The sequence below is a fragment of the Meleagris gallopavo genome, chromosome 1 (assembly GCF_905368555.1).
Source record: "Meleagris gallopavo chromosome 1, MGAL_WU_HG_1.1, whole genome shotgun sequence".
Classification (NCBI taxonomy): domain Eukaryota; kingdom Metazoa; phylum Chordata; class Aves; order Galliformes; family Phasianidae; genus Meleagris; species Meleagris gallopavo.
Window position 1 is genome coordinate 142469541 of NC_139404.1, and position 288358 is coordinate 142757898.

The following is a 288358-nucleotide window of genomic DNA, read 5'->3' on the forward strand; positions in this document are numbered from 1 at the left end:
CAAACCTTTCAGGTTTTTCTTGTTTCTCCATTTTGTTCTTGGCTGGTACAACCATGGACTTTGGCCCCTGGTTTTGTTTTTGAAATGAGTTTTTTGTTGTGAGAGCTTTTCTTCAGAGACCTTTATTGAGATGTCCACAGTGCCACCGCGTGTCTCTCCCCGCTAGCTTGTCTGTCTGTCTCAATCATCTTCTGACAGATTTCAGCTCAATTTTACAAGGATTGTGGTCTTAACAGTCCTTAATTAAAATTTAGTGAAAATAAGTAAGCCTGAGTATGTAAATATGACTTGTCCCTTAATGAACAGCTGCTAGTTGAGAAATGATGGAGCTGCTCAGCCTTGTGGAAAAAGTGCTCCTTGGGAGCCCAAGCTGTGTGTGACAGTGAAGCTCCTGCTTTTCTCCAATGCCTTTATTACTTGAACCATGTGATCAGTCATTCGTGGAAGGCAATGGCAGAGAACAAACAGAGTAAATCACTTCAGTGGTCAGTATGTGTTTGTTCCACTGCTGACCCCAGAGTGTTGGGTCAGGAATCAGAGCCAGGAGCATCTCCAAGCCCCACTGATTTCATGGAGAATGCTATGTCATCACTCGGAGCAAAAAGTAAGTGGTTGGGTAGTACAGCTTTCCAGTACCCTGTGAGCTTAGTCCCACCTGTAGACTTCAACCAATTGGAAGAGCTGACTGTCCAGATAACTGCTTTTATTCTTTTACGGTTATTTCAGTTTTGGATTAACCTTACAAATAAAAAACTGGAAAATTGATGACAAATGTATGTACTCCCATCTAAATAAATTTAAAAAAAAAAAAGGTTTGACTAATTACATTTAAAAAAAACAGCGTAGAAAAGCTGTTATCTGACTTCCTTCTTAAGAAGCTCCTCTGGAAGATAGCATTGATGAAGACAGTATCTCACAAGCCTCCGTAATCTAAACCAAAATTCACTTCATCTCAAATTAGTGCATGGTCCTCCACAGAATTTGCATTAAAAATAATAATAAAAAAATAGTAAAAAAGATGTTATCATCACCAACAGTTGTAAAGGACAGATGTAGGGACAAAGCAGTCACTGGCATCTGAAATTTTAGTGGTGTGAAGCAGAGTCTTCTGCAGTACTTATATATTCTCTATTTTTTCTCTAGCTCATTTCAGACAAATGTCTTTTTAAGTCTCAATTTTAAAGTATATTCAGTAGCCAGCAGTTATCCTATTTATTTTTTCTCCCTTAAAAGGAGGAGGCATAGCAAAGCCAGATTGGATGGGGCCCTGGGCAGCCTGAGCTGTGGGTGGCAGCCCTGCCCATAGCAGAGGATTGGGATTGGGTGGATTTTAAGGTTCCTTCCAGCCCAAGCCATTCTATGATATAATTCTATGGCTTATTTTAGCAGATCTGAGCTACAGGAAGGGCAGACTGCCTAGGAATTTCATCAGTATTCTCAGAGCTAGTAAGTTGAAGCTTTAAGGAAAATATTTAAAGAAAAGAGCAACTGCAGCCAGTTACCAGATACATACAAGAGCTTCAAAAAGACCAAGGGACAAGTAGTCTGTACTCAGCGCTGGTGAGGCCACACCTCAAGTACTGCGTTCAGTTTTGGGTCCCACACTAGAAGAAGAACATCAAGGCCCTGGAGTGTGTTCAGAGAAGGGCAATGAAGCTGTGAGGGGACTGGAGCACAAGCCTTATGAGGAGTGGCTGAGAGAATTGAGGTTGTTCAGTCTGGAGAAGAGGAGGCTCAGGGGTGACCTCTACAATGAGCTGAAAGGAGACGGTGATGGCAAGGTGGGGGTCGGCCTCTTCTCTTGCCTAACTATTAATAGGACAAGAGGGAATGACCTCAAGTTGCACCGTGGGAGGTTCAGGTTGAACATTAGGGTATTATCGGATACTCCTTCTCAGAAACTGGTGAGGCACTGGCACAGCCTGCCCAGGGAGGTAATGGAGTCACTGTCCCTGGAGGTGTGCAGTAAATGTGTGGATGTGGCACTGAGGGACATGGTTAGTGGGCATGGTGGTGATGAGCTGATGGCTGGACTGGATGATCTTAGCGGTCTTTTCCAACCTTAAGGATTCTACAAGCCTACGAAATAGCTGGAATGCTCATTTCCCTGTGTCAGAGTGGCACAGAGTTGGCCACAAGAATGCAGCCTGTTCCTTGAAATTATACACATACACATATCCATCCTGCTCCTCACCTGGAGCTCTGATTTTGCTAAGGTATTCATTGGGGAGAGGAAACAGAAAGAAGGCTCTACTGTCTTGGAACAGCAAGATGTGTGATAGTATTGTGAGGTATTTTATTCCCTTTTGTTGTGAGCAAAGCTGTAAGCCATTTTATACATCACATACAGGTAAGCATTTAACACAGTGAATAGTCAGAAGAAGAAAAGTTGGGGGCAGGACTGTCCCAGCTTCATCTCCCATGCTGACATTCAGGTCCCTCTGCCTAGCACTGGGTTTCCCCAAAGGCCCTGAGTGGTGACAGATGTGTTTCCTGCATGCTGTTCTGCTAATGGACATTTGATACTGATTTCAAGGTGAAGTGTTTCTTAAAGCATCTCATCAGAGCAGGTTTTGTGCTGACACCCTTCTGAATAGGCCAACAGCTCATCCAAGAAGGGTGCTAGGTGATGTTAGGGCCAGATATACAAATCGGGCATTTCTGATGCTGAAACTCCAGCAGCAAAACAAGCCCAGGGCTCAGCAGCTGCCCCACACGCAGTGCTTTAGTCCACGTGTTACCAGAACACCCCACAAATTAATTACACAAAGCTGTGGTTCTTGGAGCGTACAGGTTGGATTTTTTTTTTTCAAGTTTGTAAAACAAACAGCAGAACGTCACCACAGCCTTTAATTTCTTCTTGTACATACCATTCACAGTACATTAACAGCCCAAACAATATTGCACTGGATTATTTTAATTTTGTTTCATCTTGCAAGTAGCATTCACTTTCCCAAGCCAAGATGATCAGTTTGGTCAACTTGCACTGAGAAAAAGGTTCGACGGGAATCCTGTAACTTGTTTATACCACGTGGATCTGTAACCTCAATGGGAAATGAGAGTGAGCTGTAAACTGTTTCTTTGTTAAAGATAGAAAATTAGTAATTCCTTGTTGAGTACATTTAGAAAGACTGGAGGAAAAAAAAAATCTGAAAGTTACTTTGCTCCTGCTAGACTGCTCACTGAATGAAGAATTAGAGTCTGTACTGTGAAAGTCCATCTACATTTAAAACTCCAGCAGTCTACAGGTTAACATGGTAAAAAAAAAATAATATATTTTTTACGTAAAGAGAAGAAATAGTGTTTGCCTCACAAGAAAAAGTTTTCAGATCGTGGAGTCGGTTTGTTTAGGTGCAATCTCTGAGGCAACAAAATGTCTTGGCATTTGGCACTCTAATAAGGACAATATTTTAATACTGGCACAAGCTAGAAACAGCACAGAATGACAAAATACAAGACATGAACGAACCGCAGCCACGGGGATGGTGTAAGCTATTTTCAACATATGGAAAACTGAAACAGTTTTGCTGAGGAATTGCGGATGTTTCTGCAGAACCTTACTGGTTGGTTTTTCTCTTTCCTTTTACCAAATTTCAGTTTTACTAAGCTCCAGGGGGAAAAGTTTCCAATGTCCTGTAGAAAATTGGCAGCTGCCGTGGCATTCAGTAGGTGTGGGGCTCCCGGTGGCTCAGGGCGCGTGTGCGCAGGGCCGAGCTGGTGGCACTTCGGATCACCTCCATCCATCTGTGAGAGGGGAGAGAAAAGCAGAAGGGTGGCAAGGTCTTAAGGAAGGATTTCTTGAAAGATTTTCTCCTCCTGATCAATGTCTGGGCTATAGATATTGGTTGTAGAAAAGTGTTATTTTCCATGCCTAGTGGGGGAGCATCACGCTTACTGCTGTATTTCCTATCCAAGTTAAGAGGCTAAAGTAAGATTTAAGGCTAAAGTTAAGATCCAAAAGTACACATGAAAGGAGGTTGAGAGAGGATGAATGGAGGAGAGGGGACCCAAAGTTCATCAACTTAACAGTGGTTTTACTTGTATTTTTTTCTTCTGGATGGTCCAAGTGACGGGCAGCTGAAAATAACCACTCTGTTCTAAAGCAAAACCATGTCACGTAGCTGCAGTTTCTGCTTCTTCCAGAACTGAGAAAGAACTTCTGTGTTTTCTTTCAATTTTATTCACTTACTTAATTACCTCTTTTCCCACCATATATAGTTTCAGACTGATTGACATGGCTACAACTGAACCACAGCTTTCTTGACTATGAGACTACAAATCTTTGTCACATTAGTGTTTCACACAAAAGGGCTGAATTAATTCCCAGTATGAGTAAGCTAAACCAGAACTGAGGAGTCCATTTCCCAGCTCTCTATCTATCTGGAATTCCGTGGGATGTGTAAGAACTGCATGCTGCAGCAGCAGAATGGAGTATGAGTAGCAGCATCTGTGAAAAAGCTGTGTTTTGTTTCAAATGTGGTGTTGCAGGGAGTTGTACAGGAGGGAGAGAAGTGACTCTGCTACTAAGAGATCTGTTTACATGCTACCTTGAGCCTGGCATACAGTGTGCCCTGTGCAGGCAGCCTCGGTACTTCAGAAGGGAGATTTTTTGCACACAACCCAGCTTTGCAGTCATTACTATCACAGTTGCTATAGCTTCTGGTGCTACCAGGCTTAAAATTTCTGTAAGCACTTTGAAGGGCACTGCCTTTCATTCTGTTGAGCTACAAGCCTGTGTTACTGAATCAACTCAGTAGACACTGTATCAGCTGACTTTGGGAACAAATCCAGGAATTTAAAAAATGCCCTCTTCCAGAAGAGCGACTGACTTACCTTTCAAATGTGTATTCGCTTTCAGCTCTGAAGTAGTACACGTGGGATTTGAAATGCAGCTTGAAGACATAATCTTTGTGAATGTTTTCAGATTCGGAAGGAATGGTGAGAGAATATCCCAACAGAGGGAGGCTGGCTAAGGGATGATTGTCCTGAAAAGCAATAGTGAAAAGTGCTGTGAGATAACTGCTCTCAAGCAAAGGCAGCATGTAAGCGAAATGGAGAACAGACATGCAGTCATTTAAAGGCTCTCCATTAGAAATGCCACGAAACAACCACTGTGGTTGCAGTGGAGAGGGGCAGCCAGAACTGCTCTGTGCCCCAATGGTGCACCATCCACCACTGATGATGGTTGCTCTCCCTGCTCCCTCATTGGAAACAGAAAGCCCTACTCAGCTGTGTTACCTGGTGCGATTTATAGAAGAACATGCAGAAGTTGGTGAACACCACCCAAAGCTTCTGCCACCCGTTGCTGTTCTTGAATTTCCTCAGGAGGTTTCCAGACAGCTGATTCTGAAACAGATCAGAAGTAGTCAAATAAAGCAGTGAAATGCACACTGCAGAGATGTATGAGCAGATGCAAAGCAGCCAAGCCCCACAGAAAGGATGTTTGCATTTCTGCTTAACTTACTGAATGCCATCACTTTGGCAGTAAGCACAGAACCAGAAATACCCATCACTCCTTAAGTGAGGGCTGGCCGCGGTTTAATCACCGTAAGAACAATGATCTGCCTTTAGAATATGTGGCCTTATCACAAGTGAAGGTGTTCTGACTGAATGAATGGGTTTTTCTACAACTAAGCAGTACTTTGTAATATATGTTTGTAGCTGGGTACTTCCAGAAACTTCCAACTACTATGGTTGTATTTTTTCAATTGTGGCGGCCATCAATAATGTACTGGCAACCATCAGTCAGTCTCGTTATCCTCATCTGTGTTCTTTTCAAATGATACTTAAATAGAACAATGGAAACAGAAAGGCTGACATGAATTTGGGATGTAAAGGAAAATCATGACGTACTTCAGCACCGCAGACAGAGGTCAAGCTCTCAGTACACAGCAAGTTTACACTGGAACTTGTCAAACACACCGACTATTCACCTTATTCTGAGCTGGATTTGGGGTATTTTACAGCAAGGAGGAGGAATACCAAGTATTTAACTATCATCAGGATCAAAACAACTGTTCGCATAACAGCGCAGAAACTAATAATTTAATCTGTAATGCTTAATGCTCTGAGTCTGGTGGTCCCAATTCACCTACTACAAACTAAGTATTCACCAGCCTGGGGTGTGCATTAAGGCCTTTGCATTGGCTAATGCTATGCTCTGCTGACACTGTGACCTAAGTTACAGGCACACTCCTTCATTTGCTGTTACCTCGTCACTCTGGAGGATATCATAAAAGGACAGGCTTTGCATTCGGTACCAGCAGATACATGAAATGGAAACAGGTCGCTGGTCACTGATCAGTCCAGCAGGTAGGGAAGTACAGTCACTGACAGAGAGAGGATCTTCTACCACGGGAGAGACAGAGAGGAGGGAGAGACACAAAGAAAATGAACGGTAATGCTGAAGTGAAAGGCACCGAATGATGTGAGCATGAGCGTGAGCTGCAGACACCGAGCAGCGGTGGAGCTGGAGATGCTTTCACAGAACAATGAATGGCTCCAGTGTGCTCCATGGTCCTCACTGCTGTGCCTGCACTTGCCTGAGTCACGGGAAAGAACAAAAATGAAGAGCAATGAGCTCTGACTCTGGGTAGGGAGGTTTGCCTAAGTAAACATTTCAACAGTTTGAACTAATCATCAGTTTAAAATTATTCAATATCCATTTATATTAAGACCTATGCTTTAGGGAAAAATGTGAGACTTGGTTCCATGCTGAGCTCTTCCACCTTTGCAAAACTTAAGGGTAGAAAGAGCAGAAAATGCATCTGCACGGGAGCACCGTGAGGCTCTGCAGTTAGTGTTTTCTTATAAGGAATCATTTTTTGGATAAAGTTTCAGCAACTCTTCTGCTAAAATCAGGGGCAGTTTCACAAACCGAATGTTATCTGTCCTTAGCTCTGAGTCAGGGTGTCCCCTCCTGAGCAGTAAGGAGTTGGTACCTCTTGCCTGCCTGGGAGGAGAAGTCAATAGAGTTTTAAGGTCCCTTGCACCATCTCCCCATTGAGCACACACTTCCATGTGATACTTTCACCTTTTCCATTGAGTGCACACTTCCACATGATGAGAACCATGACAAAGCAGTCAGAGTTTCCTGAGGCGTCCCTCTGGTGCAGGGGGTACACCCACACACCTCACCCTGAAACCAACAGGGCCCTAAGAGTCTTTCCCTTCACTATGGGGGAAGTCCAAGTCTGGCTCTCGTTCACTGAGCACTGGGTTAAGGAACGTGTATCAGATGGAAACAGCTGTGATCAGGGAAACAAGAAAGGTATTTATTTTGAGGTGAAAAATGCAAAAAAAGGAAAAGCAGATGAGACTGAGCAATGAGAGAAGGTTCCAGAAAGGATGGCTGGGTAAAGAAACAGAAGTTAGTACTACACATAACCAGACCTGGCTGCAGCACATAGAGACAATATCCTTTCAGCTCGAGCAATGACTTAATGCCTCTATAAATGACAGCATTAAGGCCATTTGATCCGCTTTAAGTTTTAAAGACCATCAGCACTGTTTGAACAGTTCTTCTATAAAATTACTGCTCTAACTGATTTTAAAAAGATGCACTAAGGCAGTGAAGCTGTGTGTCTGGACTGATGAACTCGTGCTGCCGTTTGAGGTACGGGAGCAGTTTAGCGGTGTGCCTGAAACGTCCCCGAGAGGAAACCAAGGAACACTGCACTTCTTTAAGGAGGAGCAAAAAGGAAATTGTCATTGGAGAGCGTGTCTGGAGCTGCAGCGCAGATGGTTCTGAGGCCGATACCTCCACAGCAATACTAAAGTCGATCATTGAAACGCTGGTATTTCTGTGCCAGCAGACGTGCACCGTAGTGTTGCCACGGTGTGGTGACTGACGCTCGAGTGAGGTGCGGGATGCACTGAGGTCGTCCTCAGATTCCTGGTCTACAGTAGTTTCATCAGGAGACTCTATGAAATGCAGGGAAAAAGCATCTTTCTTCTTCTATGCAACAACATATGTAATTGGAAAAATTAAACAAATCAAATCTGGTCACAATGTGGTGAACCAGTTTTAACGTACACCTTTAGAAACAGTTTTGCACAGATGCTAACTAGGTTATTTGTATATGTTTCTGCCAAAGCCCACCGTTGGTGCTTTCAATGCCAAAGACCAACCGTTGGTGCTTTCAATGTCTTACAAGAATAGGCACTGCCCAAGTCTTGTAAAACACTTCCTGACATCATTATGCTCAAGTCACTTTTCTATTCAGTGAAACTTTCTGCTAACATCAGTAAGAACATTACAATGGCAGACACATAAATATACACATCTCTCAACTTCAAATGTATTAACCTGACTTGTGGACAGCATATTTCACCACTCTGCTTAGAAGCAGTCACCAACTGTACCAACTGAAATTAACCAAACCTCCTCTCCAGCATTTACTTACTGTTGTCAGGAGGGCTGCTGGCCAGCAGCTCGGGGGCAGGGTCGCTGCTTTTCTCTGCCAGGTCTATTGCCATCTGAATGTCCTCAATCCATTTGTCCATTTCAGCACGGGTACTGATAATGAAAACTCAGGTTTTAATTACTCTCACCCAGGCTGAAAGCAAGCTCTAAGAAACAGTGCTAAGTTGAGCTTCCTTTTAATTCAAATAAACAAATAAAGACCTGAGAAGCTAATTGCTTTTCAAATAATCTAGCTTTGGTTCTGCCTTGCACAACTGCCACTCTATTTTGTCTACTTTGCTTTTTTTATTTTTTGTTTTGGCTTTCTGTGGCTTCACAGAAGAATATGCCTCGGAAATTGTTTCAGAAGCAAATCCCAACAAAACAACATCTACTGGCTCACCTACCTGTCCCAGTCTGAAAGCCACAGAGGAAGACATTTTACAGTTCAACAATAACTATGTAGGCTGTCTCCATCAAATTACCTTGCCGCAACGATTATGGACTGCTGTTGACCTCGTAGTGTTAGACAATGAGGAACACCCCATTCCTCTTCACTGTCTTCAATCTGAGAAAGAAAAATCAAAACACAATCAGACTGTAGCAACTAATTACTACTTAAGCTGGAACAGTGAACTGAGCAAACTCTTACCATTGGGGGGCAGCAAGAGGTGTTAAGAGAAAATCAGTTACTTGTGATACTGGTTATCTAACAGTATGAAATAGATACAAGAACATGAGAAGTTCTAGGGAAAATAAAGGGGGAAATTGAAGTTTTGAAACTAGAAAAAAATATTTTCTAAATCATACTGCAAGAAGGGGTAGTGCTAACTAGGTGCTACAGAGCTTGAATTGCCAATTTTCAAGGAGAACTGCAAAAGGGCTCTGAATGACATACTGCTGCCTGCAGTCTCCCACTACCTCAGCGTTAAGATACATAGACAGAAACGTTAGGAAACAATTTTTCCACAGAAATGAAATCATTGCTAATGATTATTTGCCTCCAACAGTGTGCCTATGAGCAATTGGTAATTAATTACTTGTAAGAATCATGGTTCAATTTGTGGTTTAAAAAAAACAAAGATCCAACCTCACAAGAATAATTCTGCATTACGAGGAAGCTGTCCCCCCCAAACGTCCTTTTTCATTTTTGCCATGCAACAACCTTTGCATAGAAGGTTTCAAGACCACATGCTGAACCCAGCAGAGACCCACCAAGCACTGTGCTTTGCCTCTGCTGAAACTGTAGAACACACCCACAACTTCTCTGAACCTGAGAACAACTCCTTGCTACTGCTCTCACTCCACAAGCAACTGAGCAAGCAATTAAGATGGGACCTTAAATGATCAAGTAAGCATGAATACAAGCTCTTTTTTTTAATACTTACTGTCATGCCATACAGTGGCAGATGCCCATGAACTTTGAACTGATTTGATGCTGTCAGGCCTCTACTCGTGTACAATAAAACATCATTAAACTAAAAAGCAAGAAAAAAACCTTAGAACTATGTAAACATACATGTAGAAAAAAAATAATCAAAATAGTAAATACCAGAAAACTAACCAGTACTGGCAGTCCTAATGCATGAATCCAAAATCATAGAATGGCCGGCGTTGGAAGGGGTCTCAAAGATCTTCAGGTTCCAACTCCACTGCCACAGGTAGGGCCACCAACCTCTAGATCTGGTACTAGACCAAGGCTGCCCAGGGCCCCATCCAACCTTGTCTTGAACACCTCCAGGGACGGGGCATCCACAACCTCTCTGGGCAGCCTGTGCCAGCACCTCACCACTCTCTCTGTGAAGAACTTCCCCCTGACATCTAATCTAAACCATCCCTTCTTGAGCTTAAAAACATTCTCCCTTGTCCTATCACTATCTATTTGAATAAAATGTTGACTCTCCTCCTGTTTATAATCCCCTTTTAAATACTGGAAAGCTGCAATGAGGTCTCCTCACAGCCGTCTCTTCTCCAAGAGCCTGTCTTCACAGGAGAGGTGCTCCAGCCCTCTGATCACCTTTGTGGCCCTCCTCTGGACCTGCTCCAAGAGCTCCACATCTTTCCAGTACTGGGGGCCCCCAGCCTGGACACAGTACTCCAAATGGGGCTTCATGAGGGCAGAATAGAGAGGGACAATCACCTCCCTGTCCCTGCTGGCCACCCCTCTTCTGATGGAGCCCAGGATACTATTGGCCTTCCAAGCTGCAGGAGCACACTGCTGGCTCATGTTCAGTTTTTCATCCACCAGAACCCCCAAGTCCTTCTCCGCAGGGCTACCCTCAAGGAGCTCTTCTCCCATTCTGTGTATGTATCTGGAGTTACTCCAACCCAAGTGCAGAACCTTCACTTTGCTATGTTGAACCTCATGACGTTCACATGGGCCCATCTTTCAAGTTTGTTGAGGTCCCTCTGGATGGCTTCGCTTCCTTCTAATGTATCAACCGTACCACTCAGCTTGGTGTCACTGGCAAATTTGCTGAGGGTATACTCGAGCCCATCAACAATGTCATTGATAATATGTTGAAGAGTAAATACTGGCTTCCACACTATCCTAGTATTACCTGTTACTATCCCTGCCTTCCTTCTCAGCTAATCTCAGGCATATTCCGATAATTTTCTATTTCACATCTTCTAATATTTCTTTTTTTTTTTAATCTCTGGGTCAAAACTAACAAAGCAGTAAAACCAAATAAAACATTTCATACTCTGTGGCACTGTGAAGTAGAGGAAGATCAGCCTGTTTCATCACTGATTTTTTTCTGATTTGTGTGGGAAGAAAGCATGCCCGAAGACAGGTGTGTCTAACCTTACTCTTCAGTTGGCTACCTCACACTCCACATACTCAGAAAGAAGCTGTGAGGTCTGCCTCAAAGTAGATGACTTTAGGCAATTGTCAAATGTTGGGCTGCATTATGTTGTGTGCTGTTGTCATACAAATCGTCAATCATCACTGGCCATGGTTAAAAGAGGTTCTTCTCAAACATGACAGACGCATCAAGAAAATAATTCTTTGGAGTGGAAAGCATAACTCTCACTACAGTGTTGTACAGCCCAACAGCAATAATTCATGAAGTAATACAGACTGGCCACTAGAGGGGGATTTAATTTTGCCAATAATTACACACGTACTTGGACTCACATAACATTGATTTGGGATTTAATCTCCAAAAAAGATTCTGGTGATAAAGGCAGATGAAAGACTTCTTTGACAGTGTGAGTAACTGCCAAAAATTAAGACTGACTTAAGAGTCTAGTCTTGATCTATTAACATTTTATACAATATCAAGGAATCATTTGGTAAGAACAGTGGTATGCAAGAAAATAAGCAGCGCATTCACTAGGCTCTCATTCTAGTGCCTTTAAAGCTAGAGCAAAATTCCACCAAGATAAAACTGCTGGTTTTATGTCGGGCTGATTTGAGAGAGTAAATACTGAATGTTCCATAAAATCTAGCATGCTCACAAGTTTTTCTAGACACAGTCTTCCCCTTTTACCCACAAGAAGCCAAGGTAGAGTTTTCCTCTCCTGCTGCACTTACGCTTTCATATTCTGCCCCATACCCCTGGACTGTAAAATCCATTAACTCTGCTGGGCATCCCAATCCCCCCACATCAATGACTGAGCCACAGCAGTGCTGGGTTCCTGGGAACAAGTCAGTTTTCAGAAGAGAAGAGAGGAGACACCATCCTGAAAACGAGGTGAAGAAAAACGTCTCTGAAAGAGTGGTGAAGGACTGGAATGGGCCACCCAGGGAAGTGGTGGAGTAACTGTGCCTGGCGGTGTCCAAGACATGTGTAGATGTAAGTACTAAGAAACATGGTTTAGTGGGCAATATTGGTGGTAGATGGAGAGTTGGAGTAGATGATCTTAGAGGTCTTTTCCAGCCTTAATGATTGTATTCTATTCTATGATCCTTCCTAGTGCAGGAATTTCTCAATCTATCTCCAGGTAAATGGGCTGGAACTGGACAGTTTGTGGAGAAACGTGGCTCTGTAATGTGTCCTGAAAGCATTATGGGGATTATTTTTTTACATCACCAGGAGTTACCCTTCATCCTCTTTTTTGGATATGATCACTAACCCTGGTGCCACTTTCTTTTTTTTTAATGACTCTGCTTTTATTTAAGACCATGCTGCTAGGAAGTATTATTTGAACATGGTATTCACAGTGGTATATGAAAATAACAGTGTTACCTTTGTAAGAAGCAGTCACAGAGAGAATATTGGTTTTGGACAGATACATGTTCTTAACAACCACTGAGGTCATGTATTATGTTGGTAAACGACCATTTAAAAATACTGTAAATCACATTCAAGTTTAACAGTTTGCTTAATAGTTGCCTATAGTTACATTTCAATATATAAATTAAAAAATGCCTTCTTGCTTACCAGGAAAAACATGCGTTGCTGTAAACCTTTTCCAGACAACTTACTAAGACTACCCAGTCTAATGAACTCCTGTAGGAAGGAAATACAAAACAAATAGGCATTATTTTTTTTCCCAAAAATGATTATGATTTGTTAATATGCAAAATTAAACATGACTACTTGATGAATAAATCAATGTCAGCAGCACAAAAAGAGAAATGGATCTGGCAGCATGTGTTATCCTAGTGCAGTCTATGTGAGGTTATACAGTGCATTCAGATCAAATTGTTAAATAACGTTTAGGGATGGAAGTACAAGAAAAATAGCCTGATCTGAATTTTCAAAGGTCTGAGATTACCTAGATTTGTTGTGAACTATAATGTAACCCACCTTCCAATGTATCTGAAACCCATCAAAACAACATTTTTCAGTCACTCCCTCCAGCCAAGAGATTTATATTTATTTATTACAGTCTTCTGAGGGCTGTTTTACTCCTATTGTGCATGTAAAAGGCAGATAAAGCACAAGAATCGCCTGCAGCTTAGCAACAAACTGGCTGTTGAAGATTAATCTATTCAGAGAGATGCTCCTTAGCCTTAAGGTTGCTTTGATGTGTCCAGTCTATCTTAAGTGAAAGTTACTTTAAGTAGAGGTGCCTAGAGAATGTTGTCCCTTCTATCATGGTAAGCTCATGGTGCCAGAGAGACCACTAGAAGCCTTTGCTGACCACCAAAGCATACTAGACACAATCACTATTTATGTTGTAATACCTAATGGTCACCAACGGGCTCAGCTTCACCATAGCCAAGCACTGCATGAACTCACAGAAGAGCTATGGGTCACTGCCATCTGCAAGCAGAACCGACTGTGGGATGCTTTACCACCCAGCACAGGAACCAGGATGGCAGCAACAGGCTGGAGCACTGTAAGGACAATGGCTCCCTGAAGCCATGTTGAGGACAGCTGATCACTGGTCTGGCAAGCATTTCTCCTCAGAGACATGGCATGAGGCCTCCTCTGGGCAGCCCAGCCAACGGCAGCAGTGGCCCAGCAGCACTGCATCCAGCCTGGCCTGCACCTGGCCCAGTAGCACAAAGCCTGGAGAGCAGCAACCTATGGACATCTGACAGAGCCTGCTAGCCGAAATACCTGTGTGCAGCTCTCTTAAATATGTAAATTCTTACATGAACACGAGCACAGGTGTGTCAGGAGCAGCCTCTTTTATAACCCCACAGTAGCACAAGGCAAGGAAATGGCACTGTGAACAGACCTCGGGCCGCGGGGTGCCTTAAAGCACTGCTGTATTTGCAATTCAACACAAAATTCACTTGTTTTTTCCATCTATTTCACAAAATGCATGAGAGGCAAGAATAGACTAGCAATGCATTTTCAGTTGCCGCAAGTCGTGTTTCTGTGTATTACACACAGAAGTCAGGGGAGTGGGGAGAAAAACACTTTGACAACAGACAACTCTCAAGCTTGAATGCACAGATATATGTGCACAGAAAAGCAGAAAAGGATAAAAATTCTGCAGAGGGCCACTTATACTGAAATAAGCCTCTGTTTTTAAAAAAGTAAGGCAGGAAAAATGGAAGCGACGTCCGTATTTTTATAACACAATTAAAAGTGTTTACTTAAGGCAACACTGTCTCAAAAATCATTGCCTAATATTACATGTAGACTAAAGAGACTGTTTGTCCTCAGGGTCATGAGTTTCAGAGCCAGGCATCGTGACCAGGCTGAAGGTCCTCCAGCACAAATGTCTTGCCTCTCTTTAATCTGCTATGCTTTAGCACTGATGACTGGGGAAAAAAAAAAAAAAAAAGAGAGAGAGAGAGAGAGAAAAGGGCAGAAAGAAATGAGGAAATGCTCAAGCTCTGAATGCTGTGATAAATATTACATTTTTACTGCCTCCTGTAATAGACATTTGGAATTGCCTACAGCCATCCAAATCTATATATAAGATAACCTAATAAAATCTGTAAAAAGATAATAGCTTCTTCCTGCTCTGAAGGCTGCTGTTTTCTACGGTATTATTAGGTTTACATACAACAGTTTTTGGTGAGAGAAAAATGTTCATATGAGGAAAGGCAGTTTGACAGATGCACCTAAGAACCAGATTTCTAAAATACATCTAATGCTTTGAAATGGTACTACACCTCAATCACCATTCTGCTACTTACCCTTCCTGGGATCACCAGATTGTCAATGCCTATCAAGTCTTTCTTGAGTTCATGCAGCTTCTGGAAGTTCTCCATCTTTATCATATTGCCATGGAGCTGAGCCACCATTTCGGTAATCTCAGCCAAAGCAGCTAAATAAACAAAACCATAAAATGCTTTTTATAAATTTACAAAAAATATTCAAAAAGAAAGACTTCTCTCTGCAGAAAGCAACTCGTGAGCACCACTCACAGCGTAAACCTATTCAGGCAGACTTAGAAACTCTGAGCATCACCTTGTTGAGTGCGGAGAGTTGTATAGTAAAGATACAGACCATTTCTCCATCTGAAAGTTTGCTCTACTTTCTACAGAAATTAGGGATACTCAAGTCAATTTACAGCATCAATGAAGAGGTTCTACTATCTAACTAACTTAGGGAATTAGTCACAAAATCACTTCATCACCTTATCTTTTCTGGGGGATCAGCTCACAGACTGGCTCCCAGTGCCATCGTTTACATGAGCACAACCTGGATCCATCCAAAAGGATAGGCTGTTTTTAAATAAATATTAAAAAAAATAAAAGGAAGAAAAAGTCTCTGTATCATTGACAAGGCATCTGGGGCTGCTGTCCCTACCCATGCTGGTTTCTCCCTTTTCTGTTCTGGGAGAAGTCACAGAATCACGAGTTTATTTCCAAGATCAGAAATGAGCCAATTACGACAACACTTATAAAACAAGTGTGGGTCACAACCACCGACCGAAGTTTTCAAACCCCATTTTAAGCAGATGTTTTCCAGACTTTAGTAATTTGATGATTGTTCTATGGTTACTTTCCAGACTTCCATACATAATATATATATACACGAGGATTGGCATGAACGTGCCCTGTAATAGTTAACCCTGGAAACATGGAATAATCCAGTATTATTTCAGTAAATGATGACCTCTATAGTCTTTGGAAGTAAAGACCTTTACTTCTTGAGCTCTTTCAGGCAGTAGCTACCTTTTGGCAAGCATTTTTACCACACAGACTTCTGTGGCAGTTCTTATTACCACAGGTCAAGTTACCTCCTTATTTTGTGCACTGCTTACATGGCTCTCATTGCACAGCAGCCAAGGGAATACATCCAGCCAGCTCAGTTAACACCGTGTGGCTGGATGCAGCCACACTGAGCACAGCCCCCTGCCCACATCCTGTACTGAGTGACAACCATGCAGGTAACAGTTATCTTCAAATGGAGACAGTATACAGTGGGATGGGATACCAGCATATAGAAAGAGGAAAGCAGATAATAGTAAAAAAAAAAAAAAAAAAAAAAAAAAAAAAAAAAAGCAGTGACCTCAGGCTGCCGGAGGAAAATTTATTCTCATTTAGAAAAAACACGACCATCAAAAAAAAAACCACCCCAATACGTTGGCAGCTTTGAGTTCCTGAAACAAATCATGGAAGTGGTAATAGAACAAAGTGTCTATCTGGAAAAATAATATTCTCCTTAACACTGTGTTAAGACATAACAACAAGCAGCCACGTGGAGTGAGATCAAGGATTCATCCGGGCCAATACTCTCTGTTACCAGTGGATATCTAGGGAAAGCTGAGAATAAAATTAGCACATCTGGCATGTCCTCCATGTTCTCTCCCAACTATTTTCAGCTCAAGGGACTTCCTGAACTGCATGTCATTTCTGCGTACTTAATAACCCCCGGCAGATTTCTCTTCAAGTGTTTGTCCACAGTATGCCATAATGTGTATACAAGTGCAACTCTAATCCTACTGTTTCTGGTCTTCTGAGTGATTGATTTTGCAACTCAATCCTGTTTTAATTAGGCTGTAAGAAAAAAAAAATTGTTTGTACATGCACTTCTAACATTTTCCAGCTCTGGGAATTGATGTCTTATGCCTTGCTTACCTCTTGAATCCCTGAAATCTGTGTGGTTTGGTGGGTAGTGTTTGCAAAGCCTCTCCATTATCTGCTTGTAGTGCATAAGTCTGTGTAAAGGTCTGAGCAGGAAGGTATTGAGAGGCAAGTAGCAGACTTTCTGTAGTTCGAAGTCCCTGCAAAAGGTCTCCAGCTTGCGAGAGTTCTTGATTCCATTCTCCAATTCAGTTAAAATCTCATCGTGCTTCCACAGGTGAATTGTCAGTTGCTTAATAGGCACAAAGAAAGAAAAAGCATATGGTAGAGCTATTAGCAAACACTGAGATGTGACTCATAACCATTCACTCCAAACCTATACCAGAAAAAAATCTAGCTATCATAGCCATTGGGATTTTGCAAGCAAAATCACTGTGCAACACAGTGGCTCTGATATGTACCTGAAGAGAAGAAATGTCACAACTAGTGTGAAGTACATCCCTCATCCCCGCTGCATTCCCCATAAGACAAAGTACATGAGTGAACAAAGCTAGCTGCCTCACATCAGTGAGAAATCCAAAGGCAAAGAGAAGACACGAGCACAGCTCATACAAGCAGGAGCAACAGGGAGAGAGACAGCATGGATACATAGCAGGAAACAAAATTGGATTTCATAGAGGATGTAGATATTTAGGTGCAGCATCTCTTTGGTGCCTTTGGAAAACTGAGATGCAGGCAACTAGATCTCTAGCTTCTGTTCCCCTATTATTAATGAGAAGTTGCATCTCCTGGGATTCTGAACAAAATATACAGGAGTTGGCAGCAGAAACAGCTAAGTTAGAATGCTCCATCCTTGCCTTACATCCTCTACTGCTTAGTGCAGTTCATAACATGATCTCACTGGCAGTGATAGTTATGCATCAGTGAGTGACCAAAGTTTGCAAGGAATACGCAATTCTACTTAGATTACAGTACTACAGACACTGCTGGGTCCCAACTACAACAATTTAGCAGTTTTTTTGGTTTTTTTTTTCTAACCAACTAACACAAGGATTTTGCTTGTGTTTTGCAAAAGGTAAATAGATTCTTCAGGCAGCACAGAGCTTCTCTGAGCAGCTAGATTAGGTTTTCCAACACTTGGTAGAATATCATCCAGCAACAAAACAAAATTAAACGGGTATACTGAATGGACTTCAGAAAACTGTTTGGTTTAATCTAAAGCTCCTGATTCTTGACACATTTCCAATCAACTCCCTCTCCCTTTGATATGTGATATCTTTCCCAGAAATATCGTATCTCTGCAGGCAAGCTGCTTCCCCCATACACTGTGTATTCACCCTACAAAGACACTGCAGATCCTCAGGACAACTTCAGAGACTGCCCATTAGTTATTTGTTCCTGATTTTCCTCCTATGCTAATTAAACAAGGATTGTCAGTTTTCAGCTCATGACAAAGATGCAGAGTTTTAACTAACTGTATCGCTTTCTAGGCAGTTCCCAAGGTCAAAGTGGGTTTTACCCCTTTACTCCATGCATCTGTGCTTATCAGCAATAGTTCTCAAAGCAAATGGAACAAAATCCTCTAATGGGAAATAGAACAGTGAAGGTGAAAGCAAGCCAGTGGGTCTTTATTACATTGGATAGCATCCTTAGACCAGTTGCAGAAGACAGACAACCAAGGACAACATTTAATACTACAAGGTACTGAAAGCAGGACAATTTGTCAAAAGCTTCCTGAGGTTTGTATAAAGGTGTGCCCCTCTTGAGAGGAGGGGCGAGGTGTAGGAAAGCCCCGTGTTTCTTCTGAGGCATCTGAATTTTGCCTTGATGGGAAAAAGCTGTTCCTATTTTATTGGTGACAAAGCCGTCTGTGTGTCGGGGGCTGTAAATCAGGATTTTTGTGTTCCCTTTTTTTCCACTCATTCTGTAATGACTTCCATGTCACTTAACCTCTCTGCACATCCATCTGTCCTTCTTAACATCAAGCTACATTTACATACACTGCTCACACGTACTTTGGCTTTCAGCTTTAAAGAACTGAGAATTAATTATTCTCATTCATTCAAAAATCTTTCATCTCGCTTGGTGCTGTGGTGCACAAGTAGAAGTTCTCAAAATCAAACCAGCACCCAGGTTAAGGTCACTGCTCCTGCAATACTTCAATACTTTATTTGCATACACAAATGGAACAGTTGGCTTCTGAAGATCCTCTTCAGACATACAAATTCTGATGTGTTACTTGCAAGAATAAAGAACTGGGAACTATGTGCTCCTCAACCTCTGTGTTTATTGTTCCAGTAATTAAAGGGAGCTTATAAACAGAAGGGAAATCAATCTTTTACATGGGCAGATAGTGATAATACAAGGGGGAATGGTTTTAAACTAAAAGAGTGGAGACTTAGGTTAGATGTCAGGGGGAAATTTTTCACTCAGAGGGCAGTGAGGCACTGGCACAACCTGCCCAGAGAACACGAGTGCCCCATCCCTGGAGATGCTCAAGGCCTGTTTGGATGGGACCCTGATCTAGTGCTTGATTTTGTGGCTGGCAACCCTGCCTTTGTCAAGGGCTTGAAACTAGAGGATCTTTGAGGTCCCTCCAGCCCAAGCCATACTGTGATTCTGATTGTTCCTAAATTTGGGGAGGGAGTTGAGGAAAAGGGCTGAGAAGTTTAGTCAGCTTGCAATTCTGCAATCCCAATGCTCCCCAAACACATGATACTCCATCAAAGGAAACTTGTATAGCATAAGCTTTGATTACAACTGGCAGAACCCAGCACAGCAGGCAACATCACATGAAAATGCAATGCAGGCTCATTCTAATCCATGTGAAAGCTTATAGTTATGAGATCATTCCTACCTTCATACTCTGAATGTTCTTTAGCATAACATCCCCGATTCTTTGGTGACCTCCTTTAATGTGAGCGTTAGAGCGGCCTTCCCTGTCAGCAACAGAAAGAGCACACAGGTTAGTCAAGCAATATAACCACTTGCATAATCACTTACAGGCACAGAAAGGAACCCAGCAGCTCATTTCTTTCTGGCCCTAGCCCTGTGCTCAGCAGCACATGAGATGTTTTCCAAACAGGACTTCTGGGGCCAGCAGGCCTGGCAGCAGCATGGCCATCTCTTCACAGGATCGGACTTCTAAAGAGAATGGCCAAGGTTTTTAAATATATTAAAATAATATTAAATATTTTTTTAAAATGCCTCAAGAAAAAAGGAAGGCGTCATGACACATGGGCTTACAGCAGAAGGACACCACTGTTAAGAACACCAAAAACAAGAAGATCCCACTCTGAAAATCCTCCTGCTTTGTGTAAGGGACAACGGGACAAAATAATCTACCCAGCACCTGGGTTTGACTCATGCTGGCAGGGAATTAATTTTCAGTATGTCACTTTCGGTATTAGAAATGCAAACCACTCCCTCCCAGCCAGCTGTGCCTGGGTGGGTGCTGCCTCTGGGAGAAGCTCAGCACCTGAAAAAGACATTTCTGCTCCAAACCCATGTGTGAGACAGGCAGGGATGCCACACACTGAATGGATCCAAACACATCTTTGAGAGAACACAGGAGGAAAAAGCATGAGTATAAGAACCAAACTGTTCCAATTAAGTTAGATTTTCCAAAGGAAACCAGTGGGGGGGAGGGGGTGGAGTAAGGGGAGAACCACTGCATCCTTCCCTTTCCAACTGCTAATACTGCTTCCAAGTTTCCTGCAGGGTGGCTTTTTTTCATGCTGTCCTTAATGTTTTAAATCCAGTGCAGTTCCCACATCTGCACACTGGGAGATCGATTTGCAGGCAGGGCAATGCAATTCAGCCAAAGCAATGCACTACCATGGGAGAGAGCAGGAATACAAACAACTTCTCAGTGAATCCAGGAATAACAGGACCTCTTTTTTGTGTTATCGCTGGTGGATATATTGTCTTTCCCCAGTTTCTGGTTCTATGTGTGCAATGAAGGAACAAAAGGAAAACCAGATGGTAAAACTCTGCATTCCTCAGTACCAACATTAGCCAGAGAGGTCCCACACTCACCGAATCGTAGAAGATACTGCTGTTGTTAGGAACATACTGTTCAGTGGTAAGACTTAAAAAAAACCCATACAATGTGTATATTTTAAATCTCTACGTTATTCCATGAGCATGTTCTGACACATATTTTGTTTTGTAAAGATCCATGATGGATAACCTCTCTGTGAGCCCTTCTAACCAGGAAATGCAGAGGGCACAGCTTGAGGATTCTGTGTGGTAACATTCCCCACTTCGTCCTCTCATAGACAAAGGGACTCAGCTGATAAACAAGGGGTTGCTCCATGCTCATCTTAACAATATCCAGTTTCATCGTCTGTCTTTAATTATGTCCTATTGTGTTAAGTCCCTCAGGCACTCACACGCGTATGAAAACAAGAAAAACACAGTTCTCTACAGGATATTTTATGTTTTTCTGAAACCAAAGGTTATGCTGGGGTAGGAAGTTGGGTTGTGTTAGTGGTGACTGTAAGTAGCATTTCCAGTTTTGCTGAAACACTATGTTAAAATAAACACTGCCACAGTCAAAACACACTTAAATTATCTACAATGCAAAGAACAACAGAGGTATGTATGGGTGTTACAAGATTACTGTTTCTGAATTCTTTGAGGACAAAAGTCTGGTCTATAGAAAATTGCTGTTCTGATCTCAAGGCTGCCAATTAGTTGGTTAGAACACTCCTTGCCAATTCCACATGCACCAGCCAACTGCTCAAAGGCTGACCCCAATCCTACCAAAGTCACAGCGAGTGTGTCCTCCGACTTTGTGAACTCAGCTTATATTTAGTGCAGTTGTTCCTTGAGCAGTCCTTATTTCCTAAAAGCTGGCCCTCTGGCCTCTCTTCAGCTCGGCCAGCACTGATTGCTTGCACAGCATCTCATCACATCAACCACACGCATGGTGTCAGGAACATTCCCTTCTGTTAGCTTTCGCCCGATGCTTCTTTTTTTCTAACAGTATGGCTTTCATCTTGCTCGGCATCTTGGCAGAGAGACAAAGAAGGAGGCAACAGCCTTTCTCCAGCCTCTGGCTAATCATACCAGAGAAGTAACCTGTGCTGTAGACAGACGAGTACTTCTCGAAGAAGTAAAACTCTAAGAAAATCCAGAAACTTGATGGCTGGGTCAGCAGGGCTGAGTTTTCCAATTAATTTTCTAGCTTCTCAGTGCACATCACTGAAAAATGAATTAAAGGAAATCCCAGGCCAGCCCATACTACCCTCAGTCCTCCAGGATGGCCAACAGAAGAACAAAAGTCTGGTGATGGTGGGAAGGCAAAGAAGAAAGCAAAGGAATCTCATCTCATTACAGATTTCTTTCCAGGTCAACATAACAATTTAAATTGCAGCCCTTTAACTGCAGAAAAAAATTTAATGTAGCAAATTATATTTGCAGTGCATGACCTCCTGCTACAGGCTTAGGAACAGCATATCCTCCTGGATAGTAGAGCTCATCTTTAAGCACTTAGGTGCTTCAGGCCTTCCAAGAGTACTACTAACTAAAGTTCTGTCATTAAGCCATATCTTTAACATTCACCATTAAAGCTGGTTTTTATACTAGCTCAATTGTTGGCACTTGAGCATGTAAGAAGGCAGATAAGGATTGCAGCTTTATTTATATAAACTGTTTATCAGGCTGTTTTTCCAGACCACACATACTACCTCCCCAACAAAAACAGGTTAATAAATCAGCATTTAGCTCATCTGTCTGACACCTCTCTGAGTGCTTTTCATTACAGGTTTTCAAACTGACTCCCAAGAATTCTGATTGAGCCCTTTCCTTTCATATGCTAAGATCTAAGAGCTTTCTTGCAAATTACCAGCCACATATTTCTCAACCACATCTGGTAGAACCCAGCAGCAGCTTTCCTCAGAAGTGCCTTTGAACAGAAACTCAAATTACTGGCTTCCCTGTGAGAAGATGAATCTGCCTACATTTCTTGAAAGCACGTTAGGCTTTTTCTTTCCAGCACATGGATAAGGCCCCAAACACCAATTCACAATTCCTGCTTCATAGGGCAGATGTGGCTATTCTGGCTTGCCCTGGCATTGCTTTCTGCAGAGCCTAGCAGTCAACCAAGAAGGAAATTCATGGTTTTCCATTTGCCACACTCTGTCAGAGTTAACAGAAATCAGTTTGGAAACCTTCAATGCAAACACTTGAATGGGTGTGGGAAGACGAGCTCAACTTTTTGGCAGGAGAATACTGCGTGTGGCCCAAATGACTGGCCCCTTAAACAGCTTACATAAATGAAGGAGTGGAGTCCAAGTGACTGCTCAGAGTCAGCTGGCCAGATGCTAACGGAGCATGTCATGCTGTACTGTCTACACTTCTTCCTCCTCAACATAAAACCTCCAGGCCCGAGACAATAAGAGCCAGCTTTAAGACATTGAGCTACTCCTCTCGTAAAGAGAAGCAAAAAGGGCTGGGGACTCCTTTGATGGAAAATATCGACCAGACCATGGTATTGCTGATCTGGTGATGCCACACAGTAAAAGCACTGGGAATCTGCTCAGCATCATGGCCAGAATGAAACTCTGGCTGCAAAAAATGCAGCAAATTCCAATCTTCTGCAGTTGGCTATTGGTGTCAGCATCAGTTCACACCTTGTTAAAAATGTCCTCACTGGGATCTTCTGCTTTTAGTATGAAAAACGGGTGAGTTGTATAAAGAAACAAATCAGTCCTGCCAGAATCCATAACTGGATCAAAAGGATACCAGCCTGAAGATATTCAATAGCAGATTCAAGCAGCTCAGAAGCTACCCAGCAAGCCAGAAATGCTTTTAAGAATATGCATAACTTGAGCTTCTTTGAGCCAAATACTAAAAAATCTATTGATGTTTAAATAAATTGAAAGCACAGAGTTATCTAACAACTGTTATGAGCAATCTTCCCTTGGCCTTAGTCCCTTCACAGCCTTTTTACAGAGCATCAGTTTCAATGTGACTCAAGGTATGAGCAGGGACAGCTTTCTGCAGGAGCTTCCAACACACAGCACTGAGGCTTGGAGGACACCTTTGACAAGCAAAACAATGCCCAATCTGCACTGCCTACACACAGCATCCTAGGAACTCTGATAGCACACCTGAGGAGTAGGGGCTTATGGGAGCTTGATAAAGTCTCTTACACTTTTATCAAAAGATCCTTTATTTCTGACGAATGCAGAGCGTGCTTGTGTCTCACCTTCCCTCCCCACTCTCTGGTAAAAGAGCTGATGCAGATAAACCAGATATAAATGAGCTGGCTTGTATCCTGCAGTGGTGTCATGGAGCTCAGTGGCAGACAGACTCACAAGGATCTGCATACCTGCTTTAGAGGCTGGTCAGTGCTCTATGTTGAAACCACTGGCTTAAAATACCCAAGACAAAAGGTACTGGGATGATCACAACAGCATGGGCATCGAGCTAAGTGACCTTGACCACACTGCTGGAGAAATTCCTTACCGTGTTGCCTATTTTACACACTGAGAGCTAATTTTTGTCACTCACCATTTAATTAAACAGTAATCTCTACAGGATAAGAGTTTATTGCTTGCGACTTATTTCAGTATCCGTGGCAAATAAAAACACCAGCACCTCCAAAACAACACCTGCCAGCTAGTCTGCCTCCCCCCACAATTTCACATATTCAAATCTTCCAGAACTTTAAAAAGCAAACATTTACACTGGGTAAACCCAAGCTGTCAGCTGCCAGCTGGGTCCAGATCGGGAGCAGTAACGTGACTGCTTTTCTGTCAAACGAATCAGAGCAGCTGACAGAGAATTCACAGTGGCCTTACATTGATCACGAAAGGATGTGCAATAGCTGATCTGCCAAAGTCAGATTGAGGTGCCCAGCTGGAGCAAAGTTACCTCATCAGAATATTTTTGAATTGCAAACCAAGTTCACAGCAGATCAGCACTTTGTATCATAGAAAAGCTATAGTTTTAATATGGCACTAGGAGTCTTAAAGTGAAGTTTGCTGTTCTATGAAACCACAGCCACAGCCAAGGATAAGTTAGAAAACAAAAGGCTAACTCAGCTCTAAAATAAGTTAACTGAAGAGGGGGGAAAAATAAAACCACAGAAAATCAAAAAGCCTAAATATTCATTAGGAGTTTCCTCTTCCAGCTGAATTTCCCAGATACTGCATTTTCACTTCAGTAGCCATGTCTGGGGACCTCCAGTGGGGCTACAGAGTTTTGTCCCTAATATGCACAAACTAGAAAACATAAGGTCTTATTTGCAGTTTTTGAACCTCTGGTGGAGTTCAAAAGAGATTTGTTTTCTACTTTCTCTATTCTCTAAACGCAATCACCTTGGGTTAGGCAGTTATTGCAACATAGTTCAATTTTGAAAAGCATCGCATCTGAGCAGGAGGTTGGCATACACCTGTAGTAACACTAGCAACCAGAGAATTCAGGGGGAATCTATTTCAAAATGTGCCCTAGGAATTAGCACACATAAAGCTCACTATATATATATATCAGACCGGTCTGGTAGAAAGCAGAATTTGGCACTTTATGAACTACAGATCTTCCTTTTCTCACCACACGTCCTTCAACTCCATTTCAAGCGCTGTTAATCCTACAATGTGGGTGGAGAAACAATCACAACTTTGCTGCGTTTGAAAAGCCCTCTTGGTAAACCTGCCATAAGTATTCCTTACTGAAAAGCAATTAATACCAGCAAGTATCCTGACTCAATTAAAACAGGAGCAGCTGCCCAATGAAGAAAAGGATGTGCAGGCAGGGTTGCTGTGCAGTAGGCTTATGTCAAGCATCAACCACAAAGTGATAGCTGAGGATTTCAGCTCTAAGAGGCAATTTCACATTCCTCTCCCCAAAAGCACACAGTAATTATGGAACTGCAAGGTGGGTTTGGGGAGTATTAGTCTGCAGTGTACTGTGCTCTCATTCAGTGACCTTGCCCATTACAACACAAGAGCTAAACTTGGACACTCTAAGATTATGTCTTGCTTTTGCTTTGATTCATTAGTTACACGGACATTAAACTGATTGGCACTCATCTGCTCTGCCTGCAAGGTACACATTCAATGCTTTCACAGCGTTTTCCATAGTCACTTTTTCTAATTGAGTAGAAAAAGTTGGCTCCTGAGACCTAAGATAACCCACCAGAGATGGTCTACACAGAAAATGACAATCCAGTACAGACAGTTCTAATCACAGCAAAGAGAGGGCTTCTGTGTGCCGCGTCTGCTCTGACATTGCTGATTAAATGCATTGACTTAGAGCACTGCCAGGGAAGAATTACTGAATTCACAGCTATTCCACACACATGCCATGTTTTGTTGCTGCTATTCTAAGGATGGATACATTTTAAGCCCAGTGTAATCTTCTGATAGTCCATTCTTCTCTGTCTGTTGTAGGGTGCACTCTGAGAGTGCCAAAGCATGAGGTGCTGTGCAATAGGCTGCTGCTCTCTGAAATTTCTCTCAGCTTAGCCCTAATAAACAGAAACAGGATTTGGTCCTTCACCTCCCCCTCTTTATTACTCATAAGCCTTGCTTGCAGAAGGGCAGCCATATAGGAACACTGACATTTGCAAAGCTTCATCCAATGTTACAATGTCATTTACATATGTCTGTACCTGACTGAGACATCTGAACAAAGAGTTTATCAAGTAAACATGAACAAAGCATGACTCAATATATGCAGCCTGCATCTACAGCTTCACAAATGAATCAACAATTGAATCACAGAGAACGAGCAAAAAAAAAGGTAGTGCAAAAGTGGTAGGCCACATGAAATAACACTGCTAAATAACAAAAAAATCATCTTACCACAAAGCAAGTCTCTGCTCAATTTCCTTGAGAAAGCCAGTGTGAAATTTGTGCAAAGGTTCAAAGTTGGAGAATATGAGATTTTTCAGAGTCTCGGGCATGCAATCCTCTTTACTCACTGCACTCTGAAACCACTACAAACAGAAAAGAAGTACAATTACCAAGGGGGTGGCATGCAGCAGGTATGACCATCACTGTCTGCACAAAACACCTATAGAGCTAACCCAGTAGGGGAGCTTTCCAGCTGGCATTAGGGACCTAATTCCAGCTACCCCGACACTCCCACCTGCTAAACTGGTGCTCTTATCAGTGGTCAGGCCCTGCATGGGTGAAAAAGAAACTCCCTTCCTATTTGCCATCACTGATCAAATCTCAAAAATTCTTTTCAAGCCCAAATTGGATTTGCAAATACTGTAGGTTACAAGAGGATTTTCTCAAGAGATTACTTGGAAGTGTTCCAGTAAAACCACAAAATAAGCTCTGCATTTTACTTTGCTGAGTTCTGTCTGAAATCCCATTGACAGGAGTTAGGATAGTAAACACTTAAGCTCACGGTGCTGTTCACAGAGAGAACAGAGAACTGTTTTGCAAAGTGAACCAGTAGTACAGCATGTTGCACTTTCAAGACAAGATGCTGGGAGTATGAAGCAGGAGGGTCAGGCCCAACACTGTTAAAACTGCAACAGGCTCCTACTCAGTTTTTATTTTACTCTGGGAGACACATGGGTGATGTAAAACCAGAGGACTATGGGGCTTGCAGGACTGAAGAATTACAGGCCTACCGAGCCTCATGCCTCACACACGAAACTTGCTCTGTCTTTTCTAATGGTTGCTTGTTCTCTCCCAGTGGCCTGGCCAGAGACCTGCATGGCACAGCTGACGGGTCTCATTATGAGCTAAGATCCTTTCTATGGCTCTATTCAAATTTGCCTGCTACAAGGACAAAGGGCTGGGTGGTAGATTGACCTAAGCAGAAACTGGCAGGGAGCTATGAAGAGGTAAAACTTGCTGCTTCTGCAGCTGCTGAATGAATGAAAGATGAAAGCAGCACATCTGTTGTTAAGACTGCAGCAATGATCACTGTCCCACACAGCCTGGCATCTCTGCAAAGCCAGGATCAGTGGGCAGAGAAGCCACAGCTATCCTGCTGGCTCTAACAACCATGCTGCTCCAGCTTACATCAGCTGTGTCTAATGTGGTGTCAGATCAACTTCATCTGCCATGTGGTATCCTGAGCTAGAAGAGAAACTGGGGAGGTGTCTCTTCCTGGTTCCCCGTTGGTAGCAACAAACTCTTCCCTGCAGCACGTCCTCTTCACTGCAACATTTGATGCACGAAGTGGCAATGCACCCTTAATGTACGACCTCACAGAGGTTCACACACTGGGCAATTAATCATCTGGGAAGTCTGAAACTGACAGAACTGCAGAAATACCTTCAGAAGGTTTGGATCCAGCTCCCTCTCATAGATAACTATTGTTATTGTCTTGCATATGTTACTCTTGAAAATTAAATAGGACTGTTGTGCATGCAAAGAAGGCACTTGTCTGAGTAATTTTAATAATCACACACTGATAAGATGCTACAAAATAGTAAGTTATTTAACAGTGAATTCTACTTACTGAAAAGTCAGAAACATTCCAATAGGTGCTCTACCATACTTGATGTTAAATGGAAGGCATTTAAGCCAGAAGGAAATATTATTACGACCCCCTAGAGAGCAATTTCACTTTTAATAGAAATCATTGTAATTACTAAAAATGCCTGTGGGTTTTCAACCACAAAGCATGAGAGCAAGAAAGAATAACTGAACTGTGTTCCAAGCTCCTCAACCTGAAAGAGTTTCATAGTGTACGTTACTAACCACAGGGCAAACCTTCACTTTCTGCTTTTTGTGTTACTTCCTCCCTAGAGTAGCACTCCTGTGCACTGCAGAGAATACCTACAGTGCAGCACATAAAAGTAGTGTGGAACAGTTACAATGTTTAATGGAGCGGGTGAAACACTACTGCTGACTGCAGCTTCACATGTTCTATCAGTAATGCTAAAGTAAACATACCGATGTGATGACTTCAAGGTCCTTCAGGTACGTTCGTTCTGTGGTTGCTACTTCTTTAGCAATGAAGTAAGCCTTCTCAGTTGGGAATCTCTGCAAATTGCAAACACATTAGGTTTTCATCTGCTTTTATGGAGCTGCTTTCTGTAGAAAAAAACTGCAGACAACAATCACCAAGAGAGTTACAAACTAGTGACCCTTGCTTGTGGTTGCTGTGACTCATGCTTGACTTTTCATAAGCCCTGAAGCCCTGGAAATAATTCTGCCATGACAACAAAGAGAGCAAACACCTTCTATGGATTCTTCAAAGATTTCTTTCTCCCACGAGGTTTTCAAAGCTGATATTCTTTTTGGCTTATTGCACACCTGTGGAGCAGGACATATTCTGGAGTTCACAAAAAAATCCTTTGCAGGTTAGACAACTACTTGAACCACATCTGACAAATGCTGCAAAAAATTAATGCCTGATTATTACAGGTTTCACTGTCAGAGTAAGAATCTATAGCGAAATACTCAATAAAAAAATCAAATCCAGATGATTTTCTCAGTGCAGCTGGACAACTTAGCAGTGGGAGAGAGGAAGGATTTTACGGTATTCTATAAATTTCAAATTTCAGAAGAAAAAAAAACAACCCAAATCTAATTTTTCTGTGTGTTATCCAAAAGGCGAAAGTGGTTTTGACCTCTCAGTTCTTGCTCTGTACTGCTCATGAAGCTAAAAGGAAGATCCATAAATCTTTTGCTCTGTGCTTCCTCCCTGAAGATCAGCAGTGTAGAACATGCACCTGAAAGGGATGTGAGGCAAGACCATGCGGGCATTTCCCAGTCAGAATATAATGCCATGGGAACCATCATCAGCTGGCATAAACTAGAACAGTCTGCTGCTGTACCTTGGGCTGGCAGGGAGAATTGTGAGTCTATTAATAGATTCTTAGCTTTTCTTCTCAGATTTCTCTCTCATGTCTTCCATACACATTCTGCCATTTTCACCAAAGCCAGCTGAGTTCCTACCTTTTTCCTCCTAAGATGCTCCCAGCTCAGGAAAAAAAGCAGGCAACAGAAGCACAAGCATAGCCTGCCTCTTCCTGAAGCATAGGAAGGATGAGCTGGCAGACACTGAGAATATCCTGGCTCAGACAGAATCACTTCTGTCACTGAAGACAGTTTTGGATGCGATGCTCCCTTATGGTTTTGCTGCAGTGATGGGGCTAAGCCAAACACTTCCAGCTGAGCACTGCAGGCTGGAGTTCAAAGAGAGTATTTTCCACTCCTAAATGGTCCCAGTATTGCTCCCTGAAGGGATATACTGGGTTGCATGCTTCCACACAGGCTCCACACTGCCCCTTTTCTGTCTGCTACCTGGAAATTCTCCCTCCAATACCACACTGGATATAACTGTTTTGTCACAGCGAACTACTAAACTCCTCTCCCTAAAAACAAGCCAGATTTGTAAGGGATCCTATCAAAAAAACCTCAGAATTAACAGTCACCTGAAGGATTGGCCCAGATTAATCCCACCTTAGGGGCATGAAGCCTTTCTTCTTTCTGCTGCTTAAAGAGGAGCTAAATCCCTAACTCCCACACCTCTGTTCAGGAGGATGAATCCAGGCTCTGAACTCTCAGCTGCAGCTCCTCTGTGGTTCTGGTAAGACCCACTCTAAACTGGACGCTCAGCCTCAAAAGCACAAGTTCTTGGATATATCATGACTGAGGGCAGCAGACACCAAGTGGCCCAACTCAAATTATTTATGTGGATGTATGATGAGGAAGCTGCAAGGGGTGTAGATATTAGTAGCTTTGACAACAGCAGACAGAGAAGAGGGCCAAAGACCAATGCCTTTGCCTTACCTTTTTTTTGACCTCTTCCTCTTCCTCAGTCCTGATGCACGATGGGTCATTCAGCAAAGGGCTTATCAAGGGAGATGACTGCTTGGCATCAGGGCTCAAGTTTGGAGATAATGACATGTTTGCCACTGATGGTCCTCCTTGGGAATTGATGGAAAGCTCTGACAGATGAGGGCTGCCAGTCAGAGAACCTGCTAAAAGAATGGTACAACAGAAACCAGTTAGGACACGCTCATTCTGTAAAGTACAAAAAATGTACAACCTTAAGTTGCAGCATGTGGAATTACACTACAATACACAGCCAGCAGGGTCCTCAAACTTGTCCAAATGGACCTGAAGTCAGAGGAGCTGAATCCACTTGCATTAACCAAGGGACTAGAATGTTCTCTTATCTGATGAAACTGGCTGAAATTAGAGTCTGTGTAAGAAAGGGATTAGGGCATACATGACTGAGCTGCAAGGTTTACAGCTACACATCAAATTAATAGCAAATTTTTCACCACTGTCACCTATTCTATTAGAGAAAATAAATAAAACAATAAGGAAATCACCCTAGGAGTGCCATTCTTTCTAGCAAACTAAAAAGACTCAAAACCAGTACTCCACAGGGAGCTACAGGATACAAGTTTATCTAGTGGAATTCTAGAGAAAAAGAAACAAAGACTTTCTACAGTAGTATTTCTGCTAAGTAACACCACGTATATCTAACACGAAGGGAGAAAACTACTAGTTCCCCAATGGCTACACACAAGTATGTATATTATACCTTGTAGGTCTTTCCATGCTCCTCTGATTGTTTGGGATGGAAATGCTAGCATTATATTTACATAAGAAAAGCAATATTTTTAATGCACACAGCATGACAACTTTTGATTAGCACAGGTATAAAATCTCACTTAATTTTGGATTTAAAATAGTAAAGAATTAGACAATTAATTACACTTTCATGGATTTATATACGCTACATTAAGTATTAGTGAAATGAGCACTCTGTCTTTTGGGAAGCAGTTACACTGCCCACTGCACAAAGGAGTTTGCCAAAAATGCCCACTGTTCTCCCAGTCATCCTCTCCTCCAAACCTCTGAAAATCTAAACCTGTTTTAGAAGATGGATCTTTCATGTGGAGGAACACTTACAATCTGTACAGTTTTGGCTTCATACCTTAAAATCCAACAACAACAAAAAAACTCTGTGACAAGCTCTTGATTACCACAGCTAACAGACTGTCTAGGATTAAAGGTAAAATATACATTGCCATTTATACTTAAGGGCAAATACATTATACTGTCATGGGATGGGTTTTTACCCTCTCTAAGATTATGATAGATGAATGTTTCTGCTTGTACAACACAGGTGAGACACTCCAGTAAACAGAGGCACCAATAAATATAATTAGGCCAGTAGTAAAACCTATTTATTTTCTGAAAGAACTTAAATTTATTGCTAGAACATGAATGTTTTCCAGTTCCAAAGCAGTTCATGTTTATATATCATTCCTTTGAAAAGAGAAGGAAAAACACAATACAGTCATCAGTTTACTTAATCATGACAGTTATGTAGCCTATTATAAATCAAAGTCAAAGCAGTTATTTGTCTGATATGAAATAAAGTTCTGTATTATTACAGCTAGCAAGAAAGATTTTATCAACAGTTTCACACTAAATCAGTGTTCAGTGAAATCTGAGAAAATGCCACAGCTTGTTACACAAATGTCAATTTTATTGACTCTAGCACACAACTGTATACAGTGTTTTCAAAAGAAATGGAATTCATCAATGAGAAATAGTGAAACAGATTAATAGCAAGGTTGTAAGGTTAAGAGTGCTACACTCTACATTACAAAAGACATAAGAAAAGTGATATCACCTCAAACATGGAAACAAAGAAATTCTGGCACTATGCCTGTCATATGACAGCATAATAAATGATTTGCACCTCTGTGAGAAGTTCACAGGCATTATACTCTAGAAGTTAAATAGCACCTATCTGTGATAGATAGATACAGATAAATCAACATATCTATCTACCTATTTGTAACTCTACATCTAACTTCAGGTGTACTGCAATTTTTATCAGTACATGTAGAGTATTTGAAACTATAAAATATCAGACGTACAATGAATTAAAAGGACTTCCTAATCCACACTTGGAAGACACGACTTCAGAAAAGTATTATAAAAATATTAAGAAAAACTGCACCTGGTAGTTCACAGTATCGTGTGTACCCTCACTGATTACAGACTTGCACACCAATATATCACTGCCACTCAAAGAGTTATTTTGCAGCAAGGTGAAATGCTACATTCTCTTCTTTTTTGGTATGAAAGAGGATGCAAGCCAAGTTCAAACAGCAGCACCTACAAGCAAGAAGCTAGACCCCATTAGCCAATATGCCAAACCACTGAAAACTAAAGCTAGGTGTAAGGTGACTACGTTGACAAAGGGCCTCAAAATGTCGTTACTTTAGCACTTCTGGGGCATAATTACAACCAGCGTGGCCATAAAGATGAACACGATGTTCTGGTAAAAAGTGGGAAAACAACTTGCTCTACTGTGAGAATGTCAATAAATCACGAAGAAATGAAAACTGAAGGTCTTCTCCCCACCATCACCAATCAGGACATGTGTCATGCTGATGGGTCAAGGCAACGCTGCATAGTGATTTTCTCTTCTCTATGGAGATGAGGAACAAATAATCTATGTTAACCAGATGGTCTTTTCCTCCTTGTTTCATCTGACCTCCTGCCACAGAAGACTATATCCATACATGCTCTACTCAGCAACTACATTCTGCACAATACAAACAGAAGCAGAAGGAAGACCAATCTTATTTACAAGGTACTGAAATTCCTCCTATCTTACCCACAAGAATTCCTTGATTGACAGCAAATTATTGCCATGTCAGTTGTCAGATAAGAAATGGGACCGCTCAGCACCTTAGAGGCCTGAAAGGTCTGCAGCTGGTAACATGGAATCCTCTTCGCTCTTACTTCAAGTCATTTTAACTTAGATTGAGCCTTCAACTTGCGGGCCATCTGTTAAATATAATGGAGCTAGCTCTATATACACACAAACCAAAAGACAGATACAAAAGGATGTTTATTCTCCAGATGGCTTGAGAACATACTAAAAGGATATCCTTGGTTAAAAGTTACAAGTACTTAAATACTTTTCCTGGGTTTAAGAACTTTGTTTTAAGACTCAGGAGGAGAGGTGCAGGCTGGCTGGCTGCAATTCATCCTACCAGCAGTATTTGCTTCGCCCTAAGCTCCCATCATGCATAGATATTAAGCCGAAGGTACTGGTGTTCAGTTTGGCACCCAAGGAGACTTGGGCTAGCTGAGCTATGCTGCTTTAAAATATATCCAGTACCAAGGGAAAAAAATGTTCATTATCACTGCTTTTCAGCTGATGAAGGAAGTCCCTCCCACAAGTCAATTCAAATAGTAGGTGTGCTAAACTGTGTGCTGCCTCTATGCTGGCAATACAGACAACATAAAATGACTGAAAATCTCAAGTTAGAGGCTTTAACCTAACAAGGGAAGGTTCATCTCTTTCTGAGGAAGGTGAAGCCCAATATATCCTTCCTCCTTTATTCCTCTTTTCCTAAAAGTGATGAGTAACCAATTTATACCATTTAGAATTCTGCATCTACTTCAAATGAAATAATTCCCACCTCTACAAACTGTGCTTCAGCAGCAATGAAAAGTACAGGAATGTGAAGATGTTTTTGTTTGTGTTCCTCTGTGCAGTACCACAAAGTGAAAAGTATTCACTTACGGAAGTACCAGCCATAACTGAAAATGACTGAAATTCTGTTGAAAAGTTTTCTGTACAGTTACAACCCCCATTCAAATTCAATTGTAAGGGTTATACACTTCTCAAGGTTTATCGGGTCATTAGAAATTTAAACATGTTAAGAGTTAGAATAGTGCCTTTCTCAATATCTGGCATGTTGCTGGATACCTGTTAGACTTATTCCATAGCTACTTAAATTGGGAAATGCGACATCCAGATTCTAACTACTCAGCTTTAAGGGCGGATGAGTTTCTTCTACACTTCAGTTTGGTAAATGAAACCTAAGCTGGTGCCCCTCTGCCCTTGCATTACTGAATGTATTACTTACAAAAGCTCCTCAATAAGAAAGCATCTGACAAATCTGCTGCTACTTTAGCCACAGTTGAGGCTAGCTTAACTTTCCATTGTCACATTGCTTATGGTTGCTTATCTCTAGCTTCTAACTTAAAGTCTGGTCAGAGAAAGACATGTAATTCAAAATGACATGGGAGCAGAGAACGCCAGAAGAATGGGCAAGAGTTTTCCCATGTTTTTTGTTTTGCTGATGACTGGAGTACCTTAGATTGGAGAAGAGTTTAAGAAGAGCGTCCACCTGTTCTCTCCCCAGCTCCCTGGGGGACCAGTACTTCAGTCTGTCCTTTTCTTCTCCGTTAAACAAAATAAGCAGGAGTGCTGGATACAGTTTGTTAGAATTAAAGATCTTGAAAAGTAGTTACACATCAATCAGAAATTCACGTACAAACATCCCTGAATGCAGTACTACAAAAACTGAGCAGGAATGGAAAGAAAAAGACATCTCAGGAAGAGACGCAATGTCACACAAAACCAATAACCCTGCCTGGCATGAAGGGAACATGGCAGGGTGAAGGGTTTGCTGACTTCACACCTTCAAAACTCTGCCACGTGCCCTGGCAGGAGTGGTAATGAGAGGTTTGGGAGAACTATGTGCCTCCTCAATAAACCAATTTCCTCAGACACAGGACAAAGCATCAGCCAGCAAATGGACAGAACAATTAAATCAGTGATAGTTTTACAGCAAAATACCAGTCAGAATGAGTAAAAGCCTTCAATACAGGTAAAACTTTAAAAAAAAAAAAAAGAACAAGAAAAAAGAAAAAAAAGAAAATTAATTCCATGCATACACAGTTAAATGGCTTGACATGCTTATATTCTCATTAAGCTCGGTGTTGTTTTAGTAGCCAGTAACCTCCCCGGTTGGTAAAGGTCCATGCTTTACTGGTGTACTGCAGTATTAGACAGTGGTGAGTGTGAAATCAGACAGTAGCTGCTGGAGGCCTACATCAGGGTATGCTCAGATCTTAAGAATAAGGAGTGAATGCTGCAGCCTGGGAAGAACACAGGGTCAGTGGGCACCAGTCCTTTGTCTGGCCTTGATTCTCCCAGACAGAAATAAGAGTAAAGAATAGAAGGGTCCCCTACTGTATGGAGGGTTATGGTTACTTTGCTTTTCTTTGTCTTTAAATTAACACTGCTACAATTGAGCTGGTGCTAGAATCAAACTGAAAATATTCTGATACATTCAGCCCCCATGTAAGCTTAAGCCACAGATACTGTCCATTTCAACAAGGCATCTCCCCATGACTGCAGTGATCCTGCTTACAAGCTATGGCAGGTGAAGTTAACCATCACTAGGTGCAGCCTTCATCAAGAAATGAAAGGCAGTACAATCGTGCTCAATGGAGCTGTAACGCCCTGGAAAACAGACGTTCTTCCCCCCTCCCTCCGCTCTTTTGCATCTCAACATGAAACTCACAGCCTGGGGGTGGAGGGGTTGTTTTCTCCAGTTCTGAGATGAGGAGTGCTCTATGAGACAAGATCACTGTAATAAGAGGAATTAGGTACTCCCAATACAAATAGGTATTTCAGCAGTAAAAGGACATTGAGACAGTGCTCCAAACAATGCAAGGAACAGAAGATACACCATGCTTTGAGGATAAAGACAGAACATTGAAAAGGCTTTTTCTCCCAGAGAGGTACATGCTGACAAAACAGTGCATACAATGAAACAAAAAATGTTTCTCTTTAAACAGTATTAAACAAATGACAAAAATGAGAATGAAGTCCCCAGCATTTTCAATTTTAAAAATTAATTTTGACAATTGAGACTCACTTATCAAAAAAAGCTATGCATGTGCACACAGAAATCAGGGAAGGGCCAAATAGGTGAAACATAGCCAAGCTTACGAACTTTTGTTAGTGGATTCAGGTGAGTTTCTTAGCAGGAAAGGGGAATAATAAGGAATTTAGCTAATCAAAGGTTTGAAGTGCCTCACAGAAAAGCAACAGGCATGAGCACTAACACTCTCTGAACTAAACACAAACCTACCTCTGATCTTGCTGTAAAAATCAAAGGCAAACTGTTTTCTTCTCAAGACAAGATTTGCAGCATCTTGAAGAAAGCATCTAATCTAATTTTAACAAGCTGAAAAGCTCTCGAATTAGAAAACATTCATTTTCCTCCAGTTTTCTTTGTTCAGCCACTGACAGCTATATCATTACTGGACTTACGAGTTAATTTCTATAAGTAAAGCTTTTAGATTTTTATGGTTCTCAGGGGCCAAAACTTTACCAAAAAATTATAAAGTAAATTACACCTTAAAACAAATAATTCTAGAGCAAACTAAGTATTTACTTTCACGTCATGCAAATTTAAGATCTTTACTTCCTTTACTGTTATAATATCATTATTTACACTCACGCTTGTGAAAAACACGCCTATGAATATACAGCTCAGCCAGGCACACAAGCTTCCCGAATTTCACTGCATTTAAAACAAAGTGCTCACTGCTTTTTATAACAAACGACAGAAAACAAGCATCTTGCTTACTCTATGTGCTCTATACGTGTGTGTACTCTATGTATACATATGTGTGTCTATAACCACAGAAGCAGAACAGAATACAAAATACTTTAAAGAACTGCAACATACCATCCAATCTAGGCTTTTTATTCACACTGAGCCTTTGATTTTTAAGCAAAGTTCTTTTAAGTATTTTTAAATATCAGTGGCAGCTCAACAGCCCAGCTGTAGGGAATGACACAGAAGACAGTTTTGTTCAGAATCTACACGCAGCACATGAGCTGCTTCCCTTATAAGTAATAACATACGTGTCCTTGTCTAGGCATAATTCAGCAAGTAGAGAAATTACTGAAATGGAGTAAGAAAGATTCTGCTCATTTTTATTTCTTGGAACTTGTATTCCTTTCCCTTCCAGAACCTGACAGCACCAGCAGAAATCTTCCCTGATGTAGCTGACTGAAACCAGCCAGGTGCCATCCCCATTTACGAGAAGGTACACATCAACCTAACCTTTGGGACCCCCTGATGGGAACGTTCTGCATCAGGCACTTACAATCAGAAGAGCTCAAACCAAACCATCATCATCAAGTAGGAGACAGCCACAATCTGCTGGGTTTCTGACAAAAGGAGTGTTCTCCTAACCACTTGTCTTTGACAGCAGCTAACAAAGAAAGGTGTACATATACCGTTCCAAGAAATTCAGTTTTCTTTCACACACATTGGGCCTTTCTTATTTGGTATGGAGAACAGGACTATATATCGAGAGCAAAGAAATATGCTAAAATATACAGAAGCACCTTAAGAAACTACATCACTCAGAGAGATACACGTTATTGAAAGACTGAAAAGAACTTTGGCTTCCTTCACTTTACACATGCCTGAACACAGATCCTCCTTTCCTCACACTCACTGCCCTTTCCAGCTGGATCTCTGGCAGTCCAATCGTTACCCCGCAAAGGTAAGTAACACCCAACTGCAACGACTTCACATGCACGTGGAAGTTGAGAAAAACTTGCATCATTAGTTTAGTCATTAGAAGTTAAATTGGTGTAATTAAAATATCATTCTAAAGTCACCTCTGACAGCAGCCTAGTGCCTCATTATGACAAATGAAGCCAGTTAAACAAACATGGTGTGTGACACGATTTATGGGCCAGACATCTTCCTTGTGCTGAAGAATTGCTCCAAAAATAGCCACACTTCAAGCTAATTGCATATAAATCATATTGAGGAGATCTGAATCGCTCGTTTTCAATATTCAAAATCAGTTTCATCAGTTGAACTAACTGACACAATTCCTGCTGAGTGCCCTGAGAAATCACTGAGACTTTAAAGTCACGAATACTAAAGAGCATGCTATGCCAAACGGGACTGTAAATAAATAAGGCTAGATCTTAAGTGTAAGTAAAATATTTCCTATTCTTCTCCTTCCCTTTGTCTTCTTACGCCTGAAATCCTCAAGAAGTTGACTATGGAGACTCTTCAAGTGTGTACATTTACTGTGGGACAGAAGAAGGCCATCTGAAACATCTCTGCTTTTAAATGAAATAGAGAAGCTGTAAATGGGTTTTAGATCTGTCTATCTCATTTTCCATTTGACTTTTTCCAGCCTCCACCAAGTAACTGCATGTCCAGATAAGTGGGCCAGACCGGAACTTCTGGCATGAAAGGTACTGCTTCAGAGTGAATACCACTGCTTCTACTAATAAAAGCTGTTACACAAACATCTGTGCAAATGGAACCCAGCAACACCAATATTCAGGGAGGAAAAAATGGATTCTGAAGCAGTCTGGGCTAATGAGATGAGCCCCATTTAGGGAACTAATTCACAAAACATTGTTTTTCACCCTTCACTGGGTTCTGATGATTATGTTCAGCATTGCTGCTGCTGCTTGAGAAAATTCTACCTAATCCTGCCTTCCCCTTAGTCTTAAACTGGTAGATTGATTTGATTTTTCAAATTACTAACACGCAACACTTTCACTGTGATAACTCATCTACTCTAACTGATCTCAACTCCATATAACTCATGAAATATATATTCAGATATAACGAAAACAATTTTCAGTTACATAGTATTTTTCATATGTGGAAAATTCTCTTAGAGTATTTATTTGCTATAATTGATATTTAGCATGCACTACAATGGCTAATGGGGTGTACATGTTAGGCTATGAGTGATGTGAGACAATGGTAGCAGCAGGCATTAATCATCTTCAGAGAATACAGCTTTCTCTCCATGCACAAGGAATATTCTTGCTGGGGGATGTAGACTTAAACCCAAAACAGTGCAGTCTGGTCTACTCAGATAACAATTATTCAAAGCTCTACCCTGCGTAGATCCTGTCTGCTATATCAATTTGCCACTAGTAAATTTTCCTAAATCTAGAAATTTATTTCCAAATTTTAAATCCCAGATCACTGAGGTAAACCAGATTCCAGGAAAGGCTGACAGAAGAAACTCCAGAAGAACCCAAGAGGGCATAGTACATTTGAACTGCTGGTGGGAAGGAGAAAACTTAAAGTTGTCTGATATGACTTTTCTGATTCACTGTAGCAAATTACTAAATGTGGTCAAGTACTTAGAATAGCAAAGAAAGAATAGGGTTGCATAGATCAAATTTCTATCTACATCTGCACATTATTTTGTGAGAAACATTGCTTTTGCAACTATGTTCATCCATATTCATCCAAATTTGTGGACAGAGTTGGCTCAGCAGTCTGGACAGCCCAACCACAGGCCTCCTTCATGTTCTTTGGAAGAACAGGAGAAGGATGGTACAGCACAACTCATTCAACAAGAAGTAGTTGCTAGATCTTGCTGTGATTCATTTGTAGCAACTGTCTGAGGGTATCTGGACACTCTAAGAGTACTGAGTACAAGAGTACAAAGTTAACTGTTGCGAACAAAAAATACAGAAATGTGAATCAACAGTACCAGTCAGCTGCATTCCAAAATCTACTGTAACTGGTGAGAGAATTACATCTTTCGCTTGGCCAACAAATACCTTTCAAACAGTTGAGACACAGGTGTGCTTAGACTACTGCCATTGATTAGGGTATGCAGATTAATCAATCCCTGCAAGGATTAACTTGAACTGACAGGCTCCTCCTCTAATCTGTATTTTGTGAACTAGCACAAGAATTCCCCCATGTCATCTGCAGTCTTGCCCCACAGGTTTCTCTTCTCGCCTCTAAGGTCTCTATATTTGTTCCACAGAAACAAGCTCCCAGATGCATTCTGAAGGACCTGATCCTATGCGGAAACAGTAGTTTAAAATCGCTCTCTTGCTTACCATTCTTGGCAAGCACCCAGAGGTCAACCACATCTCTGGTGGAAGTATTTGGCCCACAGACTGTTTTCAATTAAATGCTTGTCTACTGATATTAAACTGAGCTTCAGCAATATAAGAATGCTGCAAAATGCTTAATCCTAAACTAAATGATTTCCTATGTTATTCACAAACTTTATTCCTTCAAACTGGAAAAATTCCACACGTCAAAATGACAACCATAAACATCTAAAACTGAAAAAATGATGAGAGAAAAAAGTTGTTAAAAAATCCTTATATTTAATCTTTTGAGGATAGTACTCAAAAGGAAAAAATAAAAATCTGTTGAGATACTTTATCAGCAACTAAGCTAACTCCAGCTAGTAGCAGGTCTGCTCTTGTATTATCCATTATCTCTGTAGGCATGTTAGAGAAGAAAAACAGGCCAGAAAACAGTATTTGAAAGGATGTAAAATAGTAAACATCACTTAGAAAATTTGATATTCACTTAAATCCAAACATTATGAAATCTATTCACTTTTCAGTGAAGTGTCAGAAACAAGACTGCAAATCCTTTCATGGAAACCCATTACTTGAGCTTTACTTTTACTGGCTAACAAAGCAATTAATGGATAGACTGCTATTACTTTACATATATAGTATAATACAACTCCTGGTTCTTCTGCTGTACAGGCACACAAAAAAAAACAAACAACAGGAGACTCATGCACGTACTCCCCATGCTCACACCATCTGTTAACATAAGCTTCAACTATCTACATCTCTTCTTAAATATTGCAAAGTTCAAGGCAATTATTTAGCACTATTCTAAATCCACAACACAAATCACCTTCTTTCAGAATAATATACAAGCAAGCTTTCCCCTAATAGGCAATCTCCATGTTTCTAGAGTCATGCCTTTAACTATAGGAAGAAAGAACCGTGGCCAAAACATCACAGTCTGAAGAGATGCTTTAAAATCATTCCAGTTTAAAAAATGAATTATCTAATCTTTAAAAACAAGCACTTTAAAGTAAATGAGCAGATTAAAACTTATATTTACACAGACATATTTTACTGCAAAGATGTAAAGCACATCTAAGCAAACTAATGTATCCTTTTAAATATCACTCACTCAGATTAAACTCTTAAAATGTGCATAGACCAAGGCATTAGAAAAATTAAAAAGACTTCATATTTTATTACATTTGTAAAAATGATCTCAAAAATTGTATGTTGTCTAGATTTACAAAGTCCTGTAGCTTGCTCATCAGTGGGTGGATCCACCATCCATGTACGCATGTACTGCATGAAGCAGATCACAGCAAGTGACCTGCAGTACAGTAAGTGCTGTTCATGACTTAACATCCTCAACTTTAATTCCCTTTCCCCTCATACCCCAAAAAGAAAATGTAAAAAAAATCTGTGAAAGTTAAAAGTAAGGCTAGTGTTAAAGAGCACATCTTGTTTCCCAGCTCTAATAACTGCTTGATACTTTCCATATTGGAGACCTTTCCTCTGATTTTCTTTATTATCTTGGAGAAACTAGAAACACATTTTATTAGGATACAGCCTAATTCTCAATACTTACAGCTTTTGAAAAGAAGTTTACAAGTAATTAGTCTGCCTTTCTGCATGTGTGTCAGAATCTTGCTACTCTATACACACTACTGAAAACAGCCTGAACCACAGTTAGTCCAATCATTCTCTGTGTCAAGGAATGAAAAATTTATGAGGTGGCAAAATTAAAAAGAATAGCCTACGACAGCCTAATTGGGTCCTGTTCAGAGTGTACAGATAAAGATTTTTCATGATCAAAGAGAAAAAAAAGAAATAATAAAAAACCCCCAACAGCCACCATCTTTGAACCTCCCACCAAAAATCACCCACAACAGAACTTTGATGTCTCTGAATAATACCACTGAAAGAATAAGGGGAAAAATACAAACCAACTCTCTTGCAATTAATCTTTCTACCACACTGATAATGAATAGAAAGGATTGCCTTGCAAATAATACTCATACCGCTTGTAATTAGAGCCAATTCAATCTACATTTTTTTCATTCACTTGAGTTTTATCTTTCATCTTGCTCTCCATCCTGCTTAAGGAGGAGTGTGGAGTTTCAAAATCTCCATCAACAAATCAGCCTGTTGAATTCACTAAATGAGAAGCCAATAGTGTCATTGTTTCTCAGCTCATCAGTAAATGGGTTATGAAGATGAGCAGACAAACACATTCTTACTATGAAAAGATTTGCCAGCATTTTTCAAAATTTCAGCAAGCCTTGGTCTTGAGTATCAAGCTGCCTGTATTTGGCTGTAAGTTTTTTTTTTTTTTCCCCTAACTCTATTGAGGCACTCTTAAGTAGCTCTCCTTAAACAAGAGAGAAAAAGAATTGTATTAGATATCCAAAAGAGTACAAGGTACCTATGTGACAACATTTCTGTTTGTTTTGCAAAAATAACTAGTCAAGTGTCAAAGAAGCTACAACGTATACCTAAAACATGACTTCGTACAAAGAACAGATGAGAGTATAGAGTTTTACAAAGGTACCTAAATCAGTAATCATTTTCCTCCCCTCTTGCCTTTCAGAGCAGATAAATTACTGTTAAGATGAACTGAAACTTAGCCCTATTATTGTATTTTCAGCACCTCTTTCATCTGGCTGGTCAGTACAAGGACAACATGTAAAATAGCCCAAGCTCTGAGTTTAATACCAGCCACTCCTCATAAGCCCCAGAAGATGCCATCACTCTTATGAGCAATTGCTGTATCCACTGGTCTCAAACGCCCTGCTTCCTAGCAGCTGAAGACCTGCACACCATCTTCATCACTGAGGCCCACAGACACATCCTCTTCTACCTCCTCATCAAGCTGAAGGCTTCCAAAGGAGTACTTATTTCTTGGCATAGGAGAGGAACTCAGCACAACAGGATTTCCAAACACCAGGGGGTGAGTGAAGGGGTTAATGATTTCCGAGTCAGAATCACTAGATTCTGTCCCACTGCTGGTGGAGCCTTCCATCACCTGGATTGCAGCCATATGATCCATCATGCCACTGGCATGCAGTGATTGTATGACGGGGCTCTGCTTTGATTGCCCCCCAGCTGGCATACCATTGGCCATCATTTTGCCTTCTGGAGAAGACATCTTAGCCATCCCACCCCCTTTGCAATGTCTCTCAGATCTATACTCCTGCCCTGGGGTTGAGGATATCTGGCTCAAGATAAAAGGGTCTGTAGCCGATTTATTGCAGAGATTTAGGATTTTTTGTGCGTGAGGCCTCTGAGAACCTGGAGAATATCTGCCATAGCCATGGCAGCTGCTGGCATAGCTGTCTTCCTCTCCAGTCCTAGTCCTGCTGTCATGCCCGTTTTCTGAGATATAACCCTGAGAGCCAGTTCTACTCAGGCTCATGTTGGGGCTTGATCCTTTGCTACTGGGAGGCAAAGGAGTGGCCAGTGGACTACGACTCCCTGGCCCTCTAAACATTTCATCAACCAGTGAGCTGTGCCTTGGCATCCTGGGGCTTCCACCAGTGTAGAAGGAGAGATTAGCTGGGTTATCATCAAGGTACTCTTCAGAGAGATACTGGGAAGATTTTATAGAAGCGGAGGAATCCCTGTATCTACTTCTATTAAGATTTTCATCTCTATAGTGAATATAGGCACCACTGGTCAAATCACCCTCATGATTGTCATTTGTTTGGGAATATGACCGGGTTATTTGTCCTCTGAGGAGATCATACTCGCTATCTACATCACTGCAGTCAATGAAAGGAATGGAGGTGCTGCTGCCATGAGCAGCCCTGGATGCTGGACCTGTGCTTGGTTGCTGTGACTGAGGTCTGTTCTGCTGCATCCTGTCCGTAGCAGCCTCTTCTTCCTCCTCCACTGCTGACACCACTGCTCCATCCACCTTTCTGCCTTCTTTGGGGCTCTTCTTTAATGAAGGGCTCTTGTGCTGTCCAGTGTCTTCCATTGAAGCTTTCAATTCCTTTCCTTGCTGGCAGCTCTGCACTGCTGCAGCATCACTGTCATCTCCATAGGCAAAGCTGGAGCTCTGGAAAGACAAAGGAAGAAAGGGAAGGGGTAGACAAAGGGGAGAGAGGGTTGAGGGGGAAGGGAGTCAGGGGGAAAAGGCTAGGTGTAATTATGCGCTACGATTCTACAATACATCCTTCAGCAACATAGGAATCTCTTGAAAGTAGAAGAGGTAACTGAAGCTTCAGAATGAATTAGAAAGAAAAAAAAAAAAAACGTCTCTGATTCTGAAGAACAGATGATGGGGGAAAACACATAAGCTAAACAAAGAAAGAAAGGGAAGATAGAACACAGCAATACGTAAAAAGGAGCACTTCAGATATTTCCATGTTCTAAGATAGCCATCAACACTGAGAACATCAAAGTGTTTATACTACTCTGAAGCTGGAGGGATAAAAAGATAAGCATGTAAAGACAAATTCTGCATGGCCTACTTCCAAACTCTAAAAAAGCCCAACAGGTCATACATGGGTTTTTGAAGACCATGCATTCAACTCCTGGAGCATATCTACCTCTAGTTTGGGGACTGGCTTCTCTGCAAACAAATATGCCAGCAGTAGCTATGCACCATCTACCTGAACTTGTCTTTGCAATATTAAAATGCTAAAAGACATTTGAAATAGGCTGCATGCATAGCAGAATTATCTGAATTTCCCAGATTTGCAGGAATGAAAGAGCTTGTGAATATCAAAAGGAAGCAACGTGAAAGTCTGGGTAACATCCTTGAACATATTAACCTAGTAGTTTGCACTTACTGTTTAAGCTCTACCACATGTAAGGTTATGTGATAAAACACAGATGAGCACAAAGAAACACTGGTAAGGAGGGATAATAACCTCAACAACCTTCTTAGAGAAATAGAGCTCCTCTGGAGACTGTCTTGGGAGAATCATCAGCTTGTGGTTGGGTCTCTCTGGGATGCCAAAGACTAGAGTACGTGCACATGGGTTGCATGAGTAGGTCAATGCATAAATACCAGAAATCATCAAATTGGACTAGTCATTGAATAGGATAAGTGAGCTGGGAACCAAATATAAGAGCAGCCAAGCAGCCATAAGTCTGGGCCAAGCACTGGAAAAATAGAGGGGACATGGCTACTGGAGAGGTCCAATCCAGGTACTGGAGAGCCAAGAGGGCCTAAGGACTGTGTGCTCGTAATGTCCTAACTCTGGGAGCAGCTAGCTACTGGACAAGCACATTTGCATGTTCACGTCTTTGACTGTGAGGTAGCTGGGAACCAGGCTTCAGCTATGGGGCAGACTAAGATGAGTTACTGGAGAAAGACTGTGTTTGCGTGTACACGCAAACTGTAACGCACACAGTAACTGAAGGGATCCCACACTGTATACATGTATAAATATTTTTCACTAACAGACTTTCATCCTGATCAGTCTGAATGGAACATGATGAGGCTGCCAGTGCTATTTGTGTTTGTGTGAGCTTTCTGTTTGTTTTCATCTGTATGGCTGGCTGTGTGTATATTTGCACGTGTACACATATGTGTGTGAACAAGTCTGCGTGGTTGTGTGGCTGCTAATTATAAATACATGCTCAGCCACTGGCTGGACCTGGAAACACACAGCTGCTGAAGCTTCACCTCGACCAGACTACCAGATTTGCAAACTCCTAGCATATAATCACTATTAATATAAGACAAATACTTTTGGTATCTACCAGACATAGTAACTTAAAAGGACACAGCTGAAATTTCTCTGAGGAAATTAATATAGTGTTAATATAATGGAATATCTTGTCCTGGGCAGCCAACGCTCCTCAGTGAAGGAAAATAATTACATTTTCCCAAGTGCAATCACCTGCAACAACTTGGAACCCCAACAGTAACACTGTGGATTGCAGTTTTTCAGGTGGCCATTAGCACAGTTCAGACAAGCTCAGTATTTACGCTTGTGCTGCTGTCTAGAAACAATTATGTTCCATAGTGGAAATGAACACATTCCACATCAAAAAAGCTGAACTTTATAACATCCAGGGTTCCTAAGCTCACGCTTAAATGGAAAGTGAGCAGAAACCTATGTTCCTAAAGTTTCCAAAGATCAATTGGAGGTGGGTAACGTAATAAGAAATGTTTAAAAGGCATGATGCAGGCTTTCATCAACATCACTGACTTGTTTTGGCACCTCTGTATGCTGTTCTGAAGGCTGTGCTGTCAGACTCCTGATGGAACGAATCTTGCTGTGTTTCCTGGAGATAAAAGCAAAATCACAGTAAGAGGCCATTTCAGTTTTACCACAAAGAGGAATCAAGAGACACGCCTCCTTGAAAACAAAAACTTTGAATAGCACCATTCACAAAAGGTTTGCTCCAAAACAGATCCTCCTTTCTGTAATGCATAAATGTGCCACGTGTTGGAAACATACTATCATAAGAAAAGAGAGAGGCACTGAAGCAAAAAATGGTCCATCGGCAGAACATGAGTCATTACCAATAAACTGTCATAATCTTTGTGGCAGTTTGTCCATGAATTTCAGCTCACTAGAAATAAGAGGAGTTCCAATAAAATGCACTCTAGCAAAGTTAGATGTCTTCACTGGAGATCTCTCCCTTGAGGATGTTTGTACCTACTCCTGTTATCTTCTCTTTTATTCTCAGACGAATATATTCACTTAAAACCCATTTAAATCCCTTTCTGCTCATATATATTAATCACATCCTACTGAAGAGGGTGCAAATCAATATGAGAAGAGTTTACCTGTAACAGTAGGGCATTCACTGCTGAAAAACAAATTGAAGACTATTGATTTTAAATAAACTATAGATTGGTTATGCAAACTTCTGCCAAAACATTCAGGACCAACAGGATATTATACAAGTGATAAACTGTGAAACCAACAAAGAAGGAATTTTTTTTACTTTGAATAATGCTGATCTCTTGTAAGTAAATGGAAGCTGCTGCTTTAATTTAAAAAAAAAAAAAAAAAAAAAAAAAAGCTCATTTATTTTTCCTCTCACCTTTCAAACTGTACTTTTTTGTGCCCTCCTTCTTTAACATAGTCAAGAACTTGCTTCTGAGTCCGGCCACTGAAAGAAAAAAAATGGTTACACTATTAATCTGATCTACGTCTGTGAATTTCTCACATTAAATGCTACATATCACCTGGTCATCATAAACATGTATGTGGCCTGCAAATGAAGTCATGGCAACCAGAAAAATATTTGTATCAGTAGAAACTCACGTAAAATCATAAAGAAGATCTCTTTCTTTGTGACCATATACTCGCAAATTTTTACCTTTTGGCATGTTACCACTTTTTTTTTTTTTTTTATGGAGATACCTTATGATGTTATGTCAGAACTAATTAAATTCAGCTATGTGCCCTTGACTCACCCTTGTGCAATATGACTGGGAAATCACCCAGCATAAAGCAAAGTAGAGGTTAAGTTTTACTCTCATGAACAAAAAACATCCTGGAATCTTTCCAGGAGTCAAATCCCAGCCTTATCTTGTATGCTGGAACCAAAAAGAAAGCTGCTAAAATGCATTTCAGTCGTGACATAACTCAGTTACGTCAGCTAAACATACATACAATTTCTGCAAAGATTTAGGCTGGAACTTGCACACTTTCCTTATGCTACAGGCCATAAAATTGTAGTGAAAAAGCCCAACATCTCCTATTGTGCAAAGATAAAAACTCCACAGGGAACTGGGAACAGTAAAGGAAACCTGCACCTCAAGATTGCTCACTAACAGAAAAAAAACCAACACCTTTCTATTCATTATAGGCTTTCAACTGATTTACTGAAAAGCCTGAAAAAAGTAATCACATGTATACGTATGCAGCACAGCTCACAGTGAATGCAGGATGTAGGCAAAATCTGTTCTCCAAAGCAAGAGATAAGCTGAATGTATTTACGTTTTACTATTTATTCTGCCATAAACTCAAAAATTAATGGCTTGTTTACCCTAGTTCTTTCTGTCTTAATTAACTTATTTTGCCAGTAGGAAAGAAAGGGGGAAGATAGAATGGCCAGATTTACGAGGTACCTGCTCAAGGCAGGTATAGTGTACCAACAACATTATCTCAACAAAGAAGGTGTTTCTGGTTGTTCAATTTGTATCAACTTCCTGAATAAAATGAAAGGTATTTACCCCTGACATGCACAATACTGTATCTACAAAAAGAAAACAACAACAAAACATCAAGAACTGAAAAATCCAACAATCTAACTCTTCAAAGCCTTCCTACTGCTCTTATCAATACTGCAGGTAGACCTGGTCTTAGCATAAGTTATCATCTCACATAAACCATTTACAAGCATATGGGCTAAGCACAGAGAAAAGACATCTCTTAAACTGTATAAGGATGGATTTACCCCAGGGCTACACAATGAAAATGCAAGTCTTTACTCTGGTATCTACAAAAGATCTTTTCCTAGAAATAGAGAGTCCAAGGATTGCTGAAGAATTATTAGCTGGTGTAACTTGGGACACATTTTCTCGAGTAAAATCAGCTGGAACCAATACACCTCATACCTTACCTTTAGACAGTTACTTTGCAACAGCTACTATGAAATGAACACAGGCTTTTTCCCCAGTGTTCTCTGCACTATTCTGGCTGAGAAGATACCACTGAAAATATAAAGGAGCAAACTACACATGGGGAGCTGAAAATGGTGGGTTTAATCCTAGATCATTAAGGATATGCATGTGATTTTGAAATATGAAGTTAACAAAGGCGGAAAGAAGAAAGCAGGTCTCACCTGAACCTAAATGATGAACCTCTAGAAAAAAGAACAGGTTTGGGCTTTGGTTTAGGTTCCTCAAACAGCCTGAAAAAGGCATGATGCTCCACACAGATCTTCCAGAATGATTTGCAAAAATCTCGACTGGCCATAAGGAATTCCAGAGTGTCCTGGAATGAACTCTGAAAGTTGAGAGAGCATTCACAATGTGAGCAAGCAAGCAACACACATTACAGAAATGCATTGACAAAGCAAGCCCTATGCTACAAAAAAAAAAAAAAAAAAAAAAGATTTTTCCCAACTCGTTGGCTTTCAGTATTAATAGACCCTACTCTGCCTTTTAGACATCAATGACCCGCCTAGCAATATCACAGCTGTTGCTTAAGCTTTCTTTCATTGACAAGTATGACAGAGATAAAGAAGGGGTCTCACAAGTATAACATGTGAAGAGGTGGTTTACATAGTTAAGAACCAATGATATAGTTCCAGAGGCACAGTCAGAAGAAGACTCTGTGACATTCAGTTTACATTTCCTTTGGTTGGGCTGCTCACCTGAGATGCTGGTTTGATGCATGCAGTAACATACCAATGCTGAACAAAAGTAATTATCTCAGGAGGTGACAAAAACATATGTTTAATCTGGGAGTAGAAATTTACCAAATAACATTTTGTCAGCTTCACCAATCTCTGACACAGACTTACATTCACATCAGGCCGTAGTTTGATAAGAAAACGTTTCCTCTTGAAGCTCAGCTTTCGAACCTTAGCCCAATTGAAGGCGTTGATCTTGGTGTGACCCTACAAAGGACAGAGCCAGCAGAATTTATGCATTACAGCTCTGAATGGAGAAATTCAAACCAATACAAAAAGTCTGCCAAATATTAATCATCTATTCTCTTCATTTGCGATTACGGTATTTCTTCTCATTCTCCCCCCAGTGCTGCAAACGTCAACATACATTCTTAACCATAAGCACCCAGTAGTGTGATTGAAGACAGGCACTTACAGCTCTTGAACTTTTGTAGGATTAGGTACACTGACTAGATGTGAAACTATGAAATCCAGTATCACTGTACAAAGCAGAGCAGCCTATTTTGTCTCTTCATAGGGAGCAACTTAAGTAAAAGGAATCTGAATAGTTTACGTGTTTCCGAAAAGAAAACATTTTTAAAAATATATGCAACGAAAACAAACAGTAAGCCTGAGAGAAATCCCTCTGAAATACTATTATTCCCAATGAGAGCATCATTAGCCCTTTGCCCCAGTATCACTGTGGAAGGGGTTATATAAATGATCCAGTTCCAATTCCCTTGCTGTGGGCAGTGACAAATTGCAGTAGACCTGTTGCCCAGGGCCACAAGCAACCTGGCCTCAAACACCTCCAGGGATGGGGAATCCACAGCTTCTCTGGGCAGCCTGTGCCAGCACCTCATTTGCCCTCTGAGAAAAGAGCATCCTCCTAACCTCTAATCTGAATCAACTCTCTTTTACTTCAAAAGTTACTCCTCACCCTATGATAAAGAGCCTCTCTTCAGCTTTCCTGTAGGCCCCCTTTACTGGAATATAGCCTCCCCAGAACCTTCTTTACCCCAGGGCTGAACAACCTCAGCACTCTTAGCCTCTTTGTAGATGAGGTGTCTTTACGTTAGAAGTGGAGACACTGTTTTAGAACATTCATTACACCAGCTTGCTCAGTAAAGATTTCAAGACACACATGTCTACAGTGCAGCACAGAGGTTTCAAAGAATAGCAACTCGAGGATGACTGAATGCAGAAACTCACGTTGATTTGGGCTCCGTCACCAGACGGACGTAGGAGTAGTGACAGCATGGTGATCTCTGCTAAGTCAGTCTGCTGTCTAAGAATCACATAATTAACCTCCTTTAGAATACTCAGAAGCACTGACTCTGATTTCTCAATAAAAGGAAGACTTCAAAGTAAGTCTGAGTGGGTACTGTTTAAGCCATTATTCAGTGAACCTTTATTTTGATTTTACCGATGTCATTCTAATGTGGTCTTTACATTTCAATTTCTCTCAGCTATATCCATCATAAATAGATGAACTGAAGGCTCCAATTGCTGGGCAGACTCCAGCAGGTCAGAGCCTGACCTCAGCTTCTCTCTCAGCTCTCAGTCTTGGAGCTGGCTCCAGCAAAAATTCCAAGTGGGCAAAAACAACCCACCTCTCTTTGGAAGACTCTACAACAAGGGGAGATGACAGACTTTTAGAGCTGTACAAATCAGAACTTGGGTCTTCAGCTGGCAGCTGCATCAATACAGAAAGACCCCAGCTGCCTGCTGGGATTCAGTGATGCCCATACTATTTTGGGTATGTTCTTTCAATGGTAAGAGAGTCTTAATTTATAAAGCTTTGCAATTCATTAATTCAACTGATGAAAGTGCTGTGGGGGAGCAGGGAAGGGTCTGTAAATACAACTGTGGTACTATTGTGTACATTTTCACAATAACTTCATGTTCTCCTGCTTCAATCTATGCTTCGGTTTTGCAGCTGTACTGTCAATCCATTTAACTGCTAGAGTTTTTATTTTTTATATTTTTATTAGAGCTTTGGAATTATACATTTCCAAATTCATTTGTTGCTGCTGGTCTTTGTTGTTTTTTTTTTTTAAATAAAAAGACAAAGTACTCTTCAAGGTTGGAAACACTGTACTATTTTAACTGAAGTCAAATGAATGGTGGTAAATACCTGTAAATGGACATTTTAAAGAATAGTTTACTTACTGCTTTTGACATTGTGCAGAAAGAGGCATTTGGGATGCTAGTAGACATAAACTCAACTGAAGTGAAACCAGCTTATGCAAGCTGACTATCTGTACTTTCACATCTATAAAATTCCAATTTGTTATTTCTCTAAGGGGAACTGGAGAACAAAAATTCAATAAATTTGCTAATAATGCTTCATGAACAAGGCTGACTGAGGCAGTAGAGCAATGAAATCTAAGGAAAATGCTTTCTAACTCAGCAAAGTTGAAACAGCCGAAGTTGGTCAAGGATACTATGACACTACAGAGAGCTTGCATTCACTTCCTGTATTCTTCACCTTGTACTCCAGGTGTCTCTTATTCGTCCCTGTTTCACAACCATTTAGTATGCACCGTGCCTACAAGACTTGCTTGCTCCTTTATGCAGAAGGTGTCAGCATGACCAACTTGCAAATTGCGAGCTGCAGATCACTTTGCATTTTGACTAGCACGTTGTATTTGAAGATTGAGTTCTAGCCTGTGTGTGCAAACAAGGTACGAATCCCTGGAAGTAAAGGACACAGTGGAGCTATATAAGATTTGAGGTTATTGCTAGAAAAGATTTGGAAATTCCTACATTTTCTTAAACAAATTCTTTCCGATATGGTTAAGGTCTTGGATTTTTATTGCTCTAAGAGATTTCTCTGCTTTATAAAGAGCAAAATCACATGCTGAGCAACTCTAACCTGAAACACCAGAATGCCTGTGTTGGCAACAGCCAGGTTGATTTTTGTCCCTTCCCTGTCCTTGGCTGGATGCAAGCGGATTCCATACATCTCCAGCCGACGGGCAATCTCCAAAAGCTGGAAATCAGACTCTGCTGGTGTCTGTCCCCTTGAGAAACAAAACAGAGAAGACACACAAACTATTCACACCGATTAATAGAAAACACCAAATCCTCTAGTGCATAGACATTTTACAGAGACTAAAAGTCATCTGTTTTTTCTATCTCCACAGAATTATTTTTTTAATCAGATAAAAAACATTTCATTATAATATAGACCAATACCAAAGTATTCAGTTTTTACAATCTACTAGAAATTTTGACCACTCCAGTACTTAAGACACCTGAAACTTGGATTTTGAGCTGTTAGCTTTAACAGAAGTAACTCAAATTGTTTTCCACTGAAAAAACTTCCCACAAAATGAAAATAAATAAATGGAAATTTGTAATGGTGTTTATTGTAAAAGTGAATGCAAAACAGAAATTAAGTGAAACAGGAGATGTGAACATTTTAACATAAACGTTGGAAACCCGTAAGCACTAAATTTCTTACAACTAAATTAAGCAAAAATTTTAATTATCAGCAGAGTACAGCTCCCTACATTCATCTCCAATTCAAGTTAGTTCAAAATGAAACTGTTCAAGTCTTGAGGTGTTTTCATAGCATACCCCCCCCCCCCTTTTTTATGTCTTATTCCAAATTTTTTCACAATTGTACTTTTTTTTCCTCAAGATTTTAGGAGACCAAGTCACTAATGTGCACCATCACCTTGAGAGCTGAACCCATAAATCCCTAATTCTGCAAGCACTCTCTGTTTTTCTCAAAACTATCATTAAATCTCTTCTTTAACCATCTCTAAATACAGCATGGAAACGTGAAAAAGCAATATTCAATGTCCTTGAAATCAGAAAGTGCATTGTCACAAGTGCCTGACTGATCAGCTATCATTTGCAATCATATCTGCATGCACGGAATCAGCAGTGAAGCATTTTGGATGAAATAGACTGTAAAATAAGGACATGCTTGAATGAGTATCAAAATCAATTGCTCTTTAAACATTTTGTTATGATGATGGGAGAAAGGCAACTGTAACTTCATAGCTTGGATGTTTTTTGACAAGTAAACTTTGAGAACTCAGAGACCCAAATCTCTTTTGCATATACAACATAGCAAGTATTAACAAAACTACACTAAATTAAAAGAAGAATAAAAGGAAAAAAAAGTCTTACATGTGATTACGGTGAAATTCCATGATTTTGTCTTCTAGTGCTTCTTGCTGAGGTATATACTTGTTCTTCGCTAAGTGTTCACGGTCTATGGTTTCATCAAAATCCCCAATCTCAGCTACGGAGAATTTTAAGAAAAGTCTATTAAAACACTAAATTAAATCTGAGTTATTCAGGCAATTCAAAAGGTACAGATAGCTGGGAAGAGGGTAGAGAAGCAATCACAGGAAGCCATGACTCAGACTCACACTATTTTATCTTTTATACATTCCTCCCTTCTCATCTGTATGAGTACCTGCAACCCAAGGCTTCCTCCCACCCACAACCATGTACGTAGATGTCAGATGTTAATTGAACGAATGAAATCATCACAGTGCTGCTTTGACTTCTGTGCAGAATAAAAATGGGGGTAACTGGGAGAACAGCATTAATTCAGCAGAACACATCCGTCTCTCTTATGCATGGTTGTGCTCAGGAAGCACAAGCTTCCTCCCCAGGCCCATGCCCTACACTCTAATCTCAGGGGAAATCTGAGTTCGTGTGTTTGAACACTGGCATGTAATCAGCAGATTATGAAACATTCATCTTCCACTAATTTTGCAGCAGTTTGAGACACATTCTGTCTCCCTCCTCCTCAAAGTTGCTCCCATCTGCAGCAGTTATTCAGTAATGTGTGTGCAACAGTATGCCACACCCATCTTCCATTTTGCAGCCCATTCAGAGAGATTTCCTTGCCTTCTGGGGGGAGAGAGGGTCAGGCAATCTATGTGTGGGTGGGTGCCAGATTTCTATCTTCTTGCCTGCTATTCTTGGAATGCTTCTTAAAAATCTTGCTATTTGGTTTTTCACAGAGTGATATAGCAACCTCTGCCTGCAGATCTGCCAGAACATTACAAACAATGCTGCAACAAAAGGCTGCTATCTTATTAATGTAAGTGAAATTAAAATGCAGCTCCCCCGTATTAAACCCAGGCTGCAGGCAGACTGCAGGCTCAGATCTTTGCCTCACCCTCACCTCAGTTCTGCCCACGTAAGGGACCTCTAAAACACGTTCTGTCCAAAATAAGCGGTTTTTGATAAAAGAAAGGTTTAAAGAGATGCTTGTGACACTGCAAAGTGATTTCTGGCAAAAGTTTGCCCTGACAGCAAACATACTTGCAACATGAGAATCAATAAACTCACGCTGACAGAGAAGATGAGGACCAAGGCATCTACAAATGACAGAAAAGTAACCTTTAAACCCAACCAGGCTGCAGAGGTGGAAAAGAGTTGCTAACAGCGTCGGATTTCCATCCCCTTCCTCAATTCATCTGCTCTGAGTCATTCCTTGAGATGTGTGGCTACAAACACATCCCAAATTATTTGAGAATTCTCCTTTGTAAAAAAGTCTCTTTAATTCCCATATCTGAAGCAGGTCCATCACTCCCATCAATTCCACTTGATTCCAGTGATTCTAATCTCTGGGTTGCATTTTGAACCCTAACTAAAATAAAAAGTAAGCTTTTCCTCCCTAATGGGGCCATAAGCCTGCCTAAATCTGTAGTACCTCAAAAAGCATGGACTGCTCTTTATATGCTGTTCATATCTTGTAGACCTTTGTACACAGAAGCACTTAACCACTTTACATAGGGCTTTCTCCAGACCCCAGAGAACATATGACTTATTCTATTGTTACATGATTTTTATAATGTTCTCTGTCAACGCAAATTCATTATCAAAATTGTCCGTCAGGCTTTCTAATTACTTCCATCTCTTTGACCTTGTACCAAGCATCTTTGCTTTCTTCTCACCCCAGCCCTCATTCTCCAGCTCTGCTATATCCTCTACAAAGAAGCTGCATCTTGAATATTATCAGCCTTGCATATAGGTCTTCTTTACATTCTGTTTTAGCTAAAGATTGATTTTCATTGAGGCTTCCCTTCTCTTAGCTTGCAAGCGCATTACACCACTCTCTGTATTCTGCCTGCATTAGTACTTCTGATATGTCTAATGCTTTATATTTCAGCTTTTTGTTTAATCAGACTGTCTTCTTACTTAACACATTTGCTTTATTGCATCATTTGTTGTATCAGTCTCCTCTCATTCAACACTTTCTACAATGCTTCTGAGGTGCTTTTAAATAGAATGTTTCATATATACATTTTGTTCTGTAATATACCTGCTAATTTAACGTAAGCCTATTTGCTATCATATTGAATTTCATTAAAAGCAAACAAACAAACAAAAAAAAACCAACAGTCCATAACACTGCCATAAGCCTGTATACATAATATAAAGGCACTTGGAATCAGATATCCCCCATGGAAACCACTGGTAGGCACAGCATTGATAAGACATACAATACCTAAACTCCTATGTTCTTAATCTTTCCACTTTGATATCATTACTCCTATCAGCTGTCAAGTTTTATTTTTGTAGCAGACAAATATGGAATATTTTTTTAGCTACTGAATAATAAGGCAGAGAGAAAATAAATACAAAAGACAGTCACATGGGTAAGATACAGTCATAGCTTCTTATCAGATTCAATTTTCACAGAAAAAATGTTCATGAGACTAAGGTAGAAGAACAAATGAGACAGTCACAAAGTTTTAGCTGAGGTTTCTAGCAAACACACAAAAAAGGGGGTGGGTGAAAATCATAAACATCCCAAACAGCCCAAGTTGCAGTTGGGAGCTGTGAAGAGGCACCATAAGGCATACCATCTCTCTACCCAAAGCAGCAGTTTGGATTCTGTGGATAACATTTTACCTCTGCAGGATGAATCCCTTGCCTCTCTCCTTTTATAAGATGGAAAAAACTACTTCTTTTTTTCCCAGTATAAAAGTATCCTACTTTACCATCCATAAGGAGAGTACTACTTGTTTCCTAAAACTACAATTCAGAAGTCTGCGCATCAAGCTCAAAAGTGAAGGGGACAAAGAACTAAAAAGATTTCAAGAGGAAAACTATTTTATTCAACATTATAACACATCTCGGTGCATAAGAGCAATGATGGTGATATGACATTTTTGTGCACTTTTAAAAGAAAGCTTCTTGCCTTCCTGTACTTGTGTGTCAGGGGGAATGGCAAAGTGCATGATGGAGGAATTTTGAAAAACATTCAGTAAAACTTGAGTTTGACTCTGCACAGAAGTGAAAAAGAAGGCTTGTACAATGTAAGGACGTCCTGGGATTTTATCCTTTCATGCCAGGAAAACAAGCTAGTAGTTGCATTCAGCAACCCAGGCACCAGAGCTGCGGAGGGTTCAGTGAAGAATTGAACTGAATAATCAATAAGAGATGAGCAAGACATCAACTAAGATCCACGTAGAAGTCATAAGAAAATAATGTATAGGCAATATAATAGTTCAAGAGGGCATGATCATGAAGCAGCATCTCTACAACAGAAACATGCACTAGACTATTCTCTCCCCAGCATCTTTCTTTGGTACAAAGACATCTGGTAGGAAGACCCACTCTCCTAGAATGCAGTGACAAATGATGCTCAATTTCCCCAAAATTATCAAGACATTTTTATCAGTGAAGACAGAAAATTAGAACTAGCTTAAAGCAGGAAAGAACTACTACTGGTGTACTGAATGCTGTTAATAGGGAAAACTAAAATATACAATAAGCTTGCTAGCTAAGGATTTATTTTTTAAGCCTGTGCTGCGAAAACACTCGGTTTTGAAATGGTTTGAAAAATCCAGACTTTTCCAAAGGCAGCTGTACTTTACTGCTACTCAGTCACATTGGGCAATGATGGCCATGGCAGATAGAAAAGCATGCAACATCTGCCTTTCCAGTAACACTTGATAAGAAACTACCCTAACACTCAGACCATGAGAAAGGATCGTGAGATTTATCTACTCAACACTGAAGAACTTCTGAACACCTTTGTTGACTGCAATTTCCACGCAACAGCATTTAGAACAATGGTCTAGTTGACCATCATATATGTGAATTAAGTATTTTTTCCTACTCTTACTCTCAACAAGAGTATCCACAGTCTTGAAGTGGAAAACATACATTGCTTTCCAAGTGATTCTGAAGTCAAAAGAAGCTATGATATGATAAATCAGTCCACTGAACAGTTTTCTTGTACATGCACTGCAATTAAAAAAAAAAAAGCTTGAAATCTATTGGGTTTTCTTCTTCCCTATCAGTTTCCTCCTACGAACATGACTTAGTCTGGCATTCCAAGCATGTTTATTTACTACATTCTCTAGACAGCATTCAGATCTCCAGGAATTTGAATGCTCTGCTGACATAATACAATGCTAAATACAAATAATGAAGCAAAAATTCAGGAGAATTCAACCTGCTTGCCTGCATTTTAAAGGATCCTACATAGACCATCAAATGAGTGCTTTAAAAATGCAAATCCAATGACCAAGAGCTCATTTTTATTTAAAAGAGTAAATTCTCTGTATTTTAATGCTATTATACAGAAATATAATAAATTGTCAACATGACTCAAGCCATCTCCTACTAGCATTTAACAGATAACCCAGCAAAGCATGTCTAATCCTCCCAGAAGGAGGGAACTTACACTGTACTATGTGTGAGATTAAAAGGGCAGTGCTGGTATCGTTACATGTTAGCCTTCCCTGTGCCAGGTCCTGCTTCACTTGCAATGCAAATAGGTACCTGCAAAACAAACACAAAGAAAGAGTTATGCAAAGCAAGAGGGAAAGATGGAGAAGTTTTAAACTTCAGGTCCATTTTTTTGCAATACATTCCTTTTACTTTTTGGTATCTACAGAAGTGATCTGAATATTCTAAGCTTAGAGGCTAAGTAAAACATAACAAGTACTGTATTACAGTCATTACCATCTCACGTACTGGCTTATTGTTTATCAGAACCAAAATATATCACTTTTTCTTTCTTCATTTCTCTCTCTCTTAACCAGATCAATGAAATATGGAAGCAATTTGACAGTATAAGCAAACTGACAGCTATTACACACTCAGAAACTGCACCTCAAGATAATGGACCTACTTGTAACTATGAAGAAATGCCAGAACAGAAGGGGAACTTAAGTTTCCATCTTGGCAGTCACTTGGAAATATGCAGCAAGGTCTTTACTGAATTACTTTATCTAGCTCCAATACTTCTGCAGCACATAATCCTGCACTATTAAGAGCCATTTTTAACACATTCACTTACAAACCAGTCATCAAGGGCAATTCTAAATTCACAGCTTATGTGTACAGACATCACAGGTCCACAGCACTATTTCAACATTTAAACTTATTTCTGCTTCAACAGAAATTGAAATAGGTTAGTTTCACTCAGCATCAAATTCTTACCTAGGAAAAGAAATAACCTCATAGCAGGCGTTTCTCCTACACTTGGAATGTAACCCAAATTGGACAGGCACCTTAACAAGCCTTGCAGCGACCACAGATCCTCTGGGGAACTCATACAAGAATCTCAACACTTTTTACTAAGACTGGATTTTAATATATTCAGTGAGAACTCGCATTTGAACAGTTAATGAAATGTAGGTGAATTAAATGAAAAATGCAAACTGAGCAGAAGAGTATGGATGCCAACATGCAGAGTACATGAAACAATACAGCAGATCTAAATAATGTCCTTTTGAAACCTGCAGACATCTGCTTTGGCATACAAAATTCACCCTACTAGAAGCAAAAAGCACAGAAGTATTATATCCTCTGCTTCTCCTAGTGATAAAACCATTCCCTGTGGATATGCTTTCACATCCTACACACTGCTGTGTACATACATTCAAGATCCCCAGCACACACGTTTAAAATCTAACAAAAAAGTCATTAAGATTCACAGATATGCCTCCAGGCACAGAAAGAGATCACCAAAAATCAATTTACACTGCACATACTAAGCAACTGCTATGCAGAATATCTACTCAGAGACAGGTTCCATACAATGCTGTAAGCTGTCCTTTATTATTTTCACTCAGTCTTTCAAATAAATATTCCTTCTTCCTATTTCACTTTTCCAGTTTTCTGTGTCCAAGTCAGTAACATTTATCAATCATTTTTCTTACATCCCACTGCTCTGCTATCAAACCAAGACAGAGAAACACAGAACACCACGAAGGTGAACGTGATGTTTATAAAGCCGTTTAGGCAGATACAAAAGCTCTTTGTAAAAGAGAATGCCATTTTATGGGAGGATTAGAAGTAAAAACGAATAATGAAAATAGAGAATCAGAACAGAAAAATGTAATTACAAAGAACAATAATTCTAGACCAGGAGTTGAAAAGTTTCAGTGAAGAAGTACTGCCATGAAGCAGTACGCTTTTTCCTCTCACATACACATCCACCTACAGAGAAATACAACTCATGTCTTTATGCTAGAGTGAAATTTGGAGCTTAAATCAAGTTTTTAAAGAGCACTGAAAACTAACAAACCCTTTAGGTACTCTTTCTACATACATCTCTACCCTTCCATTCTTCTATCCCTTCCTCTTTGTTTATTTCTCCCTTCTGTCCATTTCTCCATCTGTAAATGGATAGAGTCGTGCAGACCTTTGGCATTTGCTCTGGCTACATGGAATACTGGCTACTGCAATAGGTCCCCCAGCTGCTGCAACTTGGCAATTCCCGCAGAGCAGCTTTGTCCCAAATGTTTGTGCAGTCACACGTGTTCCTTAATGTAGAGGAGTGCCCCAGGGCACTCAGTGGTGGGGGAAATAACTTCAAGTTAACATTGAGAGGGAGTCATCGATTCTCACCCAGTCATCTCAAATCCCACATTCTCCACTCTGTTCACCGGAGATTTCAGATAAAAAAAACAGTCAGACAACTACTAACCTTGTCAGTTCCTCCTGCAGCTGAGCATGGTCAGGTGGGAAGAATTTTACCACAAATTTTACAACAACGTGCTTCGGTCCTAGGGAAAAGGTCAAAAGAAGTTAGTGATCTGTTGGTAACGTGTTGGCCAAATTTTGTGTCACGAATGATGCACAAGGGTAATGTGTGATCTGCAGTGCACACAGATAAACCAATCTTCCATCCTTTGCTATTAGTTCTGATGCTCTTCAGGTTACTGACAAATGACAAAATAAAACATATGCACCATAAAACAGAACAGTCACTTGGTGGAGGGATATTCTGCCAAAATAAAGTCTGTTTTCAGTAATTACATCAGTTGTTCCAATAAAATATATTATGTGTGTCTATTACACTTGCTTCAGAACAGGAGGGAGCAAGAATACAGTCTGTTTTTCAAGTCCACATCAAATTATTATTTCTGTTTTAACAGCAGCATATTTGTTCTAACAAATACAACCAGTGACAAAAGGAGCAAAATATCTCTCACATGAGAGGGAATGCTTCCAGAGAACAGACTCATACTAATATGATCAGAATAACATCTAGGAAAAATTAATCTCAGTGGTAAAGCTCAGTAAATGAAGACTTCCACTGATACTCAACAGAGAAACAAAACCACCAAAGCCTTTCCTGTTCACTTCTATTCTCACCGAAGCTGATGGCTATGTACAGTTCCATTCTCTCCCCCACCACAACACTCCCTGACTTTCCTAACCTGACTTCTTTCTCCTCTAGGTCTAAGATGCTTTCAAGTCTGCAGCAACGTCCCTGAGAGTAACAGATTTGCTAGCTCCTTCCCATTAATAACTTCTAGCTCTTTCTTTTTTCCATCCTGTTCTTTTTATTTCACCTTTCATTGCAGCTACCTTTCAGGAATGTACATTCCTTCATAGCCTTCCTCTGTTGCATGATTTTTTCCTCAACAAAAAGGTACAACAGTGAGACAGTAGTAGCCTTCATTGCTACCACTGCCTCAGTGCTTCTTGGGCCTGACTAAACCTTCTCAATTTGCTGCTGGTTCAGCCTTTTCAGTATAAAGAGTAAAACCACAGGTGTTCAATGTCTGTGTGCTTAGTAGAATTTGCTGCTGGGACATGACTTCACAGAATACACCATAAATCTTCTAAGGTCAGAAGAGAAATAAAAAGAAACAACAATCCAAACAAAACTCAGTAGAGGAGGTTGAGAAGATAAAGATACCAATCGATAGATTCCTCATTTACTCAGCCATTTGTGGACTGGCACAATAAACAACAGCAAGGAAGTACTTACTTCTAATCTGTTTCATAACAGGCTTCAAAAGATCAAGCCACACCTGAAAATAAAAAAAGGTGGTGTTATCAGCTCTGAACAAACCACTGCTTGCAAAAGAGCATTTTTTATTGCACCATTTAGATTTCCATTTATTTATCTGGTTTTCCAAATGTGGGTCTTCTCTCCAGAACTCTTGAAGATGCTCAGGAAACAGCATTGCTAATAAGCCAGTGCTGCTGTATTGTTTTTGAAGCAACACAAACTCAGAGAGCTGGGAAACTGATTATATGTTTTTTATCATAACTGCTTCAGAAAGCAACAATCACAGCACGTTTGGCCAGTAGCCATTCACTTTGTGGAAAAGTGAAACAAGGAACTGAGAAAGAGACAGTCCTGTGCTGTAACTTGTAGTTCTCACTGCAATAATCTACAGAAATGCAAGTGAAAGGGCCTACTACTTACTTGCCCTTGAGTTGGGAGTACTGGACAAAGAGAGAAATGACAAGACAACCACCTGGACCTGGGGACCCAGCAGAAAGGCCATCAGGAGGCCTAGCAATAATTGCAGAGCTCCCTGACAGGTCCCCTGGAGATACGTGACCTTCACCACCACCATTTTAAGGAGGAATGTTCTCTCAGATCAAGACCATAAGGCAGACACAGCTTCAAGCATGACTAAAAGCAAGCTTACTTTCTGACTGTGTGACATTTTCTCTGTTCTACAAATCTGGGGAGATCAGGCTGAGGCTTTCCTTAACTGGGTTTTTTTTTAATAACCTTGCCAGCGTCTTTCCTTTAGATTGCAAAACAGAAGAAATGGAGTGAAATAACATCTTTAAAACCTAGAAGCCTGCTCTGTAGTCTCAATTAAAATGGCTTGGACAGATCACCTATCCTCCTTCATTGGGTTGTAGAAGATAAAAGCCAAATGACTCACAGAAACTAGGGAAGTGTGAAAGCTCACCATCTCCAGCTAACAACTGTGCCCAAGATTTTTATTTTGCTATCTCAATTGCATGGAGCCTTCCTTGGAGACTTCTAGAACTTGTAGAGGAACATCCTACAGCCTTCACAAAGGTTAAAGGAAGTAAAAAACAAATTAACTGAACCCTTCTTTGGGGAAAAAATACAGATTGAAAAGAATACACCTTTGGCCTTGAATAATTTCAAGTTATGTAGATACTGAAACATCCTAAAAACATCAGTTTCCAAAGATCACCTGAGAAACCAGACAGAAACAGGCCTGTCTGGCTGCTGTATCTATGCCAATGTTGTTTGCTATTTTTGTAATTACTTTATGAGGGCTTCCCATTAGCAAAGTCCTCACGTTCTTGCCCTTTTAAACTCACTAATGTTTCTCAATTCTTTTTATGTTTTTCAGCCTGGGAAAGCTCTTTTCTTTAGAAGGGCTAAGGAAAGTTGGTTACACAAGAATAGGAAAATAACTTTTATCGCCTGTTAAACTGGTTCTGACACTTTTGGCATTTCAGTAACTTCAACTGTTTTGTTTCAGAAAGTTGGCATGTACATAATCTACCATGAAGGGTCAGGGACCTTGCCAGATTTAGTGGAGAAAAAAAAGCCAGAATATGAAAAAGCTAATTTACAATATGGGAAGCATGTATTTTACTTGATACAAAACAAAGTCTCTTTCTTTCCAGAGGAAATTCGTGTTACAGCATGAGCACAGCAAGTATGTCATTCCTTTCTCCATTTTTCCAATCATCCTGCAAGTTACAGCATCCTTTACCAGACTGTTGAATGCCAGTGTATACTGAATGTACATAGGGAGAGATGAGAAAGTTGGGGCAAGACAAAGACTTCGTCACCATCACCAAACCCAGGCAATTAAAACTTGCACATCATGCAGCTCTCATACTGTATCTCTACACAGCCAGTCTAAGATTGATTCATAAACTGGAAAGGAAGAATAATGTGAAGATTGACTTAGAATCTCTCTTTTCCCTTTTCTTTGGAACTACAAAGGATAGATTATTTATTTTTGAAACAATTTCTGGCATTCTGCAGTAGTGACTGGACTGGAGCAGCTGAAGAATTGGGGCAGACATGAAGTATGATGAAACTCTGTAAAATCCAGGCTTAGCAACAATGCCTCATTTCTCTTCATGCTGAAGGAAAGTGCAGCCTTCAGACCCTCCATTTTCATCTCTCGTGCATGTCTTCTCTTCTACATACACAGCACACTTGAACATATACAGCTGCTGGGCATCATGACATACAACTGTCAACATGTAGTACATGAAGTCTGGAGCCTGGCATGCTGAAACAAACACAGCTGAACTGTGAACGTAACTTCACATACATATGATTACATCCAAACAAATACACTGCAAATATTTATTTTTCCTTTGCCATTGCCCTCTTCTCTGGACAAGCAATTAATTATCTTCAGATGATGAGAATGTAAAATATGTATGTGTGTTTTATTTCTTAGATACAGAACTAACCGCAATTTATTTATTTGCGCAATGCTTGAATTCTCCATTACAGCCATTACGAAGCTCAAAAAGTTTTAAATCCCACAGGAGCATTTGTCTCAGCTGCATCATAGAAGCTGAGAATTACAATTTAAATGTAAGTATCACTCTCATCCAGAAAGCTGCTGCACACTGAAGCAATGATTCATAATCAAATCTGTTGCTGCAACAGCTTCTGCAAGTTGCTTTTAGAATACAATAGAACACAGAATAGAATAGTTCTGTTTGAAGGGAACAACAAAGATCAAGTCCAACTGCCAGACCATTCCAGGACTAATCAAAAGTTAAAATATATTAATGAGGGCATTATCTAAGTCTCTCTTGAACACTTAAAGGCATGAGGCATCAACCACTTCACTAAGAACCTTGATCCAGTGTTTGACCACCCTCATGGTAAGTTTTTTCATAACATCCAGTCTGAACATCCTGTGGCACAGCTTTGTGCCATTCCCATGCATCCTCTGAATCGTAGAATCATTAAGGCTAGAAGATCCTAAGATCATCTAGTCCAACTATCAAACAGGAGCCTAGCAGAGGATCCTGTCACCAGGGAGCAGCAACCAGCAACTCCTTCCGCTTCCCCTCCTCAGGATGTTGCAGAAAGTAATGAAGTCGCTTCTGCACCTTCTTTTCTCCAGAATGGACAAATCAGGTGTCCTCATTCTCTCCCCATAGGACATACCTCCCAGCTTCATTACCATCTTCACTGATTTCCTCTCAATGCTTTCAAGGACCTTGACATCCTTTTTATATCATGGAGTCCACCTAAAGATATTAATTCCTCTGAATTTCACAGCTGAGGCACACCTGTCTAGACACAGGCTAGATTTGGGGATCTCCCCCTTTTTGAAAAGCAAATAGTGAAACAACTGGTGGATAAACTGACCAGCACTTTCAGATACTTGGCTCCTTTTGCAGGAGTAGGAGCTATAGGAGATACCATCCTTGATGCATGGAGGCATTTTCCTTTAGGTCAAACTGGGAACAGTCTTGGGGTTTTCTTTCTACCTTCCTCTTCATCACAGCCTTAAATCCCTCACTGAGATCATCTGGATGTATTTCCAGCCTGCCACTGCAACAGCCTTAGGCACTTCAATCCCTCCTGTGTTCTGCCTGAAGCAAATAAACCATTTTGTTTTCACAAGACTGAAAACTGTTAGTTTACTTCAGGTCTCTGAGCAAAACACAGACGGTCATCTATTTGAAACTTAATGACCTGTGAAGTAGAGAAGGTTGATCAGGTGACCTTCACTATTTTTCAGAAAACTAAAACGCAACTGTACATACACTAGACCATAGGATTTCTTCCAGCTTTACCTACATATATAAGGAATGTCAGTATGTCATTACTAACATGGCTACAGAGACCCCTGTTGTAATAGCAGCATACAGTTGCACTGTTTTGAAGAGTTATGTTCTCTCAAGTTACCTAAAGCATTAGCCAAGGATATCTGGCAAAATATGAAACACTGTAGTAAACCGTGCTTCATGTAAATCCAGAAGCAAACTACGAAGTGGATCAGTTTTAAAGGTCAACATCCATTTTTTCAAAATTTCCTCTTAAATATAGTTAAGCATAAAGCTTTACGGCCTATACTGTTCAGTTTAAATGCCTACATAAGCCTGCACTACAACATGACAACAGGTTACTGCAGCAGCAGCTCAATCCTCCCTGGCCTTTGGTTAAGAAATACTGCTCCTTAAAGAAAAATTGTATATAGATAGAAACAGATCTTTCTGAAATTGCCTTAAATCACCTCCTTTAGATCAGCCAGGTTACTGATGCAGAATTCACTGCACAGAGAGCAGATTCAGCATGCACCAGAAAGTACCAGTCAGACAACCCAGATACCAAGCATGCATGTCAGGAGGTCACATTAGAAAACTAAAGTGAAGTAAACCTCAGAACGAAAGCCATATGAGACTGGGAAGTTGCTCGCCTTTGGCTTTTTCTGCTACAGGATACTGTTCCCACCCTGGAAGCATTAGTGCAATGTCTGATTGTTGCCAGCAGCTGTTCTCAGAGTCCAAAGTGTCAGGACCAGCACACTTGCTTGTGCCACATGGCTCCACATACAGGACTTTCAACAGCTTATTTGTGTTTGTTTGTTTGTTTTTTTTTCCCTTATTTTTCTTTTTTATTAACCTCATTATATTTTATCTAACTGTCTTCTTGTCCCAATATGTTTTTCACTGAACTCCGTCACAATCACTGCAACTTCTGTCTGCAGACCCCACACTCCAAATTACTTGTGACTGTAAAATCAGAGCTGAGACTCTCCAGCAGTCCTGCTGCTGGCTGCTCTACTGCAACTGATAAAACGCTTTTCCAACTCGTGTTTGAATTGGCTGCTATTTTCAACACAGATGAAACTTGACAGGAGTAATCAGGTTTTAAAAACGTTTCTTCAAATCCAGCAGGCAAGCGTTTTTTAAATAAAGTATTTTTTTTCCCTTTTGAAATTCAGGATTAAACATAGCTTCTAAGTAAGGAGCTGGAAAAAGAATAAAGAGCATATGTAGATGAAAACCAGGTGAAAATTAACTTTTTACATACCATCATCTTTTTATGGTCTGGAAACTCAAGGCCAAAATAGTCACCTTCAACAAGGTTCAGGTGGTTGCAAACGGCGTCATGCAAAACTTTCCCTGGAGCTCTTTGCTGTAAGAAGAAAACAAAGCCTAGGGTAAAATGCTGCAGATCAACAAAGATGCTTTTAATTAGTGGCAGAAAAAATTACTGTGCTAAGAAGTCATCCTGCAAACAACGCTGTCAATGCCGCTAACAAAATCAGCAGTTGTTCCAACCATACCCACAGGGCAGTTGAAAATAATTACACTAGTTTTAAAGCCCTGGAAAATATCTATTCATCTCTGGATGGCAGCTTTCAATCAACCTCTAGTGCATTTTTGGTTTTAAGAGGAAAATACTATAAAACAGAAAAGATCTATAAAGCACTGAAGCTGGTTAAGTCTCCTCTGTGCTACTCTCATGAGAGTTAATGAGTATATCAGAGGATTTGAGAGCTAACATTTCCTTTCATACTGTAAACATCTTCCCACTACAAAGACCAGATGTTCAGCCCAATATTAGCTCCCAGAGACACAGTTTTGCTGATTATGAGGATTCTTCTCATCAGCACATCAGTTAAATCCACACCTGCAGCCAATACCGCAAATTACAGCTCACCAGCAGTTCTACGGCAATAAATAAAAAAAACAAAACACTTTCTGAGTATAAAAAGGCCAATCACTGAAATCAAATATTTTGTTCTCTACAGAAATGTATGTATTCTAAATCAAAGGTCCCTGAAAAAGAGATCTCTAGTCACTTGAGAATGAACAATAGCCCACCACTAAATAGCACAAACTCCTCCATTACAAGAGAGTCGTGTCCTGATCACACCCCAGCCAAGCACCCTTGTGCTCAGCTTACAGACTTGCCCTTCTCCTTTCTACCCAGTAAATAATTATGAGATCAAAATGAAACAGCAGTAAAAGAGTGAACAAAACAAAACCATTAGGGCAGCCAAGCCAGTCAGCTGAATCAGAAAGGACAAACATAAGCCCAGGTTCCTGTATCTCCAACAGGCTTATTGCTGTTATTAATCCAAAATTTGTCATGATGGGGTTTGGTCTCTGTTTCACCATATCAAAAAAATCAAGTCCTCACAATTTTCCACCTAATTCCACCGGGGTAATTGCTGGTTTCCAGCCACTCTAAGTACAAAATATCTTTCCAAAGGAAATTTATCTAGCATATGAATTGTGAAAAGTCAATACTCAGTAACAAAGCTTGCAAATTAAGGACGCCCATTTTCTGAGGCAGGAACATGCTGCCACGGTGGCACTGCCACCCAGGTGATGCAGGAGGACACAGTGACACAATCCATCATGGTTGGCCAACTTTGAGAGAGAAATTGCAAGGGAAAAGCCAAGCCCACCTCTGAAGAACTTGCAGAGCAGGTTTCTGCTCAAGGTTTCTGCCTCTGACAGACGTATGCAACCAGGAAGCAATGTCCCCTTACAATGCTTTATTAACTGTTATGTTAGCACCTGTGCTACCCCACCACACAAGGTTAGTGGAAGAAAGCAAGCCTGTCTAATCTCAGATCATAAGTAAAAGCAGCAGATTAAAACCTGCTGAGTGTTTTCATACAAGTTTTTTTCTCTTTTTTTTTTTTCCTTCTATGCATTTAGACAACAAAACAGCAGTCTTGCAGTATTTACATCACTTGGCATTTTCTCTGAAGTATGCCTCAGTAACATGAAATGCTTCTTACTCAAGTATGTGGAAATACAACAATTATTCTAAACTCATCTTAGCTTTGATCAGTCTACATCAAAATAAAATCTGACAGTTTATTCAAGGGGAAACGCTGCACATATAAAATCTGCTGAGACTTAGAGCCTGATGACACTCCCAGCCTCACAGGACCAGAAGGAAAAGGAACATCCAAACATCCAGGAACTCTCTGGTCTTACAGAGATGTTGATTCAGTGCTGTTCCATGACATCCTTACTAAAAAATTTAAACACAATAAATTAAAATCTCAGTCTGCTGGGTAGGGAACAGAAAAAGCAGTCACTGGGGTTGCAGCAAACACCGACTGACAGAGGAAGCATTCAGGAATGAATGTGCCGCACCAGTGACAGTATCTGCAGCCTGCAGTAGTGTCTGACTTCAATGTGTTTACAAGGCCTAGGGGACAACACAAGTTTTCTCCAGAACATGGAAGGCATTTTCCAGCTGCCAGATGTGAGCTTGCTGTCAGGTCTGTCTCAGCCATGAGGCAAAGCATCTTTGCTGTGTGACTGCACCCACATCTCACAAGCCACAGCTTGGCCATTTTCCCTGCTCCATGCTGGTATGGGCTGCAGGCCTGATTCACGGGGCCTTATGAGCTCCCAGTAACTCTGCATGCATGTAAGGGTGTGGAACAGAGAAAAGCTATGTCATAGGAGGGCTTATCCTTGCCACACAAGCCATTTCCTGATAGATGACCGTCATGAAAGCCTCAAACACTGAGATGAGGAAGGGCTGAGAAGGTTGTTGATGTGGCCAGATGCTGGGGGCAGGAGAATAGAAGCCAGGAGACCTACCTCCTGCTCTCTTGAGCCTCATCAAGTGAGAGCTCACACCAAGGAGAGAAAGAGCTGACCTGAAAGTGATGATAAAGAGGAAGACAAAGAACACAATGGTACGCTGAAATGTAGGCTACTACAATTAAGGCTTGTGGCAAGACCATACCTCCAGACCACCAGCTACCATGGATTTCCCACAGCTGAAAGGCAGTGAGAGAAAAGCAGCAGAAAAGTATGGAATGTTGGTGGCATATAAGTGGGAGAAGTTGTCATGCAACAACCTGGAGCAGAGAAGCATCTACAGAAGCTGGCAGTCTCCTGTTCCTATTTTTGTTGACAGCCAGATTCCTGTAGAATCACAGAATCATTTCGGTTGGGAAAGACCTTCAAGATCAGCAAGTCAACCTGAGACCCGTCACTAAACCATTTCCTCTGGTGGCACTTCTACACATCTTCTAAATGCCTCCAGGGATAGAGACTCCATCACTTCCCTGGGCAGAGTGTCCCAATGACTGACCACCTTTCCATGACAAAATTCTTCCTAATATCCAATCTAATCTTACCCTGACACAACTTGAGACTGTCAAACAACGAAGACTGCAACTTCAAAGGGCAATACCTCCTACCAAAATACCTGTCTATGTACATTGGCAGTGAACTTTTCCTAAGCAAAACAGTTGTACTCTTTCACTCTTGATAACAAGTAGTTTAGATACCTGTTAGAGGTGAATCGCAGCCATACTGACAGCAGGGAATTGCCATTACTCTCTTGAGGTGGTATTTAGCTACACTAAAGTAACATTCTAATTTATTGCAGTGAAAAGAACCTCACTGATTTCAAGCTACACATCCTTATTACTTAATGTATTTTGAACTGGCCTTTCATTCAGTTCCGTGAAATTACATTTTAAAAGTCACTTTACATTTTCAGGGAATGTCAGGCCACTAACTTCTGAATCATAAATAATAGACAGCTGCAAGCTATGAAGACACCCAAAGTAGCCTACCTTAAGCATCATGTATTCAACATTTGCTGTCTGCTCATTATTTCAGTCTTATTCAACTTCCCTCTACTTGCACAAAAATCTCAAACAGTAAGTTGCTTATGATCTTCCACTGGTTAAAATTTTAATAGATTTAACAATTCTTTAACATTCCAGAGACTTCCAATCATCAAAAAGAAAATCCCTCTACACACAGGTTTAGACCATTCTTTGGCACAGACTGAAATACAGATTTTTTTTTTATTTTTTTTTTTTAAGAAAATGCACAGCACTACCTGGAAAATGTCCAAAACTTTAAAAGAAGGGGCTTGGGGCATGTTTTTCTCACCCTCCCAGCAATTAATTTAGCAGTAAGCAGTCATTTCACTAACCATCTACCAAACCAATGTGTCAACTTAGGACCAAGCAGTGATGAATTGTTTTTATCTGTCTAGCCAAATTTCATTGAAAGCTTTTTTGTTTGTTTTTACATTATTGAGCAGTAAAATCAAGTTAAAGCAATAACAAAAATCTCTACCAAAACACAAATACAATAACCAGTTTATCTAGAACATCTAAAAATGTGTCCCATCAGTCTTCTGGTCAGAGCAAAAGACAGCTTCATGAGGAAGCACTTTCTATTCGCTTCTTCCTTCTTTCTTTAAGGCCTTGCTCCTGTCATGTTTTGAGTGCTCAGAACCAAAATGGGGCAATTTGGTAAAACTAAATACTTCAGGTTACTGTGATTTCCAAAGTACTTCAGTATAACGACTGTCTTGAAATGATAATGAAAACTTCACCCAGTATTTTCCTAAGTGTTTCTGAAGTTGAGTCACAGTCAATACTAAAAATAACAACTCCATGTTCTTAACAGTATGAATTTTCTCAGTTATTCAAAATTGTTAAAAATTATATATGTATCTACAACTCTTAAAGGAAGAAAAAACAAGACATGCTTATGATAAGCAAACAGTCTAAAAATAACCTCAAAGATGACACTGAGCAACAGGGTTCTCAAATAACTCTGGCAAAAAATTTATATTTCAAAGTAGTCTTGAAAACTACTTATAATTGAACAACGCTGACAGCATCTGAAGACAAATTTCATGTTATATCCAGATCTCTTTTCTGGCATAAAATGAAATGCATATTTCATGTTTAACAAAAGTCTACTACACAAAGGGTGGGTTAAAAGCAATAAGCACTGGTCTGGATATCACTGCTCTGGACCTAACACTGCCAAGATACCTGGAGATCCGCTGCCCTTTTTCTCTTCACCTCGCTTTCAAAGTGTAGGTGTTAATCCTGTAGGAAGGATTAGATGACTACAAAAATAGCTTTAGATCATACAGATAGCTCTTAAACCTGAGCTTCCTAGTTTTTAGTTTACTGTTCAGCATAGGCTGGGAAGTCTATGTGGGCTTTACCACCGTCAGCACACCAGGACCAAGCAGCAGCCTGTTCCTGCTGGAACACAAGAATCAGGGTGTAAGAAAAACACCACAGTTGGTCACATTTTTTACTCCAAAAGATGGTGCCTCAGGGTCCTCAGGTTGTGAGCCCTACACACCCTTATGTGCTGGCAGAGAAGTTAAGTCCTACCTTTCAAAGGACTACTTCTAGGCATGCAGACCGTCACTTTGCACTACAGCCAAGGGATCAACCCCATTAGGAGGGATGAAGCAAAAGGAGCTTATTTTTATTTTTGATGTACTTAACTGTGTAAATAATTTTTATTTGATAAACCAAAGGCACCTCAATCCTTTTAAAATGCTTCCACTCTGACATCGTTGAAGGCTCTACTCCTGGAACACATCCCACATGTTTTTTGCACAGACTGTGTGCATACACTCAAAGACAGGATTGAGGCCAAATGGAGTAACAAAATAAGTCTCTTATACTACAGTAAAAAAGGCAATTGATCATCTGCCGTGTGTGTACAATACGACCATTTAGCGTTCCTTTCTTTGTAGATTTCAGTGGACTGCTTCTCTACTTTACACTCACCACATCAGCTACACTCCCTTTAGTACCAGTGCTTGCCTTTGACAGTCTGATGTACAATTATTGAGGCAAAAATACAAGGAGAAGGAATTTAATAAACTCACATTTTTAGCACCTTCTTCAAAAGAAACACATAATTTTCTGCTTTTGAATATACGTAGATTTGTAACTGTAGCCACGCTCTTGGATTTCTGCCTATGATAAACTGGCTTATGTCAAAAGCAGAAGGATTGTTCTCATTAGACTTTAAACTCTCTCTTCTGATTCCCCAAATCAATGTTAGTACAAATACCCAACTGTAAAATTCAGGTGAAAATGAAACACTTAACAGGAAAAGAAGCAGAATATTACTGCTGCTTCTAAAGACTCTTCTTTAATAGCTAAATATCGCGGGAGCAGAAAGGAAAAGACATAATGTAAAGTAGCATGATGAGGGTGTTTTCACTTGTTTTTGATTAATTTTTTTCTTACAGCAGAGTCAGACCAATACAACATTCAGCTACAGTAAACTCTCAAGTGTCTCCGGACCTCTATAATTACAGTACAGTAAAGCTGCTGAGACTGGAGATTCTGGTCTCTTTTTTACTTGGCTCATAAAGTCATTGCTTTGTAACTTAATGGGCAGATACAACCCACTTCGTATTACACATGCTATTTCTTAATGCAAGTGAGGAGACAGATAAAAAATGAGAAGAGATAGGTAGCTTCTGAACTGAGCCTTTTGTGCCACAGACTAACCTGTCATCTCCAGGTATAGCGATACAATTGCTTCACTTCTTTGCAGTTCTAACCAATGCAGACTGATAATAATTTTGAATTTATTTCCTGCTACCAAATTACTCTAATTTCTACTTGATGAGAAGCTTGTTAATGTAGAGCCAGCAACAACTACTGTGAAACACAGGAAGTTCTTCTTGTACGTAGGAAGTTCCATACTAATAACGTGTGGAGTGACTTGTTTATAGTAAGGATGCCCAGAGAGGCTGTGGAGTCTCCTTCTATGGAGATACTGAAGACCCCTCTGGACACCTACCTGTTTGTTCTACTGTAGGGAACCTGCTTTAGCAAGGGGGGTTGGACTTGGTGATCTCTTGAGGTTCCTTCCAACCCTGCAATTCTGTGATTCTGTGAAACAAGTGGAGCCCTTCGTGAAGAAGAGCCTGGAAAGAAAGGGGCGAACTATTGCAGCCTGAAGAGCTTCCTTGTCAGGTAGCAATCCCACAGAAGAATTTTGCGCTAATGTCAAGATCTGGAACTTCTCCTCAGCTATACACCACAAACTTAATAGACCAAAAACTATTCATCCTTTAGTCACATCTATATACATATCTGCTTATTCCAAAGCAAGATTTGTGGTGAAAAGCATAAACAAAATACTTCATGAGCGGTTTCCCTGTTCCATAGTTCCTTTACCTGCATTATAGCATTTAACTGGTTGAAATCTGCCCTCAGCTAACAATTCAAATGGCTTCATCTTAAATTTTCTGTATTGATTTATAAAAACTGCATGTTACATATACGTGTCTAAGAATTATTAATTAGCACACCTGCAAAACCCCACACTTTTGCTTCTTGTAGTACAACTGTAATTGCTAGCTTCTAAAGATAAGTGTAAAATATCTGTAGGATTTCAGCAAAAGCAGAACAAGTCTTCTAAGAAACAGTTCCAAGCTGCAGAATTTCTCACAGAGACCATTTCATTTTTGGAGACTTACAGTGGCAGACTTTTGCCAGAGCCACAGCTCACTAAAACCAAATTACTTTTCTTTAACATCATTTCAAAAGCACACTGTAGACAAGAAAAATGACACATTAAAAGAACAATGAAAAAGCTTACTAAAAATACGTCATCTTATTCCCTAAAATTAGTCTGGCAATTGCTGAGTCATCTCTGCCTAATTCTACTAGCAAAGCTAAATCGTGGTTTGTGGCTGCACTTTCTCCCTATTAGCAAGGCAAACATCACTGCTGGAAGAGACTGTTTTCCTTTCTGCAGAGCTGACACAGAATGGGGATGACTTGCAAGAGCCAGAACCAGTCCATCATGAATTTCAGATCTTGAAGTCAGTTGCAGGGCATGTGCATGAAACATGTGATTTGAAACAAATAACTTTGCAAAAAATGGAAGGTGACACTAAATGGCTTTTATAAGCCAGGTCCACACTAACAAAGCTTGCCTGAAAAGGTACTTTGGCGAAGGGGAAGCTTGCTGAGGATTGCGACAAGTGAGGAGGCCACCCCGAAGCTATCCCAACCACAACAGCAAAACCCTTAGTGGAGACCAAGGGATGCCAAGGAGGCCCCTGACAGAGACCGCTCCTGCATAATCTATACTTCACTGAGGGCCAGGAGGTGTTATTGAGCAGACGTCTCCAGCAGGACGGGATTGGCTGTGTCCCACAGCTACGGGCACAGCCTGCTGCAGCACAAGGATGCCCGCAGTCCAACCACAGCGTGTGCACTGCGGCCAATGGCTTTGGAAAACACACATCACAAGCCCTGTTTTCAGAGAGAATGTGATGTGAAGCTGATACAACCTCATTTTTCATGAAGTTTGCTTTATGGAAAGTTGCTTTCCTGAAGCTGAGCTCTGGAAGTAAGTATATACCTGTCAAATAGATGTTGATATTACTTTTCCTCCTTGCAAGCAAAAAACTGAATGAATTTAACCCTTGGCCTCAGCGCTATTTAGCAGCACACTGTGCTCCTTGTTTCTTCAGAAGAGCTGAAACTGAGGTTCAGAATACTCATTAAAAATACCTCGGATTGAATTTCATAGCTCAGAACTTTTGAAAAGGAATATAATGGTACCATTCAATGCTCTTGGTGTAATTCAGCAGTTAGCAGCCAGCATATAATTGGGAATAGAAACCCCAATCTCTGTGACACCCCCTCTACTCTTTACCTCCTAATTTTCCACTGCTTTATGTTTCAAGGCAAAAAAATATCTAATCACTTTCTAGGGTTCTCTTTTTTTAAAAACATTAATTAGTGTTTTGAGATGAAAATAAAATCACTCAATTAATCAGACCCCTTTCTTTTCTGGTCTGTTTTCTTTTTTATTTTTCCTCACTTTGTTTAGCTACAAATAATCACTTTACTGAATTGAAGGAATAGGCAATTCTGAAGTCAATCCATGTGAAAAGCAAAACTGTTACATGCTGACCTCAAATGTGAGATTACAGAAAATTATTACTACACTGGAGCTATTAACTCCAAAACCAGACTGAGGTGCAAGAGGCTATTTACTATTCTTATTTGGATGCATTTTATTTTAGCCATGATTCTAAAAAAGCCCTATGAAGAAATCATTTCAGTGTGAGAACTCAGGCCTAGGAAAAAAAATAACAGGCAAAATATGAGATCCTAAATCAAAAGCAAAATCAAACCTAACAGCCAAAGCTTCTGATAATCCCTCTTCAGTACTGCAGCACTCTCAACACAACCATTAATTAATCTGAGCAAGACCTGACACCATCCAAAGCAGCACACATCTCACTTTTCGCTTTATTAGGGCAAGAAAAACACATTTTAACAACAGGGTACAGAATTTTTCATGACCAGATTGTTAACTTGAAAGTACAACCTTAGATGAAGCCTTCAGGCTATGGCTGCAGCTAACCTTAATGCATTCATCTTAGTTCTTGCCTTCAGTGAGGTTATTGCTCCAACAGGATCTCATACACCTCCAGCCACAACGTGAGGCAGAGCAAGGAAGGTAATCCTGCATGAAACAATTAGGACTTTCTGTATGATCTGCTTGGTCCTGTCTTGCAAATCTGACATAGACAGGCCAACGAAAAGCTTGGCCATACCATGCTGTGATTCCTCCAAATTAGATGTGGAACAATACAGTATTTTACGTATCAACATAAAACTGAAACGGTCCTGAGTTTGTTTCTAATGAACAAAACATAGCCACAAAATGTTTTTGAGGAATTGAAACTTCCACGTGCAAAACACAAGCCTCAAAAACTACCTAATCATTAGGGACCCAAAAAGCAGAAGTTTTGAGTTGTTTTTTTTTTTTTTACCAGCCAGGTTCCCCATATGTAAGAGTTTCTTGTCTGGTCTTGAAAATCAGCCACCAACCAGACAGACTCAAACAGCTTGGTAACCTTTACACCACAAGTGATAGGAAACATTCAACATGTCTCTGAACAGCCTCAAGAGACTGAGGAATACATCAGGAATCTAAATGGTCTACTTAACATGTAAAGAAAACAACTTTAGAATACATCAGACAATGGGGGGGACTATATGTTTACTGGACTGCAGTAGAAGGCACAAGATCTGCATTAGGTGCACTGCTGGTTGGCGAATAAACCAGAGAGAAAAGAATAAGGAGTGGAATCAGTGTAGTGAGTGGTAGAGTAATGCCTTCTAACACTAGCAAATTTCAGAGGCACCTCACAATGATACAGTTTAAATCATATTTTCATGGGAAAATAAAAAATAACCACCTCCCTTTTTAATACAGCAACACAGTTCTTCAGAAACATCCTCAGATCTAAAACTGACGGGATGGGACTGAACCCATCCAGCATTAAACAGCAATAGTGCAGACAAAGCATAGACAGGACTAGAGGGAATGGCTTCAAGCTATGCCAGGGGAGATTTAGGCTGGACGTTAGGAAGTGCTACTTCTCTGAAAGAGTGGTCAGGCACTGGAACAGGCTGCCAAGGGAGGTGGTGGAGTCACCGACTCTGGAGGTGTTCAAGGAATATTTGTACATTATGATGAGGGATGTGGTTTACTGAGAGCTATAGGTGATAGGTGGATGGTTAGACTGGGTGATCTTGAGGGTCTTTTCCAACCTTGGTGATTCTATGATTCTATGATTTGTGGTAAATTAGAGAAAGAAGGGTTCTGCAGAGGTGGAAGTCTGAGGAAGAAAGGTCAGTAGGACTTCTGAGCTGCATATGAGTTTGGCTGAGAACAGCAGACAAAAGCTGGGCAAAAAGCCTCTGAGCAATCCTCAGGCTGCTTCCCCTGACTAGGAACAAAGTTTTATTCTAGAGCTCAGATGAACTTAGGACATGCAACTTTCATCTGACTTCCCAACCAATTTCTTCTGCATACATGTGTGTGCACGTGCATGCCTTGCAGAATTACCTGTGCCTGCAGCTAATGTGCAGCACTTGAGAAAGAGCTCACATGCTCCCACTTCACTCCCGTTTAACAATGTTCAAGCCTGGAGATTCCTAAGATATCTGCTTTCTGTCACTCAGATAAAGGCTTCAAATATCAAAGGAAAGTGGCACCATGTTATTATCACGAGTACATTAGCACCGTTTCTGAAGCAGCTTTTATGGCCTCTGTTTTGTTTTTAAAGTGCTATCCTGTTGTGTTTTTGTTTTTTTTTTTCCACGCTCTGTTTAAAAACATGTGTTGTACAGGCTTAGGTACTGTTATTTGGGCTTTAGACAGAATATTTAAAATCAGTCTTTAGGTGCAGCAGATTTACAAAGGCAAAGGAGCAATTTAACCATTTTTAAGGCCTTAATACAGTGCTATGGTATTAGATAATGCTCTGATATAAATGAGCTTCATCAGAAACAACAGGCTTCATGGGAAACAATCATCCTCTGTTTGGGACACGTCAAAGAGAACCCTTTGGGGATGTGCTATTAAAAGTCAAATACCAGGCTGATACTACACCACTATTTTGAATACATTTGCAGTCTTAGGTTGAGTTCCTTCAGAGACAAGAGTTTCAATTCATTGGGTCTTAAGGATAACGTGTGAAACTGGGAAAGGTTTTGATTTCATTTAATTCAATATTTCTTTCTTAGAGATGAAAACCAAATGTGCTTGAAGATGCCATACATCTCATTTTAAATTCACGCTTACAAATATGTTTATTCATTGTTAATATTCATGTAATTTCCAAATTTCCAGGCTATGGAAGAGTGATAATTTTATTTACAGCGTAACAATGTAATTGGATGTTACAAGTGATTACTTCAGGGTTGCCATCTGAGTATATCAATTAAGACTATCACAGAATTGTTCACTGTCAGGGTTTAAGCATCCATCAGAAACAAACTTCTCCATCTCATGTTTTTTATTTATAGGGTAAATCGAGATTAATCCCACCTAATTCTAAGCACTTAATTGAGTTGCCTAAGGCAGAAGAGTAATTTTATTAGAATCTTTCCTCATCAACAGAAGGGAAACAGGCACTGTCAGACTAAGAGTCAGTCAACCTAAAATCTGAATCACTTGGGAGGTGGCCCCTCTTTGTCCACTTTTCTATAAACTAGAGTGACTACAGTTGATACAAATGTTCTAACTGAAAGGCAATTTTCCATGGAGATGTATTCTTTACAGTTGCTGCTAAGAAGCACAGAACTGCCTGCTTAGTGCTGTTTCTGCCACGCACTGCTGAGACTGGAATTGCCAAAGCACTGAAAAGAATGACACTGTTTTTCCCTATGAACAGCTTTAACAATATAGAAACCTTGTGATAAATTTCAGGTACAGCCCGTCCTGTTAAATGCAAATTGTTTAGAAGATCATGGATATCTGGAGATAAAGGGCAGCAGAACATTGCTTACAATTTAATACTGATCATTTACTACATTAACTGGCTCATCATAAGATTGCTCCAGGCTTGTTTGCTTTTTTTTCTAAATAGATAGGCACTTTGGTCCCTATTATGAGATTTAATAAATATCCTCCATTCTTGTTCTCATCAGCTCCCTAGTGAAATTCTGGGCTAGTATATACACTCACATTAGTCCTCTCCACTAAGCACTACCTCACTACCAACTTCAGAAATTATCCTTCCTTATCCTAATTTACTTAGAGAAGTCAGACTACCCCATCCTATCCTTTTTCACATAGAGGGTGGTGACACACTGGAACAGGTTACCCAAGGAGGTTGTGGATGCCCCATCCCTGGAAGCATTCAAGGCCAGGCTGGATATGGCTCTGGGCAGCCTGGTCTGCTGGTTGGCACATAGTTGAAACTAGATGATCACTGTGGTCCTTTTCAACCCAGGATATTCTGTGACTCTTTTATTCTATCAGACTAAGGATAGATCACCACAAGAAAAGAATTTCTGTATACAGAAAGACTGCAATGGCATTGAACTACAATCACTGCTTGCGTACTTCTTGGCGTGTCTTTTTACACATTTCTAATCAAAATGTCTCCTAATGCTTGACAAAGAACATCAAGCAACTAAAACAGAGAGAACTGTACTCCTGATGAAGCACTATTATCAGTTTTTGCTTTGTAAGACTGTAAATATTTAGTAAAATGGAGGTTCAAATTACTTAGTACTGAACAACTTGAGACGTCTTGTCTATCCCTAGAAATCAAACAAGGTCTTGGCCTGAGGCATGGCATAAGCTTCAAAGAATGAGAAAGATACATAGGCCCATGTGTCACTGGCATGCTGTTGGCTTCTTAATTCTTACCAGCACATCAGTATGCCTTGGCAGGTTCACACAAGCTGAATGAAGGTAGAGACTCCTGAGTCCCAATAGAAGACTTCTGCATAGCAAACACTGAGGGAGTTGAGGAAGGTGGCTACTACATCCCATGTCAGTCTAAGGCCTAATGACCAAGCAAGTCTTGCACAGACACTGCAGTTCTGCTTCTAGCCATCCAGACACTGTACCAAAAAGAAGTCTTCTGACTGTACTAGCATCGTGGACCTAAAACCAGGTTGAGAAATTGCAAAGAAAGGCAAAGGGAGGAGGATATTATCACTGGAATTTAGGTTTCAACACCTTTGCTGGTAACAAAATCTTAAGGAATCAATGTGTATTATGGGTACTTATACCAAAGAGAATTTTCTCCAAGAACGAAATGTGGTTTACTTAGTGAAAATATTACAGAGATTAGTCCAATATTGGGTGCAATGGGTAGTTCTCACCTGTTTTTGTCTCAGAGAGGACAGGTACCTGCTATTAAGAAAGTCTGCAAGTGCCAGCTGCCAGTACTTGCTGCTCTTCCCATGTGCTGCCACAACTGCATCTAATTGCTCTCCGTAGCCTACTGGGAATTGAAAGGGGGCTGAAAACCAAGAACCAAAACAAGAATTCAATCCCCTCCTGGATAATTCATTCCATCCAACATAACGTAACTGCCAGCAGACTGCAAATAATTAAAGCCAAGAAAAGGTGAATTATGATACCACAGTCAGAAACTGCTCCTTCACAGGGCACACACTTCCATCTTGAGCAGAAAGTAGCATGGTTCTCCAGCACTGCAACTGTGGTGCTGATCACTATACATGCGGATGCTGTTTAAAGACTGATGTTTCTCCGTGACCCACAGAGCTTCATTTGGGTTGAGATTTGCTCTCTTTTTAACTCCAGTTGTACTGGATTTTCTCTGCAGAAAAATGAAAAAAAGGGTACAAAGGGTACCAGAGAAAAACTCAGATTGGCCAAAATTGAGCTTGGCCTTCATCTCATTGCTGCTTTTGTTTCCCCCCATGGACTACGCTATCTTTAACCTCTTGGTATGCTTATTTCTTGTTATCATTATCATTCATGAGGTATTTTGTCTACTTCACTGCTAGGAACCAGATAACTGCTTACACAAAAGATATTATGCGGAGCTGACATCATCAGGATATTTTAAACTGCCTCCCAAAACTGAATTAAAATCACTGAGCTACTAAAGACAAATAAAAAATGTAATTCATACCCATTAAACCACTCTCAACACCAGCCATTGCAGGATATCCTGACATTAAATCAAATAAAGGCTTATTTCTGAGTGATGCTGGATAGATCTGGATACGTGTCCTTGCTGGAGATTTATTATTAGGGCTAACATTACACCGAGTAATTTTAAAAGCTTGAGAGATCAAAAGATCTGCTGAGGTCACTTCTCTGACATCACATGTGTATTCAATACACTAGATCAAAATGCAAGAGACCAGATGTTTGCTGATACGCAAAAAGTCATTCATCTGGAAAGCAGCGGAGATGTGAACTTGCCCCATCAACGATATGTCTTCAACAAAAGCATAACAAGATCTCCTCCACTTCCAATAATTACTATTAAAATCCATTGCACTCCTCCTAACTCCTTCCAGCAGTGTCTGCAAATGCTCCTGAACATGGTTTTAACTAAGGTAACAAGTGCACTAAAAGCAATGGATTTCTCTTGACGTAAATTGTGAGCTGAGTACTTGGCTCATGCAAAGCATACACTCAGCTCCAGTGCAGTAACAAAGCAGAAATAAAGAAGGTAACATTGAGAAGATGTACCTACAAAACCTGGGACAAGTCCCCAGAACTGAGCTATGGTACAGGCTGTGAGCAACAGCAGAGTCCTCTGTTTTCTAAATGCATTGCACACTTACAAATTAGGACTAAAAGCTAAATGTATGTGTCACATCTTAGTAAAAATAATTGATTCTGTTCAGTGTTGTCTGGCAGCCAATACTGAAAGTATGTAAGTTTTTAACAAATATAACACAAACAATGAGCAGTTTTCTACTAAGCATCTAGAGCACTGACGAAAGGAAACCCAAGACCCAACAGCATAATATTCAGCAGAGTACTAAGATCAAACGAGCAAGTTCCATATTCTTTCAGCCTTCAAATAATAGCTTTCAGCAGATTCACAACCCAGTATTACCCTACTGAATAAGGTCAAATGCAGACTTTGCAGACCTGCAAAGTGCCAAGTCCTCAGCACTGCAATGCTGCTCTTCAGGAACTGGGCTCCATCAGAAGAGGGGTGGCCAGCAGAGACAGGGAGGTGATTGTCCCTCTCTACTCTGCTCTTGTGAGGCCCCATCTGGAGTACTGTGTCCAGGTCTGGAGCCCCCAGTACAAGAAAGACAGGGAGCTATTGGAGAGGGTCCAGAGGAGAGCCACAAAGATGATCAGGGGCCTGGATCACCTCCCCTACAAAGACAGGCTGAGGCAACTGGGGTTGTTCAGCCTGGAGAAAAGAAGGCTGCGGGGTGACTTCGTTACAGCCTTTCAGTACCTCAAGGGAGCCTACAAACAGAAGGGGAGTCAACTCTTTGAAAGGGTAGATAATAGCAGAATGGTTTTAAGTTGAGGGAGGGAAGATTTAGGTTGGATGTCAGGGGGAAGTTCTTTACAGAGAGAGTGGTGAGGTGCTGGAACAGGCTGCCCAGAGAGGTTGTGGATGCCCCATCCCTGGAGGTGTTCAAGGCCAGATTGGATGGGGCCCTGGGCAGCCTGGTCTAGTATTAAATGTGGAGGTTGGTGGCCCTGCATGTGGCAGGGGGTTTGGAGATTCATGATCGTTGAGGTCCCTTCCAACCCTGGCCATTCTGTGATTCTGTGATTCTGTGAACTGAGCAGCTCACAAGGCCAGACAGCCTGAATGGCTCATAGGACTTCTGAGAGTTTCTGTGGCCCCCTGGGCAAAATTTTGCTCGCAGAAAATTGCTCAGCAGTAGTCTTCAAGAACAAAGAGGAATTTCAGCCATGAAAAATGGAGATAATAGTGTGTTCTGTTTAAGCTGCTGCTTAAGATCTGGAAATAGATGCCAAATAATGGAAAAATATGCTTGTCTAATAGCAATACTTTTCCAGTCATGAAGAATAGGTATTATGAATTAAAAGAAACACTTAAGTAACTGATATGTTGAGTCTCTCACTCCAGTATCTTCACATGGACATCAATGAGTAATTTGGAAAAGTATACCTTCTAAAATCCACTAGAAAGCTATATAATAATTATTATTATATTGAAAATATATGTTTATGTCTGCATAGCTTTTCCTTCACCTCTTAAAAATAAATAGCCATGGCTTGTACAATGCATGCAATTACACAGGGGGCAATTCACAGCCATGTTTTAATGACTGCATTTGCCAAAGGCAAAAATCTGCTTGCTGTTATTTCTAGAAATAGTATACTTTACTATAAACAGCCAGTTCTGTGTAAAAAGAAAAAAAAAGAAAAAAAGAAAGAAAAAGAAAACAAAACACAAAACATGCACTAATCTTTTATGTTGCAGACAAGTGATTTGTGAAAACTGTTACTATGCATTGCATTTAGAGCGTTTTATGCAGTCACTACTAGCCAAGTAATTTCTGCAGGGACAGTAGCATTTCCAAAGTATTTGGAAATTCACAATAGGTTTGAAATGTTACATTGCAAATCATGATTCCTAGCATCAAAGAAACCCATACAGCATAAATAAGTAGATAAAGAAGTTAAGCAAACAAATAAGGCTTTCCTTTCTTTGTTGAGAATGTCTGAATCTGCTTAAAGCTGACAACAAAATTAATCTACCCAAATTCTACAGCACCATGTCATTAGCAAAGCTGTAACTTTAACCTCTATATGTTCTTAGAAAGAACAGCCTAACAATGCAGTAGGACAGTTTCATGCTAGGGTATACCAAGATTCATGCTTGAGAAAGGAAAGTATTGCTCACTAAGTTTTCAAAAGGTATCAAAGACTAGTGACTTGATACTGCAGTTAGATCAACCCATGCATACATGATGTGCTGCTATTTCCGATGGCTTCTACAATGAAATAATGGGCCACTATTCACTTGGAATCACAAGTCACTCCTACAACACTAAGTATTACAGTTTCAAAGTGTCAGTTATCCATACAAGATTAACAGACATTTTCAAACAAAATTTGGTATTCCAACCCCCTTTTCAATATTCAGTATTCTGTTTTACATATCTGATGAGTTTTACTACCCACTGAAAATATAAAATCATAGACCTCAGTCCCTGTCAAGCATGCACACTGAAACAGAAACTCTTAATGTCTTCTAACTCAAGGACATCACTATGTTTGAACTGCTTTGTGAGCATTCTTTTCACAGGGCGGCGGACTTCTCAGACTCAACAGCATGCTCAGCCCTATTACACACACAATCACAGAATGGCCCAGAAAGGGACCTCAACGATCATGAATCTCCAACCCCCCTGCCACATGCAGGGCCACCAACCTCCACATTTAATACTAGACCAGGCTGCCCAGGGCCCCATCCAACCTGGCCCTGAACACCTCCAGGGATGGACGGGGCATCCACAACCTCTCTGGGCAGCCTGTTCCAGCATCTCACCACTCTCACTGTAAAGAACTTAACTTTCTATTGAAACTGCAAATTCCTTTATGACTTTGCCTCTTCTAACCTTCCAATGACTGTGTTACTCACCACATGGCTGGTCTTGAAACACACAGTTTACAGTCACGAAGGCATGAGGTCACTTTGTCCCACACCTGTAACGCTAAGTGACAGTAGCAGGCTGAACAGCTGCAATAACACCAGATTGATGTTCTTCCAGCACTTCATCAATGAGGCTGCACATACTTCTGTGCACCAGTCCAGTTAGGCACAGTCTGCCTGGAGGGCAGCAGCAGTGTGAGAAGCACCACTGTTCACAGTGAAACACTGCTAGATGTATTTACACCTTGCTTCAAAACTGGCCTGTTTCCTGACGTCAAGAATGAGCACGGAAGAGGAAAGAGAGGGAAGCTCCTATGGTCCACTAGAACTTAGGGAGAACAACAGGTGAATTGAGGCTCATAATGAAATATTTCCCTACGCTCTCACAGGGCCAGTGAAAGGACCAAAAGCTCATTCAGCAATGGTTGTTCCCGTTCATCTCTGATGTGTGTACATTTGTATGAGGGCTGCTCTGAAACTAATGCCTCCTATTTTATTGCATTGGCCACAACATCAGAGATAGATGATGGTGGTGCAGCAGTAGAGGTTGAATCTTCCCACCAATATCCCATTACAGATGGCAGCAGGGGGGCAATCTGACAGAATGGCATCTGACATGGAAGAGTATATGAAGTAAAGGGGTGTCACTAAATTCCTCCATGTGGAAAAAATAGCACCCACTGACATTCATCGAATCTTGCTGAACATTTGTAGAGACCAAACAGTGGATGTGAACACAGTGAGGCTGGAAGAGGTACATTTCAGCAATGGTGACAGCAACATGAAAAGCAAGCCATGTTCTGGTCATGCCACGTAATGAAGAGCGTCTCAGCTCATCTGCACCCATCAGCTAATGGTGGTGGCTGCTGAAAAACAGTCTTTTGTAACTGAGAATTTGCTCAATCAAATAGTGTTATTGTGCTCTTTGTATCTGTCATAGTTTCCATGGAAATAAATAGCAACCTGCAGTATTTTAGCTGAAACAGGTGTCATTACAGAAATGCACACACTATCAAAGCCCAGCAAATTTCAGAACTGTACAGACACCAGCTTCTCCCACTCCACAGCCCTTTATTCACAGTTTAAAGCTTGCAGCCAGTGGAAGAAAATTTCATCTCTGATTATGTCAGGACTGAAACCGTAAATATTATGTTTTTCCCTGGAAATACATCTTGTTTCCTTGACATTTGTTCATATGGTTAAAGCAAGCTAACAAAAAACTGACCAGCTCTGTAGCCAAGTACCCCAATAAAGAGAATGAACAGCTAAAGCATCATCTTGAGTTTGCCTTGCATTTTCACCTCAAAAATCTGGATGCCTGAATCAACCAAAGTAAAGCAACTTACTATAGATTCCCCAAAAGGTGAACAGGAGTCCAAACTGGAGCTCTGACAGGAGATATGTGACAATTTATTGTTGTCAGTTTCTGAGCTACATTTTTGTTTTTCATCTCACAAAAAGGTGAAGACTAAAAGCAGACCCCGCCACAGAACTTACAATAAGCCTCTTAACTAATTCCAGGCGTGCAGACTTGTGTAGGCAATACATTTCTTCTGGGTCTGCTGAGCTGTAAGCGGAAGGGCAAGGAGGGGACACCTGCCATTTTCCCCAGCTAGGGCTGGCAAGCATCAACCGCAAAATCATCATTTTTCCCTATAAGGTTTAGTGACTCACAGCCAAAGCAGTGTGACAGTAATGGTATTCCTCTACTGAAGGTGGAAAGGAAAGAAGGAAGGATAAACACATTTCAGAGAAGACTTGTGTTGAGCAAGAACAGAGTTACACATCAAACAAACTGTATTTGAGGCGGGAAGGAAACAAAAAAGCAAAGAACAAGCATGCACAATATATTTTCATTATTCCTCAGCCTGCCACTTTATCTTCAAAGAAGTAAATATTTTCCCAAAGAGACTGATGCCTAAAAAAGAAATTAAAAAAAAAAACAAAACTCTTATGCCTCCTTGAACAAGATTTCCAGACTGTTACCATCATCTACACGTAATTCAAAATAGAGGGAATCTCCTCAAAAGTAAAACAAATCATTTGGAGAAGTGATTTAAAAAAATGGTAGCCAGTATGACCAAAATATCCCAAACAAACATGTTTTTGATAAAGGCAAAATTATTCTTCCACAAAGAATATGTGAAATCAATCATGTCTGATCACATACTGCAGTTTCTGCATATAGTGATAATTATCTCAACTCTAACAAAAAAAAAACAACCAAACAAACCATACCATCCAACCAGAAAAATGTCACCCTTTTATTATTGTTCAAGATTTCTGTAAAACTCAGCAAATCAACAGCAGAAAATCTGGCACAGCAAAGTGCCATGCAACTACCCTAGTTCAAATACTCCAGGATGTTGAGATTGCAATAACATTCATTTATACAACAAATTATTTGTGGAGAAAATTAGATGGGGACTAAAAGACAATTAAAAGTGCTTTTATAAACATATCAGTAAAAAATGAGGATTAAGAAGAATCATCATCCTCTAGAGAGTATGAGGGGAAAGGTAGTGATGAAAGATGAGGAAAAGACTGAAGTACTTAATGTCTTTTTTGCCTCAGTGTTTATTAGTAAGGCCAACTGTTCTCAGGATACCTGGCCTCTGAGCTGTAAGGAAGAGAGATGAAGCCCCTATAATCCAACAGGAAACTGCAAGTGATCTCCTCCAATGTTCATAAGTTTATAGGGCTGTGTAGGATTCTTCCAGGAGATGGCAGAAGTGCTGACCAAGCCACTTTCAATAATTTAACAGCAGCCTTGGCCAACCAGAAAGGTCCCAGATGACAGGAGGTTAACAAACATGACTCTAATCCAGTGTTAGGAAGGAATTCCAAGGAACTAAGGGCCTGCCAGTCTGACCTTCTTACCAGGGAAGGTCACAGAGCAGACCATTTTGAATGCCACTGCAAGGCACATACGGAACAATCAAATGATCAGATGCAGTCAGCAACGGTTTATGAATGGTAAGTTCTGCCTGACTAATCTGACCTCCCACTGTTACAAGATGGCCTGCTTAGTAAATGAGGAAAGGCTTTGGATGTTGTTTACCTGTTCTGTAAATTGCTTGATTCTATTTCCCATACTTTTCTCCTGGAGAAACTGGCTACTCACGGCTTGGACAGGTGTACAGCTCACTGGGTGGCCAGGCTCAAAGAGTCACAGTGAATGGAATTAAATCCAGTTGGCAGCATGTAACCAGGATTGCGGTGTTCCTGTGAGCTCTGTATTGAGGCCAGTTCTGTTTAACATTTTTATGAATGATCTGGATGAGAAGACTGAGTGAACCCCTATTAAGTTTGTTCTGATCAGACATTAAAAAGAATCTCCCCGTGGAAAAGTGGTCAAGCATTGATAGGGGCTGCCCAGGGAAGTGGTGGAGTCCTCATCCCTGGAGGCATTTAAGAGACGTATGGATGTGGCACTAAAGCATGCAGCTTAGTGATGGGACTTGGTTGAGTAGATGGTTGGACTTAATGATCTTGAAAGTCTTTTCCAACTTAAATGATTTTATGATTCCATTATTCCGCTCCTACGTTCTCAAAGAAAGACTGAAATATGAAGTAAAATAATATAATGATTAGCTCTGACAATCCCCAGAGAACATGCATTCTGCCTGAATGTTTACATTACTTCCACGTTAGCTCCCCATACATCACCAGTTAAGACTAGTTACATACTGGGCTAGACTACACTATCTGGGAGGCAAGCAGCAGGTTTTCCTCACTTCATTCTCATACTGCAATTTAATCACTTTACATATTAACTTAATACTTAAGACCAACTGTTAAATAAAAGCAGATGTATATTTTTGATTACATTACTTCATCGAGGTAACATTACATTTACAGTAACTGAATGAGTCAACAATTGAGCATTATATTCAAACGCACAAAATACGTAACATCTGCTCATAGCAAAGATGCTATTACCAGAAATGTGTATTCCTAACAACAGTTTTAGAACTGACTGGGTAGATACATAGGTAAACAAATGTAGTATAGAAAATGGAGAGTTAAAAAAAGCCTTGTAGGCAACCATGTATCTAAGAGGCAAAGTAAGAATGGTCAAAACTCAGCAGTGTTACACAGTGAACAGTAAAACAAGTAAGAATTTGTTCAAACCCATGGGCAGAAAAGATGAGCCACTATGCCTTGGGTATGGACTACAATCTTAAGATAGTTGGAGACTACACTGATATTGTTGAATCCTTCTCAGAGCTTTGCAACTATGAAGATGATGTTGACCACACCTGAACAAAGCTAGGCGTCAGGAAAGACAGCACATGTGGAAATAAAACTCAAGGAATGTTATATATTCACATCAGCCAAGGCATGGTGGTAATAAAAGAACATATGGGTTTTAACTTGCTAATGAGTATGTTTAGACTAGAAATTTGAAGAAATGTTATAACTGGTCGATTAGTGAGGCTCTCAAAAAGTTTTTCATAGAGAAGATATGGGGCAGTAAATATAAGTGTATTTAAGATAGAGACAGAATAAATTTCAGATGGGATTATACAGCACGGCTGCTTGCAATAAGAGAGGCTACGCTCAGTAACCCAGAAAATCAAGTCTCACCCCATATTCCCAAAGACAACCTGAAAGAACCAAGCAATGCCAACTTGTGATTTTGTCATGAGCATGGAATTTTTCTTCTTAAAGTCCCCATTACTGAAGCTGGGGGAAGAATCTGTTTTGAATTTAAAAAGAGAATACATAAAGTGTTAGTCTGGGGATTAAGGAGAAATCTTTTAAAATATGAACTCAGCAAGCTCAAAAACCAGAAAGCAAATAAAAAGAACAAAACATCTGTTACTTCTTAAAATTTCGTGGTTTCTAAGCCACTGGGGGCAAAGAGAGGCTGATTCATGATTTCTAAATGCTGAGGGTTGACAATTCAAAGAAGCAGAGTAAAGTGTGAAGGAGTCCAAAACTCAACATACAAGAGCGCTAGAATGCCTAAAAATGGAAGAGGATAGATGCCTAATTTAAACATTCAACTTTCAAATGAGACTTCTTGAACTTCTTTGTTGTTGCTGCTGCTGCTTAGGAGCAGTGAACAGCTATGAGCTTCAACCACAACTCTCTGGTTGCTCATGATGTCTTTGTCATCCTGGCTAAAATGCTTTCTGTTTTTCAGCTGCACTGAGGTCTTCTCCATTAGTTTTGTTTCACTGCCAGCCACAGTTCTTTCTCCTTTAAAAGTTGGCTTTTTCTGAGCAAAATTCAATAGACTTGTTAAGAAAAAACTTGTAAAACTAGATTGATAAACAAAGAAAACTACAGACTCAATCCTGTTAGTAAGGGACTCATAAAACTATAGCCAGTTTTATGCACTTTTCAGATATGGGATTGCTTCTTCATCTCTCTTTTAAAGAGAGAACATAGCTCTAAAATAGCATCCACTTCCATTCATTCTGCATATCTGCACTCAGATGATGCCAATGCACTGCAGAAATATTAAAAATAATGATTTGTTATAATTCAAAAATTAATTTCTATTTATTGCTCCCAACAGACTCCTGGGAACTATTGTTCAGTTTCTGAGGCAGAATCAAACACAGGGATTTGGAAATGAGCATTATTCAGATTTCTCCTATTTTTCAAGGAGTGGGAAGACAAAGGTTTCAAGCATCAGTGTGGGGTCACTGAAGAACTCCCTCTTCCATTTGCTGACCTGCCTGCAGTACTTCTGTAGCTACTTTGGCTCTTTAGTCTCATCCCTTCAAACTTTCCTATTTCCAGTCTTAACTGCTCTTTTTATACCTCCCATCTGCTAATTTTGACCTGACACAGAAGCGGGAATCTCTTCATAGGTTACAAGATCAGGGCACAGTAAGACCTTACCACCATCTTTAACTGCCTGAACAAATGGCAACAACAGAAATACATAATTACAAATAATAATAATAAAAATGTAAAAAACACCAGTTCAATCTGCTATACTATCAGCAGTAAACCCTAGATTACTTACAGAGTGAAATTGCTTTGACAGATGATTACGTTTTTGAAGGGTCAATCAAACCTCCAAACCTCTCATTCTCTTGTGACAATCAATTTCATTTTATTCTGGATTTCATGCAATACAGGTACTACACTGTAGGCTTTGCACACAAATCAGATTTGATGAATGTGAAGGCATTCTGGACTTGTATGACATTGGGTAGCTATCCCATTACTATCCAATGAAAATGGCTGTCTAAATAAAAAGAGTACAAAGGATTCTGACACCAAGCATAGGAACATACTCATACATACTTTAGAAAGGTATTTCAAGCAGCTCTGAAAATCAGAGGGCACTGGAAAATTCCCTTACAAATTTGGCTACTAAACAGGTAACACTTCAGTGTGCCAGTAGTAAAACAGTAACCTACTGCTCTATGCTTTTCTTTTTTGAAGATGCCAAGTCATACTCAAACTTTTCCACTCTCATCCCACCTTATGGGCAATGAGAGTCAAGAAATAACAAACATCTGCCTCTAAATCCCTTCACAAATACAGCTGACTCAGCCTTTAGTCTTCTCTATCCCAGCACCAAGCATGCTTCCTATCAAATTAAAGTTTAATTAGAAAATACATCTGGACTTGGGGAGAAGCACTTATGCTTGCAACTGAAGGTGGCAAGAACACAGGTAAGCATCTAAACCTTTCCTCGCTCCTTCTGCTGGCTGGGTTCAGGATCACCTCTGTGCAAGAAATGACACCTACTTAAAGCACTCCACTCTTTGGTCAATGCTGTCTAGGTGCCTAGACCAGTAAAGCAAAACAAAAGTTTCTCAGCAAACCTGTAATGAAAAGACATCGCCGAAAGAATCAGAAAAAAAACAGTGACACATCCATGAACAGAAATATGTAGGTCACTCCGAATGTAATGCCTCCTTTTAATTTTCATGGAAATTGCAACAAATACAAAGAACATAGTAATACTGTTTGATACAGCAAATTCTCATCTACAAAACACTATTTCTCAACAGTCACCAACATTAGCTATGCATTTTTGCCAGCCATGAACAAGAGCCTGCATGCCACGCTCATAAACCAGCAGAAGTGATCCCATGCTATGGTGGTATCGTTGCTAGGAAAACATTGCCCACACAGTCCATCTTTTCATCATCCCAAACAGATGGAAATCTGAGGACACCAAATCCAGACTATACAGTCCAGCCACAATTGACAGTGTGCTTTACAGTCTTCAACACAATATGGTATTATTGTGTTGCAAGAGAAAAGCTATCTTCTTCTCTGCAAAGTTTTGCAAACAAATCACATGATGAATTTGAAGAAATTCTAGACTCATATGATACTGGATAAGTGTCCCATTGCTATCCCATGAGAATGATGGACTAAATAAAAACTCTGGTAGTTCAAGCCTTCAGCTTAGCCAGTGTCATGATATTGCAGTCAGAGTTGATGGTTTGTCCATGTTCCAGGAGATCCAGAGGATCACCCCTTTCCTTACCAAAAGACAGCACACATTACTTTACCCACTAAGGGCTGTGATTTTAACTTCTTTGATGGGAAATTCACATGTGTGCACTCCATGGACCGCCATTTTAATTCTGGCATGTAGTAGTGACACCATATCTCCACAATGCTAATGACGCAATCCAGGAAAATGTCACCTTCAGCCTCATTTTTGTTCAATAGATCCTGACAAACTTGCAGATCATTCCTGCATGAGAATTCCTGGCATTCATCTGGCATAAACTGCAATATTCCAACACTGCCATAATTGTTTCCAATGCACTGAAGCTGCTATTCAGCTCTATACACACAGTTCCCTGGTCATCACTTGCTGATTCACATGGATGAGCTGATCGAGACACTCTTCATCTTGCAGCGTGACAGCTGTGTACTGTCATCCAGAATGTAACTTATCTTTCACGTTGCAGCTGAAACACATCACTCACTGCCTCACTGTGCTCACATCCACTGTTTGGTCTCCATCAACAATCAATGATCAGCAAGTGCCACTGAATGTCAATAGGTGCCAGTTCTTTCCAGGTGGAGGAATTCAATGACACCTCTTTGCTTCATACACTCTTCCATGTAAGACATCATTTTGTCAGACTGACCCATCTGTCGCAAGGCACAAAATGGAATGGAATATTGGTGAGAAGGTTCAATCTTTACTGCCATACCATCATCATCTGCCTCTGACACTGTGAGTTAACATAATAAAACAGTAGGCATTACTTTTGGATTAACCCTCAACCCAGAAGGTCAACCGTATCCTGGGTTGCATCAAGAGAAGCATGACCAGCAGACTGAGGCAGGTGATTCTGCCCCTCTACTCTGCTCTCATGAGACCCCACCTAGAGTACTGTGTCCTGGTCTGCAGCCCCCAGCACAGGGACCTGAATGGTGCAGTCAATACACTGGAAGGAAGGAAAGCCATCCAGAGGGACCTAGACAGGGTGGAGAAGTGGGCCCATGAGAACCACTGAGGTTCAACAAGGCCAAGTGCAGGGTGCTGCACTTGGGCTGGAGCAATCCCAGGTATTTATACGGACTTGAAGAAGATCTCCTTGAGAGCAGCTCTGCAGAGAAGAACTTGGGGGTCCTGGTGGACAAGAAGCTGGACATGAGCCAGCAGTATGTGCTTGCAGCCAGGAAGGCCAACTGTGTTCCGGGCTGCATTAAAAACGGGGTGGTCAGCAGGGAGAGGAAGGTGATTGTCCTCCTCTACTCAGCTCTTGTGAGGCCCCAGTACACGGGCCTCCAAGTACAGGAAGGACGTGGAGCTCTTGAAGCGGGTCCAGAGGAGGGCCACTAAGATGATCAGAGGGCTGGAGCACCTCTCCTGTGAGGAAAGGCTGGGGAAACTGGGCTTGTTTAGCTTGGAAAATAGAAGGCTCTGTGGCCTTCCAGTACTTGAAAGGAGCATAAAAACAGGAGGGGAACAGCTGTATACGAGGCTGGATAGTGACAGGACAAGGGGGAATGGTCTTAAACTGAGACAGGGGAGGTTTAGGTTAGATATTAGGAGGAAGTTTTTTGCACAGAGGGTGGTGACGCACTGGAACAGGTTGCCCTGGAAGGAGGTTGTGGATGCTCTGGGGGGACCTTATAGTGGCCTCCCAGTACTGAAGGGGACCTACAGGAAAGCTGGGGAGGGACTTTTATAAGGGCATGTAGGGATAAGATGAGGGGAAATGGTCTTAAACTGGAAGAAGGTAGATTTAGACTTGGAAGAAATTTTTTACTGTGAGGGTGATGAGACATTGGAACAAGTTGCCCAGAGAGATTGTGGATGCTCCCACCCAGGAGGCATTCAAGGCCGGGCTGGATGGGGCTTTGAGCAACCTGGTCTAGTGAGAGGTGTCCCTGCCTATAGCAGAGGGGTTGTAACTAGATGATCCTGCAGGTCCCTTTCAATCCAAACCATTCTATGCTTTATGTATTTGTTTTGACCTTCCATTTCCCCTCTGTATTTTAGAGGATGATAATAATGAAAGTAGAAAATGAGGTTATTTTTAAAATTCTTGTTAGCTGCTTACTGCTTGTGAACAAATGAAAGAAGGCTGCTAGTACAGCATTCTCAGCCATCAGCTTCCCTAAAGCACTGTTACTGCTATGGCAGAATTGCTGCTTTGAGCCTTGGAAGCAGTTGCTGTCCTTGAATTTGCATGAAAAGGTTAAATATTTTGGTGGTTAAAAAAAAAGGAAAAAAAATGAAAAGAAAAAAAAATGAAGAAAAAAAAAAAAAACAATCAAAAACTGTCCTGTGAGTAATAGTTTTATATTATCCCAAGGGTCATGATTTTGTTTATAAATTACTCAGAAATTACTTTTCCATAACATAAACTCTCCTACTTGAGCACATATCTGCATTAGCTTGTTATGTCCGCAGTCCAGAAAATGAGAATTCAAATCTATTTCCATATTTTTAAAACATTGTTTTTGAATACACTGTTGGAAGAAAATTGCACAAGCATAATCCTGCCTGCCCTCTTTCCAATCTGAAAAGCAAACTGCAGTATAGCTAGCAGAAGAAAAATCTGCTAATGTCTTTAATCTATAATTAATGTCAGCAACCTTTAAAGTCTGTAATTCTTGCATCTCACATTCATATTTTAAAGGTACAACAGTTATGAGTTATGCTGGGTATGTAGACAGTTTAAAAATTAATGGACTAGCACAACATTTAACAGATAACAAAATAAACAGCAATATTTTTTGTCAGTTTGGAATTACTTTTTTCTTTAAAATTAGAAAAAATAGTTGAGCCACTTGTTAAAGTTACTATCTCTAGCCTCTAGTTTTACTTCATTTGCTTATCTATGTCCATCAATCCTAATATCCAGCAATGCATCGATTTGCCATGATTTTTTAATATGTACAATGACTTTCTGAGTCATGCCCACTTACTTTAAAATACACATTTAAAAAATAGTCAGTTAAGTGCGTTTCAAGAAATATTCAATTCATCACTGACTACTCTTTCTGTAACTAGAGCCTACAGGTCACGATTCCATTACTTTGATTCTCATTCTTTCTCCATTTGTCATTGTCTTCTTACTTAACTCTGTTTCCTTGAAAATTATGTTTTATGTAAAATCTTTACAAGCAGTCCATCCTAAAAGTTCTCCCATAAAACAATCTTTTCGTGTATTGATATGCGTGCTTTTAATGAAAGCACTCATATTTATTGCTCATGCTTACAGGACCTAAAGTCCACACAAGACTGTTCTATCACGGAGCCCACGACTCTTCTACTACTATTTAAGAAGAAGCCTGCTCATCCCTGGAGGCATTCAAGGCCAGGCTGGATGTGGCTCTGAGCAGCCTGGATGATCACCGTGGTCCTTTTCAACACAGGACATTCTATGATTCTATGATTTTAGCTGTGAAGGAGAGGGATGCTCAAAATTCCAGTTAAATACAGCTTCCTCATTGGATTAAGACAAACAAAAGGAAAATACTTTATTCCAATAGAAGTAGTATCAACATTGTTTTAGCATTTGTTTTTGAATCAGGCAGCTGCTGGAAAAAGTTAACAGTGTATAGTTAGCAGTAGGGAATTTTTTTGTCTTCAAGATGGCAACTCTAGGTAGGCACTACTACTGAAGGAAACTGGAGACAGATGGAAAGAGTCAAGTGTTAGTCTTTCAATTTGGATTCAGTTTGGATGAAGTGATTCTTGTAAGCAAAAGCAGAATTGGTAGATGTAATAATACATGTTACAAAGCCTATAAAAGCTCTTGCATTTATTTTGATAATTTATCAAATTCCAGTCGATGCTGGAAAAACTTGCTACGTGCCATAGGAGAAGTGCAACCTACAGTCGGGCTGGTCAATTATTTTCCATTATTAAACATTGTTTTTAGTTACTTTCAAATTTTTGCTGCATCACATTCTACACCAAGTAGACGTTCTTACTGAAGTTTTATCCACATTAGTTTAGGCAAACCACTGAACAGGAGAACAGCAAAATGCTGGTTCCTCATTTTATGGCTGTGCATGTACTTCTTTGCAAAGGTTCAGCTGATGTGCTACTCAGAAGAGGCTAAAAATCTAGACAAGGTACAGTCTAAAGTCAGAACTATTCCAGGAAGAACTACTGAGAAAGTCCAGTTCATGGCATAATAAATCTGTATCAGTGCCCAGAACATGGCTGCAGCCTTAATCCTGCAATGCATTTATGTTTGAATTTAGGAAAGATTCTTTTAGACATCTTAATCCAATTATTTAAGATTATTTCTTAATTAATCACCTTTGTGAAAGCTTGATCCCAGTGAACCAAAGTGCTTCTCAATAAAAGAATTAACAGAAACACGCATGCACTCCCTACCACCAGATAACATCCAAAAAAAATGATTGAGAGCTTCAGACAGTGAACAGAAAAAAAAATGATTATCATATGATCATTTTCCCTTTGAGTCCAATATTGTCTTCTGGAAGGACTTAATGACTTCAGTATCCTATCGTCTGAAATTAATATATGATTTAGCTTTGTGACTGTGGAATCTGCTGCAGCATCAGATATTTTGGCAGTAGAAAGGAGCACATACTGAAATTATTTTGAAGCTGTCATTTGCATATACCCAGGCAAGCATACAAAATCAAACTGAGATATTGTTCAAAATCCCTTAGGAGATACCCATATTACAAACTCTCCCTCCTCCTGCGACGACACTGCTGTATCCCATTAAAAGTCACTTCAGTCACAGAGAAGCCTGCATTAGTAATTCCCCAAAGGGACTGCGGCTTGTTGGTGCACTGTCTCTCAAATACTCGGGAGAGCTGTGCTGGAACGCCAGGCACCTGAATGTCCCACACCTGTGGCAAAACAGAAGGTCTTTGCATTTGACAGTTGCCCTGAAATCAATCTAGCAACAAGAAAGGGTCAGAATTGAAATTTTCCTTACCCAACCTCAACCTGAAGAATACAGTGACAATAGTTTCTCCAGCAGAAGGATGACCAGCATTGATTTTACCTGCACTGCAGATTAGAGTTAAGAGATGCTGCTGTACCAGTATCTCCCAAACCTGAAGTGCTGCCCCTATCAGTAGGCTTGCCCAAAGTCCTGGGGTTTGCCTGCACTTTCTATCAAATGAGTCTTCCTGAGTGTTCATCTTCATTCATAACTTTCCAAATCTTTAGCTCCTCAGAAGGACAGTGAGAACATTAACTAGAATGCTCTTTTCCTGATAGATTACATCCTGCCCTCAATGAACTTGCAGAAATGTTAATACTCTTCTGGGTGGGATTAAACAGTCTGGTCTCTTCTGAGGTAAACAACACAAGAGAAAGACTACTCAGTGCTTAACTAAGTAAGAAGAAGCAATCTGTCAGGAGAAAGCCTCCCTCCCTAGCCATATTTTTTACACAGTGGCAAAACCATTTCTCTTCTGCTTCACATAGCTTCGGTTGGGCAGTGGCAAGACCCTCATTGGAAGAGATACTTCCAAGATGCCTTTCTCAGGTGGCATTTTCCCCATTTTTCTGTGTACCTTCTCTTCCCTTGTCCCAGCATGCAAATGCCCTCCCCACTTCACTATACAACTCTCTGACCTGACTTCTCTACATATAGGTTTTGGGTGAGTTTATCAATCTGAAGAGAAATTTTTATGGAGGCCAGAGAAATAAACACAAGTACTTAAGCATATACTTTGTGTGTAATTTGATACACTCCTTCCAATGATTTTTATTAGACAAAGACTACTGCATATTCAGTTGCAAAAATGTGTAATGTTTCTGGAGCAGATGTATTTTCCTATAAAGACCCTACTCTTAACAGAGTTCACAAGTCTTCTTTCCTCTCTCCTCTACCTTCCCAAAAAAGGGAACAAAAAAGGAAAAGAAGTGTGCAAAATCTTTATCAACACAAACTTGGATGATAGGGACAGCAAACTGCTAATGAATTGCAGGGCTATGCCTTCTTTTCCTATTGCTGAGGAACCACAAGCAGCCTAGCATTTGTCTGCACATCTATTAATTCATCAAGAAAGCTACAGCACACGAAAAACCAAATTCCTGTGTTATTCTGCAATTACAAGGGGGAGGGAAACGGAGCCACATTTTATAATTCTTTGGGCACCTAGACCTTAAATTTGCCCTAGCAAGCTTTGTGATGTTCAGATCTGCCACCAATGAAGTAACATTCCCAGTTGTGTCTTGATTCTCTGACCTCACAGGGAGCCCATCTGATGTGTTGGGGAGAAACTGTTCACGCTTCATTATTATGGGTTTATTTTCCTTTCTCTTTTAAGCATTCATAAGAACCCACAATGCCAAGGACTGAATTAGGCATGATGAGAACCACCACATATTCATCTTAGCCAGCATCAGGTTAATTTCTCTAATGTTAAATTTAACATAATGAACAACATAACCTTATTCCTCATTCAACTGTCAGGAGAAAATATTTATGTTTACCATTAAATATCTCACTGAGATAGAATCATAGAATCATGAAGGTTGGAAAAGATCACTAAGATCATCTTGTCCAACTGTCAACCCATCACCACCATGCCCACTAACCATGTTCCTAGTGCCACATCTATGGTTTCTTGACCACCTTCAAGTGACAGTGACTCCATCACTTTGTTGGGCAGGCTGTTCCTACTCCTCACCACTCTTTCTGAAAAGAAATTATTCCCAAAATCCAATTCAAACTTCCCTTGGTGCATCTTCAGGTCATTACCTCTCATCCTATTGCTTGTTACCAGGAAGAAGAGAACAACCCCCACCTTGCTACAATCTCCAGTTGGATAGGGTGCGAAAAGGCTTATATGCCATGGTATGCAAGTAGAAATGAGAACATTTCTGAGTCTGGAGTGTGCTCAACTTTTCCCTAAAAGTACTCAGTATTCTGAATGGTCAACTAAAAGGTAAACAAATATTTACACAAATTCTGTGAATGGCATACTGGGAACACTGAAATCTTGCCTTCCCTTTCCTATGGAAAAAGAAAAGTAGCAATGCGTTCTATAAGGTCACTTGACCTAAGTTCCTTGTAATCTGAAAAATTAAGAATTCTGATGTATCAAATACAAAATTGAGACTTCAGACATACCCAGAATAACCATTTTTTTTCTCCATGCTTCTGCTTCTTTATTTCAGGAGCACATTGCCAAGCATCTCTATTGCCAGCACCCTGGTTCTCCCCTTTTCACCTTGCCACCTTGGTTTCATCACAGCTCACTGGAGAGTCTTCATCCACATTCCCTGACAGAGACCGGGAAGAGAGAATCAAACACTATGAAATTCTCTTTTATTACAGTTTAAACAGATTGTTTATGGAGATGTTTTGAAACCTACACAATATCAGCCAGATTAAAGAATGAAGGAGTAATTTTAGAAGAGCATTTTTAGCAAATCTAGATTTATACATTCTACAATGTGAAGCAGACGAGGCTCTCTCAAGTAAGCTCCAGGGACAAAAAGCTAAGCACATCTGCAGAAAACACTTTCTCTCTCTGTGCTTTGATCAGTCTATCAGCTCTCCCTGCATCCCAGTAGCTACTGCATTCCCCCCCAACCAGGTCATCTGGGGGCAGTTGCCAAGCCCAGTTACACTCCTCCAATCCAGGACAGCCACTTCCATTCTCCAGATCACATTTCTCTGGGCACACGTGCCCACTAAATGTGCAAAATAGTAGACACATGCACTGGCACCCACTGTTTTATTTCTGCTGGGTTGTGCACTATTGTATCCAAACAGGTCAATCAACTTTCTCCCCAGTTCCGAGCCCTACACATTCTTTTCTCCTGTAACAGCAGAGACAAATAACTAGGTCTGCTTCACCCCAAACCCCTGAACCCCCTTTTAAAAGCATACTGTAAGATCTTCTCTTTCCACCCACTGTTGCCTGTCTCACTTGGCACCGCAACCAGTGTGCAAGAGCTCCAGCTCAAGGACAACTTATACTTCCTGCAACAGCAAATTAGCAGAGATCAAAAGAGATGATAAAGAACTTAACTTTGCCACTATGGTACTGGTTCACTAAAGCTCTTAAGAGGTTACTGAATAATTTATTGAAGAACCAAAAAAAAAAAAAGAAAAAAAAAGAAAAAAAAATCCCTTTATATTTGAAAGTGGTGAATAGTCTCATTTCCAATGCTGTTAATTCAACACTCTTCATCGGGGTGCATTCTTTTTTCTTCCTGGTTTTACTACATATATATTCTCTTTAGCTTCTGTACTGTATTTCTGGACGGCTTCACATTTTCTTCCGCTCCTTTCCTCCTTTGCTGCCTCCTCTTCTCCCCACTAGCGAATCCTATCCCACTGTGACATCTCTCACACATCTTGATGATTTTCCTGGAACTATGAAATCTGGAATCCCATGTCCAATACATTGACAGTTCATTCAAAGTAAGAACAAATCCCAGAGTCTAGAGTTTCATATGGAAGATTAAAACTCCTGATTGATATGCAACCCAAAAATGTCTGAAAAGAGATACAAGGAGAATGACTTTTTTCTTTTTAAACCTTTCTTTCTGGTGTTTGAGAATGGCAACATCATGTCCTTTGATACCTATTTCACGTCATTTGCTGCTCAGAGGCTCCTCCAGTGCTCAACCATCCCACAGGCTCTCTGAAGAAAGAAAGGTCACTCTTTCCACACTTGCTCTAACTCGCTCTAATCTGCCTTTTCAGAGAATCGTGGAACAGCTTGCAAGGGATCTCAAGGATCATGAATCTCCAACCTCCACATCACAGACAGGGCCACCTCCCCATTTAATACTAGACCAGGCTCCAATCTGGCCTTGAACACCTCCAGGGACGGGGCATCCACAACTTCTCTGGGCAGCCTGTTCCAGCACCTCACCACTTTCTCTGTAAAGAACTTCCCCCTGACATCCAACCTCAATCTTCTCTCCCTCAACTTAAAACCATTTCCCCTTGTCCTGCTGTTATCTACCCTTTCAAAGAGTTGATTCCCCTCCTGTTTGTAGGCTCCCTTTAGGCACTGAAAAGCTGCAATGAGGTCACCCCGCAGCCTCCTTTTCTCCAGGCTGAACAAGCCCAGCTCCCTCAGCCTGTCTTCATAGGGGAGGTGCTCCAGCCCTCTAATCAACCCTGTGGCTCTTTTGAAAGGGATAAGAGTAGCAGTGCATGATCTGCTGGGCTCTTTTCTACACTAACCCCCAGCAACTTATTTTATTGGTCTTCGTCTGTAATCAGATGTTTCTCTATGCCACTTTAGGTAGGATCTTACAATTTGGAAAAGGTAACAAGAAATTATGACGTGGTGAAGAAGAAGATAATTGTTACCTCAGCCCTTCTCAAACACTGGTTTAATCTGGATGTTTTCAAACATTCCTAGATTTCTGTTCCCCATATAACATGAGTCAGGTGCAGGTCAGCAGACTGGGAAAGTCCCACAGGAAGGAGATTACTGGTTTTCCTAGATTAATTGCACCAGCCCTGAAACTTTACAGCACGATTAAATCTGACTTGAGCATCTAGATTAATTTTTTTTTTGTTTGCTTCCTCTAGCACTTGACTGAGATTTATGCAAAGTCTGAGCATGATGACACCTCTTCATTAGACTCAGACTTTGACCCTATAGATAGGAGGTGGGTTCCAGCAGCCCAGGAACTGCACAGCATGGCTGAGGCACAATGGCAGTACAGGAGACTGCAAGTCCTTCGGCTCCAGCACACATATTATAATGCAGCCACTTTATTAACATTTTGATTTCAAAAAGGAATTTAAAAACACAAGTACTGGATGAGCACAATGGTTTATCATATCTAATACCCCACACAATATACTGCATAATATAACATTACAAATCACCATCAACTATAATGGTGAAGCTCCTGCACTAAGTCACTGGGTATACACTGATCTCCATCCAATAAAGTTGTTGTTAAATAGCCACAGTGAAGAAAAACAGGGAAGCCTAAACAACACATCATAAAATAAACAGTTACCAAGTCAGTCACTGCAAAGAAAAGGCTGGGAGAGGAAGGTAGCAGGGTTTGTTCTTTCTCAAAAAAACAAAACAACCAAACAAGTAAAGAAAAAAAAAAAACTGCTTAGAAAACTGACACCTACTTGCAAACGCTGCTTCAAAGCTTTAGCACAATCTCACAGGGCAGAACAATAGAAGCTCTGTACTCATAAGCAGCTCAATCTGTTCCACTCAGGAAGAGGGTGCCCTTGCCGTTTACAGCAAATGTATTGCTCCCTGTTGCTTGGGTCTGGGAAATTTGGCTCAAGCTCTTGAAAATTCATCATCTTCAAAGCAGGACGACGTGCAGCAAGTAGGTACTCCAGTGACAGAGGCTGCAGTTAATGCCTGATACTTTTAGCAGTGTTTGCCTACTCTGCTCTTGCTCAGTTCCCGCAGCTTTCGGGCTGGGAAAGAGGCAGAGCTGCAGTTAGAGATAAGGTTGCGCTGCAAAGCACCCCTTGTTCCTCCAAAGTCCTTACAGTACTTGTGTGCAAGCAAAGGGTAATTGTGTGCAACAGGAGGTAGTCTTTATCTTGCTAAGAAGGAGGAAAGCATGGATTTAGCATGAGAGCCGTCTGCTCATTAAAGAAAAAAATCATCTGTCTGCTTCAGGCCTACTAAAAAACTCTTTAATTAGGCCATTTACAGAGGGTTGGCTTACCCTGCTCAGGGAGCTGGACTATGTTGCAGCAGGATCTAAGATGCTGCTCTCTGTGGGTTACCCTAAGGAGGTCTGACCTAAATAAGAGTTGATCAGGTGGCCCAGGATCGGCACTGATCCACTCAGGGCTTTAAATACCACTCCAGCTTTGGGGTCATTTCAGTAACAGAAGGTAAAAATATCCAGTGTTCTGTGAAAGCCAACCTCTCTCTGGTGGAAGAAGCCCTGAAAAGGTTGCAGGAGTACATAGTGCCACAGCTCCATCCCTACAGAGCTGTGCTGAAGAGAGGGAAGACAGAGGCATCTTCCTAGCAGAAAGGCATTTGGGATGGCTGCTTTAGTTGGGCATCCAGTGTGGCATACTGGATGTCCATACAATTTCACCATGCCGTTACTTCCATCAAAAGCATGTCCTATGTTCTCATCCAGATTCATGTTCTATTTATATATACTCTGTCCACACTCAGAATGATAACCGCTTGCAGGTAACATGCAGGCTTTAATTCCAAATGTGGCTTCATCTTTTGGGCGGATACCTGGTGACCTCCTACATGTCTCAAACATAACGGTAATGTTCTTCCAGTCCTTTAAAAGTATGGCAAAAGAACAAAGCGATACAACAAAGTTATTCCTATTAGTTGTAGCAGTTGATTACAACCATCCTGTTTGCTAGGATCTCCAAATCTAAGAGCACTGTGGTTTAAGTACTCCATAATACTGGAAATGCAGCTTTCTCTAATTATGCAAGATTTTTTTCACTGAGAATAGTACAGATATCCTTAGTGCTGTAAAAGAGAAAACAAAACTACTGTTTCTGCACTGCAGCATAACAAGAACTGGTGACATTCAGAAGATTTTATGCAAGTTCTGCACCGTTGTACAAGTAAAATTCTGTAACAATTAATTTAGAAGGGTCCATGACTTGCACGTCAAAAGGGAAAAATTTGCTGACAGGACAAAAATAACACTAAAATCCTTCTCAAATTCTAAAATCCTTCTAAAACCCTTAGGGGAATGAAAGATGCATGTCAAATAAGTTATTCTAGACACATACTTCTATGTCTTGCAGCATGAGTGGAAAACATGGTGTGATAGGAAGTGCTCCATAAGGGAACACAAAAAAACTTTTGCCTATTACTTACAGAAAGTATATACGATATGAAAACAAAACAACAACAACAACAAAACCTTTTCAAAAATCTTCAGATCTTGTTTTAGAGTAAAGGTAGTGATATTCGATGAATTTGTCACTGATCTTTAAGCGTTCATTTGCTTCTGACTTACTTATACTGGGATGCTCCCAGCTTCCCTATCTGAGCAGGAGCAACCAGCAAAGAATGAAGTGACTCAAGTTAACATGTTATTGAAAACAACCACAGGTTGGGTTTCTGCCAAATGTCCTGAGCTTCTCAGGACAATTAAGCAAGGACCTTTCTTTCTGTTAGGACACCTGACCCAGCAGAAAGTTCCGCAAAGTAACTGACTTCCCAGAAGAAATGCTGTAACAGAAAATGAACCCCCATCACGGAGTTGAAAGGATTTCAGAGAGAGGTTTACGACAGCAGCCAACCCACAGCTAAGAGTGGCAGGCCCTGATCAGCAGCATGCTGTAGCAGCTGATCCAGCATCGCACAGCCCCTGCGGAGCTTAATGGCATGGGGAACGTTTCCCAGGGAGAACAACTCGCAGCCCTGTTAGCCTGTGCAGACGCCCACTCAGAGCTCAACTTCAAAGAATGGCTTGCCTTTTCTTGGAATGGAAAGCTGAGCGACTTCCCTTCAGCCTTATTCATCTGCTGTGACTTTCACCATCAGCAACTCAAGCAGCCATCCATAAAAGCTGGGGGCGGGAGAGAGAATGAGAGATGTGTCCTTATTTCTCACAGGGTAAGGAGAGCACTGGGGATTTTCCAGGCATCCAGAAACAGGAAAGCAATCAAAGACTTCTGGTTGAACATTTTTCCAAGAGGTATCTGGATCCCCACGCACATACATACGCATACAGGGTGTATTACTACCTTAAATGCTAATAGGCAATTACTAGATCAAGATGACCTTCAGTTCTGAACATAGCAGTGCTCTCGGCACCAGAGACCTCAAATGATGCCATCTGAGCTCAGCTCTTTCTTGGTCTATTCACACAGGCAAGATCAGCTAGCAGATAAAACATCAGAGAGATGCTTATCATGGGGACTCACTACCCCACTACTTCGACTGAAAATCAGTTCCATGGGAATGCAATAGCACAGGAAGCAAGATTTCCTTCTCCCACTGAAATAAGAAGCACCTTATCACTGGTAAACAGCAGCTCGCTTAGTCAGCACAGAAGCCTGTAAGGAAAATGTAAGCAGGTAGTTGGTAGCTCTAAAATGACAAAAAACAGATTACAACCTAGAGAGTTTTTCAAGACTAAGTGATTATTCAGACATTCCCAAGACATGCATTCTACCTTCACAGCAAAAGCCGCAAAATGGAGGTTGTGAAGTTTAAATGAAAGAAATGAAAACAGTTCACAACAAGTCATATAAAAACATGAGATACAAATTGAAAAGGTATTGACATTTTTTAAGAAGATAAAGACACCAATGCAAATGCATCCTGAAAAGTTTAAGTCATTGTATTCCTGAAAGTCCTTTCTCTGAGGACAGAGTATTTTACATAGACAGAATATTTTACATAGAATCACAGAATCACCAGGGTTGGAAAAGACCTCCAAGATTATCCACTCCAACCAATTGGCTATCACCAATAAATCTCACTAAACATTCTTAGTACAACATCTAAATGTTCCTTGAACACCTCCAGGGTCAGTGACTCCACCACCACCCGGAGCAGCCTATTCCAGTGCCTGACCACTCTTTCAGAGAAGTACCAAGTATTTCCTAACATCCAACCTCAATATCCCCAGGTTCAACTTGAGGCCATTCCCTCTAGTCCTATCACTAGCTACACGAGAGAAGAGGCTGACCCCCAGCTCACTACAACCTCCTTTCAAGTAGTTATAGAGAGTGATAAGGTCTCCCCTGAGCCTCTTCTTCTCCAGACTGAACATGTCACACAGATTTTTCCAGACTGACTAGAAAAGTAGGTGCTTGTTTGAAGATAATCTGTAAAAAAAAAAAAATAAATCAGATGCATCTATTTGATCCCCTGCACATTTAGACAAAAAAAAAAAAAAAAAACAACCACCAACAGAAAACTGAAAATGCCTTTATTTTGAAAAATCCAAAAAAGTATTAGAATTTGCAATACAGTTTCAGTGTCCAATAGTGACAACAAATGCAAAGACGCTTCATAAAAGCAGAGTAGATGATTTTAACAGTTTACCACATATAAGCTTCCATAGCATCACAAGAGAAGGAAGGAGAATATGTGAATCAATAAGATTTTCCTTTATGGTACCAGCCAAGAGCTTCTGATTTCTCTTTTTGTCCCACAAAGAACTTTTCTAAAAGAAAATGCGGAAGTGTTACCAAAGCAGAAAGAATCAGGAGTACTGGCAGAAGTGTAGGCAGATGGAAGAAAATCTCAGGGGCAGGTAAGAAGCAATTGTTATGAACTGGGTGCCTTTCTTACCAGCATCTCACTTGAAAAGGCTGATCGCATACAATTCAGAAATATTTGAAAAACATTTATGGGAGAGGTGGTATGTTTCTCCATATACTTGCTTCCTTGCCATCTTTTTACATCCAATCTGCCTTCTGTACAAATTAAGCAGCTGTTCTGGCTGCTGATCTAGGAAAACCAATGCAGTTTTTATATTCGAGGTTTTTTCCTTGACCAGTAAAACCAGTAATAATATTCTAGTTTTTGTTTTCTTTTTAATGAGATTTATATAGACTCTGCAAGGTCTTTAGCCCTTCAATGAATAAAGTTCACACACTAAGCCTTAATGATGGAATAAAATAAGAAGTTGCTTAAGAGAACATGAAGATGAACTTGCAATCCACGCAACATGATGAACTGGATGTAGGTCAGCCTTTGCAGTGTTGGACTTGGGTTTTAATTATGCAAACCTAAAAAATTCTGAAGAAAGACAAAACCTCAAATGTCAAATAGCATCTTATCTGTAGCCCCCAATCTTACTTCCTAACACGGAGTCCAGAAAGGACCCAGTAAAACATCCTTGAAAATGAATACAGAAATTTGGGTCTTATCCAAGATCTTCAGTAACTGAAAGATCAAAGGAAATACCTCAGTGTAAAACAGGGTTTGCAGACTGTCATAAAGGCATATTTACGTACTTACTTATTCTGTGTAGTTTAAATACACAGAACAAGCACCTCTCGTCAAAAGAAGTGTTTCACAGCAACTATATACAAAATCCTTTGCAAATTCTAAGTTGGAAGTGAGCAAGGTGAGGGAACAAATTCAAACAGAAGTGAAAGAGACACCAAAATCTCTCTATTCTCAAAAAACAAACAAAATCAGCTGAAGTCTGACAGCAGAGGAGGAGGGAAAATATTAAAACACGGTATGCTGTGCTGGGAAGAGTTTAAAAATCCCTGCCTGTTAAGGCCAGGCCCTTTGCAGAAGGCAGTGCAGCTCCTCTCCTCCCTCACAACCATGTGAAGTACTTCTGCTATGAGGAGAATGTTTTCTGCATCCCATTCCTGTTCTTACAGACACTGGGCAGTTGAGCAAACACTTACCTACTTCAGATAAATAAAAAATTAATCTGACTATGGGTTCGTGAGTTCTTTTTCTGACCAGCAACACCAACTGCCACTGAAGCACTAAAATGGCTGGGCCACCTCTGTTTAACTTTCTGTGTTCTTGAGCAGTAGAGGTCAACACAAAGAGTCTTTTGATAAGGATGCAAGAACATAAGCTCTGACCATGCTGGGTGTAGTTGCACATGTGCCTCCCCTGGTGAAGAAAACCTGTTCTTCCAGGGAGAGATCATAGAATCATTAAGTCATCAACACTGGAAAAGACCACTATGATTATCTAGTACAACCATCAACCCAACACCACCATGCCCAATAACTGTATCCCTCAGTACCACAAAAGGTTTTTTTCAGGTGTTACTCAGGCCTCCTAAAAGGAGCAGGCCCCAGTCCACACAGAGAGCAGGGAGCTCATCCTGATGCTGGCATGAAAGGTGGGGAGAAATGAGAGGGAAGGAAAAGTGGAAGGGAACAGGAGTAGTGCCAACAGGCTGTGGCAACAAATGTTGCGAGCCAGAATGTATATGGCATACTTTCCTCAAGATGCGTGTCTGTGGGAAGAAGAGGTGTCTGTTTAGGACTAGATTGAGTGACACACATGGTCCTCACACACAGGTTGCCAGTCCCCACCAGAGCAGGACAGCCAGGAGGGCGGAGGAGACGCGGTTCTTGCAGGAGAACCAGGGGGGCTGTGGCCTCACCAAGGTCGCATGTCCCCACAATCCAAGGCCTCGTATCAAAAGCAGAAAAAGCCCTTCCTGCGTATTCTCTGTGCAGACAGAACTGCTGAAAGCATGTAGTTTTGAGTTTAACATAACCATGCAGGGCAGTATGACAGGGTTACATCCTGTTGAGAGGCACTGTGCCAGCCTCTACAAACCAAACCTTCAGCTTGGGGACGCTCAGGGTTGCAGCAGCATTAAAAACATTGGCTCTTCCAGGGCATGGCTGAAAAAGAGCTGGGCTCCCTTGCTCCACTGATCCTGGGGAGTGGGATGCTGCAGTAACCTTTCCTTTCCACTCACCAGATCAGAGCCAGCACACTGAGCATAAGCAGACACTGGGACTGCTCTCCTCGTCCACAGCAGAGTGATATTGTTATCTGGTCACACACACCTCCATAGGGCTTGCAGGGGAAGAGGCATGCCCGGTCCACAAGTGAACTCCAACGCCATGATTCTCAAACACACAATTCTTCAAGGCCAAAAAATCTTTCTCGCAAATGTAATCATGTGGCTTCCCAGCAGGGAGGAAAGTGCTTTCAAGCTTAAAAGGCTTATCAGTCAAGCTTACTTCTCTGACCTCTGGGATAAAGTCATAACCACGAGGCTCTGGTGCTATGTAACAGCAAAGTCATCTGGAAATGCTTTAAGGAAGTACAGAAGGGAGAGAGGTCTTCACAAACCCCCAGTTAAACGTCAGCACGAGAAAGGGAGCATACAGCATACTGCATTGTCATTAATCCGGGGAGATCAAATGTGTGAGAGGGAGACAATACATAATTAGATGGTGCTTAAAATGTACATATCAATATCTCGAATCCTTCACCAAGACAGCAAATCAAAAGAGTAATTTGCTCAATATTTTTAAACTCACCAGGCAACTACAGCACTTGGGGATAGCAGCAATATGAATCATATTCAATCTAATGACCATGTCATAAACGGACTCCCACACTAATATTATTGTGTGCAGCCTTCATTACGTCTTTGGACAAGAGAAATCTAGAAACTAATCTATGAGTCTTGATTCGCACTACTTACTGCTCTATGACTTCCACAGCATTACTAAGGCGTAACTTTCTTCACCTGCTGTAAATTTACAACCACATACTATTCTTTTATAGAGTAATCTTTAGACTTACTCTAAGCACATTTTGTTTGTGATGGAAAGGTTAGTACGCAGCTGAGCTAGCAGAAGATAAATCAGACCAGCTGCATGAACTGATCCAATGGCTGAACTCAAATGAAAGTTCTGCCTTTCACTTAGAACAATATAAGAGATGGTAAAAAACACTTGTAAGTGTGCAGCAGAGTAGAAATGATCTAAATGCCAACTACATGAAACTACCTGTACTACCACAGCTATTTTTTGCTGAACAGTGTTTGCATGACCAGTTTTTACTGCTGCAGATCACACTGGCATTGCTCCGACAACAATCACTCAAGGGGCATGGAAATTCAGATCGCCAGTACCAACTGGGAGCTCTGTATGCTGCATGAGTTGACCTAACACACTCATTTCTGCAAAACCTAAGATTGCTCTTGGCTTCTCATTGCTGCAAAAGAACCTTTACAGATACTCAACCAAGCACATACCAATGCAATGGCATATTTGAGGCTATGAGATAATTTCTATGCTGTGATGCTTCCGTAAGTTTTGTTAGAGGGTTACAGTATGGAATTATCAATACACCAAGTAACATACCAGTTGCTATACATACAGACCACTTGGTCAAAAATGAAATAGTTGGGAGTTATGTCAGCTGCCTGAGTGAAGTAAGAGCAGTCACAGTAGGCAGCAAGACAGTGATGTGGGGGGAAGGACCTAGCATCAAAGTGAGAAGTAAATGAGAAGTCCTCCAGGACCCTTTCTTGCAAGAACAGGGAAACAGAGACAGAACAGCAGCTAGAGGGGAGTAGTGTTTCAAATTTATAAAAAACCTACAAGAAGAGAAGGAAGATGGCATTTCACCATCATCTTCCAAATAAATCGGTCTCTAACATTTTCACTCTATGAAGAAATTACATAAAAAAGAATAGCTGTTTTACAGTATGTCAAGTATGCGTATAGTAGTATTAGAGCTACTTTGCCAAACACAGTTTCTAGAAGGGTGGGGAGCTTCTGTGAAACCATTCGATCATTAGGTTAAATGATACATGAGTTGAGTGGCATTAAACAGTATGCTTTGGGGAACTTCAGCAACATGTTTGAAATGAAGACTTAACTTGCACTTACAGCAATACAGTACTACTTTTAATGAATCAAGTAATTATCGTCTCTATAAAAAGAAACGAACCCCTGAGCACTCAACATCAGAAGCACTGCATTCATTTCCAATTAAAGGCCAGAAATTGCAAGATCCTGTGTTGTCTCTGCTCCCATTTGGAGTCAATTGAAATTAATGGAGCTCAGTATCTTTCAGGGCCAAACCCAAAGGCAGAAGCACTCATCTGACTTATGTGGCCGCTTCACTTGGAAAATACTGAAACTTTGGAAATGAGAGAAGTGAAAATAATACTGAATTCATGTGCAGAACTCTTTTTTATTATTTTTTTTTTTTCTGAAAAAGGAGCATAAAAACTCCTCCATGTTTCCAACACAGTGATGTAAAGTGAAAATTCTAATGGTAATCAATGGAAATCTCAAAAGCCTGTAAGAAACCAGAACGATTCTCTGCAGAAGGCCCACTGCGCCAGCCAAATCATATACCTTATCATTGACACAGGTCCCTTATTAATTCCATCTATAACATCCCATACATTAATTTCTCTCAACTTCTCTTTACCCTTTTACTCTCCTTCTTCTAGACAGTGCTGACCTTGCCAAAGTCTGGAATGTCCATTTTTACCACAATAGTCATAATGAAGGAGTCAGTCGTCTATTTTTCATTTCTTATTATGCTAAAAATCTACACCAGTAAATCAGGACACTTCCTCTGTTCTCATTCCATATTTGATATCTTACCTGTTTTAACTATGGTTAAAATTAGACTGCAAAGGTTTATTTGTTCTAGGAGTGCTTGGCACACCTTGGCACCGGATAAAAGGTGGCAAAAATGAATGAGTGTGTTGTATATCAACTCAGACTGCAGTGCTGTAGAATTATCACTTCTTCAATGACCTTAGCAAAGTAGGTACACCCAGAGAAAAGTATCAAAGAAGCAATTCAGCCTCTGTACAAGCTCATGAGAGAGCAAAAGGGAAGAGCCAGCATGGTGTAGGTCAGCAGGTTCTCCATTACACCTTCCAAACTGCGGGGAAGAACAAACCAAACAGCAGGAGTTTTATTTCAGAAAATTTTTTCAACAATCAGGCTATGTTATCTATTCCAAAAGCAAAAGGTTTAGTTTTTCAAAGAGTCAATTTGCCAGAAAGGAAACCCAATAACACCTCAGCTGCAAAAGGGATTTGTCCTGTCTCCACCGTTAGTATTCCACTCCTTCTTTCGAAGACCTCACTGACAGCAGAACAACTTGTTGTTCTTGCAGCCTGCCAATGAACTGCTAAGCTTTGGACTCATGCGTTAGAAGTTCAGGACTGGCATAAATAAACCCTCAAATTTATACTGAGCTGCAAAATGAAATTCAGTTGCAAACACAGAAATGAAATGACCTACACAGACTCTCCAAGTTTTTCACTCCTTGCAGTCTTTACACCAGTGGTTACTGTTGCACAGATAAGTGCAGTGATCAAAAAGGCTTATAGAACAAAGCTGTGACATCAGTTATTTCTGTTATTGATAGATTATTTGCCCCTTCTCTTTCATCGCAGTTTAAATGCCAAACTAGCTTGGCACTAATGCTGTGATTTCGTACATTAGGTTGCCTGTCAGAGCTAATAGGAAAAAAACCAACTTATCTCCCATTGTGCAAACCTCAGCAATTCCTCTGTGCTTCTCATAGAACATCTGGAAAGTAACACCATCCAAGAGGATTGTTTGAGGGTAGGAGGGCATGAGAAGAGAAGAACCCTTCTGAATATCTGTGCTATATTTAAACGCCAGACCAAAGCTTACATTTGGAGTGAATATCTCTCTGCTGTAGGAATGCAGTGAACAAGGTGCTAAGCTTTCTACAACATGCCCCTAAGCAATGGCATTGCCGCACACTTGCGAAAATGAAAAGCACGGTGCCTCTATCTTCCACTGCAAGGACAGAAAATGGAAATCTGACAGTGCACTGGGGGAAAAATAATCTCAATTTTCATTCTGGATAGATCACCTATTTTGCAGGAATATCTTCCGCAAGGAAGATTCAAGTGGAATGAGGAAAATGAATTAAGATTGGGGCAATTCGGACAAAGTTCCAGAACAAAACATCTCAGTTTGGAATTCAAAATGCACACAGATATGAGAATGAATTGTCACTGAAAACAATGACAGTAACGGATACTCAGTAAGTTTGGGAAATCAGAACATGCTGTTACACTCACATTATTGCTTGGGTGCACAAACTTAGGCAACTCTCTTTTAAGAACAAAATGATTTCATTTTCTTAGTGCCACCTGATCTCAACAGGTTACTTGTGCATGATTCTGTTTCCCACTATACTGCCATATGCAGCATAAAGGTGCTCTTCTTTGTACTGAGATGACTGTCCTTACAGGAAGTATTAAACAATGACAAGCATCCTGCATGCAGCAGAATTCAGGCCATAGAGAATGAGAACAGCAGTTTCTTCGGCTTTCTTTTGTCTCTGTAATTTTCCAGTGTCTCAAACTGTGGCTAGTCATCCGTAGCACTGAGGTCAGAGGGTTTAACATGCACGTTCATTAGTAAAGGCAGCATTTCTAGTATATGCAACAGATAAAGGAAGAATTCCAGCATAAAGCTGACCGTTTGAAACTACATTAAAGACTTCTTTTACTAATTTCAACATCAGTAAACAATTAAGACAAAATTCTGGTAACATTCTACAGTCAATGCATGTTAGTTATGGCCCATAATTATTTTAAAAATTCATTATCTTCTTAATTTACAGGATTTTACTTTTACCGAAACTCCTAACATCTGATTATCTTTCAAAACAAAAAGCCCGCTTGCCAGAATGTGCCTAGGGGTGTTTACACTTGCTCATCTTCTTTTGTTGGAGCTAAGCTTGTCTGTTTTTACTGAAAATGGAAAGGGAGAAGAGTAAAAAAGAAGTCAGTTTTGCACGCATTCTAGTCCAGGTGGAAAAGATTCACTGGACAGAAAGGTTGGGCCTCATGCTAAATTTTGGGGGCTTAGAGCAGGAATTTGTTTTCAAATGAGCTCCACAAGTTTTCTCAGCTTGAAACATGAACTATCATTAAAGACACATCCTGCTGGCTTAGTTCACTTCAACAGTTGGTTGAATAAACCCTTTCAGTGGTTCTAAGATTGCATTTTTCCAATATATAAAAAGCATGCTACAAGGTTGCCTTTTCCCCATTTCTAGATGCACTGCACACACAAATATTGCTTTTCATCTTACATTCACTTATATTGGCACGTAGATGTCCATCAATCTTAATTACACTGTACAGGGCTTGTACAATGGTATCTAACTTCTGCTTGTGTAATATAGGTGAACCACAGCTTTCACAGCATTCCTAGATAAGGCAGCATTGCTTTCTGGTTTGTTTGTTTTCACATTAAGCTTTTTCGTGCCAGATGCTAAACTATTAGAGACGTAACTTTCCCTGGAGTAGCAGGGAGAATTTTAATTAAAACCTGCCTTTCTATTCCTTCTACTAAAGTATATGCCATTGTTCTGTAAAATCCAGGACCAATCAGTGCCAAAACCTTCCATTTACTTTCTGTATTTATAAAACAATTGAAGATAAGTTACAATTGCTATTCATTATTATTACTGCAATAACAGGAGGCAATTAATAAGGTTGGTCACACCTTGTCCATTCCTAAAAAGCCACACCATTTGCAAAGAGTTACCACATAGAAAACTAAATTGCACAATTACCATACTTAGTAATGAAAGTAGTGGAACATATTGACTCATTCATATCTGGATTTCATGCAACTTAGGAGGCTAAGGAAAGGACTCACCTATACTTAGAAGGTTAATTTGCACTGATAGGGCATGAGTTCAAAACACACTGGTTACTGAATAATGAGTAAAAAAATTACGAGAATTCCTAAAATGCTACCACATTAACAGGTAGGAGCTAAGGAAAAAGCAATGCAAGATAGAGTTATCTGTTATTTTGTTAAAGTTTTTCTCTACAGTTAACTTCTTCAGATTCAGAGAGGCTTATGAAGGATGGAAGTGAACATGCCCTTGAAATCCTCCTTGACAATAACTTTAAAAACAGCATATCAGAGCAGAAGCATCACATTCTGCTTCAGAGGTGCTTTTAACTTAGACCTTTGCACAGATAGCCTACAACATTTACATCTCAGATGCTGGAAGAAAAATAAGTTTAACTTATTAAATGCTGCTGTCGTACATTCTCAGGGGAGGTGTCAGTAAAACATAGCCTTCTCCCCATCTCCTTTGGCAACATATAGAAAATAAAACAAAACAAAAATGTATCAGCAATTCAATGCCAAGCTATTTGGGAACTGCACAAATCAGAAAGAAATCTGGAATGGCTGCTCTAAAGCATCTGCTTTCCCTTGTCCTTGGATTTAAGTGCCCTTATTGCTTCACACAAATGTTTCTTTCACAAGCAAACTGCATGGGTGACAGGAGACTGCCACAGGACTAAGAATTTCATAGCAAGGTGTGATGTGACAATATGCCAATAAGCTTACTGTAGTGTGAGTAGGAGAGAGGAGTTCACCAAATCATTTTCAGATGGAAAAAACAACAAACTTGGCTGCCAAGAAAAGTCCAAAACCTACATCCAGGAGCGGATTTCAGAGGGACAATCACCATCTGCTTCCAGCCAATACGGCCAACAACAATTTATACTGTTAAACAAATCTTGTAAATTCAATAACTTGTATAGAATTACGAGTTCTTTTGTGGGCTTTTTTGGGGAGTGTTCTTCTTTTAAAGTGCCAGATTTTTACTTAGTTTGCTCCTCCAGTTTATCTTCTCTTAAGCACTGAAAATCTTACAAAGAAAGGATGTTAAAAAGGACTTACACACATGGAAAAATGAACCTGAGAAGAAATACCACCAAGAAGGCTTCAGCTGCCAATCCCCTTCAGCTGCTAAGCTTTTACCTTAGTACTTTCTTCTGTTTCTCCTCTGCATGGTGAGCAGATGGATTCGCACTTCGGTATCTAGTGGTATCACAAATCAACTGAATTTCAGCATGACTGAAGTCTTGGAAGCAAGAAACCAATTAATTATTTTAGGCTTGCAGAAGCCAGACAACCCAGAGGAGTTCTGCCAAGCAAAGATGGAATACAATTTATGAATGTAATTGTGAATTCCTGCTATAGTGACACTGGTTGGAAAAGGCCTGGTTCATTTCAGAGTGATGGGAACAGGTTTCTAACAAGTGTAATGAGAAATTGTGATGGATTGCTGGAATAACATCAGCTTCTTTCCGCAGGTGTCTCAAATCCTCATCGCTACCTCTGATCTTGATGTTGAGTAATCCCTGTGCAACATTTCACATAGGTCCACCTGCTGCTTACAGTTCAGCTGTATGCCAACACTTTCTCTCCTTCACTGCAGAATAATGCTTCACACTTTGTTTCTTCTTTTACCACAACCCAAACATCACTTCAAACCTTGTCTGCTAAACAACCCCGTTTTCCACAGTGAGCTTTTCCTTCTCTGCCCTTTATTCATTGCAGCAATCCTCCAAAATCTCTGCAAGTTAATCAGCTCTCTTCTTTAACACTGAGTATCAAAACCGTCCACAACACTCCAGCTGTAGTTCTCTAAAATGTAATGCAGATGTAATGCAGCCTGGAAGACCTGCCTGGCATTTTCCCACTGATGGAGCACAGAAGATGTCATGATGGAAGAACCATACTTGCAGTTTCTGTTCATCTATCAGCCACGATTCTGCCCACATCCTATGGGCTTCTGGTTTTCTGTTGACTGTACTGGTGAGGGTAACTTAGCACAGAAAAAATACAGCAGTGAAAAGCCTACAGAAAAAACTGTGAGCAGTTTTTTCCAACTACTTTCTTGAATTTTATTAATACTAAGATTGACTAAGTAAACAGATTTTCATGTAGGTCAGTGAACTGCCATTTCTCTCTCTCCTCCAAGTACACAGATACACATATAAGTTCATCCTTCATCCATTTAAAAGATATTTAGCAGCTCAAGCACAACACCACGCATCTGTGGAATGAGCTGGAGGTTGCACAGAAATGTCAAGCCAACCACTTTGTGTTTTCTGTGTGACAGTTGGGATGACTGACCAGCTGGTAGACAAAGCTGAAGATAAAACCAGTTTGATGATTTACAGGTTCCCAAACTCAGACCTGATAAGAGTCCATAATGATTAACAGCCTGCTGTTGAAAACAACTGCAGCGCTCCTCAGGCTGAGAGGACTCACAGCCTGCTTCAGCGGCCGATCAGAGCAGCTCACAACATTCACCATGCTCAGCTTACAGCATCTCGTGTCGAGATGGAAACACAGGAAACACAAGTCTTACCTCAATGGAACTGGCTAATGACACTTCACTTCTACTACTTCTGCTGTTACATTCTCTGGTAATCAATTTGCTAAAATCAAGGGCCTAAAATGCATTTTTTTTTTCTCTCTTCCGTAATTTAATTTCCATTGTCTATTAGCTTGCCCTTTACCAGAGCCTGGAAATGCAAATGGCTGTTCCAAAGAAAAAGTGAGCACACTGAGCAGTGTTTTTAATATTTAATTATATTATTGGTAAACAAAAAGACCAGTGAACTCTCATTTATACCCTTCAAACTTTGTTTTGCGGGAAAAGATCTTTCTCAGATCATTTATATGTCTTCCCAACAGGTGACTGAACCAATATTTATAGCAAATGTGCTGTAGACTAAAATTCACACCCAGCCAGATGGCACCCAACACTACTTAGGCTCACCTGGAGGAGCTTAATGGCATTGCTTCTCAGGGGGAAGGCATCAAAGGAAAGACTTCACGTTTTACATGCACAAATTTCATACCTGTCATCAAAACGGCCACTGTAAAAGCCTACTGTTACAAGATAAAGGCCTCCTGAATGCGTATGTAGTTTACAGAGACAAGATGCATGAGCAGTTATGGGATGAAAGAAGAGCTTCACAATATGCATTACTTAGAGGTCTTAATAGATATAATTCAAACCAGAAGTACTGTTAATATTGCGGGGGGTTTATTTTCCCCCTTGTACATTAACAGCACATATCATGGGTTTGCTGCAACATTATTTTTAAAAATTTAAGGCCCTACTGCCAAACTGTTCCTCTGCCTAGCGGTTCAGTTCATGGTGGCAGCCTAAAAAATCTTTGCATATTACTTGTAATAAAATTATTTCCCTTGAAGCTATGTAAAATACCAATTTGTCTGTGGAAAAATACCTGTAACTTCCATAACTCTGCATGTCCACCACAGTGCTGACTAGCTCTAAAAACTGTCCCCTAAACAATATGAGTGTAGTGTTTAAATGGCTGTGGCAATGCTCCTGAAGAATGCTAGAACGGATGCCTGCTTTCATGGAGAAGATGGGAATAGGTATTGAAAAATAAACTACTTTGGAACACTTCCATTCTCCCTGCAGACACACTGATCTGAAATAAAAGTCACTTTATTCTGAAAATAATTATTTCCCTCACAAAGCTCAGCGGTAAATCTGGCCTTGAAAGACCTGGCTCTCTTTTCAGCACATAACACAAAGAACCACAGAATATGAACTTCATGCAAATAACTTGCTCAAGGAAGTCTAAAAGGTTGCTTGCCTTGATAGTCATGCACAAAAAAAAAAAAAGTCTGCTTTATATCAGAATGTTAACCCAGACTGTAATAGGTCTTTTTACAAGTAATGAACAACATAATCCTTTCAAGACTGATTTTGATGCAGTGGGCTTCTGAGCAAGAGCTCTAAGTAGCCCCTTCTGCTCTTGTAGGAACACAAGCACATGGGATTGACAAGTCCTCATTTGCTTCTCCTAGGATAGGTAGCTAGAGAACAGCTAAGGTTTAGAATTGGGCAAGCTTTCGGAAAAAAATGCTAAGCAGAAGTAGTTAATGGCAACAAATTGCTAAAACTCTTGAAGAAAAAAAAAAAAAGAGTAAATGGTGCTTCCTAAGCACAGTTCGTTCCTTGGGACTCCTGTGAGGTTGCTGAGCAACATCCCACAATTACTGGGGGTCAAGTCCTTGGGACATAATCTAGCCTATTGACTTTAATTCAGCTACCTCTGGCATAAGGTACTGCCAAAAGCAAGCGAGAAATAAACAGAAGCAATGCAAACTGGATAGTTCTCAGAAGATGTTGGGGGGGGAAATTAAGTTTCTAAATGTGTTTCATCTTGTTTCATCCAATTTTTTCTGATCTGCTCAATTTGAACTCTGTTTTCTATGGTCATGATTTGAAAGAAATAGTCCAGAAGCAAATTTTTATCTCTATTTCCTAAGAAATCAGGAACCAAAAATCCACTAATACAGTGAAACATTTTCGAGTTAATCCATTTTTCAATATTTGGACTCCTGCTATAGATACTCTCTAAAAAACAATGGCCAATCTTGGTGAAGAATTCTTCATAAAATACTTTCCACTCTATCAAGCATAGTTGTTTATAACAAGCTTACAAGCTTGACCAGAATGTCACCCTTCTGTCTTATGGATAATTTGACCCTTCTGAAACCCATTCAGCTAATGTATTACTGAGGAATTTCACTGGAATTCACAGTCTGAATATATCACACGTGACTCTCCAACCTTTAAGAAGAACAGTGCTGTTTTGTGATGCATATATGTGATTTTTTAGGGAAGGACAACTATAATTGGGAGATGAAATCTGAGGATGACATGAAAGTCCACCAAGCATTTGGCACCCAGTTCTCCTGCTTGGGGGCTTATACTGAAGCCCTCCAGATACTAATATTATCGAAGAGGAGCTCAGATGGGTTGGAGGAAAAGGAATTCCTTCAGAAACATTTTCTCTCTCACAGGAATAGTAGCAGAGCTCTTAAGCCCATGCTTATAAAGAATTTCATTCCACCTACTGAAATCTAAGTATTGTTGGAGGCTAGGATAGGGACTGTTCCCACTCAGGGAAACAACACTTAGACTCAATTTTAAACCAATTACTTTTATTACAAATTAGCTTTCAAATACACACAATTTGCTAGAATACCTTTCTATGGGATGAAATTTGGGTTTGAAGCTCTTGAATATTAAAGCCATCGATGAGAACAACGATAACAGGAAAAAACCAAACCCCCACATCATTGTGTTAAGGAGGTTCAAGCATAGATGGTTACTGTTAGCGTTTTGGAAATAAAGGTACTGACAGTGACACGTTTAAAACTGATAGTCTGAAAAAAACTGTATGGTCCTATACCCTGTTATTCTGCACTGGTAAATGTGACAAAAGCACTAAACACAGTCCCCTGGACCTGGCCACCGCACCCCAGCCTTCTTATCAGCAGCACGTTACCATATGGCCACAATCAACCAAACCTAGTTAATTACTAAACAATACTCATTTCCTTAACTGAGATGTTCTAGAAGAAGCCAACAGAAATTGTATAGAAAACTTTGAGTACAAACTCTTACCAGGAGGCACAGACACATGACTGGAAGTGCACATGCAACTGTAAATGCACACTTATTTCAGCATTAGCCCTCACAGAAGAACCACAAACACATGAAATGCAAGCTTTGAACCACAAATCAAGTACGGAAAGCAAGATTTTGTTTGTGCCACTACTAATACACATATGTAAATATCTCAACCTAGTGAGGGGCTAGCTTGTGGTTTTATGTACGTTCCTTTCAAAGTGCATCCCTGGTCTTTCTGTGAAGGCTAATGATAATTTTATCTCTTCTGAGCCTTGCAGTAATAAATGTTGACAGCCCCAGATGCCAGGTCCTTCGTGGGAGCATCTGTTTGTTTATTCAGGATTAAGTTAAACTACTTAGCTGCCATCACAGTAAATCCACCTCTCTTACAGACCTTTTGAAATGTACTGATGAAATAATGAAAAACCAGATACAGTTGTGAGATCAATAGCCTTCACAGGGCTGAGAAACCTTTTATAATTTATTCTTAGAGTTGCAGTGATGAGGAATAGACTGCACTTACTGCACTTAACACTGTGCTACTTCAGCCACAAAGAATCCCAAGGAAAAGATGGACAGAAAAAGGTACTGTGAGATGTTCTTTGTCTTGATTTCATCACGCTGCACCTTGATACTGCAGCAGAGTTTCAAAGGCATAAAGCTTGGTTCTGCTGTCTTTGTCCAGCAACCAATGGGTTAAGATATTTAAATAATTATTTTCAGGTAGATGAAAAAAGGACAGAATGCCTTTTTTTTCTTCTCTTGAGGCAATTCACAGTAGATCTTTACCATCTTTCAACATTAGAAATGTAAAGAGTTGGAGATTTGATTTCCTCTTTGTAAAGACAGTGAAGGAATGCTACGCTCTTGCTGACAGGAACACAATTTGAGATTTCAAATTAGCAGACCTGTAACACAGCTGCCATTGCTTCACACTGGCAAAATATTCGCACACGTCATATAAAGGTCTAAAGCTGTCAGTGCACCAACGTGTAGAGAGCCGATGGGATACATATTAAGCAGTCAAACAGCAGAGAACACATTTGAAAAGGGAATTTTCAAGGCATGCCACGCTGTAATTCAAAGTCATTTAAAAAACAATATTTATAGACAGGAGAGCTAGCTTTCATTTTGCCACTTAGGGCGGTTATAAGATTGGCTTTAACTACTGAAAGATGGTCCAAAAGCATGACAGGGCTGCTGCTCAGCAGTTTTTCTGCAGTGCAAGCTGGAGCTCTTTGCAAGTGTCCCCCCAAAACTTATGGGGCCCGGCCTGCCAGCACTGCATGTCCCAGCCTGACAGTCCCCAGGGGCAGGACAACAGGCAGGAGGGGACATCAGAACATGATGAGGACAGGCTGCCAGGAGACGTGCTGGGGCAGCCTCCATCACCCAAGGCACCGGCCGGCCCCACTGCCCACAAGGCCACAGAGCAGTAAAATGGCACCAGGAAAGGCACACGGCCAATGGTGACAGAAATTGGCAGGTTCTCAACAGGGACAAAACTAATTTCCCCACTTTCTATCTTTACATAAACAGCGTCTGATTTTCAACGTGTAAAAGGCTGACAGCACATGAAGCATAAAGCAGATAATAATCTCCGTCAAGCAGGATGGCTGTTATCAGATGGGCGATGTGGGAGCCCATTGTTTGAGCTAAAATTACCTCACCGTATCTCCTCCATGCTTCCCCAAAGGACACCACGTCCCTCGGCAGACAAACGTGGCCTCAAGAGACGCCCACTAAGGCTCCAGCTTGCTGTGAGAGGCCAAGGGATAAGGCTGGGGAAAAGCAAAGGTTGCACTGCTCCTCGTATGGTTCCTCCTCGAAAGGCTGTACCCACACTCACAAGGTGCCACAAACATTCTTTCATTTCCATAGTATGACTCATTTTTCTGCTCACAAGGTTATGTGAGTGCTGCTTGTGGATGGGCTCTCACACCATGAACACTACAAGCATTAGGAACAGAAGTATTCCACGTCCAGGTAGAATTTACTGTGTAAATCTCATGTGCAGCAAAGAGCGTGGTGCTTACATTGGGATCTTAAGCATGTGTTACGCCCCATAGGGAGGCATAAAGCAGACAGAAATACATTGAGGGTCTCTTCTTGTGTCAGTGTAATTGGATAAGTGCATATTTGTTGCCATAATTAGCATTAGAATTTCCACAGTTTGAACAATGAGGAAGAGGGAAAGGTTTGTACCAAGGTTGTCACTCATCACAATCTCTCGTGCATTACTTGTCTGGGGTTATGTCACAACACAGTATCTAAATACATCACTGTGCATGTTTTATTTTTTGTTACACAGAATCCACGGAGCTTTGGCAGCAGACAACTGCATAAGGAATACGAGTAAGTTTTTTATTTAAGATAGTGTCTTGCCAGGTAGGAAGTGACTTCTTTAATAAGTGTAAAGTTTTTTCTAAAGTAACAGTTGATTAGTAGCAGACAGTAGTGATTATGGGAGTCACTGATTTCTTTTCAATTGTCCTTGTTTGAGAATCATATAGCATTCATTTTTCCACACATGAAATGCAAGTGTTTTCACTCACCAAAGTTTAATTCTGGTATCAATTATATCTGTATTTATGGCAGCACAGCTTTGGTAATTAAGTCTCTTAAACTTCTCTTTGTTCTGCTACAGATGTGAAATTGTTCTTAGTGAAGAGGCATGGGGGAGGTGAGTAGTGGAGAAGAAAGACAACTTTTTCCTTAAAGTCATAGGAAGGATTATACAGAAATGGATCAGGAGGAAGTCAGACATTAACTCAGATCAATTGAAAGGTGCCTGAGTGGGCCTCCTAGCACAGAAAATACTGCGCTACAACAGCAAACAGCCTCCAGAACCCCACTTCCTCTCACTACCACTGCGAAATGGAGAAGGAAGATGATAATGGCTCCTCCATCAGCACTCCAGAGATCTGGAAGTGAGAAATGGCTGGAAAAAACAGGAGGTGATGCTGTAAAGGACACACCAACAAGCAGCCAGTCCCATGTCTCACCACAAGCTGTACACAACAGAGGGGCTGAACACAGGGGCAACAAGCTGGTGCTCACCAGCAATGAGAACACAGACAAGGTTTGCCATGCGTGTCGGTTTGCTGAGGGTTAGTGGGGCAGCTGCATCCAACCCACACAAACCCAACTACCTTACTCCTCAGCTTTCTACCAAAGCAAATGGCAATGCGATTTTCTTCAGTAAGAATCATTTTTATTTATTTCAGAGCTAATGAACAATCTGCTCCACAGTCCCAATTCAACAGCTCCTCTGCATTTTGTGCAGTCATTAGTGTGGCTGAATTGATGCACGTGCTTTCATACATGCTGCCCACTTGCAGTTTAGAAAACCTATGATATCAATACTTCATTACATAACTATTTAAATACATAGTAAAATATGTCTTACATATTCAATGAAGCACTGTAAATGAAATATACTTCCCTCCTGTCAAAAGTAACAATTTTAATGACTTGTTTTAAATAATGCATTTTAAAAATGTTGTTTCCAGTGTAAGCAGGGAACCATGAGCAGCTCAATTTTTAACTATTAGAGATTTCTCAGCTAGCAGCAAGTGGATGGACAAACTTTCCTGACTGTTAATGACGAGAAAAACTAACGTACACTGTCCTGCCTCAAGACATCCTCTCCTCCAGCTGGCTATAAACCAGCCGGAAATTCCAGATCAGGAGGCAATTATTTATATTTCTGTCTCCTTCCAACCCCCCCCAAAAACTTTGCTTCTAAGTGGGAATTCATCCTGCCTGGAACACTTTAAATACTGCTGTATCTTTACAGTAAGACTAATGCCAGTTTTTGCATCAGCAAGACTGAGATTTTACTAGTAATATTACTAGTAAATGTAATTTTACTGAGCTTGAGAAGGAATAATTCACCAGCTTTGGATTATTTTTTGTTGTTTTTTTCTAAACCTACCACCACATTTAAACTAGAGTCGCATTCCTGCCTACTACAACCTGCTATTGCAAATTTGATTAAATTTTTTCATGTTTGAAAAGACATTTTGTTACTAAGCATTGAAAAAACAAATCAAATTCACAAGTATTTTTACTTCAAATTCACAATATTTTTAGTTTAGGCTCTGGCTCAGCTCTACTCCAAGAGAAAAGGATCTCACCAACAAACACTATCACTTGAGTTTTCCTCAAGTCTTTTCATGGATAAACAATAACAAAAATCACATAATCTATAGACCTGATCTTATGCTTTTGGGCCACAAGTGCTCTTGTGTAATGGATTAGGCAACTGAAAGAAAATTTCTCCTCTTACTCTGCTTTCCCCTTGTTGATGAAGAACAATTCTTCTTTTCATGCAGAAAAGGTTTTTCCCAAGTGTTCCAGCTTCAGATCAGAACAAAATATCATCTTTTCATATAGCACTTGAGAAAGGCTTCAGTACATGCAGTAACATCTGAAACAAATGATACTTCTCCAGCAGTGGGTACGGTTCAACATAAGTTTAGAAAGAAACCTAATCGGGCTCTAAATTTGAAAGTAACTCTTCTCTCCTGGTGGTTTCCTGAAAGCAAAATATCTCTCAAGCCAGTAAACATACGGCATTCAAATGTAATTAAGCGATCTATACATAACACCAGGATGCTGTAAGTCACTGAGGTAATATGTAACCATTGCAGCTGAATCCCTCACGAGCTGTAACACATAATGTGCAGACAACAAAAGAGGCCTCTTCGAAAGAGTGCCATATATCTCACTTGCATTGAGCAGAATTCCCAGAGGAACCCTCCAGTGGAGACAAAACCACAGCTCAGCCATTAAATGAATCTAAATAATCAAGAGCTACAGTCTGAGCAGGAGAGAACAGGTGAGCAGTGCCAAACCTCTCTGGATAAGCGATTTTCAAAGGATGGGTTACAGAGAATGAAAGTTCCCCCTGTGCTTAGCCCAGCAAAGCTGTGTGAATGTTTACAGCGTAAACACACATGGATGAATGATTTCCTGAGGCTGGACGATCAAGTTGGACAACAAATGGTTCATCAACAAGAGAATCTGCCCCAGTGACAGCAGGGGTCATTCCTGGCAGCAGCTGTAGGCAGCTGGGAGATGACTGACACGATGCAGGAGCTAACAGAGACACCAACTTCAAAGACCACCCTGGACCCAAAAAGGAACCTCAAAGCAACATCAAGGAAACAGCTCATAACTACCTAGTGGCACTAGCCACCTCAGGTAACAAATTTCTATGGGGGAAAAAAGAAAGTTCTTTGTTTTTTCTTAAACTATCTGACAAATGCACATACAGAATCACATATCTGGGACAATTCATTCACTGTGACAACTGTAACGTCCCCGTGTTTATGCATGCCTTCCTCACAGTGCAAGAGCAGCGAGCAGATTTCTTCTCTTACAGAAGGGAGCTTTCCGCTAACACAAGAAGCAGCATTGCTGCAAATTTCATCCTTCTCCCCAAAACCATCCATCCTAGGAGCCGTGACCCCTGTCTCATTTACTCTGTCTGCAGCTGGTAAATCTATTCAACCGACTCCACCTGCTAGAAAAATTATCATGGTAACCCGAACAGCTTTGTCTTGGTATACAACTGCCACCACTTTTCTTCAGCAGAAAACAACTCAGTCATTGCCTCGATCACACTTGAGTATTCCTCCATTAGTGTGTGTAAGTTAACAACACACACAAAGCCCTTTCTAGTTTTTCAAGATGAGATCTACTCTCTTAAAATAAATCAAAACTAGACCAAGAAGTAATTTAAGGGAAATGGAACAGTTTGGAAGGTTCAGTTTCAATGAACTAAACTTAGACAGAACAATGTCCCAGCAGACAGACTGCAAGATGCACGTGAGCTCTGAACAGAATAAGATAATAAATTGATAGAAACACACAAAATGGTGAGAATGTGACTAAAGAAAACCTGCAAGGAAATTCAGGGAAAGAAGATGGTAAACAGGTAACAGAACCTGCTTATTGCAGAGTTGGTTGTTTTGGGTTTTTTTTGGTTCAAGTTCAGAAAATTCAGTATTCTGTAAGGCATTTAGGCATAGGGAGTTACTAATATATGCAAGCGGGAATTACCAATGTCTTCATCTTTTTCATCTACACCGTAACGTTTTGTTCTCCTAAAAACAAGCACGTAGAAAATCTGCCACTTTAACACAAGCACACAGGAAATTTTGTTTTTCCTTCTCAGCAATAATCTGTAATGTCCTTAAAAATCTGGCTTTTAAATGCTCCCTGACTGAAAGTTATTTGCTTGGCTTTGTCACCTTGTCCTCCAGTAAGATAAGTGACAAGCAGACAAGAAGATATTGCTGCGTAATCAAAGAATTCAGGGTTGTTGCATGCAATCCTTTCCATAATGTCCTCTGCCTCTTGATTTTATCTTTATGTTCTTCTTGATGTGCTATAGACTACCTCTTCTTTCGTGACTAGGTGTAACAAGAGCAACTGCTGGAAGCCTGTTATCCAATTACCTTGTTAGATCCCACAAGAACTGTGGTGCTCGTATAAGCAGATCACACACACATTTTGGCCTCTCACAAAGCTATTTCTGCCTCTCATTCTCTACAATGTGTTGTGTGTTTAAGCAAACTGTCAAAAAAGCCTTTCTGTTGTTGCTATAGTTCCTCAGAATGTTTTCAGCTAGAAGAATCTCCCCATTTAGCAAGAGCTATAAGGTTAGAGCCTCTGGCCAGATAAGGGCTAGGAGGCAGTCCCGTACCCCACATATCTGGCCACTGACTGTTGTGCCTCCTTCTACTGGTGGTCATTTGCTTCTGCATCATTATCTTTGTCATTGCTTTGAGCCTCAAAAGGCTGAATACATCTGGATCACCTTCAAATTATTTCCAATGACTATTTTGAAAAGCATGTTTGAATGTGATCTCTGGGCATCTGTTGGAACACTGTAGAATTATAAGATACCACAAAAACGCAGCCAGGACGCGGTGGGGGGAGAGAAGCGGCTGCATGCATGGGCAGAAAACAGATAAGTGTGACCTGTGGAAAACTGTCCTGTCAAAAGAACTTAACTATCCCGGGGAGCTCCACCACTGAAACGCTGATGAGGCAGCAGGAATACAGCAGCCCCATTCAAAATCTCAAAGTCCTTCCCAAATCAATGCGCTCTCCCATTGCTCTGCTAAGTCTGTTTTGTATTGCCATGCTGATATTTCTTTCAATTACTGAGCTTGATGAAGCTGACCAACTATTTAAGGAAAGGAAATAAATTCTGTCATCTCTAAACTTCATGAAAGCACTGGGTTCTGGATTTTCTTTTAAAGTAAATCCAAAAATGGTCTGAAAAGTACATTCTATCAGTTTTTAAAGCTACAAACCAGCATTTTATATTCTCTCTAGGAAGAACAACTAGGGGCTGGTAAGGGTTTTTTTCAGAAAACAATACAATGTGCTATTGTTTTCTCCCTCCCATGTAACCTCATCTACTCTCCAGCGCAATGGAATAAGCTACAAATGCTTGAAACATCAATTCAATTCTATTCGACCTTTGGATTTACGTTGCTGCTATTCTTAATTTTCTGAAATACTTGGAAACCCCCTCACAAAATGCCTCAATATGAAGTCTGAAGCAATCTTTGTTGCAGATGACAATAAAAACCCCACCTTCCAACTGTACTTCTCATGAAAGGGAGGCTGCTCCTAACCATTGTACTATATATAAGCTAACCTATATTTCAACGCAGCCTTTGTGTCCAGTCTGCCTGTCTGTAATAGGCGGGCTTGAAAAGAAGCACACAGCTGACAGCGTGATCCAGTATGGCAAATCCTATCAACAGTCAATCCAATTCAGCACCCTGCCTCTGATGTGATCCTGCAAAAGCTCCAGTTGCCTCCCAGCCGCTTGTCATTTACTGAGCTTGGGGTCCAACAGAACACAGATTTCTTCTTGGCTTCCTTAACAAGACTACTTTATGCCTTGGCTCATTTTGATTAAATTTTGATTAAAATTACCATAGCTATTGATATAGTCAAAATTACCTAGCTCTTAAAAAATCAGAAAAGTATTTGATTTCTTATCTTCCTCTAGCAGTGAGTGTTACAATAGGAAAAATACAATTAATTTTACCAGATGAGCTTTCTGAAGGGTTTTTTTAAAGCCCAGAAGGGAGGGCAAAGATTTTAATAATGGCATTAAATGTAAGTAGTGGCTATTGAAAGCTTTAAAACTTCTTGCTTATATTGCACTGCTCTGCTAAGTGCCTCTCCAGCTTCAGAGCAGAAAACAGCATGAAAGAACTGTAAAGGCGTACGACATATATAAGATGTATTTGATATAGAAATGCAATTCACTTTTAGGTGGTTTCTGATTTGCAGGTTTGAGTAACTGGGGCCTACAAATACAAATTCTGGGCCAAATTACATTTTCAGTGAATGTATCAACAGAAATTCAGTGTAGTGGATTTGATGCCTATCAAATATTGCAAATACAGTTTGTGAAACAAAGTAATGATGGCATGCTTAGAGACTCACTAACAAGGAAATGTTGAGCTAAAACCATAAAGCTTTCCTACCTGTCATCCTTGTTTCCCCTCATTTTTGTGTTAACTGCTAGTTTTACAGCTTGTATGCACTGCTAATATGATTTTGTGGCAAACGCACTGCTATCAGTACATATTTAGCACTCGCTTCCCAACATATCTTTAAACATTACTTTCTGCTTGTGCACCTGCAAGTCAGTACGCATCTGTAATTATATGGAACTGCCACCGTGTTTGCACATAGGTGTATTTTTTTCTTTTGTTGTAATATTTACCTGACAAAAATGAGGAAAATGTTTTTCTAAGTTCTTTATGTAATCAAGCAGCTCTGAAAATAGGCGTGTTTTCTGCATATTCAATTTTCTTTATAAAAATGAAGTTGATACACTGGGAATTTGGTCAATAAACTCTCAAACAGGAATTCAAATACAAGTTTCAGTTAACTGAGTTTTCACAATACAAGAATGGGAGAAATTGTTAATACACAGCAGAAATTGTTAATAACTGTTGATAAGAAAAGTGTTTTTTGAAAATGGCACAAGACAAAAGCAAAAATCCCATCCCCAGCCCTCCAGGCTATGGTCTCTCCTAAATACAGAAAGCCACTTTTGTGGAACAGAAGTACACCGGACGTAGGTGTGCATGAACCAACAGTTCTCACACTTAACACTTCGCCCATCCCCAGCCTTCCTTTTCTTCCACATTACTCCTGTTTGGTGCCCTCGTTCCTTCTGCTATATCTGGTATCTTCAGGACCTGCAATGTGACTGTGCCTGAAAGTAACAGCCAGGAAGAAGTTTCATGATACAGCATGATTTTTTTTCTGGGCTTACAAAATCGAATGAGGTAGAATTGAAAACACAGCACACTCCAGTTTTAAGACAGGAAAAAGAAGGAACAGAAGAAATAAATCAATAAATATTTTTCTGTGCTTCTCCTTACTCTGTTCCACACCTGAGCTCTTCATCCATCCAGGCAGTGAAGATCCTCAGCCTCTTCCCTTGCCAAACAGCTGCCTGTCCTTCACCTCAACTGCATCCTGCCAGCCTCCTGACCACAGCAGAACAGGGAACCACAGCACACAGATTAGTGTTCCTCTGCACCACGACAGTTGCTTGAGCCTGTAAAGCCTTGAGCATAACTCCCACTTCATTCCACACAGTTCAGCATCTCTGCCTCCCTTCCTTTCCTCCAAAAAACCAGCTTGCCACTTCCAAGGCAGGCAGCTGCAGATGGTTTTCTGATTCAGGGTGGTGCTTCCCAAAGCCCTGCAGGCTTAATGCCATATTTCACTTCTTTCAGCTCCTGCTGCTCTGCCCACAGCTCTACATTCCCAGAAAAGTAAATATCAACTCCAGCAGAAGGACAGTTAGATATTCTCCTCAAAGCTATCTTCTAGCAAGAGCTCACTCAACAAATCAGGCAATGCAATGGCAGAACAAGCTCAGCAATCACACCCACAGCTCCTAGGCTCTTGGAGTTCACTCACATGAAATTTCACCACTTCAGATCAGGCTCTGCTAGCACAACAGAGTAACTACCAACTCTCAGATTTGGCACACTGACAACATAGCTCCCAATATATTGTCACTACCGAAAATGAAAAGCTTTTCCAAAGGACAAGCTCACAAATGACTGCAGGCAGATCTGTACAGGAGATCGATTTAATGCTTTACAGAATCTGTGTTTGCACATTAGGTATACATAAAGGTCAATCAGGATAAATACGCCAAATGTGACTGCAGAAAATAAACAGTAAAATACAAGAAGTAAAAACTCTTAGCACTTGAAACTATACATGCCATGAGTTCTACTAAAGCAGTTAAGTGATGCCACAGGGGAATGCAGAATCAACTGCATGTCAAAAAAACAGGGCCCCATTTTCTGCATTCCAACTGACTACTGCAAGATCTCTAAGTTTCCGTTAGAAATTATCCAGCTCTCCATCAAGTTTAATGGATACACAAGCTGACTTAAGACTTATAAGGAAGAGTTTTGTTTCGGATTCTGAAGAGTTAATCAGCTTTAAAGAAGAGAAATTGAAACCTAAGATTGTTTTGATTTTCTAGTTTGCTGTAAATAGTATCTGTTGGTTTTAGTGTTTTTTTTTTCCCCTGAGAAATGACTTCTGTAAAGCAAAAGAAAATTTAGCAAACCAAGCTAAAACAGAGAGCGGCTACCTGTAGCAGAAATTTCTCTACAGGCTTATCTGTAATTAGACAGATAAATACATACATGCTTTTGTTCGCAGGAATTCATTAAACTAGGAGGCATTGCAAAACCCAAGAAAGACTTTCTGCGATTTAAAGCTGGACAGATTTTGCTGATAAAACAGCTTATGAAACACACTATCACAGTTGACGGGTATTTCAGTGTAACTCAAATCCTATTCTTCACAATGAGCCCAATTACAGAAGGCCATGTGATGATTCTTAGTGTTAATCCTCCCTTTATAAGAGCATGTCGAACTTATTTAATTTGTTTGTCCATGCAGAGGAAATGTTCTTCCTTTAACAAGAAATAACTGAGGATCATCATCTAACTGTGGTATGAACTCTATGATTAGTATTACTGAAGCAGCGGTCCTGATCAACCAGAGAGGTTCCAGATGACTGGAGACTCGCTAACATGACGCCCATCTTTAAGAAGGATTGTAAAGAGAATCTGGGGAACAAGAGGCCTGTCAGCCTGACCTTGGTGCCAGGGAAGGTTATAGAATGGACAATGTTGAGTACGACCACACGTATGTGCAGGACAAGAAGGGGATTAGGCCCAGTCAACATGGGCTCACAAAGGGCAGGTCCTGCCTGACCAACCTCATCTCCTTCTATGACCAGGTGACCCACTTGGTGGATGAAGGAAAGGCTGTTGATATAGTCTGCCTAGACTTCAGCAAAGCCTTTTACACTGCCTCCTACAGTATTCTCCTGGAGCAACTGTCCAAGCACATGGCTTGGACAAGTACACTCTGCTGGATAAAGAACTGGCTGGAGGGCCGGACCCAGAAAGTGGTGGTGAATGGAATTAAATCCAACTATGACCAGTCATGACCGGTGTTCCCCAGGGGTCATTACTGAGAATCCTTCCTGTTTAATATCTTTATTGATAATCTGGATGAGAGAATTGAGTGCACTCTGAGTTTGCAGATGACACCAAGCTGGCAAGAAGTGTCAATCTGCCTGGGGGTAGGAAGGCCCTACAGAGCAATCTGGACAGGCCGGATAGCTGGGTTGAGGCCAACGGGATGGAGATCAACAAGACCAAGTGCCGAGTCCTGCACTTTGGCCACAACAACCCCAGGCAATGCTACAGTCTTGGGGCAGAGTGGCTGGCAAACTGCTTGGAGGACATGGACCTGGGGGCGTTGGTGAATGCTCAACTAAACACCAACCAGCAGTGTTTCCATGTGGCCAAAAAGGCTAATAGCATCCTAGCCTGTATCAGAAATAGTGTTGCCAGCAGGAGCAGGGAGGTGATCATTCCCCTGTACTCAGCTTTGGTGAGGCTGCACCTCAAGTACTGTGTTCAGTTTTGGGCCCCTCACTACAAGAAAGACACTGGAGAGTGTCCAGAGAAGGGCAATGAAACTGGTGAGGTGCCCAGAGCACAACTCTTATGAGGTGCGGCTAAAGGAACTGGGATTGTTTCATCTGGAAGAGGCTCAGGGTAGACTTTTCACTCTCTACAATGACTTGAAAGGAGGTCGTGGCAAGGTGTGGGTCGACCTCTTCCCAGGTAACTAGTAATAGGATAAGAGGGAACGGCCTCATGTTGCACCAGGGGAGGTTCGAGTTGGTTAGTTCAATATTAAGAAAAAAGATATTGCAACAGGTTTCCAATAGGGATAGCGGAGTCACCATCCCTAGAGGTGTTTAAGAGTAGATGTTGTACTGAGGGACATGGTTCAGTGGACAATACTGGTGGTAAGCTGACGGTCGGACTGGATGATCTTGTGATCTTTTCCAACCATAATGATTCTATGATTCTAAATCAGCTCTCTTAGTATTAAAACACGCTCACAATACATAACTCAGCGCTTGCATATGACCTCACAGAACAACAGAATGCCCTAAGCAGAGCATGACAATCTGCTGAAGTACCTGTGAACTGTGCCTATTTATCTTCCCATAAGCTATCTCTACAAGAACCACCACTTTCTTTTCCTGAACCTGTAGATTTTGACAGCTTCATGGAGATGAGCATTTCAGTTTCTTCATATCTGAGGCTTGCAGTTTACAAACTCCACTTAGTTCCTGAAACCCAGGGAAAAATCTAAAACCAATCCAAGGTGTTTACAAAGCTCTTTCCACTCTCTGCACCACAGTGCTAAATTTGGGAGTCTGAAGAACAAACAATCTCATCTACTTGAATCACAGATATTGATTTATCTGACACTGAACTTCCCAAGAAGTGTTTAAATACCAAAGAGAATAATGCAAACCAAACTCGTTCTGAAAAATTAAAATCTCTGCCTTACTTCAGTACATAATAGTTTATAGTCAGTTATTTGTATCAGTGAGTGATCTTCAGACAGTAAACTATACTGGCATAACCTCTGCTAGGACACTTTCCTTTTTCTTCTCAATTATCACTAGGCACAGTGTCTTTCAGAGATGACTTTAGGAGCTTAGAAGTTATTTTCCACAGTCATGCTAACATTTGTAACCCAAATTCTGGATCTTATTTCTTCCCTTGTTCCCAATTTCTCCAAGAGAAATAAACCTTAACATAATTCATACAGGGGCTTAGGAGAAACAAAGCCCAGCTTGTTTCTATAAGATTCTGAGACAATTTGTTCTCTAGGTGCAAATTCCCCACATGAAACTCTCTCTGCTACGTCCAGGAACCCTATCCTGACACTAAAAGTTAGCTGTATGTTTTGCAAACCTCCAAGAATCTGCTAGTATTCATATAATAGCTTCCTTTGTTTAAGGCAAGTTGTTTTCTGAGCAGCAAAAATTGTTTCCCAGACTTCTCGTTACATCCTCATGCATTTTTCTCACCTCCACACATCCCCAGCTGCGACAAGCCACAGTCTCACGTCTGACACCTCCAAAAAATACTGTCAGGTTCCCCAAAGCCACAGTACCTTGTCTCTCATGATCTCACTACCTGGTGAGTGAGAAGCACCACGGAGCTGTGGTTGCCAAACCACACACAAAACAACTGCTGAACATATCTTAAACATTTTATTCTTCAGTAGGGTAGTCATCCGCATGTTCCTTCTCTGCCAAACCAAGGCTATAAGTGAAACTTGCCAGAGCTTTGTATCATTGACACCTCCTTCCCAACTAACCAACATTGGCTTCAAAAACCTCTGTGGAAGACAGATGGATAGATACAGCCATCCTATAAACTTCAGTTCCTCAGGAAACCATAATAAAAATAGCTGATCGCAAAACCACAGGGAACAATTTGAACTCAAATTAATATAAATACCAACTGGAATGTTAGAATGTGTTGGCTCTTAAAACATCATCTAAAAAAAAAATGGTGTGTCAAAGGGTCAGAAATAAAACAGTATTTATATACACCAACAGAAGAGTATTAATTAACTTAGAAGGTCCACAGCCTGAACTGGTTACTGTCTAGGTGATATCAGTGTGGATGAACAGGTAGGAGATGAGAAATGACATGACTGAGCAGTGAAGCTTAGCATGCCTCCTGTTCATTCTACAAATCATTAGCTTGTCAGGGGGGTCCAAGAAACATTCAGACTTCAGTTTCTTTTAAACAAAAGTAAGTACTTTCTTCATCAACGCTTATTCCTTAGGTTTCCAGAAGACTCTTAAGATTTCTTTCAGTCCAAAATGTTAGAACCTATTGGCTTCAACTGCGACATTTTGGCCAAGAGCCTTCAAAGGGTTATGCACAAGGTTGAATTTATATTAAAACAGAACTTTTCACAGGCAAAGATAGAATCTCCAAGTTAATATTTGCAAAACCCAGGGCTTAGCTTTCTTATTGACAGTGGCTGACTCCCAGCAACCTTTGAGATTCACAGTTTCGGGAATATTAAACACATTTTACACAAACTTATGATTAATCTCACAGTGAGCTAGCACCTACTGCATCCCAAACATCCTTGTTCCATCTCTCCCACTAGGATAATTTCAGACAAACTACTTCTAGAATCCACATGTCAACTTCTCCTTCCCTCCTCTTCCTCTTTATAGTAAATATAACTCTAGATTAAATTAATAATAAATGAATAATAATAATAAATAAAGCAAGTCTATGCAAACTCCTTACACCCCATTCTTCACACATCTCAGGAATTTTGATGTTATTTCCTGTCAAAAGCAAAATAATGGATATGTTGGCTTAAGTCCCACCAAACGCTAGTAATTTTAAAACAAGATCAATAGGAAAACTGGAATCTTAAATACTTTTTTCTATCTTAGTCATTCACATCCAGCCCTCAGACAGACCAATATATCAGTAGATCAGTACAGCAGTAGATCTAGACAGACTACAAGTCTGGCAGACCTGGGATTTTCTGGATTAAAACAAACACAGCTTAGTTTTGACTGAATAAATTTAGTGTTTCCAAACAATATTTTTCCTTTGTAAAACTTCTTAGCTACTTAAATATCTAGAAAACCAAGGGTGAGAATCACACTTCAACAATCTAATATTACTAAGACTTCACAGATTCAGAAAACGTTATGGAGGACTGAGACTAATTCTATTTAATATTAGAAGTACATCCCTGCCCACAAGAATAAATATGTATCCTTTATCTGTTTCAGACTCAAGTAAGCTGAATGTCAAGTGATTATCTAGAACTCATTTTCTCAAGTTGGATAGTAAAAATGGGATAAAAACAGTAACTTCAACGAGTGAGGGGAAAAAAATAAAATGTCCAAGATCAGCATGAGAGAAAATTTTGTAGTCTGCTATACTTCCCCATTAAAGTTAAGTCACAACAAAAACTGAAGGGATCATGGTTTACAACATATTTAGCAGAGAAAGTACAGTAGTGCCTTTGTACCTATTGAGAAGTAACTGTAATAATAATTCAAGCAACTGTGTCCTGGAGAACCATAAAACTAAATTCTTTCAAACAGAACAATGTACAGGCAAGAAGTGAAGAGCACACTGACCATGAGAAAGGAAAAAAAGTGACCTGGACAGCATTTGGCACAGCTTAAACACAGAAAGCAACAAAGAAACTGTGTAAGATTGAAGATGACACTGAAGTAAACTGTATATTTTTAGTTTGAATGCTTTCAGCACGTGGGAAAATCCTTATTAAACTATAAGCCACAGAAACATATGTTTTGATTTAGTTTATGTTGCAGCAAACAAACATGAAGGAACATTGCCTATATTTTCTCCCAGGACCTTTTAGGGGAGAAAGGAGTGCTATTTAAAATATTTCTGTTATAATCAAAGAATTATCAGATGGAAGCCCGGAAGATCTTCTGGTTTGGCCTCCCTCCCATCCCATCAAAGCAAGGCCAACTTCCAAGTTAAATCCAATTTCAAAGTTTGGTCAGGTTCCTCAGGGTTCTGCTCAATTAAAGCTCTGAGTATCTCCTCCATATGCAAGATGCCGCAGCCTCTTTGGGCAACCTGTTCTACTGTCTGACTGCAATCACAGGAAAATGTGATTTTTCTCTGCCATAGTGATGTATTGCTGGTCCATGTTCAATTTGCTGGCCATGACCCCTTGGGTCTTTTTTTGCACGCTGCTTTCCAGGCAGACAGCCTCAGCTTGTACTGGTGTACAGAGTAATTCCTCTCCAGGAGCAGGACTTTGCCTCTGCTCAGCTTCCTGAGGTTTCTGTTGGCCCACCTCTTCGGTCTGTCAAGGTACACCTGAATGGCAGTTCAAGAAGCCAGTGTATTAACCACTTTTCCCTGTCCTGCATCACCTGCAGACTCGTTGAGGGTAAGTTCCATCCCATCATCCAGATAGTTAAAAAGGAAGTTCAGCAGTATTGCTCCCACTATTAAGTAGTGAGTTGCCTGCAGCAGATCAGACAGGTTTCAGACCTTTCAGTTCATTCTATCATCCATTTACCTAGCTTGTACTTAATTGGTCTGTCTTTGAGGAAGTTATTGGAGACAGTATCAAAAGCTTCACTAAAGCTGAGATAAACAGCGTTCTCTACTTTCCCCTCATCATCATGCCAATCAATTCATTCTAGGAAGTTATCAGGTTGATCAAGCCTGTTCATTAGAAATTCACGCTGACTACACCAAATCACCTTCCTGTCCTTCACTCAGAAAGGTTTCCAGAATTACATACTCCATCACCTTTCCAGGATCTAAGGTGAGGATGAATAGCATATAGTTCTTCAGAACTCCCTTTTTATTCTTCTCGAGTACAGAAGAAACATTTCCTTTCTTCTATTCCCCAGTTTGCCATGAATTTCCAAGAGCAGTCTTGCAGTGATACTGGCCTTCTTCTTCAGCACCCGTGGGTATATAGCATCTGGTACCACCAACACGTGTATGTTCAGTATGCTTATTTGTGCCCTAATTTCATCCTTCATCAGTGAGGGTGTATCTTCTCACCCCTGACCTTCCCACATTCTCCCACTGGCTTCGTGGACTTCCCAAAGGCGAGTCTTACACCAAGGAAGATGGATGCAAAATCACTGAGTACCTCAGCCTTTTCCATGCCTGTTGTTATCGAGACTCCATTTCCATTCAGCAGCAGGCCCACATTTTCCCTATTGCTGCTGATACACCTGGAAAATAACATCTTGTTTTCTTTTATGTCCCTTGCCAGATTAAGTTTCAGGTTTGTCTTTATTAAGCCCATCCCTGCACAGTTGGACCACATCTCTATATTTTTCCTAAGCCTGCTGCATCTATCCCTGCTTTCACCTCTTATGTGCCTCATTTTTATGCCTGAATTTAGTAAGAAGCTTCTTGTCCATCCATGTATGCTTCTTTCTTAACACTGCTTGATACTGAGATAGATGGTTCTTGAGCTTGGAGAAAGAGATCTTGATTTTCTTCAAACAAAAGCAACTAGTAGTCCTGCTCCAAGCACAAAAACAGTCAATCCAAATGTGTGGGAAATTAAGCAAAGGTCATAATAATTCAAAGACATTAAAATCACAATATTTGATTTCTGATATACAACCAAATGTATAGAAACATTAATTCAGATTTAGGATTTTGTCCAGAGAGTGTTTAAGGAAAACTCTGTTTTGAGAGAAGGAACAAAAATTCCCTTCTCTCAGTTAATTAACACATTTTGGGGATTGATCTTCTTGTTTCAAATATTTCACAGAGCTTGAATATTTCCCTAGTGCACCCTTTCCTATCCTGTTCTTTGCCTGAGGTTGAGAGCAGCTGTCAAGAGATGATTTTCTATTGTACGGAAAGATCTGTTCAGTTAAGACCAAAACTGAGAGAGAGTGCTTTTGTGTGGTGCTCTCATATAGTTCTCCAGCCACATAAAAGAAAGAACAACCTCATACTAGTTAGGCAACATGAGGATACATGTTAGTGCTTGTGAAGCAGTGAGACAACCCTGTCCCAAATTGGGCGCTTTCCATTCATAAGTTCCAAGGCCCTGTGCTCTAGAGCACTGTGACACTGAGAAAGAAAAATTAACAGGCATAGTAAAGTGTATTTCTAGTGCACAATTAATGTTGTCATGACCAGAGAAAAAAAGAATAAAAATTATTAACCAAAAACTCAGTGTAGCCTGTAGCCTCCATATCTAAATTATGCTTTGAAAACTAGGAAGATAAACAAGAACATGATTAAGATGATACACAGCACCTCATTACTTAAATGATTTTGTGTGATGTCATGAACTATTATTGCTGAAAATATTCAGGGACAATTTCAGGTCAGGAAAACAGTCTTAATGAAAAGTACTGTGCATATGTGAATAAGCATGGTGCAGTGACAAGGGCATGAAAAGGCTACTGTTGCAGGAAAATTTCATGAAACTTCAGAAATAGGTGAACTTTTTGTACCACCATAAATCATCACTCTTTGCAAGCACTTTTTTTAATGTGCAAGTCAATTTTCTTTGCTCTAGTTTACAGTATCAGACCTGTAATTGATGATAAAAAAACAAACAAACCACAATTTACATCGTAGAGTAGAATTGTGTTCCGTGTCCCTAGCAGATACCAGAGTAAATTGTTACTGTGCAACCAGGACAGGCTTCCATGCTGACCACTTCCAAAGCAGGCACAGTTCTGATGTAAAGTGGATTGTTCCTCACTCACCATGTTGGAGGAGAAAAATTCCCAGTAACAATTCATCCTTTCACGGGCAAGAGACAGACAACTGTTACCACACTAGGATCCATGAAAGTACAGGGAAGGCACCTAAGAAAGAATGATCTGTATGCACTGAAAGTGGAGTGTTTCAATTTACAACTGTCATATATGCCTGCCAGGAAGGTCAGAGAAAGCTTAAAAGCTCCAAGAAAAAAGATTTTTAGGAACATAGGAACTACCAACATGATTTTTATGTCTTTCCAACTGGACATTTAAACACTTGGGTTTGGCAAATCTAAGAACACATCTGCGATGGCTTTTTTTTTTTCTTAAATACAAAACATAAAACCTGTCAGTTGAAAACACCGTGAAAACACTTTTTTTTTTTTTTTTTTTCCCAATACTGTGGCTTCCTTTTGCCCTTCTTTGTTTCCTTCTGCATGTGATTGCAATATTTGAGCGGTTTTAATGAATCTTCACTCCCAGTCCCACAGGCTGCTCTATGAGTGCAGAATACCACTGGCATGTGCCTGGACGGATCAGCTGCTGAGCTCAAGCTGTGCCTAAATGACACTCAGATGTATTTCCTTGGAGGGAGGTTCCTCAAGTGGTTAACACACACTTAATGGATAGAAATTCTTAAAGTTTTCTTTCTTGTTTTTGAGCAGTGCAAGCCAGGTGAACCTCTGGAACAATATACTACATAGCACAAATCATGGAAAATTAAGGAATGAAATCCCTCAAACAATATGGGAAGGGGAAGGGACAGGCTGTACTGCTGATGTGTCCACTGTCACAGTGAGTGCTTATTACTTTAACCGTATAAACCTGACAAACAAAAACTAGGTTTCATTGCTCATGACTATCCTAAATTAATCTTTGGAGCTGGGTGTCCTGGACACAGCCTAAAATGTAGAAGGTCTCGAAGCCTTTAGTTAGTATGTAGTTACACAAGCGCACAGAAACATGGGTTGTAGGCCTGCAGTTGTAGTTCACCCAAGGCTGGCTATGTAAAAGTTTCCTTTTCCTTTAGCTGGTAGGCTCAGCAAAGAAGAAATGCAATGTGCTGTTGTGTTGTTGACATTACCAATGCGGTGTTTAAGGCGGGCGGCTGCTGGCAGGCTGGTGAGCCTCAGTGCAAGGACTGCATCAGCTTCAAGTTCTGCTGGGGTTGAAACCAGAGACACAAAGACAACGTGTGAGCAGCGATAGAATTCCTTCTGCTTCATGGAGTGTAAGATACCAAGCACTAGCTGGTATTTTTTGCTGAGAGCTCCGACTCTCAGGTGAGCTCACTGCCTCCATTCCTGAAGGCCATTCAGAGCCCACTACACACACCAACTGGAGGGTTCAGAAGACAAATCAGCCTCAGTGTCTACTGCAACCCATTTCTTTACCAGTGCCAAAAAGATATAAAGGCAAAGGTGCAAGATTTCCCTATGAAGCACAACCTCTTCACGCAGCTTTAGAAAGACAGTGAGATCCAGTAACTTTCTATAAGCACGCAATGTTATAACTCTTTAAGTTACAACTCTTTAAGTTACAACTGCTTCCACTGAGAAACCTTTTTTTGTCTTTCTTGCTCTTATGAATTAATTTAAATTTGATGATGTTTTTTCTTTTGCTGAAGGCTGAGAAAACCTTGCAACACATGAAAATAAGACCTCATTGGGTGCAGCATCTTGGTATCTCACTGCAGTAACACTTCCCCAGATGCTGGCTATATGTGCAGCCTGAAGATCCTACGCCTAACATGTGGCAGAAAAGAAGCCAAAAATAACTAATCAGAATATTCAGACAGCTTTGCTTCAGATAGGATAAAGTTTACAAATATATTTTGAGATGAAAGATTACACACATACTTAGGAGCCCTTTCTGATAACAAGCTGTAAGCAGTCCATTTTAGTCTGTATTTTTAAAGCAAATCCCATGGGAATGACATTCTGGCCTTCAGGCAGTATAGTGAGTTCAGCTAATTAATAGGCTGAATCGATTTTTCTTCATAAAGGACGCTTGGTTTGATTGATTTAGAAGAAAAAAAGTGACACTGTTGATAGCATTCGTAGTGCGAGATTTTAACTTTGGGGGAGAGATGCAGCACAGAAGTGCATTGAAAAGACTAAGGCTTTTCCTATTGCTACATTGAATGTTTTCTTAGTACATCTGCTAAACATTTGTCAGAAGTTAAAAGCTCCAAATCACAGGAGTAACACAGGAAAGAAGACTGACTCCAACAACAACAACGGCAGTATTCAGAACTGCTCTACTCATCTGTTGTTTCCACACAGGTGTGCTGAAGTGAAATGGTTATATAATAACCGCTTAAAAATTCAGAATACCTTTCCACACTGATATTTAGTTTGCCGATTAGAAACAAAATTAGACTTAGCTAATTAGTGTGCAAACAATTAAGGCCTTTTATACAGAGCTGCTGAGGGTCCTTCATCAATTAGAATAAACACACATTTTTTTCCCTTCCCAAAGTATATGGATTAGCCAAAAAGCTATAAAAATAAAAAACCTTTTACAGATACCTATTACAGTGTACTTGCATTTATTTTTCTACACTTACAAAATTCTGTCTTCAATTCTATATACAATTAAGCCTAACCAACCACAGGCCTTCCTACGGCCCTCCCCCAGATACATATTTTATAATTTGGGAGAAAACCCAAACTGACTTCTCAGAATAACCTAATTTTGATCTGTGTATGTTCTACATTGTACTGCACTTCCAGGCAAAGGGTTAGTATGTCCTGCTTACACTCTCTCATGCATAAAATGTGAATATAGGAATGCCTACTGGCATTCCTGCAGAGGCCAGAAAATTCTGAGTGAAGCTCAAGAGTAACTGAGAACTTCTTTATTTATTGAAACACATATAATCTCTGTGAAGTTGCTGCATTAAATATGACAGCAGAAAGAGAAGATGGCTATGGAACCAATTAAGACACTGTATCACTTTACTGAGCTTGCTGTTCAACCTTGAGCCATGAGTGCTTTTGCAGCTTTACAAGGGGAAACTTGGACCAGACCCAACCAAGGAGCTCCCAACCAACCCTTGGACTCAGAAGCAGTGTGCCAATAGCACAGTTTTCCTGGGGGAAGGGGCTGAAGCCTATGGTCAGACAGTCACTTCCACCTCCAAAGCGGCTTTCTGATCTTATCTTTCTCCATCCCTTCTTCCCTACATCAGCTCACAGCTTGAGTCTCATTACCTTTGGTCTGTCTCATGTACCATAACTAATATAGCTTTCCTGACAGCTGCCCTCCTGGCACACAAAGGCAATGCCAGGAAAATACAAAAAACAACTTCCCCATGTTCATTTGCATCTTACAGTTTTTCCAGGGCTACTGCTAATGCAGCTGCAATGCACTGGTGGTACAGTCCTGAGGGATGCCAATGTTTGTGCCTCTCAATTTCATGTTTTCATTCAGAGGGATCCTGGTAGCTACCTTCTGCATTCCCACCAACGGAACTTCAACAAGGGCAGAGAGGTTCTTCATAGAGTAAAGACTGAGGGAGGCCAACGATCAGCCCCAAAACGATTCATGAGTGCTTGATTGCTGCTCAAAATACCTATAAACTAAATGTCAAAACAGTTTCATCTGTCAGTTTTATTTCTCTCCATTGCCACAAGGCATAGAGGGATATTTACTATTGAACTAACAGAATAATAAATTATCCTCAATAAAATAAGTTTATTCTAAAGTATTTTCTCTGTTCAGTGTTATTTGCTGTGGCATAAAATCAAACACACGTCAGAAGTTTTCTGTGAGATTACAGACAGCCTGACAGATATTCTCAAAATAATTTTAACTGACAGGTATCTTGTATAAATGTAGCAGGAAAAAAAGTCACCCTAACACTTCCATAAGAAAACGATCACACGGTTTCCTTTCTCTTTACCACTTACAAAATACAACTGCGTGTGTTTTCCTCTTCTTTGTGCGTGGACTCAAGATCGGAGAAAATATTCTGACTGATCTGGGAAATGTTCATACAGAGAGGCTGCCCCTCAGACACAAGGGATTACACAAGTACTCCTCATGCATATGTTAGTCACTAGATAAAAAGAATTTGTAAAATCAACATGCAGAAAAAGAAACCAACAGAACACTTTCTAAAACAGATATTTTCCAATCCTTTAGCTATGCACACTCTAATTTCTAAAACTGCTGATCTGCATGCATTTAAATTCACTGCCTACATACTTCTTTGCAAACAAACTTTACAATTATTTACTAACACTTCAAAAAGTTTTGATTCTAGGCATTTTGTCATCTTGAGAAAGGCAGGCTGTGTTCTAAGACTGCTATAATACATCATAAATAAATAGTGAATTTATAGCCTCCAGTTCTCAAGAAGAAAGCAAGACCAGTTTTGATGGAACCTTTGGAAAAAAGAGCCCAGTAGAACATCTGAAATCCCATTTTGTCCAAAGAACAGAAACTACTCTTTGGCAGGATGCACATCACTCACATCTCTCTTCTTGTGGCAAATTTTGGGAGTCACTGATGCCCTCAGTGCAGCCAGTCACTGCAAAAATGACTGAAGCTAAGACCAATATAATGGGCACATACATAACCAGAACTTAATATAATATTGTATAATTTACCAGTGGGGTTTCTACTTGCCTTCACATCATCGTTTCTCTAATTTTTGCTATGAAAATCTCTGAAATGGCACAAAAATAAGGACTGAGAGAAAAAATCTTCCAATGCTTTCCTTCCATTACCTCCAGTCTCAGTGAAACAGAGGTGATGATAATCATTACAGACGGAAGTTGCATATTAAGCCAGCTTCCTCCTAAAAGGAACAACCCTAAAGAAAATCAATCGGGTAGTTTAAGTGCTTAATATCTAACAGAAGAAAAATCAGATCTTTTGGCTTTCTCTGTTCAAAGTAAAATGCAGTTCAGGACTAAGCCCATTTCTTCTTTGAGCTAACCATTTTGAATATTCATGGGAAAAGAAAGACATAAAAAGCACAACCCTGCTGAGTATGAATTTGCAGCTTGGTAACAGGCTTTGCAAGTTACCTTACAAAGTCTCTTCTCTCCTTCAAAAGAGGTTGTCTCAGATGTTGCCTGGGTATTCTGTGATTTTTCACTGTTGGACCACAGGACAAAAAGGCCCCATACTTCATTTGACTTTCATCTTTAGTGAAATTTTAAAATGAGCCAGGTCTAAAAATTGTATAGAGTATGCCTTCCTTAACAAAATCTAGTTATTTTAAACAGTATATTTATATTCCTTGACCCTGATCATGCCTGAAGTCATAGACAGGAATTAGAGAAATGTAAGCTTGAGTTTTCAGCCATACAATGCTGTGTTTCCCAACTGCATTTACTGCATTTTCCCATCCTTCAGTTGCATTCTGCTAGCTTTTCACATAGAATGGATAATAAAAGATGTAACCACAACCACCTGGTTACATATTCAAATTAATTCAATCCAGATATAAATAGCCTCAACATAAAAACATGAATTCACAAACTGCTGAGAATTCAGTATCTCAGTTCACTGCTGGGATTAATTTCTTTTCAACAGACTGGTTGTCTAGAGAATACCAGTAATGCAGTAAATGAAAACACGTGTGTTACTGCCAGCAGTGAGAATTCATGAAACTGTATCTGATAGATATTCAAAAAACAGAAACGTGGTGGGAAACCAATGGCTTAGCAGTCACTGGAACAGGGAGCAAGAAAGATAAAGCTAAAGATTCTTGTTTACAGCCATATTTTTCTCTCACTTAAAAATGAAATAAACATTGTTTCATATGGAACATAATCTGTGGGATATTTCTAGACAGAAATACTTCAAAAACAGAAGATCCAGATGGAAGAAAATAAAAGGGACCATGTATGAATTGTAAGAAAAAGACTTGCCTGTCTCCTTAGAATACAGAAAAAGTACGTACCTCAGTGTTTAGAACAGAAATGTTTATGTGCACTTTTAAAAACCACAGAAGCAGCCTGGTTGTTTTATATTTTTCTGTTCCACAGATATCCGAAAATAATTGTATTTTGATTTTCTTAATACTTTTAACAGTAAACTATTCAGGTAGAGGGGCTGCACGGTGCTCTATAAACATCCAACTTTTAATCATTTATCCGACAGAAGTTGACAACAGCTGCTAACAGTATCAAATTATAATCTGTCTGCTTGCATTTTTGGTTCTCTTCCTTTGTAGGGCATATAAATACAATCCCCAATTCCTAAGTCTGTATGTGCATATTTCTCACAGTCTCAGTGCACCTGCCATTCCAGAATTTAGGTCTGTAAACGCCATTGTGGAACAGAAGAACCTGACTACAGCCTGGGAATGTAAAACAGCACACTAGCTGCTGATGCCAGCTATATTTCTACTTGCATTCAAAACAGCAACTACCGACTGAGTTAGTAGTTCAAGGTTAATGTGTCAATACCAATCAATGCAGTTAGTAACCCAGCACTTCTGACTTACTAAAAACATTATTCAAAGTGTTTGCAACAAAAATCTTTGAGCTGGGCAATTTCAGGCTCTTAGAACAGAATTTCTGCAGTCAAGAGGCACTTACATTCCTGCATAGCACTTTCTTCTTGCTGGCTGGGGGAATAAAAAACCACCACAAAGGCACATTAAACAGAGTGGGTCTGAGTAAATGTTATGATTAATCAGAGACAGTTTACTGAATAAAAAACATCCCAAACAAAGGGCACATGAGATAAACCCACAGCGTGGATCTAGAGGACAAAGTACTAACTGAGCCTAAAGAAGTATTTCACAGATGGTTTTGTAGAGTATGAAGCCTCATCCCATGGATTACAGCAGTGTTTCCAGATAACTTGAACTGTTAGAAATGGATGTAAACGCTTTATCTTTTCTAAGGAAGAGTGCTGAAATATCCCTAATTCTCACATTAAAGGATATGGTTATTTTGTGATAACTGCACTCAGCTGAGCCCCAAGGAACTGCTATTTTTTTGTAACTTCGGTATAAAAAATCTGTGTCACCTTTCAAACCACATCCCTTAGTCTCTCTTGTTTTGCAAACGGTGAATGAAAGCAAAGAGAGAACAATTCTCTCTTCTCTGTATGGATTGGATTGCAAATCTGAAGATTAAACAGGAACTTTCTGTCCCTGGCTGTACCTGCTGTGTCTAAAATCACAAATCAGTGCAGTTCAGGTGTTTTATGGCATGCTTTGTTGATAAGACCAAAATGCAAATGATCATTTTCAAGGCTAACACTTAAGTGCTGAAAAGCATTTTGTAAAATTGTTGTGTGAGAATGTTTCTGTTTGCTTAATTGATTCTTTGTTTTCTAATGGCACAGTCTCAAAAATAAATAAATAAATAAATAAATAATCACCACTTAGAAATAAAAAGACACATATAGATGTGCTAGCCCTAAAGACTTCTGCTTGTAGCTCTGTTTTGTTTCAGAACAGGTGCATGGCAACCAGCCCACCTGGTTCTACGCAGGAATTGGCTCAAGTGTCAAAGGTTTCAACGCAGTCGATGACAGCTCCCTTTGAAGCCTTCCTGATAAGAGATCCTGATCTCCCAATTCACCTCTATCTTTATGTTCCACATGTGGCAGGAGTTCAAATGCAGCTCCATCCCTTAGCTCTTGGCTCATAAGAGTGGACTCCTGAGAACTCACTGGCAGAGCAGTAAAAGTAGTTTCATGCATTCAGGGAGATTTTCATTCCAATACAACAGCCCTCACGCCATGAAGTGAGAGCATGTATTTGGGGCCCCGCAGGAGAATCATCAGTACAACCACCAATGATCCAGAAATTGGTAAATTCCTTAGAGCATGCATTTCCACCTCTCTGAAAAGAGCTGGTCACCCACACAGGAACCTTAAATCATGCAGGAGTCTGTTTCGCACAGCCTCTCAAGGAATACCACCTCTCCTATTACCATATATGTAACAACAGGATTTGGCATGACAGAAAATTCACCTGGATTGCAGTAAAAAATCTTGGAAGATGGTACAGGACAGCAACTACCATCATAGAGCAGGTCAGCTGTGTGAAATTAGCCATAACTACAGTGTACGTGTGAAAGCAGTAAACAGAAGCAATTAATTGGAAAACATTCTGAGAAGCAATTTAGGCACCGTTTTAAAGCAGAAGCCATTTGTAACATTATTTTACTTGTTATCAACACAGATACAAAGGTGTTCTCCCAGTTCCTCGGAACATAACTGAATAACCCCTTCAGCAAAAAGGATGTGTGTTAGGCTCAGAAGGATCTCATTAACATCTATAAATACCTGGAGGAAGGCCAAAGAGAGTATGGAGACAGGCTCTTCCCAGTGGTGCCCAGTGCCAGGACAGGAGGCCCTGGGCACAAACTGTATCCCAGGAGGCTCCCTCTGAATACCAGGAGCAGCACTGTGCTGTGTAGGTGCACTGGCACAGGCTGCCCAGAGGCTGTGGGGTCTCCTCCCTGCAGCTCTCCAGAAGCTGCCTGGCCGTGGGCCTGGGCACCCTGCTCTGGGTGGTGCTGCTGGAGCAGGGGTTGGGACACAGGGACTCAGAGGGCCCTGCCCGCCTCAGCCAGCCTGTGTTCCAGTAATATTAAAAACTAATGCACACATGCTCGCACTCTCTCTTTAAATAGTATATTTATATAGTCCTACTGTTTGATTGCTATAAAATCTGACTACTTCTGCTCAGTGATCTGGAATTTGAAACAGATTACTACACTGCAGGAAAGAAATGAGATATTTTCATAATCACCAGGTTTATTTTGCCTATTAAAAGTAATTTTTCAACCTAACTTGCAAAGCTAGATTTGTTGCAGAAGTCCACAGCAGTGCTACCTCGCCCTCAAAAACAAGCAACCATTTTTGTTCTCATTTCCAGTGATCAGTGGTTCTTGAGGTTTGTGAATTTGCCTGCTCCCATGCAAAATGGGATAAAACAGACCAAGATTTTCTCACTGCTCTTATGCTTTTCCCATGTGGCTAGCAAGAGCTTGAGACAAACTGGCAGTGCATTCCTGCTTTAAGTAGCTGCCCCGTTGTGAGAAAGTGCCGCTGCATAAAAGAACAGACGGAACTGGGATTCCAGCTGAATTTCCTTTTTCAGCAGGAGACATTAGAAGTCTGACAACACTCAGCAACAAACAGGAGGGAGAGAGATGTTTAAGCACTCTCAGCACTCAAGTCAGAAGTTAAAAAAAAAAAAAAAAAAAAGCTATCATGTTTCTTATTTTTTTTCCAAATGACATCACAGGTAATTTTTTTTTTTAATCAACTTTTCTCATATCTGATTCTTAAATCTAGAACAAATTCTTTAAAATGCTATTCTTATTACATTCTTATTGCGTACAGGTTATTCGGATATAAAACAGATGGCCAAATTTTGAAATAAATAAACCACAAAAAGCCCGACACCCTACCTTTTTTAGAAGGAAAATGGATAAAACACCCACAGATTTTAAAGGACTGAATATGCAATCAATATCCTGCTTAACCAGTGTGTTTGTGATGCGTTACCTGTTTCTGAGAGAACTGAATGCATGTGTTTCGAATATCCTCTCTGCTACCACAGATGTTTTCCTACAGCTGGAGTTCCAACCCTTACACTTACTTTACGGTAAGATTAGCCCTGCTGTGTATTCCTCCTTCCCCTCTTTCACACATAGATGGCTTTGAAGCCTCAAGCAGTTGGAAGTCTGAAAACAAGGGCTGAAATTCCTTCAACTTGCTAAGAGAAAGCTGAGCTGTATTATTTCCCTCTTTTCTAAGCAGCTGAAAACAACTGAAAAAGCACCATAAATTCCCAGCCCTTCTCACAACCTTTGTCCACTGAGCTCTACTAGTAGCTGAAGCAGGTCTGCAAGCTGCAAAACAAATTTGCAAGCAAAGAAAACACACTATGCTTGACAGTTTCTTTCATTATCTCAGCTAGTAGCTACATCTACATTATACACATAAGTACATAGGTACTTCTACATTTTTAATTGCTTCCAGCGTGACACTGCTTGCTCCCAATGGAAGTAAAGGAAAAACAGACCTCAGATGAATGTGCAAAAGGCTCAACCACCTCTGTATATAGTTCTGCTATTCTGAGGCATGTTGGTTATTTGCATCTAACACTGTCCAATAATCTTTAATCTTGTGAAGTAGACGAACAGCAACTAAGGCATGCTAAAAACAGCAACCATTATAACCTATAGTCTTAAACCAGTGCTGTAATCAGTTCACATAGGGGTCAAAAGCATCGTTTTAAGTAACACGTTTGATTCATGGTGAATGAACACACAAACATCAGAGCTTACTTCACTTTTTCCAGCTTGGGAAGGAAGAGTAAACTGATACCAGCATTCAGGTTTGGTTTTTTTCTGAACTCTCCATGAGAAGTCAATTAAAAAAAAAACAACAGGGAAAGCAATTCACAGCAGTATTTCCTACCTACCTTTAAAAAGCTCAATTTAGACCACACAGATACTTAGCCATCTTCATAATCAGAGACATGGGTCTTGGATGGTCTTGGACATGGAGGTTTACTACAACTACACATTCAACCAACTATAAATACATGGTGACAGAGCACTGGAAGAGTTTGCACAGAGAAGTTGTGTTGCGTTCAGAAGCCACCTGGATATGATCCTGGGCAAGCTGCTCTGGGTGGCCCTGCTTGAATAGCAGTGTGTGACCAGATGACCTGCCGAAGAAGCTCCTTTCCAAGCTCAACCATTCTGTGATGACATGAGACTCCATAACATGTACGTTTCAGATACCTGTGGAGTACCCAAAACTACACCTCTAAAACTACAAAGGAGCCTCAGCACTTAATTATAATATCATCTTTACCTTCAGAACTTATAATGCTCCTGGGAGAAGGTCTGTTATAAAATATAGCAGAGGTCACTGAACAGCATCTACAGAGAACTCAAATCTGGGTTGTACTTTGAGTCTATGCAACCCAGCAAGATTCCTTCATTACAGTACTGAAAACTTCCTCTCTTGGACTGTCAACTCCTGCATGTAAATGAGGAGTTTCGCTTTATCAGTTAACGGAGCATCCACACATAGTTTCTTGCAAGAGTTCATTCCAGGAAGCACACAGGGGCTAACAGGCTAGAAAACAACAGCCTCAGGACTGGCTTGGTTGAGATACTTGTAGTTCAGCATGTGTATCTGTTTCTTCACTAATTGGTTGTGGAGGGAAAATCTCTTAAAGCTGTTTTCACCTGCTAGCTTCTTTTGAAATGGATCATCAACTGGATAGTATCTCATGTTGTTTCAAAACTTGGCGTAATGAAACGGTGAGCCCTGTTCTAGTGCTCTCCCTCTGGTGTGCTTGCCAATTATAATGTGAATTCTTTTCCTTTCAATTATCTTCCTTGGTAGGCCACACTGTCGTCTGGACTTGAACTGGGCTCACTAGAAGAGGAAAGGATAATGAAAGAATATCGAAACTCTAAATCTTGTTACATCACTATTTTCAACAGCGGGACACCTCCCCTGTGCGTGCCGTTTCAGACAAGACAAATACCAGTGTAATTATTTTACTCGCTTGCAGCCCTTTCAGCAGGCAGATTCTTAAGCCATCCCAAAACATGGAGCCTTTTAGGTGGTAATTATGCGTACTAAAGTCAGTCCTTTGCCACTTTCCAGTTGGTGGCCTGGACAGACTTGAAAAGCGTGCTTTTTCCTTTATTTTTCTGGTTAAGGGCCCACCTAGTTAAAACACTGAAGGAGTCTGTGCCTTCCCTCTCCCCCTGTGAGCACAGCAGGCAGGCTGCCAGCTCCTTCTCCTCGGCTGTGAGGCAGAATAAGAACATCCTGCTGCAGCAGCCAGCTGGCTACCTTCTCCTGTCAGGGACTTAATATACTTCCATAAAGTATTCAACTGTTGCTGGATGAGAGACAGAGTGCTCCACAGTGCCTTCTTCTTCAAACAGCCCTCTTTCTTTACTAGCACAGACTAAAAGGATGAAAGAACCATACGCAAAAGGAGCAGGAATGAGGATACCAACACAGCCTTCATTCTTTGGATAATCAAAAGTCACCTCCTTCATCTTAACCTTCAAACTAAACATTTCTACCCGGGACAAAGGCTCACATGATAGAAGTTCATGCAAACTGAAACAACTTTCAAGCTACTTACAACTTTTCTTGACTTCTCATTATACTTAGCTCAACCTTGGCTCAATAGAAGCTTTCTTGCACCACCGAGGGAAAATTTTCCACTCTCTAGTAGCAAACACAAGAAAACCCAAATATTTCCAATGTGGTTTTAAACATGAACATTCCCTTTCAACATCTCTATCTCAAACACTGCTTCACTGAGAAACTGAAAATGAAAGCAGAGAAGAAGAAGCAGGGCTGGCCTCATCAATTCTCCTTTTATTGCGGTGGCCCACAGATCAGTCAGGACTGGAATTTCTGCTGCCAATACAGCAAGCAGCTTATCTTTCTGGTAATTTGGCATTACCTTTTTGGTCAGCTCAGCTAGATGCTGGAAAGCATGCTTCAGCTGCTTTTGCCACTCTCCCTGCCCATCTGGAGAAGACAGCTGGTCCTGCAGGAGTCAGTGGACCACGGCATCATATACATGGCAGCTCTGCCCAGAAGAGCTGAAAGAGGACAGGAGTCTAGGAAATAAGAAGTTGAGCCATGCAATAGGCTAAATGCACTAGGAAAGTCACAGGGCTCCTGTACAAAAATTGGAGCAGCAGAGAGAGGCAGTGAGCAGAATTGAAGCCAAGCAGCAGACAAACTCCCTCTAGTCACATGGGACAGACAGATCGTGGTTAGGGACAAAATCCTATATCCTGACAACTCAAAACATTACACTGCCACTCTGACAAGCAGATCCAAAAAAAATCTAAATAAATCCAAACTACTGTTCTTTATCACTTTTTTTTTTTTTTTTCCCCCCCCAGAAGCCTGGGTTTGTTTTACTATCTCTGCAACTTGCAGCCTTCAAAAGTGTAGAGCTGGCTTAAGCTGATTTGCATCACTTTAAATTCATCACTTAATTCAGTTTTAAAAGTTAAGCATCCATTATTTCAGGGTGTCTGTGTTGATTTTTTGATACAGACTGTGCAGAGAATGCCTTGAGAGCAGTTCTGAGGAGAAGGACTTGGGGGTATCAGTTGATGAAAGAAGACTCAACATGAGCCAGCAATGCACACTTGCAGCCCAGAAGGCCAACTACATCCTGGGTTGCATCAAGAGAAGCATGACCAGGAGGTCAAGGGAGAAGATTCTGCCCCTCTGCTCTTGTGAGACTCCACCTGGAGTACTGCATCCAGGCCTGGGGCCCGCAATACAAGAAGGACATGGAGTTGCTAGAGAGGGTCCACAGGAGAGCCATGAAGCTGATCAGAGGTCTGGAGCACCTCCCCTATGAGGACAGGCTGAGAGAGCTGGGGCTCTTCAGCCTGAAGAAGAGAAGGCTCCGGGGCACTTTATAGTGGCCTTCCAGCACCTGAAGGGGGCCCACAGGAAAGCTGAGAGGGACTTTTTCTAAGGGCAGGTAACGACAGGATCAGAGGAAATGGCTTTAAACTGGAAGAGGGTAGATTTAGTCTAGATATTAGGGAGAAATTCTTCACTGTGAGGGTGGTGAGACACTGGAACAGGTTGCCCAGTGAGGCTGTGGATGCCCCCTCCCTGGAAGCATTCAAGGCCAGGCTGGATGGGGCTGTGAGCAACCTGGTCTAGAGGGAGGCATCCCTGCCTGTAGCAGAGCGGTTGGAACTACATGATCTTAAAGATGCCTTCCAACCCAAACCATTCTTAGATTCTATGATTTGGTTGTTTTGGGCATTTTTATTGAAGATGTTTCCTCCCCCACCCCCCCCAGTATAAGCTTAAACGTTGTAATTTGTAAAAGATCTTTCTTCTGATATCTATATTGAATCTGCCAGAAATAAAGTCAGCCAGTCACTCTCTTTCTGCCATTGCACATGTGGCACAGGAAGTTATGCTATGACTGCACATGCAACTATATAGCTGTATAAACAACTGTGCCTTAACAGTATCTTAGCTACAGCTTTCAGTTCAAATTAATCATATTAACATAACAGACTTGCAATTAGCAGCAATTTTTAAGAGCTAACTCTCATTAACTCTCTGCTGCGCCTAAATATCTGATAGGAGGCAACTAAACATGGGAATGAGGAAGGGATCCCTGCTCTAGTTCTGGCACTTCACTGCACTGTGCAGTTACTGCTGCTTTGTAGTGCTTCTCCTTGAAGGGATGTGTCATGCTGTGCTGTTTAGGGCGTGGATGCATTAGATCACTAGTGCATCAAATACATGGAAAAATAAATAAATCTGGAAAGTTGCATTTTTATAAATGTATCGATTTTTTGGTTTCTCAAGATGCCCTACTCACCCAGCTCTCCCCTCATTCTTCCATCATGTCTTTGCAGCAATCACCAAGCAGACTTACCCTCCTACAAAGAGACTCATCTTCTTCACAAATCAATTTGCTACTCAGACTGTGACTGAAGAGATTATTGTTCACTAGAACACAAGCATTCCCAATAATAACAACTGGTTCATTTTTGTGTTTTGTAATTTAAGTAGAACAGCTCAAACCTTACAAAACAGAGATTAAGGAAACAAATGGATCACTTTAGAGTAGGTGAAAGAAAGTGAAATGAAAAATGAAAGCCAAAGCCATTGGTAACTTCTGTTCACCTGAGAAATACCAACAAGTGGATCTAATATCTATAAAAGATCTAATATCTATAAGTTTCCTGTAAGTAGTGCTCAGATGTTTGTGGAAGTGGGGCATAAGTTACTTATTTCCTTGAATGACACAATTCGCTATCAAACTAGCCAGGCAAACCCAAAACAAGCATCTCCTGTTAAAACAGCTGCCTCATCAGAAAAGGAAAATTTAAATGTTAACATGATAAGACATGAACCAAATAAAAAGCATTAGCTTAAGTTATTTGGTCCTTTTATACTACTTTATGGTCAGACTGACAAGTGCCATTTCATCAAAAATTTCAATCTTCAAGAAATTAAGGGGCCTTTGCCAGTGAATTAATGAACTTCTTAAGAGTGCTGAAGGAGTTAATTTTCAGTTTAACTCTCAGTAAAATTCTAGTGATGTCTCAAGCTCTGTTTGTTGTTTTTTTTTCCTTATTGTATAGTCATACCATCATAGACTCATTAAGGTTGGAAAAGACCTCTAAGACCATCTAGTGCAACCATCCACCTACCAGCAATATTGCCCACTAGCCATGTACTTACATGCTACATCCACCCTTTCCTTCAACCCTTACAGGGATGGTGACTCCAGCACCTCCCTGGTAGCCTGTTCCAGTGCCTCTCCACTCTTCCAGAGAAGAAATTCTTAACATCCAACTTGAACTTCCCCTGTCACAACGTGAGGTCATTCCCTTTCGTCCTATCGCTGTTATGTAGGAGAAGAGGCCAACTCCCACCTTGCCACAACCTCCTTTCAGGTTATTGTAGAGAGTGATAATGTCTCCTCTGAGCCTCCTCCGGACTAAAAAGGCACGTTCCTGTGTTCCCATGATAAATACCGATGTGAGAAGTTGAAAGCAATAACCCAGCCCAAAGGTTTACAGATGTTTATAAAAAGTCAGTGTCATACTGGAGAAACACCTGTGTGTGTACCAGCCCATTTATTAGTGTTAAACGACACAATGGCAAATAGGCAGCACGTTATAAGGTTTTGTTTATGCAGAGTCTGAAAGTAAGCATCAGCTTAGCCACACAGACGCAAACCTTATTCTACCAACTCTGCAGACGTGCAGCACATAACAAACTGCATAAACCAACAGGGGGACAAAATTAGCATTACAACAACACTCACTAGAACCAAAGTATGAGAACACTGTTTCATCAGTGCTCATCTACAGAATACTGTGCTCTGTGGGCATACTGAGGTTGTGGGTTTAGAAAAACGTAACTTTTACGTTAACTGTAAAAGAGAATTGTCTTTCATCATCGTGAGAAATTCCATCCTACATTAAAGAAGTGCAGAGTAGGAAAAATAAAAAATAAATCAAAATATATACAACCACTTAGTTCTGAAGAAACTCTTTGCACTACACGTTAATCTGTCATAATTTTGCTGTTGAACTCTTCTCTAATCTCAGTCTTTTTCAAACATTTTTACAGGTTCAAATACATCATATACGTAGTTGATTGCTTTTTTTTTTTTTTTGGAGATGTGATGAAATCTTCTGAGTCCATATTCCAAGAGATCTCTGACTCTGAAATAAGCCCTTCTCATTTTCCAAATGACATCACATTTATGTTTGAAACACAGCCACATCTATTTAGGAACCAAGGCAGTTCAGTACAGCAAAGGTGTTAACTGACCCATCAAAGGATCATTCCCTAAGCCCAGGAAAATGCTGAACTGTTTCCTCTGTAACCTTTTCCACTTCTCCTGGCTAAACTGTGCATATGTGATCTTCCCTCTAACGAAATGTAAGTAGTACAGATTGGAAATGCTCTGCAGAGAGGTGACCTTTCTTCTGAAAGGTATATACCTGTTCAAAGTTATTTATTTCATGAAACAGACACAAAAAGGAACAGCAATGCTGTTCCAAAGACTCAGCTTATGTTAAGTGAAACAAGACTATCCTCTCTTAATTCTGTTTTACTATTAACAGCAATCCAGTTTGACTTAGTTCAAAAAGTTTGAAATTCCACATCTGGTATAAATCTAGAAGGATTTCTCGACATTTTCAGCATTGTTTTTTTTTTGCTGTTGTTGACTTTTTTAAGCAGCTACAGCTATGAAGTCCCCCCCGTTCACAAATCCTGCTTTCCTGCAGCCTGATGTTTCTACCTTGCTCTTCTTCAGACTGCTTCATTCAGCTTGAATGTGCTATTCCAATCATCTTGAATTTTAGTTTTAGATGTTTCCATAGACCTTCAAGGGTCTAATTAAAGGGTCCAATTAAAAACCTGAATGGTTTGACAAACTCTAGAACAGAAGCAAACTTAAAACATCTCATTTATGAACAACAGTTCATCTAACAAGGGTTAGATGAGATGGCAGTTAGAGGACAGAAGGGAATAAAACCAAGCATCAGTAATATGTAAAGAAACACTAAAATACCAAGAGTCCTTTAAAAGCAAAAAATGTCCCCTTTATTCATTAAAAACAAGCTTCTGAAAACTACACAGCATCCAAACACAAATACTGTCCATCATCTACTAAATGGAGATTATTTCAAATAAGCTCATTGAGAACCACATGAAGGTATTATGGTATGAGAGCAGCACCAGACTTATAAAAGCAAAGTAAATTGAAGATCAAAAGAAAGGACTCCAGGATCAATCAGAAAACAAGGTGAGAAGGCAACACTGAAAGAAAGAAATAAGGAAAAAAACTGCCTGCTGCTGTGTATTGCATGAATATCTTGCCCATGTACATCCAAAAAATCCAAGGGCATCCTAGCCTGTAACAGAAATAGTGTTGCCAGCTGGAGCAGGAAGGTGATTACCTCTCTGTACTCAGCACTGAAGAGGCCACACCTTGAGTACTGTGTTCAGTTTTGAGCCCCTCACTACAAGAAAGAAATGAGGCCCTCAAGCGTGTCCAGAGAAGGGCAGCAAAGCTGGCGAGGGGCCTGCACAAACCTTATGAGGAGCTGCTGAGGGAACTGAGATTGTTTAGTTTGGAGAAGAGGAGGCTCAGGGGAGACCTGACTGTCCTCTACAATTATCTGAGGGAAGGTTATGGCAAGGTGGGGTTGGCCTCTTCTTCCACTTAATTAGTGATAGGATGAGAGGGAATGGCCTCACATTCTGCCAGGGGAGATTCAGGCTGGATATTAGGAAAAATTTCCTCTCCAAAAGAATGGAGGCACTGGAACGGGCTGCCCAGGGAGGTGGTGGAATCATCGTCCCTGGAGGTGTTCAAGAAATACTGAGATGTTGTACCGAGGGACATGGTTTAGTGGGGAAATACTGGTGGTAGGTGGACAGTTGGAACTGGATGATCTTGGAGGTCTTTCCCAATCTTGTTGATTCTACGATTCCATGAATATTTGCATCTGCCAGCAGGCCATCAAAAAGCAAATTGGAACTAAGTCATAATTCACAATTTGCTATTTATATTCTGGCAGTGTTATGTTTGTGCAATTTCTATCAGTTAAAGCCTCCTTTTAAGGGGTGTGAATAAGAAAGAGAGATATTGTAATCTACTTCTGCTGCTGCTGTTTATATTTGTTACCAGGCACTCGTGCATCACTTTTTATTCAAAATTGACATATTTATCCAGGAATGACTTTAACACAGTAGCCTTATTCAGATAGCTACAAAGACCTTGGCAGACATTTCCAGCCATGCGTTTTATGTGATTTATGCACTGTCATGTAAAAAGCAATATTTAATTGTGTGTACGTGCTGTAATCACAGCCTTGTCAAGGCATCCCATTGGAGCAATGGAGACAAGTTGACAGCTAAGCAGCCCACTACTAAGCCTTCTAAAGTTTTTTAAACCTGGGAACTGGTTGGAACCCCTTTAGAGAGTACCAGATTCGTCTTGCAGATGAATGTGGATGAGAACTTAATTATCTCATTACAGAGAAATTCTTTAGTTTTGTGCACATCTAAAGTGATGGACTCTTGCTCCCCTGAACAGCCTAACATGTGATTTGTAGTAACAGCATCCTGACATTGTACTAAAGAAGGAAGTCACTGTCACAGTGAAGGTGGTTGAAGACCTAGGAGGAGATATGATCAGGACTCAAAAATTTTTCTGCACTGCTATCTCCCATTAGTCTGGAGAATATCAATAACAAGGCATTGAACCACTAGTTGCAAAGGAGCTGCAGAAAGGCAAAGAGGACAAGGAGGATAAGCAATAAAGGTATGTTTAATTGCCAAGCAAAGAAGCACTAGAATGCAAACCAATATAAAGTCAGATACTTATGCATTATAATGGTTGGAGTACCATAGCACATTTGTTCTCTCTTTCATCTTTGCAGCTTTGTATGACTACAGCAGCTTCGCTCAAATCTGAAGCACTGCCAGGACAACCCTGCATCTTTCCTCCCCCTCTGCTGTACCAACACAGGCATCAACCTCATATTGTAGTAAGCTGCTGGTTCCATCTAAGCTAATGAAAATGAAGCTTTTTATGTAGGATTGGCCCTGTGAGCAGCTTTAGCACAGGCCCAGACAAGCATCTCTGCCAGTGCAGCAGGGAGATGGGTCAACATCACCTCCAGCAGCTGCTGAGGCTGCGGCTCCATCAGCTCAGCTGCCCAGGCATCCTGCAGACACAGGGAGCTAGAGAGAGCTTGTGGCAGAGCTGAGGTCTGAGAAAAGAAAAAGCACAGGATGAAGCCTGATAATCACACGGGCATAAAGCCCACAGACTAATATCCCAAGCTAAATGGCACAGAAAGACTGCATGCAGAGCAAAGAACCAAGAGCAGACAAACCTGGAGAGAGGCACTTCAACAGCTTGTGTTATCATCAGGCAAAAATTGTTAACACGTGACCATATCCAACAACAATGCACTGAAAGCAGAAGGAATGGACAATTTATAAAATTTTGCTACTATTTTATTCTGCATTGCTCAAGCCTTTGTTTATACAAACTGCTTTCCACTCTGTTCAAAACAATGGAAGACAGCAACTGAAAAGGGATTCTGTGATAAAAGTACCTTCAACTCTCAAACAGGCGAGAGAATAAGTTACAGGGAGATTTAATTTTACCTGAAATCCAAGTTACTGAAATTCAGTGCTCTGAATGGCCATTCATTGAGCTGCGTGATATAATCACATACCAGTGATGCTTCACATCTGATCCCAAGTTCCTTGATCTTTTGCTCAAGTTTTAGTGCAAGAGCATAAGCTGTGTGTGCTTTGAAATGCCTTAAGTCTAACATGAGACTGTACTCTTGCAAAGCATCATCCTTACACTGCCATTCCTTAGCTGCAGACAACACGGCTATTTAAACAATCATGCTCAGGGGAAGGGTGGGGGGGGGGAAGGGGGAAGGCAGCTATTTTCACCCAAAGCTTATCTAGCTCATTTATTATGTCCTTGTAGAGCATATGGCTAGAAGCAAAGACAACTGCTTTTCATACAGAGCTTAAGGAAAATAACCTAAGCTTGACCACCTTTTTGAGCAAAGAATGGGCTTAAGTAAATTAATGGTGGCATGCGTTTGCACCACTGCAGCACAGCACTAATGCACCATTCCTCCAAAGCATGCTTTGCTTTGCAGCTTCCCTGTTACAACCAGGAGAGAGTAAAGCAGCACTATGGCAGGTATTACGTATCCACCAGCATAGCAGGCCACCTACCAGACACAGAGAAGACTCACTGCTTCCCATGGATAGGGGTTAAAAGGAAACAAGGGAAGGTGTGCAACAACTTAGGTGCCTAGATGATAAATGAAGATCAAGCAATTGCCCTATGCTCCCCTTACAGGGATATACAAGCAACTCCAGGGAGCAATTAATCTTGTCCTAAAAAACGAATCTGAGTCGGGGATGATGAACAGCCTGTTGAAGGTACCATGTTTTCACCATGTTTTCACCCTTAACTAGGAAGCAATGAGTGATTAGTTGAGAGTCTGACATCAAGTTTTAAAATCTTTAAAGCCAGAACAGACAACTCTCACTCTCAGAGGGAAAGAAGGAAGCAGAAACAGCTCAGCTCCCCTCCTTCCTCTGACCCACATAAGAACATCCCTCCCGATACACCGTGAGCAGAAAATCAGAGAATCATAGAATCACCAATCAACCAAGGCTGAAAAAGACCTCCAAGACCATCCAGTCCAACCATCCACCTACCATCAGTATTTCCCCAATAAGCCATGTCCCTTAGTACAACATATAAATGTTTCATGATCATCTCCAGGGACAGTGACTCCACCACCTCCCTGGGCAGCCCGTTCCAGCACCTGACCACTGTTCGGAGAAGAAATTTTCCTAATATCCAACCTGAACCTCCCCTGGTGCAACTTGAGGTCATTCCCTCTTGTTCTACTGCTAGCTACATGGGAGAAGAGGCCAACCCCCACTTTGCCATAACCTCTTTTCAGGTAATTGTAGAGAGCTATAAGGACTCTGCTGCATCTCTCTCTACACTTCAGTAACGACCCACTCACCCGCTCAGTCTGAAAATGCACTGGATTTGTTAGCAATTACAATTACATTTCCACTCATTGTGTTCATTCTACAGAATACTGTAACAATAAAACCAGCAAACTATGAAAAACAAACATTTAAAAAAAACCAGCATTTTAAAACAGTCTGCTTCTTCAGGTTATAGAATTTTGCTTCCAAATAATTTTCTATTTTCAAAAAGACATAAATTATTACCACAAGTAACCAAAAATTCATAGAATCATAGAATCACAAGGTTGGAAAGGATCTACAAGAACATCTAGTCCAGCCGTCCTTCCATTACCATTGCTACCAAAAGCTTCTAAGCCATATCTCGTAACTCCTCACCCAGACAATCCTCACCTCATTCCTGCCTTTCAACAAGGACATTCTAATCATCTTTGGAAAAAAAAAATCAGTTTACTGGGTGTTCCCTAATACTCTTCTGTGAAAAACGTAACTGACGTGTTCCAGAATTAGAAAAAAAATGTTTTCCTTACAACTTCAGAACATCCAGTGGGGTTGGTGTGACAATCAGTTAATGTTTAAATGCTTGATTTCCACTGCAAATAGACTGACAGTGATAGGCAAATAATTTCAGTCATGTGAAGAAAAGAAAGTCTCAGGGTGATGAATAACTGACATCCGACCTGCTGTTCATTTCCTAAGCTGCAAAAAAATGCACTTCATATAACAGTTGAAGCTGCCTAAGAAAGCATAAAACACTGTTTCATGTTTCTGCAGTGCCTTATTGTCTGACGTCCTTTTGAAATCGCTGTTTTGTTCTGAGAAACTTTAATGGTTATAATATGTGTATTGAGGAGAGGGGTAAATATCTAGGATGGAGCAATTAGCACAGCCCATAAATGTTATGGAAAATAACGTATGCATTTATATAACATAGCTGAAATTTCTTAACAGACTAACAATATCTGCGCAAATTTTAAGACAGCACACATAATGTTTGTTGTTAAGTATTGAGAGCTTTTAACATGAAACTTTTCCTGACATAATTACACAGCCTGAAGTTGGCTGGGAGTACCCTTAACAGAAGGTACTTTCCCCACAAAGGGAATATGAGCCACCTTTATATGGTTGCACAAACAAACAAAACCAACCAACCAAAATCCCCACACCAGACCATGAGCCTTAAGAAATACAGCCCAAGCAGGATTATGAGGTCTTTTTTTCTTCAAAAGACTGAGCATGAGGCACAGAAATTCCCTGCCAACACACAACATCTGAACTCCAGTGGAAGATAAATACTCGTAGACCAAGACCGTTTGGTCTTTATTCTCAGATCTTCTAAAAGAAGTCTTTCTCCTCTTCTGAGAAAGCAAATAGAAACGAAATGTTTACAGCTGATGTTTACTAAGGATTATACCCTCACCCGCTTTCTATTAAGAGACTCCTTTCCCTTAATAAACCAGGTGTTAATCCCTCAAAGTGAATGACATTTTCCAAGCCTGCGTATTTCACTAAGCTTGAACACATTCTGAGGGAAAGACAGTTTACATGAGACAGAAAACAGATGTTTAATAAACTGTGGTAATCTGACAGGCAAGCATGTTTTGGTCTTTCCAAAAGACAGCCACAACAAGGAAGCAACTATTTTCTTTCAGACACAATAAAGAGGAGTGTGGTTTGCTTTTGATTAAAGAGACCAGAGCTTTACTGAGAGAAAAACCCTCACCTCCTGTGATATACTTTGATCTCACCTTTGATGCTAAAGGAAAAAAAAAAACAGCTCTGACTTTCTGTTTAGCACCAACAGTATCATTCCAGTCAAATCAGCACCATTCACTCCCAGACTCTGATACGACCGGTGACAGGCATCACATCAGTCATGGTTAAACCTGGTCTGAGTCACTGACTCATCACAGCAGCTTCACATGAGAATCAGTAACACCTTCAGCATCACTTGGAAAGGAACAGCACTGATTCTTTCTGCTTAAGAGTAGTTTTCAAGCAGATTCTGTTCATTTTTATTAACGCTTCAGCGCCAGAAATAATATCAATTTCGTAGTGGCATAAACGTTAAGATGTTGGTATTTTATTTTTTTTTTCCAGAATGATCTTCAGTAAATACAACCATCAGCTATTTTTGCTGTCCTTTAAAACTTAACTTCTTATTATATAAACTGATTTGAACCTAAAGGAGAGATCAGGTTAAAAAAAATATATAGGAAAATACATTATTCTTGTTGCTTTAATAAAATCAACTCCATTCTCTTCAAACTAACTAAATATAAAACTGAACACAATACAAGCAGAACTGTACATTCCTACATCTCTTATATAATACAAAACCTCTATTTGTTGTGTTTCGTAAGCCATACAGTTGAAGTGTCAACCTTTCAAAAAACGCCCTAGATCTACCTGGATACAATTATCATTATGTGTACCAATGTGAAAAAATGCTCTTCCTCCTTTACGTTAGTCATTTTGGTGAAAGCTGTTGTCCACTCACATAGTGAAAAAAAGGACTGCATTTGCTTATTCCATCAGATAGTCATAACAGCCAATCATCAGCCGAATTTTGGATCTCCGAGCACCTCCAATTAACGTGCCTAACTAATTTTTTAATTTTTCAGCAAACATAGCCTAATCAGAAGACATACTTAAAAGATAAAAGAAAAAAAAAAAAAAAAAAGAAAGAAACAGAAATTGATTACACATTTGCATGCAGCCCATTCACAGAGCCACCACCATGGCCAACAGCTCCAAGCACCGTGTGGGCATTAGCCTTGAGCAAGAGGCCTGATTTTCAGGCACCAACCACCTATTACTGCAGCCGAAGCCAACTCTTGTCTAGGAGTCCAGGACAGATTTACAGGCCCATACTAATACAAGCTGGACATGGTATAATTAGATAGCACCAAAACACAAAAGCTGGTCAAGGCTTCTCCGTAGTGAAGGTGAAACAGCAGTAGTTACTTCACTTTTAACCAGCAGCACTGGTGAGAAGCATGGAAGTAGGCATGCTTTTCTGCTGTTATGTACAGAGCAGACAAATCTCAAAGATTCTGCTCTAATAACATCGGTTATTTGCATATGGTGGGAGAAAAGGTATTGCCTAAGTGCAATGGGATTTAATCTTGTCCACTAGAAGATAATTAAAACACAAAACCCATAGAACAAGACATGAAAAAGATCACATGGGCTAAGACTCTGTTCCAATTTTAACTAATGGGTAGGCTGATGATACAACAAAAGAAATTCTAGGAGTAGCAAGGAAGGAGGACTAGGCAGATGGATAGTCCCAATTATTTTACTTCTGTCTCGGAGGTCAGCAAGGAGAAGCACCGGTGTTGGTTTCTATTTTTACAGAGTTCACAAGCAAACAGTAAAGTGGCATAACAAAATTCATGCCTTCCTACAAAGTACAGAGTAAGCAGCCATAAAACCAGTCAAAGTTTGGTCTATTTGCTAACAGAGAAAATAACATCCAGCAAAACTTCTGAAGCTGTGAGAAACACAATAGCTTATCAGTTTATCCTCATACTGTATTTGGAAGGTTTAGCCAGGAGCTGAAGTTTCAGAAAAAGCAGTTCAGACCCCCAGTAGTGCAAAAAGCTTTTACTTCACTAAAAAGCAAACGCACAGATGTGCTCAGATATATACATTTAACATCTCCTGCCATAGCCATACTTGCTGCTCCTAAAATATTTTGTTGAAATGGCATCACTTTCTTTTTTCTCTGTATACTGCACCAATCTGGTAACAAAAAAAAAAAGAAAAAAAGCATGCTTATGAATGAGAACATGGCTTTTTCAACATGAATAAAAAATTTGTATGTATTGGAAAAAAAATCCACTTCTATGAGATGGAACTAAAAAATTAATGCCTTTTAGAGTAGGCTGAAAATCATGTTTATAGTTCCATTTGGCTACGCATAACTTGGAGACGAAAAGCTTCAGGAATCTGCTCCAAATATTCTGCATATTTCAGAAGTTCTGATTTTAAAACCAATTGGACTCTCATTGAATGGACGTAGTTATGAAGTAAATGTCTGAGGAAATATTCACACTGAAGTGATCTGAATGGTTGTTACAACCTAGGTCTTCCAGAAGCCACTTATGTTTATAAACAGAGAGAAATCTGGGAGTCTTCTAATACTGAAGGTGGAAAAAAAATGTTTTCTCAAACTGCCTGAAGCAAAGCTAGAGTTATACAGCTGTACTGCAGCCACCTGTTACTCACGCTTGCTTCTACACAATTTAATGATTGGGATTTGATCTGAAAATAGCTCTTAGTAAATGTTTGTTAAAGAGCATTATAAACTTTAATTAATTGTGTTATTTCCCAAGAGTTTTTGAAAGCTTTTAACAGCTAGGAAAATAAAATCATCACCTCTCTGTCATTTCTCGGAATTTGTATTATATACAACATGCAGCAAAATTCTCATCAGAATGTGGTATTTTAAACGAGAGCTGTATTTTCGGACAGTAATTTGTACTCCAAAACTACTGATTTTACTCTGCTCACTGTAGATATGCAGCAGGCATTCTGAAGGGTGCAAAACCATAACAAGCTGCTATACAGGTGACCCTTTCAATTTGTGACAATGCTGTTTACAAATACGTGTCTGGAGAGTTTTCTTTCTACTGCAAGAAATTCTAAGACTGCCTATGCAGTTCCAGTCAGATCACAAACAGCAGCAGAGAGCAGCTCAAAAGGCACGCGCATGTACACACCCACAAAACAAAAAACACCTTACAAACAAGGAAAACTGAATTTTTATGTGGATTTTCCTAATCATAACTCTTTCAGCTTTAATACAGGGATAACATTTCACCAGTGAGCATAAGCAATTTTATACAGCAGTACACATGTGAGCTCTACACATCTCGATGGTTACTCCTCATTTCACAAAAGGGAAAACTGAGCCAAAGAAGGCATGGAGGTTACTATGGCAACATAAAACGCACGTAACAAAGGATGAAATTTGAACTCAGGTTTCCAGTTTCCTATTCACTGAATGTCGAGAACTTTGGAACACATACATTCCTCTTTCATAACAGCAACGGTGTTCAACAGTCTTACCGTGTTTATCACCTGAGTGCAGCATGTTAAAGTCATTAATGGTTGCTAACAGTTAGATAGTATAAAACATCACTGTTACTGTGTTACTGTATCAAAATTAATTCAAACTTATTGCTCTGATCACGAACACAGACAGAAGAGCAATAGTAACTGTTTGCGCACTTGGCAAGTACAAACCTAGATTAACATCAGCAGATGTGAACGCAGAGAGAAACTTTAGATGGGGTAGCTTTGATTCTTTCCCTGCCCTCATTGCGTGTATGAGCACTTGGTGCCTGTATGAGTGATAAACTGGTGATAACTTTGATGATTTCAAGTTACCACTGTCAGTAATTGCCAGAGGGCTGGAAAATAAAAGTCATCTAGTGCTATAGTTTACTACATCAAGAGCACAAGAACACCAAGGAAATACATCAAGTATTCAGAAAGTAGGGGAAGCCAGTGATGTAATATGTGAACAGAGAAAAAAACACCAAAGACAATCACTTCCTTTGAAGCTGTTCAAGCAGAAACCAAATACTAACTGTAATTTACAATTCACTTAACTGTTTAACATTATTCTGTTGCATTCATCATATATTTAACACTGATATAGCTGCCATCTTCTCTACTAGAAGAATCCATTAACCAAAAAATTGCAGAGCAGAAATAAAAAGAGAACTGGTTTTAAACCATGCATTTTGAGAAATGTTTCAACAATCCTTAGCCACCCAACCCTCATATCCTTACCGGAACTTCAAAAGTTTCTTGCGTGTCATCCAGCATCTGAATTTTGATGGAGATGAGTTTTCCTGGAGGTATCAGAGGTGGTTTCTGTCCATGCTCCAAGGTACTGATCCCAGCATTCTCCTGAGCTCCTAACCGGGATCCTGCTGTTGGCCTCTGCTCTGTTTCACCCATGTTTAGATAGAAACGTTTCTTATATCTGATAAGGGAAGAAAGGCAAAGACGACTGTATCACTTGCAAGTAACAGCTGTTGCGTGTACGCATTATGATATATGTACTTAAAACTGATATACCACCAAGCACCCTTAGCATGAAGCAATACTGTCCTCAATATATTTTTATATATCATATAAGGACAGGAAAACCAGGCAAACTTCACACTTTTCAAAATACAGAGATTAATCACCTGCTGGGGTAAGGAAGACAGTCCAGCTGTGGTACCACACAATGAGAAAAGAGAAATAGTCCTTCTCTCTTGGAAAATGCAACGAGACCACAATGGAAACAGATACTGTGATACAACCTAGTTTGCAATACGTTATGCTAACTTTATATACTTGCAAATCAGGCTGTCAGAACTGTGTGGAAGATGAGGAACAGATGAGCAGCTCACCACCTGCTGAGCACCCTTCCCTCTTGGCCATATCAGCACTTTCTCTTTTGCTCCTTCCAGTCTCCCCCAGCCCTTTTGCACTTCCACCTTGCTTGGGGCTCAGTGAAGCAGGAAAGAAGAAGGGGTACAAGATGACCCCAATTATATGGCCTCAATATCATGTTTCCTTCAGGGACTAGCTCTGCTCTAGAATACAAAGCCTAATGCGATCCCAATGGTAGGTCAAGGACTGTGAGAATAGGCCATGGAAGGTCTAGAAAAAGTCAGAGCAATGTCACTAATAGGGAAAAACAAGGTTCCCAGCCTTGCTATGGTTCCTCACAGAGTCCTTTAAGAAGCAAGAGAACCTCAAGGAACGTCCCATGTTGACAGAAGGCTCCACCATTACCAGTTCACCAGCACAGCTCACTGACAAGGGATGTCTTCTTAGCATCCACAGAAATAAACCTCTGGCTCACTAATTTTGTTTCCATGCAGCTTTTGCACTACATTACGCAGTGCATCTCTGCCAAATAAATATTCTATCCTAGAAAGGGAGCCTACCTCCAACAATGATTCAGCGTGATTTTTCATTATCTGGCACAGTTTTCAACCTTTTTTTTTTTTTTTTTTAATTCAAGGATCATTAGTTTTACTTGTCAATTCTTGCACATCACACCAGAATTTTATTTCAGTTTTTTCCCCTGTCATTAGACATTCTGGCCAGATTTCTGATGTAACCTGCTGCTACCGTCTATTTGTCTTTCTCAGTAATTACATTTCCATTCCCATTTTATGTGCTGATCAATGACCATTAAAAAAAAAAACAACACAAAATACAGAGCACACACAAAGGACAGAAACATAACTTTCCAGTCAAACAGAGGCACAAGAAAAGTGCTGCTGTTCACAGCCTGGTTTTACTCTGAGGTTAAGATTATTGAGAAGCCTATGGGAAAAAATAAACATAATATTGTTTTACGTACTGAAATGTCTCACCAGTTCTACAGTATGCCATAAAGAACAGTGGTATAAAGAACAGTGGTATAAAGTGCCACGTAATAAGATACCATAAGGAGGGAATAAAAACAAGCCTGTCTTCAGCAGGATATACTATTTACTGCACATCACTCTTCCACTTCCTTACTAATCTGTTCCCACAGACTTCACCCAGCAAGCAGCTGGGGGTAAAAATTTTTTAAACAGCGGTCTGATTAACAGAGAAGAAGAAATGCATTAGCTGAGAAGGCAGGGAATGAAAAATTAGGGACCACACACCTCTCCGTCTCAACTCAATAGGCTCAAGTGAAGGAGAACCAAAAGCCAGCAGGAAACACAGAAGCTTGCCCACAGGACAACGCAGTCAGTACATCTGAGTGCCACAAACTAGTGACTTCTACAATGAGACAACGATATTACTGCAACCCAAGTGCAAGCCAAATAGCAATGAAGCAAATGCAATTCAATCTTCATCAACTGGCATGTGATGTAAAACATAATTGAATCAATTCAATTGATTCTATTCTTTAAAATTAATTAAATTAAAACCTTTAATGAGACAAGAAGCATCAACAAGAAAGCTGCAGTTGAAGGCAGGAATTGCAGGAAGACAAAAGACAAAGCTGTAGAGCAACACTCCAGGTATACATATAAATAAATGTGATTTTCCTGCATCTAAGTACACGGGAAAATTTAAGCACACACAATGTCTGAAAATGCCACTAGACACAAAGATATTGTTCTACAGCCTTGTTAATTCAAAAGCTGTTTTAAGAGCTCTCCAAAAGTCACCATACGCCATATTCAGCACCAGTACTGAAGAAAGGACTTCCACAATGGCTGTGTTATTACAGCAGTCTTTGGCTAGTTTTATTTCATACAAAGGAAATCTGTTCTATTTATCAAATCCAAAATGGAGGAATCAATCCACTGCAATTCAAGTTATACCATTAAATAATCAACACCAGGAAATATTCTGGAGCTCACATCTTTCTGTAAATGTTCTGTCTGGATGATCCAGTGGCCCACACACATTCAGAATGGCAAATAGACTTGATGAAATATGGAAAAAGGATACAAGGCTAGGAGCCAAAAGAAACATGGAGGAAAAGTGTAAGCCAAACCACTTCACATACATAGCTTAGAGGGCTTTTATTATTACTATTAGCAGTACATAATATAGAAACTTTTATATAATATAAGAGGGCTGCTCTGAAAGTCATGCCTCCCATTTTAATATGTTGGCCCATAACGTCAGAGATGGATGGTGGTGGTAATACAGCAGACGTTGAACCTTCCCACCAGTATCCCATTACACACTGTTGCTGTGTGACAGATGGCAGCAGAGGAGCAGTCCGGCAGAACAGCGTCTGACATGGAAGAGTGTATGAAGCAGAAGAATGTCACTGAATTTCACCATGTGGAACAAACGGCACCTATTGACACTCATAGGCGCTTGCTGAACATTATGGAGACCAAATAGTGGATGTGAGCGTAGTGAAGCGGGTGGTACATTTCAGCAGTGGCAACAGTGACATGAAAGACAAGCCACGTTCTGGGCAGCACGCACAGCAGTCATACCACAAAATGAAGAGTGTCTCAAGCAGCTTATCTATATCATTTGGCTAACAGTGGTCACTATATTGAAAAAATAGTGTTTTGTAGCTCCAACAGTGTTACTGTGCACTTTTTAATTCTTGCAGTTTCCATGAAAATAAATAGGAGGCATTACTTTTAGAGCAACTTCTGAAAGTTACAACCATTCAGTTACATATGCACGCTTCACTCTGGAAGCAAAGATCATTAAGTATGAGCCATCACGAACATAAGCATCTGCTACTTGCAAACTAAAAGCAGAGCTTTTCCCTTTTTCAATCTCTGCCTCACATATATACACATATAAATATCAGCATGCTACAGTGGACATTATTAAAGTTTTGCTTATGTATGATGCTAGTCCCACTCACTACGGCTCTTCCAACTCTGGCTCAATATATTTATTATACCCTTATATAAAATGGGCCTTAAAGATGGCAATTACCCACTCTAAAATAATACAGCATATTGCCAGGCTGCATACTTCTCTCTAAATCACTTTGATTTAGATGACCAAGAAGGTTACAGAATGCAACAGAACAGTAGTGAGCAAATATTAAGCAAGCCCAAGAGGATTAGGCTACCTAACATCTGTCACAATGAGAAGGATCAAATCTGGACACTGGATGGAGAATTTTAAAGACACTCTCACCCTCCTCAGACCCTTCACTGAGCCAATGAACCTTAATAATCCAAAAGAAAATAATTTAGTGTTTTGTTCTTTGCTGGGTTAACAAATTAAATTGGCTCCTGGCACACTGGCTAACCTAAAGCCAGGGTGAGCTAAGCACAGCCAGCCTTTCTTGCAGCTGCTGGCAAGTCTCTAGCTCAACTCAATCCACCCCACATAAGGCTACCTACAGCACCAGGAGGGTAGCCATTACAGAAAGCTACATGTGTTACCAGATAAATTAGTAAACGTGTTTTTGTCCTAAGCACATGTTAACAATCCATTTACACAGACGCTACATGCTCAGACAAAAGCTTCAAGTTCTGCATGTACACTTCTGCAGTAGCTGGACAAAGGCCAAGATGGGCCTTAGCACAGCACCACTCAGGTTGTCAGTGTTCAAACCCAGGCCCCAACAGGTGCATTTTATAGCACTTGAAAGGTTCAGGTCAAATGAAGTTTCCATGTATTTTACTTTGTCAGAAGGAAAAACAATTAAAGTGATCTAGCAGTAGCCTAAAAGGACCTACGAGTAGAAGCAACAACTTTTTTTATTTCAGCGGGGAGAACTAAAGGTAAAAAAAGAAATTAGGAAATACTGAGAAAAAAAAGAAGAAATAAGACAATATTTGAAACACCAGCCTGTTGGAATACACACTCATCTAATCCATTAATCACTCAGCTTTCCTAAGAGACAAGAAGGTTTAGACACTTGAGGCAAGCAGTTCACAAAGCCTGAAGGCTCCTCCTGCTGAGGCAGCATGTCACCGGGAACAGAGGCCTTTCCCACTTTTGTTTAAGCACACTTTCACAGCACAGATGGGAAACACATGGTACACTATTCATCTCTTAAAGATGGGGGGAAACGGCTGCAGTGGAGTGGAAAGGCCATCCTTACAGTTCGCAGAGCAAAGCAGCCCCAAGACTGGGGCTGCAGTCCAGGCCTTTCAGCTGCTGGCCTACTCCTGTAACTCATATCACACAGCAACCAGACATCTGAAAGAGGTCAATGTAGTCGACATGACACCAGATGAAATGACTCAAACCATCTCAATGACTTACAAACCAATAGAAGAACTATGGCAGTACTGGAAGACTAACAAATAACAAACCTTCCAAGGGATAATAAATGTGGAGCAGCAATCCAGGCAGACAACCAGCAAGTGCTTATCATGCTCAGCTTCTTGTAAAACCTCTGGAAAGCCTCAGCGGCAGAGAGAATTAAAAGGAACACCAGCTTGAAAACACTCCTGTACTCTTCTTCAGTTCTAAGAGCCTCTATATTTGCAGAAAAACATAGAACTCGACAAATTGGAGTAGGTTTAAAAAAAATCATAATAAATAAGCTATGAGGAAAGAAAGGATGCCTGGCATAGATCGAACACAAAGAGCTCAGAGAGAAAAGCTGTGGCAAATCTGTGAGGCAGAAGATGCCACCATCTCCAAGGTCCATCCAGAGTTGCACCAGACATTAATGCTCCTGCAGCAGAGGCAGCAGGATGTGTCTGTGCCTCTGGCACTCCACTGCCAGAGGTTTCAGCCATGAAACCTCTTCATATGATGCACTGATTCTTTGCGTTTCCTTTTTCTGCTTTCCCCTTGGACAATACTAAAGTAGGCATAAATGTATGGCCCTGCCAAAAGCAAGTCACAGATCTGTGCTGTCCACAGTAAGGGAAAATTCTGTACAGTCATGACAAACTGCTAATAAAGCCACATTTTCATTAATATACCAGAATGACCATAATCATGACATGGGAAAGCAAGTTGAAGTCATATGGAAAAAAAAATAATGAAATAAAATAGCATGCAAAGAGGAAGACAAAAAACAAATTTAATCTGAAGCGATGAGGAACAGACACAGGGCCAATATAGCTCAGCTATTAATATTCTGTGAAATGTGAAGAGGACCCAAGGACTGGAGCACAAAGACAGGCTGAAGAACTGTGGTAAGGGGATTGGAACTTGGTCATCCTTGGGGTCCCTTCCAAGTCAAGCCGCTCTATGATGAAATGTTATCCCAATTTCTCTCCACAATGCCATAGCAGACTCAGATCAAACAAATATAATGACAAAAACACTAAGCTATTAAACTAAGTAACATTATTTGTTACTTAGTTCGCAAAATCTACAGTTCTGAAATAATGATGAACCAATGCAAAACAAATAAACCACCTTCAACTCTTGCTCCAAAATGAAGAACAGCTGAGAGTTTGTGCATACCACAAGTACTAATCATAGAATCATAGGATCACTCAGGTTGGAAAAGATCATCGAGTCCAACCATGATGTAACCATACTACCCTAACTCTAACAACCTTCTGCTAAATCACATCCCTGAGCACCACATCCAAATGGTTTTTAAACACACTCAACCACCTCCCTAATGATGAAAGGCAGCCAGTAAGTTAAAACTGCAGACTGAAAACTAGCTAGAGGGCAGTGGTCAGTGACACAAAGCCTGGCTGGAGCCTAGTAATGAGCAAAGTACCCCAGAGGTCAGTCCTGGGCCTGTCCTGTTTAACATCTTCATTAAAGGTCATGACAATGGGGTAGAGTGCACCCTCAGTAAACTCATGGATGACACAAAATTGGTGGGAGTAGCTGATTCACCAGAGGGCCACACAACCACTCAGGTGGTCAGTGACAAACTGGAGAGGTAGGCTAAAAAGGAACCCCATGGAGTTCAGCAAGAAGTGCAGTCCTGCACTGGGGGAAGAACAGCCAACTGCAGGTACCACGATGTGCTCAATTCCACCCAGCTGCAAAGCAGCTCTGCAGAAAATGATCTAGAGTGGAGACCAAGTCAGAAGTGAGTCAGTAATGTGCATTTGCTGCTAAGAGTGCTAACAATATTCTTGGCTGCACTAGGCAAAGTATCACCAGGAGGTCAAGAGAGGTGATCCCTCCGCTGAAGTCAGTGCTGGGGAAGCTGCACTTGGAATATTTTGTCCAGTTCTGGGGAACTCAGCACAAAAGAAATACGGGCATAGTGGAGAGAGTCCAATGTCGGGCCACAGGGCTGATTAAGAAACTGGAGCATCTCCCCTGTGAGGAAAGGCTGAGAGGACTAGGGATTGTTTAGCCTAAAGAAGAGGCTCACGAGGATCTTACCAATGCCTATAAACACCTGAAAGGAGGGTGCAAAGCAAACAGAGCCTGGCTCTCTGCAATGGTGCCCCAGGCCAGACCAACAAGCCATGGGCAAGAACTGTAACCCAGGAACTCTGAACACCAGGAGCAGCACTGTGCTGTGCAGGTGCCAGAGCACTGGCACAGGCTGCCCAGAGGACGTGGGGTCTCCTCCCTGCAGCTCTCCAGAAGCCGCTTGGCCATGGACCTGGGCACCCTGCTCTGGGTGGTGCTGCTGGAGCAGGGGCTGGGACACAGGGACAAAGAGGGCCCTGCCTGCCTCAGCCAGACTTGGGTTCTGTAGCAGTCACATGCTCATGGCCAGCCATCGCAGCAAAAAGCAGTGAATTTTGTATGTGCCAGAAAGAAGCAACTGTATCAGCTATGTTCCAAGCAAAAAACAACCACCAAAATTTGTTTATTGAGCAAGAGTTTCCAGTCTTCATGCAAGACATCTATGTTAGAATACCTGGACACGAAAGATTTATCCTCTTTAGAAATACAGAACACATTCAGTAGGAAGGAGAAGTATGTAGAACTGAAGAGAGGATTTTTTCAAAAGCTTTGAAGTCATCGTATTATGAATCTTTGGCAGTTTCTCATAGGAATATATCAAAGATTTCTTGGAAAATCTTATCTTTAAAGTCCAGTTTTCTTAAGGAACTACTGAAAACTACAAACAACTGCCTCATTAACAAAATGTTCATGCTTCATGTTATTCCTCACAGATCATACATACCTGAAATTCTGAAAAGATTCTTACCAAGAAAAACATACATTAAAAATCTGACACAAATCCAGAATGTTTTCATTAGGCTAATGGATCAGCATTTTTGTGGAAGCAAAGAAATGAGAAATCAAAAGCTCATAACAGAAAAATAGTTGAAGCCTGAAGGTCAGCAGTATAGATACTGGCATGGAGTAAGTTTGGTTGCTCAGCTCATAAAGGAAGTGCTGCAAACAGAAGGCTTCTGGATTGCTGTTCAGACTGCAGTCTGCTCCCGCTCCTATCCACAGTGCTCTGATAGAGAAGGAAGTACTACGTGAAGCTGCTTCTTCTGTACCATTGGGCTATCTTTTGGGATTAAAAAATAATTTTATATATATATTTTAATGAATTCAGAAATAGGGAGGCTTTAGGTGTGGTATAGTCAAGACCAGCACTTGAGACTCATGAATAATCGCCCTGTATAGTCAGTGTAGAACAGGATGAAGAGGGAGTTCCTCAACTGGGTTTAGTTTCTAAAAACAGATTTAATATTTTTTGGCTGCCTACTTTTTGCTTGTCTCAGAACTGGATACTCTAGCATTCTGCACACTTTGTAAAAATTGCAGCAAAGAGAAATGGCCTTAAGTAAAGCAGAGTAACCATAAGAGCATGCAATTCATCACCTGTCATGAAAATAAAGACAGCCCACAAAGTTGCCTATCGTTGTTGGACACTGAAATCTCTAAATCCCACTGCTTTGCTTGATAACACCAAATTAGCTAGATTGTGAAACCAACATAAAATTCTCAGACTGTCACACACTGGCACATAGCTGCTGGCAGGCCATTAGCGACTGTGTTACTTGTCCCTGAATTTGATGCTGGTTTCTTATTCCAGCTAATTTGGTGTTACCAAGTAAGCGGACTGCACTGCAATATAAATCTGAGCCCTCGGTCTGTCCATCAGACTGTACCATAGAAATCGGGTCAAGTGCCACAGCAGCTTTACAGAAATTGAAACTAATCAGCGTACCAGTAAGGTAGGCTGAAATCTGGAATAATGAACGTATATGTATGTACAGGACAAGACATGACACTAAAAACACGTCTTGCAAGCCTGTCTGTAGAGCATTCAGAGTAACCGCACTCATTACTACTTCTACCTTTAGGGCCATTCAGCTTCCAGCTTGAGCTCATTTATCGTCATTACGCTCAGGTCCTCAAGCTGTTTGTGATTCTGCGGTGCTAGCAGCTGTCCCAGATTCCAGATCTTCTGCCAGGATGTCAGCAAAGAGCAGTCCCACCCTGCACAAATCTAATGCATACTATCTTTCCTCCTCAACTACACACCTGTCAGTAGATCTATCAACGAGTGCAATAATATATTTCTGTACACTTTTGCAATTGCCTCTGTGAAAAATCTCATCTCTGAAGCATAAGTACAGATTGCTCTGTGAATCAAGCCAGTCTAGTCTGCAAACAGTATTAGAAAAAAAAAAAAAAAAAAAAAAACAACAACACAAAGCTGAAATTACTTTTGATGACTGTCAACAGTATCAACAAGGCAGTAAACAGACTAATTCCCTGCGTGCTATGCTTTCCAGACAACCTTGAATTAGAAATTTCTGGCAGGCAAGGAACCCTTTTTGTTTCTTCTCTGAATCCCGTTCAAACAAAGTCATCACAAATACATACATACACACACACATACACAAATATATACCTATACACACGTATGCACACACATATATGCCCACATACAAATGCAGCAATTGTACATACAGCCATTACGTTAAGTGAAGCCTTTATATGCTGACCTTCTGAAAGGAACTCCTAAGGAGGCTCTTCATGCAAGGTTTCCTTGGACTAGCTGTGACCACTCCCCAAGCCCTAGGGACTTGTTTCCGCTCCTCATTCTTCACTATGTTCACTTGTGCCAATGATTGATGCTATTTACTCAAGTCAGGAATGCCAATACTATAGTCAAACCAACAGAGCCAATTTTTAAGTTTTTTTCAGCTTTTACATCAGCCAGCCCCAACAGCACTGTACAGACAGGTAGTTTTGGCTATTCCTGAAAAGGAAATTAGTATTTCATCTGCAAAGCAATGGGAATGGTCAGTTCCAACTGCTCAGATTGTGACTGTCCCCCAACAACTGCATCTTCCCTTCAAAATCAAGGACAAAGTCTGAGCCAAATGTCTTTCTGAGGGAAGAGGATTTCAGTAGTTTACTTGATCCCTGGCGAAGAAGAGGCTCAGAGGAGACAACAACATGAAAGGAGGTTGTGGTGAGATGGGGGTTGGCCTCTTCTCCCACGTAGCTAGCAATAGGACTAGAGGGAATGGTTTCAAGCTGCACCAGGGGAGGTTCAGGCTGAATATTAGGAAAAATTTCTTCTCCAAAAGAGAGGTCAGGTTCTGGAACGGACTGCCCAGAGAGGTGTTGGAGTCACTGTCCCTGAAGGTGTTCAAGGAACACTGAGATGCTGTACTGAAGGACAGGGCTTAGTGGGCAATATTGGTGGTAGGCGGACAGTTGGACTGGATGATCTTTTGCAACCTCAGTGAGCTTATGATTCCATGAAATGGAGAGCTCCAATCAAGCCCAAATAGCCACAAATTCCTTAACAGCTCAGAAGCAGATATTGCTGCACAACTGTTTGGTTTACTAATAGACATACTAAAATTTGAATAGACAGAAAAGCTGTGGAAACTTTATTGCTATACAGCACATGCTAGGAACATACAAAGAAAGATTAAGAAAGCCTCTCATTCTTGTGTTCCCAAACAGGAAAGTTTCTCAATCAATTGGATCCCCTCAGAGCCCACGGTTTGTCATTGAAAACACAAGTGAAGTGGGTAAGAACTTAAGCAGTTTGGTAGTTCAGCAGTAATACGAATCCCTCCTGAAACCATTAAAAGCATTTTCCAAAACCCTTTCATGCCATCGCTCTGCATAAATAAAGCTGTTGCACCAGCTGGAGTGCTCTGGGCTCACTCATCCATACAACACCTCATGTGAAAGCCAAGCTGAATATGCTCATAGTAGAAGAAAGTAATCTGATTTGCTTCCAGATTTAACAGAATTCTGAAAGGGATCCAGCAACTCATACCCAGCCTCAAGTTAACATATACATTTTCCATGAAATAAAAACATGTCGAAAGAATTAATAACACACGATAATAATACTACCGTTCAGCATTTGGGGGGAAAATCTGAGACAGACCTGCTTTTGAGAAATAAACAGCTTGCGGGATATATAATTTCTCTGAACCAAATGCAAATACATCGTTGAGGTATTCGTGCTGACTCCTCCAGATAGCTGTCAGAAACAGGATTTCAACCCTGGTGTTTCAGCAGCCCCCCAGGAACCTCTCCCATCCCCGAGCATGCAGACACCCAGAACAAGATGCTGCAGTCAGCATGCAGAGATCCCACTCTCTATCCTGTTAAGACAGAGACCAGGTACATACGATTTGTTGTGCTGATGGTACACGGCACGGGAATGGAGCAGCAGCTCATGAGCTGATCAGCACATGCTGTATAAAAGCAGCTGTGCATGAGCTCACACCACTCTCATGGCCCTGAAGCTTGTAACCACAGAGGACAATGACATCTACAGTCAGCATTACGCACCCAGGGAAGATGCCTATCCAAACATGTTAAATTGAAGTCATAATGGTCTTGACTAGTTTCCTTCTTGCCCAGAGCTTGTGACCAGAATCCCACAAAATTATTACATATACACAGTATATGGTCTTACCCTGGAAAAACACATTTATGGTCATGATTGTATGCTCAGTATATAACCCACTATAAAAACAGAAAAAAAATCTTGCAGGCTTTAAATATGTAAACATTTGCAACTGAAAGAGACATTTGATAAATTTGTAAAACTGCTCAATATGTTTGAATACAGAATTTTTTTTTTTAAATATTAATTCTTTTACCAGAAGCCTTCATTAGCTTGGCCAAAGAACCACCACACTGGTAATGACACAGCTCCCAGCAAGAAATGCTTGGGCTATCAGGAAAACTAAATCGCTTTTTGTACTGCTGTTTAGAAAACAACTTAATAGACTCATTGGCATCCTGGTGGACATGCAATGATTGGGTTGGGAGGAGAGACTGCACAGAATCTAGATTGAAATATCCTACAGAATTTAAAAACTGTTTTTTTTTTTTCTTTTGTCCCCTTGCAAAATAGTTGTAAAACTTACAGCAAAACCTTCAAACTTGCTTAGGTTTCTGTCTCATTTCTCTTATTGCTTCTACTGTTCGCACAAAAAGAACTATGGAGAAACTCTACCTGTGCTGAGCTGTGCAGTCTAGACACTGTCTGTCCCCTTTTGTCTGACGACAGCTCTCCCAATCTTCTAAGATACAATACCTCTCTGTCTTGAGATAACTGATAACACCACATTTCTTTTGTGAACAGCTATCAGAGGGTTTCTGTTGCCACAGGTAAGCCTACATTTTATTTCCAGCTAAACCGTAAGTATATGATATGCTGCATGAAGACAGACTTGGGTTGTTTTTCACAGAAGGCAAAGATAGACCAAAAAACCTGTTAGTTGCCATTATGTCTGCTAAATAAACTGCTTTCCCTACTATAACGTACTTCACAGTGAAAGCTGGCATAAGCTACTCCAAAGCACAGCACTGCTATTGCAAGCTTTACAGGCTGGATCTGGAGATGGGCTTGCCTGACCAACCACACCACTGTACCGTTATCAGCAAACCTGTTTCAGTACAGATTACATCTCCCTGGATTCTGACACATTTCAAAGCTAATTACTCACTATCTAATAAGTGTGAAAAAGCATAATCTGCAGAATCTCTACTTTTTACCACTGGAGGGGCCAGTGGATAGCATCAGTTTTCTTCTTCTGTTCTCCTTGCAGTGTTTGGAAGCAGACAAAGAAATATTGTCAAATCTGCCCACTCTCCTGCACCGTTCTCCTTAAAATATCCTCAGAAATAGCACCCAAAAACAGTCTTTACAATCTAAACGGAACGAAGAAGTGATTCATCTTTATTTTTTTGTTTTTTTAATTAAGATATCGCAACGTAGAAGTTGCCGGAGAGAGATCATGAAAAAGAGGGCCAGTGCAAATAATGCAGGACTTCAAAAGGAACACTGCCTAAATGATTTTGATGGATGCTCTCCCTAAATAAAAGACTTCCACTACCACCATGGTGCAGCCACCATAAGGCATCACAGCAGGTCACACTGGTGAGCTAGGTCAACAGGAAGCTTGGGTATTAGATTGCTCCCCCTGAGAGAACATTATAGACTCATCTTCTTTTCTTGGATCCTGACTCTCAAGTAACTTTAGATTATGCTGAATACGGAAAGAAGCTTTTATGACTGCATCCGATAGTAGCACAGAGCAGACAGAGACTTCTGAAGTGTGAATAACTAATATCTCCCAAGAGCCTTCCCTTGCTGAGCATGCTTGTACTTCGCATGCTTCCCCAATGTCAAGCAGACCTGCCTCTCTGTCAGAGGAGACAGGAGTCCAACAGGCCTTGTGCCTTCATGGCTGCCCATGACAGAGCAGGCCCAGGCTCTGCAGGGTGCCTGACCTCCCCAAGGGTCTCACAAGGTAGGAAAGAAGGGGAAATCACACCTGGAGCCATGCTGGATGAATGCCAGGCCCAAGGTGGGTGAAAGGATGGGCCAGGACGAGAACATGAAATGGAATAAAGCAAGCAAGATGGGAAAAGGAGGAAAACGGAGATAAGGGATCCATGAACAGATTCAGGAAGGCAAAGGGGAAAAGACTACAGCATGGGAGAGAGTAAAGAAAGCTGGATACGGGCAGTGGACTAGGGCTCTGATCAGGAGTTTGCAAGGAAGAAGAAACTGTGGGTGAAAGAGGCCCAAGAACTGGAGACAGGCCCTGAAAGTGCAAAAGGAAGACCAAGATAAGAGGAGGGGAAAAAACAAACAACAAAAACAACCCCCCCCAAAAAAAACAAGAATAAAAATTCCCCTTGGAGAGAGGACCGAATTTGCTGGCTTCTAGAGCCAGGAACTGAGGTGAATACACCATCCCACACATGCCCATGCCTCAAGTCTTTGTTTCTAAACAGCGTGGATTTTCATTCTTTTTTACTTAAATAAGAGAAAATTCCTTAAAGAAAGAGGTAAGAACTAGGAGGTGTTTGAGTTAAAGCATGCCAGCAGACTCTTAAGGTACCCGTTCCTGCTCTTGCACACAATAACCTTATTTCCCCACTCTGATGCTGCCAAAAAGCATTCTGCCTCAGTCACCACACAGGGTAGCATTGCCAGTTAAAGGAAAGACATTCAGTATTTATTTTTCCCTCCATGCAGTATCATAAAGGCTTAGTAATTACACTCTGCTGTTAAGACAGAATTAATATCTTTCTGCAGGCAAATTTACTCTTTGAAAAATTACTTAACTTTAAGATCACCATACCCTTACGAAGGGAAGATGAGTGACATTTATCCGTATTTCATATATATGGAATTGTAGACAGAAAACCCACGTCCTCAAGGTACCCAGACACCGACCCAGAGGAGTCTGTAGTCAAAATCCATTTGCTGATCTAGGTCAAACAGACTGAAATCCAAAGTAAATCCACCGATTCTATACTCCCAAACTGAAACTCTGAGGGCCAAAGCATTTTTCAAGTATTTCATAACTAAAGAAAGCTGCAGAATGTGATTACAGATCCTTTTACCACAGGTTGCATTCAGGAACATAAGGCTTTCAGAGAATTAGCTGACAAATCTCAAGTTTTATCAAGAAATTAACTATTTTCTGAGTGTTTGTCATTTCCTGACAACACAGGGACCTCTGTCAAGGACGGAATCCATAGAAGCGTGAGGCCATCAGCTCCCTTTAGCTACCCTCCTCTTCCACCACCTGCAAAAAGTAAAGAATAAGAGCTTTCTCATAGATGTTGTAATATGCGATAATGCATCACTACAGGAGAGAACCGTCATACTCAAACAAGATGGAGATTATAAGAGGAGTAGAAAAAGTAACAAAATCATTAATAAATCTCCTTCTGCGGAGATATTCAAGACCCATCTGGATGCCTACCTGTGCAGTCTATTGTAGGAACCTGTTTTAGTACAGGGGTTGGATTCGATGATCTCTTGAGGTCCCTTCCAACTCCTGCAATTCTGTGATTCAGGATTGTGTCTTAAGTCACAAAAAGGGCAAATTACGGCTTCTAACCATGGACTTTTACTTTCAAACATTAATCATGATCTTTAAAGAGTGTCTAATCTGTAGTTGTATTTGAAATATTAAGATGCTCTGAACTCCTAAGCAAACATTAAAGAAAGCACATAACATAAGCGGCACTACCTTGAGAGTCTAGAAAAGAGTATCCTCAATTTTCATACTTCCTGAAGATGCATACTTTGATTTCCACATGGGCTACAAGTAAAGCATCTGTCTTTAAACAGCACTTTATTATCCAGACAAAAAAGCATACCATTTGATGTGTTTGGCACTGCCCCTACCCCGCCCTCAACCCCTCTACACCTATAGATGCCCACAGCAAATTTCTCCCTGTCTTAGGTCCTCCCTTGTTTTTCCCCATCCCTGCTTCCAGCCATCCACCTTGCACATGCACAGACACAGACCCACATTAGTTGTTGCATCTTTCAGAGAAGGTAAGCATCCATACAGAGCTCTGGGGATATCTCAGGAGCATGCCCACATTCCCCTGTGAAACTCCCTGGTACACTGTGAGCAGTGTCTGGAGCAAGGAAGTGGTTGAAAGGGCTGGAAGGAACACAAGTGGATGTAAAACAACATTGTGTTAAACACAAGAGTTGAACAGATGGGAGGGGAAAGAGGTGATCATCCTCTGTGCATTGATGTAATATTAAGCATGTTACTTTATTTAAGGCAAATTCATGCATATGCTATTTCCAGGTGTTAAAGCCATTATAGCAGAAGAAGGGAGGTCCTCTTAAAAGATATGAAAATTTCCAGCAGGTATGGAAACTCTTCTCCTCTAGCATCAGCCACAATTACAGTTAGGGTCATTAACATGACCTGGCTCTGCAATTTGGACTGGTCCGTTTGAAGCAGACTGCACATGGCCGAAAAATCCATGCTTCATGGAAATCACAGCATGCATCCTTTGAAATAATGGCAAACTCTCCTCCACTCCAAAAGAAGAAGGACAGTTCTTCAGAACATCACCACCATAACAGTCACCTTGTGTCCAGTCCCAAACCTCCTGCCCTCATGCTGGTGAGGGAGTGGTCAGTATAGGTCTCTCTCCGGGCAGTGTTTCTCTCACCTGCTTGTGGGGGCTGCTTTTCTCCAGCTATCAAAGTCATCCATAAATACTACAGAATAACTACACAGAAGTGTAGGAAAGCACAAGCACACATTGCCACTGCTGTGCACAACAGACCTGGCAAGAAGCAGAAAGATCCTGTAGCAAAACATCAAGAATTCAGCTACCAGGCTATTCATGACCCTTGTACCCCTATGTGATGCACATTTCTGGATGAGATTTAACATCTTCTCAACAGCAGTCTTCCTCTAAGCTGCCCCAAGCACCTTTATACTGCCCAGTACTGCAGAAGAAGCACTACCCACAATCCTATCTTACCCCTATCATCTTTCTTCCTAAATATACAGATTTTTTTCCCCAATATGCTCTACAGGAAAAGAAGTCACAACTCTGGTCAATTAAAAAACACAGGAAAACTCAAAAGTTTTTATGCCAAAAGTGAAGGAAATAGCAATACTCTGCAGCCATTCAATAACATACTTGTGCTCTGACATCACATAGGCCCTTCTCTATTTAGTCTCCACAGGGAAGGGTTAGGTCACTCTGATCACACAAGCAAGAGCAGTAAGAAAGAAAATGTCCAGTATCAGTAGGAACACAAACAAATCATCAAACTTACTGCAGTTTCTCTTGGATGAAGTCAAAGGCTTGGTCAGGAGAAGGAGATCAGCAGAACTGACACCTTATTTGCCATACAATCCCCTAAGAGATCACACAGGATTTCCCACTTTGCAACTCAAACACCTTCCCACCTGCCCCAAAACCTGTCACTGGAAGACGCAAGTCGATAAGTTTGCCATGGGGCTATTTACTTCCTTTCCAACGTACAAAGGCACGCAGCGAACCTCAGGAATTGCACACTCAACACAGGCCCTGTGACACAGTATCTCCCACCATAACTTTTGGCCAATGAATTCAACAGGAAGCAATGCAGGAAATCCAAGGCATCGATGCAATTCCAGACCATGCCCTTCCTGTCTGGGGAGAGAGATCTAAAAGCATCTGGGACTCCTGCTAATAGAAACAGTCAACACCTCTTCTGAAGAGGAAAAAAAAACCAAAACAACAAAAACCAACCATCAGCTACCCAACCCAAAGTTAAAAATAGTTTAGTTGGCACACATCAGAAGGGACCATGGTGAGTGCCAGTCAGCATTCTACCTCCATTTTTCTGACGTGCATAGACGAAGAGCAGCCAGCCCAAGTGCCGGCTGCAGTGACAGCTCAAAGCTTGTTCTGCTGCAGCCACAGTCATGATCCCGAACCCCCTGGCCAGACCCCAGGACCAGGCAGAGCTGCTTGTGCACCTGGGACCACTCAACATGCACAGTGCAGGCAGCAGCACAGGCTGCGGGCAGCACCCTTACATGCTCTGTGCATTGCTCTGCTGAGCATGGTTTGCCACTGACACTGCTGCCTCCAAAGGTGTCCCCAGCACGGTCCACTCTCACCAGTTGAACCGTCTGAGGCAGGGCAAGCAGCAGTCATGGCACATGGTCATGCGGCCACTGCTCAGTGCCTTAGGTGCTGTGGGGAGCTCTCCTCATTCACACAGGACATTGGACAAATTTGCTTGACCTCTGAGTCACTAAATCCACAACTAAAATATACAAACAGAGAAGGAAATTCCAATTAGTGAGAGAGCTTGGGGGAAGGGAGACAAGGGAAGAGAATATTCTTTCCTGTATCTATTTTTAGGCTACACAAGGCTGTCTGAAACCATGGCAATGAACCTGCTATAAATCCCCTCAGCAGCTCCATGTTTCATTCCTTAAAGACAAGGATAAATGAGCATGTACTATGGATTAAATGGCCTAAATCAGAAGTGAATAAACTAGCAGGCCGCTAGAACGCGAACGTGAGTTCAGAAGACTGCCAGCTATGTGAGGTAGGAGATCAACCGCTCAACTGAACACCTAGGAAAGAAGTACCACACCACCCACCTCAGGGCGGGCTGTGACAGCAGCCACTGTGCCCTCAGCACCCAGCTTCCTCCTTCAGGCTCGGCCTGGCTGACTCAGGTGTGCCCTCGGCCCATCGTTGCCCATCCTCCAGTCCGACAGCTGAGCTGTTCATCAGGCTGCACTCTAAGATGCTTTGGGTTGTTAAATAAATATACATATTTCAAATCTAGTAATTCCCATTCACACCCTTCACATTTGCTGCTGAAATAACCCATTCTGTATTCTTACATGGCTGAAGATATCACATTCATTCTATTTTTCAGTCCTTTGCCATCAGCACCAAACCGGATGTGAGTATCTGCTGCTTTGGAGGACTGCAACATCCCACAAAGCTCAACTTTCATGACAGCTTTGCTTGGTGTGCAGAGGACAAAGACAGAAAACATACCTCTCAAGACAGTTAATTAGATCCCCACTCTTTAAGGAGCAAGCAACATCCCAAGTCTAGTTTGATGCTATGAGCTGTGAAGTTTTTTACATTTGTGTAAGATCAGGAAGAAAGGGGGAGGAGGGGTGTCTCTAAAACTGCTACTCAGCATTGCTAAAGGAAAAAAAAAAAACAAACAAGAAACAAACACCTTATGGTGTTAACAATACTAAAACCAGTGGAAAACACCAGGATTTTTTCTCTACATGGGCCACAGAGGACAAGTAGGCTCTTTTGCTCAGCCCAGGTGCAGCATTCACATCACCCAAGCGGTGCGGTATCAGCTTCCCCACATTGCTAAGCAACACTGCTCCACATTACCTCAATTGATTCAAGGGTGGGAAGTTGATTCAGAAGCCACTGAAAAAGGGAGAAGCTAGATAAAAACGGCTGTGCAAAGCTCACACACACAAGCCAGGATCCTGCATGGTCAGAGCAAAAAGCAATTAAGGGGAAATAGGAACTAGGGAAGGCACAAACTGAACAGAATAGAAAACATCCATGCACGAACAAGGCAGAAGGGGGAAAACTAAGCAGGTAGGAAAGGGAGAAACAGCACTACTGTATCACCTCAGATACCCATGGAACAATGAATTATGTCTTCCTTTCCAGAGTGAAAACCAGAAAAGCACTGTATTAAAGAGAAAGCAGATAGGAAGTCACGTCCCAGAATGTGTGAATTAGGCAGCATAAAATGAAGTTCATCAAGCAGCTTGTTTAATAACAAGAGGAAAAGGATGTACTTTTTCCACACTACAATTAATTACAGAACTCATTCTCAGTGAATGCCATGAAAGCAAAAATTTAAAACAGATTAGTGCATGATTTGACGTATTTATATAAGAAAGTCTGCCTGGGGCTGTTAAATAAAGGTGCAGACATGACTTTGTTGCTCAAAGCCCTTGAACTGAAGTCTGCCAAAAAGCTGGGAGGGATCATTATTTTTTCCCTCAGAACATTACTACTGGCCATTAGTTGAGGTAGGACGCTGGGGCTAAACCACATCTCTGGCTGGAACCATCGGGACAAAATCCTGTGTTCCAGGTCCTGGAATCTTCAGCAATCTGTGCAGCACTGCAAAGTCCAATTTTTTGATGTTCATCTCCCCAGCTGCTTACAGCTGCTGAAGCCACAAAACAGACAAAAGTTTGCTTCCCACTGTGGTTGCACTTGGTTAAAGCATGTTCCTGTTACATGAATGCAGCTAGGCTACATGTTTCCAGACTGCATTAGGTGCAGCTAATCCATAATTTCACCTATACTGAACAACTGGATTTACTTCTGTTTTGTGCTAAACAGATACTAAAAGCTTCCTTACAGCTGAGTTACGAAAGATCTCCTGTCCCTCCACTTTAGTTTGCTGAAATCAGTTGTACTGCTGTGCTAGCAAATTTGAAAAGCTAGCAAATTTGGGAAGCTGCACAGCTTCTGGAAAGCAGCAGAAGGCAATGAGGAAGAAGAAGTAGGGAGAACAAAGAGGGTCCTCTTCTCCTGCAGGACTGTGAAACTAACTGGCAAGAGAAGATGTAAAACCTTGTTCTTCCTTCACATCCCCTTACCACTCATGCAGCACTCCTCACAAGAATCTCCTAAAATACATGGCAGGCAGACTACAAACGTGGAATACGTCAAAAAAAAGGCCTCTCTGAGATTTATGAGGTACTAACAGATTTAGGCTGCCATTTGCCAGGTGAGACATATACCAACTTTCACAGCCTTAGCACTATACTATAAATACAATTATATTTTGTGCCTAGCTGTTAGCCTGAAGGATTTCTTACCTGTTGTTAAAAGCATGCTTAAAGCGCCCTAAAGAAAGTATATGTAGTTTGGTTTCCATTCAGAAACACTAACTGTGCTTCCAGAGAGAAACGAATTTGCATTTTGCAATATCATCCATTTTTAGCTAAGTATCTAGAAAATATTAAGAGCTGAGGTATGTTATTTCTCTTGAGAGAAACCGAGTGAGCTGAAACACGCAGAAAGCCCTTGCCCTCAAACACGCTGGGAATCAATCAATGAGGAAACTTCTAACTTGAAATCTCTTTCCAGATAACAGCTTGGCCAGGCAGACCTCTCTTGCCCCTTGCTCTCTCTCTCTGGCATAAAATACCACCTTTCACACTTTCCTATTGTGCTCTGCATGCAGAGTTTTGCCACAAAAGCAACAAACCAATCTGTTCTGATACTGCCTTGGGCTCAGCTGCTATTTCAGTCACCTTCTAACTCCTGCAGTGGGTGGTGGTTTTCCTGTTCTGCACAAACCACTCAAAGCCAGGGAGCCTGGAGGAGACTGCTTTCACCCACTGTCCAAGGTCTCAGCTGAACAATGCTGACCACACAAATCTCTGCATAAAACCACACTTGGTTCCTACTGGTTACTACCACAGTTGGCAGCAGAACAGCTGCCCACATTTTCCTTCCTGGGCAGCAGATAACAGTAACAATTACTCTCAACACAATTTGAAATATAACTAAGCAGTCTGCTGAACACCAAAGCTCAGTCTCTGATGTGCCTTCTGCTGTTGCATGAAAAGGTCACCTCTTCCTTGAGATGCTGGCAGCATTTGTCAGATGGCAGTCCATCTGCTGGCTCCTCTCGGATCATCTTCTTGGGCCTAATTGTCTTGGCTCAATGATTAACCCATAAACACCAATACAGACACCAAGATGACCTTTTCAGTGATTCTCTGCGATTTTCAAAGAGCAGCTATGTACTTCACCAAAGTGCAGCTCCATCCAGAGCACGAACACCAGGTAACTGCTGTTATCACCTATTGTGGTAACACTGCATTACCACAATGCACTTTCTCAAAGCAAAGCTGTACAAGCATCTAGGACTACATCTCCAGTCTAGTTCTTGGTACCTCCTCTCCCTCTCTCTCTCCCTCTGTGTGTGTCTCTGAGTTCTCCTATCTCTAAGAGCATTTATTGAGGAAAAGCACCACTGCTTTGATTCCAAATACACAAAATGAAGCATGTCTCCATGAAAGTTTCAGCAGAACTATTCAGTAACTTAACGGTGCTAGAAGAGATCAGAACACATCACAGAATCACAGAATGGCCTGAAAAGGACCACAATGATCATCTACTTTCCACTCCCCTGCTATGTGCAGGGTCACCAACCACCAGACCAGGCTGCCCAGAGCCACATCCAGCCTGGCCTCGAATGCCTCCAGGGATGGGGCATCTACAACCTCCTTGGGCAACCTGTTCCAATGCGTCACCACCCTCTGTGTGAAAAACTTCCTCCTAATGTCTAACCTAACTCTCCCCTCTAAGACCATACCCCCTTGTCCTATCATTATCCACTCTCATAAACAAGCTCCAGACCACTCAATGTCAGATAATTTATTATTCCAGGGCCACTAGTAGCCAACTAGTTCAACTAGACAGAGAATGGCCATTAAAAGTCATGATTTACAATCAACACTCAGAATCATGCTATTTCAGTCATGGGTTCCACCACCAGCTGTGTGCATAGTAGGTACAACAAATTTCAGAAAAACAGATTTCTTTAGCATGGTCATTTAGTTCAAACAAAAAAATATTTGAAAACTCTCTTACAAAAGGAAGAATAGGCTAGTTTTTCCCTCAGGCCAATAACCAGATCAGTACTTACCCTATTCAGTGCTTTTGTGCTTTCAACACTAGCTCTTCCCAGTTTAGTACAAACCTATAGTCAAACTCAGCCTTAACAACTTCCTCTGTATTACAGACCCTTTGAAGTTAATGTCAAGATATATTTGTCTGCCCCGAGTTTTTTTTTCAGCCCCTGAAATTCCTTTCATGTTTCCCATTTCAGCAGCTTATGATCCTGGCATTTTTCAAACAAGCCCTACGAAGGAATGGAATGCTGCACCAAGCTTCACAGACCTCAGCAAGACCTACTCACTAGCAGGAAACTTTGCCACGGTAGTTCACATTTTGCCTAACAGCAGACACGGTCTTGAAATGGAGTTTTTACGTACCGCTGCCTGAAAGGTTATTTCAGAGATACTGACTCTCTTGCCCTATTTGCTTCTGCATACAGCCTCTGGATTTTGCTCCTCTTACGCTGCTATATGCTCAACACAGAGCATCTACCAGGTGTTGCTGCAATCAAGTCTTTTTTTTTTTTTTTTTTCCTGTATTCAGGTTCAGTGGGCAAGTCAAAGTGGTATAACAAAGATGTTTTCCAGGGGAATTTGCTAAACCCTTCTGCTAACAGTATCAGAACAATTACTGTCATAAAATGACACAATTTTTAAACATGCTTCTTTGTGTGCTTCAGAATTCATTCAGCCAAGGAGTGAGACAATGAAGCCAACCACCAGCAGCGCTCCAACTGCTCAGCACAAGCCCGCAGTCTCCTAAAAGCTTTGTTAAGAAAAACATCTTTCAGAGACTATTGTCTCACCTAAACAAAAGCCTATTTAACTGCACTCTCATTTAACCCAAATGGGAAGCTACTGTCACACCAGGCGTGTATGAGAGGGTCTGTGACTAGCCATAAATCATGGATGAATATTCTGGGAACCACTGCCACAACTATGACAATCTCTTCTAGATCAAACCACAAAAAGAGAAAGTGCTGAAATCTTTGAACTGTTAAAGGAGGTCAGCAGGCACATCTTTGCTAATTCTGGTATCAAATAGTATGCAAGCAAAAATTTAGAAGTCTCATTATTGCAAAATTAAAGCTTGGATGGAACCACAAGGGAGAAAAGCTGGAGAAAGGGAGGTGAAGAAGGGCATGAGAAAACTCTGCAAAACTATATGACTACCCATCAGATCACCAAGAGTATTCCTCCATTGTCCAACTTCACTGAGACCAGAGGGCAAAACAGCCCTGGACTACAAGGACAAACAGAAACTGAACCAAGCTCCTGAAAACTCTGTAAGAGAAAGTTCAAGCACAGCACTTTTCAATTTAAGCGTATGTGCGATTCTTTGAGTTTGTTTTCAGTCTTGCCTTGTTGAAACCTCTAAAGATCACAAGGTAGAATCGATCTAGACTCCAGACGTAGTTTGGTCAGACTCACAAAAAGCCTTCCTAGTCTCTACAAAGGAAACTTGAGCTTGGGAGCATGAAGGGATCTGCTGTTGCTTATGTAAATGGCATTCTGCTCTTACAGGTTTTAAAATAAACTGTCTGTTCCCTTCCTCAAAAAGTTGAGGTTATCACAGCAAGGAGACAAGTAAAAAATAAACATGCCCACAACAGCCTGCAGTTTCCAGGAATTGTGGTTGGAAGGATCTGCATCGAGGTTACTTTACTCACCCCCCAAGAAGTGAAGTGGTAGGAAATTCAAGTTCGCATGTATAGGGGAAAGAAATCTCATCTGAATACACAATCAGCCACGCATCAAGCAGTCTGCAGAGGAAAATGAGGTGAAAATCAAAAATAGGCACAAATGAGCACAGGCTTGTGCCACTCATGATATTGAGCTTCCCAGACTAGGACTAGTAGAAGAATTAGCACAGGCCTTGCTTGGAAACAAATGGAGTTTGAGTAATAACAACAAAAAAGTCTTTCTGTCCAGCTGCCCTTCAGCATTTAAAAAATATAACGTGATGTCACAGTTTGCACCTTGACAATGTTCTTTTGACCTCACTAATACTCAGTATGTGCTCTACTGCTACATTAAATTTGGGAAAGTGGGAATAAAAGACTATTTTTGAAGAGTTTTTAATAAATTTTATGGTCCAAATGGGAGAAAAATAACACTCATTAGCAAGCACAAAAACTCACATGAAGATTGCTTTTGCCATTTTTCTCTAGAGGTTTGTGTTTATCAACTGATATATCCTGCAAATATTTATCTGCAATTAGGTAACTCCCTACATTTACTTTAATGCCTCTTCTCTCCATAACCAACCAGTTACACAATATTTACATGCATTCCTAAGTTTGATGTAGTTGCATTTACATGTATTGCTTTTACAGCTATTGTGTTAGAAATCAGTAGATGATCCTCTCTTCGTTCTGCAATGCTGATTTTTTACTGTGGCTTTCAGCACACTTTGATTGGAAGGAACTAAATTTAAAACACTAGGATGTCCAAAACATCATCTTAAAAATGCATCAGAAAAAAATAAAAATACCCCAAACATGATTACTATTTAAAACAAAATGATTTATTATACAATTGAAAGATTAAGGTTTGGTGATCATAAATAATTTTTTCAATCCATTAGCTGTCAAATTTATTGAAATATTGAGAAAATCTATTAGGTGTCTTAAAAAAAAAAAAAAAAACCACTGGCCCTGTAACATACCTGATTTATGTTCAGTTAGACAGCTGTAGTTTTTTTTCTTTACATATTTCAAGTGTTACATACATAATCCCAATTTTCTCCCATCTGATTATCTTGTTCATAGATTAAAAAAGGATAAAGGAAGAAGAAAAAGCTCTCCTGCTTTCTGAATTCCCAAATGAGTTTTCAATCCTGAGTTTATTCCAAAAGAGAACATTCTCCCCACATCTGGTAGCCAAGCTGAAATCAAATTTGTAACTCACAACCTCTTCCGTGTCTCAAAACATGAATATGCTTGCACTTCCAAAAATGTAAAAAACAGAACTTTATCCAACGTAAAGATATCAAAATAGAGATCTAAAAAAATGTAAGCGCAGCTCTCCTTTAGACCTCATTTATTATAAAATCATTTAAAATATAAGGGTGCATCTTTTGACCTACTTAGTTCAGCTGTCACCCACCCAAAGCTTTTTATTTAAGTGAAATTAACAGGTACAGGTAAGGCCCCTGCAGCAGTAATTACTATGGTTCAAATTTAATTTGCCAGCTTTATTCCTAACAGGAAGTTTTTAAGAAAAGATGTTTAAATTATTTTTTATCTGCCCTGGAGTCAGCCTGCTTACCTTCCACAGCTGTTCTTCTTCCCAAGCCCTGTATTAAACTTCGCAGCCATCTCACATTGCTCATTTTAAGTTAACGTTTCCAAGCTGCTGCCTCCATACTGAAATAATTTTACTGGAAATCCTAGTGAATTACTAGAAAAGTGCTGCCAGCAATTGCAATCTGACCTCCCATTACAATTTAAACATCCAAAAAGTTCAAACATTTCTCTTCCAGTTTTCTGATGCTTCAAAAAAATCCTCATTCCAGCTGTCTCCACAGCTGGGATAGCACAGAATAAGACAACAAATGAACATTTTGCATTACAACCAGGAGATTCCCAATCAATCTATGCACAAATAGTCCATAAGAATGCTGGAACCTTTCAGAAAGGGGGATGTTTCCCCACTGGTTTGGAAATAAATGGTTTTCGTGTTTCTGCATCTGGCTCTATGGAAACATGCTTTAGTTTCTCCTTCAGCCAGCAGATCCTGAAGGTGAAGTATGAAGCATGAGCACCAGCTTTTCTGAATGATGCTGCAGACTAGGAATATCTCAGAGGAGATATGACCACCCAGAATAAAACACAGAAAAAAAATATGTGTTGGAAGACAGCCTGCTTACCTAGAGAGGGCCATGGAATTCTTTCCTTCCTGTTGCCCCTTCAAAAAAAGACCACATAAAATATTTCTGCCTATAGGAAGGGACATTTTCTGCATACACCACGAGAAGGACCTACAGTGCTATGTTACCTTTTCAAGTACTTACACTGTGAAAGAGAAGATGATGCCTGCAATACCACCTGCAAGGTAATACTTCAGGGAAGCATGAGCAATCCCTGGATAGAGAGCAAGCAGCCTGTTTACACACAGCAACACAGAATGAAAAGTTCACACCAGGAAGTATGTTAAGTCCTAGCTATGCTAAAGCAAACTCTAAATATGAGCCAGTTTATTTTCTAGCCTTGCAATAATTTTGATAAGCTTTACTTGATATTAGAGATTACAGAAAGAGAACTCATTTTAATCAGTCACCACACTACAATCAATGCTGAACAGCTACCAACGCACTTAAATCCTTGCAATACAGGACAACAGGGAGAAAAAGCAACAAAAGACCACATACAATACGCATGCTGCTGTCTAGCAAGCCCTAACTCCCCCTTCTCCCAGCATGATGTCCCCACTTCACCTTCAGCATGCCAGAAGAGACAGCACCATCCTCAGCCCACACAGTGCAGCCAGGTCAGCAGGAGCATCCTATGGACTCAGGACAAAACACTCCCAACCCTTCAGTGATCAGCCAAAAGCCAGTATTTTGCCATCCACATCTCTCCTGCGCTTGCTCCTATGAACCTTTGTTTCATTCCCATTTACCAGATCTACACGGTGTTTTCTGTTAGAAAGTTCAGCTTCCAAGTGACTCTCACTTCTCTTTCAGTGAGTCAAGTTTAAATAAAACTGCTAGAAAAACCACTGAGGTTATTACTAAACAAAGCAGACACAGTCATTGCCCTGGCATTTGCAGCCTTCTTGCAACCAAGCACGAGTCTTGCAACTATTGCTATGAGCAATTAGTCAGAGTTAGGGAACACTAACTATGCGTGCAGCTTGGGAGAGCCATGGCTTGGTTCACATCTGTCTGAAGTGCTTAAGATGGGGAAACCGACAAACAGCAGCTACTTTTCTATGAAGTTGTTAGATATTTTAAGTTAAAGAATCGGGATTCTTTTTATTAATGAAAGATAATTTTAAAAAATTAAAGTACGACTATTCATTCCATGTAAAGTCTCTTCCCCTCAATTAGTAAATTCCAAGCAATACAGACCTGTAGGAACAGCCATACACAATATTGCTTTAAGGAGAAATAAATAATGTGTTGTTGCAGCCCTCAGCTCGCAAAGTTACTGCAACTTTTTGCGTGCTCTGCAAAAACAGGCTGTCCTTTGGGCAGCTCTCTTAATGGATCTGTTCAGTAAGGAACATTCTAGATTGCATCTATCTAATAAGGAAAAATTAGTGACCATCTCAGTCAGTGAGAAGCACGTACTGCCAGGCAGCAGAGAACCTCTGATAACGGATTCAGGGAACAGTGGCACCTTTCTCAATTCCTCTAGCAAGGTCAAGTTCGCTTGAAGGCTCTTACACTGCTCAGAGCTATGTAAGTGAACTCCTTGTTAGAGGAAGTTCTTAAAGAATAAGTTTGATGCTTTAAATTTTTCATAATCATAACACATCTCTAATGTCATGCAGAACAGTATCTGTGCTCCACTTTGGTACGTTGTTCCCCTTTCTGTCTTCAGCATAACCAAGAAATAACAAGATGCACTTCTGCCATCAACCTTCAGCCCAGAAAATAGAGACACGCTAACCAAAATTGGTCACCATGGATCTATGCTTCACTAAAACAGATAAAATGACTACGTCTGTGCTAACAAAAGGGAACCTTGAGGTTATTAATCACAGACCGCTTTAGCTCAGCATAAAAATAACACATAACTCCATTTTCAAGAGAAAAAGCAGCACAGACTGTTTTCTATAAAAAGAAAAATAGTTGCTCGAGCAGAAATATTAACATCCAGAAGCCAGGAGAAAGACTGACAGATCTAATGATCCAGTAACTAGGTTACACGTGATCTTTCCAAAAGCCAATTAGCAGAAAGCCCCAGCAGTGCCCAGGCAGCTCTCCTTCTGCAGGTAGCAACCCCTGTGCCAGGCTGGGCAGTCCCAAGCAGAACAAAAGGGAACAGGAGCAGCAAGGAACCAACCATTCACAGGGGCACAGAAGGATGTGGTCTGCAAGTTGAGTAGGAAGTTTCAAGATACAGGAAGAATCCGAGCAGTTTCACAAAGGCCAATTTACCAGAAGAAAAATCCCCAACAGTAAGATCGTAAACTACACGGAGTGTTTGGGTTTGTTGGTTGTTGTTTTTTTTTTTTCTTTTAATGGAAGCAGTGGTATTTATGACATTTGAAAGAAGCCTGTATAAAAATATCAGCCCTTATAGGGAGCAACCTTGAATCAGATTTTGGATACACGAAAGACAATTCAGGACAACTGCCAAAATTCCTACAAAGTCTGGCTCAAGTTTGCAGTTCCCCAAAACTTCAGTTCAGCACTGAAATACAGCTCTGCAGGCAATGGGAAGGAGAAGCAGGAACCTCACTCTACAAATTGCTGAACAAAAATTTAAATAGATAATATCAGTGGTAATAAGCAATCAGAATATAACATCCAGCCTACCACAGAGTAAAAGATATGTGTTTATTCTTCAAGGTTAAGCAATAGGAAAAAATATTGACTTGTGATTCCATGGAAAAATGAGATGCATTTCTCCCAGTGGAAAAACAAATGATAAAAAAAAAAAAATCAACCATGATCAGAGACATCAATAACCAGCTTCTCTTGAGAGCTGGTAACTGTTCTACAATCAGTGCATGTTTTCTTAAAGTTTTTCTTCCTTAATCACACAGTACAGAACAAGGTGTGTTTAGAACTGCAGCATTGGGCCATCGAAACTCCAGATAAGCCTCCGAAGATTTGCATTCCTTGCTTACTGTTAAGAAAGCAGGAAGAATAATAGAAAGGAAGAAATGCTCAAAACTCACAGAGCTAAACTTGTTGAAGATGTGGAAGAACAGCCAACAAGTTCCAGGGCTCTACACCAACAACTTTGGCTATCAGCTTACTGAAACTTTACATAAAATTAACAGCGTGTCTTTCCATCTCATTTGTTTTATCAATAGAAAAGGTCGATACAGATATTACGGACAAACACTATGAAATGCTGTCGCAGATATGCATTAAAAAAAAAAAAAAAGGCACAGGAAACAAAAATGTGTGTAGAATCCAAGAAGGAAAAGTAGGTAAATTATTATATGCATAATCAGTACCACCAGGTTTGGAGAACACCGAACAGTTCTTACTGTCTGAAAATCTCAGCTATGCATTGATCTAAATTATCAAGAGTCAGAATTCTTTGCCCTCTATTTCAAGAAAAGTCATATATTTGTTAATTTCTAGCAATCAAATACATTTCCCTAATCTCAGCCTTGCAATGACAATGGTATCATTGGGTGTATTTTTGCTCATGAATTGTCATTAAAACTAAGACAAGGTAATGCCTCTTCCCAGGCCTTCTGGCAGCAGCATACATGATGGCAGCAGAAGGACAGAACCTCCATTTACCTTATGCTCTTCTTTCACCCTCTAAGAAATTCAACTTCATTACCAAATCAGACAAAAGAAATGTGCTACTAAATCAGAGAATACAGACATCAGAATTCTGAGGAGGGGAAAGAAGGGAGAAATAAAGGGGAGACAGAAAAAACAAGTGCAAAGTAATGGGCTAAACACCCCGTGGCATATATCGCCATGCAACTTTAATACATAAGTGGAGCTCCCTTCCAATGGTGCCCTAAGCACCTCGCTGCAGCCAGGTGAGGCTGCAGGAAAAGCAGGCAGCCATAGGCAGCCTTTGGCCCCAGCCTGGCAGAGAACTGCTCCAGCACAAGCACCCAGCTTTACGACTCCCTTCCCACGACCACACGACACACACACAAGGCAAGGTCCCCCAGGCGAGCACCCACAGTGCTGCGATTCCTTGCCTCGTCCCTGCAGCACGAGGAGTTTGATTAAACATCCCCAACAGGAGAGCACTAAACACGCACTGTAAATTAAACAAAACTATGCTGATGATCTCGGTGCAATTACTTCCGACTGGTTTGAGTCTTTATTGTCCCCTGGAGCTCCGAGCTTCACAGATAAAAAGGATCCGGCCTTACTGGAGGAATACCAAAGAACGAGTTACGAAACCTTCCTTAAACACTTCCAAAGTGACCCAACTAGCTTTTCTTCCTGACGAGGTTCCAATTAAATTTAGCCTGGAAGTCTAATGAAAAAACAGCCTTTTCCAGGACCTAGCATAAACAAGCTAGCTAATGCTTAGAATAAACGCAGCCATTGGTTAACACGCACACATGAATTACAAATTGCTGCAGTGTATTTTATTTCACAAGAATCAGGCAGTGCCAAAAGTCTTTAGGAACTTTTCCCCGGCTGATATCATATAATCCAACACTCCAGCATTTCAGCTTTTCCAAACTTGAGCCAAGCTGTTGCTTGATTGCAAAAGGAAACACACACACGAGCACAGTAGGTTGCTTGCTGTGATTTGGATATTCTATAGGAAACGAAAAGCAGATAATCCTAATCTGCTCCTGGGAATGCCTTTGAGGAAAAAAAAAAAAAAAAAAAAAAAAAAAAGAGTTACTCACAAATATCTTCTAAGTCCTATTAAATGTTATCAGGTTGGTTTTATAATTAATTTCCAGATATTAATTTCATTAGGCTCAACCTACTTGCAAGGGCCAGACCTATTATTCTGATTAATTTTCTCTTCCATATCTCCAAATCACATCTTCCTTGCCAAGCTGGAACTCTTCTCCGATCCCATTCTCTAAAAGACACCCTGCTCCAAGGTTAACCCAGAGCAGCTGATAATGCAAGGCTCTACAATTTCTAGAAGCAGTTTGCATCTTCCTGCAGATAACTGTGTAGATGTGGAGCTACCACTTTCCCTTCCCTTCAGTCTTCTTGAAGGACAGGCATCATGTCATCCCGCAGCCAGAAACATCCTCAAGAACACAGATTTCTGCAGAGGTTCCAAACCGAAGATGATAAGGTATACATAGCCCTCCCTCTCATTTCTTTATATAACAGTGAGAAGGAAAATGTAGTTCTGTTTTTTACATCCACTCATCCACACTCAGACTCACCATCCCTCCAGTTAGCTTCTTCAACTTTCATCAGGTTCTGCTTTGTCCATATATTAGCTGGTTTGTTCTCATCACTTTGGCTATTGTCTGGCCTATGTAGCTCAAGTAATAAGAAAATAGAATTTTCAAACATTACTTTTGCTTTTAAATAAAGGAAACCTGAAGGTAGATTTTGCAGTGGATTTCAATCCACTGTCCCATGAAATTTTTCCAACAACCCTAAGAGTCAAAGCAACCTCAGCAAATACACAATTAAGAAGAATATTACATTTGGTTTTCATTCCTTTCCATATATGCCTGAATTTTCTTGAATATACAGACTGAGTGGGAAGCTTCCCATTGGCTTTTTTGCTTTTATAATCGAAGGAAAATGAAAAGTCTACAGCTTGGCTGCAGAAAAAAAAAAAAAGCTTCTGAATTCATCCTTCTCATAGTATGGACAAACAGATAGACTTATCCCACTCAGTCAGGGCAATGATCTAATTTTTCAGTCATACGCTCGTCGTGTGCTGCTATTAGTCCCTGGCTCCCCTCCATCACGTACTCTCTCTTGATTCCGGAAGACAGAACTGGCTTCCCTGGGTCTGGTTCTCTCAAGCAGAGAGCTGCCATCAAGTGTCATTTGCTCATCCATTGCTTCACACGATCCTTGAAGCGTTATTACAACCAGAGATTGCTCCAGTGATTTCTCTGGTGCCTTAGCATGCAGTCACTGCACACACCATTACAGGAGGAATGCTCGTGTTCAAGGTATTGCCTTGGCATTTTCTTAGTTTGGGCTCTGGAACATTCCTCAACGTGCACTTCAGATGGTGGACAATCGGGCATGAATTCCATGTGGATTCTCTGCCCCTACCCCACAGCTCTGCTGCTTAATGGGATAAAAGCGCCATTACACAACATGCTCAGTCAACGAACACCAGAGCTAGCAAAGGTTAGTTTCTACCAGTCCAATGCTCTTCCCACAGCTGCTGCCCCACCACCAGCCCTTCCTCACCCCTCTCCTGACACCGTCCCCTCTTCTTATTGCACATTTAGGGGATGAGAAATTGCCACCTACGTGCCTACTGGGAAATTCTTCTCTTCTGAGTTCACTTCTGACGCACTCATTCAGGCAAACTGACCCCATGTCACTGGAACTGTACCATTTGCAACTTATTTCTCAATTCAGGTATTATTAGCAAATGCGGAGCTGTGAGCAGGACTTCATTATAGTGCCTTCTAAAACCCTTTTGATATTCACATGGCAGAGCTGTTTGCCCTCCTCTCCACCAGAATACTATCATGCCATCTGCTATCTCTTATTTATTTATTTACTACTGAGAAACTGCCAGGATATTTTCTGCTACCTTCAGGTTCAATATTTATAGAATCATAAGATCATTATTGATCATAAATTTTAGGAACCCTCTCCTTTCTGCTCATTTTCTATTTCTCTTCATGGGTTGTAGTATTTATTTTTCCTGGTACTAACAATTACTCTCAACATTTCAAAGGACACGAGGGGAAAAAATGGCTCTGCATCAGAACAAGAAATAATTTTATTTTATACATTGCATCAATTAATTTAGCTAAACTGAAAAAAAAAAGTTAATAAAGATAATAATCACTGGTTACAACAGCACAGTCATAGTTAGCCTTCTGACGTGCATATAGCAATGCCTCAGTTTGAAATTGCAACAGAAACATTAACTTTTAGCATCTTCAAGGTAAATATGTCTAACAAACACAGTGCTAAACAGATTTTCAGGATGAATTTCCATGAAGACAAGAGCTGAAGTCTCCAAACAGAGGCTGCAGATTGCCTCTGTGGAGGTTATTCTTGCAGGTTCACATGAAGAGGGTAACTTCTACAAAGCACTCCAACTACTTGGTACATGAAGTTACACACACTCCTAAACCTCTGAAAGGTCCAAGAACTGAAACTCCCTTCCACGCTTTCCCATTAATATTTGCCACATTGTTAAGGGTCTAAACACTAAATGGAAAACAAGAAAACTCCTCTGAATGGGGAAAAAAAAAAAACAAACCACAGCAATTTCTGCAGACTCTTACTTTTACAAGATCTTTACCTTCCCTTTTAGCCTTGATGTTTGAGAAAATAACTGCAGGCAGGACAAACTAAACAAATCATGCTTTTCCTTAATCTGAAAAAGACATTGCTATTATACACCACAGTAAGAGCTGGCCAGACTCTTCTCAGTTGTAACCACTGTTATTGCAATCGTAAGACTGCAGAGAATTAGCAAAATAAAGCCAAGCCAAAATCATTTCACCCTGATGGCATGCCACAAGTGGCAGCAAACTCCTGGATAATTCATGGCAGGCTGAAAGAGAAATGAGAGAGAGGAAGGAAAGAACAGAAAGCAATCGATCTCCTCCTCCACCCAAACACACCTGCGTAGCCTTCCCACCATCACAGGAAGAGCACAGCGGCAGTGACGGGCTCCAGATACCTGCTGTGTTCCAAGCAGTGGGAAGACTGGCTCCCACAGGGCAGGGAGCAGTACCCCCGCAGCCTCTCTTGTCCTCTTTAAAAGAGGTTTATTTTTGCAACTCATTTTCAGTTACATATTAATGTCAGGGAAAATAACTCCTGTATTACTCAGCCTTAAAGCCTGCTCAGAATTTCTACCCCTCTTTGTGTAAGACTGCTTGAAACTCACCTCGGAAGGGAAAAAGGCCACTACCAAAGACATACTCGCCATTTCATATTATTTAATAGCAGCCTTCCCCTCCCCTGAACTTTCAGGCCAGAATCACCACTACACAAACCTGCCAAACAGGACACCTCATTATTCCAACATGTGCAAGCGAAGCGATAGGGAGTTTCACAGTAAAACTGATAAGGAGAGACATAAAAGACTAATGAGCAGGCTGCCTGCTCCACTGCTGGGCTAGCCAAGATCCCCCAGAGCACCTTTGGTGTTGTTCCATTGGGAGACAGGCACTGGGACACGACCAAAAATAACATTTTAGAGATGTATTGGAGAAATGAACACAAGGTCTGCAGCTCAGCCGTTTAATCCAGGCATGGAAAGAAATTATATGAGAGAGGATAATCAGCAGAAAAAACACATGATGTAGAGCAGAAAGAGCCAATTAAATGTACACAGGTTACTGAGCAGTACGACCCTCCTTGTGCTGTTTGATCACCAGCCCAGTGCCACATCTCCTGCTGAAATAAATTGACAAATCTCTTTGTGACCTGTGCCTGTGGTACAGGTGACTGGAAATAAGGGTCCCTGGCTAAGGAGAGACAGTGCTGAAAAGTCTAGAAAGGAGGACACATATGAAGAGCTGCTCAGGTCCCTGGGTGTGCTCAGGGCAGAGCAGAGGAACTGAAGGGAGGCCTGATGGCGGCTGCAGCTCCTCACAGGGAGCACAGGAGCAGCACTGAGCTCTGCTCTGTGTGACAGTGACAGGGCCTGAGGGAACAGCATGGAGCTGTCAGGGGAGGGGCAGCTGGGGGTTAGGGACAGGGTCTGCACCACAGGGCGGTGGGCATGGAACGGGCTGCCCAGTACTGCGGGCACGGCCCAGAATGCAGGAGTTCATGGAGCATTTGGACACTGCTTTCAGACATTTGGGTGGTGCTGTATGGAGCCAGGAGCTGGACTCTATGATCCTTATGGGTCCCTTGGTGATTAGAGATACTCTGTGATTCTATGAATAACCCCGGTCACTGAGCATCAGTCAGCCAGCAGGGCCCACTGTACACTGGCAGCAGCAGGGGCCAGAAGGAGCAGCAGCCTCTGGGAAGGAAAAGGGCACACCTGAAACTTGGTGGTGTTTGCACTCCTGATAGGTTCTCCAGCTTACCAGTAAGTCATCTTTTGACCCGGAAAAAAAACTGCACCAGACAAGCCAGTTTCCCCAGCAGCCTGCCCTAGAGGCACTGATCCTATTTGCTGCAGGGTCTGCACTATAAGGAAGCTGTTGCTTCAAGTAGAGATGGCTTGCTCTTAACATCTCAGTTCAAAAAGCCACAGCTTTCCCTCAGACTGAGCTATCTGTGTGACGTAGCTCTACAGGATTTCTGTAAGGAAATGTGCAGGATGGAATGACATTCTGGGATGTCCAGTCACCCTGCAAGCTCCACACCCTTACTGTGGCTCCAAAACAAAGCTGGCATATTTGGAAGGTATCTAGGACTTAAATTATTCTTAACATCACTACTTCTTTTAGAAATCTTGTACCACGGGATAGCAGCAACTGGCTTTGATGCTAAGGTAGCAGAAAAAAAAAATAATATATATATATATATATATTTATATTTAATGGCAAGCATGAGAACAGAGCATAAGCAAGGCCCCATGGGTAAGGAAAGCAGCAACAGGTCTTGCAGTGGGCTTCAGCACAACACCCACTTTGTAACTTGGGGCAGAAAACCCAGGCAGCAAACACACTGCCTTACACTAACGTACCAGCCAGCCCTGCACCATTTCCTCACACCCAGCAACAACCATGCATTGTACGGCCACCTTCTGCCATGAATCTCAGTATCCAAACACCGTGATTTGGGATTGACGCTCTTTGTTCCACTCTACATAGCAGTGCCAGAACAGATGCCTAACTTCCAAGGGCTTGTTATAAAAATCATGATTCCCTCTGAGATCAACAGAAAACAGCCCGCTGGCACCTCCACTAACTTTACTAACAAGGCTTCATTTTATTTGAATAGCAACAGAGCCGCCATTCTTTTTCACTAAGCCCTTTTTTGAACACCCAAACATTAAAAATAATTCCCACAACTTATATATCCAGATTTAAAAAGTCATTTCATACTCCATCTCTTAAATCCCCCCAAAAGGTGCCTCATATTTTCCTCTCTCCTAATATTTAATCAACTTCATTTCATTACAGACAAGCCTAAAGAGCTCATAATGCTGCAATTGATTACAAACAAGATAGCGCCCACATCTGACGAAGGCTGACCTAATTGTCTGTCTCATCTACATTTCTGCAGGGCAAATTTACTGACATTTTGTGCAAATTCAAAGCTGGCTGAGCCCAATGACCTTTAATACCTCTGTAATTAGTCTTCTGCGCCTTTACAACCAGAAAAGCAATCGCCCCTTTTCTCCCCCTAAGTCAGCAGTCCAGCTGTAAACTACAAACTTCACAGCCTACTCAGCACCTACAGTCAGTCAAGCATTCACAAAAACAACAAAACCCACTGTAGAAAGTACACAAACTGTGACCTTTCAAGGTCATGGAATCAGGTCTGGAAAGGCCCTTTTCAGACAAGCACACCAGTTTCCAAAAGAAGAAACAGACCTAGTGAGGCAAGTTGGTGGACAAAGTCAATAAACAGGATTTTTATAATGCTTTCCAAAATAAATAAATAAATAAATAAATAAAATAAAAATGTACTGAGGTAGTTCCAAAAGTAATGCCTTCTATTTATCTCCAAGGAAACTACAGCAGATATACAATAACACTCTTTGGTAGAGCAAATTATCCCCTACGAAACACTATTTTTCAACACAGCACCTTCAGCTAAGTATGCCATGCTCATAAACATCTGCACCAGTGGAGGTGACCTACTGTAGCCGTCCCCATTGCTGACACGCACCACCTACCACCTCACTGTGCTAATATCCACTGGTTGGGCTCCAGAAATATTCAGCAAGTGTCAGCGGGTGCCACTTTTTCCCTTATGGAAGATCCCTTTACTTCATATGCACTTGGAGGCACTCAAAGCCGGGTTGGATGGGCCTTGGGCAGCCTGATCTGGAGAGTGGCAGCCCTGACCACAGCAGGGTGTTGGAACTGGGTGGGCTTTGAGGTCCCTTCCAACCTAAGCCATTCTGTGCCTCTATGAATGAGGGAACAAGCACAGGCAGCCAGCAACTTACAGGGAAATCTTCAGCCCACTGCCAGTCCTCAAGTTTCTCTGCCCGCTGGCCAAATTTTCACTGCAAGCACTGAGAACAAGACAGTCCAGTGACACACCTTCCCCAGTTTTTTTTTCCCAGCAGATTCCAGCCTGGGAGTCAGTGCATTTCACAGAACTGCAGTGGCTGGAAGGGAGGACCTCTGTAATGCACTGAGTCCAATCCTCTGCTGAAGCAGGTCCCTACAGCAGGTCACACAGTAGAGTGTCCAGGTAGGTCTTGAATATCACCAGAGAAGGTGACTCCACAAGTACCCTGGGAGGCTCGTTCCAGAGAGCAAATTCTTAGAAGTGTCAGCCCAAGAGGAAGCCAATGCCTTAACGCAAAGATATTTTGAGGCAAAGAGTGCAGCTCCATCACAGAACACATATAACCTAAAAAGCTGCCAGCACTGGCAGCCTCATGTTCAGCAGCATCAAGAATTTTTGTGGTTTCTTTTTTTAATTAAATGCTAGTTCTCATCGTATATGAATTTCTTAAGCAAAGGCTTGCATTTTTTCTTATGTTAATCTCAATTCAGCAGGGAAAATTTACTGAACGGTTCTATACATTTACAATTCTCTGTCTGAATTTTAATGCAGAAATACATCTCCTAGAGCAAGTCTTTTCTTACTTAAACCATCACACTTAAATGGCAGCTCCCCTTCGGTCATTCATCATCCATGATTTTCTTTCACAAAATCTGGTTACACATAGCCAGTTTTAGGACACTGATTACACAATAACTGATGAACTGTGTCAGCTTCAGAAATAAAGGAATTTCCAATCTGAAACACAGCCATCGAGCAGAAGTCAGGCTCTGGTGCTATACTTTCAGTCTCCCACTGACTCCTGACATCTTGAAGTTGCGTGTTGCTGTGTGTGTCAAACATTCTGCCCTCGTTAATAAACTCTCCTAATTTATTTGGCTTATTCGAGAAAATAATGTAGAAGAAGAATGCCATTTCAGTGGCCGTTCATAAGGCTGTGCAAAAAACAAGCAGAAAAATGCAGTTTCCTGACCCCTTCCCATGAAGATGGCAGCTGCCCCAGTGCCAATAACTCATTCCATAGCTAAATCTGAGCTTCAGTCTGCAGGGAAAAGAACTCAGTGTTTGGGTAGACACAGCATCATTTAAACTTTCAGAAATAGCAGTCAGAGCTTGACATGTCACATATAAACCCTGACTCTTGCTGTTTCCAAAGGAAAGCAAGAGGCTGCACCATCCCTGTGGGAGCACTGAGCAGGAAGGCCGTGGGGATCCCGGCCCATAGCCATGTCCCTGCAGATGGGACTCGGTGACTGGAACATGCACTCACACACACACAGAGTGGATTCACTGCTTTCCTTCCGGCTTCTGGATGGCTCTGCCCCACTCGTGAGCCGGACACCACATCCATCAGTACAGAGAGGAGAGAAGAACGAAATAATTATTGAGAGAGGGAAAAAAAAAAAAAAAAAAAAGAAAGATCTTAATTCAGAAGAACGTTTGGGACTTCGCTTATGCTTGGGGCTTTGCTTAACCGGGCTGCTGGAAAGCGTTATTGTGGTTGGCCCGGCTCCAGGATCAACTGCTCGCTGTGCGCACAGACTGGAAGCAGCACCCGGAGCGAGAGTCAAAGTATCCTGGGGACCGCAACAGCCAGGGCCGAGCCGCTCTGCTCCCATGCAGTGATCGCTTCCCATTCTGCAGGGACAGACACGCTGCTCTGCAGGAATGCCCACGAGGAAGGCTGGAACTGAGGAGAGATAGGCACCGCGTTTCATTTATTTCATGCCAGCAGCCGAGCAAATCTGGCAACTTAGGGAAAAAGAAAAAAAAAAAAAAGGCTCCACAGAGTTCGCGTATGCTTTAAAAAAAAAAAAAAAAAAAGTGGAGGCACAAAAGATAAGGCCTACTACAGGCAAGCTGCCGCTCTGGAAATAAACTTCTGCCTGCTCACAACTCTCCTGCCGGCTCCTCAGCCCGCACACGAGGCCACGGCGGAGGCGTCGCGGAGCCCCGGCCGCGGGCTGTGACCCGCGGAAGGCAGCGGCCCCCAGGCGGCCGCTACCGGCCCCGCCGCTCGTGGACGCGGGGCAGCGGCTCCTGCCCGGAGAGCGCTCGCGCTGCCCTCCGCCCCGAGGGGGCTCCGCCGGCTGAACCGCCTCTCCGCTTCTCTCGGCCGGGAAGCCGGCCGCCGGGAGCGGAGGAGCGGCCAGAGGGAAGCGCAGGCTGCCCCCCGGAGCTCCGGCTCCCGGCTCAGGAGCCGACTAAAGGCACCGCGCCGCCCGCCCGCCCCCGCTGCCCCGAGGCCGGGCGCAGTCCGGACAGCGGGCGGCTGCCTCTCTGCGCGGTGCCGCCCCGCGGCTTACGGAGCTAATGGGATTACGCCGGGCCGAGCGGTGCCCGCCCGCTGTCACCGCCCGGGGAGGGTAGCTCCCCCCGCCCGCCCCGCAGCCCCCGGCGCGCTCCCCGCCCGGCCCCATTGTTCGCCGTGCCGTCCTTACCGTGCGCGGGGTTGGGGCTGCCGGCTCTCCTCGCTGCGGCTGTTGCAGGGGCAGTGGCGCTCGGCCGCCGGAGGTCCGAGCCATTAAAAGCTCCGCGGGGAGGAGGAGGAGAAGGCGGCAGCGGCGGGTGAAGGAGGGCGGCGGGGGGCTGGAGGGAGCAGGGTCGCCATGTCCGGCTTCCAGCGCGGGGAGCCCACCCGGCCGGGCGCGGAGGAGCGAGGCGGCTGCCGCTCGCGGACTGGGGAAGCGGGAACTGGACGCCGGGCAGCGCGACCGCGCCTCCCCTAACCCTGCCCCCTCCCGGAGGGGGAGCCGCGGGCAGGAGGAGGCGGCCGACAGCCCCCTCCAGCGTTCACAGGCGGCGGATCGCCGTGGCCGCCCGTCTCGGCGCTGCCCGCGGCGGAGGGAGCCGAGCGCCGCCGCCCGGATACCTGGCGGCCGTCGGGGGCGGGAACAGCGCCCATCGCCGCGCGGGGCACCTCCCGCCTGGGGGCGGCTGTGAGAGGCGGGTGGTCAGGGCAGGGTCCGCCCTCCCGCCCCGTGGAAGCAGGGCGTGTCGCTGCCCCTTTCTGTGGCTAAGGGGACCGTGCTGACACGGGGCCTGCAGGGACACGATGCCCAGTAGGAAGGTTGCTCCTATTGCTCTGAGAGCCGGCTTGCTTGTTCATCGTTAGGTGACGGCAATTCCCTGGACAGAATTCAACAAGTGGCAGCAGGCAGGCTGGGTGTCAAGGGCTGCCTCTGTCTCTTGTACATGGGCTGGGAGAACACCACACAAGGGCAAGCTGGGGACCATGCCTCTCTCAGAGCATGAGCACCTCTATGCTATGCATTCATCTTCTCAGAGAAGTGCTAGAGCTATGGCAAAAAGGCTCCCGAATACACTTAGGAGAATCCCTTAAAACACCACTATCCATTTGTTTAACTGAAACCTTAGGAAATGCTTTTTTTCTGGGGGGGGATTTTTCCTGTCTTTTATCCAGCATTATTTTCCCAAAGAAATCTGGTGAGATAGAGCACAGCAGTGAGTGTCACAGGGGCCTTACAGGTTCTCTCACTGACTTGGGAGGGAGCAATGAACTGAGTGTGTATTCATAAACACTTCCTCAGCATTCGGCATCTATGCATAGACTCACAGAATGGCCAGGGTTGGAAGGGACCTCAACAATCATGAATTTCCAACAGCCCCCCACCACACACAGGGCCACCAACCTCCACGTCTAATGTTAGACCAGGCTGCCCAGGGCCCCATCCAATCTGGCCTTGAACACCTCCAGGGACGGGGCATCCACAACCTCTCTGGGCAGCCTGTTCCAGCACCTCACCACTCTCTCTGTAAAGAACTCAAAAAGAAAATGCATCATTTGAGGAACCCAATATGAGAATACCGCAAACATTTTCTCCTTTAAGCTATGCCTTTGCTTTATGCTCCAAAGACAAATTCTTCTGTGCACAAACACCCCACTACAGAAACCCTGGTGTGTCTGCAGAGATGCACCAACCAACCTTCTGGGAGCCATTTCTTTGGTCAGCTCCCAGACCTTAACAGAAGCACATAGGGAACTGACTAAAAAGCTGGAAATGGTCCTTAGCTGTCAACACTTGATAAGAGAGTAACTGCTGTTATTCTCTCCAGACCTTTTCCATACAAAATAGTGATCTGTCTGTAGAAAATCAAGAGGAAAAGCTACATAGTCATCCAAACAACATGAACGGGGATTAAGAACACAGATGCTTTTTCCAAACTCTTATTTTTTTGTCAGGAGCTTTAGCTACTAATTAAGGTGCAGTTAGGGTAAGAACGGTACTGCAAGGACCAACAACAGCATTTAGAATTTCCTCGTGCTTTTTATGTAGGCTTCCCAATCACTAATGTCTCATTCACACCTAACGCAGAGTTGTTGTAATCAAATTAATGAGGTTATCTTCAATGCCTACCAAGTCTCAGTGACCTCAAAACTTTTCTCAGTATTAAACAGAAGTAATAAGCTGCCTTGCAGCTACTGGTCATTCATTACTGAGCTCCAAAAAGCAACAGTAACATCTTTTACTGAATGGTAATCTTACTGAGGCATCAAAAATTGTCACAGGTTGGCCACTTCTCCAGGAGGCACAGACAATCTTGTATCTATCTATAGCTGACTCTCAATTCTTGAGTCTTCTGGAAGAATGGAGCACAGCTAGTGGCCGACATCTAAACATCTAAAGATATCAAGAATTTACTCTCTCTCACTGTTCATGCAGTCAGTCATAAAGGCATCTTCACCCATCTGTTCCCATTGATGCTCTCTACAACTCTAAGCAGCGCTTTTTCTCTAAAAAGGATTTCTCTTTTGTAAATGACACATGGCCAGCAGCTTGTATACTTCCGAAAAGCATTAATTGCTGCTGTTAGATTCCTGTAGTACATAGGGTCACATTGTTTCCACGTTGAATGAGGCATAGAATTTGTTGAGACATCAAATAAATAGGATCATTTGAGAGAGACAGCATGTGTTCTTTTTGAAAAGTAGCTGAATTTAGAAAAATGATTCTAATTAGGTCAATTTTTTGAAAGAAAAAATAAGCTCTGTCTGCATTCACTGACACTGAAGAACTGGAACTGGATTTCAGATTAACCAAAACCAAATGGGCACCATTGTTCAAGTCTGTTTTACCCAAGCAGCGGAAAGGAAGACATTGGCTGAAAGGGTTCTGTCATCTTGAGAACCTGCCTCTGTGCCTCCTGCCTGTTTCCCTGTTAAGGAAGAAATAGCAACAGCTGTGCTGCAATACAGGTAACTGCTGTTGGGAAAGCTGTCACATCTTACAGTTATCTTTCATTGAAATTTTATCCTATTTGCTGCAAGGTTCTAGAAGGCATCTGCATACATAGTCAATCATGGCAGAATACCTTCCATAATCTCACTTTTTTTCCTGCCCTATGATAACTTGTTTGCCTTTCTGTGTACTTTGTCAGATCAAATTACTGGACTTAACACCTGAGTATGTGGATTAAGTTCTTTGGTATGGTTTACACTAATGTCAGAGAATGGTCTTTCTGGCCTTAATCAATATCTGTTTTGTAAACGACTTCAAAAATATGTTGAGTTCAAATATTTGTCTCTGTTTCATTAGGGAGAGAAGCTGAGATGCTACCCTAATAGAAATATATTTCAGCTACATCTTTTGTCCATGTAGTTCTTTTTTTTCATAAACATTCCACAGATGTTTTCCCTGGAGCTTGAAATTTTGTTTCAAAGACCCTTTCAACAAATACTTTTGCTCTAGATTTATCAGTATGTTCTGATCTAAGTATGGTTTGTGGCTCAATCTCACAAACCTAAGGCACTGATCGGTATGTTTTAGGCCTTCTTTCATACGCCTTAATGTTAGTTCTCATAACATTGGCATGTATCTGTGTCAGTGAGTTGTGATAGCTCACCATGTCTTTGCTAATTTAGTTGAAGAGCACGGCAGAATTCTCCATGTGAGTCTCTCAGTATTATTTCACCATTATCTTTATTAAGTTTTCCCCCACCTCATTATTTTTTGTTTAGGATATGTCTGTGTTACAGTCTTCAGTTACAATGATCAAACCACTTGATTTTCTGGTAGGGCTAGTAATGTTGGACTGACACATCTTGCTTCTGCATCAGAATTTAACACTTAATTACAGCTAGAAGCAGTTATAATTAACAACTATGTAGTCCTAGCAGTAGAACTGTATCTTAACTTTAGGGGAAAAACAAAGGGAAGAAAAAAAAAAAAAACCCACACAAAAAGACCGATTGCCAAATAGTAAAGGAGTCCATTACCATTCTCAAACGTTAGGAATTTTGTTAGGTGAAATACTCAACCATTAAATAGAAGTGACTAAAGTACTAGCAGCCCACTAACTACCACATTTTGTTTACTTCCTGCTCCTATAGGACTGTGAATTAAAAGAGAGCTTTCCAAGGCTAAATGCAAAAGTTTCCCAAGACCTCAAGAATTTATACAAGAGAGTCTTTGCATATCAAGCTAGCAGAACAAGCCCCACTTCCTAACGTCATTATTACTGTACAACATCACCTTTGTTACACATCATCACGTTTACCTTGTGTTGTCCAATGCATTTGTGTTTCAGGATGAACACGTTTGTTACATTAGCTGCTTCTATGTGCTGAGGTGATCATCAGTGAGTCAATAGATGAATCATCTCTGAAGCTTCAGAGCTAAAAAGTTCACTGGGAATTAATGAAAAACTTGTGCTCCTCAAAGCAACATAAGATTGCATCACGTCTGCTTACTTCATGCTTGTTTTTTCACTTCTGTGAATACGAGAGGAAAAGAAAGGCTTATTTTTTCAATAACACTGGAAATTCTGAAACATTTGCTTACAGACAAAGATGTCAGAGTATTACAATGTAAATAAAAACATTATTAAGAAAATAATCTATTATATTTGCCTGTAAAATGATATTTTTCAAGACACGTGTATCAGAACATTTAAGAAAATATAAGCCAAGAAAATGCAAATTGAAAAAACTAATTGAAGATCCTTTTGCTATTTGTATTCAGGTTTCCTCTCCTAAAATCCATTTTCACCCTTTCTCCCAAAAGAAGAGAAAGAGAATACTTTCAGGACAAAATATGTATCCCTCCCCTGCAATGATTCCCATCAGAAGCAACATATATACCTCTTCTGTCATGGTGAGGAGAGAGAAATGGAAAGAGAAAACATTTGCAGATGGGAAATGATTTCGTGTGTTAAATAAAAATACTGCTGAAAAGGAGCTGGCCTCTTCATCCAGTGCTTTGAACCCACACTGCAAGGTGCCATGTTCGGCAGGAGCAGTCCTGCTTCTGGACATAGCTTTTAGAAACCAAACAACCTCATCCATCTTTCAGTTCTTTCTTTCTTTTTTTTTTTTTTTTTTTTTTTTTAAGAAGAAAACCAAATCTATTTGAAAACAGAATGTATCTTAATAATTCAGAGTTTGAGGCAGAACTCTCTGTACCATGGCTCATTTCTTTCCAGTGCCTTTGTCATTCTGGACAGAGCAAACTTTGTAAAAGGTTTGTATGTGGGAAGGTGATGGTTTCCAGGAAGACTTGTACAACTAAATTCATTAAATGATTCTGAGACCTTTTAGCACTGTGATGAAGAAGAACCATCTTGGTATCTGGGCTGATACAAGCAAACATAGCTCTAAAACAGAGAAAACAATGCTGTTTCTACAGCCCCTCAGAATTTATGCCATGAGCAATCACAGCTGAGGAGTACTCATATATATATAAAAACTGGAAGAACACAGAAAAATAAACGTGGCTCATAGCATTATTAAAGGTTCCCATGACAGTAATAACCCTCTTGCTCTCCACTTCCCCCTCCATCTCTCTGCCAGTATTTTTACTGTGACTTTCTGCAGGTGAATACATCTGGAACACTGTGGTATGTCTGAATAAATCCTCCTGGGATAGTGTGGGAACCTTATCTCATGCACCATCACGTCCAGGATTTCTCATGGCTCTTTTCTAACTTGGACAACAGACATTTCATTTTTACATCAGCTACTTACAACAGGTAACTTAATTACCATCTTATCCATCATTCTATTCTTCTGCTTTCACTTTTAGAACACTGAAATTTGGCTGGAGGGAGTAACTGCGAAACCTGTCAGGGCAAACATCCGCTCACTGTCTGATTTTGCTATCTCAGAATGCAGGCTCTGGAATTAGCCAATTCCTCCAAATGTCAGAGCAGACGCAGCGTCTGCTGAGGGCGGTAATTTATTTGCTTCTCATCTGAGATGTGCACCAAAGTGAAGGGAAACAAGACCGTTAGCTTCTATTTGGGTTTAATTTTGTTAGCGAAATTCCTTCTTCAAAAGGAATCCTTGAAACTTTCTGTGCAGAAAATGAAAGGTACTCAATAATTTATAGAAACAATATTTTACTGCAGACAGCCTAGCAAGATCTGCATAATTTACGTTTAATAAAATCAAGCAATCAAATGATTACAGACTTGGAAAGCATTTATTTTCCTGCTTTTTTCTCTTATCCGCTGCAGTTATTTTTTTCGTAAGTAGAATTCCAACAGACCACAGAATCACAGAATTGCAGAGGCTTGAAGGGACCTCTGGAATTCATGAAGTCTAACCCTCCCTGCTAAAGCACCCTAGGGCAGGGTTTAAACAATCTAACTGTTCTAAATATAAGCAGAATTAAGACTAAAAGGTATGAAGCTTCAATTCCACCAACAAGGAAAACTTCAATGCCTGTCTACTTTCTGCTATAGTATACTTTTGATTCGGGAAGGAAAAGTTTCCTTAATGGTTAAGTGGATTACGTCTCTCCTTTTTCTCCCATGAAGCTCCCATCAATTTGCAGACAGTGATACACAGAATTGTTTTCTGTGTTCTTCCCTGTACAGATGTCCCCACTGGTCAATCACTGCAAAGACTGCACTTCACCTGTTTAGCACACATGGCAGCGTGGGCTCTTTCCATGAGCTGGAAACATGGCTTATTCCCGAGGTTGTGATGCTGGCAGACGAACAGAGATGCTTTCTGTACTATCTTTAGTTTTCTGAGATGCAGGATACAGGTGAGGGTGTTTTTCCCATGCCCAACTGTTTCACCCAAGTTAAATATTTGTAATTCGTGACCATTGCTTACAATTATTGATGACTTTCCTGCTATATTTCAGAGAAAAAGATCCCTTATGTCTATTGTTACAGTTTTCTCAGTGAGTGGTTTGTATATCCCATGTCTTCATTCCTGCCACTACTATAGTGCTCCATATCTTTTCAGTTCATTGTGAAGTTTTCCACTTTGTAATTATTTTAAATATGAGACTCACTATTTGGTGGGACAATTAAGTACAGAAGCTTATCATTTTTGCTTTATGGTGATCTTTAAGACAAATTTGATCTCAAAAAAAAAAATAAAATCTTAATTTCCTATGGTGATTGTTTGCTATTTTCAGTAGAATTAAGAAGATAATTAAAAAAAAAAAAAAGAAAAAATCCTATTCTTTTAGATACTAGATTAAAAAATGAGTTTAATACATAACTGGATTGAATTTACTGCTGAAATAGGGCAGGCTTAACCAGAATCGTTCCCAGGAAATGTCTTAATGTGCCAGGAGTTTTAATAATAGCCTGTACTAAATTTAACTGGTTCTTTATACTAAAGATGCCTATCATCTCAAGCCTTTACATTCCAAAGCACATTCTTTCCTTTGATATTTCTAATTGCTTCACCACTGTCTGGTTAGCTCATTCCCTCCGCAGACTCCCCGTGGTTGCTGACAGCTCTGGCACTGCACATCTGCACTATGCCATATCTCCCTCTGGCACTGGAGAGGAAACCCTAATCCCTGCTTCCTGCTGTAATGTCTCCTCCTGAAGAGGCAGGCCGGTAACAGAGGAGCTGCGGTTCTCATAAAACCGCACTAACATTAAAGCTGTTTAATCTTCTACCAGGGGAAGGCAGAGAGCCTCGCTGCATGCCTTGCTTTCTGCTGCACTTTGATCCCTGTGCAGGTTACTTACTAAAATTCAGTATTTCATGTTTGCCACTCTTAAATGCCTGAACCCCACATATGAGCTTCTTGAAAACAGTGCAGGGGGAAAAAGGTCAGAACATTTCATTATGCTTTTATTTGATTAAGTATTTCTCCTTTGTCTTTCATTTAGAAGCCATGTAACGCTCAGCACTGCCAAGATGAGAAAGGATTTTTTTCCTTTCCTGGCCCCACAGCAAGTGTCTACATGAACATCAGCATTGAAATATGCTTTATATAAAGTGATTCCTACCCTACCTGATCCTATATGACCTGTTTGAAGATATGTTTCTATATCAAAAAGTTCTGAAAACACAGAGAAGAGCTTTGGAGGTATACAGAGATTCTGTGCAAACAAAACTATAGGGGGGAAAAGTGAGGACAGGAACGCAGTAATGAAGGATGATTGCAAATGGCCGTGGGAGCCTGAGGGAGAAAACATGGGGCATGGGATAAGTGTAGAGCAAGCCTCTCTCTAGCGTGCTTACCCTGCTCCTGACAGCCCATGATTTATAGACTTGCTGAGGAAAAAGTTTCCTTGGGATGCCTTACTTGATGAGCACCAACAAGCCTACTCTGACAGAGCTGCCCCAGTTCTCCAGTTAAATTTCTAGACACATCCATCAGAAATTACTTTCACGCATTAATTGCAACACTTGAAAACATCCTCATACATCATTTGGGTACCCAGTAGTGGAGAAATGTTGAATTCCCTATTCACCCACTTCCATACGTTCATAAGAGTGTAGATGCACACACCACATCCCTTGCAGTTGTCACCTTTTCAACGTGAAGATCCCTTATTTCTTCAGGGTCACTTCAGATGGGTGGCACTGCAAATGGATGAAATGTCTCCCCTCTTTCTTAACCTTTGTTTCCATGTAGGGGCATCAGGATTTAATCCAAACACGAGCAATCATTCTTTTCCACCATAATTACGGTATTACCAGAGAAATTCAGGATTCGGGGGAAAACTAATCTTGATTCTTTTTTAGATGATCCAATAAACAGTTGGTTGTGTTTTGAAGTTAGAGAAGATATTTAGGTGCCTAAACCTCTCAGTTTGCCTGCAAAGTTCAGGTGATTTGAGGTTAGGAAGTTGATTTTTAAGGAAGATATTTGAATTTTTAGTATCTGTTTCATAAGGGAAAACGTAGGCAACTGTGTTGGAGAAGAAGCAAAGACCTACAGAGCACAGTTGGAAACAGAGCATCTTTTCTATTGGAATAGCAGGGGCTTGGGCCTAGCAGGCCAAACACTGCAGATGAGATGGCTTTTGTCTTGCCTCTCTTTTCAGCCATCTGCTGCTCCTACATCGGGACCTATGAAACATTATTAAATGTTTATCTTAGAAAAAAGAAGTTACAGTGGGCAACCACTCAGAGCTTTGGTTTTACATTCATCACAAGTGATAAACAGAGCACAGGTCCTGCAGGTTTGGGTTAGGCCATTTCAGTGCTGATTCAGGTGTTGGTTGTTTCTGGGTGGTTTTTTTTTCAGAGCCATAAATATTAGTTATCCCTTTTTACCTTTCCACTTGAAATGTACCTTCTTATTACACTCTGCTACCCCCCAGCAGTGTCTGCAAGCTTTTGCTCTTTAAAAGGACAGCAATCCACACTTCAGATGTTAATATGCAACCCCAGGCGCCCATCCGTGAGCTGCAGTTCCTTTCTCTCTCTCATTTTCTTTCTCTATGCCTGCAAATACCACCTGAGACAAACCACCTGTCCTGTGCACACGCCGTCTGTAAGTTAACACCTTCCTGTAGAACAGCCCTGGTAAGAGACGCCTTCCTTAACTGGGAACGAAGGATCAGTAAACTCCCCTAGCACAGCGCACAGCTCTCTTATACTCAGCTGCATCGTCTCCACCTGCTGGCCAGAAGAAACTCCAGCTGGAGCACGGAACACTTCAACCTAACTGTTGATACGGCCTCATCTTAGAAAATTTTGGTGTGGCATCTCTTACTATGCTATTTTTCCCATTTAGGAATACCGAAACAGACAACTTTTTGGTGATATTTTTTTACCCAAAATAACGATGACAACACGTCTCCACAGTAAAAACATCTCTTGGTGTTTTATTCTTGATAGGTATTTTTAAATGGTGACATTGCACAATTAAAATAATTCTGACAAGGTCAGCTTCCCCATTTCAAGATACTGTGTTACAATCACATTTTTCACAGGTCGAAATCCAAACTGTGGGTTTTAGCTAAAGTTTTTTGTTTTTTGTTTTTTTTTCCTGGAAAATTACCATTTGTTTTTTAAGTAGTGTATGAACTGCATATTAAACATCTGTTAATTTAAATCAATCCTATCACCTCAGGATAGGACCCTACAGTTATTAAAGAACAATGTTTTAACAGTATGCATTACATGTAAGAAACGTACTTCAGATATATTAAAAAAACATGAAACCAAACCTTTCTATTGCTACTTCAAAAATAAGCACAATCAATCAATGCAAAAAGAGTATGTTAGAGAGATATCCTCCTCCCTTTCCTTCCTTCTACCCTCCCACAGAAGCTGGTGAGTAGTGCTGACAGTGTGTGCAAAATGAGAGATGGGCAAGGACCTCCTGTGTCACCCTGACTGAAATCAAACCCACAGTTTCCTGCACTCACTACTCAGGAGTTCTTTAGCTTTCACCAATGGGTAATACACCCCTTGGGAGTGTCTGCCAGCACATATTCATCCATCCTTTTCTGGAAGATGCAGAAACAGTTTGTTGTAACAATCCAGCATATCATTTCAGCAACCGGTGTTGAACCTCCTGAGCTAAAAGCAACACACGGCACCATGTACTTCAAGAAAAACTCAAAACCCAGCCCAACCAACCAATTAAAAAAACAAACCTCTAAACCAACCAATGAAAAATCCTTAAGGTACTAACTATTGTTAAATTTTCATTAGCTAACGTTAAGCAAGTGAAACTCTCTTACAAATGTTATGCTTAGTTATGCTTAAAACAGGAGTGGTACCAGTACCAAATTCAAAGGATCCACTGATTTCATGGTTTAGCAGCTGCAAAAATTTGCCAGACCTGAAGAAAAGTCACAGATAACCTATTGAGTGAGAACGCAAAATCACAAACAAAACAGACAGAAACGTACTGGTCCTCTCTTCACTTCTCGAAAACATATGGAGGAAATTACCTTAGAGGCCTGAGCGAGTGACAGAACAGTTCTGACAGAGGCTGTAGGAAAGGTCTCCTCAGGCAGAAGTTGTCATTTTTGTCTCCAGATCAGAAGTGAATTACACATGAACTCCAGCCTTACAGTGCTCTGGAATCACAGTGCCAGGTTGCCACTCCTTGCCTGGATTTCCAATGGAGCAGCCATTAGAAGACATTTGATTTCTTCTCTATCACGTGATCGAAAAGATTGGTGTTGATTTTGAAGGCAAGAACCGCAAACACATAAATCAAACCCAAACATTGGGCCTCATGGGCCATGAAGGGATAAGATGCCTTTGAAAAGCAAACACACTGATAGAGAAAGGCATTCTAAAACTCATGCGACAAACCAATAGGCAAGCTGTACTGTCACCAAGTTTAGTGTTTTGTATTTAGAGCTATGAAACACACAGCCTTCTTACGACCCAAATGGTTCCTCAGTCCTCACATCTCTTCTGCATCAGAAACAAATAGTGGAAACCTCTTCCTGAAATAAGAACAAACAAAGCAACTTCATGGCCTCTGGGGTAGCCTGAATTTGTCACTCATGTGAGAGAGAAGAATGAATTCAGTAGAGGCAGAAGCACACACGTGGTTTCTATCCTCTACCAGAGGTTAAATGTACCATTTACCTCTACCAGAGGTTAAATGTAATGAAGCAGAAGACAAATCTGACTCGATGACAGAAGGAAATGCCAATGGAGGTAACTTACACCCTCCAGAAATAAGAGTGTTCTCTGAAGCTTACATGTGAATGAGAATTAATTAGCAGATAATTTACCTGTCAATGTGAAACACCTCAATGGGTTGAGAAATCTCCATGAGAGCTGACTTGGTGAGGCAGCAAGGGGATGGCTGAGACTGCTGGGAAGAGAATATTTTCTACTTATTGAACCCAGGAGTAGGGAAAAAATAGGTTCCAGGAAATCCATTTCCAAGCAGTTGAATTGCAGTACAACTGTAGATGTTACTCAATGCCATTGTACTGCTAATTATAAACACCATCTGAAGGATGACTGGGGGTACAAACCACGTCTAGTCTACCAGCAACAACTCAGAAAGCAACACAAACATTTCCTTACAATTAAACATTAGATGATCTAGATAGATCTGGTTCCCTCACTGAGTTGATTGAGCTGCAGAAAATTATTTACATGCCAGTGTTGTCACAGATATCTTATATCAGGTGAGATCAATCCCATGTCCATTATCTGGTACTTATCCCAGACTCCTGACATCCCAATAGATGCTAAACTGTCCTGAGAGGCATTCTTCAAAGCAATGCAAACACGTTTGTGACCATCACCTCTACCAGACAGAAGCGTAGATCCTGTTCCGTGAAATCAATAAATGCATTTCTTAGAATTTAAGAGCTCCTCACGATCCATACAAGTAGAGCTAGGAATGATTAAGAAGCAAAGGCTGATTGCTCCCCACAGTAAAATACACCAAAGTTGGGGAAAAAAATTACAGGGTGGCAGCCACTTGACTTCATGATTTTTCACACCTCTCTTACTGGATGTGGAAGACTCGATGTACATGCGCACCCCAATGGATACAAGGGCAGAAATAAAGCTCCAGATCAAGAGCCCAGGTGGATGCATACCCAGAACATAGATGCATACGCAGAGCCATTAGAAAATTCACCTTCCTTAATTTTTTATTTCATCAAAAATTCCAGCTGTGCAACACATCATACTCTCTCACGCCTTACTCCATACACGAGACTGAGAGATTCAGACTTGTAGAAAATAGACAACATTTGGCATAGCTGCTCTGTGCTGTGGAACACCAGCCCATGTACTCAGCATTACACTGAAGTCTCTGCAGAAAGAAAGTGATGATGGTGGGTCCCAACTGTTCACGAATGCTGCGCTCAGAACATACATTTACCAAGTCATTTTCTTACACAGATGAGAGTTTTGATAAGAACTCACCTATGTTTTGGAAAGTGAACTGTTTCTAAAAACAAGGAACGCTTCTGTTTGGGTGTCTGGGAGGGTTTGGGACACCTCTTTGCTCTGGCAATGCAGATCACTGCTGCCATTTGCAGTGCTCTTTGTGCTACATGAGGTACTTCTCCAACCAAATTCAGTGGCAGAGTATTTCAGTGAAGCACAACCTGAAAGTGGTTGAAATAAAACTACCCATATCAGTAACCACTGCTAGATTCCTTCCTAAGAGCAGCTTTTTATTTTTTGATTGTTGTAGATAAAGCTACTGTTAACACTATACTACACATTGTTTGAGCAACCACACTTCACTGCTCAAGGAAGATCAGGATTGACTGATAGCACAGGAAGGTTTGTACTCATATAAATATCAAGTAAGGAACTTGAAAAGCTAAAATTAGCAATGAGAGTTTTTAAAATGGTGAAAAGAATTGGGCTGTTAAAGCTCATGTGAGTTAAGAAAATGCTACAGATTTGGTTCTATCTCCAACAAATTCTTTGGGAACCTCTGTGTACTTCAAGCAATCTACACCGTCTTATTCAGTGCTCTTTTATTTCATAAAAGGAATATTAACAAGGTAGAAGCAACTGCATGATGCTGTTCGGTGCTCCTCTGGCACACAGAGCAATCTGCATTCCCAGTTCTACTTGGTCCAAACTATTTGGGCTGAAAGAAAGATAAAAGTTGGTTCACTGGGACAGCAACTTGAACGTTACTCTCAGAAAGCCAAAGTCAATGTTATTTTGTGGATTGTAACAGAAGTTTAAATATCTTTTTCCAAATGCTGTATTCCAAAGAATGGGAATTAAATTTTGAGAGAAAAGATTAAAAAAAAAAAAAGCTGCAGGGAACAACTTAAGTGTTTTAGACTGAGGGGAAATTCACATAAAGACAACTGAAACTCAACAAACAGGAAAGATCAAGGATTTAAAGAACTGATCAGTGACTGAGGTAACTGTCCTTTACTTACAGTTCTCTCACAGTACTGCCACCTAATCCTTAAGAATTCATGTCACAATGTATGAATGCTTCAACTTTGCAAATGCAAGATTAAAAGCAATTAACAAAATGGGAACTGGAGATTATTATATTATTACTATTATTTCAGCTGCTTCTGAATGAACTACAGAGTCAGTCCATGTGGTTAAGGCATTTCATGTCACAAATATTAGGATATAATAGTCCTGGACAGTCTCTGATATACCTTATTCTGTATTATTTTATTCAAACAATTTTCAGAGGCAAAACTAAGCTTACTCTACAGTGAATTCAACTTCCACCTTCTTTCAAAAGGCATGCACTTTTTAAGGGTCTATTGAGATGGCATTTGACTCAGAAAAACACTCCAGTAAAGAAGTTTAAAAAAAAAACAAAAACAAAAACATCAATATATATTCTATCATCTTGAGAGTAATAAAAGCACAAACTTCACACTGACCTTTGTTAGAACTCCAATACGCTATATGTTTATTTTAGCTTTAGGTTAGCTAGGAAATGGTGTACTGCTCTTGCTGTACTAAAAAAGACCTGAAACAGTTCGATTCTTTCAGGTCAGGGAACCAATTACATTAAAAAAAAAAAAAAACCAACCAAAAACGTACTACCAGTTAGCACTGGCTGCCAGGTCATATCACACATTTGCAGCTGGAATGACACTACATTTTATAAGTTATGAAATGCAATTACACCTGAACATAAAACATTTTTAAGATATGTAAATGTACCGTCTTAAGAGGAATGCAGTTAAGTTTCCATTCTAAACACTTAGGTGAAAAATTTGTTAAAAAGTCAAGCAAAAATGCATAAAGTCTGTAATAGGCAACAATATACAAAGTTTCAAATATAAAATCATGACTTGTATAGCTTGTTACTTGCATCTTTCCACAAGAGGGAATTAAAAGAACCACACATCACTGGACTTCTACACAAGCTTCTTGTGTTTCAATGTCATTTATTGAGGAGTGAATGAGATACTGTCAGACATGCCAAAAAGACTTCACATTCAAGGGCTGGAAGCTGAACAGCTTTCCTCATTGAGTCACTGTACAAGTTGTTTTTGGGAATCTGAAAGTGCGATCAATGAGGTCTTCATGCTCGATGTTTTTGTCTTCGGTTTTTCATCTTTTGATCTACTAACTTGTCGGGCAGAAGGACACTTTCTACCCTACAAAGACTCACACTCCAATTAATACAATTAACACTAGATGTAGAGAAATGTTTATCTGTTATAACATACATCTACTGCTGAATACAAGATCTTAAAGCTGTTTCTTAATTCATTATGTCTAATGAGAAAATTCAACTTGTTTCCCTTTCGCCACCGTATGGATGGCTAATACCGTTAGAAAAATACTCTTCAGTGCTATTGTAGGGTTTACAGGAAACTTCTTCAGTGTTGTGGGACAGATACCGATTTAAACACCATTCTGAAAGAATGCTTCTTCCTGTTGCCACTGCCTGTAGGTTGCAGAAGAATGGCCTACACGCACTACAGTTCTGTTTTACTCAAAAAAAGAAACAAAAGAAACCTAAACAATAGGGTAAACGTTTATTTGGAGTTAGTTTTCTTGCAGATGATGCTTAAGGCCCTTCAAGCAGAGTTCAGGAGCTCCTGGATGGCTGCCTGTTGATCTGCATTGAGCTGTGATATGCATTCTGTCCACAGTCCTCCGGATGTCTAGGAAAAACAGAGAAGTTGGGTTTATACAGGATCGCAAGCTTCTAAGGCACATACTACAGTTTTAGATTTTTAAAAAGCTCAGCATTCACCGGGCTTATTTCTGTAATATATATGCTAAAGAAAAGACTGAAATCTTCAGGTACAATTCTGCATTCAATCAGAGAGATGCCCTGAAGTACTCAAAGGCAAGCTGTGGTTAAATAGCACCACAGTAATTTGAGTTGAAATTCCTGGGAACTCCCCACAATTAAGTGGGTCAAATCAAAAATTGACCCTTCATTCTTTAGTTAACAGTGCCCAACTATTTGCTCTCGTTTGCACTAAAGTTAAAAGATCAACATCCAGGCAAAAACAAATCCTGCTGAGATAAAAAAGGTTATCTTCTGGGCACTGGTGCATCAGTAATGTCTTCAGAGGAATAGAACACTGTGATTATAGCACAACTACAGTGAGTGAGTGAGGCTGTAACTACTGCAGATGCACAGAATTACTCCTTAGATAGAATAGTAAGCTTTCTTCTACATTCAGCTGCTTACTGATAAATCTAAGCCCACACCCTCCTTTGCCTCACTGTATCTCATATGTGCTACCACTTTCAAGTTACCAGTAGAAAATCCTGAAAATGAAAGAAGTTTTGGAAAAAGCATTTATTTAGCTACAAAAAGATGGAAGCAACTTGCACCTTGTCTTACATGACTAGCTTTGACATCAGATTAGCTTTTGTAACAGCAATGTACTTTAAGTACATTTAAAAGACTCTTTTATTCCAAGTTTTTATTTTCAGTTTTATAATAAATGCCCTTTTCTCACAATTCTTTTTAAAGCATATAGAAATGGATTCACAGATTTTGGAAACAAAGACCTCAAGTGTTGCTTTTTTTTTTTTTTTTTTAAAAAGGTTTGTTTCAAACAAGATTAGACATTTTATACTCTCGATGTATTGTGGAATGTTGCAGAACTACATGTGCTCTGCCAGCATTTATGATATTTAAATTGATACTACATTGAAATATTCCTGGCATGAGAACATCTAAGCACAAGGGAAAAAAGTTTATATGAGATTCCAGCCCTGACCATAATGCTACTCATGTCAGATGCTGGCAGTGGATCAGCTCACTCAGAAAACTGCAGAAGAAAGTCCTTCTGCCTGCTGCTGCTGCTTCCCACATTCCAGGAAAGTGCTAGCACTTACACAGCCTTCAAAGATCCTTCTATGGGCTAACATACTTGCAATGCTCTACTGAAGTCAAGTTATTATGTGTGGAGAGATGCAAGGTTGGCAACAGTAAGCTACAGTTAGTAACAAGCTAAAAAGCCAGCAATAGGAAAACAAAACAAAACCCAAACAAATGTACCCACTTTTAGCTTCAGACTGTGGGGGGAAAAATCTTGAAGCTCAATTATTTAAATGAGACAAAACTATTCCATCCGATATATATACCTACCAGTCCTGGTCAAAACAGAACTTTGAAAAGCAAGACAAAACAATACACAACTAACCTATACAGGCACATACCAGCTAGACTGAACAAATATACTGGCAAACCCTAAGTTCCATACCCTGAGTTTAAATACTATCAGCAAAGGATTAATATCTGTGAGAATCCACAGTGGCCACTCTTGCATGAGTTTCATTACTAATTTTTGGTTGATTTAATTCCCTTTGTATGCCTTCATTTGGAATTTCAATAAAGGAAGTCATTTTGTATTAGACATACTAGATCTTGTAGGTTGACACAGTCATCCAAGTAAATCCTTCCCAAAAACCCAGTATTCCTACAACTCTTGAACCCAAGTACTACCAAAGGATGACAGGAACAAGGGGCAGTGATTGACTAGCCTCTGCTCCAAATCCCATACACATTTTATAGGCTTGCCAGGCACATTATTTTCTATCATACAATGGCCTGGGTTGAAAAGGACCACAGTGATCATCTAGTTTCAACCCCCCTGCTATGTGTAACCATCAGACCAGGCTGCCAGAGCCACATCCAGCCATATCGTCCTTCTATCATTAGATGCTGTAACTCTAGTAAAGCTGATGCTATCAGGTGGGCTATGCATCTTAAGACTTTTAATTAACAAGCATATGAGAAGCTTAGATAGAAAGACAGACTTTATTCCTTTACTCAAGTGCAAACATCACCAAGTTCGAACAGAAATGGTTCTAGGAACATCCAACAACGCCCATCATCACTGGTTGAAGCACTACTGTTTAAGGAGACAAGACTCTCAGGACTAGTTTAATGGTTCTGATGCTTCCGAAAGCAAATCCTAAGTGTTCCCCTTTACGTATAAGAAAGAAAGTGTTTACCTGCACTTGGCGAACAACATTAGCCAATCGCTTGGTGCATGGATCTTCATGTTTAATAGCTTCATGAATTTCACCATCCGCAATTATACTGAATATTCTGGGAAGGTTAGAGTTGTTGGGACCGAGGACAACTGGATTGTTGCTGTAATGATGAAAGTACATATTACAAATAAAGCAATGTCTGACTAAAGAAGTTAATGTAAACATTTCGCATTTAAGCTGAATGATTTTGAAATCTCTTATTCTTAAGCTGCTTGTTTACATCCAAGTTTCACTCAGCTTAGTAAGTATGCATAGCTTTGTTGCTTGTGACAGAATGTTCTTCCTCCTTCTAATATTTAACCAGCTGATTTTTAATCCACCTACACTTTATCAGAAAGAAGTTCTGTACTTCATGGAACTGCTGAGTTCCATGCAGATGAAACTGTAAATAAAGTGACAGAAATACCCTGCCTAAAAGGGCTTCTTTCTCTCTCTCAGTGCTCTAAGGGGGAAGAGGTTGTATTACTGGTGTCAATAGAGCACCAGTGACCTCAGCTCTCTGCCAGCACTCTGACTGACACGACCAGTAAACAGCTTTGCTCTCTCTTTCTCAGCCAAGTTCTGGGGCAAAGGAGTGCTGGCAGCCAGGGACCGAGGAGGAAAACATGTTCTGCTTCCAGCCTGCCATTTACCACTGCTGTAACACTCTGCATGTGGGACAGACAGAGCTCTAGAGAAATACACAGCAAGGCTGAGCACTCTGCACAGAGCTGAGGACAAAGGAAGTATGCTGGTATTAGAACTCTTCATTTCTGTGTAAGTGTGTATGTACATACAGGTCAGTATTACTATAGCGTCCCTCTACAACTGGACAATCATCAGTATAGAGCCTTCAAGTTGCCACCACCCATTTTTAGCCATAACCTTAACACAGCATCACAAGATACAAGGTATTAACATAGCCTTCCTACTTAGTGACTTACTTTCTATGTTTCCGCTAAGACAGATGTAATGATCCAAAAGATGAAATTCCTCCACTCAATTACTAAGTGCAACTTCCACTCACACTAGAAATCTACCCCACCACCTCAGTGACCCATGGGAAGCAGCATAAACCCAAAGAACAAGGTTTGGGACAACATGCTTTCAGCAGCAACTGAAAGTACTAGAGTTCAGGGACATGCTATCAAGAAAGTGTATTTTTTTTCTCTACTTCCCACTTTGTTTCGTTGATAATTAAAAGCAAAAAAGTGCAAAACTTTCAAAAGGTTACGAAGAAAAGGTTGCAAGTGCATGCAGGCTGCACTCTTCAGTAACAAGACCTGAGCAGTTATCAGTTCTGAGACATAAGCAGAGTATTAAAAGTCTTTCTGAAGTTTTCTTTACAATTTCCCAGCTGATACATTCCCATCATGTACATATAAAACTTCTAAGAATTTTTTCAACTTATAGACAAGTTAGGATGAGAATAGTGACCGTTTATAGAACAGCAATACCATTCTGGAAGACACTGCTATGACTTTCCAAATTATCTTCTCCAAAGCATAAGTAGATTAACCTGACAGCTTCTCAGTTTTAGAAAATGAATGCAAGGAAAGGATCTGCAAACAAGCTCGCTTTCTGCCTAACATGGATAGCATCACCTCACCTCTCAATTAAGTCACACAAATAATTGAAAGTATGAACAGCTTCTTCTTTATCTTCATGAAGTGGAAGCCATGATAACCAGTGTGGCAGGACTTCTTCAACATTTACACAGTCTGGCTTGAACTTCATTATCTTTCCCACAGCTGAAATGCAGTTCTCTGTTGCATTGACATTCTCTTTGGTTTTGGCATCTGGCGACTGAATGACTCTCACCAGCAATGGAAGAGCCTCTAATGGTTAAACAAACAGAAGAACAAATTTAATGCACAATCAAATTATATTTTACTAACGTCACAAATTCTACAAGAGATGACTACTTATACTAAAGAAGTCTATAAACTATATTGTGGTGTTTGTTTGTCCACCCATACAACAAAAATCCAGCCATTCTATTGCTCCACTACTGCCCAACTACTACAGTTGGGCACTAACTGCTTTCAGGTTCTTCCCTGCTCAATAACCTGTAAAATACACAGATAGAGGAAACACGAAAACAGCTAACACACAAGTTTGAGTTTGCTTTACAAGGGCAGAAGAGGAAAAAATAGTTATCTTCTCTACCAGCTTTTATAAACACTGATGATGAAAAACATCACTTTAATTTGGACAGCAGCGCATGTCAACCATGCCTGCCTGCTGCATATCTAATGCATGTCTGCATACACATTCGTATGGACAAACACACCCCTGGCCCACTAAAAGGTGCATTAGCAAAAGCTCATAGAAGTAACTTCATATGGTGAATCCATCTGGCATAGTTTGCATAGCAAAAAGTCAAACTTCAAGGAAAAATGCCAACGTTGTTACATTAATAACAATTTATTTAAAATAGTCATATGCATACATACTTTTTATGAATACTGATGTCATACTTTTAATCCATAGAATCTCCAAGGCTGGAAAAGACCTTTAAAGATCACCTACCTAGCCCAACCATCCACCTGCCACTAATACTGCCCACTAAGCCACGTCCCTCAGGACCACATCTACATGTTTCTTGCACTCCTCCAGATACAGTGACTCCACCTCCTCCCTGGAAAATTCGTTCCAGTGCCTGACTACTCTTTCAGAGAAGTTTTTTCTAATATCCAACCTGAACCTTCCTTAGTGCATCTCAAGGCCACTCCCTCTCATCCTATCGCTAGTTACCCAAGAGAAGATGCTGACCTCCATCTCACCACTTGTGTCCATGCAGACCTCAGAAATGCTGGAACAACCCACCTGGTGTTCTGCTAAAAATATAATCCTACATTTGTAAAATTCTATACCAGCATAAAAACAGGCTGTGGAATTGCAGAAAGCACACTTCAAACCAACTCCTATTACTGTAGAGTGAATTCTCACACCACAATTTCATCAGTAAGCACTGCAATTAACTGATGCACAATTACACTTCCTACATACAGAGTTTGGTTTCTGAAGAATTTAGCAGCTGGGATTAGGATTAGCCCTGAGATAAAAAGGATACTTTTATGTATCTGATAAACATTACAGGATCACAGAAATATTCAGAAACATTGGTCAGTAGAACCACCAGCGTGTGTAATGAATGCATGTAACCAAGGGTGAACAATGCTGCTCTCGAGGGACGGTGTGGGTATGGCTGTGGCAGGGAGCGGCACACGCAGGATCACACATTCAAGAAGTTTTACCTGGTGAACTCATACCTGTGCAAAAGGGACGATAGTTGTCCCCACCAAATTGTGCCATAACTCCAACACCATAGGCAGCTGCTTGCCTAACCTCTGGGCTGTTATCACATATCGACTGCAGCATCGGCCTCAGGAAGTACTCGGCATACTTGAATGAGGAGGGGCTGCAATGCTCTACGATGTCATCAAAAATACAAAGTCCCCACTGCCTATCCGGCCATGGCCTCTGTGGACACTGCAGCAAAACCAGATAATATTTAAGCCACCTTAACATAGGTAATTTTGTACAGTTAATGATAGTATCTACAAAGTAACAGTGGTCTAGTATTTCTATTAAACTCTTATATTAAATTTAATACTGGAAATCATCAGTTTTCAATAGTGATAGTTGCAGCATTATCAAACAAAATACAGGAGAATTAAGAGAATAATGATTTTAGGCTAAATCCTTCACCTCTCCTTCATGCTCCTTTACCTATTTCATTATCAATTTATCCCCAATAGTCTGCAACCCTTTTTTTTTTTTTTTTTTTTTTTTTGCTCTTTTCTTGCAGAGAGTATCAGGCTGCCCCACACAAATTACACTCCTCAAAATACTTGTGTGGATCAATGATCCTGAGTATGGCAACACTGAAATTAAACTTAGCATAGCAGAGCAGTTTTCAAAGAGCATGGCTTAACCTCCTATCAGTTCTGGAACTAAACCAGGACTTGTCTATTCTGTACAATAACTACTGCTACATTTTATCTACCAAATTCTCCCAAATGCCTGCATAGAGACCTATTAGACATTCAGAGGGAAGGAAAAAAAAACAAAAGGAAAAACACAATAAAAAGAGAATAGGGTACTTACAATTAAGTTGACAATTAGTGGAAGTAGCCTTTCAAACCATGGCAACACCTTCTCCTTATAACTGCTGAATATTGAGTGCAAAATGTCGGATACTTTAGTCAAAATATAAACGTCACTGTCATCCTGATAGGAAAGATACAACTCACACTGAGACTAATGATCCTTAAAATACAGGAAATCACATGAAACACTATAGTTTCCAAACTAATAGAAGAAAGTTGTTCAGTGATTTTGTTTTGTAAAGGTGGTCTTAAGGCTATTTTAAGTCCAATACTTTGAACTCTTGGTGCAAAGCTCAAATCCACTGCTGTTTAACTTCAAGCATCCAATCACCTAAGGCTCATAGGTTTGTTTCAGGGGTGGAAAGTTTAGAGACAAATGCTCTCCTGTGTAGATTTACTGCTTCACTGAACTCCCCTTACAGAAAACAGAAGGCCCTTTTCCTCCTCTAAAGCTCACACACACAGTAACAAACTTTGATTTAAAAGCGAAGAGATAACTGCCTTTGTGCTAGAATGTGGCAAAAATAAGGAATATTAAATTTTCTTATTTTAATTCCATTTTTCTCCTTGCTCAGTTAGTGTATCAAACCAACAAAGTCCAATAACCATCACATACATTCAGCTATCAATTCACACAGTACTTCCAAGTGAGGACTTCAAGTTGTTCCCTAGACACACACGCACTGGAAAAACCATTTGACTTTGTTCTGTTGTATTCAGCATAGTTCCTTTGATCAGCTAATACTTTCACAGGCTGGAAAACAGAATATAGCTTTTTTTTTTTCCTCACTGGAGACCAGTAACTAATAACCATTTATCACTCAACAAAGCCTGCTACAACACAATACTTAAATTTCTACATTGTCAGGTGTAATTTTAGCAGTAACTCTGCTCTCTCTATATATACTCTATATAGTATGTATGTGTGTGTACACACACACACACACACGAAAATAAGAGAAATAAGAGGTCCATCTGGCTTGGCATGGCTTTTTTTTTTTTAGATAACCAACGACAGATATATAGAGGTAGGAAGTAATATTTGTACAATGTATACCTCCTCCTGTGCTATATCAAACCATCAAAACAAAGTTACTGCTCAAGCCAGGGTTGTACCCAGGTACTTGACTGACATTACTCTGATTATCTTTCTTGACTTCTGTCCTTGCTTTTATGTATCCCATAATATTTCTGCTGCCTTGAGCTAAGGGCTACATACACAACTGTGGGACCAAAGATGTATAATCAGGTGTTGCTCATTATCATATCTTAATTCTGTTCACATGGCAAGAGACGTTCCAATCCTACTCTTACTTTCACAAGACAATGCATACAAGTCTTTCTTTCGGTCTTTAACAAAAAAAAAATCAACAACAATTATGAAAGCATTTTCAAAAATGCCTTGAAACTCTGTTGCAGAGAGTGGATACAGTCACTCTGAAATTGTTCTGTTTGCTAGCACTTTCTCTCATCATCACTATACAGTGACAGTCATAAAAAACTTAAGTACTGCAAATGAGAACAGAAAGAATAGTCAGGAGGGGCTTTTGACTCAAAACTTGTGTATTTTTTTTGGTTAGTTTGGATCCCAAGATAATACCGTTGTGCAGGTGCTCAAGTTTACCCTTTTGAATGTTAGCCTAATGTTCCCAAAGGAAAGGGGCACAGAAAATGCACTGTTATTTAATAAAGCATTTACATATATGTGCATGATTTGCTGACATGAGTTCTGGTCTGAAAACAGCTTAAATTCAAGTAGGCAAGCTTTAACTACTCATGTGGCAAAAATTTCTTATTTCTTAAATTCATTGCGTATCCTCCCTCTTTCATTACAAGCAGCAGTGACTTATTCTTTATTGCTCTTCCCTTAATACTGATGATTTAATGGAACTATTCTATCTCTTTCAGACTCGCCTCTACTTCAAACTAAAGTCAGCTCAGTATCTTAGCAAAGTCACTTAGATATACTCTCACAAGCAACACATTATGCCAGCTGTTCATTCTGTTGTCCTACTTTGATACTTGTGATGCTATTTTAGGCCTGTCCTTTTTGAGACAGGCTCTTGATCTCACACATCTGCAGTACAGGTATCAGAGGTACGCTCAAAGTTTAAAATGGGCCACGTGGGTCACAAGGTACAAAGAAAAAGCCAGTCAGCAAGGGGATGCCTTGGACTACCACAAAAGCATTTGACAGCAGACCATTAAAAAAAATATTATCTAAGAACTGTGTGAGAAGATGAAGTGAAAAGCTAGATCACAAAATTCTTCTTTCAGTTTACTGGGGCAAGGAAACCTCTGGTATTTTCCAATTCATGCAAGTATTGTGACTCATTTCTTGAATAAATATGGCAACAGTGCATTCTTCCAGGAAGAAACAATTCTGAGAAGATGCATGATGCTTTAACTTAGTCATCTACCTGTGCTTTACGAAAGGAAAAGCTCCCCAAGCCAACTTACTTCATCTTGTAATGACTCCTCAACTTGTTCATCGTAGTCTTCATCTTGTCTTTTCACTAAATTAAAAAAAATATATATTTTTTTAAACCATTGTATTGCCTGGGCAGCAATATAACAGATTCTGAAACAAACTTAGAATACAAGAAACACTATCTGAAGATGCAAGAATTTGCCTGTAAGCTTCAAAGACCTTTCACAGAAAAACAAATATGACAACTCAGACCAAGAAAAATGTAAAACAGCACGAAACCTGTCCATAACCACAAAAAAAGTGCATATAAATAAGGCACTATTATTGCTTTAAAACTGCAAAGACTTCAGAGATGAAAAAACACAGAAGTGACAACACTACGGACACAAAATCTATCAAGTAATCTGTACGTAAAATTTTGATTAAACTGCAGTATTTCAGCAAATTTTGCCATCCCCACCCTCCCAGAGCTTGCAAATATTCATCAGATTATGTTGTTTCAAAGTCCAATTGGTTGAATATGGAAATTAAAGAAATCCCAACTTGTGAACTTTGTGTTCAGAAACGATTAAATTCTGCTTTGAAGAACTATCACATGTGAACAGGAATTTTTGCTGACCTACCCTGTCTTAATTCTTGGTTTTTAAAGTGCTCTTCTAGTTTTCCTTTTAATATTCCTCCAAGTTCTTCAAAGTGTTCGTTGTTAAGGCATCCATCGCCCATTACCTCGATGCACTGTGAAAGAAAATGATCTGTTTTTCAGACTTAAGGTACCTGAGCAGTCTCAATGAAATCTAAAACGTGCACAGAGTATTAATTCATGCTTTAAGTGATTACTTGCAGAAATAACTAACAGAACTTCCATGCTGTGATCAATTCTCACATTAATCAAGTAAGACATAATTTCACTGTACATTTCACCCACATGGTTTGAGTGGTTTGTGGTTAAAATAAACAAGCCTGGTGTTTATTTTAGCTTAATATTTATTCCACTTCCCACCCCCCCAGAGATTCAAAATACCTATGTACAATTAGAAAAATTGGAGCAGAGATGAACAAACAACTTTGGTATTAATTTAAGCAGCTGAAAGAAATGCAAACGTGTTTTTTTTTTTTTTTTACCTTAAAAAGCTATGAACAAATGATTTTTTTTTTTTTTTTTTAAGAAAAAGAAAGTTACCTTTGCAAAAGAATGCATTATTTCCGAAAGAACATCTGAATCTGGTTCTGTCCCAATGGCTTTGATGAGTGCATCACACATGAAATGCCACATCTGTGTGAGGTACTCAGGCCCACGGACTCTGGCACATTCAAGAAGGAGGGGCATCGACTCCGCTGCTGCCACTCGAACGCGTTTTGTTATTAAGGAAATAAAACAACACAGGACAACGAAAGAGTGCTTAAAATGTAAGTATTAGTAACTATAATGACATTTGTTTGCTACCCAAAAGTGACTCTTCATTACACTTTGATTTCTTAGATTCATGGTAAGATAATATTTAAAAGGAAATTGACTTTTTATATGAGTAGATAGTGATAGGATAAGGAGGAACAGTTTTAAACAAAAGGAGGGGAGATTTAGATTAGATATCAAGAAGTTGTTCTTCACAGAGAGAGCAGTGAGGTGCTGGCACAGGCTGCCCAGAGAGGCTGTGAGTGCCCCATTCCTGGAGGTATTCAAGGCCAGGTTAGATGGGGCAGCCTGGTCTAGTGCCTGATTGAGTGGCTGGGAACCCTGCCTGCAGCATGGGGTTGGAACTTAGTGATCTTTGAGATTCCTTCCAACAAACTGTTCTATGATTAAGAATAAGAAAATTAAACTGTTTGCTATTCAGAGGTTGTTTCAAGCCTATTTCAAGCAAGAAATATATTCAAGTTGCCTCAGTTTGTTGATGCAAACAAAACTTTCTGTACGGCTTGCTTTCTATGTTACAGATGAGCTTATTTAAAAGAAACTAAAGGGAGAACTAGGATTTATTGACTAAAGGTGTGTAAAAAAAATTCTCAGAAAAAGACTTCTATAAAGCAGTAGAACATAACATTAGTACTTTCTATTCATGTAAGGAAACACTGTAAGCATGATTGATTTTTCCCCAAACTAAGCTTCCATTTCCACAGTAGGATTTATTAATAGGATATCATCATGGAAGTAGAACTTCAACAATGGAACCATTAGCTTTACAACTTGTTCAGTGTACTCCACAAATCCTTCCTTTAGCTCTTTTGCATAGCAAACCTGAAACACAAAATGTTAAAGTGCCATGTTAATGTGTCATGTTATGTGCAATATTGAATGAAAACAATCAGCATAGTTGCAAAAAAAAAAATTAAAATTCTTCCACATCTCCAATACTGTAGAAGTTTTGCAAAGAAAAGCTCTGTTCAACTTAAAAATTTAAGTTCTAAAAAACTATCTTCAAACAGTAGAAAAATAAGTTGTCTAAATCCTAAACTCAAAAGAAAAACAAAGCTATTTAACTATAAAGAATAGCTTTGTTACAGATTTTGGCCTCAGACTTCATTGTCCAGCAATACACACATCACCAACATTGCCTTATTACTCACCAGCATTTGGCACGCAGTTGCTTTCTCTTCAAGACCTGCAGTTTTAATTCCAAAACTTTGCTGATCTCCTAGGTTTACAAACTCCCAACCATCATCATCACTCATATTCTCCATATCTTGTGCTGTTTTTAAAAAATATATATAACTTAAAATACAACCATTTACTTCAGTGTATTTCAAGCAAAGCATCAGCTTAAAACCTACTGTCTAATAGAGCTACTTCAGGTTTAATGGATGCAGTCTTCATGAGAGGGCCCATGACAACAGGAAGGTACTGCTGAAATTCCTTTCCAAGAATTTTACACATTCTGGCCCATGCTGAGATCATGTAAGAAATCTGTAAGAGAGGACAGTCAAAATTTTCACGTCTCACATTTTGTTCTAATGCATATTTATAATGATATCATAAAGAATACTTTACAGTAGGTTTTTTTTCCAAAGAAAGTCAGTAGTGCATAAGATACATTTAAGAGAAGACTGAAAAAAAAATAATCAAATCTGATATGCATGTTATGTAAAAATTAAGCTTGAGAAGACCTCTCCCCCAAGCCTTTATATGAAACAGTGCATTGACATCTCTTATCAAATGTGTGGTAGTATAAGATATACACTTAAGGCAATCATTACACCCTTCAAGAGTCAATTTCTTTCTGAAATAATTTCCTGAATTTAAGTGATACTATTGATTGAGTCTCATTTCTAAAAAGAGCAAGCAAAGCAAAAGATTAATGTAGTGTTTTATGAGGAATTTCTCAGTTGCACAAGTCAAAATAGTTCTTTGCTCATTAGAACAGCTGCCTAGTAGAACTCATGGAACTATTTATAAGAAGATGACAGCAAAGGAATAGTCACACAGTGCCAAATAAAGTAGCAGCTCTTAGACAAGGGATGATTGTCCATACAGCAAATATAGATTTTGGATGTCTGATCTCCTCACCATGCTTCTGTGAGAGATTTAAAGGACATCTCAGGGCAGTCAATCCCTTATAAAACATGTGGTAAACTGTTAGCCTAACTGTGCAACTATTTTTTCTTCTTCTGTAAGGAATGTCACACCCACAAAGAACATTTTAAATCCTAACAAACAAGACAGAAACAATTTTAACATACTTGTGGATCATCATCTTCTAGATCACTGAAGTCTGTCTGTGTCTTCAACAACAGCTGCATTACATCTGATGCATCCTGCATAAACTAAATGTAGGAAAATGCGCTTTTAAAGGCAAATCAAAGGAGTCATTTGCTGAGACTCTTAACATCAAACAATTAAAGTATTTATGGCCAATATGTTATCAAGACAGAAGTTAGAACTTCCAAGAAGTCTGAAGTAAAGATACAAGTGAAAACGCCAATTTTTTTTTGGAAGCATCACTAAATGATTCTGGTCTTCAGCCTCACTGCACCTCTATCCACATACGTGACAACATAAAAAGGGCAACAATCACCAAAACCTACTTAGTAACTTTTATTCTCGTGGGAAAATGTTGGGAATAAGCCAATAACATAAGCTACTAGTGAGACAGCAATGTTTTAAGTCACATCAGATGCTTCAGTGAAATTACTCACGCTCTCTTTTCACTTCCTGCATTTCCATTCCTCCTCCAAGAAAAATCTATTGAAGGTTACTCTTTCCTTAATCCATACAGCACATTATTCTACTTTTAAGTTATGATTTTGTCTTCCTCACTCAATAAAATGAAAATCTGTGTCCATAATTCAAACTTGCTATGTGAACATCACTTTGATTCTTAGACAGCCCTTCACACTTGCTTACTGGCACTTTCACAACATGCATCCTAACTAACGCATAACCAACAAAAAAAAAATCCCTGCCAAATGCACTGAAGATAATAAGTGACTGCTTTCAGTTCTATTGTAAGCACACTCAAACTTTTCCAAGTATTTGATCATAAAAAAAAAACTACAACCAAACAAGATCACCTAAGCTAAGCTTCCTTTTAACTATTTAAATCTTAGCCACCATTTACAACACTGCTTAAATGAGATGTTCCAGTATTTCTCTTAAAAAAAAAAAACAAATAACAAAAAACCCATGTACTATCACCATGAGGATAACTTAAGTTGGTGTATTTTAGTAATATTCTATTTTAAATTAGTGAATCTAAACAGAAAGATAGTGAATACAGTTACCAGAGAACAGAAATGCAAACATTGAAACCAGCAACAAGGTAACTATGTTTAAAAAGTGATCACGTCAATTCATTGTAAGCATCACAAGAAGCAAGCCTGCTTGAAAATAAGTTCAGATAGTTAGATAAGATTATAGTATGATTCACAGAATGGCTTGGAAGGGACCTTAAAGTCCATCCAGTTCCAACTCCCTGTCATGGGCAGAGCTGCTACCCACTAAATCAGGCTGTCCAAGGCCCCATCCAACCTGGCCCTGAACATCTCCACAGCCTCTCTGGGCAACTTGTTCCAGTACCCCACTGCTCTCTGAATAAAAAAAATTCCCCCTAAATTCTAACCTAAATCTCCCCTTTTCTAGTTTAAACCATTCCCCCCTGTCCTATCACTATCAGACATTGTAAAAAGCCTGTCTCCTTCCTTTTTATAAGCCACCTTCAAGTACTGGAAGGCCACAATCACGTCTCCTGGAGCCTTCTATTCTCCACATTGAGATCTTACCTTTTCTTTACCAACAGCAAGACCAATTAGGCTGATGCATTCAATAGTTTTTCCTCGCAGAAGCCTTAGTTCCTTCTGAACAGCATTCTCCACAATGTGTTTTAAAGAGGTCATAAATAAGTCATAGTATGGAACAAACTTCTCCTCCGCCGTATCTGCCACCGATGCTATTGAAGTCACAACTTGCTCCAAAACCAGCTTAGTGCCTTTCTGTATCAACTTGAAGAGAGAAGAATAAAGTATTATATTTTAAAGCAAGTATTTTAATGAACAGCATTCAAAATAAAAATGTGCTCATGGGCATATCCTCATTCTTGTCACTTTGTAATGACAGTAAATCTGTCTACTGGCTTGTAGTTCATAGTTCAGCTACACTAGCTGTAAACATGTAAGAGATCCCCTGCTGTGAAGCTGATCATTCAGTATATTATACCTCTTGTAATTTTATCACCATAGTGGAATGAAGATGCTTCACTAGGTTATCCAAATACGGAATTAGCAGTGACTTTGGACAGTCTTCAGTGAAGTTTATAAGCGCTGCAGCAGCATGGGCTTGAACACGCTGGTTGTCTTGATCCTCCATGGTCTGCAGAAGAGCTGCTATCACCTGAAACAGAAATGTTCATCTTCAGAAAAGCAACTTTCTGAAAAGAACACCCTTTTTTGTTTTTTTTTGGGGGGAGGCAGTGTTTTACTACTTACCTTCTCATGAAATTTCTTTTGGAAGCCAGGCGCAAAGTCAGTTGCCATTTGTCCAATAGCATTACAAGCAGCATATCTCACTCTCGGATGCTGAAAAATTATTTCCCTCAAATGATTAAGAAGTAGTCACAAGAGCAGAAATGAAAACATTTTGAAATAATTAACTGCATTAAACTCACAGGGTCCTGAAGGAATAGCAGAACAAAATTAACTATCTCATTTAAAATTCCTTCCATCTGTTGGTGGCAACCTTCTCCGATGGCTGAGAGTGCCATCAAGCCCGCATGTCTGTATTTCCAGTCAGCTACAGAAGATTAAAAAAAAAAAAACAAACATTAAAGAGACAAACCACTTCTATTTGAGGGGTGGGGTAGCAGGGGGCAGTGGCAACAAGAATAGGTGAGAGAAAGGAAATAAATGCAACTAATTTATTTTGTAAATAAGTTTTTGATTTTTCTCACAGTGATACACAACAATTTGAGTATCTAATCCAGGCCAAATCCAGACCTAAAAAAAAAATATCTAAGCAGCAGATACAATTACGTACAGAGTACTAACATCCGGGAATAGCATTTTAATTAAATGAGCTAACCAGGGAAACATTTTTTTCCTGTTTTAGAGCAGCCTACATTTTACTCTCTAAGTCAGGAGGGGAAAAAAAGGTCTACGGAATCAAATATATGAATTTAAAACAAATAAATAGTCAGAAGTCTCATCAGAGCTGTTTAAGAACAGTGATATTCCATTTAGGGTTAATGAGGCTTTCCCACCATCAAGTCCTATTACTCTAATCTTAGACAAGTGGGTATTATGGCATTTGATCTTTCATCATCATCTCCTTTTTCAGGAAGAGATGAAATATCATCTTGATAGAAGATACAGTGAAGCAGTTTATTTCTGCTATTTAAGATAATTGGATGTTCTTAGTTGAGCTTAATATCCACTGTCACTCACACTGTATTACTATGGACACGAATTCCAGACTTGAAATTAATGACACTATGAAATGAAACAACTATATTTGTATTACCTAGCTACCCAAACTTAGAAATTACATTTATTATTTCAATAAACATTTTTGAGAAGCTGTAGTGCTAAGAGAAGGGAAATTGTGATTTCTCAGAGATCTGTTTATGTTTTAATCTGAATGTCTTTATCCACTCAGCTTCCTATCAATGAGAATCTCTGAATCGTACAGTACCTATTGCATTTCCTTTTCCCAAAGAAGGAAACATGCTTGTTAAGTATTGCTCTAACCCAACAGAAAGAAAGAATCAGACTTATCAGCTATGTGATTTCTTCACAGGGTTGCCCAAGGAGGCTGTGGATGCCCCATCCCTGGAGGCATTCAAGGCCAGGCTGGATGTGGCTCTGGGCAGCCTGGTCTGGTGGTTGGCAACCCTGCACACAGCAGGGGGTTGAAATTAGATGATCATTGTGGTCTTTTTCCAACCCAGGCCATTCTATAATTAAAAGTAAAGATCTTACAACCATTAACTCTACTCTTTTCTGTGGGTTCTACAGAACGCAGCATTTGCCAGTCTGGAAGCTATTAATATTAGAAGGGAAACACTAGAGATAGTTTTTGGGAAGAGATTTCTGAAAAAAATTCCCAAAGAGACATTATAAATTTTCGTGCTCTGCAGGTGATACCTTGAATGGCTCTATATTCCCCATCCTAGAAGGTAACAGCCTTTTTCTGTCTGAGTTTTAAATTATTGAGGCAGGAAATGCATAGAGAAATATTATCTTCTTTGCATTATCTTCTATATTGACAGCTCAAATCACAAATCAATTGAAAGAGTATGCAGTTCTTCTGTTTTGAAAGGCTGCTGAGCTAGCATTAGGTCTTTGTAAGAAGCAAAGAAGCATTCAAAGGAATTGATAAGAATACATGTAATCATCTAATGGACCAAATATTTAAATCACCATAATCAAACACAGCCACAGACTTCTGTATTTTGACACATCAAATTTAGGAGCAGGGGGTGTGACAGAGGCAAATTTTTATTTAAGCATTGTAACGTATTAGAAATTCACTTAAATGCAATAATTCCAAAGACATCTGAGCTTCAGATCAACAGGGCACACTTAAGCTATTGTATGACACTACACACTGACTGAGAACGGCAGAAAACAAAACAAACAAATCAGTCTGTTTTGTTTTTGTTCAGCTGTTTGGGGTCCAGTTTTAGTGCACTCTACATGTCATAATAAATCCCAGTATAAAGAGGAGTAATGCATTTCAAAGTACACAGCACTTGCATTTTTTGCTGCTGAAATCAAAAGAAGCGTATGAAATACGTCACTTAGCTGAACAGAAAGACTTAAGAGGTAGCAAAGTTCCTGGAAAGTTAAGAATTGCAAAAATTTGCATCTACTTACGATTCTGAAGCATCTGCATAATATGTTCTTTAATCATAGGTAAAACAAGCTTTCCTCCAAGGCCACACGCCATCCTGTCCAGCGCGCTCTCACCAGCTACTGCATTGCTAAACAACAGTTACAAAAATAGCAAACGTTTGACATCTACAACAAAAACAGTCTGACATTTTTGTGCAGTTCTTCTCCTCAAACTTTTGCCATCTGAGTATACACGAGACTCCATCAGTAAAGAAGGTAAGCCCAAGTCTAAAAGTGCAAATGACGGATGCTTCAGCCACAGAATAGCTACTTACCCTCCACTTAAATATTTATTATCTGTAGAATTAATAATACTGGTCAGCATATTTTTGTGTAAATCATCCAGCAAGGCTGCCATATCTATAGCAGCACATCCCCTGGCCAATGACTCAGGCAGGAAACATCCAGTCCAGGTGAGAAATGTGTGACTTGCAGCCAGTTACAGAACTGAGAACTGCCAAACATTACCTATATTAAATGACTTGTTTTACCCAGTAGAATTAATCCTTACAGATAAGTGAATGAAGTTTCCAGGACTCAGCTAGCTGCTGTTGCAGTCTGGGTATGGCTTCCCCCTATTAACTCAAGGTTATTATAGTACCTTCTAGACACTATGCTGACTGAAAAGCTGAACAAATGGTTCAGAAAAGAACAAATCTTCCTCTTCTTTCAAATACCAGTTGGCTGAGCCATAAATAGAGGCCTTCAAGCTATCGTGCTTGAATCCCCAAGTCTCTTTACAAAGTATATATTGTCTAAAAATTCACATGCTGCAAACAAAGCTGCTTGCACAAAGATATTGACAATATTGTTCCTTCAGATTAATCATGTTCAGACAGAAGCATCAACCAGCCAGTGCATGGGCACATAGATTTAGACTGGAACAAACTCTCTGAAGTTTTTGGCTGCCTTCACCTGAAATGACGTCCCTTGAGTTCCTTCCTTCCACCATTAATTCATACATTCAATTTGAGGAAATAAAGGTAGCATTAACTCACAAAAATGACCACACATCTCTGTGCAACATTTGCAAAGCTTTTGCCAGGGAAGAAGGAAGTTGGATTAGAGTCTTCCTTCTTTTTTAGAATTTCACTGCTGTATGAAGTCAAAGAGACAAAGAAACTGGAAATGCTAAATAATCCCTGATGCTTTTATGTACACTGACTCACATCCCCCTTAGTCAAATCTGAACACACCCTAAATAGGCTACAGCCTGATTATCATCAGCCAGTTTCTTGGACTGCAAATAAATTCCAGGCATCTTACATAGCTATAAAGTACTCAAACACAAGAAGCTAGAAAGTATATTGTGACCATTAACAACTCTCTACAAAGATGAACTTCAGTGGTGGGAAATGCACTGTAACATGAGTGAATATGCTGAAAGAACAAACTAAGCAAATACAATCTCCACAAACTACCTGGTTTCTAGGATTTTGTATCAAACCCTCCAGCTCTCTACTATTTTGAAGACCAGAACAGCTGAGTTTCTCCTTTAGACTAAGTTTGACTATAACTTGTTCTTTTGTCTTTGCTTGCTACTTTTAACAAAAGTATTTCACACTAGAATCCACACCTGTGTGAGAAGAACTCTCTGCTGAGAGTGAAGAGAAATTGGCATGCCTCAAGGGGATGATTCAGAGTACTTACTAAGCTGCCTAAAGCAGGCCATGGGAATGAAACCCCACACCCTGAAAGCCTTGATAAGGATTTCAACTTTAATTTCCAGTATTCTATTTACCCTTGAAATTTAACAGAATGAAAAGACTTTAATACTTGACAAACTTGAGTGCCAGTATGAGAAAATTCAAAAGTTGAAAAAGCAGAATGAACTAAAATGCCCTAATTACCATGGGGAAGAAGGGGGGTGGAGGAAGGTAGTTTAGCTCCCATTCCATAATCAAGAGGAACCAAAAAAGTGTTCCAACTTGAGCATAAGAGTAAACAGGTTCTTCCATAAATTCCTGTGCATCAGTTTTGCAAGCAGCTCATATGCCTGATATCTAGTACAAGTTGCTATGTGGATCTGTAATCATACAGTATCTCTTCTACTGTTTATCTTCCTATGAATATTTCCAACTAGTTTGCTAATTTATGAGACGGAGGAAAAAGACCTGTAAGACAGCAGTAAGTATTTCCAGACTAAACTACAAAATTACTGTATATAAAACTGCAAGAACAAGTTTGGAAAGCTGCTTCAGAGAAGGAAAAGTCGCATAACTAATACAATTGAGGCTCTACTAAGAGCACATCGATTAAAGAAAAAGTTGTTTTCCCTCATTACTCTTCTGTGAGGGCTTTCTCCTCTTCTGTGGATGTGGTAAAATTTGTACTCTGTCACAAGCTGTTCTGAAATACTAATTACATCAGAGGATTCAAGTAAGAGACAGATGTTGCAAAAAGCACCTAGCTTGGTAAAAGGACACTGTGTCTTTGCACATATGTGGACATAATTATCTCACTGTACATACTTCTGCTTTCTTCTACTGCATTCTACTTCTATGTGGACAGGGGCAGACATGGGAGCCCATATACATACCACAGGCTACAGTGAAAAGTTGGAGCAAGCTACAAAGCATGCAGGAATGAACAAGTGAGAAAAGCTGGACATATTTAGCAGGACTTCCTTACCTAATACAAGACAAGCTAATAGTAGCCATACTAAGAGATTTAAAATAATAGCAAAATAAAAAATTTTTCGAGCTGGAGAGTCTGGCATGGAATCACACTATACATTCCAGTGCCTTTTCAAAAATAAAGATTTTTTTTTTTTAAATCACCACCTTTTCAAGGGCCTAGATCCTGAAAAATATGTAGTGACTGGTTGGAGGTGACTAAACAAATCAGTGTCATTCAGCTTTGGTTCCAGCTAATTTCAGGAAAAGCACTCAATTTAAGAGATGAGAAGAACTGAATCCTAAACAGAGTAAATAACAAAAAAAAAAACCAACAGAAGGAACAAAAGTGAAACGTTAAAACAGTGCAAAACAGCAGGCAAGACAACATGCAACTTATAGATGTGCATTATAGCAATAAGCAAATACTGAAAGAATTTATTTACTTGCTAAACAGTACCTAAATAATCTACAAATAAACTGTTCTTGCAACCAAGTGCAGTTATTTTCAACTACAGATCTCCTACATTTATCTTCTGTTACTTGAAGTTATCAATTCATGCTACAGTTTTAGTTTTTACTCTTCAGTGTCTGCGAACGTTCTTACATACTGCTCATGACTGAGAAAAGAATTTAAAGAGTTGACTGAGCAAAGAGAAAGTAACGCATTGCAGCCATTTGTATCCTGTACTTACAAGCTACCGTTAGCTATGCAATCTTGGCAGCACATTGAAACAACTAGTTGCACAATTACCTGTCAAAATCATCATCTTCAAGCTCATCTGCATTTGCCCAGTCTTCATCTTCTTCCAAGTCAACCATCATTGCTAACATCTGAGGAACTGAAATAATGTTTTAAGCTCAAGTTGTTTAATTAAAATAAGATTCTCAAAGAACAAGTCTAAATTGTAAGATTCCCTTTAGAAATCATTGAAGAAAAAGGCCTCTTCAACCAACAGCAGATAGCCAAGTCTGTCTGTTAAACTGCATCAGCAAAAAAAAAAAAAAAAAAACAAAACAGATTTTCAGAGCATTAAAATCCAGAAGAATGAAAAAAAAGCCGAAGCTTTTCATATCGAAAAAATCATACTGCCTGTGCCACTGCTAAGATTCACTGCCTGACTGGGTATACTGCAATGAATTATGAATTTCATAATACTTCTACTACTGTTAGCTACAAAAGAGGCACAGTCCTAAGCAAGCTCACCTCACTGCACAGCTGGATAGCTGAGAAACTCCTGCTGGATTGACTGACAACAGATGAAAATATCAATATCGTGTAACAAGTACAAAAGAGATCAAATCATGGATTGATTTGCTTGATGTAGCTATGCATCTTTAGCCAGACATATCAAGAAAGCTTAATGGATATTATCAGCTCTCTAGTGTGATGCACAGGTGTCAGAATTCTCTATACTGACTAGTCATTGAAAATAATTTCTTCAAGAAAAATCTATTAGAGCCCAGAAGCATTTCAGACACAGACACTCATAAGCACATGTGAAAATGATCTACTGACATAACTCAGAAAGGTGGAAGTCAATCATTATCTGCCACCAATGCTATAGTCCCAGCAAGACACATCAATCTTAATCACTGCTAACAAGCAGGGCTGAGAACACACCAGCATCCCAAGTTGTTTGGCTGTTATTGAACAAATGCTTACAGGCTTTTAGATACACTGAATATGAATTTGGTTGCAAGTGAGTACAACTTTACAGGGAATTTTTTTTTTTTTTTTTTTTTTTAAACTTAGAGTTGTGCAGTAAAGTTTGTTGTCCCAACAGGCCCTCAAAATTTAACTACTTCCAGTGTATTGGTTATTTGTTTATAATGAAGACAACTGAGCTTTGCCTACTTGCAAAGCATGCCAGGACTTGCCACTTCTGAGGAAAAACTAACTCCAAATCTAGGTTGCATCTTTAATTTCTAGGCAATCAGCAAATAATAATAAAAAAAACCTCTTTTCTTGAAGACTGAGCTCAAAGCAGGAAATGTGAACCCAAGTGAATTCCTGAGCAGAAAGCTCAGCTAACAGGACACCACTTGCTCCTAAATCAGGGTCACATTCTGCAAACCCAATATAAGGTGACAGTTTTACCTAAGATCAGATTCCAGCTGTGAAAAATTAAGTGATTCAGCAACTTTTTAGTTGAATGAAAACAGAAAGTCCTTTAAACTAAAACACAAAACCAGGACAAAAGTAATCCATCTTTGTTACCTTTTTATTATTCTCTGAACATAACTGCTTTATAAGCTCTGCAAAAGGATTTTTTTTTTTTTTTTTTTAAATCTTAGTGATTCATTAAGAGTGATTTTATAGCAGGTTGCAAACCAAAGGCATTTCATTTCCATGTGGTGTCTTATCCTAAGAAAGTATCTTAATACAAATGTTTCATTCCAAAGCAGCAGTTACCTCTCTAATACAAAAGTAAAGCAATTCTAAAGGAATATGACTTCTCTGCTATGCTGTCTGACTAGCTAAGAAGCTTATAGTCATTTGGGGACATTCAGCAATTTTCAAGTTAATATTCCCAGCAAGCTACAGAATGGAGTGAACACAGCATTCTAAATGTTTTTTAAAACATATTTTAAATATGAAAATTTCCATTCTTTAGAAAACCATTCTGTAAGTATACAAAACACCTAGTCAATAGTTTCAATAACGCCAGATTCAGCTATAACATTTTCCAGAAGTTTTATGATTGCTTTAGAGATCTATGTATCCACAACTTTCGCAAACTTATGACTAAAAAGAATTGTGGCAGAGTGAGGAAAAAAAAATCCTTCCAAAGAATAGGCCACTCTGCTGTGTCAGTGTCCTCATCTGCTCGTAAGAAGGGTTTAAAAGGCAGAGAAATACCAGTGTGTCTGCTCATTTAAAAGCACTGCTGCTTGGACTGTCCAGAAGGGTTATTTTTAGTATCTCAAATAATCCACGATTAAAAAAGCACCCCTTCAGAGAATTTACCATTTGCAAGTTTAATAGACTAATTAGTCCAAGCGTTTACACGAGCATCTGATTTTTAAATTCACAGCTTTAAGTCAACATTGAAGCTCAACATGCATGCCGAATTCCTTCAGCCTTCAATTGCCAGCACCACAGAGTATCTGGCCTACATACCAAACTCCAAACGTAGGACTTCAGAACTGAATGCATCAACATTTTTTTTTTTTTTTTTTTTTAAACATTACAAATTCCCAAAGCCAGCAGAACAGCATGAAAGCTGTATTTTCCTTGGAAACACCTAATGAGAGTCCACTGTAATTTTATACAAATTTCTGGTGCATAAGCAGAGATTCATTTATGAAGAGTCAAAATAAAAAAGCATTTCCTCCATAAGAAAATTCAACTCTGTCACTTCAAATTACCAGCAACGGCAAATAAAAGAGGTTAGATACATTTTTGCTACTGAACATCTGCAAAGTTGGTTTAATAGTGTAAAAGAAGACAAGTTATTTCAACAGAGAAAATGAACAAAATACTTACTGGCTTGTGCAACAATGTTTGTATGCCTCCTCAGCATAGCAGCAGCAGTTTCTGACAAGGTCACAATTACTTCAAGAGCCAATTGACGTTGCATGTTACTGAGATTGGTGTCTGCACACAGCTACAATTCCAAAGATCGGAGCCAACAGTTAGAACAGATGCTTTAAAGGAACAAAATTACCAGTTAAAAAAAAGTTCCCAGCTTTACCCTCAGACTTAGTTGCAATGTAGGTTCTAAGTGTGGTCGCAAATACTTCGGAACAGAATCTGCAATTTCTACGAGGGACTTCAGGACAGAGTCATCATTTTGATAGCAGGAATCATTTACAGCCTATAAGAGATAAAAAGAAAATTATTAAATAAGAAGTGAACAACATATCACAGGGAGTACAAAGAATTATAGAGTTACAGAATCCCCAAGGTTGGAAAAGACCTCCGAGATCATATAGTCCAACCATCCACCTATCACCAATATTGCCCACTAAACCATGTCCCTCAGTACAACATCTAAGTGTTTCTTGAACATCTCCAGAGTCAGTGACTCCACCACCTCCCTGGGCAGCCCATTCCAGCGCCTGATTGCTCTCTCAGAGAAGCACTTCCTAACATCCAACCTCCCCTGGAGCAACTTGAGGCCTCTCATTCTATTCCTAGGACCCCCACACCTCACCACAACCTCCTTTCAAGTAGTTATAGAGAGCAATAAGGTCTCCTCCAGACTGAGCAATCCCAGCTCTCTCAGCCTCTCCTTGTAAGACTTGTGCTCCAGACCCCTCACAGCTTTGCTGCCCTTCTCTGGACATGCTCCAGGGCCTCAACTGCCTTTTTCATACTGAAGGGCCCAAAACTGAACACAGTACTCAAGATGCAGCCTCACTAGGGCTGAGTATAGAGGGATTCCCACCTCCCTGCTCCTGCTGGCAACATTATTTCTGATACAAGCCAGGATGCCATTGGCCTTCTTGGCCATCTGGACACACTGCTGGCTCATGTTCAGAAATCACATACAGGGTCCAAAACCTACAAGCTTTCTTTAAGTTATGGAGCATACTATTATTTTTTATCAGTTAAATTAAAACTCACATAGAAAACCAACACTCAGCAAACATCAAGGTCACAAGTCTGATGCCAACATGCAAAAAAAAAAAAACCAACCCCATGCTTTGACATGTACAACTTCAAGAAGGCATTTTAAATACAGAAAAACTCAACTCTTCCCCAAAAGAAGGAAAAAAAATCAGCCTAACTCCTTTTTTCACTGTCACATGAGAATAGCTTTGAATAACTTGAACTTACAAACACCCACAATCCCAAGTTTGAGTAACTTTTTTTTTTTTCCCCCCCAACCAATTCTGCAGAGCCACTGAGTTGAAGCAGAACTTTCAGCTTTCCATTGCAGGACACAGGAAAGGGGAAAAAGAAAATTTTTTTTTTTTTTTTTTTTAAATAAGTATCTTTCCTATTCTGCAGCCACACTCTGAAACTTAACTAACCAGATTGATACTTTAGTATCAAAGCATCACATAGTTGATGGTGTTTACAACTTCTGTGAGTAGATCACAAAAAAAAAAAAAACCCAAAACTTCCAAGGAACAGATAGTTTTTATATACACTTCAAGGGCTTCTGAAAGGAATTGTCATTAATCAAGTATCTGATGTTTTTTTCTAGTGTAGCAGCATTTTTTAGAGTGAATAGCTAGGGTGGGTTTTTTTTTTTTTTTTTTTTTTTTAAGTATTTTAATCTAGAATCCAATGCCTTTGATAAAACCACTGAAGTTTGAAAATGAAAATGAAATTTCATTTTCAATGTCAAAGCAGCAATTTTCAACATCAAAACAGTTACGAAAAATCTGTGTGTCTTCCTTTCTTGCAGCTATCACTCATTCTCTGATTCTGAATAGGTACAGTGCAGTATTTTCTGGAAGTCTCTTTAGAACTCCAGATTCTACAATCATTGTAACACTAACAGTGTATGAGACAAAACCAGGATTCTGAGCTTGCATAACAAGTTCAAAACACATGTTGAGTCCAAAAACGTAGAGGCAGTTATTAGTAGTATAGAACACCAGCAATTAGACTCAAGTGAAGTTCCAGTCACTGCAAGCTCAATCTCTTTGATACAACTTTCAATAATTACTTCTGAAAGTTTAGCTTCCAATATAACTGCCACAGAAATTTGACTGAAAGAACTGATTGCTAAGTCAGATTTTTAATTTTAGGCAATCTAAAATCACAGTAATACTTCAACAACAACAACAAGCATCCAACTGTCTCCAAAGGTCACTCACTGCTATTCTAACACATCCCATCTCCTATTTATAAACTGGGATTTTCATACCCATCTTGTGTTACCACAGCCAGAGAATCAAGTCCTCCTCACAATAAGGTATCACTGTAGCATAGTCCTGTGATCTACAGTTGCAAAATAGATGAAAACTCAAGCCAGTTGCTGCAGTGCAATAGTTAACATGCACTTTGAAAAGCTAAAATAGCTTTTGGAGTTCTATCACGCAAAGTGGGGTATTAATCTGTAGCCTAAGAACAGCTCACTATTTAATTGCTGAACATCAAGACAAATGGCATGCCTACTCCAATCCTGCCCAGCTCCCACTCATGCAGTACTTAGTAGCCAAGGTCCTCTTAATTACAATTTGAGCAATACAGATGCCATTCCCAAAAATCAAACTCAACTGTCTCTCTCCTAAAGTGGTCCTAATCAAGTCTCAGTCATCATATGAAGCACAGTAAGTCATTCAGTTTGCAAATTCAATTTATCAAAGATCATTTTATCCAGACTGCTATTCTTACTTAGAGATCTTTGTTCAGAATAATTCTGTGCTTTCCTCTACACTGATGAGATATGACATGTCACATTTGTCTACTAAAAACCTCCAGATAGCCTATATTTAAAGTATATTTCAATGTCATGCTTAATTAAGAAGTAGTACAATCTTCAGTTGAATACCTTTAAACTCATTTATCTACACAGTGTCCACTTACCAGCATTTAACTATTTTCCTTAAATTCTGTCAATTACCATTATTTATAAAATCCCTTTTTGGTTTCCATCTTGCTGGTGACGAATGTCAGGTTAATGAACACACATAATTAATTCAGGTCTCAGAAAAGATTTATACTCAACATCAGTTTGCAGGCCAACAATTTCTGCGTGGGTCCCGTCAACACAGACGCATTAACAGCACTTTATTGCTTACTTGTGTGGTTTCTCACCTGCAAGATTCCAGGTAGCAAGTCTGCAAAATGTTTCAGAAGGGGAATATTGTGCTCATTAGCAAGCACAAATGCAGCTGCAGCTCTAGCAGACAGAGTCTTGATCTAGAAGGCAGAATTAGAGAAATGAACATGAAGATCTGGTAACAAAACACATATTTGTTTTCTTCTAACATTATGCCTAGTGTAAGACTCTAAGCTGGATAATCATTTTCTTTTTACATTTTCCTAATAGACAAAGAAATCAGTTTTTAACATGGACTTTTGCATCTTGCTTTAAATTAAGGTAAAATGGTAAAGACTCTCAGCACCTATGTCCTCACAGATACCAAAAAGTTTATCACATTATTCTTCTGAGTTAGCATGTATTTCCCACTTTTTCCATCTCAAAAAAGCTTTCCTCCCCAGCTTCCTTTCCAACTTCAAAGTCTCATTATTCAAAAAGCGTGATTTAAATTTGTAAAATATACTTCTGTGTAAAGGCTTGATTTGCGGTACTTTTAAAAATGTTACTCAGTTGACTTTCAAAGGTCAGAAAAAGTAACCCACGGAGGAGCAGAAAACTGAGCCCATATATCACAGCAGGGTTTCCTACATTTGCCCAGCATTTTCCTGAACAAGAGAAACACTTTCAAAGTACAATTCTCTGAACAAATCAATAAATCTGAACCCTTCCAGAAAAGCAAGGCTTGCTACATGCCCATAGAGCAAACCATGCGTGACCAGTACAGAATGTATTTATTCTGTTAAACATGAGGGCCAGAAAGTGAGCTTAACAATGAGTTTCTGATCACTCATACTGCCAATTAAAACTCCTGGCTCTGCGTTTAATCACTACAAATAGGTTTCTCCAAACATAACTGCTAGGCAAGAGTTTTGGCCAATGCAGTGATATGGGCCCATCTTAGGACCGTGAGAACATTTGACCCTATTGTTTTACTGTAGGCATAGTTAAAACCTCCTCCAGATGTACACTGACTTCAGGTAACACAATTCTCTGGTTGGAATCTTAATGTTTGAAACCACTACAATAAACTTTGATGTTGGAGTGAGAAAAACAATCGAAAAAACAGTCTTACTGATGGATGCTCCTGATCTTGCATACATTGAACCAGCATCCTTTTAATAACCTCCAAATAGTGTTGCTGCTGATTTCCGAAAATCCCAGGAAAATTCCTGAAAAGATAAGACCAGAACATTAATACAACTTCACACAGTTCAACTGTGACTGCTATCTTAAACTTACCTATCGTTTTAGATACAGATTGCAACCATACTTGTATTGGGGTTTACTGAACTCTTAGAACAAAATAAATGCAACTTACATTCACTTGTTAATTAAGTAGTGACAGCGTTTACTGTATTTTTACATATATGACTTGGATCACATACGAAAACGTGGCACAGCCTGAAAGCTTACCAGAAAATATGCAGAGCAGCTTCACGAAGTCCAACGTTTTGAGAACTGACAGAATCAAATAAGAATTTTAGAACTTCTGGCCACTGGTTGTTTCCATCTTCATCTAGATAAAACACAACAGGGATTTTAGGATAAGCAAGCAAAGAGTAGTTCTCTCTCAATTATGCAGGGCAAACAGTTATCAATACCGAAGTTCAGAACAGCTGATGTGAGGAAGCATCCAAATCACAGCATAAGATACAGCTAAAATGGTAGATCTAAAGGCACAAAGTGATCTCTATTTACTGCTATAATTGTACTCAAGAGTAACAGCTCAGCATAACATTCATTAGAATTGAAATGTAATGCCTTTCTAAAACTTCACTCAATCTCACTCAAGCAATTTAACAGGCAGAAATAAGGAATCTTATTTTTGTCTGATCAAGAATAACGTAAGCAAATGTTACATCTTATTTGAAATTCCCAAATCAATTAACACATGATGTGCTAAAACCTACACAACACAAGAGAATAAAACCATCAACACCTTTTGCCAAAATATTAGCTGAAATAAAGTACCTATTAAGTTCCTGGCCAGCTCAGCAACGATGTCACAGATTTTTTTCCTCATACTGGACTGTGTTTCCAACTGAATAATCAACAGCAGTCCAGTTTTGATAGAGGTCTGATCATCAGGTGAGAGAGCGGGATAAACTTCTTCAAAAGCGGAAGACAAAAGACGTCGTAGAAGGACAGCTGCCATCTGTCTTGCCTGTTGGATGAGACAGCACATATGTTAAAGACTTCTGATGCAAAACTCAAAGAAGGAAGAGACTACCACTTCCATGAGTAACTGTAGCACTCCATAAACCAACTGATTTTTAAAAAGGAACAACACAGAGACAGAACTAGTGAACAAATCAACTACAACAACTAGTAATTTAGCTCCTATCTTGTTTTGAGGGTTCCTATGCAATTTTTTTCTGTATTTTGTAATATCTGCCTCTGAACTGCATTGAAAAAGAAAAGTCATGCTCTCATGATGAAAGATGACAGGTAGAATGCTTTCTACTGTTTGGTTTTCACTGTATAGATTTGTTTGGTAAACGAAATACCTCTCAAGCAACAGATGGCAATTACAATAACTGGTAAAAATCATTGTTAGAGGTGTCATTAAGTTGATGCTCCTTTATTATCAAAGCTATTATTCAAAGAAATAACACCTTTGAGGGTTTCATGATTAAGTTCTTCCTGGAGTTGAACTTCAGACACAGAATTTTGTGACAAGTCAAAAAACTTAGCCACATTATTGAAAGATGCTTATAGAGCACCTTTTTGCCATTTGGCCCACTGTGATAATTATTATCCAAAAAGAGATATTTTGAATTAAGGAATTGACTTCATGGGGGAGCTTTATCAGACAATCTGTAAGCCCTTTCTCAAGCAAGAAGGTTTCACCCTAAATATTCAGGAACCTAGAGTAAGGCTTCGACAAGTAAGCATGAACCCTGAACAAAAAGAAGCCAAAGCTTTCAGCCTCTCTCAGCCTATGATGAACTGCTTCACTTTAAATGTGAATTTGAGTATAGGAACCTCAAATAGTGCATATTATAATTCCCTGCACTTCCTGTTTGCATATAGCAATTCCATAAGTGTGTCACTTACATACTTGTATTTATTTACAATTGTGAAAGAATTGGAAACCAGAAGCATAGCCAAGTAATTCGGAATGAATAGAACAAGATCTACTGAAAAGATGTGCGAAGCACTCTGAATAACAATACATTGTTCACTAACTACTAATTCTAGATAGACAAGCAGTAATTATAAACAATCCTCCAGATCTCTAAGGCATAACACATAGAACAAAATGTTGTGTGGAATCACAAAATGTAACACATTATTTTCAAATTTCAAATACAAACTTTGTATTTACAGAACTCAGATGCACTCTGCTTTTCCTAAGATATTCTTAGATTAACGTGTACTTGAATGGAAAAGTTTCACTAGTGACACCCCTTGGAATTCCAAAGTATTCAATGAGCAACAGAACTAATAAAGTCAGATTCCTAGCAATATTGCTGAAAGATCTGCTTTGACATAAGCTATACATGAGAAGCATCAACACTGCTGCAAAATCTCAAATTTTAACATGGTGGGTATCGCTGTAACAAAGATGCTGTCATGCTGTGTTTTGCAGTCTGCAGACTCAAAGTGTATTTTTTATGGTCTAGCTCTCCTCTTCACAAAGAGTGCACACCAAATGTCTCTATATTTGCAGAAGGGAAGGACTAGAACAGGACCTTACTCTCCTCCTCCACATCAGCACAGGCCAAAGCCACCACACATGTAGGATTAGTAGATCTGCCTCACTAGATCTACTGAAGACAGAAAGTCAATGAAGAGGGTTGCAGTGTCTGCCTGTGTTGTAGCTCCCATATAAGCCAAGGTCTTCAACAAACGTATCACAATACAGGAACTTTCACCAAATTCTTTCATCACCACTTCTGTGAATCCCCCTTACAACCTGCCCCCAAAATTTAATGGTACTACAGTATCAACAGTACCTTCCCTTTTCCCATTCCTAGAAAAACTGAGACTGTGAAAGATTACATTGCTACTCACTCATAGTGGGAACTTACATAGAATCCTTGATTGAGGAGCAAGTTCCCTAGGACTAAACACGAAGACAAAAACTCTGTTTCAACACCCTCCCATACACAGCATTGTGTTTCTGCACATATTCTGATGTCTGATAATGGCTGGACTTGCATTGCATTCACTCCTTTACTCAATCAGTACTAAACAGGGAATAGAGCTCATTTGCTTAAAACATATAGTCTAAGAGATCTTACTTTCCACCACAGAAGAATTTTAATTTGAAATACTGGAAGACAAATACAGATATACTGCAAAGTTAAACACAAGACCCAAGGCAGGCAGGACACAAAGATCTGCCCTACAGGAATTAGCTCCTGGCCATTGTTACTAGTTTAGAAAAAAATATCCCAGGTTCCCTAAAGTAAAGCCAAACACCTCAAGGAGTGTCAGAAGCAACTGACTTTTAGAAATAAACGGCAAGTTCTCCTCAGCAAGCATCCATCTATATATATCAACTACTATCATGAATTTAATTAGGGTCAATCAGCAGCAGCTCCAGTACTGTTTTCTGCCTTAAGGAAACAGGCATAAGAAATAAAACAAGATGTAGAACAGGGCAGCACAAGAACTATGAAAAGATATTTGGGATACTGTGTCTGCACTGACAAAGCATCTAGTTAATCACAGGCTTTTCATAAAAAAAAAAAAAGACTGACCATTTTGTGCTGCACTGATGCAGCACAGCCACTGTGTTTTATGTTTCTTTTTGCTTTTGTTTTACTGTTCTTCTTAGTTCCTCAAAGAAAACACACATAAGTGAAAGCAATCAATACTTGGGATGAAATCCAAAGAGGAACTTGCAAAACTTCACTCAAGGATCCAGGCCCAGTGGAATTCAAAGTGCACACTGCCTAAGGTTCCCATACAGCCCAATGGGAGAACTGTGGTGCATCAGCAGTCTGCAGGCTGCCCACCTCCCCCGCAAATACTGAGGAAGCTGCCCACAGCAGTTTTCAGATTAAGAAATGCAGTTTCTGTGTGACAATATGGAGAGGAAGAGCATTCAGAAGTATTAAGAGGGCTGTCAGTCAGCAGAAACTCAGTTTCGCACAATTTGTTCCCGTATTTCACAGTGCTTGAAAGTTCTCAGCTGTAAATTAGGACAAAAGTGAAAACTATCTAGAGTTAACCAGTAAGAAAACAAACAAGAGAATATGCACTTCTGCACCTCTCTCAGATTGACAGAGGACTCAGGGTTCTGGATATCAAGGACCCGTGGTTCAAGTCTCATCAATCATCGGGTAGAGAAGCATTCTTACTACTAAGTTGGGCACTCCAGTCCGCTTCTAGGAGCGGTGTTCCTCTGCTACCAGGAGAGCATGATATAAGAACAGAGCAAAAAGATGATCATTTTGCTCAAGGGGGTTGTGGATGCCCATCCCTAGAGGCATTCAAGGCCAGGCTGGATGTGGCTCTGGGCAGCCTGGTCTGGTGGTTGGCAACCCTGCACATAGCAGGGGGGTTGAAACTAGATGATCATGGTGGTCCTTTTCAACCCAGGCCATTCTATGATTCTATGATTTCCACAATTTAGGCAATTGTTCAGAATGAGAAAAGCTATTGTATAGATAGTTCTTAAAAGTTATTTCTAGTCTGCCTTAACATTTTTTCCCCCCCCAAAAATACAAGCTGTCAAATACAAGCTGTCCTTAAAGCAGGATCTAAATCCCTGTTTCACCATCTAAATGGTGGAAGTGACCAAGTTACTAGCAGGATCCCCCTCAACTGCTGCCCAAATAGTCCTATAAACCTTGCAGTCTCTACAACAGAGCAGCCCACCTCTAGCAGAGAGGATGGAGAATCTTCTTTGGCCTAGTTTTCAGGAGGTAGGGAAAAGCAATGCAGAGAGAGGCTTCAGGATGAATATGGATCTGAACACAGCTTCCCTGTAGTCTGGGCAGGGCTTTAAGTCTCCTTCCAGCAGCCTGTGTTCATTCGTGCTGGCATGCCTACACAATGTCTACTTAAGTTATGAGCAAACATTTAAACCTTCCTTTGGTTTATCCAGTTATTCTACAACTGCTAATCTCTGTCATCTTCAGTAAAAGTTACCTCTACAGGTAGAAAGAAGTTACTTAGCACTTGAGCAAGTTGGAATCCAAGTCATTGACAAGATTCTGAGCAAGTTTTAGACTCTGGACTATTTGATTAGTTGACATAAAAGTAGTAAAAAAGAAATAAATCAGTAACAGAACAGATCATGTATATCACAAGCATGACTTCATAACTGTCAACTCAGAGTGTTATCATAAGTGCTCAATAAAAAAACAGAAGCATGTGCATACAGCTATGACTTCCAGGGCACGGTATCACCTTTAGAAGAAAAAGGAGCAGCAAGGGATCTTATTTTCCATGCAAATTTAAATACAGGACAGATCACTCTACAACTTTGTCATCAGAAATATCTCAGAGCAGCAGGAAGAAAAACTAGTCAGCTTTTCTGCAACCAGTTGCTAGTATAATACTGAAGGACTGTCAGATGAATACGGCTTTGTGTGTAGATAAGCATCAGTATTAGTAAGCTGATACCCTCTGAGCATCAAAAAGCAGAAATACCGTCTACCTTGAAACTGATGGCTATCTACCAGAAACGATCATTATCCAGAAAGGAACAGTGCTGGTACAGTCTCCTTACAATATCGTTCAGAAATTCTACACGGTACATCCTTCTGCTGTCCAGTAAAACACTACACATGAAGAAAAAGCAGTCCAGAAAAAGCAGATTTTTAATTTATTTTTAAGTGACTCCAAAGTTTGCAATATCTTCAAAGCTTAGCAGTGCTTTGCTCTGTTTATCTAAAAGTGAATAATACTTTCACCACAAGAACTACCTGATTGTAGCAGCATGTGAGCCTTCACATAATTAAGGAATAATCAGAAGCCACAGTTAGTATATTACCATCAAAAAACCTAGAACTATGTTAGTGCTTGCACTGCCAACCATTCCTTCTCTAACACTGCTGGATGACTTAATGAGCATATCCTCTCCAGATAAGGCAAAATACAGAAGTCATCTGAATAAAACATACAAAAATCAGCTGCTAGCTTATCTCACACCATTCTAATTTAAGAAGCACAAGACTTTTCAGATGATAGGTAAGCAAAGTTTAACACATTTAGGCACAGAACCTGAAAATGGAAAGTGTTTCTCAACTGTAACTCAAAGGAACATCACAGTAACACTCAGGTATTTGTTACATGTGTAACTCATTTATTAAACAAAATACAAAACCAGAAAACAAGGGAGGTCTAAGCAGACAACGAAAGACTACTTTTCAAACTAAGTATCCTATATCATGAAGTCTGAGCTAGTGAACTCTGTTTGGAAGTGTGCAGTAAATTAAGCTGATTCAACTACTGCCAAACTTCATTTGGCATTAATTTATTACTTCATTTATCCCCAAATGACTGTAATTGATGTCTTCCCTCCTCCTCCAAGTTCCTTTGAAGAACTGCAGAACTTAGAGATTGAGACATACCTCCTCAGCAGCAGCAGTATTCCTGATTGCTTGTAGGAGGAAGGTGATCTTGGATTGACCCGGAATATTCTCATATGTCTCCTGCAAGAAAAAGGATGCAGCTTATTGTAAGCAATTACTAGAAAACATGTGCTAAGCATTAATAACTATGAGCTGACTTTCTTTCTTAAACAACTGTTTGGATACTGAAGTCAGGCTAATAGACAAATAAGTAAAAAAAAAAATAATAAAATTCTCAAAGTAAAACTTTCTGGTCCAGTTTAAAACTGAAAGGGAAGTCTTAATGACCTAAGAAGGCCTGACATTTTGGAATAACCTACACATGTATTATTGGCCACTTAAAAGAGGAGTTAAGAAGCAACAGAAGGGGAACATTCTCCCAGCAACCCATCCTAGCTTTTATCATATCAAAGGACTAAGAACCTCAGAAGCACAGAACTGAGCTACAAACAAGAATAACCACTGACCAAACTGCAGTCTACTGCATTTGGTTCATTCTTTTTCTGAACTTTTTTTTGGCCTTTACAGTGTCATGTGGCAGTGACTTACACAACTCAACTACAACAAGTTGAATAAGCACTTTTGGTTTTAAAACCCTACCTGAATTTCATATTGTCCACTTCTAAGGCATACTTTCTTACATACCTTTCTCAAAGCACAATTTGCCAGGAGATGAGACCACAAAGCTTTCCCTCATCAGGAAAAAAACCCTTAATAAAAGGTGAAGCTTAATAAGTTCAGTTACATTGCCTTACACACTCCAGTGATGCACTTTCTGTATCCATCACGGCTTTCTTAGATTGTTACTAAGCGCTCCATTGAGTGCAGTAACAAAACTTTTGCTACCAGAACCATTGTATACATCAGCATTTTAGAAGTGCAAATTCTGGTTTCTAATATACTAAATACTGAGCGTGCTGCTTTTCATGGATGTGATATTTAAGATAAATACCTCCCCTGCTCTCCAAGCAATCACTACTCCAGCCTGAACTCAGTGCACAAGCCTACTATACAAGTCGTGGTTTACTTCATTCACTTCCACACCTGCCTGCTTCCCCACATTCACCATTGCACCAGTTCTTACCAACACTCTGGTAAGTTTGCAGCACCTCAGTATTACCCCTGCTGCTTTCAATGAAGTAGCTTGTCACATTTCATATCAGACATCATCTGCCTCTGCTTTCTGCACCAGTTTCCTAGCAGGCCTCATTCAGAGCCCGCTTGCACATCATACTTTCTCTAGATGCCAGTATACGTTTGCAATCAATGAGATGAATCCCTTATGAATGCCTGCATTTAATCTCATCATTTCGTGGAGACTGCAAAATTAAATGAGGTTTAGGGTCAAGACAAAATCTTTGCGGGTTAACCATTTCCACCAACGCGTATGTTTACATTGCACTACTGCTTAAAAACAATTTAACAAGAAATACTTCAACAAGAAGGCTTCCTAAGTACAAGCCCTGCCTGGATCTGAAGCCACACCTTCACAGACACCTGAATCCCTGCTTCTGCCCATTCTGATAAACATGATGGTCTTTCTGGAGTTACTTTAACTCGCTAAGAATGGCAGCAACCCACCTAGCAGCCAACTGGGATCACTCTGCCAGTTCAGCCAAGTGATTTCAGAGGATGCCCTTTAGAGCATAAGTATAAGGTAGGTATACTTTAGGCAGCCCACGGCCTAAAGCAGAACTTGCTCCCTGTGCCGGTAAATACAGGACAGCTAGCACACACACAGATGGATATACATAAGTATTTAACTACTAGTTCAGATTAGATTTTCCTCCCAGCTCTGATTTTTACAGGTTTCCCTATGCTCTGGCCCACTAAACAGGGAATGACACATCTCCACCTCGAGCTCAATCTTCCATATACTACAGCCCTCACCTAAATCAACGAACAGCCCAAGCATGCGTCTTTCAATTGCCCACCCATCCATTTCTCATCTTGTTGCTTTTCAATGGGCACAAATACCAGCTACTCTATTTACCTTCAATTATTTGACTCCCTGTACAATCTGATACTGCTTTCCAACAGCATAGTGTAGAAAACTGACTGTATTATGCAGACGGTTAATATCAAAGATTAAGAGTCCTATATGATTTTTGCAAGTAGATTTTCTAATTGGGATGCAATACTTTCCTTTTGCCTTTTGTTGACTTCTTTACTGGGCTTAGCAGGCATGAATTGAAATCATAGAATCCTTAGAGTTGGAAGGGACCTCTGAGGGCCACCTAGTCCAATTCCCTTGCAATGAGCAGGGACACCAAAGCTAGATCAGGTTGCCCAGGGCCTGATCTACTGGTACTTCTTTAGGGAGATGGTTAGTTGGCATGGTGGTGATGGGTTGATGGTTGACCTAAATGATCTTTTCCAGGCTTAACGATTCTATGATTCTGGGCTGTATGGAGCAGACAGGCAGCAGCAGGCTGCTCAGGGGTCCTCTGCCATCTCACCCCTCTTGGAGACTTTCAGGACCCAAATGGGCAAAGCCCTCTGTCTGGGTGGATCTACCAAATTCCAGAGTGGTTCCAAGCAAGTTCCTGGTCAAAAACACCAGCGGTAGAAGTCAACGCTTCAGTTTTCCAAGAGTAGTTATCTCACAGGCCTTATGGCACAGCTTTCTAAGAAATTTGCCTCGATTTACCTAACATATCACATGCTAGCATAGTTCAGAAAGTCGTGAGATGCTGTATTACACACAGAGTCAAAACCAAAAAAAAAAAAAAAAAAAAAAAGGGGGGGGGGAATTGAAAATCCAGGTGCTGCTGTGGAGTGCCCTCTGTTCCATCCGCACGCTCAGGGACGAGGGAACACCACTTGCTGCTTCTCGTCGGCAGCAATAGATATTGAGGCTCGGCTTCTCCTCCGCCCCAAACGCCGTGGGTCGGGCAGGGCGGACATCAGCCATCAGCCCTCCCTTTGTCACGGCTCGGGCCCCGCCGACCGCCCCATGCAGGGCGCACCGATTCGATCTGGCGGGCGCGATTCGCCGCCGCGTTCCACAATGGAGAGCCTTAAGCGTGACACACACACACACACACACACACACGGAATTAACGTGGCTTAGCACCACAAAGCATCCCGGCCGGAATCACGCGTCGGAAAACTTTCTGCTGATAGCAGAAAACGTCGCTCGGGGTGAAATATTTCCCCGCTGACGGAACGCTGGGGTTTTTACCCGAGTTAACCCCCAAGCCCTCGGCTCGAGGAGTCGGAGGTCCCGCTCCCCGCCGGGCCGGGCCGGGCGGCGGCCGCCTGGCGGCGGGCAGGGAAGCCCGGGAGCCTCCGAGCGACGGAACGAAGCCCGGCCACTGACTGCCCTCCAGCGCGCCGGCCCGATCGCCGCCACCCCCCGGCCGCGAGGCCGCCGGCAGCCGTGCCGCCGCTCACACGTGGGGCTCGGCCGGCCCCGCCACCTCCCTGCCCCCTCCCGGCACCCCCGGGGAGCTGACAGCCGGCGCGGCGCCCGGCGGCGGGGCGGGGCGGCGCCGTTACCTCGGCCTGCTTGCGGACCGCATTGTCCGGGCTGAGCAGGTTGCCCAGCAGGAGGTAGAACTGCTGCTGCTCCTGCTCCGCCGCCGTCGCCGCCATTGCTGCGAAAGGGAAAGAGAGGGAGGCCGGGCGGGCGGGGACAGGGAGGCGGGCGGGGAGGGGCGGGGGAAGCCGGCCGCGCTACCAGCCCAGCCGGGGAGAGGAGGAGGAGGAGCCGCCGGCGCGCTTTCTCCCTCCGGGGCCGGCCGTGCTCTCCTGCGCTCCTATTGGCTGGAACGCGCGGGGCTTCGCCTCCCATTGGCTTACTCTTCTGTGACGTCCTAGCCGTGACTCGAGTGGCGGGGGAAGAGCGCCCGGACGACGTCCCAAAACGGGGGGCGTATCTCCTCGTCTTTAATTGCTGCGTCTTCGGGTCGGGGGCGGGAGGCACAGCCGGGAAAACGCCCCGAGCGGCGTTCTGATTGGATGGTGGCTCTGATGGTCTCGGCAGGATTGGTCAGAGGCTCTGTCGGGCTGTGAGGGCAGGGAGGGGCCGTGGCGGGGGGAGAGGGGGGTTGGGAAAGCGCGGGAGATCGCGAGGCGTCTGCTGGCCTGCTCCGTGACGTCACGTGACTCCACCCCCGCCTGCTGGGCGCGTCTCGGCCCGGGATGATGTCGGGGCGGGAGTGGGGCGGGACTGAGACTCTGGCTGGAGTGATTAGGAGGCGACTGAATAAATATTGGCGTAAATCACGTGTTTGAAGCACTTGAGAAAATTTTTATTCCCCGGGGTCTGAGCTTAGGGTAGAACGTATTTATGCCAATGTCACATCCAACCCACCCGCTTGCTTCCTATATATTGTTTATTTGGGTCCTCCTCTGATACTCCTGTGGGTGTGCTGCTGTTCAGATGATTAGGCCAAAGTTACAGCTGATCTCAAGGAGCAGCAGTAGGCAGCATTCCTGAATTCCAGCTGTCATCGAATCAGGGTTGGAAAGGACCCAGATGATGTTGTAGGTTCTTTTCAACCTTATGATTCTATGATACGCAATGGCTTGGGTTAGAAGGGACCTTGATCATCCAGTTCCAGCCACTTCAACGGGTTGCCCCCCAGCAGCTCAGGCTGCCTGGGGCCCATCCAACTTAGCCTTCAGTGCCTCAAGGGATGGGACACCACAGTTTCTCTGGGCAGCTGTGCCAGTGCCTCACTGCCCTCCAAGTTACAAATGTTTCCCCTAACATCTAATCTAAATGTCCCCTCTTTTACTTTAAAACTGTTCTCCATTGTCCTATCGCTATCTACCCTATGTCAGAAGTTGATTTACCTCCTGCTTATAAGCTCCCTTCTAGTACTGTAATGAGGTCTCCCCAGAGCCTTCAAAAGTCCAGGCTGAACAAGCCCAGCTGCCTTTGTAGGAGAGGTATTCCAGCCTCCTGTTCCTTGCTGGCCGCTCCTCTTTGGATAAAGCCCTGGAATGTGGCTGAATAAAGCATAGTTAGTAAGCCCTGTGTTAACTTGGGGTATTTGGTTCATGATGTGCATCTCTTCAGACTATGACTGTTGCCCAGCTTCCTGGCAATGGGCTTCTTGCTTGGTAGCATGCTGGCAAACTGCTTGGGACTTGGTGAGCTGGTTGGGGGCTGGTTGAATGGCTGGGCAGCCCCTGGGTAGGCAGTGCAGCTGGGCCATGCCTGGAGATGTGAGCTTTCGCAACAGTAGGGAGCAGCCCACAGTCTGTTCAGAAAGAGATAGCAGCTTCTTCATGACATAATTATGGAAGAATTGTGAGCAGAGCTTGGGAATAAGCTGACTGAAAGCTCAGACAGATGCAAAGTGAAGATGAATTAGAAAAGCAAGCATGCAAAACACAGTTGCCAAATCATCTTTATCGGGCCAGCACTGAAAGACAGTCAGTCAGAGCTCCTTTAGGAGTGGAAGGTAGGAGCAACTCAATGCAATCTGTAAGAGAAAGCTGAGGAAGGAGGTCTCTCTACATGTGTGTATGATAAATCAATGAAGTCAGGTAGAACAGTGCTCTTAGAATGCATTTGAATACATTTCTCCATGGTATCCAAAACACAGAAGGAGAAAGCACCACTGAGTTGAGAATAAGCTGAGAAGAACCCAGCAGATCATTGCTGTTCAGCCGAAAATACTACCAGAATTTTGTGATATTTGATTAAAAGCTTCACATGAGTAGAAAGTAGCTAAGGTATTGGAAAGCATCTCAAGGAGCTTGAAATGTCAGTAGTGCAATGTAATCAGAGAGTCTGCCAAGTCAGTTGCTCCTTCTCATTTGGGGCAAGTTCAAAGCTGAAGTGCAAGAAGCTGCCAGAAACTGTGCTAACAAAGCAGGTATCAGCTCCAAAGATGGTTTGAAATTGCACTTGAGAAGAGCTCAAACAGATGCAGCCACAAAACACAGCAGTGCTGGTGCTCTTGGATCTTGCCCAGATTCTGCAGTCTGTCTCAATTAAACTAAGGAAAAAGACAGTACAACTACTGAAAAGTATTTCACGTTTTGGAAGAAAGGAGGATGTTCATTAAATAGCAGAAGTCAGAGTACACTGACCTCTTGTAACAGCCTCGTCTGAAGAAGTGTGTAGCTTATCCAAAGAAAGGTCATTGGTGTTTTAAAACTCTGCTGGCAGATGAAAAAAATGGAAATTCACATCCTCGGAAAGCAATAACTTTATGGAATTGTCTGTTAAACTTCACATCTCTGCTAACAAATGGATTATAAAGAGAGGGAGAGCTGGGAGATAATGGTTTTATTATACCTGAGGAATGCTATAAGATTTATGCCAGAGTAATAGGAGGTGTGGGATAACAGGCAATATAAGGAAAGGTGTCTCTGGCTGTTGCAAAACATTTTCTGATACTGATTTATATGTGAAGTGTTTGATGACTGTTTGGTGTACTGTAATTTTCAGAAGCAAAGAATGAGATTAAGGGGAAATAGATACATGTCTGAAAGGAAGATAAAGCAAAATAAATCCAAACCTAGTTACTGGGTATAGAATGTCTAGAATCCTTAAGATGTTCATCTGTATCAGATCTACTATCTTTGTAAAGTGCCTGTTGATGGTCCATGAATCACAAAAAAAGAACAGCCTTGATATCCTGAGAGGCCCAGGAAGAGATTGAAAAGTTCGTGAAGGCGGGTTTTCAACAAAAGTCAAACAGAGTGAGTTGACGTCACTAGCAAGCTATGTTCCAGTGGGGGCTGGCTGAAGCTATCTTGGCACAGGGCAAGCAGTCCGTTAAGAGGACACAACATCTGAGTGTTGTGCTGGCCAAAATGCAGGGTAAGGTAAGGAACTACAAGCCTGTCTATAATGAGATGACAGGATTCACGCATCCTTCATTCATCTATTTCTTGTACTCAGAGCATGGGGATGGGAGGAGTTCCTGTTCAGTAATAGACTTGGCTTTGGGCACTGGGTGTACTGCTGTTGCTGTTGTGGTGGTAAACTAGTGTTGGCAGTGTTTCTGTGAGAAAACTGCTCTCATCCGTTTTATTGTGATTTTTTTTTTTTTTTTTTTGTAGGAGTTACAGATCATGTAAAGCATGTGATGACAGAGATTATATTCTTTCAACTCTTTATAGAATCATAGAATCATAGAATGGCTTGGGTTGGAAGGGACCCCAAGGATCATCATGTTCCACCCACCCTGCTACAGGCAGGGCCACCAACCTCCAGATCTGGTACTAGACCAGGTTGTCCAGGGCCCCATCCAATTACTGTATCCAATTATATTGTATATATATATATTTATGTATATATTTATATTATATTCTGATTTGCTGTGTTGCAAAGGTGCAGCTGGGCTTGATGAAGATGATACAACCATGCCTAGAGGAGAGCTGATAGGAGTGCCAGGTGACGAGGATGTTAGGAGTCTGGAGGAGTGCCATCAGCCTCTAATGAGATACAGAATTCTTGGGTGAGAACTTTCAAGAGTCATTGGATGGTTAGCAAGCATGATGACAAGATAGAGAAACTTCACAAGCAAGTTATACTGCAGATCCTATACATTAAGGATTTAAAATGCTGTTGTATTTATCAAGAAGATTTGAGCATTATGTAGAGCTGGCAACGTGGCAACTCAGTCTTCTCTGCCAGATTTACTTGCTGAAAGTCAAATATCCCTCAGAAGATATCTGACTGAGAGACTTTTGCTCCTCTCAGCAGAATTTGTGGAGATTTCTGTGAGTATCAGGTGTCATTTTCTGATAGACCGCATACAACTGATAAAGCAGCGCATACTAACCTTGCCAAAGACCACCAGAGCGTACAGAATGAATTCTACTTGGCTGGGATAACCGTGGATATGAGTGACTACTCAAACAGGGGTTTACTCACTGACTATTTTACTGAAGAGCAGTAGAGTGGAAGAAGTGGAAGACTTCTTTTTTTTAGGGGGTGTGGATTTCATAAACCCCACACTGACTTATCATAAAGCAAGATGGATGTTTAAATGAACAACATGAGCAGTACCGAGTGCTGTTAACCTGCTGAACTTGCAAATTCCACAGGAGAAAAATATGTTTGCATTAATCACAGAATCACAGAATCACCAAGGTTGGAAAAGACCTTCAAGATCATCCAGTCCATCCATCCACCTATCACCAATAGTTCTCACTAAACCATATCCCTCAACACAAAATCCAGATGTTCCTTGAATACCTTCAGGGTCGGTGACTCCACCACCTCTCTGGGCAGCCCATTCCAGTGCTTTACCACTCTTTCAGAAAAGAAAACATCAAAAACTTGGGCTTTTATGTTCAACGCAAGACCATCCGATTTTATCAATTTAGGAGACAGCTTTCCACCATTTATGAACTGAGTGTTCATAGGACCACATAATTTGATACATTAACAATAGTGAGGTGGAGAAAAATGCAAAAATAACCCGTGATGTTTGAACTGGAAAAAAATGAGAAAATATTCAATTATAATTCAATATTAGCTTATAATGGCAAGGGTTGGTCAGGAGGGACATAACTACTCTCTGAGACACTAAAACACAGGGGATCTGCTTTCACCGAAAACAAAGAAAAAAATGGTTAATTGTAGAATTTCTGTCTTATAACTAAATTGGATATTCAATGATTATAATGGAGACTTTTAGATGAATTCAGTGGTACTGTTGCTTTTATTACGACAGTTTGTCAAAAGCGTCAGTCTAACAAGTTGGTCTGCACAAAGCCTTTTCACAGAGGCTTTGAGCAGTGTAAATAAGCTTTCTGACACTCCTTGCGTTAGCCTAGACCACTAGAACCATGTGCCAGTTCTAGATGTGCAGGTCTATGGATGACGCTTTTCCTGACTTGGAAAGAGAGCTTCACTCTTAAAATCAAGATATGATCATGAAGAGAATTACTCCAAATTGAGTGCATTGCCGTTGTGTGGGCTACTAGATGAAATGCAGTTTCCTCAATCACAAATTCAGGCTCCTCAGGGAATGAATATCAGTGAGATTTTTGTCAACGTCTCATAGTACCCACAGTAAGTGCCCTTTATCCCTTCAGGGCAAAGCTTGACAATCTTAAAATTAATTCAGTATGAAAGAATGTAGTTTTGAATGAGTGAATGTTGGCAGGTCTTATTACGTTTTTATTTACTTGGCAACTCTTTTATCCTTAAAGCATCTTGCCAAGCTGCATGGGAACAGGCAGATCTACAACCATTTTCATACATTTCTGTTAGTCACCCACTATCTTTTTTACTGAATAGCATACTTCAGAAGTAAGCAGAATGAAAATAGAGTTGTTTTTTTTTTTCCTTTTTTTTTCTTTTTTTTTTTTTCCTGAGATACTGAGCAAGATATTGTGGAGTACCTGCTTAGCTCCTGCCAAAATTTTTGTTTTCCTACAGAAAAAAAGTGGAAGCTCTGCGATGTACCAAGACTAACTTAGCTGCACTGCTTTATGTGTGGCATTTTATCAGGTATTATTCAGAAGCCATGAAAGATCATGAAAATCACTGTGAAAAGATATCACTACTGTATTTATGCTGATTTGCCAGAACTGAAGATTTGGCTGATTCTGATTTAGTGCTGTACAACTCCCAGCTTCTCTATATGTGGGAGAAAAGAGATTGCTGAACGGTAAAAATTCAACCCTTTTTGCTATATTGATAGAAAAACAGACCTCTCCGGAGAACTCAATTTTGTAGGTTGTTTGTGCATTAGGCAGAGCATTAATTGGTTTGGCATGTTAGTTGACTTATAATTGGGAAATCTATTGGAAGGAAGCATATTCTGTAAGCACATAATTACAGACAGTACCTTTCCAAATTACTGATTTACATGCCCCAGGCATGCCTTAAATGTTTAATTTCACTTATTCTATGCTTTATATTGTAAATCTCTTGCTTTTTTTTTTTTTTTTTTTTTTTGTGTGTGTGTGTGTGTGTGCGTGTGTGTGTGTGTGTGTGTGTAAAATATTGCATTTGTCAGAACTTTCTGGAGTTGATCTACTGTTCTCTGATGACAGTGACAGGACTCAAGGGAACAGCATGGAGCTGTGTTAGGAGAGGGTCAGGTTTGGGGTTAGGAAGAGGGTGATTGGGCCCTGGAACAGGCTTCCCAGGGCAGTGGGCATGGCCCCAAGCTGCCTCAGTTCAAGGAACATTTGGAAAATGCTCTCAGACATAGGGTTTGGATTTTGGGTGTTGCTGTGTGGAGCCAAGAGTTAGACTTGATGATCCTTATGGGTCCCTTCCAACTCGGGATATTCTGTGATTCTAACCTGTACCAACTCACCTCTGGAAGAACTCTTTCAGATCTTTAGATTAAAGACATTAATTAATGAACTGAAATTTTAAACTGCCAATATTTACGAGAGATTAAGAAAAACATGAGAGCATGAGTCACTGTAAAAAAGCACTAAGTAACTCATAAGAAAAAAAGAAAGAAGGGAGATTCCATCAGTTGGTCAAAATCCTTGGAAGCACGGGGAAAGATGTATGCACACAATATAGGTAGAAAATTAGTTATGATTCTGTAAAGCGATAAAGTAGCAAAAATAGCAGTATAATTTTGGGTTGCTGCAACAGGAGCTTGAGTGGAGAGATGATCGTTGCTGGGGAAGCATCACCTGCTGCGATCAGAGGAAAGTAGTGAACATAAGCACGAATTACAAGTTGTGTATATGGCACTTCCGTTCCCTTTGATGAAAATTGAGTGTGCTTATCACAGTAAAGACTCTGGCCTACAATTAGGGGGCCAAAAGCAAGCAGTTAAGAGGAAAAGCTAAAAGAGGTAATCAGTAATTACCATGGTATATATGAAAAACATGAATTACAGTGTTGAACTTTAGCTTTAAATCTTCCTTGAACTTCCTTGGTCATATGAGGCCGTGCATGCAGGTTACTGTACTATAATCACAGAATTACAGAATTCTAGGGGCTGGAATGGATTTTCAGAGATCGTTGAGTCCAACCCCTCTGCTAAAGGCCCCATGTAGCAGGATGCACAGGTAGGCGTCCAGGTGGGTCTTGAATGTCTTCAGAGAAGGAGAACCCACAACCTTTCAGGGCAGCCTGTTCCAGTGCTCTGTCACCCTCCCTGTGAAGGAGTTCCTTTAAATATTGGTGAGGAACTTCCTATGGTCCAGTTTATGGCCATTTCCCTTTGTCTTGTCCCCATAGACAGCTGAAAAGAGGTTGGCCGTATCTCCTTGACTCCCATGCTTAAGATACTTATAAACATTAATCAGATCCCCTCTCAGTCTTCTTTTCTCAAGGCCCAGGTCTCTCAGCCTTTCCTCATAGGCGAGATGCTCCAGGCCCTTAATCATTTCTGTGGCCCTCTGCTGTTTTTTTTGTACTGGGAAGCCCAGAACTGGACACAGTATTACAGAATCACAGAATCACAGAACTGTAGGGGTTGGAAGGGACCTCTAGAGATCATCAAGACCAACCCCCCTGCCAAAGCAGGTTCCCTACACCAGGTCGCACAGGTAGGCGTCCTGGCGAGACTTGAATATCTCCAGAGAAGGAGACTCCACAACCTCCCTGGGCAGCCTGTTCCAGTGCTCCGTCACCCTCACCGTGAAGAAGTTCTTACGCACATTCGTGCGAAATTTCCTTTGCTGCAGCTTATGTCCATTTCCCCTCGTCCTGTCTCCACGTATCACTGAAAAGAGACTGGCCTCACCACTATGGCCGCCACACCTCAGATATTTATAAACCTGGATCAGGTCCCCTCTCAGTCGTCTTTTCTCAAGGCTAAACAGACCCAGTTCACTTAGCCTTTCTTCATAGGGCAGATGCTCCAGGCCCTTCACCATCTTTGTGGCCCTCTGCTGGACTCTTTCCAAGAGATCCCTGTCTTTTTTGTACTGAGGAGCCCAGAACTGGACACAGTACTCCAGATGAGGCCTCACCAGGGCAGAGTAGAGGGGGAGGATCCCCCATGCTGGCCATGCTCCAAATGTTGATAAATAATAAAATAATAATAAATATTAATAATAATTTATAACAGTGTTAATAAATAATAATGTTGATAAAAAATCTGAAATTTGTTTGCACAGAGAAACTTAACTTCAGTATTTTCAAAATCCTGAGTGCCTGACTTTGTGAACTTGAATCATTTGCTAAACTACTATAAAAAAAGTGGAAATATCTGTTCTGTGACATTCAGGCAGAATATGGTAAAGGTATGGCCTTGTCTTTGACTTGGCTTTCCAGTGAGTGAGTATCTCTGTGTTCTCCAGGTACTAGGGATTAGTTCCAGCTGCCTGGCCAAAGCCAGCTCCAGGCGTACTATTGCAGAGCAAAAATCCTGCTCAGTAGAGCACTACAGGATTATCACTCTTATCAGCATTTTCAAGATATTTTCTTATAGAAGTTGTAACAAGTCTTTAGTCAGCATTCATATTGTGACTTTTTTTTTTTTTTTTAAAGGTTGACCAATATTATGGAAGCTAAGCTATTTTTTTTTTTTTTCTAAAGAGAGTTTATGCCATACAATTGCATTAAAAAAATTTCCCCTGCTGAAATTTCAAGCCCTTCCAAACAGGCATGCCTCAAAGGAAAACTGTTAAGGATTTGTTGAGGTCAAAGCAAAATGTCTTTTAGTAACATTCTCGGAAAAACCTAATTGTTCTGTATGAAATCCACGCGGTTGAAACGAAGATGGAAAATATTGGTATCTAGAGTATGATAAAACTAAAAAAGTGGTAGATGTGCCACCATGCTTGTATCGTGCTTTAATTACCTTCTTGCTTAGAAGATACTTAGTTATGACATGTCATACAATGTTGTCATCTTCCACCTATCTTCCACCTATGGCATGCTATTCTTGCCTGTGGCTCTTGGGTCTCTTAGACACAGAGTGTGAGATGGCACTGGTTCCAGTCACTTACTTTTCATTATCCCTTAGAAACTGAAAGTTGCCCCAGAGAAGAATGAAGGTCAAATCTTTTAATTAAAAGATTTTATTTTCTTTTTTTTAAACAGGGATGGAGAACAGTCTGCAAGACATCCTGAGCTCCAAAGAGTTTCAGTCTAATCTAGTTTAGATTTAATTTAGTTTTAGTTGCCCTGAATACTAAACTTATCTTAGAAGGCTAGAAAGTACTTTATTTTTCTTGTTGCTTTTAGCTTTCCAACACTGCATTTTCTCTACCTCTTTTTAATCAAATAAATCTCACATATGCTATCTATAGTATATGTATCTGTATTCTTTGCTCTTTTGTTGAATTTGTTTGGAGTCTGTCATCTTCTATTTTATGCCAAAGATAGGGCACAATATTTGTCATTTCACTCACACTGAAAAGGTGATATTGAAATGTGTGCAAAATAATGCTGGATCGTGCCTGCTATTTGGGAAGAAGTGTACAGTATCTCTTCTCCCCATGCTGATGTGCTGCTTCTGCCCCTTATCGTTTTTAACAACGTCTCAAGTTTTGCCTGAAAACATTTATGAGTTTTTCTTGAGAAAAACATTTCAAATATCTCTTTGTTGTGCCTTACACATTAATCTGTTGAAACAGAATCATAGGATACCCATGTTTTAGTTTGTACAGCTGTTGCTTCTTACTGGTGTGGCAGAAAAAAATCAAGCTTAATTTCTGGAACAATAGGAACATGTTTTAAATGGTCTTATCTTATTATAGGAGTCATTGGTTCTAATATTTATTTTGATATCATATGTAAATAAATGTAACAGATACAGTTTGTTTGTTTGTTTATATATTTATTTATTACTGCTATGTTTCTGAGAGTCTGTGTTGGGTTTTTCTTAGGATGAATTGGTGAAACATATTACCTTTTTCTTGCTCTCTCTCTTTCAGGAGATTGCAAAAAATTATGTAAAATATAAACAAATCTTACACAGTATCATCATTTTAAAGGGTGTCAACAGTAATTTACTGTGGGGATTTCTTTGTAACAAGAAGATGAAAGACAGATGTTTAATGAAGGAGTCAGGAAAAAGAATGACTCTTAGAAGAGTGGATAAAACAACTGCAAGAAGGGCAGGTCCTATTGCTAGATGGTTTCTATCAATAGACAAATCTGTTTCAAATTACACTGCAGGTAATACAAGGGATGCTCCAAAAGTAATGCCTTCTATTTTATTATGTTGTTTCATGATGTCAGAAGCGGATGTTGGTATGGTAGCAGAGGTTGAACCTTTCCACCAATATTCTACTCCATGTTGTTGCTGCGTGACAGACGGCAGCAGACGGGCAGTCTGACAGAATGGAGTCTGACACTGAAGTGCATGTGAAGGAAAGGTGTGTCACTGAATTTCTCTGGGCAGAAAAAATGGCACGCACTGATATTCATAGATGCCTGCTGAATGTTTTTGGAGGCCAACCAGTAGATGTGAGTACAGTGAGCTTGTGGACGATGCATCACAGCAGTGGTGACAGCAACAGTGGGTCAAATAAAATAGTAGGAAAAAATTGAATCAACATCTTTTTTTTTTGGTTTGTGATCAGTGAAAGAAAATGAAATAAAGGCTATCTGTGGGAAAGCGTGACCAGTTTTCAGAAGAGTCAAATGCAAGGTTTTTCCTATTTTTTCTTTCAACGTTTCCTGAGTTTACTTTTTTTTTCCCACTTGCTGATACAGATACTTCAAAAATGTAGGGACAGACATATTCTGTGGTTCTCAAAAATGCTCAAGGGTAGCTAATGACACACTGAATCATCAGGAAGCTGCCCCAGAATTTTCCCCTTAGGCGTATGATTACAGTAAAAGTGGCTGTGTGATGTTTTACCTCTGTGGTTTCTGTGCTTTTATTCAGAAGCTGAGCTTGCTTCTGTTACTCTTTTTTCTGGTACAATCCAAGTTTCAGGTCTTGAATGTGCTATAATTACAGAAGTCTTTCTAGGCAACCCATGCATGACTTGAAAAGGGGGTTGTTTGGAAAAAGGGGGCAGAAATAGCACTGGAACAGGCTCCCCAGGGAGGTGGTTGAGTCACCATCTCTGGATGTGTTTAAAAACTGTTTGGATGTGGTGCTCAGGGACATGATTTAGCAGAGGGTGGTTAGTTAGGGTAGTTTGGTTAGGTTGTGGTTGAACTCAATGATCTTTAAGGTCTCTTCCAACCTGAGATCCAATTCTATGATTCTATGATTTTGATGACTTTTTTCTGTACTGGGACTTGTTGGAACCACAGTCTTGAGCAAACATGCTTTTCTTGTGAGCATAGAATCATTAAGGTTGGAAAAGATCTCTAAGATCATTTAGTCCTACTGTCAACCCATCACCACCATGCCCACCAATGGTTTGTAAAATCAGACTATTCAAACAACAAAGTTCTAAAAGGAAAATAGAAATGATGCACCCTTGGGAAAATTCAGTGGTGGAGGTGGCAACTTATGATTGTATTAGGATTCCTCCTGAGAGTCTAAAGATCCTCACTCTCCTGTTCTCCCCAGCGTGCCTTGCTCTTCTATGGTAAGGCATGCCTCCTTATGCAGAGCATAGCCTCCTCTTATACCAAGCATCTGCCACAAAAAAAACATCAGGAATATCCATCAAAGTGTGATGACAAAGTATCTAAGATACTAAACCGGAGGCATTCAGGCAGAATCCTTTCTCTAGCAACTAAAATTAGAAAAATGAAAGTTCCTTCCAACTATGGAGTTCTTCTCATTTCCCATAACATAGATCTAGAATAGCGTGAAGATTCAGCAGGAGCACGTTGTTTCCCTGCTAGGTCTAAGACTGCCAAGATTTTTGTGACAGAAAATAGTTCAATTTCCCAGGAAAACACAATCTGATTTCTATGATAGCAGGAAGGAACTTTGAGGATATGACAAATGAGGTGTGGTTGCTTTGACTAAAAGCATTCATCGTGATGCTTTAGGCATGAAAGTGCTTGGCAGTGATTCACCTGGAGCACTAGCCCACTTTAAGAAACATGCACAGCCTCCTACCTGTCTGGATGCAGATGATGAGGCTCTGAGGCATCAGCACTGCTTCTCAGACACACACCTCATAACCAGCAGTAGCTCCGGCACTGCAGTTGGCTTGGTTGATCTCTGCTTCTAGATGTCTTACGCCACATGCTATGTATTTCCATGTCAAAGCCACTCAGATCCCATACAGCAGGCTCATTCCTGGAAGCACATGTGATTACCAGCAGTCTTCCCAATAGTTCTTTGTCGTGTCTGGCTGGGCTTATGACAACGGCCCTTCTTCACAACAGGCTTTTGGAGCTCCTACAGGGCAGTTCTCCATGAGCCTGGAAGTGCCCAGCACCTTCACCAGCAGAGGGTCTGTGTTATCTGTGGGAGATGCTACACCTGGCTGGAGAGCAGGAGCCTAAAGGTCTTTATGACTGGGGAGAACATCTTTCCTGATGAAAGGAGCAAGAGGCAGAAGAGGCCTTGCAAGAGACACAGGATGAATGTGTGCAGCTGGATCAGATTACTCATGCTTCATGGCCAAGGTAAGTCATGGCAGGTCATGTTTCAGTCACTCTTTGTGTCTGGTGCAATCCAAGTTTCGGATCCTGGATGTGCTATAATTGTAGAAGTTTATCTAGGCAACACTAGGAATGGAACAGCTGAATGAAAGTTGTCCAGTAGTGCTGATCTCCGAGGATTCTCAGGATTCCAAGACAATGTGTGCTTCTTCACCTAACTGGGCACTCCCAGAGGAAGCAAATGGCACAAATAAGTTTGCAGAAGGATCAGAAAAAGATTTTTTCTTACAGAAATGCTACAAAAAATATAAGGCGGAGCCAGATTATGGGGTTGCTTAATTAGGCTTATAGATTGTGAACAAATTCAATTACGATTATTCCCTTATAACGATTCTCAGCAGAAAAAGAGCCTTTACCTCAAGAACGTGCCCCATCCCTGGAGACATTCAAAGTCAGACTGGATGGTGCTCTGAGCAACCTGATCTAGCTGTGGGTGTCCCTGTTCAGTGCAGGGGAGTTGGACTAAACAACATTTAGGGGTCCCTTCCAACTCAAATGATTTAGTGATTCTGTGTTTCTGTGACTGCATTTGAGATTAGCTGGATTTTCCAAGAAAACCTCTGTGAAGTCAAAGAGTGTTTCCCCTGCCTTTTCTTTTTTTTCTTTTTCCTGCTATGGAGTTAACCCCAAGCAATGATTTTGCATAATTAGAAAGTCTTCCAGTAAAAAAATTAAGGCTTGTGCACCTTTCTGTGCCACATGTGAGAAATGCACTGAGTGGCTACCAGTGTATGTGTTTCTTTGGGTTTAACCCAACAGCATGAAACATGTGTGTGGGTGTCTTGGGGGTAGTGGTTGTGAACTGTAGGTGTGCCAAGTGTTTCAAATTCCTGGAGTGAGGACCGTTCTGCACAAATATGCTCTGACAGATTCGCTTTATGGATTGCAATGATTGATCATTTCTTAAATGAAGTATCAGTTTCACTTGCCAAATATAGTATGTAAATCTCTCTGCTTGGCAGCCTGAGTGTACTGAGTATGATTTTACTGGCATGTGTGGGTTGCTTGCTGCTTTGTTGTACTTCAAGAAAACTTTTGAGTATGGCTACCAGTTCTTATTTCTTTGCAACTAAATGGAAGACAGCTAGCAATTAAATAAAGAGTGTCATTAATTCTGTGCATCTACACTAAGGCAAAATTTACTCTCGGTGAACTGGAGATGGCTAGTTCTTAGCAGAAAGGAAATCAGCTGTTTTAATTATCAAAATGCTACCTGAAAAATCAAAGTAAAAACAAATCCAGGCAGCTGTAGTGGTGGAAATACTGGCTGCTTGCAGTGTCTCTCTCATTTCCTCTCCTTTTTGATCCCTTTTTGTACTTCTGCAGAAACTCTCCCCACCAGGCTTCTGCTTGATGTTTAGTTACCATAGGCTCCCTGTTTATTCAGAGTAGAGAAGTAGCTGCCACCCAAGGGCAATTCAGTTCATCCAGCTCTGGAATTATCCCAGGGAGTACCTCACTTTCTCCTTCTATTGATGAAGCCTATGATGACTGAATTCCCACTCAGGCACACCACTAGGAAGGATCTGAGAGAAGGAGGACAGCTCTCCTCCATACCTGCTGGCACTGCCTAACTTTCAAGAGCTCTTGCCTGCTCCTTGCCTTGGAGTGTTGAGTGGGAAACAGAGAGTGAGCAATCTGGCAGCTCCTCCTCTGGCTGGGTAGCTGGGGCAGTTGCCATCTGCAGACATGTTCCCTTGTCTTTGTGCTTAGAAATATGGATAACCACCAGAGAGGTTCATCGTTGCAGAAATCATTGTGTAGACTTCATATACAGCCTGCAGTGTCCATCACTGGTGCTCGTCTTGAAGAAATGCTGCAGAGGAGCCTATTTGGACATCAACTAGAGAATTAACCTGGTCAAGTTGGCTTTGCTGAGTTAATCAAATTAAATGGTAAGAACGTGGTATGTGTGACATCAGTTTTTGGTGTCACTTCTAGAAAGGGAGAGGGATATCTTGCTGAGCAGGCTATGCTGGATTCTCTGTGGGCCAAGGTGCAGTAATTATGGTTGCACGCTAAAGACCTTTTGCAAAATTCTCCTCTGCCTTCCTCTTTCTGTGAAGCAGATCTGGAAAAAACAGCAACATGGAAGCCAGTGGGTTTGGTGTGTAATACATTGCTGGGCAAAGGATAAGAGAAAGAGTGGTCGTTGATATATCATCTGTGTCATTATCATTTATATGTAATCTGTGTGAGATGAAAGGATTAGAGTCATAAATATACTTCCTTCTCTGCTAACCAAGCCATGAAAATGTAGAAAAAATGTTTTCTCAGTTTTCAAGATTTACAGAAGTGATGAAAAAAACACCTCCAAAAGCTTTACTAAATCCTGCGAGGTAGCAGGAGCAGTGCCCAGGACATGGCATGAAGTGCCAGCAACAGCAACCAGCCTAAACAAGCTCACTGCCAGCGAGTGAGGCTCCTTCAGGGTAGGCCATGTTACCTCTGCCATTTACTCAGTGCAGCCAAATCCCACAGAAGAATGAATGGGCCAGGCACACATTTGTTTCTGACAGAAAGCTGTGCATCTTTTGTACACATCAGCTGTGCTAAGCCACCTCATTCTGCCAGTGCATTACTGTTGCATTGGCTGATCTGAGAGTCAGGTTCCTCCCTTTTTTTGTCTGCCTTCTATAACCCTCTGGTGTGTATATTCACTCTTTCACGGCTCTGATTCATGAGAGTTTCTCTTTTCTATTCAGAAGAATAGTAGTAACTCATGACTGCCTTCTGATTGGCAACTTTAAAGAAAATCTTTTTGGGCCATATAGAAAATTGCAAGTTGTATTGTCTATGAAAGAGTCACCCACACTAATGTGTAGAAGGTAATACAAACCGATGTGGGAGTTAGCAAATCCTTCCAACATGCTTTCAGGTCAACTGTTTCCCCTGAGTTTTATATTATTCCATTCAATGACAAGGAAAGTTTCTTTCATTGTGTTCTATTGCACTTGTAAAACATAAAAATGAAATGTGTAAGCCCACAAAGTTCATATAAATCCTCTTGCTCTGTTTATTCTTACTTGTTTTTTGCGTACACTTATTTATGGGTAAAAAAAATCATCTAAATTTTTCTTTATATTGTATCTCTGTTTATTGTTGTAATGGAAATTCTCAAAATGACAAGTCACCAAAAGCACCTCAGTTCTGAACTTTTAAACTAGTAAGTCCTGGAAGCTTTTCTCTCCAAAGCTATTTCAAAATGTCAAGAGAAGAATTATTCCATTGCTTTAGCTATAGCAGTCACTATCTTAGATAAAATATATGATTCTATTTCCCTGTCATTTGGATCATTTGATTGGATATATTTTGCTATTTTCCTCTTAATTGGAATTTTTGCTTATTCTTCTTCAGAATTATCGTGCACCTAACCCCATAATTTCCAAGCAAATGTGTATCAGCGTTTTGTCGGCTGACATTATGATATTAAAAATCTTTCACATTCTTCCTTTAGTGATAGTTAAATCATCACCAGGAGGCATTTATTCTGAGTGCAAAAGTGGAATTACTAACCAAACGCAGCAAAGGTTAAAAAATGCAAATAGTATTAAAAATGAATGAAGTCTTACTGCATGAAAGTCATATTCATAAATAGAATATTTTAGCTGTTCGCTAGGAGTTTTTTCCTTCTCTGCCTGCCTTCCTTCCATTTGAAATAACTTAGAGCCAGGGTCTGTGAGATGAATGCAGTTCAGCTTACTTGTAGCTGTTAAAAAAAGAAGATAGGTCAAATGAGAGGCAGCTGTCATCCCTATGGAGATGACAGCCCCTGATCCTGCCCTTTGCTCTGATTAAACAGACCCAGCCAAAATAAAGAGGGTGTGAGCTGAGCTGTCAAAGTTGATGAAATGCCCACAGCATGCTTTTAACTGCTTTGTGTTACGTGTGAGTCATTTATAAGGGTGAACTATAAGTGCAAATTTATTGCTGAAAGCAAAGCTGTTGGATATGATAGCATTGACTGTGTAGGATATACAAGGACTGCTCTGAAAGTAATGCCTTCTATTTTATTATGTTGGCCCACAATGTCGGAGGTAGATGTTGGTGGTACAGCAGTTGGATGAGGCCAGATTCTTTCCAGTGGTGTGTAGTGACAGGACAAGGAGCAGTGGCCAAGAACTGGGACACAAGAAGTTACACAAAAATGTGTAGAAGACCTAATTTACAGTGAGGGTGGAACACTGGAACAGCTTGTCCAGAGAAGCTCTGGAGTCTCCTTCTCTGAAGATATTCAAAACCCTTCTGGATGCCTACCTGTGCAATCTATTGTAGGGAGACTGCTTCAGCAGGGGTGTTGGACTTGGTGATCGCTTGAGGTCCTTTCCAACCCCCACAATTCTATGACTCTGTGATCAACTTCCAAGTTAGATCATGTGGTTGAAATATGGATAAATGTATGTAAATACAGATAGAAGGAGAACTAGCTTTGGCTTGGATTGAGTCAAGTCTCTTGGTGTGAACTAGAAAAATATATTTTTCTTATGAGCTAACATGAGGATTTAAAGCTTTTGTGGTAAAAACTGCCTTGTTTTAGTGCAGGACTGTATACTGGTTACATGCTGATATGACCTGGCTTCCCCACACCAAAGTAACACTACCTCCTCTAATGAAACACATCCCGGTGAAGGAGCTTCCTCTGGGTCACTGCCAGCGTGCGCTGCATTCTCCGTCCTACTAACTGTCCTCCTCTGTCCCCCAGCATGCCTGGGCCTCTGTCAATCACCCTGATTACAAATTTGAACTCTGCTGCACAGAAGTCATAATGTCCCAGAAGCAGTTGCTTCTGCTCTTAAAAATTGCTAATTATGGAAGCGTCCCTTTTCCCATTAACTCACAGCTGCAAGCAGTAGCGCACCTAAAATTAGGCTAAAATGTAAAGCAGGAAAGGGGACACTGAATCCTTCCTTGGAAAAAAAGGAAGAGAGGTGGGGGAGAGAAGAGACTGTGGAAGTCATAGAACCACAGATGGGTTTGGGTTGGAAAGGACCTCAAAGAGCATCGAATTCCCCCTTGTCCTTCACTATCACACTGCTTAAAAAGTCATTCTGCCTCTTGCCTTTAAGCTCCCTTCAAGTACTGGAAGGCCATAATGAGGTGAAGTCTCCCTGGAGCCTTCTCTTCTCCAGGCAGAGCAAGCCCAGCTCCCTCAGCCTGTCTCCATAGGAGAGGTGCTCCAGCCCTCTGACTCCTGCTTAACACGAGAATGGAAGCCTCCTGCCTGGCTGAAGGTCATATGTGGTATGTGTGTGGGTAGGCTGGCTCTGAGATGAGGAGCCTAGGAAGAAAGGTTCAGCGTGTCACTGTAGCCAATGTAAATGTATCATGATTTGAAACACTTCTACTTCTCATTTCATTAGTTTTAGGCCTAAATTTTTAACAATCTAAATGTCATGCAGGGGTCCAGATATTCCCAGAGCTCAGAGGAGGTACTTCAGCAGCTTTATCTTAGGCTTCATCCTGATCTCTGTGTAAACCATTTTCTCATATAAACAAAGTTTCTGTGACATCTTGCTAGGGACCCCTGGCTGAAAATGGAACCGATTTTGCACCTCAGGAAGTTCTGTATTACCAAACTTTGTTTGCATGGCATGGCATGAACCAAAATTTGTATGGCAAAATACGAGAGAGGAGAATCCCCTTTTGACATTGGGCTGACAGGACAGCTCTGTATACACTTGTCGCAGGCCTGCTGTCATGAATATGCAGTCAGGGAGGTGAGGAGAACAGGCTGTGTGTCATCCCTACTATTTTTGACTGCAGAAGTACTGCTAGTGGCCCAGGGTGGCTAAATTTATGTTAGAACTGCCTGGAGAAGACACATGGTTTAAACACTGTGTTGTTTTACCTAGGTTTGAAATCCTACAGGAAAAGCGGAGATAAGTAGGTAGCTCAGCAGTGCAGAGCAGAGGGACTGAGTCTTTCCAGCCTGCCTGACGCCTTCCAGGCTAGCAAAAGCTCCTTAGGGGTCTTATCAGAGTGGTGAGCGTCCTACAGCTTGGTAACTCATTAAATCCCAGCTATCTTTTGTGTGCATTCACTGAAAAATGGCTGCTTTGTGTGCTCCCTTCTAAGCCGTGTCTATCTTGCTCACAGAGCCTCTTTGCGCATGGTAAAACTGGCTGAATAGGATGACCCTGAGGGAAAAGGGCTACACCCTAAACAATGACAATAAGATTCCCTGAATACGTGTGAAAGCAGATAGGCTTTAGCATTTGCTCCCAGATGAGCCTGTAGCCAACAAACAGTGAGACACAAACCTGTGCTGCCCTGGACGTGGTTAGTCCCAGAGAAAAACACTGATGTTTTCACTACTGGCACCATGCCTCCTTTGTGCCACTAGAGAGCTGTTCCCAAAGCATGACTGGATTTTTAAGGTTCAAACAGGAACAAGAACGGAGATACTCCTAAAAACAAGGGGGAAAAGCAGAAAAATAGAACAACTACATTCCTCCACTTTGTACTAGTTCCAGTACAGTTGTTGCATCTTGGCCATTGCTTTTAACACTTTTGTGCACCTGAAGATAAAACCTAACAGATACATTCTTCAGGAATCTTTACTAGTCATGTGTCTTATCAGTTTTTTGAATTCATTATATATTAGCTTCGTTGTAGTCCCCAATGCTGTGTTCAGCAGTTCACACATTACATAGGAAGATGCTTCCTCTTGCTTTTAAATCAGCTCCTTACTAACTTCACTGGAATGCCCCATAACTCTTGAACTGAGAAAGGCAATGTGAAATCCTTCAGTCTTCACCTTCCTTACATCATGCCAGAAACCTCCAGTGTATTTCTTTTAACATATGCTTTAACTTCATGTTTTTCCAACAGTAGTAAAAACAAAGTGAAAACATTAAAAAAAAAAAAAATTAAGTATTTTTCTCTCTAAAGAAGGAAGAATGGGCTGAAACCCATGATTACAGTTTTTTCTTTAATAATCCATATATAGTTCAATGTGACTACTGATAACTACTGATGAGATACTAAGATACTGCAAGGATATCAGTTTCGTCATCTGAAGAAAGGACTGTTAGGAAAAGGTATTTTATTGTATAAAAACTCCAGTCTGGAGGCTTTCAAAACTGATTTTAAAAGTTGTAAGAAAACTAAAGAGGACCTTGTATGATAAAAAGAAGCACACTGTTTCCACGTCTATATAAATTGTTGTGAAATGTGTCTGAATTATAGTGTTCTCGATTTTGACAAGAGAAAAAAACGTTAACAACAGGTGTTAGGGCTAAGCAATGTAAGTCAAGATACTTCCTTAAAAATACATCAGCTCAGTATGTAACTTACAGAAAAAGAAGTGGATCTTCCAATTCTTTCTGCTGACTAAAAAGCAATTTAAAAAATTATGTTCTGATTAGGAGGGAAAGTGCTTTCTTTTGAGTTATAATTACTTTATGAAATTGTTAAATAAAACTTACGTGTTGCTCCCATAGCTTGTTCTAGACATAGTGAAGTAATTCTCTATTGACAGAATGATTCTTTAGTAATCAGCTGAGAAACTATAACATTTTTTTTTTAACATTATCAGTGCTATTAGAGATCAGCCAGAAGATTATGTTCCACTCCCATCTAGTGGTGAATACAATATGCACACCATAATCTCTTTTGTTAAAGAGCTGTAGGAATTTGTGTTGTCCTTCCTAGGAATGACAGTGTGGAGTTAGTGATCTTACTGCAGCTTTGCCTGTGGCAGAGAACAGCTCTGAGTAGCTTAAAATTGCAAACAAACAACTTCTAAATTAGAGTAAATGGATTTGAATCAGTAAAGATGAAAAACAAAACAGTGAATGTACCTGTGTGATACAGTGAATGTAACTGTGTTGTTTAGGTGCAAAATAAAATTAAGACAATTTTTTGCTGGAGTTTTAAGACATAACTTTTTTTTTCTTTTTTTTTTTTTTTTCTTTTAACATACGCAGTTTATAGCAGGATGAGACTGTAAGATGACAGGTCATGTACTGAAAAACATGTGAGTAGCAATTTGTTTGGCTTTCACATAGCTGAGGTAGAGTGAGTCCCACCAGTAGCACTTTACTGGAGCTGCCAGTAGCTGCTCATAACCTTTAGCTCCTTATGCCTCCATGTTGGAGTCTATACTTTGCCATTTGCCTGTAGACTTGGGTAGACTAGTGCTACAGTAACAGCTTTCATTAAAGACCGTTCCTTGTGTTACGATTGCAGAGCGAATCTACTGGAGCTGTTTATCTAGAAATAGAGCGATGCAAATCTGAGACTAGAATCAAGATGTATAAAGTTGTGTTAATTAACTTGCTTGATTACCCAAATCATCTTTTGAAGCACAGAATCATGAAACAAGATTGTTGGGAGCGACTCCAAGAGGTCATACAGTCTATTCCTGTGCCAAAAGATGGTATTGCCTCTATGAGCATCGTTCCTTGACAAGCAGTAATGCAACCTATTTTTAAATGCCTCTTAAGTTGGATCTTTCACATTCCTGCTATGACTTACTCTGTACTTCTATCTCCTTAGTGTTATATTTATTTTTTCCCACGATGTCCAATCTGAATCTTTTCTGCTACACTTTAAGCCCATTCATGCTTGCATTCTGTATAGACAGGCCTGTTCCCAGTTTGGGATTTTCTTGGATTCAGGTTGTCTTTTTCAGTCTTCTCTCCAGTCTGAGCAACATTTGCTTGTTCAGTTTTTCCTTTCTAGATCTCTGATCATTCTGATTTCTCTGCTCTGTACTTTCTTCATTATTTGTCCTGAAAAGCAGAGTTAGATATGTGAGTCATTACTTCTGCCCATAACTAACAAGCATGGTCAGCCCAGATGGATAACTTATTGTTTTTATGGGCTATATTCCTATAGTTATGACCTGGTAGGATATATAATTTTTGGCAGCAGCACTGGACATTATTGACTCTTTCTCTTCTGCTCATGATTCACTGAAACTTGAAGTCTTTTTCTGCAGATCTGCTCTCTCGTTCATTATCTTCCGTCCCTTACTCATGCACTTAATTCTTCCTGCATAGATGTAAACTGTTTTTAACTTGACCCTGCTGAATCTTATGCTGCTTTAGAAATAATTTCTTCTGATTGTCAATTACTTTGAAATCTAACCCTGTTCTAAATCTTCAGACCTTTTTTAACACTTTTTTTTTTTTTTTTAATATTTACAGATTCAGTAGGAATATTTCCTTCTCCTCCTTCCTTCAGTAATTGATAGTGATAAGTCTAGGACAGTCCAGCAGGCCTGTAAGTTTGTGACAGTCACTATTGTCATTTAGTTTTACTTTTCTTAGTTTTAGTTACATATCTCCCTGTTTTATAGATTCTTGAAGATATTTGTCTCAGTGTTCTGAGGGAACTGAAAACTACTAACTATCCTTCATCTTGTTTTTATCATCTTTTAAAGCTAGGTGCCATAGTTTCCCTTTTCATGTTTCACAGTAAGTATTCCACCCTCCAAGTGTGCTCAAAGAAAGCTAATGTCACTACTTAAGTTCTATTAGCATAATATACATGAGGCCTGGCTGATTTGAAGAAAATATACTACCTTCTTGATTTAAATACATTTTAACTTGTCTTATGCTAGCCTAATCACAGGCCTAACCCTTTTGTCACTCTTGTTTCGTTCATTAACTAATTGATTTCTGGTTTAGTGTGGAGATAAATACAGAAAGGCATTTGGTCCTTGCTGATGCCATCTGTCAATAGATTTTCTTTTCAATCAAGCAACAGATCAGCATTTTTCTTTGTCATCTTGATACTTGGTATCCATTGTTGTCTTTGAAATCTCTTATGTACTCAAATCTCTTTGGCCTGGACATTTCTGAGTTTTTCCCCAGTTGTTTATGCAATTGCTATATTTTATATACACCCTAATCACTCTGACCTAGTTTCCATGAGTGTGTACTTATTTTCTGCGTTTGATATAATCATGAGTTAGCTAAACTCAATTCTCATTGTGGATTCAGACTATCCTCTGCCTTGGTAAAGCTATCACCTGCCAACTCACATCTGTAGCCTCACAAGGTTTCTAAGAGCACTTAAAAGCTCTTCTAAGAGCATTTTCTTTTCTTTATATTTGTGACCTGAGAGGTTTTACCTACGAATTTTCTGTGCTTTTTGAAGTTGTCTTTCTGATATCCATTTTTATTATCTTTTTCAACCTCCCTCTTTCCTAGGAAATGGGAATGTTATCTTTACACAAGCTATCCCATTCTCAATTGCTTTCTGATTCTGGTGAGGATAAAATCTACCAGAGCATTCTCTAGCTTCTTCTTACAGTCTGTTAAAAAAATCAGCATCTGAACAGGTACATGCAGCTCTGTCCTTTTCCAAACATTTTTGGGTTGATTGAACAGCTTTACTAACACTAACTATGAAATAGTTGCAAGCGATCATGGTAGACATTCAGATAAAGTTGCACTGACCAAGAGTCCCCCAACTCCTGATGCGGGCGTGCATGTTCTTTCTGTTTCTTCACCAAAGGTTGTTAAGCCGTTCTCCCTCAGCAGTTTGGACATACAAGCATCAGTGATGCACAAAGCTGTGCTCTCACTCTATTATTTTTTTTCCTAGAACAATTTACACTACCTACATTAACATCTGAATTATTCCATAAATATAATAATGGATGATGATATTGGCATAGCCCACAGTGGGAGATAATTGAAATTATATAAAGAGTCCTTCAATCGGTGAGGCTGAACAACCCAAAGTCTACATTTGTTGCTAAATTAGGAATATTAGCAGGAAAATTAGTCATGTTTATGAGGCCTGCACTTCCTTCATATTTTTTCAGGGCAACGTAACCAATTCCCATGGGCTACAGTTTAGTTTAACATCCACAGTTCTGCAGCAGAACAATGGAAATACTAAAGATGCCATCTCATTAATTGAAGCTAGTACAGTGAACGGAATGAGACTGTAATGGCATTGATCATTAGTGTATTCAGTAAAAACCTCTATTCTTCAGTTCATTGAGTTCAGAAGAATCTCAGATCCACTTCTTCACACTTCTGATAGTGTAGATGCTTTGAGGTACAGTTTACAGTGGTTTTGCACTGGAGTACACAAGCATTGGCTGTAATTAATTTTCCCTAGCTTATGTTCCCAGCATGTACTCTGGCAAGGCATTGCAAAACAGATAATACCATTCAAATAATCTGTGTCCTTGAAGATAAGATACTCCGCCTTTTAAAATTATATTCCATTCCTCATCTAAAATGTTAAACTGAAGCTTCACTTTGAAATGTTTGGTTAGTGAGATGAAAGGGAAAGACTCACTGGTAGATGGAGGGACAGTAATTCTTAGCCTTCCTGAAATAGTAGGTTTTTTATTTTTTAGATGACTTTATGTGTTACTCAGAATATCATAAAATCATAGAATGGCTTGGGTTGGAGGGAACCTTATAAAGTTCATTCAGTTTTAACCCCCTGCTGTGGATAGGGTTGCCACCCACTAGATCTGAGGATTAAGTTAAATAAAAGCATCAGCTCTCAAAAAAAGATATTGTAAAGCATTTCTAAATCCTCTTTTGGGTATGCAAATAGATGTGGAGAGTGCAAGTGAGGAGAGCATCTAAGTTTTGGCTTGAAGGCATTGGCTTTCTAGTATTTTAATAGGCAAGCTGTTCAGTAAATAGAAGGGAGATCTGTAATTCCTCAAGGAATCTCTGGAGGGATTTAAGCCACGTATATTCTGTTCACAAATATTTCTCATCATGCGAATATGTCATGATATTTTTGCTTCTTAAATTGTTAGAAATACAAAAGCCAAATATCTAATGCTTAAAATACCTTTGCTTCCCTCAGAGTATTCCTCCCAGGGAATTTTATTCTTCTTGACATCATGCTGTACAGTAAATACCATATTCAAAAGTTTGCGATCTATTTCATTAAGAGAAGAAGAAGGAAAATTGAGTCTAATCATTCAATTGTCTTCAATGTCAATCAAGAAAAGGAGAAATAAGAAAAAAGCCAGAAAGAAAAATAGGAAGACCTTATTTGAAAAAAAAAAGACTCTGTTCTGTCAGTAGGACCGCCTCCATTATCATGTTGACTGGAATTATCAGATAGACTAAAAAAAAAACAACCAGTACACTATACAAATGCAGGATTGCAGAAGCTACCAGTACTCCTCTAGAAATTCATTTAATGCAGCAGAACCTTTGGGCTCAAGCTGTCTCTGTACAGTCTTTCTGAAGGCTGAGTAATTGATTTAGGGCACAGGTTTAATGTAAAAAAAAAAATTGGCATACCAGGGGTTGCCATATTTCAAAGCCACAATGTATTTTTCCACACTTGAGATCTGCTTTCATTAGATTTGCTGATGAAACTTGGAAGGACCTCTTCAACTTCTCTCCTTTTTGTCTCATATCTAAGCTCTGTCAAATGTCGTTTTCCCTCTGCACTGTGGTAGCAGAACACCTTGGCTTCAAGTACATTCTTGGTGTGAAGACCTCCAAACCTTTCCCCAGAGTCCTGGGAAGAGGATGTGAGTGTTATTTTTCCTTATTTGAAACATCTGATTTAACAAAAGGGCAGAATTTATCTGCAGGTGAAGAGGGACCAAAGCTAACGCTAAAATGTAAACCAGCAGCAGCACACATCCTTCCCAGTATTGTGCATCTGCTTTCAGATCTGCTGTTTCTAACAGAGCACATCAGTGAATGCATTAAGTGAGTTCTGTTATGCACTGCTGGTCGTCTGGAGCAGAAAGAATATTAAATGATGAAAAGCAGGTGTGAAATATGTTCTGTGAATACACTGGAGATATATCTCGATTTGAAAACAGACTGGAAGGTATACCAGCCTTTCTTGGGAGAAAAAAAATACTTGGGGGCCATGATAATTAGATGAAATGGTTTGTTTCTCCAGTTCTCCATGTGATATAAATTGTGAGAGACATTTTTAAAATCCTGAAATAATACATTCTCGTAATGCATAAATGTGGAAACAAATGATGAAGGACCTCTGTCACAATACATGGGAGATGTCTACATTGCATGCAGAAGGATTTCAGGGTGGGTAAAGGAACTTGCTTTTTCATTAAACACTTGCAGTTAGCATTCAGAAATAAAATAAAACATATGTATTTTCTGCCTTATGTAGTTTGTGAAAGAAAGGTAGACTTCCTGGAGGCAAGTCCATTAAGTCCTCCAGTTGATGAGGAATGCAGCTAGTTCCTACTTAGCTCCAGACAGTGAAATGCAAAAACCACAGTGGTTCATTCTGGATGCTGCTTGAGAGGCAGATTACATCAGACTTTTGCAGATATTTCCAGTTCTCCCTGGGTGCTTTGGTGACTGCTAGATCTTGAGGATGGGAAAGAAACCTGTGCTTCCTCTGCCTTCACAACAAACACAGGGTAGACAGAAGGAAGAAAACAAACCATTCCTTTCATAAAAATAACATATTTTGTTATTCTATCGAATCATCTAGGGTGGATATATACTGTATAATGAAATGGGATGCAGAGATGCCCCAAGTAGCATTGGCTGACCTGACTCCAGACTTGCCAATGAGTCAGATTTGCTGAGGCTGGTGACAGGCACTACACACAAGGCTGCAAATGAGGTCCTGACCCAAGGATGAGAAATTCTTGTGGATTTATTCCATCAAATAGGTGCTGAATAAAGGTCATACAAGTGAGGGGTCTTTTTCCAACAGGAAACCAGAAGCATCGAAATCACAGACAATACGTCTGAAAATGCTCGCTACTTCTTTGTAATGGACAGGATCCATGGATGTGGCTCTACTAGTAGTTTGCGTAGGACTGTTGTTATTATTAATTAAATTATTAATGATGCAAATTGTATAAAGAGATGAAGATTTCTAGTGTGACATGAAGGTTCCAGCTCCCTCAGGGTCAGTAAGTGCAGGCCACGCTGCAACATGGAGTTGTTACTTACTGCTGATGAAATACTTTTTAAAGCTAGATGTAGAGCAGTTATATTGAGGGTGAAAAAAAGTCTGCATTTAAAAATAAAAAAAAAGTGGATTGAAGGGAATTTGTTAGTATTTTAGATGTCTGTAGTATGCAAACAAAATTTACTGTTGACTTGAAAGCAAGAGGCATTCTGAATACAGAGGAGAATTAGAATAGACGGTGTTTCTTTTTGTATTCCCAAGCAGCAGTAAAAACAGGATAAAGTGGAACAGTGGAGATCATTTACTGAATGGAAACTGTTATTACCTCTGCCTATAAACTGTGAATGCATCAGTCAGACATGGCAGAACTGAAGAAAAACTGCCTGTATTCTTTGATTGCAAGCTGTATGTGAAGGCGATGGGAAAACAAAGACAGTGAAGAAGCAGATGAGATCTTGGAGCCTGCTAAGGAGAGTATTTCCAGCAGTGATGAAGTAGGCTGTACCGCTGGTAGTAATCCCATGGCACCCCTTCTGCACTCTGCAATTCTGGTTATCCTGGAAGGACCATACTCAATAAAGATGAACAGGACTTGCTATTGAGACCATTATCTTGTGGTTCATAGGAAGAAATGGAAAAGCTTCACTTGCTTAATCTGCTTAAAGAACCTGAAAGAGAACAGGAACAATACTGGTTTGAAAAATGGTATTTGGAGAATGTTCTGCTTGTTTCATTGCTGGCAGAAAAGGGACAGTGCTGAGGTCCAGCAGCCTCCCTCCTTGGTGTGCACTGACTCGGTGTTTTACTAATTTGGAGGAGGAAATAGGATATGCTTATTAAATTTGCCAGTGATCGAAACCTGAGAGAAATTGCAATGCTGGTGATGGGAGAAATAATTTGGAGTCAAGCCAGTTCACGGAGCTGTGGATTTATTTCCCATTTCTGCGTCTGTAATGTGAGATGCGTGAACATGCCCTCTCCTCGTCTTCTTTGTCCTCCCTGTAAAGTGCTGTTTCCCATCACCAGGTGTTTTCCCTTGGTTCTGCTCTGTGCTACCAGCCAGACAAAATAAACACACGATGCACTCATACTGCAACCTTGTCCTCTGTCTCGGATGTAATTTTCATCTTTTTCCTCTATCCGATCATTGATTTTCACCCAGCTTGAAAGAACTTAATACTATGCTGCTTTTCAGCTAAATCAGATAGAGAAGCAAATGAGTTCCAAGAAAATTGAAGAGAATTATAAAGTTTCAGGTAAACAGATAAAGCAACTGCCTAAATGTGTGTGTTTTGTCTTCTGAGAATTGGGTGGAAAATAAGATTCAGTTCCATTTGCAATAACCCTTGAACTGAGATAGGGAATAATAGCCATATAGCAGCTCTTCACAAAACAATATGGCAGCCAAAGCCAATATGGATCCCAAGATAATCATGATTCAAAAATTCAAAGGTCATGTTAGTACATATATGAAAAGGAACAGAATATTTCAAACTTTGCAACGTAGAGATATCTTATTTGCAGTACTGCCTCCAATCTTGAACAGCACAGTTTGCTGTAATGGTGACCAAATGGAAGCTGCCCAGAATGACTGGCTGTCTAGAAAGCATGTTTTATGTGAAAAGGTTGGGATAATTTGTATAGCTTCCACTAGTAAAATAAGAGAGGGAAAAATGCTAACAATCTTCCAATACTGCTTGTAAAATGAAGTTCTCCATAGGTTTCCATGTATGTTGTAGATAGGACAAGGAGAAACAAACAAAATTTTTCAGGAAGGGAAGAGGCAGATTAGGCATAAAGAAAAAAAATTCCCTAACTAGAGTTTGGAATGTGTTGCCTAATTGATTTTAATATTTACCATAAGTGAAGGCCTTTAGTTGCTGATAATACATGAATTTGTCAGGGATGGTATGAATATATTACTAATGATCCTACCTTGGAACAGAGGAATGGCTTGTATGGCTTTTTGGATTTATTCCATCTTTATTATTCAAAGAATCTGAGTTTGATATCAATGAACGCATAGGAAGGAAGAACTATCATTTATATTTAGGAAAAATTTTGACAAAAAGAGCTTGTGATTTCTGGCTATGTGCCAGTTGTTCTGGAAATTATAAGAAAGCTTCAAGCCATCAGTGACAGTTTTCTGTATGAAATGCACATCCTACTGGCTCTAACCTGGAATATGATCAGTTTGGAAGGTCTGCTGCACATTGTCTTCCCAGGGGACTTAGTTCAAGGATCCAGAACATCTCTTCTGGAAATCTTACATGTGCATGGCCTTGTCTTTCCAAAAGAAGGCAACAGAATGCTTAAAACCCACAGGTCTCCTGTTATGGAATTAGGCTTGTGAATAAGGGAAGTGAATGTCACTCATAACGATGTGCAAAATCACCTTCTCTCCTTTTAATGTGCTTTTTGGAACATACTTAAAGTTTTATTTTCTCAGCCTTTACCCTCTTCTGAAATGTTCAGCTATATTCCAGTCCAATATATAGGCTTTTAGAATCATCACAATGACAGTGAAGCATCGCTAACACTGGATGGTGGCATTGCAGAATGAATCAGACATGCAAAACAAGCAGTGTCTATTTATACACACAGATATCCCAGTAATCAAGGAAAAGATTTGCGGAGTAAAATGTATTGTAGAATACTTCACATATAATTTGCTTTACGAAAAAAGAGCTATAGCAACCATGTATGCTCTCCCAGCAGCTCAGATTTTTTCCAAAATAAAAAACAGTCCTGGAGAAATAAAAGTAGTATGATTTATGGCATTTGTTCTTACAGAATAATTCTTGAATATTTAGTTTTAAGAATACAGCCAATGAAACAAACAGGATCAGAGATTTTTTAAAGAATTTAATCCTGAAGGGAGGAAAAGCTGAAATATATTTGCAGCAGGTTTTTTTTTCATTCTCTTTTGTTTTACTGCAGTTGTTCTACTTATGCTCTGCAAGCTGAGAAGTAATATGAGCTCCTAGATGTTCAGTTGGGATATCCATTCTTGTTGGCCTTATCTGAGTCTAGGAGGTAGAAAGACACCTGCAAATTAAAAGCAGGTAACAAACATATGCAGCTATTCTTTCAAAGAGCATCTCTGTTATGTTGTTTTCTACTTTTATTTTTTTTCTGAAAAAAAGAAAAAGAGCAAGAGTCCCTTACTGTGAACCAGAGCCAAAGCTGCCAACAGCTGCCATATTTTGCTTTGCATTATCCATTTTGTAACTGTGGGCAAACCTTCAGGTGCTGCAGGGTGGTCCTCAATAGCTGGATATAGCAATGGTACCTATCGATGCAGATAAAAGTTGTTACTCTCTCAAAAACCAGTTCTCTCAAGACAAGTCATGGGAAGGGCTGATTCAGGTCAGGGTTGGTTCCAAAAGTCAGCATGGACCTGGCCACACCACTTCTCTCTGTCCACCTCTGTTGCAGAGCACGATCTCCCAGCACTGACCCCAACCTCCAGCTGCCTCCTTCCAAGACTCCCACCTGCCTTCCTGCTGCATCTGCCTATCTGCAATGCTTGGCTTGACATGGTGTGTTGATGGATTTAGCACTGCAAGGACGACAGCAAGGTACAGATGGGATCTCAGTAGTTTTTCAGAGATCTGATCCTTTGTCAAAGGCATCCACAGAAGCTGTTAGACTAGATTTAGGCTGTTCAGTCCTCTTATAGATCCAACTCTACTGTCCATTTTATTATTTTTGAAACTGTCTTTTTCCTTTGGGGGACAGCAAATGACTACATTTTTCCACTTGACAAATGAAATTAAACACTTTAAGTCAGAAATTTATTAGTAATTTGCAAGTCTATATTTCATATTCCAGCCTGTTAGAAAATGAATCATTGTTTATAATGATTTTAAATTGTTTAATGCAGAGGAACCAATGGATCCTACTCCTGGATATCCGTATCTTTGAGTAAGTTCAGACACAGACTTTGGAGAAGTATAGCACA

At 40.6% G+C, this 288358-nt stretch overlaps 2 protein-coding genes across 7 annotated transcripts; both read right to left on the reverse strand.

The window, feature by feature from the left end:
• Positions 1-2272: 2272 nt before the first annotated feature.
• FARP1 (FERM, ARH/RhoGEF and pleckstrin domain protein 1) lies at positions 2273-205008 on the reverse strand. Of its 6 annotated transcripts, XM_085215598.1 has the most exons (28): positions 204691-205003; positions 188967-189059; positions 165317-165512; positions 66973-67077; positions 61936-61978; positions 60643-60721; positions 58390-58487; positions 53859-53973; positions 52591-52738; positions 49845-49940; positions 49161-49324; positions 47412-47480; positions 46568-46643; positions 44220-44460; positions 30509-30699; positions 28664-28753; positions 26606-26739; positions 19648-19729; positions 16845-17082; positions 14955-15085; positions 12793-12861; positions 9793-9882; positions 8890-8972; positions 8406-8518; positions 7760-7923; positions 5239-5346; positions 4834-4985; positions 2273-3744 (listed from the first exon to the last, which is right to left on the reverse strand). In XM_085215598.1, exons 3-28 carry the CDS (start codon positions 165485-165487, stop codon positions 3663-3665), a joined length of 3132 nt encoding a protein of 1043 aa, XP_085071724.1. In that variant the 5' UTR covers positions 165488-165512; positions 188967-189059; positions 204691-205003; the 3' UTR covers positions 2273-3662. The 6 variants fall into 6 exon arrangements, with proteins under 6 accessions (XP_085071724.1, XP_085071728.1, XP_085071727.1 ...); XM_085215602.1 differs by lacking the exons at positions 7760-7923; positions 188967-189059 and adding an exon at positions 6212-6348 and having other exon boundaries at positions 204691-205008; XM_085215601.1 differs by lacking the exon at positions 188967-189059 and having other exon boundaries at positions 30509-30696; positions 46580-46643; positions 204691-205004.
• Positions 205009-219284: 14276 nt separating this feature from the next.
• Positions 219285-257769, reverse strand: IPO5 (importin 5). Its single transcript, XM_085215612.1, has 26 exons — positions 257610-257769; positions 254109-254189; positions 248548-248740; positions 247990-248092; positions 247649-247745; positions 246570-246674; positions 243547-243669; positions 243339-243459; positions 240603-240690; positions 237216-237322; positions 235010-235134; positions 234831-234920; positions 234562-234735; positions 234129-234347; positions 232590-232673; positions 231684-231816; positions 231480-231601; positions 231054-231150; positions 230095-230267; positions 229538-229649; positions 228944-228999; positions 226482-226604; positions 225644-225863; positions 223978-224206; positions 222348-222489; positions 219285-220030 (listed from the first exon to the last, which is right to left on the reverse strand). The coding sequence occupies exons 1-26, from the start codon at positions 257703-257705 to the stop codon at positions 219944-219946; spliced, it is 3300 nt and encodes a 1099-aa protein (XP_085071738.1). The 5' UTR covers positions 257706-257769; the 3' UTR covers positions 219285-219943.
• Positions 257770-288358: the final 30589 nt, after the last annotated feature.

Excerpts from the sequence above, each read along its gene's own strand:
- FARP1 (XM_085215598.1), bottom strand. The coding sequence starts at position 165,487 with ATGGGTGAAACAGAGCAGAGGCCAACAGCAGGATCCCGGTTAGGAGCT. Across the intron at positions 26,740-28,663 it reads ACCTTGAAGTCATCACATCG|TGGTTTCAGAGTGCAGTGAG; the intron begins GTATGTTTACTT and ends TTCTGTTTGTAG. Across the intron at positions 9,883-12,792 it reads AGCAACGCATGTTTTTCCTG|TTTAATGATGTTTTATTGTA; the intron begins GTAAGCAAGAAG and ends CTTGCTTTTTAG.
- IPO5 (XM_085215612.1), bottom strand. The coding sequence starts at position 257,705 with ATGGCGGCGACGGCGGCGGAGCAGGAGCAGCAGCAGTTCTACCTCCTG. Across the intron at positions 232,674-234,128 it reads TTGCTGTTGGTAAAGAAAAG|TTTATGCAGGATGCATCAGA; the intron begins GTAAGATCTCAA and ends TCCTACATTTAG. Across the intron at positions 231,817-232,589 it reads TAGAAGATGATGATCCACAA|ATTTCTTACATGATCTCAGC; the intron begins GTATGTTAAAAT and ends CCTCTCTTACAG.